General features: G+C 41.4%; 2 protein-coding genes across 12 annotated transcripts; both read right to left on the bottom strand.

Moving 5' to 3' along the window:
* Window positions 1–4,043: 4,043 nt before the first annotated feature.
* On the bottom strand, window positions 4,044–21,142 carry mrpl57 (mitochondrial ribosomal protein L57). The gene is made up of 2 exons (XM_041181285.1): window positions 21,052–21,142; window positions 4,044–4,674 (listed from the first exon to the last, which is right to left on the bottom strand). Exon 2 carries the CDS (start codon window positions 4,656–4,658, stop codon window positions 4,347–4,349), a length of 312 nt encoding a protein of 103 aa, XP_041037219.1. The 5' UTR covers window positions 4,659–4,674; window positions 21,052–21,142; the 3' UTR covers window positions 4,044–4,346.
* Window positions 21,143–44,572: 23,430 nt separating this feature from the next.
* On the bottom strand, window positions 44,573–248,018 carry mark1 (MAP/microtubule affinity-regulating kinase 1). Of its 11 annotated transcripts, XM_041215932.1 has the most exons (19): window positions 247,983–248,018; window positions 247,520–247,714; window positions 246,163–246,366; window positions 245,221–245,274; window positions 104,082–104,130; window positions 93,440–93,505; window positions 90,925–90,995; window positions 86,238–86,294; window positions 85,869–86,105; window positions 83,108–83,227; window positions 82,848–82,947; window positions 82,446–82,558; window positions 79,554–79,707; window positions 76,390–76,583; window positions 69,855–69,952; window positions 65,509–65,685; window positions 64,437–64,697; window positions 56,636–56,680; window positions 44,573–46,287 (listed from the first exon to the last, which is right to left on the bottom strand). In XM_041215932.1, the coding sequence occupies exons 2-19, from the start codon at window positions 247,568–247,570 to the stop codon at window positions 45,933–45,935; spliced, it is 2,406 nt and encodes an 801-aa protein (XP_041071866.1). In that variant the 5' UTR covers window positions 247,571–247,714; window positions 247,983–248,018; the 3' UTR covers window positions 44,573–45,932. The 11 variants fall into 11 exon arrangements, with proteins under 11 accessions (XP_041071866.1, XP_041071901.1, XP_041071875.1 ...); XM_041215967.1 differs by lacking the exon at window positions 247,983–248,018 and having other exon boundaries at window positions 65,509–65,655; window positions 76,465–76,583; window positions 247,520–247,975; XM_041215941.1 differs by lacking the exon at window positions 247,983–248,018 and having other exon boundaries at window positions 65,509–65,655; window positions 247,520–247,974.
* Between the last annotated feature and the right edge of the window lie 14,752 nt (window positions 248,019–262,770).

Here is a 262,770-nt window from a genome sequence, read left to right as displayed (position 1 = left end):
CTTAACCAGCAACGCCCACATCCCATGAATGAATAAAAAAAATGGTGTTACACACTGATGATGTTACATTTTTAGACGTCAATGCTTTTGAATTTTCTGTACTCAGGTCAGCATCCAACATTAGGAATGTTAAATCTTAAATAACATTCAAAAAATGGATACATGTTGACAAGGTTAGGCTTTGAGAATTCTAACAAGGTGATCTCCATAAAAAAACCTACGTTCTCCAATTGGTTTCTTTCTCCAATTTACTCTATTTTTGAAATAAATAATTCCCTTCTGACAATTTCATGGGTCCCAAGTACCTTTACGAACCTCACCTAAGTGACCATTATTCATGTGTGTCCCGTGACAGTTAAATGCAGCAAACTGTTTAACTGCAGGCTGAAATATTTCACCAAACATCATTGACACTTCCAGCAAGGATTGCTGTGTAGTTACCTGAAGCAGAAATTCTGGCCAGTTTACTATAGACCAGGCATGTGAAGCCATTTGTTGCACCCTTACCACTGCCTTGATAAAGGGCTTCTTAGCACAGTTTAGTTTCTGGAGGGTAAGGGTTCATAACCAGAAGTCATGGTCCACATTGGCACCAATGATATAGGTAGAAAAAGGCATGAGATCCTTTAGGCTGAGTTTAGGGAGTTAGGAAAGAGGTTAGCGAGCAGGACCTCAAAGGTAGTAATCTCTGGGTTACTCCCAAATCCACGTGCTAGTGAGTATTGAAATAGGAGAAAACACTAGATGAATGTGTGGCTGGAGAAATGGTGCAGGAGGGAGGGCTTCAGATTTCTGGGGCATTGTGGCCGGTTCTGGGGAAGGTGGGATCTATACAAGCCGGACAGTCTACACCCGAACAGGACCAGGACAAATGTCCTTGCAGGGAGATTTGCTAGTGTTGTTGGGGAGGGTTTAAACTAGACTGCCAGTGGGATGGGAACCTGAGGGCAGATTCAGATAGGACAAATTCAGAGCAGGGAGCGGGAGACAGAAAATTAGCCAGTAGCTCTGCAAGACAGAAAAAGCAAAGGTTAAAAAGTGTACAGCTCAGGAATTTGGCAGCGTTAAAAGGTATATATTTAAATGCAAGGAGTATAGCAAAAATAAAGCCGATGAGCTGAGGGCACAGTTAGACATATGGCAGCATGATATCATAGTTATAACAGAAACTTGTCTTAAAGAGGGGCAAAATTGGCAGCTCAACATCCTTGGATATAGGGTGCTCAGACAGGATAGAGAGGAGGGTAAAATGGTGGGGGTGTAGCATTATTGATTAAATAATCAATTACAACTGTGAGGAGGGATGATATACTAAATTAATCATCAAATGAGGGCATATGGGTTGAGCTCAGAAATAAAGGGGCAGCGACACTACTAGGAGTGCACTATAGATCCCCAAAGAGTGAGGGAGATAGAAGAGCAAACATGTAGGAAAATTCTGAGTACAAAAACAAGAGGGCAATAATAGTTCAGGGCTTCAACTACCCTAGTATCACTGGGATACGAACAGTGAAGGGCACAGATGTCAAATAATTCTTCAACTGCATTCAAGAGAACTTATTTAACCAGCATGTAAGAAGCCTAATGAGAGGGAGCGCAATTCTAGATTTAGTCTTAGGAAATGAAGCTGGGAAAATGGATGAAGTAGCACTGGGTGAATATTTTGGAGACAATGACCAGATTTAGCATAATTATGGAAAAGGATAAAGATAGAACAGAAGTTCTATCCTCATCAATCCTCCTTGTTACTTCCTCAAAAAATTCAATTAAGTTAATAAGACATGACTTTCCCTTAACCAAACCAGGCTGACTATCCCTGATTAATCCTTTCCGAAAATTCTAAACTGGGGAAAGACAAATGTTATGAAGTTGAGAGACGATCTGGTGAAAATGGACTGGTTAAAGCTACTTGAAGAGAAATCAGTGAGACCAGTGGGAGGCATTCAAAAGCAATATTACGAACAGAGTGTGGACATGTCCCCACAAAGGAAAAAGTTGGTACTACCAAACCTAGAGCCCCTTGGTTATCTAGGAGCATACAGGGTAAGATAAAGAAAAAGAAAACTTATGACAGTTACAAAAAATTAATATATTAGAAAGCTTAGAGGAGTATAGAAAATATAGGGGTGAAGTAAAAAATGAAATCCGGGAAGTAAAGAGAGGATATGGAAGAATATTGGCAGGTAAAATCAAGGAAAACCCAAAGATGTTTTATCAGTAAATTAAGAGCAAGAGGATAACATCCTCTTTCAGGGATGTACAAGGCAACTTACGTATTGATGTAGAAGATGTAGGCAGGGTTCTTAATGATTACTTAATCTGTCTTCAAAAGGAAAGGGATGAATCAGACATTCTAGTTAATGATGAAGGGTTGTTTAATGTTGTTTAAAAACGGTGCAAGAGATAAGCCAAATTATAGGCTGGTCAGTCTGTCTTTAGTGGTAGGCAAACTATTAGAATCAATTCTGAGCCACCATAAACTGCCACTTGGAAAGGATTAATCAGGGATAGTCAGCCTGGTTTGGTTAAGGGAAAGTCATGTCTTATTAACTTAATTGAATTTTTTGAGGAAGTACCAAGGAGGATTGATGAGGATAGTGCAGCAGATGTGGTTTACATGGATTTTAGTAAGGCATGTGACGAGGTCCCACATGGCAGGCTGGTCAGAAAAGTAAAATCCCATAGGATACAGGGGTATGTGCAGGCTGGATTCAAAATTGGCTCAGTAATAGGAAACAAAGGGTAATGATCAACAGATGCTTTAGCGAATGGAAAGTGTTTTGCAATGGTCTTCCTGAGTGTTGGGTCCCTTGCTATTTGTTGTATATATTAATGATTTGGACTTAAATGTGGGAGACATTTGCAGATGACACAAAAATCAGCCATGTAGTTGATAGTGAAGCGAATAGATGTGGATGCCAGAACTATATCAATGGTTTGAATGAGTGTGTGGAAAAATGGCAAATTGAATTCAACCCAAAAAAGTGAGAGGAAATGCATTTGGGGATGGCAAAGCAGTGAAATACTCCATAAACAGGAGGATATAGAGACGGGTAGAGGAAGTAAGAGACCTTGGAATGTATGTCCACAGGATCCTGAAGGTGGCAGGACAGGTAGATAGGGTGGTAGAGAAGGCGTATAGAATACCTTCCTTTATTGCATGAGGTAATGAATACAAAAGCAAGGAGGTAATGCTGGAACTATCTCAAATGTTGGTTAGGCCACAGCTGGAGTTTTGGTCAACATATTTCAGGAATGACATAATTAGTCTGCAGAGAGTACAGAAGAGATTTATAAGAATGTTGCTGGGGTGGAAAATTATAACTATGAGGAGAGATTAGGTAGGCTAGGGTTGTGTTTCTTGAAACAGAGGAGTCTCGAGGGATGACTTGATCGAGGTATACAAAATTATGAAAACCTAGAGAGATATGAAAGACTTGTTTCCCCTGGCGGAGAGGTAAATTACCAGGGGGTATAGAATTAGTGTGATTGGTAGAAGGATTAGAGGGGATATTCGGAAAAACATTTTCACTCAGAGGATGGCAAGTGTCTGGAATTCGCTGCTTGAATTGGTGGCTGAAGCAGAAACCCTCAGCTCATTTAAAAGGTACCTAGCTCTGCACCTGAAGTGCTGAAAGGCTATGGGCCAGGTGCTGGAAGGTGGAATTAGAATGGGCGGCTAGTTTTTTTTTCAGCCAGCAGACATGATGGGCTGAATTGTCTCTTTCTGTGCCATAATTTTTCTACGGTTTAATGGTTCAAAGGCTGAATATTGAACGTGGGATGTTTCTGGTCTATATAATTTTGATGAGCCACAAATGGGAATTTTAAAAATATCTTATAGTATTCCTGGGTGGGTTGAGGAGCAGAAAGAGTTAACATGAAATCCTCTAATTCCCCCTTGTTTTCTCTTTTTAACAAAAGCTTGAACAAGTAGCTTCAAAAACTGTATTTGAAATGCAAGTCCAAAAGCTCAACTCCTACAGTGTCCAGTCAATATGAACAGAAGTATGAAATTACGTACCAGAAAAATAAAAGTGCACTTTTAAATGAATCTTTTTTTTAATAGAAATTTTCTGGCACTTTTAAATAACATGGTTATTAATAGATGTACAACTGTCAGAAGGGACAGTGGAATAAAGTTAGAACAAATATAAATCTCACTGGGTATCAATTAACAGGTCATGAATTGCACTGAAGACCACAGGTCATTTCCAACATTAAAAAATTATACATAACACATGGTTCTATTGTCAGTTTGAATTCACAACAATCAGGGGACACTTTTTAAACCCCTTCATTGGATCTGGCATCTCAATTAAACAAGGCTTCTTCTGCCAAATTTCTCACATGCCCCATTTTTTGGTTACATTTAGATGTTTTAAATGCTCTTCAATATGCTTAGGTTCAGGGAAGGTTGCAGCATTGGCAGTTTTGAAGGCTTCCCAACGCTCAGCTCTGCGTTGTGCTGCATGACCTCTTTCCTGCTCCACGGTCATCCAGGGTCGGCTCAGCCAGTACTCTGTCTCCCTTTCGATCTCCAGTCTTTTAATTACATTACGCATCATTTGCCAGGTAATTTTTCTAGGCCGTCTGTACTTTCCTATCCACTGTTTGCCTGGAATTCCTTTCCGAAGCAAAAATGCTGTAAGAAACATTTTGCCACAACTTTACCTTGAAAGAAAGAGTAAACATCAACAATTAGAATATAATTTGTAGTTAAATATTAAAAATTAAATACCTTCTTGCATACAAGGGGAATTTAAAAATTACTGAAAAACAAAATAGAAAACGACAGATGTGAGGTTCAGCAATTAACCTGTTAAAGAGACAGCCAACCTGTTAAATCTGAACAGCTGGACAAAAAAACCTCCATACCGGCAAAGTGCCTCAAAGGTTGATCTTACAATTATAAAATGCCTTTTACATTTCCAGAGGCTCCCAAATCACTTTGCAACCAGTTAATGACTCTTGAAATGCAGTCACTGTTGTTATGTAGATAAATGTGGCAGTTCATTTCCACAAAACAAGGTTCTAGAAACAGCAGTGAGATTAAGTGATAATCAGATAATTCACTTCTGAGCCTATTGAAGAAGTAAAAAATGTTTGCATTGACATTGGGAGAACACGCCACTTTCCTTCAGGGCCTTTTATATCCACCAAAGAGGGTGGATAGGACCTATCCAAAAGACACCACCTCCCAGTAATGCTACACTGCCTCAATATTTGTAGTCAAATCCAGGCCCTGGAGTGGGACTTAAACCCATAACCTTCTGACTCAGACGAGATTGCTACCACTGAGGCAAGCTGACACTCAACTTTTACAGTATACTGACAGAATCACTAATTAGGAAATATACTTTGTCAGAAATTTTGAAAACTAGTCCAGTGCTGAGAATTCTTCTGCCACTGGAAACAACAAAATACAGCAATGCTCTAACGTGCTGCCATTTCTTTAGGGAGCCAATTCCAAAATTACATAAACGTTAGTAAAAGAGTTGTAGATAATTATTTGGTCAATTGCCCGGTACATTTATGCTTTTGCAACTGTATTGAAATAAGGTTCTGCTTATAGAGCTAGATGAAGTAAAGGTGGGAGGAAGCTTCTGTGGAGCAGAGACATTAGACCAGTGGGCCAAATAGCAGGTTCAGAGCTGTAAATTTGCTGTAATTATCACAGTGCAACACACTATAATTTTTAACCAAATCAAGTTAATAAGTTTCACAAAATTTGAACCTCTCCAATCAGGCTAACACCTGTGCCACAGTAGTGAAACAGAGCCAATCAAGTCGCAAATGATCCTCTCTGATGGTGGTGCACTAACCTTCGCAACTGCTCTGCAACCTTTGTCATGGCAACCATACCATCCTCCTCCAAGCCCAGTTCAGTCTTTGGACCCTATCACAAACTCTAATCCCTCAACAATACGCCAATACTGGGGAGGCAGTGGCGTAGTGGTATTGTCACTGGCCTAGTAATCAAGAATCCCAGAATAATGCTCTGGGATCCAGGGTTCGAATCCCACCATGCAGATGGTTGAATTTGAATTCAATAAAAATGTGGAATTAACAGTCTAATGATGACCATGAAATCATTGTTGTAAAAACCCATGTGGTACACAAATGTCCCTTTAGGGAAGGAAATCTGCCGCCCTTACCTGGTCTGTACTACATGTGACTCCAGGCCCACAGTAATGTGGTTGACTCTTAAATGCCCTGTTGTATCAAACAACTATGAAGCCTACAAGGAATGAAACCAGACAGACCACTTGGCATTGACTTAGACACCGGAAGGGACAACGGCAAACTCAGCCCTGTCGACACTGCAAAGTCCTCCTTTCTAACATCTGGGAGCTTGTGCCGAAATTAGGAGAGCTGTCTCAGACTAGTCAAACAACAGCCTGACATAGTCATATTCACCAAATCATACCTTACAGATAATGTCCCAGACACCACCATCACCATCCCTGGGTATGTCCTGTCCCACCAGCAGGACAGACCCAGCAGAGCTGGCGGCATAGTGGTATACAGTCAGAAGTCCTCAACATCGACTGCGGACCCCATGAAGTCTCATGGCATCAGGTCAAATATGGGAAAAGAAACCTCCTGCTGATTACCACATACCAGCCACCCCTTCAACTGATGAATCAGTGCTCCTCCATGTTGAACACCACATGGAGGAAGCACCAAGGGTGGCAAGAGTGCAGAATGTACTCTGGGTGGGGGGGCTTCAATATCCATTACCAAGAGTGGCTTGGTAGCACCATCACAGAATGAGCTGGCCGAAACCTAAAAGACATAGCTGCTAGACTGGGTCTGCGGCAGGTAGTGAGGGAACCAACAAGAGGGGAAAACATTCTTGACCTTATCCTTACCAACCTGCCTGCCATATATGCACCTGTCCATAACTGTATCAGTAGGAGTGACCTCCGAACAGTCCTTGTGGAGATGAAATCCTGTCTTCACATTGAGGGTACCCTCAATGATGTTGTGTGGCATGAACACCGTGCTAAAAGGGATAGATTTCAAATAGAACTAGAAACTCAAGACTGGGAATCCATGAGGTGCTTTGGATCATCATCAGCAACAGAATTGTACTCGAACACAATCTGTAACCTCATGGCCTGACATATCCCACAGTCTACCATTACCACCAAGCCAGGGGATCAACCCTGGCTCAATGAAGAGTGCAAGAGGGCATGCCAGTGCAGCACCAGGCATACCTAAAAGTGAGGCATCAACCTGATGATTCAACAACTGTACTATTTGTGTGCCAAACAATGTAAGCAGCATGGGATAGACAGAGATAAGCAATCCCACAACCAATGGATCAAACCTAACCTCTGCAGTCCTGCCACATCCAGCTGTGAATGGTGGTAGGCAGTTAAACAGCTCACTGGAGGTGGCGGCTCCACAAATATCCCCATCCTCAATGATGGAGGAGCCCAGCACAGCAGTGCGAAAGATAAGGCTGAAGCAGTTGCAACAATCATCAGCCAAAAATGCTGAGTGGATGATCCATCGCGACCTTCTCCGCAGATCCCCAGCATCACAGATGCCAGTCTTCAGTCAATCCGATTCACTCCACATGATATCAAGAAATGGCTGAAGACACTGGATGCTGAAAAGGCTATGGGCCCTGACAATATTCCAGCAATGTTACAGAAGACTCATGCTCCAGAATTTGTCGCATCTCTAGCCAAGTTGTTCCAGTACAGCTACAGCACTGGCATCTACCTGGCAATGTGGAAAATTGCCCAGGTATGTCCCGTCCACAAAAAGCAGGGCAAATCCAACCTGACCAATTACTGCCCCAAGAGTCTACTCTTGATCATTGGTAAAGTGATGGAAGGGATCATCAACAGTGCTATCAAGCGGCACTTGCTAAGCAATAACCTGCTTGCTGATGCTCAGTTTGGGTTCTGCCAAGGTCACTCGCCTTTTGATCTCATTACAGTCTTGGTTCAAACATGGAAAAAGGGGTGAGCCCCAGAGGTGTGATAAGAGTGACTGTCCTTGATATCAAGGCTGCATTTGATCAAGTGTGGCATCAAGGAGCCCTAGCAAAATTGGAGACAATGGAAATCAGGGGGAAAACTCTGTTGGTTGGAGTCATACCTAGCACAAAGAAAGATGATTGTGGTCATTGGGAGTCGATCGTCTCAGTTGCAGGGCATCACTGCAGGAGTTCCTCAGGGTAGTTTCCTCGGCCCAATGATCTTCAGCTGCTTCATCACTAACCTTCCTTCATAAGGTCAGAAGTGAGAATGTTCGCTGATGATTGCACAATGTTCAGCACCATTTGAGACTCCTCAGATACTGAAGCAGTCCATGTCTAAATGCAGCAAGGCCTGGACAATATCCAGGTTTGGGCTGACAAGTGGCAAATAATATTCACGCTACACAAATGCCAAGCAGTGACCATGTCCAACAAGAGAGAATCTAATGTTGTCCCTTGATATTCAATGGCATTACTATCATCGAAAGCCCCACTATCAACATCCTAGGCGTTTTCACTGATCAGAAATGCCGTGGCTACAAGAGCAGGTCAGAGACTAGGAATCGTGTGGCAAGTAATTCACCTAACTCCCCAAAGCCTGTCCACCATCTACAAGGCACAAGTCATGTGTTTGATGGAACACTCTCCGCTTGCCTGGATTAGTGCAGCTCCAACAACACTTAGGAAGCTCAACATCGTCCAGGCCAAACCAGCCCACTTGATTCACACCCTCTTCACAAACATTCACACCCTCCAGAACTGACACACAGTGGCAGCAGTGTGTACCATCTACAAGATGAATTGCAGGAACTCAACAATGCAGCACCACCCAAACCCATGACCATTACTATCTAGAAGGACAAGGGCAGCAGACAGATGGGAACACCACCACCTGGAAGTTTCCCTCCAAGCACATAACATCCTGACTTAGAAACATATCACCATTCCTTCACTGTCGCTGGGTCAAAATCCTGGAACTCTCTCCCTAACAGCACAATGAGTGTATCTACACTACATGGACTGCAGTGGTTCAAGAGGGAGCTCACCACCAACTTCTCAAGGGCAATTAGGGATGAGCAATAAATGCAGGCCTAGACAGTGATGCCCACATCCCATGAATGAATAGAAAAAAAAATTTCCATTCCCTTCCCTAGCCACTGTCTTGCACCGAACCAGACTGTTTGCAGCCTTGGGGTCCTTTTTTGACTCCAAGCAGTTTATAACCCGAAAGCTTTTCCACCACAAAAACAGTGCATTGAAATTCTCATTTATATCCTTGTTGCCTCTAGACTCTACTATTTCAATGCTCTTCTGGCTGGCCTCCCATCTTTCACCCTCCATAAACTTCTGCATCTCCAAAACTCTGATGCTGATACCCTAGGCTGCAACAAGTTCTCTTCAGCTGCCTATATTGGCTCCAAGGAAATTTAAACTTAGTGTTCAAATCCCTCTGTCAAATGTTGCTATGGCTCAATTAATAGCACTCTCACCTGAGTCAGTAGATTGTGGGCTCAAGTGCAACTCCAGAAGTTTGAGCACGATAATCAGGGTTTACGCTCCAGCACAGTACTGAGAGAGTGCTGCACTGTCTGCCATGTTGTCTTTCAGGAGAGATGTCAAAATGACATCTGTTTGCCCTCTCAAAGATGTAAAAGACTCCACAGCACCAGTTGAACTAGTGCAGGTCAGTTCTCCCCAGTGTCTAGACCAATATTTATCCCTCAACCAACATCACAAGAAACAGATGAACTGGCCATTATTACATTGCTGTTTGTGGGATCTTGCTGTGTGTAAATGGGTTGCTGAATTTTGTACATTACAACAATGACTACACTTCAAAAAGTCGCTCCACAACAATTTGGATATTCTGAAGTCATGAAAGGTGCCATAGAAATGAAAGATCTTTCTTTTTTTAACTCTCCTATCTCTACAAGAACTCTGTTCCTCCAACTTTGATCTCATGCATTTCACACCCTCTTCATCCCAACATTGGCAACTGTGCCTTCAGCCATCTGCAACTTAAGGTCTGGAATCCTTCACTAAACCTCTCTTCCTCTGTATCTTCCTTTAAAGGCCTCATTGAAACCTAACTCTTTGGCCAAGCTTTTGAATATCCCATCTAATAACTTCTCATTTGGCTGCGTCACTCTGAGTACATCCCTGTTTAGTTCATTAGGATATTTTCCTATGTTCAAAATGTTATATAAAATGCAAGTTGTTGTTACTGCTAACTTTCAGAAATTAGGCTAGTAACATGTCAATATTTGCAATAAGTCCCTACATGTAAATATGAAAATCTTTGCCTTTATTCTATATACAAGGACTATACTAAAGCACACATGGTAGACACTAAGGTGATCAACAGAATATGATTTAAATTAGATTGACCTAATAAGAACACAATTTATCAAGACTTTTCAATTGTGTTAAAACCATACCATTACATAAATTTAAGTCATTTAATTCAAATTACTGGATCAATTGGATGCAAATCGCACTAAAAATCTCTCAATTGCTGACTTATTCCAGTTGCTGAATTTGAATTGCTAGATAATTGATCCACTTTTCCCCATAAAAATTATCAGGAGCAAATTGCATCCCACAGGTCCACATTTGCGAAATTAATTCGAGATGACAACAGAACAAATAAGTGAACAACAGAAGGACTGAAGTACAGCAAACAATGTTGCAAAGACAGAAATGGAAATATCATGCCGATCGATAGGATGCAAGGACTGAACCTCGATGTTGGAGTGAACAGGATGTGAGGTTTTGGTCTGACTGTGTGCATGAATGAGTGGTTGGGGGTTTTTGGAAGAGGAGGAAGTGAGTGGTGAGGGGCAAAGCAATGACTTCCATAATACAGATGTTCGCCTGGAGAAAATCAGAGTTAAATAGTCAGATAGACTCTACAGCACTGAAACAAATTACTTGACCCAACTGGCCAATGCCAGGGTTTATGTTCCACACAAGCCTCCTCCCACTTTACTTCACCTAACCCTACCAACATATCCTTGAATTCCTTTCTCCCTCATGAGCTTAATTACCTTCCTCTTAAATACATCTATGCTATTTGCCTTAACAACTCATGTGGTAGCAAATTTCATATTCTTAATACTCTTCAAGAAAAGTTTCTTCTGAATTCCCTAATGAATTTATTAACAACTATTTTATACTGTATTATGAGCTCTAGTTTTGGACTCCCCACAACAGGAAACATTTTCTTTATATCTATCAATTCAAAATCTTGAAAGAGCTCTATCAGTCACACCATAGCATTCTTTTTTCTAAAGTGAGCCCCAGCCTGTTCAGCCTTTTTTGATAAGTTCTGGTATCATCTTTGTGAATTGGTTTTGGACCTTCTCCAATACCTATCCTTTTTAAAATATGGTGACCAGAACTAAGTACAGTACTTCAAATGTGGTTTAACCACGGTTCTATAATTTAGGGCTGGTGCTGTTCCCTGCATTTCTCTTGCAGTTGCCGCGCGATGAAGATCATGTTTGTTGTGCCTCTTAGCGAGCGGAATCCACATTGTGACTCTTGAAGGAGCTCTTCAACCACAGGGAGACGGCATTTGAGAATTCTTGTGATGACCTTTACTGTGGCTGACAGCTGAGAGATTCTGCTATAGTTAACACAGTCGGACTTGTCACTTTTCTTGAAGATGGTCATGATTACGGCGTCTGAGATCTCCTGGCATGCTCTCCTCCATTGAGATAAAGGCCATGTATTCGTGCCAATCATGCTTCTCTGCCATGCTTTAGTGCTTTGGCAGGGATTTCATCTACTTCTGATGCCTTGTTGCTCTTTAGCTGTTGAATGACCCAATTCACATTTGGACGGGCTGTGTCATCGTACCAACACTCTTCTCGATCTTCCTTGCCGCAATGCCCCCTCTCACCCTCAGCAAGCTCCCCACAGGAATGGAGCTAAACTAACAACAAGTGAGAACCTGTTCAACCTCTGCTGCCTGCAGGTCAGACCCAAGGCCATCCCATCCTCTGTCACTGAACTACATCATGCAGATGACGCTTGCGTCTGCGCACACTTGGAGGCTGATCTCCAAGCCACTGTCAATACCTTCACCGAGGCGTACGAGAGCCTGGGCCTAACACTAAACATCCTCAAGACAAAGATCCTCTATCAACTTGCCCCCTTCACACCGCTTTGCACCACCCCCCCCCCCAACTCCTCCCAGGTTATCCAAATCCACGACGAGGCCTTGGACAACGTGGACCACTTTCCATATCTTGGAAGCCCACTGTCAACAAGGGCAGACATTGATGACAAGGTTCAACACTGCCTTCAGTGTGCCAGCAAAGTGTTCGGCTGCCTGAGGAAGTGTGTGTGAAGACCAGGACCCCAAACCCAACACCAACCTCATGGTCTACAGAACAGTAGTGATACCTATAATGAAGTTACTAATGTATATAATGTTGTTGGAAGTTATTTTAAATTGGACTGTAGTAGGGTCTGTGTCAGTGGGTGTGTCTTAATTGGATTAAAGCCACCTAGTGTGGTTGCTTGACATACAGTAGTTTTGAGATGTTAAACAGTGAGGTAGAGGGTACATTTGCTTTTGTTGAATAAACCATTTTCAAAGATTGGGGGTGAAATCTTGCACCTAGCTAGGAGACACCAAGCAATATGGCTACATTACCAATAAAATTGGTACTATGAAAGAGGTTTCATTGTTAAAAGAGATGGAGCTCAAAGGGCCTGGTGATACAATGAGAATTTACATTCAAAGGGAAGGTTAGGTATAACCCGAGAGACGTTTGTGTGTGCAGGTCAGGGGCATATAATATCTAAGCCGCCTGTAAGCCTACAACTGCGCGAAGGAACCAAACAGAAAGGAACCTAATTTTGAATTCATAAGATAAACTGTGCTTTGCCTGGTGTCTGCTAAGTCTATGGGTTATTGTTTTGTGGAAGATTACCTGGGGAGTGATTAATTTGGGGGTTTGTTTAAAAGTTATGGTAGTAATTTGTAGACATGTATATGTTATTAAATTAATAAATATTTAATTTAATTTATATAAAACACCTCAAGGCCTGGTGGTTTTTTTCTCTAATTCAGAGCTGCATCTCAAACATACCAATTGAAAATAAAGGTTATGACAGTTGTTTAAAAATTCCCTCTGGGATTTTAAATAACTCAGCCTTTACCAACTGCTGTGTCATAACATACCCGCCCTTATATATGGCTCAGAGATGTGAACTATGAACAGGAAGCATCTCAAAACTCTGGAGAAGTACCACCAGCACTGCCTCCGCAAGATCCTGCAAATCCATTAGCATGATAGGCACCGTCAGTATTCTTGCTCAGGCCAACATCCCCAGCATCAAAGCACTGACCACGTTCAATCAGCTTCGCTGGGCAGGTCACAGCGTGTGTATGCCTGACACGAGACTAAAACAAGCGCTCTACTCAGAGCTTCAACACGGCAAGCAAGCCCCAGGAAGTCAGAGGAAACGCTCCAAGGACAGCATCAAAGCCTCCTTGAAAAAGTGCAACATCACCACCGACATCTGGGAATCCCTGGCCCAAGACCAGCTAAGTGGAGAGAAAGCATCCGGGAAGAGCTGAACACCTCAAGTCCCATCGTCAAGGGCTAGCTGAAGCCAATTGTCAACAGTGAAAGGAATGCGTGGCAACCCAGAAACCCCACCCATCCGTTTCCCCCTAACACCATCTGTCCCACCTGTGACAGAGACTATAGGTCGCACACTGGACTCTTCAGTCACCTGAGGACTCATTCTTAAATCAGAAGCAAGCCATCCTCGACCCTAAGGGACTGCCCAAGAAGATACAAATTTAATAACCTCTGCCTTTCGATTCTGCTCTTCATGAAATGAACCCCAGTACTTATTTAGCCAGCTTGCTATGCATTCTGCTACTTGTCCCAACTCCATATGCTTTGTCTTTAATCAAGAGTCTACTATACAATACCTTATTAAAGACCTTTTGAAAATTCAAATATTTTATACCTATTGCATTACCCTCAGCAACTCTTTCTGTTACTTCTTTGAAGACTTCAATAAGGTTGGTCAAGTATGACCTTACATTTTGAAACCAATATCCACTCATTATTACAGGAGTGTGAACCCTCGGCGCAGGGGCTGGATCTGGCCCGCAGTGAAGTTACAAAAAAATATATCATGTGCATATGACTCTTGACTCACTGCCTGGACAGGGGTGGGTGAGAGAGAGAGTGGGAAAGGAGAGAGGGAGCCAACAAGTGACACATAGAGAGAGGGGGGAGGAAAGGGGAAAGTAGGGGGAGGGAGGAAAAGGGGAGAGAGAGGTGGAGGCAGAGGGGGAGGAAAAAGAATGGGAAAGGAAAGCAAGCAAAATGTTTAGCTCAGCCATCGCATTAAAGCAGGGGTGGGAAGCCCCCCACCCCAGCCGCCATGGGCAGATCCAGCTCATTGCCTTTTTCATCCAGCCCACAGTGACATTTCAAAAAAACATATCACATGCATATGTCTCCACCATTTTAGGCCTCACACTTCCCAGCCCATCTCCCGAGAGCGGTCAAAATCCTGCCCCCATGCCTCCAAGTGCTATGCTGTGGACCAGCCATCGCCATGTTCCGATGCCTGAGCCTCGGCTGCAGTCCTCAGAGGCCCAGGCTGCGTGGAGAGAGCAAAGCCCGAGCTCTGGGAGCAGGAAAGCAGGGCAAGGACAGGAAGCTGCCAGTTGCTGGTTGAGTAGGGAGGTGAGAGAAAACCAGGGCGGGGCGAAGAAAGGCAGCAGGACACCTGGCTCCATCAGCAGCTCCCCTCCACCTCCAGCTCCACTGGGTCCCAGTACAGGGGGTCAGTCCTGCACACTGAGCTAGAGGCCCATGCGCAGCCTCAGACTGGGAGCTGACCAGAGCCTTGGGTCGTTGAGTCACTGTATCATCGCCAAATCAGCAAGGGGTGGGGCAGAGCGGGAAAGGAGAGGCAGCGAGAAGGGCAGGGAGCGGCAGGCAGACCGTGGGAAAACAGAGGTGGACAGGGACAGGCAGAGCGGGAAAGGAGAGGTGGACAGGGACAGGCAGAGCGGGAAAGGAGAGGTGGACAGGGACAGGCAGAGCGGGAAAGGAGAGGTGGACAGGGACAGGCAGAGCGGGAAAGGAGAGGTGGACAGGGACAGGCAGAGCGGGAAAGGAGAGGTGGACAGGGACAGGCAGAGGGGGAAAGGAGAGGTGGACAGGGACAGGCAGAGGGGGAAAGGAGAGGTGGACAGGGACAGGCAGAGGGGGAAAGGAGAGGTGGACAGGGACAGGCAGAGCGGGAAAGGAGAGGTGGACAGGGACAGGCAGAGCGGGAAAGGAGAGGTGGACAGGGACAGGCAGAGCGGGAAAGGAGAGGTGGACAGGGACAGGCAGAGCGGGAAAGGAGAGGTGGACAGGGACAGGCAGAGCGGGAAAGGAGAGGTGGACAGGGACAGGCAGAGCGGGAAAGGAGAGGTGGACAGGGACAGGCAGAGCGGGAAAGGAGAGGTGGACAGGGACAGGCAGAGCGGGAAAGGAGAGGTGGACAGGGACAGGCAGAGCGGGAAAGCAGAGGTGGACAGGGACAGGCAGAGCGGGAAAGCAGAGGTGGACAGGGACAGGCAGAGCGGGAAAGGAGAGGTGGACAGGGACAGGCAGAGCGGGAAAGGAGAGGTGGACAGGGACAGGCAGAGCGGGAAAGGAGAGGTGGACAGGGACAGGCAGAGCGGGAAAGGAGAGGTGGACAGGGACAGGCAGAGCGGGAAAGGAGAGGTGGACAGGGACAGGCAGAGCGGGAAAGGAGAGGTGGACAGGGACAGGCAGAGCGGGAAAGGAGAGGTGGACAGGGACAGGCAGAGCGGGAAAGGAGAGGTGGACAGGGACAGGCAGAGCGGGAAAGGAGAGGTGGACAGGGACAGGCAGAGCGGGAAAGGAGAGGTGGACAGGGACAGGCAGAGCGGGAAAGGAGAGGTGGACAGGGACAGGCAGAGCGGGAAAGGAGAGGTGGACAGGGACAGGCAGAGCGGGAAAGGAGAGGTGGACAGGGACAGGCAGAGCGGGAAAGGAGAGGTGGACAGGGACAGGCAGAGCGGGAAAGGAGAGGTGGACAGGGACAGGCAGAGCGGGAAAGGAGAGGTGGACAGGGACAGGCAGAGCGGGAAAGGAGAGGTGGACAGGGACAGGCAGAGCGGGAAAGGAGAGGTGGACAGGGACAGGCAGAGCGGGAAAGGAGAGGTGGACAGGGACAGGCAGAGCGGGAAAGGAGAGGTGGACAGGGACAGGCAGAGCGGGAAAGGAGAGGTGGACAGGGACAGGCAGAGCGGGAAAGGAGAGGTGGACAGGGACAGGCAGAGCGGGAAAGGAGAGGTGGACAGGGACAGGCAGAGCGGGAAAGGAGAGGTGGACAGGGACAGGCAGAGCGGGAAAGGAGAGGTGGACAGGGACAGGCAGAGCGGGGAAGGAGAGGTGGACAGGGACAGGCAGAGCGGGGAAGGAGAGGTGGACAGGGACAGGCAGAGCGGGGAAGGAGAGGTGGACAGGGACAGGCAGAGCGGGGAAGGAGAGGTGGACAGGGACAGGCAGAGCGGGGAAGGAGAGGTGGACAGGGACAGGCAGAGCGGGGAAGGAGAGGTGGACAGGGACAGGCAGAGCGGGGAAGGAGAGGTGGACAGGGACAGGCAGAGCGGGGAAGGAGAGGTGGACAGGGACAGGCAGAGCGGGGAAGGAGAGGTGGACAGGGACAGGCAGAGCGGGGAAGGAGAGGTGGACAGGGACAGGCAGAGCGGGGAAGGAGAGGTGGACAGGGACAGGCAGAGCGGGGAAGGAGAGGTGGACAGGGACAGGCAGAGCGGGGAAGGAGAGGTGGACAGGGACAGGCAGAGCGGGGAAGGAGAGGTGGACAGGGACAGGCAGAGCGGGGAAGGAGAGGTGGACAGGGACAGGCAGAGCGGGGAAGGAGAGGTGGACAGGGACAGGCAGAGCGGGGAAGGAGAGGTGGACAGGGACAGGCAGAGCGGGGAAGGAGAGGTGGACAGGGACAGGCAGAGCGGGGAAGGAGAGGTGGACAGGGACAGGCAGAGCGGGGAAGGAGAGGTGGACAGGGACAGGCAGAGCGGGGAAGGAGAGGTGGACAGGGACAGGCAGAGCGGGGAAGGAGAGGTGGACAGGGACAGGCAGAGCGGGGAAGGAGAGGTGGACAGGGACAGGCAGAGCGGGGAAGGAGAGGTGGACAGGGACAGGCAGAGCGGGGAAGGAGAGGTGGACAGGGACAGGCAGAGCGGGGAAGGAGAGGTGGACAGGGACAGGCAGAGCGGGGAAGGAGAGGTGGACAGGGACAGGCAGAGCGGGGAAGGAGAGGTGGACAGGGACAGGCAGAGCGGGGAAGGAGAGGTGGACAGGGACAGGCAGAGCGGGGAAGGAGAGGTGGACAGGGACAGGCAGAGCGGGGAAGGAGAGGTGGACAGGGACAGGCAGAGCGGGGAAGGAGAGGTGGACAGGGACAGGCAGAGCGGGGAAGGAGAGGTGGACAGGGACAGGCAGAGCGGGGAAGGAGAGGTGGACAGGGACAGGCAGAGCGGGGAAGGAGAGGTGGACAGGGACAGGCAGAGCGGGGAAGGAGAGGTGGACAGGGACAGGCAGAGCGGGGAAGGAGAGGTGGACAGGGACAGGCAGAGCGGGGAAGGAGAGGTGGACAGGGACAGGCAGAGCGGGGAAGGAGAGGTGGACAGGGACAGGCAGAGCGGGGAAGGAGAGGTGGACAGGGACAGGCAGAGCGGGGAAGGAGAGGTGGACAGGGACAGGCAGAGCGGGGAAGGAGAGGTGGACAGGGACAGGCAGAGCGGGGAAGGAGAGGTGGACAGGGACAGGCAGAGCGGGGAAGGAGAGGTGGACAGGGACAGGCAGAGCGGGGAAGGAGAGGTGGACAGGGACAGGCAGAGCGGGGAAGGAGAGGTGGACAGGGACAGGCAGAGCGGGGAAGGAGAGGTGGACAGGGACAGGCAGAGCGGGGAAGGAGAGGTGGACAGGGACAGGCAGAGCGGGGAAGGAGAGGTGGACAGGGACAGGCAGAGCGGGGAAGGAGAGGTGGACAGGGACAGGCAGAGCGGGGAAGGAGAGGTGGACAGGGACAGGCAGAGCGGGGAAGGAGAGGTGGACAGGGACAGGCAGAGCGGGGAAGGAGAGGTGGACAGGGACAGGCAGAGCGGGGAAGGAGAGGTGGACAGGGACAGGCAGAGCGGGGAAGGAGAGGTGGACAGGGACAGGCAGAGCGGGGAAGGAGAGGTGGACAGGGACAGGCAGAGCGGGGAAGGGAGGGACAGGGACAGGCAGAGCGGGGAAGGGAGGGACAGGGACAGGCAGAGCGGGGAAGGGAGGGACAGGGACAGGCAGAGCGGGGAAGGGAGGGACAGGGACAGGCAGAGCGGGGAAGGGAGGGACAGGGACAGGCAGAGCGGGGAAGGGAGGGACAGGGACAGGCAGAGCGGGGAAGGGAGGGACAGGGACAGGCAGAGCGGGGAAGGGAGGGACAGGGACAGGCAGAGCGGGGAAGGGAGGGACAGGGACAGGCAGAGCGGGGAAGGGAGGGACAGGGACAGGCAGAGCGGGGAAGGGAGGGACAGGGACAGGCAGAGCGGGGAAGGGAGGGACAGGGACAGGCAGAGCGGGGAAGGGAGGGACAGGGACAGGCAGAGCGGGGAAGGGAGGGACAGGGACAGGCAGAGCGGGGAAGGGAGGGACAGGGACAGGCAGAGCGGGGAAGGGAGGGACAGGGACAGGCAGAGCGGGGAAGGGAGGGACAGGGACAGGCAGAGCGGGGAAGGAGGAGAGACAGGCAGAGCGGGGAAGGAGGAGAGACAGACAGAGCGGGGAAGGAGGAGAGACAGACAGAGCGGGGAAGGAGGAGAGACAGACAGAGCGGGGAAGGAGGAGAGACAGACAGAGCGGGGAAGGAGGAGAGACAGACAGAGCGGGGAAGGAGGAGAGACAGACAGAGCGGGGAAGGAGGAGAGACAGACAGAGCGGGGAAGGAGGAGAGACAGACAGAGCGGGGAAGGAGGAGAGACAGACAGAGCGGGGAAGGAGGAGAGACAGACAGAGCGGGGAAGGAGGAGAGACAGACAGAGTGGGGAAGGAGGAGAGACAGACAGAGTGGGGAAGGAGGAGAGACAGACAGAGTGGGGAAGGAGGAGAGACAGACAGAGTGGGGAAGGAGGAGAGACAGACAGAGTGGGGAAGGAGGAGAGACAGACAGAGTGGGGAAGGAGGAGAGACAGACAGAGTGGGGAAGGAGGAGAGACAGACAGAGTGGGGAAGGAGGAGAGACAGACAGAGTGGGGAAGGAGGAGAGACAGACAGAGTGGGGAAGGAGGAGAGACAGACAGAGTGGGGAAGGAGGAGAGACAGACAGAGTGGGGAAGGAGGAGAGACAGACAGAGTGGGGAAGGAGGAGAGACAGACAGAGTGGGGAAGGAGGAGAGACAGACAGAGTGGGGAAGGAGGAGAGACAGACAGAGTGGGGAAGGAGGAGAGACAGACAGAGTGGGGAAGGAGGAGAGACAGACAGAGTGGGGAAGGAGGAGAGACAGACAGAGTGGGGAAGGAGGAGAGACAGACAGAGTGGGGAAGGAGGAGAGACAGACAGAGTGGGGAAGGAGGAGAGACAGACAGAGTGGGGAAGGAGGAGAGACAGACAGAGTGGGGAAGGAGGAGAGACAGACAGAGTGGGGAAGGAGGAGAGACAGACAGAGTGGGGAAGGAGGAGAGACAGACAGAGTGGGGAAGGAGGAGAGACAGACAGAGTGGGGAAGGAGGAGAGACAGACAGAGTGGGGAAGGAGGAGAGACAGACAGAGTGGGGAAGGAGGAGAGACAGACAGAGTGGGGAAGGAGGAGAGACAGACAGAGTGGGGAAGGAGGAGAGACAGACAGAGTGGGGAAGGAGGAGAGACAGACAGAGTGGGGAAGGAGGAGAGACAGACAGAGTGGGGAAGGAGGAGAGACAGACAGAGTGGGGAAGGAGGAGAGACAGACAGAGTGGGGAAGGAGGAGAGACAGACAGAGTGGGGAAGGAGGAGAGACAGACAGAGTGGGGAAGGAGGAGAGACAGACAGAGTGGGGAAGGAGGAGAGACAGACAGAGTGGGGAAGGAGGAGAGACAGACAGAGTGGGGAAGGAGGAGAGACAGACAGAGTGGGGAAGGAGGAGAGACAGACAGAGTGGGGAAGGAGGAGAGACAGACAGAGTGGGGAAGGAGGAGAGACAGACAGAGTGGGGAAGGAGGAGAGACAGACAGAGTGGGGAAGGAGGAGAGACAGACAGAGTGGGGAAGGAGGAGAGACAGACAGAGTGGGGAAGGAGGAGAGACAGACAGAGTGGGGAAGGAGGAGAGACAGACAGAGTGGGGAAGGAGGAGAGACAGACAGAGTGGGGAAGGAGGAGAGACAGACAGAGTGGGGAAGGAGGAGAGACAGACAGAGTGGGGAAGGAGAGACAAACACAGAGTGGGGAAAGTGGAGACACAGACACAAGAGTGGGGAAAGTGGAGACACAGACACAAGAGTGGGGAAGGTGGAGACACAGACACAGATAGAGTGGGGAAGGAGGAGACAGACACAGACAGAGTGGGGAAGGAGGAGACAGACACAGACAGAGTGGGGAAGGAGGAGACCGACACTGACAGAGTGGGGAAGGAGGAGACCGACACTGACAGAGTGGGGAAGGAGGAGAGACCGACACAGAGTGGGGAAGGAGGAGACAGCCACAGACAGTGGGGAAGGAGAAACAGACATAGAGGGGAAGGAGGGCGAGAGAAACTCGCTCAGTTTTTTCCGATTTATTTCCCACTACAACTTCGCCTCACTCAACGTCCCCTTTACGCGGGCATTGGAAACGTGCAACAAACGCGAAAGGCTGGGAGCAGCTGAGGCAGAATCAGAGTCCGGTTCATGTTGGGGGCGGCAGCCCCTCGCCTGAGCCGGAGAGTTTACAACCTCCCTCTTTCTGTGAAAAGAATTACAGGATCCTCCCACTTCTCCGGCCAGGTTCGCTTCTTAGATCTCTCACTCACCGGCCTCTCACTCTGTCCACTAACCAGCTCCGCAGAACCAGAAACCACCTCGGAATAACCCTTCATTCGATTGGCCCACGCCGCCACAGACTGCACAAGCAAAGGGCAATACTATTGGCTACCTCCGGCAATCGGCATTCTGATTGGTGGCTCCATTCGATTGGCTGCTACGGGTGACACCTTGTACTAAAAGACCCTGAAAGCGGCTCAGCTCCGATTGTTTGGAGAGGAAACTGCAGGTGGATTAATATCAAGCTAAAACGCAAACAGAATTACCTGGAAAAACTCAGCAGGTCTGGCAGCATCGGCGGAGAAGAAAAGAGTTGACGTTTCGAGTCCTCACGACTCTTCCACGGAACTGAGTGAATATAAGGAGAGGGGTGAAATATAGAGATAAAAACAACAAAACTGCGGATGCTGGAAATCCAAAACAAAAACAGAATTACCTGGAAAAACTCAGCAGGGTCATGAGGACTCGAAACGTCAGCTCTTTTCTTCTCCGCCGATGCTGCTGGACCAAGGTGGAGTTTGGGGGGGGGGGGGAGTAGAGAAGTATCAAGCTAACTCAAGTCACACTTAGGTCCGGCGGTACCGAGAGATAGACGTTAATATAACCTGTCTCAGCTATCGCCAGGATTGGGGTCGTTTGTTTGCCGGCAGTGGGAACTCACCCGAGCTTAGCCACCAAGGACAGACTTTTCTGAACGGCTGGAGGAATAGGGTCTATCCCGCCGCTGGACTCGTGTAGAGTTGCTCTGCCGTAAACTCCGACTGGCCCTAATATTGCCTGTCACACATAACATGGTGTGTCACCCAACAACCACCCACTATCCCTCATCATCCAACATTTACACACCCCACGCCCAGCCGTGGCCCCCTACCACCCCCCCAATCATCCCCCCTGCCCCCCCACCCCCCATCACCACCTAAACACCTCTGGACACACAACCTGCTGTCCTGGGAACCTCCAGTTCTGAGTAGTGCAATTCCTTCAGGAATTGGTGTCAGACATACGAGCGACATGTAGCGAATATGGTTTTGAGTGATTAGTGCCTTGATGCTTGGAACATTAGCTTGAGAGAGGATGCTGTTATTGGACTGCCTTTATTTCCACTGGATTTGGAGGATCTTGCGAAGGCACCAGTGGTGGTAATTCTCAAGTGCTTTGAGGTGCCTGTTGTAGGTTGTCCAAGTTTCCAAAACATGTAGGAGAATTGGGATCACTGCTGCCTGGTAAACTATTACCTTGGCCTCAGGTTTGAGATCCTGGTCTTCAAATACTCTTTTTCCCAGTCAGCTGAAGGCTGAGCTGGCACATTTGAGGTGATTATGAATTTTGTCCACATTTTCCTGGATCTCGCCATTGGATCTTAATTGATGGGGGAAGGTGTAGTGTTGTGGGAGATGGTTGGAAGAGGACCTTGGTTTTTGGGTATTTAACGAAAGGCCCATTTTCTCATATGCTTTGAAGAAGGAGTCAACAATGACCTGGAACTCAGTTTCTGAGTGAACCCGCACACAAGTACCAACTGCATAATGGAGCCCAATAACTGAAATCGGAGTGATTTTGGTTTTGGATTGAAGGTGGCATAGGTTGAACACTTTCCTGTCTGTTCTTCAAATTATCTCTACACCTGTGGGTAGTTTCCTTGAAATAAGTAGCAGTTTTGCAGCTAGGATGATGGAGAAGAGGTAGGTGCAACGACACAGCCTTGTTTAACCCCAGTCTTCACTGAAGTAAGGTCTGCGTGGTTCCATTGATGAGGATCACAGCTTGCATGCCATTGTGGAGTAAGTAGAGGATGGTAACAAATTTCTAAGGGCAGCCAATTTTGAGGAGGATACTCCATAAGCCTTCACCATCCAATGTTTGCTCACCGCACTCATCCATCCCTCTAATCACCTTCTAACCACTCAACACCTACCCGCCTACCCACTATTCAATCTATGCTCACGCAGCTGTCCTGCTCACCCAACATCCTTCCTTTTCACAGCCCTGCCCACCCACTCATCATCTGCCCACCAGCATTCACCTCCTTTTGAAGCATCTGTCCTTAACACCAGCTTCTGGTCCCCATTGTATCATATAATATCACCACCGTCAACACCCCTTTGTCCTTTTGTCTATGACATCTTTGGCAGTCTCTTCCTGGCCTCCACCTATCACTGGCCCCCTATCAAGCTCCTCCTGTCCCATCCCCCTCTACCAACTTATATTTCATCAAATTTCTATATTTTTTACTTCTGATGAAGGGTCATATGGACTGGAAACATCAAGTGTATCCCTCTCCGCAGACACTGTCAAACCTGCTGAGTTTTTCCAGGTATTTTTATTTTTGTTCTAGATTTCCAGCATCTGCAGTATTTTGCTTTTATCTTAGTGTTTAATTGACTGCCACTTCTCTTCAAGGAATGTCTACCTTGAAGAAATATTGCTCTTCTCTCCAACAGGATTTCTGCTTGTCTCTTTTGCCCTGTTCACTTTCATTGCTGTCCATTTCTCTCCTGGTGTTTGACAATGTGTTTACTAAAACTCACTTTCAGTCATATTTCATTCCTCAGTGACTGTCCCCATTTCTGACTTACCCCATGTGGATTCCAGCTGAAGTTTCACCGCTCATGTTTCGAACCCACCCAGGATTACAGGTATCTCCAGGACATACAACACTCCTTGGACTGCTGTTCTCATCACATCCTGAGATCCACACTCAGTGCCATGCACTGCCATATGAACACACTCGACCTCTCCCTCCAGCAGCACCGACGCACCCTATTTTAAGCTGTCCTTGCCCCCAGTTTAATTTTATTCTTCATCTCAACAAGAAACCTCTTTCTTTCAGATGCAAAGGAACGCAAGCTCCAACAACTCATTGACACCAACGCCCATCCAGGACCCTCCACTCCTGCCCGTCCCTCTGTCCCCATCCCGTCTTCCAATCCCAGACCCGGCCGTGTATTCACCATACCCTCTGACCTTCCCCTCTCTGATGCTGAATGTTCAGTGCTCAGCAAAGGACTCAGTTTCATATCCTTACGCCCTCACCTCAAAGAATTTCGGGCTCGGCATGATGCTGAACTCTTCTTCCGCCGCCATCGTCTCCGTGCTCACTTCTTTGGGCAGGAGTCCTCTCCCCATTCAACGGATCCTTTTACCCATCTCTAATATTCTCCCTCCACCTGGACCCCTCCCTCTGGATTTTTACCTGATTTTTCATCAGTCGTCTTAATTTTTCTGCTCCTCTCACCCACTCTCACCTGTCTCTTTCTGAACTTGCCGCACTCCGTTCTCTTAGGTGCAATCCTGACTTTGTCATCAAACCTGCTGACAAGGGTGGTGCTGTTGTTGTCTGGCGTACTGACCTCTACCTCGCAGAGGCTGAGCATCAACTCGCAGACACTTCCTCCTACCTCCCGCTGGACCATGACCCCACCACTGAACATCAAGCCATTGTTTCCAGGACTGTCACTGACCTCATCTCCTCTGGAGATCTTCCCTCCACAGCTTCCAACCTCATGGTCTCCCAACCTCAGACGGCCCGCTTCTACCTCCTACCCAAAATCTACAAACAGGACTGCCCCGGCGGACCGATCGTGTCAGCCTGTTCCTGCCCCATGGAATTCATTTCTTGCTATCTTGACTTCATTCTCTCCCCCCTTGTCCAGTCCCTTCCCACCTGCATCCGTGATTCCTCTCACGCCCTATATCATATCGACAATTTCCAGTTCCCTGGCCCCAACTGCTTCAACTTCACCATGGACGTCCAATCCCTCTACACCTCCATCCCCCACCGGGATGGTCTGAGGGCTCTCCGCTTTTTCCTCGAACAGAGACCCCAACAATCCCCATCCACCACCACTCTCCTCCGTCTGGCTGAACTTGTTGTCTCACTGAACAATTTCACCTTAAACTCATCTCACTTCTTCCAAGTAAAAGGTGTGGCTATGGGTACCCGCATTGGCCCCAGTTATGCCTGTCTCTTTATTGGGTATGTGGAACATTCCTTGTTCCAGTCCTACTCAGGCCCCCTCCCACAATTCTTTCTCCGGTACATCGATGACTGCTTCGGTGCCGCTTCATGCTCTCATCTGGATCTGGAAAAATTTATTACTTTTGCTTCCAATTTCCACCCCTCCATCATTTTCACGTGGTCCATCACTGACACTTCCCTTCCCTTCCTTGACCCCTCAGTCTCAATTTCTGGTGATAGGCTGTCCACCAATATTCATTACAAGCCTACCGACTCCCACAGCTACCTCAACTACAGCTCCTCACACCCCACTTCCTGTAAGGATTCCATCTTATTCTCTCAGTTCCTTCCCCTCCGTCGCATCTGTTCTGATGATGCCACTTTCCAAAACAGTTCTTCTGACATGCCTTCCTTCTTCCTTAACTGAGGTTTTCCACCTACGGTGGTTGACAGGGCCCTCAACCGCGTCTGGCCCATCTCCCACGCATCTGCCCTCACACCTTCCTCTCCCTCCCAGAACCATGACAAGGTCCGCCTTGTCCTCACTTATCACTCCACTAGCCTCCGCGTTCAAAGGATCATCCTCCGCCATTTCTGTCAACTCCAGCATGATGCCGCCACCAATTACACCTTCCCTTCACCTCCCTGGCGGCTTTCTGCAGGGATCATTCCCTGTGGGACACACTGGTCCACTCCTCCATCATCCCCTACACCTCAACCCCCTCCCACGGCACCTTCCCATGAAACCGCAGAAGGTGCAACACCTGTCCCTTTACTTCCCCCCTCCTCACCACCCAAGGGCCCAAACACTCCTTTCAAGTGAAGCAGCACTTCACTTGCACTTCCCTCAATTTAGTCTACTGCATTCGCTGCTCCTAATGCGGTCTCCTGTCATTGGAGAGACCAAACACAGACTGGGTGACCGCTTTGCAGAACACCTTCAGTCCATCCACAGGCATGACCCAGACCTCCCTGTTGCTTGCCATTTCAACACACCACCCTGCTCTCATGCCCATATGTCCATCCTTGGCCTGCTGTAATGTTCCAGTGAACCTCAACGCAAACTGGAGGAACAGCTCTTCATCTTCCGACTAGGCACTTCACAGTCTTCCGGACTTAATATTGAGTTCAACAATTTCAGATCATGAACTCTCTCCTCCATCCCCACCCCCTTTCCGATCCGCCCTTTTCCAATAATTTATAATTTATTTTTTACAAATATATTTTTCTTTTCTCACCTATTTTTAAATGTATTTCGATCTATTGTTTCATCTTCACCTTTTAGCCCATTCTGATCCCTTCCCCCCACCCAACCCCAGTAGGGCCATCTGCCACTAGCTTGTCCTGCTTGCCACCCTTAATGTCCCCATTAGCACATCCTTTAGATAATATCACCGCCGTCAACACCCCTTTGTCCTTTTGTCTATGACATATTTGGCAGTCTCTTCCTGGCCTCCTGTTGAGCTCCTCCTGTCCCACCCCCCTGTACCAGCTTATATTTCATCTCATTTCTATATTTTTTAGTTCCGATGAAGGGTCATACGGACTCAAAACGTCAATTGTATCCCTCTTTGCAGATGTTGTCAGACCTGCTGAGTTTTTCCAGGTATTTTTGTTTTTGTTCTAGATTTCCAGCATCCGCATTATTTTGCTTTTATTATAATAAAATAATAGTTAACTGAAAGCTTCAGGTCCTGTTTGTGGACTGAATAGATGTGCTGAATTTTAAAAGGCCACCCATGGGATGCGATGTAGGCATGTGGACCTGTAAATTAAGGTGCCACGTTGTTGGCAATGTGCCTGCTACCTTCCCGCCTGACACCACCCTACAGCGATTTTACAAGGGACAGGGGAGGAGTCAGGTGGGTCACTGGCCTGTGGCCTAATTGAGGCCCGTAAGTGGGCAATTAATGGCTTCATCCCGCTGCCACTCTGATTTAACGTGCAGCCTGGCAGGTTTAACCTTGCTGGCCATTTAAAGGGCAGAATGCCTCTTGCTCGGTCTCTGGTGGCAATTGGAGGCCCCTCCCCCTCAGTTTTGACACCTCACCTCCACCCTTCTACTCGTCCTGTCCAACATGCCCCATATTTCCCCTCACCGAGGCCTGTCAGCCTGACCCCTGCGAGATCCGTATGTACATGAATGTCCGGGTCCATAACTGAATGCCACCTCCTTGGCCTACCTGCTGAAGCACCAGTGGCTATTGCTTCATCTGGCAGTACCGGCAGTGACCACTGCTTCTTCTGGCACTGCCAGTGTGCAGAGCTGCTGGCCTCTTATTGGATGGCAGTTCTTTGAGGCAGGACTTCCTCCTGCAGATGGATGGAAGTCCCACCTCGTACTAATTAAAGGGCGATCACCCAAAAAAGTTAAAACAGGGCAAGCTGGCTAAGTGGAGGCGGGCTTGCCCCCGACATTTATGCTGGGTTGCGGGCAGGGTCAGGGACAGAAATCATTGGCTGTGGTGCTTCTCCTGTTTCTGGGCCTCTTATCCCTACCCATCTCTTAATCCTCCCCCTTGCATCCTTTGGGTGCCCAGAATTGGGAACCATAGTCACATTGGCGGCGAATATTTCATATAGGTTTAGCAAAACTTCTTGGCTTTTGTACTCTTTGCCTTTATTTATAAAGCCCATTGAAAGTTCAGGTTTCAGTATGATACACTTTACAACCATGGCTTTATCAGACAATTACATACAACTTGGTTGTTCATGTGATGCAACCAGCTCCAGTCTTTGAACCTGGCCCTGAGCAATATCATACAGCAACATCCAAAAGATTTTAACTTCAAGCACCACCAACAACAATCCCATGTACAAATGAGAACATCTTGAACTAACATTGACATATGCTTGAATATCTTGAACTAACAGTAACATATTTTATTGGTGCATGACTCCTGGTTTCACATCCAAGTATAAAAATGGCAAAACCTTCCAATAAATTCACGCCAACAAATTCACTTGCAATAATGTGCTGTTTCTATCCACACAAGCAGGTTTTGTTAACAGAGAAATTACACTTTGCACTGAGTTGTAAATATTTTCTCTTTTAAATTGAAACTAACCACAATTACAGATGCCCAGCATGGAGCATATAATGGGAGAGCAAGGTACTACAGATACTAGAAATCTGAAATATAAACAGAAATTGCTAGAAAAACTCAGCAGGCCAGGCAGCATCTGTGGAGAGAGAAACAAAGTCAACGCTTCAGGTTCATGATCTGCACTAAGGCTGACAAAGTGTCTCTGATCTTTGTTTTTCTCAGCACAGATGCTGCCAGACATGCTGAGCAATTCCAACACTTCCCCTTGTTATGATCCCAGCTGAAGTTACAATTGGACAAGCCTGATCCCAACTTTTATTTGTTTGTTTAGATACGTGGTGAGTAGCTACTGAACAGAGTCACAGCAGTCAGCTGATGAACTTTTAACAAAAGAATAAAACATTTAATAAACATGAAAAGATGAACTATATTTCAATACTCCTTCACCCACAGCTATTCCTCTACAGATATATACAGATTTGTAAGGATAACACAAATCACAAAAGCTTTCTTATACTCTAATGCCCACCGTAAGTACAAAGCCCTTGTAAACCAATAGGTGACTTGTGGTCTGACACACCGCACTCCGAAACCAAGTAACAGATGCCACCCCAGGTAGATGCTATGGATCTCTCCTCAACTCCCCCCAGACGCTTGTCACACTGTGAGCCAACCAGTCTCACTGCACTCCATCTTTCACACGAGGCTTCCAATCTCCACTTTCCAAGAACTCACCTTGGAATCTTCTCCCAAACTGACACTTTCTCTCAGATGCCTTCCACAAAGGTTCACCTCCAGGGTTTCGAAATCTCCTTCCAGTGTTCCTCCTCTGGGTCACCACATGCATTCGAGCTTTCCTCCATGCACTCTCTCTCGCTGACTTAGCTGTCAACAGTACACCACTGCTTCATCTGCCCGTAGCAAAGAGTTACAGACCTTCAGTTGTCTTTTTGGATATTCTGCCTTCTCACAAGCCTTTATTCTTTAAGCTTGAAGCTTGGGGCTTTTCTCTACTCCTCACTCTTAACTTCACTTAACAGGACCTATTCGAGGTTCTTGTCCTTCCTTTGACTAGAAGGCCTGCTTGGGACTTTCTCCTGTTCCACTCCTCTGGATTTGGGGACTTTAGTCATAAGCTTTGGACTTGCCGCCTGCCCTTTTTGCTCCTGTCTCTCTCTGGCAGCTACTTCCAACCAACTTTAGCTTGGGACTGGCTATCTGCCCCTTCTAGGTTGCTTCTGCTTGGCAACTGTCTTCAAACTGAACTCAAAACTGCCGTTTCTTTAGTTTTCTGTGTGGGTGGGAGGGTCCTGCCTCTCTGGACTCCTGTTGCTAGGCAACAGCACAGTTTTTTTCTACTCTTGTGTTTGCTTAATTAGTCTTTAGGAGTTGTAAATCTCATTAGAAATGCAGGCAGCTTTAAAAGTGAAACTAAAACTCAATTTGACCTTAACACATACAGAAATACAAATCAAACTTAAACTTTAAAACTAAAACTCATTCCTAAGACCCACAGATATAACCTTATTTAAACTGTCTCTATTTCCTAACACACTTTCTATTGGAGAAAAAGTAACTTCTTTTGCCAGCCCTTAAAAAAGCAGTCTGATTCTTTGTGAGCCTCTCATTCTCTTTCAGCAAGAAACCCAGCAGCAGCTGCCTGAGATCTGGCTTGGCAACATCAAACATCAATTTCAAAAAAAAATTTAAGATATGAAGAAAACATAAACAAAAAAATCATTGTCAAAGCAATGAACTGATAATTTTTTTAAAAAAATGAGCAATTAATGAAAATGACCATTAAAAAATGCCAAGTAGCAGAGCTAATTCATAAAACCTTTTTGCCTTTTCACTTAAGAAGCAGAGCTAGGGAGAGACAGCCCGGGCCCCAAGTCCTGGTCACCAGGGAAGGGGGAGGGGACCAGCCAGAGCTAAGGAGTTGAATTTAACTAACACGAACCTTGCTTTTGCCTTTCCGTAGTGCACACTCTGAGCTGGCCTCAGCAGAATTCATACAAAAGTAGGGATCAGAAGCAGGTTGCCTTTCGGCCTAGGTTTCCCCTCTCTCCTGCCCCATTGTGTGGATAGGTTTTTGGGTGGAGGGTGTGTGTGTCCTTGCACCCAGCAGCCTGTGTGTGTATTCAGCTCACTTTCAGCCTCAGGGTTCTCTCTCTTTCACTCTCACAGTCACTCACCCTCACACACACTCTCACATACACTCACTCACAGTCTCACTTACTCTCACACTCACTACCCCCACCAGATCCAGGAGGTTTGGAGATTAATATCACTGAGCAGGAGTTTGGGACGGTCATGGATCTGACAGGACATGCTTCCTCTTTTCCCTGTCTAACACCCCAGCTGCTCTGGGCCTCATTATTGCTGCAACGACCACTCCTTCTGGCCTCCCCAGCCCACTCTGCCACCTTGATGGGGGGCAACTCCTGCAGTCCTTTAGTGGGCTGGTGCATGAGCAGGAGGGTGATTGTGCAGCCAAGGGCAGACTACATTGGGCAGAATGCACCCTGGTTATCAAAACAGATGGCTGCACGGATTTGGGCTCAAGTTCCAGGACAATTGGATCTCAAGCGCTGGAAGTCTGTCCCAGAGCAGAGCACCCACTGCGTGCTTGTGCAAGCACAATGAGGAGTGAGGTGGCCACTTGAGACAGAGACAGTGCTGCTCGTAAAGGCAAAGGCAAGTTGAGCCCAGGCCCCCTTAAAGCATGGGCCCTGGCATTTTGCACCTTGTGCACACACCCCTCCTGGACCTTGGGTGCAGTGAGTCTGCCCTCAGCGTGTAATCCAGCCCAATGTGTTTTACAGAGTGATCACCCAAATCTCTCCACTGTAGAATCCATGTCATGAGCAGTGAATATAGTGTAATAAAATGAAAGTACAAGTAAATCACTGTTTGACCTGCACAGTGGGTCGGGTGGAGGTAAAAGGATATATGTTGCATGGGAAGGTGCTGTGTGAAAGGGCATGGTATTTGGAGTGGTTGAAGAGTTGACCAACGTGTTACAGGGGAGAGAAATGGTCCCTTTGGAATGCTGGAAGGGAAAGGGAAGATGTGTGTGGTGGTATCCTGCTGGAGTTGGCAGACATGGTGGAGGATGATCGATTCAATGGCTGGTGGAATGGAAGATGGGAACATGAGAAATCCTATCATGATTCTGGGGTGGAGGGGAAGGGGTGAGAAGAAGTACAAGAAATGGGATGAAGGACCCTGTCAACATGGTGGTTGAAGAAAAAGATATATTGGATGCACCATTATGGCAGGTAGCATCTTCAAAACAGAGATAAAAGCAAAAAAATGGGGATGCTGGAAATCCAAAATAAAAACAAAAGCAAAAATACCTGGAAAAACTCAGCAGGTCTCACAGCATCTGCAGAGAGGAACACAGTTAACGTTTCGAGTCCGTATGACTCTTTAACAGAACTAAGGAAAAATAGAAGAGAGGTGAAATATAAGCTGGTTTAAGGGGTTGGGGGGGGGGTTGTGGTGGGACAAGTAGAGCTGGATAGAGGGCCAGTAGAGCTCTACTCTTTGTCCTTTTGTCTATGACATCTTTGGCAATCTCTTCTTTGCCTCTACTGATCACTGGCCCTCTATCCAGTTCTACTTGTACCACTCCCCCTTAAACCAGCTTATATTTCACCTCTCCTCTATTTTTCTTTAGTTCTGTTGAAGAGTCATACGGACTTGAAACGTTAACTGTGTTCCTCTCTGCAGATGCTATCAGACCTGCTGAGTTTTTCCAGGTATTTTTATTTTTGTTTTTATCATCAAAACAGATCTTTTTTTTGTGAACTGCCAACATGAGATCAGCCACCTCCATTCATCTCGCTTTATGCCCAGTGAGGTCATGTCTTACTCATAACTTCAAACATGGACTGTGTTTATATGAAAGCTTCTGGAACTGTCCATTTTTTAAATGGACAGTCACAAAGTGACTAAGATGGCTGACAATCATCAGCTGACCTTTGCAACTTCAACACAGACTATCTGCAGCTTTCGGAAAGTTCCTAATTGAATCACCCTGGGGGTGCCTCCCACTGGAATGGACATACCAAGATAAACATGATTGGCAGAATTTACAATTGTGATTGTTTGGGGATTTACCCAAAACACAAGTCCAGACTCCATCGGTGGGATCTTCTGGTCCCACCCAGCAGCAGATTTATTGGTGCTGCCAAAGTCAATGGACTTTTGGCTGTCCAGAAAATCCCAGCCAATGGGCAGAATTTTGCCTTAAGGTTAGACAGACAGTGTCTTTAACGATCTTAATTATCCTGTCAATGATTTCGCCATCCGCCCACCTTCCTAAAAATTTAAATGGACCGGGTTGACGTTAGGGGTTCCTCACAACGTCACCCGCATCATTTTCCCATCGGCGAGCGGGCCCCACACCCAAACTGTTGACAGGAAAATTCTGGTCAATGTCTCTGAGTTGGAACTCTAACAATGAAAGCTGGACAGAAACCAATTTATCTTGAAAAAGTGTGAAGAACTCATCCATTATCTCTCTATTGCATAGCAGCAACTTTCACCTTTAAGCCGCTCTGGGTGGACAATACGTGCTTTAGACATGTGACTGAAACCAGCTGGAAATAATGAGTTTTTATCTGAAGACCCTAGAAGACCTGGGCACTCTGCAGAGAACACTGCAAGCCAAAACAGCTGCAGAAATGGCAGTATTATATTTGCCTTTTAAAACAGGAGTTTATAAAACCTAAAAATTCTTGTAGCCTGATTCCTAAATCTAAGTCCATCTGTAAAGAAATTGGACTTCCTGAAATGAAAACCACAAGTGCCTAGCTTTGTGACCTGCTGAATATTCATCTCTTCAAGGGAATCCTGCAATTAGCTTGATATCTGACTGCAGCTATTGAACTCATCTAAATGATAATTAAAGAGGGGAGAAAACTGCTTTCTTTCTTAGGTCCATAATGACCGCCAGACATGTGAACAATGAGCCAGACATGTGAACTATGAACTATTTTGTCTCTAACTTGTAAAAGTACACTATTGTCTCTGAATATATTTTTTTCTCCTGTGTGTGTGTGTGTGTGAGAAAGAGAGAGTGCTGATTAATTGGGATGGCAATTAGACTTTCAAGGTGAATTATCAAACTCAATTTAAACCCACAAAATATTGCTGCTGTTATTTAAATTGATCATTCATTCACACTGGGGGCTAAGAAACATGCATCTTTTCCAAAAACCACACTGACTACGGACAGTAAGAGAGGGTACAAGGGTTTCAGTTCACTCCCGACCCTGTCCTTAACATTGCTGATAAATGTGGCATTGGTGTTGCTTGCAGACTTGTCCTCTACCTTTGGAAACTGAACACAAACTCTGATACCTCCTCCAAGACTATGACCCCATGAACAAACATCAAACCATTGCTTTCCATATCATCACAGATGACATATTCTCTGGAGATCTTCCCTCCATGGCCTCCAACCTCATACTTCCACAACCAGTCTGCTTCTACTTCCTTCCAAAAAACACACAAACAGGACTGCCCTTGTAGATCCATTGTTTTAGCCAGTTTCTGCTCCATGGAGCGGACTTCTCCCTTCCTTGACTATTTTTCCTCCCCTTGTTCGTTTTGTTTTCACGTACATTGGAAGATGATTCTTCCAATGCCCTATGCCACTTCAACAGTTTCTTGGCTTTAACCATTTCCTTTGCACTAAGAATGCCAGCCCATCTATATCTCTATCCCCAACAAAACAGCTGAGGGCCCTCCACCTCCTCCTTGAATGGAGGCCCTATCCACCACCATACTCATCTGCCTGGCTAAACCTGTTCTCACATTGAACTTAAAATGACTTTAAAATTGTCATAGCTCTCAAATTCCCCTTGCCTTGCCCTTCCCTATCTCATTAATCTCCTCCAGCCTCAGAGATAGCTGCTCTCCTCTAATTTTGGCCTCTTGTGCATTTCCAGTTATAAGCACTCCACCATTTGTGGTCATGTCTTAGCTGCCTAGACCCTAAGCCCTAGAATACCTTCCGTACACCTCTCTACCTTGCTTTCCTCCTTTAAGACACTCTTTAAAACCTACCTGTTTGACCAAGCTTTCAGTCATCCAATCTAATAGCTCATGTAGCTCAGTATCATGTTTTGTTTTATAACGGTCCCGTGAATCATCTTGGGAGGTTAATTATGTTGAAGCTCCTGCATAAATTCAAGTTGTTGTTGAACAAGTTCTTTGACACCACTCACCTCCTTCAAATAACCATAAAAATGATAAGTAAGAGCAGAAGACCTTAAAGTCTGTCGAGCCTGCTCTGCCATTCGATATGATCATGGCTAATCTTGGGTTTCAACTCTACTTTCCTGTCCACTTCCCATATCTCTTGGTTCCCTTGGAGACCAAAAATCTACCTCAGCCTTAAATATATTCAATTGATACTGTAACCATCTCCTTTTTATTATATATGCCAGCCCATCTATATCTCTAACCCCAAGATAGCCTGAGAGGTAGAAAATTCCCAAGTTTCACAACCCTTTGAGTGAAGATGCTTCTTATCTCTGCCTTAAATGATCGCCCCCTTTTCCTGAAACTGCCTCCTTGTTCTAGATTCCATCTGGAAACGCATCTCAGTATCTACCATCAAGCCCCTTCATAATCTTGAATGAGATCACCTCTCATTCTTCTAAACTCCAGAGAATATGAACCAAATTAACTCATCCTCATCATAGGATAACCCTCTCATCCCAGGGACCAATCTAGTGAACATTCACTGTATTGCCTATGCAAAAATATTGTTACGATCAAATGAGGAAGTAGAATGCCTCTTCTCTTTCCCACTTGTTTGACTGCAAGTTTTTTAAGGGTGCTTGCCAATTCAGTTTGTCTAACTGTTTACATGCTGTGATTGTAATAGACGCACACAGTTTTAAAAAAAGATTATAGTATTTATTGTACTGAAAAATAAAAACACACTGACTTTCATACACACCCGTTCAAGGGTTCGCACAAAAACACAAGTTACAAAGTGGGAGGAAAGATTAAGCAGTTTTTAAAAAAAAAATCCAATAAAAGTTAGTGATATATGGATCTTGTAGATTGATGACTTGGATGATTTCAGGCTGGGCTCAAGTGGTCCCTCAGGATTTTACAAGATGATTTAAAGATGTTGACCGATGATTTATCTTTTCTTCTTGAGGCATCAGCTGCTGATTTGATTCTTAAAACACTGTCTGCAATGAGTAGATGGTCAAACATCACAGGGCTCAAGCTTGCAGGATGGGTGGAAGTTTTGTGAGAGAGATTGAGAGAGAGAGAGAGAGAGAAAAAGAGTGTACCCACTCAGGAGTTCTCCTTCAGTGTTTCTCTTGTTCTGTGGCCTGGAGAAAAAAAAGTTTCTTAAAGCACAAAAGAGTTAGTTGGCTTATCGCATGATTCTCTCTCTCCCCCCCCAGCTGACCAGTTACTCAACCATGGGCATAGCAAGTTGATTCCAGGTCCATGGTTAGACATAATTATATTATAGCTATATAAGTTCCTTTCTCAGCCAGAGCCATTGTCCAAAGTGATGTCTAATGGATTGTTCCTCACCCAGTTGAATATTGCTGTCTGGATGTTTTGTGAATGGGTCAGGAGATGTGGTCATTCACATTCCTCTAAGGTGATTGTCCTCGATGGGTTCTTCCAATAGACAGACTCCACTTTAACAGTTTTGCTTGTGTAAGGTACAATCATGTAAATGTTCAGCCTTCTTAGAAACTGTTGTTTTAAATCTTTGGAATGCTGTTTTAGTCTTCCAAAAAAAAACTCAACTGGCTGTTTCAGCTCAATTAAATAAAGTCATCTTTTATATAAAGCATGGCTTTATAACAATATCCTTCCCTAAATATGGAGACCATAATTACACAGTATTCCAGATGTGGTCTCACCAAAGCTCCATACAATTGTAGCAAGACTTCTTTATACTTGTACTCCAACCCCCTTGCAATAAAGACCAAATTGCCATTTGCATTTCTAATTGCTTGTGTACCTGTATGCTAACATTTTGTCATGTCTCTCTGAACATCAACATTGACAAGTTTCACACCATTAAAAAAGTATTCTGCTTTTCTTTTCTTACGACCAAAGTGAATAACCTTACACTTCCCACATTATATTCCATCTGCCACCTTGTTGCCCATTCACTTAAAGTCTCTATATCTCTTTGCAACCTTTGTGTCCTCCTCTCAGCTTGTATTTCCACCTAGTTTTGTATCATCAGCGAACCTAGATACATCACTCTGTCTCTTCATCTAAGTCATTAACATAGATTGTAAATAGCTGAGGCTCCAACTCATCCTTGTAGCACTTTACTAGCCACAGCCTGCCAACTTGAAAATGCCCCATTTATTCCAATTCTTTGCTTCCTGTCCTCTATCCAAGCTAATATAATACCCCCAACTCCATTAGCCTTTATATTGTGTATTACACTTTTGAGTGGCACCATACCAAATGCCTTTTGGAAATCCAAGTTTACTACTGTAGCTGTTTATCTAGCCTACCAGTTACGTCCTCAAAAACTATAATAAGTTTGTTAAACAGAAATTCCCCTTTTGCGAAACCATGTTGACTTGTTTGAATCATACTATAATCACACTATACTCTTTTAAGTGCATTAGAGTCCAGCACTTTTCCTAGTGACTGATGTCAGACTTACTGGCCTATTGTTCCACACTTTCTCTCTCCAGACTTTCTCGAACAGAAGTTAGCAAATGTAGTATTGCTAATGTACTGGGCTTGTTCCAGAGGGAATTTTGGAAAATCATAGCCAGCACATTCACTATCTCTGCACCTATCTCTATTAGAACCCTAGCATGTATGTCTTAAGGTCCTGGGATTTGTCAGATTTTAGTCCTTTGAGTTTCATGTCCCTTGAGGACTAAAAGGTGTTGCTCTGGGAATCTGTTATGCATCCTAGCCATGTCAACCTTTCAATGGTAAATGTGGCATATTTTGTTCCAGTCCTTTTCAGGCCCCTTTCATCACTTCTTTTTCCCGTGTCTTAATGACTGTACGGGTACTTTTTCCTGCTGTCACCGTAAACAGCAAAATCTTGTCAACTTTGTTTCCAATTTTCACTCTTCCCTCACTTTCTCCTATTCTTCCTTTCCTTGAGTAATCCATCTCCTTTTCTGAAAACTGGCTATTGACCAATATCCACCATGAACCCACTGACTTCCACAGTTACCTTGACTACGCTTCCTTCAATTCCACTAACAGCTCATGCTGTTGCAGGTAATATATTATCATTTTCAGGTTGGAAAACTATTAGTAGTAGAGTGCCACAGGAATGAGTGCTGGGTGCTCAATTATTTACAATGAAATAAATGAAGGAACCAATTATAATTTTCTAATGATACAAAGATAGGTCAGAAAGCAAGTTGTGAGGAGGACACAAGGAGACTGAAAAGGGATATAGATAGGTTGTGAGTGGGCAAAAAAATTGACAGATGGAGTATAATGTGGAAAAATATGAGGTTGTCCACTTTGGCAGAAAAAACAGAAAAGCAGAATATTATTTAGAGATTGCAGAATTCTGTAGTAAGGAGGGATCTGAATGTCCTTGTGCATGAATCACAAAAGGTTGCCATGAAGGTACAGCAAGTAATTAGGAAGGCAAATAGAATGTTGGCCTTTATTGCAAAGGGGTTGAAGTATAAAAATAAGAAGTGTTGCTAAAACTGCACATTGGTGAGACCGGACCTGGAGTACTATATACAATTTTGGTCTCCTTACTTAGAGGGATGAACTTGCAGTGGAAGCAGTGCACAGAAAGTTCACTAGACTTATTCTTGGGATGAAGGGGTTGTCTTATAGGAAAGGTTGAACAAGTTGGGCCTATACATACTGGAGTTTAGAAGAACGAGAAATGATCTTATTGAAACATATAAGATTCTGAGGGGGCTTCACAGATCATAAGGCACAGGAGCATGAGGAGGTCATTTGGTCTAATAAGACTGCTCTGCCATTCAGTCAGACCATGGCCGATTGAACTGTGGCTTTAACTCCACTTTCCTGCCTCTCCCCCAGAACTGTGGACTCCCTTATAAATCAAAAATTTATCCTCCTTGAATATATTCAATGACCCAGCCTCCACTGCTCTCTGTGGAAGAAAATTCCAAACAAGAATAACCCCCTGAGAGAAGAAATTGAAGTCATTGAAACATATAAGATTCTTAGGAAGCTTGACAGGTTAGTTGACGATGGGATGTTTCTACTCGTGGGGGAAATCTAGAACTTGGGCTGTGGGTTGGTGGTGGTGGGGGGGGGGTGGGGGGGGGGGGGGGGGGGGTTTGTCACCAATTAAAAATAAAAAGTTTCCCATTTAAGATGGAGATGAGGCATGAGGCATTTCTTCTCTCAAAAGGTTGTTAATAACTTTGGAATTCTCTTCCCCAGAGAGCTGTGGAGACTGGGCCATTGAATATATTCAACGCTGACTTAGATAGATTTTTGATCTACATGTGAGTCAAGGTGGGGGAGAGGGAGTGATCAGGCAGGAAAGTACAGTTAAGGTCACAATTAGATTAGCCATGATCTTATTAAATGGTGGAGCAGGCATAAAGGGGTAAAATGGCCTACTCCTCATCCTATTTTTAATGATCTTACTTCCTGAAAGGATTCATCCAGTCTCCCAGTTAATCTGTCCCAATTGTTTTGATGATTGGATCTTCCCTCTTTCATCAACATAGGAATTTTCTCCACCATGGTTGGAAGGCCCTCAACTATGTCCATCTCATTTTCTGAACTTCTACTCTCACCCTTTCCATCACACAACCATAATAGGATTCCCCTTATCCCCACTTTCCATTCCATCAGTCTCCACATTCAACAGATCATCCTCTACCATCTCTAGTGCGATGGATCTTCACCACCCCTTTTCAGCACTCCAAAGAGATCACTCTGTTTGCAACATCCGATTGATTCTTTAACCACCCCAAACATCCCACCTCTTCCCATGTAACCACAGAAGTAATAACTGCCTTCCTATCTCCTCCCTTCCCACTGCCCAGGTCCCCAAAACACTCCTTTTCCAGGCAAGGCAGCAGTTTACTTCTACTTTCAATTTTAGTATGTTGTAATCATTGCTCATGATGTGATTTCCTGTACATTGGGGAGACAAAACAGAAATTGGATGACCACTTTGCAGAACACTTGCCTTCAATCCGCAAGTGTAACTGAGCTTTTGGTCATTTCATTTCAATTCTCTAATGCACTCCGACCTCCTACACCTTTCCAATGAAGTGCAATGTAAGCTTGAGGATTAGCACCTCCTATGGCCTTTATGGCATTCTGCATAAGACGTTAAGTTCAGTAGTTTCAGATTGTAACCTCTGCCCTCAATTTTTCAGACAACAGTTGTTGGTAATGATTCTGCTGTTCTCATTTGTACTACTACCAGACCCATTGTTTGTTTCCTTGCTTAAGCTATTAACAAATCCCCTTGTGCCTTGCACCATCACCCCCTTAATCATTTAATCACTTCTACCTTGCACCTCCTTCACAGAACTTCCCTCTTGTCCTTTATTCCTATCCCTTCCTCTGTACTAGCTTTACATTTTCCAATTTGAATGAAAGACAATTAACCTTTAAATTAAAACTTTGTTTCTCTCTTCAGAGGCACTGCCTGACCTGAATACACCCAGCATTTTCTGTTTGTATTACATTTAAAATCCTTTACCTGGTCTACTTATAATTTCTAGATCTTTATAGGCTAACCTGATATATCCATTTGGGGACACAAATGCAAAATACTGCAGAAGCTTGAAATCTGAAATGAAAACAGAAATGTTGGAAACACTCAGCTGGTCAGTCAGCATCTGTATAGAGAAAGAAAATTAAGGTTTCAGGTTGATGACCTTTCATCAGAACCGAGGAAAGACAGAAATGTCGAGTCAGTGGAAGGGGTGTGGGGACAGGAAGAACAAAAAGAGAAGGTCTGTGATATGGTGGAGGGCAGGAGGGATTAAATAATTAAAAGTTTCATGGTACAAAAGCCAAAAGGTGGTAATGGGTATGTAAAGAAAGAAAAGACTTAACCAGATGTGTGAATGGCTGCATAGCAACTGTCCAAATCCAACATGAAAGAATAAAGATAGAAATGAGACAAGACCGAAACAGCAAAAGCATAGAAGATGGAGGCAGAGCCTATGATCTAAAATTGTGGAACTGAATAATGAATCCAGAAGGCTAGAGTGCCAAGTCAAAAGAAGAGGTGCTGTTCTTCGAGCTTGAGTTGAGCTTCAGTAGAAAACAGCAGCAGGCCATGGACAGAAAGGTACAAGGTGGAGAATTAAAATGACAAGCAACAGGAAACTCAAGGGTCATGACTGCAGACTGAATAGAGGTGTTCCACCAAGCAGTCACCCAATCTGCATTTGGTCTCCCAAATGTAGAGGAGACAACATCGTGAGCAACGAATACTGTATACTATTTTAAGTAAGTACAAGTAAATCACTATTTCACTTGGAAGGAGTGTTTGGGGTCTTGGATGGCGAGACCATAATACCATAATACATAGGAGCAGAAATTAGGCCATTCGGCCCATCGAGTCTGCTCTACCATTTAATCATGGCTGATAAGTTTCTCAACCCCATTCTCCCACCTTCTCCCCGTAACCTTTGATCCCCATACCAATCAAGAACCTATCTATCTTGGTCTTAAATACACTCAATGACCTGGCCTCCACAGCCTTCTGTGGCAATGAATTCCATAGATTCACCACTCTCTGGCTAAAGAAGTTTCTCCTCATCTCTGTTCTAAAAGGTCTTCCCTTTACTCTGAGGCTGTGCCCTTGGGTCCTAGTCTCTCCTACTAATGGAAACATCTTCCCCACGTCCACTCTATCCAGGCCTCTCAGTATTCTGTAAGTTTCAATCAGATCCCCCCATCATCCTTCTAAACTCCATCGAGTATAGACCCAGAGTCCTCAAACATTCCTCATATGTTAAGCCTTTCATTCCAGGGATCATTCTCCTGAACCTCCTCTGGACCCTTCCTGAGATATGGGGCCCAAAATTGCTCACAATATTCTAAATGTGGTCTGACCAGAGCCTTATAAAGCCTCAGCAGCACATCCCTGCCTTTATATTCTAGTCCTCTCAAAACAAATGCCAACATTGCATTTGTCTTCCTACCGCCTCAACCTGCAAGTTAACCTTAAGAGAATCCTGGACTAGGACTCCCAAGTCCCTTTGCACTCCAGACTTCTGAATTCTCTCCCCATTTAGAAAATAGTCTATGCCTTTATTCTGCCTACCAAAGCATGACCTCACACTTCCCCATGTTGTATTTCATCTGCCACTTCTTTGCCCATCCTCCTAACCTGTCCAAATCCTTCTGCAGCCTTCCCACCTCCTCAATACTATTTGTCCCTCCACCTATCTTTGCATCATCTGCAAATTAGCCAGGATACCCTCAGTTCCTTCATCTAGATCATTAATGTATAAAGTGAAAAGTTGTGGTCCCAACACTGACCCCTGCGAATCTCCACTAGTCACCGGCCGCCATCCTGAGAAGGACCCCCTTATCCCCACTCTCTGCCTCCTGCCAGACAGCCAATCTTCTATCCATGCTAGTACCTTGCCTCTAACACCATGGGCTCTTATCTTACTGAGCAGCCTCCTGTGCAGCACCTTGTCAAAGGCCTTCTGTAAGTCCAAGTAGATAACATCCATTGGCTCTCCTTTGTCTAACCTGCTCAAAGAATTCTAACAGGTTTGTCAGGCATGACCTCCCCTTGATGAAACCATGCTGACTTTGCCTGATTTTACCATGCACTTCCAAGTATTCTGAAATCTCATCCTTAATAATGGACTCTAAAATCTTACCAACGACTGAGGTCAGGCTAATCGGCCTGTAATTTCCCGTCTTTTGCCTCACTCCCTTCTTAAACAGGGGGGTTAACATTAGCGATTTTCCAGTCCTCTGGGACCCTCCCTGACTCCAGTGATTCCTGAAAGATCACCACTAACGCCTCCACTATCTCTTCAGCTTTCTCCTTCAGTACTCTGGGGTGTAATCCATCTGGTCCAGGTGATTTATCCACCTTCAGACCTTTCAGTTTTCCTAGCACCTTTTCCTTGGTGAGAAGGGGAGGAGATAAAAGGACAGGTGTTTCATTTCCTATGCTTGCATGGGAAGATGTTGTAAGAAAGGGAGGAATTGTTAGGGGTGACTGAAGAGTGGATCAGGGTGTAATGGAGGGAATGGTCCCTTTGGAATGCTGAAAGGGGGGGGGGGTGGCACAGAGGAAGATATGTTTGTTGATGACATCACACTGGAGTTGGCAGAGAATGATTCGTTGAAGACAGTGGCTAGTGGGGTGAAAGGTGAGGACATGGGGAATCCTAACATGCCTCTGGGAGAGAGGGGAAGGGATGAAAGCAGAAATATATCAAACAGATTGGACATGGTGGAGGACCCTGTCAACCACACCGGCGCTGGGGGGTGGGGGTGGGGGGGGGGGGGGGGTGGAGAAATTCATTCGTTGAAGAAAAAGGAAGACATATTGGAACACTAGTATGGAAGGTTGCATTGTCTGAACAAGTGTGGCAGAGCCAGAGAATCTGGGAGAATGGAATAAAGGCCTTACAGGAAGTGGGGCGTGAGGAAGTTTAGTCAAGGTAGCTTGGAAGTCTGTGGGCTTCAAGTGAATATTAGTTGATATTAGGTAGACAGAAGTCTGGGAAGGGAAGAAAAAATATAGTTCACATGGATGATTATATTCAACTAACAACTGAAAACAGATATGATGTGCAGAACAAAAACAGAATTACCTGGAAACACTCAGCAGGTCTGGCAGCATCGGCAGAGAAGAAAAGAGTTGACATTTCGAATCCTCATGACCCTTCGACAGAACTAGTTCTGTCGAAGGGTCATGAGGACTCAAAACGTCAACTCTTTTCTTCTCTGCCGATGCTGCCAGACCTGCTGAGTTTTTCCAGGTAATTCTGTTTTTGTTTTGGATTTCCAGCATCCGCAGTTTTTTTGTTTTTATGATGTACAGAACAGTGTTTAGATCATTGTAAAGCTGAGCAAAACCCATTATAAAACCTGTTTGAAGAACATGTTAATACAACAATGGTGTGTACTTCGTATGAACAATAATGGCGAAGCTTGTAACAAGTATCTGCAATTTCATATCTTTAACATAGTCAAATGTCTCAAAGCGCTTTACAGAAGTGTTGTCAGACAGAATTTGGCACCAAGTCATGAGATATTAAAACATATGACCAAAACCAGTCAGAAAAATAGTTTTAGTGAAAATCTTAAAGGAGGAGAGGTAGAGATGGAGTGGCTTAGGGAAGGCAGTCATTAGCTTAGCACATGGGCAACTGAAGGCATCACCCCCAATGCCAGGGTTGAAGGAAATTGAAAATGCCCAAGAGGCTAGAATTGGAGGAACATGGTTACAGAGATGAGCAATGGTGAAGCTATGGAGGGATTTGAACACAAGTATTAGGATTTTAAATTTATGCATTTGGGGACTGGGATCCAATCTGCAAGCACAGGGCTGATAGGTGAACAGGACTTTGTTTCATGTATCCTATCTCACAGTTAGTTTCGGACGAGTTGCAGTTTACAGAGCATGGCAGATGGGAGGCTAGCTGGGAGAGCAGTAGTATAATTGTGTCTGGAGATTAACAGGGCTATGGATGAAGGTTTTAGCAGCAGGTTGACTGAGGCATGGATGAAGATCAGCAATATTACAGAGGAGATGGTATTGGCGACGGAGAGGATAAGGGGTCAGAAGCTCAACTCAACTCAAGCAAGGTTGCTAACAGTCTGGCTCAGCCTCAGATAGTTTTAAAAAAATAGGAGTGGAATTTCCTATGACTAATAGGAGCTAGAACGTGGAGTAAGAAATATATTGATGTATGGTTTTTTTTTAGCCATCCTGATGTTAGTAACAAGGAGACAGCCTCTTTAACTGGGGATCATAAATTATTTCACACATCAGTAAATGTTTTCAAAGCAAACATGAATTTTTGTAACTTAAAATAAGATCTGTTGTATAATAAATAACACAGATGACAAAACTCCACATTACCTGTTAAAAAGGAAAACGATTCCTGCTCTCAATTCTTTTTGTTCTTTCAGGATAGTTGTAGCATGACCTGCAAATGTTGTTGTACTACAAAACTTTCGGCTCCTCATGGCCACATTATATTAGAATGGTGTGTTTTACGTCTTCATGTCACATCTGTTGCTTACAGCTATAATTTGCTTATGCTGTTCGTATCAAAGGGGTAGAATATTTCTTTGAGAACATTTTCACATTTTGGTACAAATATATTTTCCACTTTTGTACAGTAAAACAAGTTGTAAAAAAAGTAAACTAGCATAAACAAAGTAACAAGAATTGTAAAAGTTATAAAAGAACAGATTTATGCTATTTTACACTGAAATCAAATGATCTGAAAAACTATTTCCTCTAAAGGGTTAAAAAAATGAAATAAAGCTTATGCCATATTCAGATCATTTCAAGTTTGTTTTAATATTGTGCACCAGTGAAACTGTACTCATGTACCTTGCACTGACCTCCTCTCAATTAACATCAAGGGGGAGGGGCAAGTACAACTTTCCAAGCATCTTCTAAGGCAACAAAATCAACGTCATTCTGAAACACAACCGCCAAAGGAAAGAAGCTACATCACAGAATATTTACAATCCAAAGCTTCAATCATATGCTGCTGTATGTTTATGCAACCATACAAAGATTTAGTTCACCTTCTGATAATCAGGGTTCCAGATCTGATCACAGCATGTACATTGACAGATTTTGATTATTTTTCTAAATCTCCACAAGAGTGCAGGCAGGGTCAAATGCTAATATTACAATAATTACAACATAAAATACAATTGCACAATTAACCTACATGGTTAATTTGGTACAAAACAAGTATTAAATGTACCAGTACTAGTGGTTTTACATAGTACATTACTAGTCATAAAGGAAAAAAACTCCTTTAATTGGTGAAGGCCTAATAATTAAAATGCTGCACATTACAGGTATATTGTCCTGGAATAAATACAAGAAATCTGGTAAACTATTCAGCACAGGTGATTACAGTGGGATAGGAAATCATACAACCACTTAACATGTGAGCATTACCAATTTATTATACAAGTTGGAAAATGAACTTGATAGATACTTGTAAGCTCCATACAGCACTAAAAGGAAAAAAAAAAGAGCCATCTTCCTCAAAGATGAATGTCAATTCCTGAGACAATTTTCCCAAAAGCTGTTTTGTGCTATTAATGAAAATATTATAGTATGGAGGGAAGAGCACTGGGTGCCTAGGCAACACATCTGAAAGATCATAATGGCTTTTTTTGGTGGATTCAGGGAAAGGGAAGATTTAATTCCAATAACAATGAAGCCAAAAATCGTATCTAACATCCAGAGATGTAGTTGGTGTTAAAGAACTTCAAAAGCTCAAATACACTTCTTGGAACATTAATATGGGCATTTCTGTACATAAATCAGGACACAGCTATACAATACCTGGAGATGTTAGGTATTACTCTTTATTGTACAACTATATGAACATAAGCTGTGACAATGCTCAATATACTTACCTGTACATGTGGAAATAAGATCACAATTCTTTAAAGCTAATTCACAATAAGCCATACAGACCTGGGTTTTACAATTTAGAATCACAATGTATATAACCTTATTGCGACGGAAATTTCTAACCGTTTAATTTATTTGGGTATGAGGAAGTGGGGTCAGTGGTCAAACTCACGCACATTAGCAATAATACCAGTACATTCAAGAGTGAACTGTACATCACACAAAAAACTTCCCTGATCCCGTAATTACAGTTTCTCTTTACAACTTCAGCTCATTTGCAATTTTGGATGCAATGTTCTTGAATGCTATAGATGTCCCAGATATTCGCTTAAAGCGCACACCATTTAGAGACAACCGTGGTAACTTGCAGACCTCCATTTCCCACTGGACCAAGTTGTCCTGCCGAGCGTCCCCATGAACACAGAACAAGAGGAACCTTTCTCTTTGCTCATAGTCACAGTTATTGGCGTCCAGCACCTTTCGGATCTCTCGCATCATATCATTGGGATCCATTGAACTAGTGGTCTTCATGCTCCATGTGAACCTCAAAGACCTTGGTTTTGCATCTTTGTAGTCATCCCTTTCTCTATCCTTTGCGTCTCCTGACACACTTCTGAAAATAGAGAAAGACCATGCAGTCATTCAAGAATATTATAGAAACTACATTTAGGTTCTCGATCTCTATTTGCAACCATGACATCCGTCATATTTCAAAATTCATTTGTTATTCTAAATACAATGCAAATCTTTGAAACTATTTTGGATCCTTAATTAGGTAAATTTGCAGCATCTACATTAAGGATAAAACTATCAGCATTTTCTAACAAAAACACCAAGTGTTAATTTGAAGAATGCCCAGCTAATATAATGCTGATTGTGTTTTTGTTTGTTCCTCCCCAGTTCACACTGAACCATTGAAATTGAGACTTGAACAAAAGTATTAAATGGTGCTGCAGTGTAGCTTTTGATAGATTAGATGGTGCAATTAACATTTGAGCTAGCTCCACAACTTGCAGATGTTTCAATCATTTTGAAATATAGTACTACTATTGGTGGACTTTGCTATGGACAAGGAAGTTTAAAGACAAATTTAAGTTTGTCTAAGGACACACTTCTATAGCACATCTAGAAGATTATACAAATTAATTTTGCACTCCAGATACAGTAGACTGACACTGGAAACAAATGAGTGAAAATAGATTAGTTTCACTGAAGCTTTGTATTTCAACTACTGGCAGCCATTTCTCAAATTAACTTTTAAAACAGTAGTTAGTAATTTTGTTCTAATCATTAATTTAGGTAATAGATAATTTTAATGGCTTCCAGCTTCAGAACATATAGCATATAAGACAAATCAATGACCAAAAATAAAATTGCTTCGTTCTTCATGTGATTTTCTACCTCCTACCCAAAATTCTCTGTAGCTCACCCAAGTAATCCTTCCTGGGAAGGCAGGTGTGCAAAATGTATAAACACTCTGGAGCTGTGAAATATTGATCTTGCGTGATCCTCAGTCAGGAACAGTGTAATTGCCTTCATATGAATTCCTAGGCCACAAAAGCCAAAGATTCATCTAGCTCACCTACTTCTACCAACTGGATAAGTTGAATTATACTACGATAGTGGAGGTATTGACTAATCACTCTCTATTATTCCACAACAGATCCAGAAATAAGGTGAGGGCATCTCCAGTAATGGGGAACTTTGGGAATTATAGGCCCTAAGTCACTTTTATCCACCCAAGCCAACTACAATTACCATGTCATATCTCAAATTACTCATTTGCTGTATGCCAAAATGTTATTCTTTGGAAGAAAATCTAATTTCCATTTCTTAGTATTGAAACAGCTTTGCATTGTGAAAATGATTGTCTAACAACATGAAAAAGAGTGTGGATGCAAGTCTAGCATATGTTAGACTAAGTCCCACAAAGGGTTGACTGTAATAGTCTGAGATGTCTATTCATACCGTCTACTTGTATGATCTAAGAGTCTAGGAGAAAGCAGCATGGAAAGAAGCGAGCGTAAGGGAGTGTTCTCACAACTGTAAATATGTTACAATAAAGTTGCAGCTAGCAGACTTCAGGAGTTACTGAAACCACTCCAACCCACAACACAATAATTTACCTACCAGAGAGGGAGAGAGACAATAATACATGGTAGCAACTGGTAAAAAGATGATGATAGAAAAATCTCTACTTCTACTGAAGAGTTTTGAGAAAGTTGCAGGCCTATCAGCTAAATCAGGTTGAAGTGTGGCCAAAGTGGTATAGGAGATGTGTTTGAATTTGCACCACATCAGGTCATGCAGCTAAGCCAGACTGTGAGCAGGCCACAACACTTTTGTACACAATGGGCGACTGCGCGGACTTACATTACCTTGGGTACGCATGATGGTAAAGCAGCATATGTCAAAACCACTGATGCATTGGAGCATATGTCAATCTCCGCAAGAACACGTAGAATGCACAAAGTTTAATAAATGTACCCAGAGACATGGGGAAAAACATTGACGCATTTATTAATGATCTGTACCGATTAGCAGAAGACTAAGTACAATAATCTGAAAGAGAAGCTAATTTATGACAGAATAGTTGTTGGATTAGTGGATGATGCATTATCAGGTAATTTGCAGTCCCGAGATGATTTGACACTTGCAAAGGCTATTCAGTTAAGTAGATAAGCCAAGATCAGGAGGCAAAACTGATCAGTAGTCAGAGGAGAGAGAGAGAGAGAGACAGCCCAAATCCCAAAGTACCAGGGCCAATTGAATTCGTCAGACATAAAAAAGCGGAAATAAAGAGATGGGGAGATATGCATCAAGAAAAGCAATTAATGGCACAGCCCAGGCTAGCTGTTGCTGGTGTGGAAAAGAAAGGCATGGGTGTGGGAATTGTCCCACCAAAGATGTGCAATGCCATTGGTGCAAAAAGATGGGGCCTTTTCCGGGAGTCTGTCATAGAAGAAAAAACAAGCAGAACACTCAAAAAAAAATTAAGTTTTAAAAGGAAACTGTCCATGAAGTTGAAGATTTACAAGACATTGAGATACCCTCCTTAGAAGAGATTAAATAAATAAGCAGGAAGTACTGGAGTGCAGAAATCCTGGCAGAAAGTCACAGGACACATTTTGAATTAGATACTGGAGCAGTTCTTTCCGATACTGAAACATGCTTAAACAAGAGAGTTCTTCAACCGTCCTACAAAAAGCTACATGGACCAGGGGAACAGACCTGAAGGTTCTGGGAGAATTAACAGCCACTTTAGAGCACAGAGAGAAAGTAATTACCAAAGTACTGTATGCAATTCAAGATCAGAATGGTTCACTTTAAAGTAGAAAGGCATGTATGGAATTGAATCTAATCCACAGAAAAGAAGAAATAAAGAATGGTCAAGGTCAATTAGGAGACTTCAAAGCAGAATTCTCAAAAGGTATTTACAGGATTGGGAGAGCTAAAAACAACATATCGTATAACAATAAGCCTAGAAGTGACACAATATGCTTATATACACCTAGAAAGCTTCTACATTCCTTTACTTTCAAATGCAAAGAAAGAGATTGTCTCAATGGTAAGACAAGGGGCAAGATTTTCCACTTGGTGTGCGGGCGCGCGCCCGAGTATGCAATAACCCGTGATAACATTGGGTGAGCGTCCCGATGTCATCGTGCACTCCCGCGATATTTCGGTTGGCGGGCGCGCATGAGAGTTGGCAGTGCACCCGCCGACAATTAAGAGGCCTATTAAGGCTATTAAAGTTTCAATTAACTGTCATTTTTCATTGCCTGTCCAACATTATGGTTGGCAGGTGGGCGAATCGGTCAAGCAGTCTTTGGATTTTTTAGGAAACCTCATCCATGGGTGGGATGAGGTTTCTGAAATTAATTTAAAAAAATGTTTTGACATAATTTTTATTACGTTTCTGTTCATGTGAGTCCTATGCGGGGATTTTTTTCCGATTTTCAGAATCTTTATTTTTAATTTTAAAATTCTTCAGCTCTGAGCCAGGTCCCTGCCTTCAGGGAGCATTCAGTGTGTGCTCCCCTGTGTATGCACAGGCTTTTGCGCTCACCCTCCTCCTGCCCCCAACCCAGCAGCGCTGAGCTTCTCAGCGCCTTTCACAATGGCTGGTCGTTAATTGGCCAGCGGTCAGGGGCTGATCCGGGGCTGAAGGCCGTTTGCTGGCTACTCCTGGGCCCGCCTGCCCAATGATGACCTGAAAATCCTGCCCAAGCAGTCATTTCACCCATAAACGAGTCAACGAGTTGGTGCTCAGGGATGGTACCGGTTCCGAAGCCAAACGGTTCCATAAGAATATGTGTTGATCTCACACAAACTCAATAAAGCTGTGAAAAGAGAAGTCCATCCAATGGTTTCGGCAGATGAAAGTTTAGCTAACTTAGGGGAGAGCTCAATATTCTTTAACTTAATTGTTAACATGGGATTTTGGCAAATATCACTGGAAGAGGAGTCCAAGCTTCTCAACTTTCATAAGACAATTTGGAAGATTCTATTTTAACAGGTTATCCTTTGGAATAACATCAACACCACACCTCTTTGAAAAAACAATGTCAAATCCTTTAGAGAGTTTACATGGAGTTGTTTGCCACATGACAACGTCTTGATTCGTGGGTCCACTCAAGCTGAGCATCAAATGAGAGCGAGTGCGTTATGATCGGGATGGGAGGAGTGCAGAGTTTAGCTAGCCCTGCTACTCCACAGGTTGCACCTTTTCAATTGCTTCCTTTTCAATTACTGCATACCTCTTCTCTGTGTCTGCTAATGAACATGATGCATAATAGACAGGCCTGCATTTTCCACCTCTTTGTACCTGATAAAGCACTTACCAAAATGGTCAGTGATTTATCTTTGCTACTGTTGGACCCAAAATAAAAAATACTTTAATCAGGCTTCTTCCAATAAACTCAATGATTGATTTGTTTTAAAAATAAGTTTCATTTTATAATAAGTTGCAAGATCTGGTTAACGCATAATTTGTAACCTGGAAGTGTAACTATTTATCCCTCTTAAAATTCCCCAACACACACACACACACAAAGAACAAACAGGTAGGGTCTCTGCAGAGATAGACAGTTGAAGAAAAGACTTTTTAAAACAAAGGATAAAGTTTGCAGGGTTTTGGCGCTGTCAATCTGGAGCTCTCTCATGTGAAGACAGATGGCTAGTCCTAGTAAATGCCTGGAGGTTCTCACCAATGGAGCTTTGGCATGGAGGAAAATAGAGCCAGATGAATCCTTCTTGTCTCAGCCTCTCTGGTTTCCAAAGAGAGCCGAGTTCCACTGAGATGAGGATTCCTAGCTGGACTCTGATAACCACTCTGTTTCAGGCAAGGAGAGTGTAAGCTGAGCAGCTTCACTTTCTCATTTCATTCCCAACTAAGTTAAGGAAAAAGTTCAAAACATAAAGCTCCTCTGTCAGGTGATTTCTAGTAAATCACCAGGCCTTTGCCTTTAAGCAGTTTTTTCCCCATCAATTAAAGTAATTGCAGTCCAAATAGCAAATGGTTCTCCACACCAAGTTTTATGCAGGTCAGGTGACTTTTTGGAAAAAGCATGCTTGCTCATAGTCTAGCATGAACTTATGATCAAACAAGTGTCCAACTAATGCAATGTCTTTTCAAATTTTAAAAGAAAATACAGTTCTTGAAGATATGTTTTCCAACAAGAGCAATGCTGAGAAGACTAAAGGAGGAGCATTGACACTCAATAGTAAGTGCAAATTTTCACAGCCAACAATCAGGTAACTTGGTCACATAGCAAGTGCCTCGGGAACAAAGGTGATCCGCTGAAGACCAGAGTCATAAAAGAATTTACAGCTCCAAGGAACATTACGGACTTACAAAAGTTCATGGGAATGTCGAATCAAGTGGCAAAATTTCTAAAATATTTAACAGAGCTAAACGAGTCGCCACGTCAGTTATGCCAAGACAACAAGTGGTGTTGGGAAAGGGCACATCAGAAAACATTCAAAAAAATCTAAGAGAGATTGATGTCATCATTAGCACCTATGATCTGGAATTACCTACAAAATAGCAGTAGACGCATACTCTAGGATTGGGCGCAGTGCTTTATCAGGTACAAAGAGGTGGAAAATGCAGGCCTGTCTATTATGCATCATGTTCATTAGCAGACACAGAGAAGAGGTATGCAGTAATTGAAAAGGAAGCATTAGCAGCCACGTGGGCATGTGAGAAATTTGCTGACTACGTCTTAGGACTTTACGATAGAAACAGTTCATAAATCCTTAGTCACACTCTTGAATTTGAAGGAGCTTCCAGTGATGCCACCAATTGTTCAAAGGTCTAAATTAAGATTGGTTTGATACTCGTACAGCATATGTTCAAAGTAAACAACAAAGCACAACAGACACATTATCACGCATTGAAACAAAGAATGCAGAAAACTGTGATAATGAATTTGTGGAAGTAGTTGAGGAGTTTGATATAATGACAGTCCAGGCATTAGTGGCAACTGCACAAATGTTGAGTGAAATCAAAGACACTCAAAAATCACATGAGGAATGTAAACAGATCAGAGCATGTTGCATTAGATGGCCAACATATATACACAAAATCCTATTTTGAGACCATATTTCAAGCAAAGAGCACATCTGACATTGATAGATGACTTACTGGTATAGAATGATAGAATAGTAATCCCAAGTACATTGAGACTTGAGATCTTATAATGCCTACATCAAGGTCATTTAGATATTCCCAAGTGCAGAGCCGGAGCATTGTATTCAGTTTGGTGGCCGGGTCTCTCAAAGTCATTGGAAGAAATTATATCCTGATGTATCACATGTACAATTCACAGGGCAAGAACATTATAAGATCTTTGACAGGGAGAACAGGTCTAGATCAGAGATCAATTGAGATTTAGAAAAATAACCATCTTAGTTACAGTGGGACTTACATTGTCCAGAAAGAACAGGGCGCAGTAAGAAGAAACAGAAGAGCTTTGATTGCAATCGAGCAATAGAGTGAAAATCAGAGACCAGAGGGGTCACAGTCATCAGAAATGAAAGAAGACATTGAAATAGGTAACCACGGACCAGCTACTAGTTTGAATTTTGTTTGATAGTGTCCAGAGAGCCAAGAGCAGAATGAGAAGGCCTTATTCCCTACAAAGAAGAGCAGAGCAGGGTACAGTAGACTAGTGAAGTCACTACAATGCCTGTTGGGGTAAGAGAAGTTGGGAACCTCAAGAAATGGAGGAAGGAGAGAGAAGAAACAAGAAGAGGAGAACATGGAGAGAGAAAGAAAAATGACATTTATTGAAGAGAGCAAAGAGAGGCCACATTTCCTACAAGACTTCATAACATTGAAATGTTCAGGATGACTAGGAGAGTGAAACATTGGGGAACGTCAGAGAACGTTGAAGTCTGAGCAGCTACTTGGGGCGGGGGGGTGGGGGGGAGGAATGCAGTATGATGGACTATGTTACACTAAATCCCACAAAGCATTAACTGTAATAGTCTGTGAAGAGATCTATACTCATGTAGTCCAAGAGTCTGGGAGAAAGCTTCATGGAAAAAAGTGAGTTTAAGGGAATGTTTTCATAACTGTAAATATGTTACAATAAAGTTAGAGTGTTTACAGCTGGCAGTCTTTGAAAGTTATTGATTCAAATCCAACCCAACACCACAATAACATACCTGCCAGAGAGAGAGAAAGAGAGAGACACTTCACAGTTTCATTGTTGCATTTTTGGGTTTCCAAAGTTAAGTGGCATGTCAAGACTATAAACCATATAATTAACTGATCCTTATGACAAGAATTATAAGTCCTAAATGACTGAGGAGAGATTAATTTGCATTGTAAAACCAGCAGTAAACTTCAATGGAAAGGCTCACAGTGAGGTTGAAATTTTTTCGGTTTTGTTGAGGCAAATGGCAGAGTGGCGCAAATCGTCCAACAGTCTGTGGAGAATCAGAATTCATAGCATACTCTTTCACCATAAATTTCTGGACTTTTAAGAAACTGTTAATGGAGGGCACCATAAACTTGCCATTACTTTTCCAGTAGTTTCTGCAACAAAGTAATTATTGCATCTCCAAACTATAAAAGGTTTTGTGGAACAACACAGGTCATATTTTATAGATTGATGTTTCCATCCTCCAATCGTATTTTAGCTACATGTGCAGACGCAGAATCTTGCATTGGAATTAAGTAAATCTTCCTACATTTCCTCAAGACCAATCATAAGGTAACATTTTAAATTCAGGCAATGAATGAATCATTTATCAAATTCCTCTGGTCAGAAAGGAGAAATCCTGAATTTTTAGTCAAAATGAACTGTAGCCTAATCCAATTACTCCAAACTTGTGAAAACTAGTAACAGTTCTCATTAGGGAATCGATTTTATTGAAGCTTGAGCTCATGCAATGACAAAAATAAAGTTTCTCCTGAGACAAAGGTTAACATTTTGTTGCAATGAGAGGTCTGCAATAAGAGTTATAAAACGTTGAGCAGGATACTATAAACCTGAACAATAAATTAGAGAGATAATGCAAACTGCATGGCTAAGATTCAATATGTGGCCTATAGAATTTATGAAACTGGGGACAGCAAGATAAAATTTGACATTGTAATGGGAGTACAAGCTCACATCATTTATCTCAAATTTTGAAGGAGTCTTGAGCATTGTTTTACACTTCAATTGAGGACCCCCTTGAGTATTAAGCTGCTGCTGTACTTTACACTGCATTGTTCCCATCTTTTAAAATTTTTTTTTATTCTTTTCATTGGATGTGGGTGTCACTGGGAAGGTTGGCATTTGTTGCCCATCCCTACTTGCCCTTAGACTGAGTGGCTTGCTAGGCCATTTCAGAGGGCAGCCAACCACATTGCTGTGGGTCTGGAGTCACATGTAGGCCAGATCGGGTAAAGATGGCAGATTTCCTTCCCCAAAGGACATTATTGAACCAGATGGGTTTTTACAACATTCGATGCTTGTCATCATGGTTACCATTTTAATTGCATATTTATTAGTTGAATTTAAATTCCACCAGCTATCATGGTGGGATTTGAACCCATGTCCCCAGAACTGTAGGGTTTACTAGTCCAGTGACATTACCACTACGCCACCACCTCCCCATCTGAGCTGAAATAAACCTATTTATCTGCACAAAAATACAGCAAGCTCCTAAATTAACTGCAACATTTTGAAGCATAACTAGTAACTTGCTAGTTTAGATATTTAACAGTCATTCAACTGTTTGGGACTGTACTCATCCAGTTGTAGCCAGAGAATCATCTCCAATGGCTTCTCTCCCCCCACTACCCCCGCCTCCCGCACCATGACCTCTGGTGTTCCCCAAGGAACTATCCTTGTCCTCTTTCTATTTTCCAAATATATGCTGCCCCTTGGTGATATTATTCGAACACAAGTCACATTCCACATGCACGTTGGTGGCTCCCAGCTCTACCTCACCACTGCCTTTCCTGACCCATTCACTGTTTCTAAATTATCTGACTGCTTGTCTGGCATCCAGTACTGGATGAGCAGAAATTTCCTCTACCTAAATATTGGAAATACTGTAGTATAAGAGTCTGGCACATAAAGGATTAACGTGGGACTGAGTACAGTACCGGCCACACAGTGATGTTAGAAAACACAAGACCCACACCTAGGGGTCAGTGTAGTGTTGGACAGAGCTGTGGGTGGAAGCAAGCATGGAGTCAGCTCCTAGCTTGGGCCTTGTCAGTATCTATGTATATAGTTTCTAGTAGTTAATAAATACTCTCTGTTGAAATACCCAAGACTAAGAACACCTTATAAAATCTACTGATCAATGCCCAACAACTTACAACAAAGACCAGAGCCATTTTCTTCAATCCATGCTTGAATCTCCATCTCCTAGCCACTGACTTCATCCCTCTCCCATGCCTGAGGCTGAACCATAATTTGCAACCTTGGTGTCATATTTGACCCGAGATGCATTTTCAACCACATTTCCATGCCACCACCTATTTCCACCTCCATAACATAGCCCAACTCCACCCCTGCCTCAGCACATCTACTGCTGAAACCGTCATGTTACCTCAAGGCTTGACCATTCCAATGCAATCCTGGCCAGCCTCCCATTTTTATCTTTCATAAACTAGGGGTCATCCAAAACTCTGCTGTCTGCATTTTAACTTTCACCAAGTCCCATTTACACATAACCCATGTGCTCGCTGACCTGCATTGGCTCCAGGTTAAACAATGCCTCTATTTAAAAATTCTCATTTATATTTTCAAATAGCCTTGCCCCTTCCTATCTCTGTTACCTCCTTCATCCCTACAACCCTCCAAGATACTTGTGCTTCCTCAATTTTAATTGCAGTCATGCCTTCAGCTACCAAGACCCTCAGCTCCAGAATTTCCTCCCTAAACTCCTCTGTCTTTCTTTCTTCTCTAAGACACCTCCTACCACTTAAACCTACCACTTTGACCAAGCTTTTGGTCATTTGCCCCAATACCTCCTCATATGGCTTGGTGCCAAATTTTGTATGGTATGGTTCCTGTGAAGTGCCTTGGACATTTTACTACATGAAAGATGTTACATAAATACGAACAGTGGTTGTTGGTGGTGGTAATGGAGGATAGGCAAAGTGAACAAGACCTATGTTTTCATCCTTAAAATTCCATCGTTTATCTTTAATGTGTTTGAACAGCACATTGCTTTTGTACATTCATGCTCAAATCTAAGCATTATATTTTAACAAATATTCCATTAATATACTGAAAATAGTGTTTTTTTTAGATTGATAAAGCAGTTTCTATAAAATAAAGTGCAAAGCAAACATTTGCCAGTTTGGTGGGCGAGTGGGGGAGAACAGCTGAATGATACATTTTCTCTTAAGCTCTGCTACCTTACACCAATTTCTGTACCCTTTAAAGTTTCAACAACCATAGTAATGCACACAAATAGAGTCAATATTAGCAGTGGCACCTCACCTTGCAGTGTCAGCTCTGCCACTGCCTTCACCTTCACTTGGGCCCCTCAAAAGCAATCAGAATTAAGGTTCAGTGCAAATAGAGGAAACAAGATAACAAGTTAGAAATATGAAAAATGAAGGAGAGAGCCTAGATCTTCATTAAATGACACCAAAAAAGCAATACAACCTTAAAGATACACAACATGGACAGAATCAATGGCTGAGTAACATTACAGGTTCTTTAAGACTTCAGTGTTATCAATCTTCATTTTGTAAGTAAGTTCAAAATAAGTCTAGTAAAAACCAAGTGACAATCAAAATTATATATCCAGTGTTTCTATTTAACACTAATTTGATCATTTAACAGGCAGTTTAATTTTGGTTTTCATGGGTTAAAAAGAAACCACAAGTAAAATACATTTTTCTGCAGAAACACAAATGCATTATAAACAGAAAAAGCCAATATCCTGCTTGGGGGGCCTTACTGTAACTTCTGTTAAAACATTTATTACGTATTAGTGACACATGGCAGATCTGAATTTTCTCAGTGAACTGTTGCAGTCACAAAAGGCATTAGTTTCCCCCTCTCTCCCCCCAAAAGTGAAATTGAAACACAACAGGTATGTTACATTTATGCATTGTGTCTTTTCCACCTATGAGAGTTAAATATAGAAACAATACTCACTTAATGAGTCAAGGCAGTTGCAATTTCTCAAGTACAATGCACAGCTAGTACTCCTTACCTCCACATTCTTCATTTATTACCATTCTTGGCCTCACCTTTTCTAATTTAAAATTGAATTTTAACATTTCCTCCATTGCTAAAATGGTTTCCAACAAATTGAGTTCCCCTTTTATGCCAAATACCTCTCTTTCCCCATTCTTCAGCTCAAATGCAAAACTCAAATTCATCCAAGACTTGGGTACTACTCCATTGTTAAACCGAATCTTCAAATGTCTTTCTGGCTTTTTTTCGTCTTGAAGTCCAAGTTAGCTGAAAAGTGGTTCGTCTCTTGCTTCAAGGTTCAAACCCTTTTCTTCAATTGCAACTTTTTTATTTTATTCATCCTACTAGTTATTGCTGCTGCAAACTTTTCAAATTCTTAAATGCGAAATAATTCTTCCTTAGCTCTGCATTCAAGTCAAAACTCGTCAAGTTATCTACTATTCTAATTTCATTTACTCCAGGTCCTCAAAGCTTGGAACTGCACGGCCCCCAATTTTCCCCTTAACAATATCCAGATTTTTACAACACAAACCTGACAGCACCAAACCACTACCTCTTCATTTACCTTATATTAAGCTGAGTATTTTCAACCTGAGTGATGCCCTGCACCAGCTGCTCCAGGCTTTGACCATGGGTTTTTTAAAAAATCACTTATTACTTGAAAGTATTATTTTCGCTCTGATACTGAATCATTATCAGTCCAGTGTGATGCCATAGCTCTTGATATTCTGGCATTGACTGCCTTACCTAGTAAAACACTATATTTTTAAAGTACAGATATCAAAAAGACTACTACAAAGGCAGAACAGGAATTCTCGCATTTGTTTCATTTAAAAAAAGTATACTAGATAAATGCTAAAAACAGCAATAAATTGAGTTATACAGAGTTCTTAACTGTACATGTAAAGTTTCTGTTTTTAACAATGAGCTAGCCTGTGTACTGTCTCCATGTTCTGGAACAACCTGAAGTCAATTTCTTGAAATTTCATTCGACAAAAACACTAAACAGAGCAGACGATTATCTCAGTATTCTTGTCAATATTCCTTCCTAAACCCGTGCCAAAAAGGTACAGATTAACTGTTCTTTCATAGTACCTTCTGGGCATTTCTGGAGCAGGATGCTTGCACTTTGCAGCTAAAAACCAGACGCTGCACTCCAAAATCAACTCACCTGAGAAAGTTTAACTACATTATAACATTTATTATATAAATGAAACTATTTCAATGGACTTCGAATCACAATTAAGCAAAGTATGGTCTCAGCAGCTGCAGCCACTGCTCCAACAGTCCTATCCTATGAACTGGGAGAGCTTGGTGAAAGTGATCAGTCTGAGAAAGGTTGAAAACACAGAGAATGAGAAGGGAAAAGGCATAGGTAGAGACAGTAGAGGTGCAAGGAGATTTACTCATTCATATGTTTTCTTAACCCAATTCTGTCACTTAATACTGTAATTATCCTGTACATTATTTAATCGTAGTGTTTGTGGGAAAGGTTTGTTGAATAAAGATCATCTTGACTGCTTTCATTTGCAAAGATTTGTCTTTTGTTATGGAACAAAAGAGATTCACATGACTGAATTTGGTAAGGAAATAAAACCAAGCGATGTAGGATAACCCAGAGCAAAAGATGGCGCCAAATGGTTAGCACAAGCCCTGCCACGCCCCCAAGGAAGAATAACAAAAATAAGACAAACTATTGCTGTAGAAGCAGTTATTCCCCATTAGCTTTGGCTCACAAATCAAAATATACAACTTCCCTATTCCACTGTAATTCTCATATATTTGTTCATGGGCTGTGGATGTCACCAGCAAGACTAGCATTTATTACTCATCCCTAATTGCCCTTGAGAAGGTAGTGATGAACCACCTTTTTCAAACACTGCAGTGGTGCAGGTACACTCTCAGTGCTGCTGGGTAAGGAGTTGCAGGGTTTTGACCCAGCCACAATTTATTTATTATAAAGAAAAACATCTCCCTTTTGGAGAGTAACATACCAATGACACAGTTTATGAATTATTTAGGTGCTGATTAGCTAATATCTGAGCTTCAGTTAACAAAGCAAATTTTATAAACAGCTGTAGGAAAATTTACATATATACCACAGATATACTCTGATGTTTTAAATAACGACTTTCAGAAGGATTTTAAACATGTAGACATCTGGACTAACTATATTTTCTCATCTTTCTAATTGGCTATCATCTCCTCATTGGAGCAAGCCTTTGGCTCAGTGGCGGCAGTCTTTCTTTTGGGTCAGAGGTAGAGGGTTCAAACCATGCTAAAGACAGTCTTGACAACTAGAGACCAAAGCTTTGGCTCTACATTTTAAGTTAACACCCAGTGGGGCACTGCAGTTGCCCCCATACCCCGTCCCCCACCACATTGTACAACTTGAGAACCCATAAAATCTTCCTGCTTTAGAAGATCGTATTATTGACTGGTATAAAGCTGTGGATGGAGTGTTAACAGCCTAACAGGTCAAGATGTAAATCAGCCTGAAAGAATAATCATGGAAGGGATCTATGAGCATGCAAATGTAGAATCAACAACCACACTTTCAATTTTTATTACACTTTGAAAAATGGACCATTAATATTCTACTTTGGGTAAAAGAAAATCATCAGTGTGAGTCAAAGTCAAAATCCAAGCCAGGGAGCTCTTTTTGTCTGATCTATTCATAGAACGTGTTGGTTGACTCCAGAACAACACCGACAAACACAGGCCATCTGCTCTCTCGGCTAGGGTTAACATGTCATGAGATCATCCAAGAATTGGGATGTAAAAACATCTTATAAGCAAAAACTAAGGGAAACATAGTATCTTAAACAAAAAAAAAATTAAGCCCCAAAATTGTAAGTTTGTTCAAAAGTCTTCTGACTACGCAAGTTTGACTAGTGTATTCAGATTCACAAGGCATTTGGATATTTGCTCTAAAACAGTAGAAATAAAATCTTGCTGTACCTGCAACAAATGACTGCCTTCCTCCTGGCCAATGACAAGAGATTCTTTCTTTTGTTTAAAAAACAGCCTTTTTCTAAAACTGATGTTTTAATTGATAAATCTATGCTGAATACTATCCAACCACACCAAACATTGCATTTCCAATGACTGGATCAAAGGAACAGCTTTGAAAGGTCTAAAATGACAACTCAAAATAGGCCCAGATTCCGTAGTCTCTAGATGGGCGGGGACCGGACCTACCCCAGTGGATATGAGAAGGAAACCCTCGGAAGTCCCAATGCAGAAACTCCGCACTTACACACCCCCCGACTCCCAACTAACCTCCCCTGTGCCCCCAACGGTCTGACCATCCTCGAACCCCCAACATTTCCCTGAACCGCCAATTCCCCCCGACCAACTGACTCCCCCCACCTTGACCTGGGAAGTTTCAAATTCCGATAGGGGAGAGGCAGTGGCATACTGGCATTGTCACTAGACTAGTATTCCACAGATCCAGGGTAATGCTCTGGGGATCCCAGTTCAAATCCCACCATGACAGATGGCGAAATTTGAATTCAATAAAACTCTGATGACGACCATAAAACCATTGCTGATTGTCATAAAAACCCATCTGGTTCACTAACGTCCTTTAGGGAAGGAAATCAGGAAATCTGCCATCCTTACCTGGTCTGGCTGACATTTGACTCCAGACCCACAGCAGTGTGGTTGACTCTTAAATGTCCTCTGAATGAAGCCAATTAGGGATGGGCAATAAGTGCTGGTCTAGCCAGCGACACCCACATCCCATGAACAAATAAAAAAAGAATTCCCCAGCGCCCCGGGGCCTTCCAAAAAAGTCTCCAGCTCTGAGTTAGAGTCAGAAACTTCATGGGGTTCCAACTCATTTACCTAGTAAGTTACCCAGGAAATATTAGACAGAAAAAAAAACATGGGTAACTAGATAACTTACACACCCCCGGCTCCTGATTAACCTCCCCTACACCCCCAACAGTCTGACCACCCCTGGTCCACCAACATTTCCCAGACCGCTGACTCTCCCCCGACCTTCTGACTCCTCCAACCTACCCCCCACCCCTGACCTGATCTCACCACACTGTCACCTACCCAGCTGGCACCCTCCCTGCACTGCCACCCTTACCCACCTTGCCACCTTAACCAGCTAGCCCCTACCCACCCTACCAAGCTGGCACTCTAAGCTGAGCCTTACCCCCCCTACCCACACACTTCGCTCACACTCATTCACTAACACACTGAAAAGCTATTTAAATGTCCCAAAGCTTTTCATGTTTGTGAATAAAGACTTACCAAAATACGGCGGCTAGTGCTGTAAAAAGGGGTGTGGCTTGGCTTCCCCTGATGATCCTGCACTACAAGTAAGGACTCCTTGAACAGGTACACTCTGCATTCCTGTAGAGGCCCGGTTCGGATGTCCAGGCCAGAAACACAGACCTCCATCTTAGTGCAAAACAATAGGAGTGGAATAGCAATCTGACAGTGATTGCCACTCCTTGGAAGATGCGCCTAAAGGTTGTAACATTAAATGGAAGCTACAAGTTGTTTTTGTCCTGAAGGCCCTTCTACAAACACATTTCCAACAGAATAAGGGGGTGATTCATTTCTCTGTAGTTCGTAGCCAACTTAATCAGGGGAAAATTAGAACACAACCTCACAATAAATGAGGTAAATACATTAATGAGGTGAAATCATAGAAATCCTTCAACTATCAAATTGTGTTACAAATCTCCATTAACATTTCATTCTTTATGTGAAACAGGTTTTGAACAGATTTATGTGCAAGATGTTTGAAATCGGCCGTGGAGCATTCCTCTTGTATATTTATTTCATATAATTGAAAAAATGACATTATAGAAAGATATATATTAAAATATATCTCCTATTTCCCATCTACGTGCTGCCCTGCAACAATATCATCTGAAAACTCAGCATTAGCTTTCACATGTACGTTGATGACACCCAACATTACCTCACCATCACTTCTCATCACTCCTCCCCTGTTGCTAAATTATCAAACTGCTATCTGACATCCAGTACTGGGTGAGCAAAATTTTCCTCCAATTAAATACTGAAAAGATCAAAGCCATTGCCTTCAGTCCCTGCTACAAACTATGTTCCCCTAGCCACCAATTCCATCCCTCTTCCAGGCATCTGTCTTAGGTTGAACCAGGCTGTTCGTAACCTTGGTGTCATGTTTGACTCTGAGATGAACTTCTGACCACATATATGTGCAACCACCAGGACTGCCTAATTACAGCTCTATAGCATTGCTGGACTCCACCTTGCCTCAGCTCATCTACTGCTAAAACCCTCATTCATGCCTTTCTTACTTCTACACTTGACTATTTTAATGTACTCCTAGCTGGACTCCCACATTCTATACTCCATGAACTTGAAGTGATCCAAAACTCTGCTGCCTATTTCCCTTCACAGAACTGGATGGTTCCAGCAAACTGGCATGCCAGCCACTGTTGCGAAATTATGTGCCCCACCCGCCCCCACCCCCCCCAACCCTCAGTTCTCGACTCCAGTGGCCTGCAAAAATCCTGCCCTTATTGTATTCTAGTACCCAGATGGCCATTCTTCAGGATCATTTTGAATGTCAGTGCAAACTCGAAGGGCTGAATAGCCTACTCCTGCTCATATTTCATATGTTCTAATGAATATTTATCATGTATGCTGCCATGATTTCCAATTATAGGGGCATCACATCCTGACCGTTCTCACCAAATGCCCACAAAGTTTGCCATTGTGAGATTTGAACTCTTGATCTTGGGTTTACAAACCCAGCACCATAACCACTTGGCTATTTAGGCCAAGCCCAAATGCCCACAAACATGCACTACCTGGCAACTCTAGCCAATTAGTATCTCTATAACCTAAGGCCACACAGGTGCCATCCTAGCCATAATCAACTAACTCAGAGTAGGTCTCAAACCAAGGGACATTTTGGTTTGCATGGCTTAGCCACATATTGGAAGCTCATGCAGCCATTGTGGGAGCTATATGAAAACAAGCTGCAAAAACGACCTTACATTTTACCAACAACTATTACAACATTTAATCTATTTTACAAGATCAGTAAATTTTCATCTGCACTGCCTGGGTGATAATGTGGCAGAGTAGATTGTCCACTCATTGTTGAGACTGTGAAGATTGGGCAGGTCCTGCAATGAATGGGTGATCCGCTCTGCCAGGTTAACTTCCAGGCAGCCAAGGAGAAAACCTGCCTCTGGGCATTGTGTCAGGTTTAGAACTTGGTATTTTTTTTTTTACACAACCTCAAATTCTAGTCTGGAATCTTCATGGTCACCTGAAATATTTAAAGTTTCTGATGGAATAAAGGAGCAGAGGGGCCTTGCTGTCCAGATTACACAGATCATGAAAGCAGGCAGTACCTGTAAATAATGATATAAACAAAGCAACTAAGATCTATTTTTTAAAAAATCAAGTAAGCAAAGAATACAAAAGCAAGAAGTGAATGTTGGCCTTGTGCAAGACCTTAGGCTGAAGTTGAAGTCATGTTTGAAGTTTTGGGTACTCCATTTTAAGAAAGACATAAAAGCAAAGGGAAGCTACGCTGTAAATTGATTAGGATATTTCCAGACATGAGAAGGTAATATTACAAAGGTATATTTGAAAAATCTGGGGTTCAGAAAATTATGGAATGTTGTACTAGAGGGGTTATGAGAAGGGAAATAGCATAAGCATCTCATTTACCAGTGGAAGACCTAACAGGAATCACAAATTTAAAACAAATCTGAAGGTGAAGCTAGAAAAAACTCTTTGTACTCCTCAGTAAGTTTACCTGGATATGTTTTTATAGTTATGTGAATCAAAACAAATGTTCCATTCAAAAGAAAAACAAAACACCCATTCTATATTCTCCACGCTTACCCTAGAGCATAATGATAAATGAACAGCTCAGTGACCATGAGTCACCACCAAGTGAGCTGTACTGGTAACAGTTTATAACTAAGACAGTATGGCCACTATCAAATAGTGGTGTCTTCATGTAAAATAGAGGGGAGGGAGAATGGGAAGTTATTACATTTTTTGTTACCTGTATTTCAAAAGCAAAGGATCAGTGAACTTTGGAAATAACTGAATAACCTACCTGCGGGCAAATTTGGACGTGATCTTGCTTATTATACCAGTTGAAGTTCCTCTTCGAGCTTGAGAGAGGGCACCAGTATCATGTGACAATGTTGGTGAAGCTGGTGGTCCATTGTACGTGGCAGTTCGTCGCTCCCGTAACTGCCCGCCATGAAAAGTGCTTCGGCTAGAGCTTCCTCGAGGGAAGCGGGTTCGATCTGGAGTAGTAGTGCTAATACTGTGTGCAGAAGGAGAAGCAGCAGGTACCCTTTGGGCTGCAGTGCTGAGTAAGGAAAGAAAATTTGAAACATGAATTGTAATCCATTATATATTCCTAAAGGTTTAGCTTTCCGTATCTGCAATGTGAGAAGTGTTTATTATTTAATATACATTTTTTAAACAGGTTCTTCATGATAAGGCTAAAAATAATTAGAATTTTACTTGGCTTAAATCTATTCAGACTTAATTACAATGGAACCAAATGGACACTAAAATAGTACTATATCGGATCGTTGCGCAAATGGATTAAGTAAATTAAAATTTCTATGATCAAGTTCCAGGCGAGTAAAGAAAAGTAAAGCCCCAGTCATATTATTATCAAGTGCAGCTGAATGAACAGAACAAACATTTGTGTCCTTAACCTAAATATCTAGTTGTGCTCAGTTTGTGTATATAGAGTACAGTGATTTATATAATTTCACCATTGAGAATAGCAAAATTTAGATACTACACTGCAGGGACTATATTAATGCACCAATTTTTGAAAAAATCCTGAATTAAAATGTAATCCCATCTCAGAACATGGATCTGGATCGGAATTTTCTTCATAGCTATACTACAAACATCTTTTTCATATTTTTGGTTCCATTTGTAACCTCAATTTGCAAGACAGGAGATTAAAAGAATTGAAGATTGTATATGCTGTAAAACTTAAGAAAAAAAAACAAACAATATTGTTCAGCACCAGGAAGAGATGTGTCGGACAGAATTTTCCATCAGTAGTCTGAGATGCTATGCTCAAACACAAGTTCTACCATGGTTCAGGCTCTCATTTTGTTGAAACACTCCATTTTTGGAACCTTCTACATATTTACCTGGGTCGGTAACTTTCACCACCATCTTCAATGGAAGGTAGTGTGACCTTGATTGGGTGCCCAGAAGCTGACATGGATTTCTGGTGTCGAGGATGTGCTGATGTTACTCCAGAAGGTGCTGCAGGGCTTGCAACGGATGTGGAAGTACTGCTTGCACAAGCAGACATTTCAGTTAGGCTTATGGGTTGAGGCAAAAGAAAGATAGAAGCCAAAATGTAACACAAAATATTATAACAAAAAAAGCGTTACTTTTTATAGGGCTCCTCAAATACTAACATTAAGTTTTTACACGTTTCACATGAGAGCAAAGATGGGTAGGCTGAGTCTGGCTTTGCTCAATAATTTACAGTCTAAACACTGTATTCCAGTGTACCAACATATAATATGCGCTGCACCACATTGTAGCAGATTGTAATTTCTTCTGTATATTGGCAGCAACAATATTTTTCTCCCAACTGTATATAAAGTGGCTAAATTCAGCAAATTATGTGCCAAAAAAATCCATTTATGCTTTCTAGTTTTCCACACCAAAGCTTATGCTGCTCTCAAGCAGTATGAATAGTGGCACTGAAAGGAAACAGATGCCACTTCAGAATTCAAAAAGCAGAATTCTATGGATGCTGGAAACCTGAAATAAAAACATAAAATGCTATAAATACTCAGCAGATCGGGCAGCTTCTGTGGAGAGAAACAGAGTTAACTTCAGAATTGTTCTACTTCCCAAATTTCACAACGGGAGTCTGGCGTTAGTATACTAGTGGAGCCATAATGCAGAAAACAAAGGCAATCATCAGGACTTTTTTTTTTAAATATAAACTGGTTTCACAGGTTGATTTAATACAGATCAGTTTGGACAATCAAAATTAATGAAAAATTGTTGTGTCTGTATGGAGCAGAATACATACAACTCTACAGAAAATGTTTCTACTGTGCGTACCAATGTAGTCTTTAGTCCTTTCTATTCCTTGAGCACACTCTGCACCCCAGCCAAAGCAACATGGGCAGGCAGCGTTTTAAGTTTTAACTCAATTGTTTTGCTTCATTCAGGACCAAGGCTAAGTATCCTCTTAATAGTCCTACAGCATTGTTACACACCTTAAGAGATATCTTTCAAAAATGTTGCAAAGTAGTAATTTTCTAATTTCTCTAGAAGCACCCATGACTTGCCAGCTGTCTCTGCCAATTTTGTTTTTACAGTGCACATTATCTTAAGAAGCTCTTGGTTACCAGTTAAATATCAGTAACAATATTTGTTGTGCAAATGTTCTTCTTATATCACTTAGTTCTTTTATGAATAGCACTTGCTGCATATGGAATGAATTCACAACTCATGACTTCAGTTCCAAAACCAGGATAGAAGAGGTAGAAAATAGGCCTCCAATGTCCTGAAGAATAAAGCACATACACAAAGCTAAAGATTGAAAATGTTCTACAAATATTTCCTTGTTCATTGATATTCTCTATACCTACTTCTTAAACTGAATGAAAACAAGGAAAAAGAACTAGTTATAGACTTCAGGAAAAAGCCTGTTAATGATATTGTTCTTGTGAAGAATCATGACGTGGACATTGAAATAGTTACTAATTACAAGTATCTAGGTCTCAAAGTAGATGATAAGTTGAATTGGAAGGAATAGTGTACAGATGTTGTGGCCTAGGGATTATAGTACCTCAGAAAATTAAAATCCTTTCGAGTAGATCCAACAATACTGAAAAACTTCTTTACTGCTGTAATTGAGAGTGCTATCCTTTTTGGACATCTCACCTGGTAGTGTTGTCTTAGGAAATCTGACTCTTTAAGGGTACTCAGGTTATTGAACCAGGCAGGAAGGATATTTGATAAGTAGATCTTTCTTGACAAAATCTGTTCTTGAAGAATTTTGGCAAAAATAAGGAGTATCACGAACAATGAGAATCACCCCTTGTCTCAGTATTTGGGGAAAGGCTACAATCCCTCAGATGCAGGACAAATTGGTTCCTGAACTTGTTTATGCCCTTCTCTTTAAAGAACATTTAACAGGAGATTGCCGTATGGATGAGGATATACAATCAGGGTGGGACTCACTGACTGATTATTTTAACGCATTGGATAGTTTTAAATAATATTTTAATTAAAGTTAGATCTCTATGAACGGATAATTTTCTTTCTTTTATTGTTATTTTTCGTTTTTATGTAATTTTGTAAAGTACGAGCAATGTATCAAAATTAATTTCCGTATGGACAATGAAGTGAAACTGAAATTACTGCTCACATTTCAGAGAATAACAAACAACAGATGAACACAGGAAACAGGAAAGGATCGTATTAGGTTTAAACTAATTAAAATAGTATTTTCTTGACCCACTACAGATAGAATTTCAAGCATAGGAGGCAGCTATTCAGCATCTCATGCCCAGGCCTCGTCTCCATGAAGTAGTTACTTTGTCCCATTCCCCTGGTATTGCCCCATGTCCTTTAAATTTTTCCTTCTTGAAATATTTATCAATTTCCCTTTTTAAAATGATTATGGATTCTGCCTCAACCACTGTATCTGGACATGCCAAGTCAAGTCTCTCATTCCTCATGTCATCTTAAATGAATCTTTTATGAACTGGCTTCATCGCATTGACATCCTTTTTAAAGTAAGGCACACAAAAACTGGACACATTGGGGACAAATTCCCAATTGTCTGTTCTAAATTTGATGGCAGAGCCAGAGGGAAAAAAACAGTAAAATGTGTTAACACCACTTATACTGTTTGTCCCCAGCGTTTCTGTGGCTCTTCTTCTGAAGTTATGGTGGCTGAGTGGAAGACCACCATCAGAACTTCATTACCAATATTCCAAATGCAGCTCAAGTAATGATTTGCAGAGGTTCAGCATTACTGCTTTGTTTTTGTACGTGATTCCTCTATTCACAAAACCCAGGATCCCACATTGCTTTAAAAAAAAAACAAAAAAAGTACACCATCCACTGTCTTTCCTTTATAAATACACTTTTATTTTCCCCAAAGTGAACTCCAATATATTTGTCAAACATAAACTAGTCTTTTACAAAGCCTGCTGGCTGGTCCTTATTTAACTTATTTACTCCATCTGTCTGCAGCTTCCTCTTTAAGCGAAATGGATAGCAATTCAACTCGTATGTATTTTCCAAATGCTATCCCTTCTTTCCCAAGCACATTGTAGGATCATAGAATGATACAGCACAGAAGGAGTCCATTTGGATCCATCAAATTGGTGCTGGCTCTTTTGATGAGTAGTTCTGTTTGTCCCACGCCTCCTAGACTTTTCTCATATCTCTAATTTTTCCTCCTTCGAGTATTTATCCAATTCCCTTTTGAAAGCCACTATTGAATCTGTATCCACCAGTTGAACAGGCAATGTATTCCAAATCCTAACCACTTGTTGCACAAAGAAGTTTTTCCTCGTGGCCACCTCTGGTTATCAGCCCTTCAGACATTGGAAACAGTTTCTCCATATTTACTCTATCTAAACCCTTCATGATTTTAAACAACTCCATCAATTCTCCTTTTAACCTTAGTGCAAGTCTTTAATTAATGTTGAAACTCAGCTACATAGTCAATAAAACATTTCATTTGGTACGCCCATCAACTGAATCTAACACTCGTTTCTGTCACATTTTTAAAAAACTGTAATACGATGAAATTAATTTGAATCTCTTGTTTTCTCAGCATCGCAATTGAGGCAGGTATTTTGCATTGTATCATGTTGTATGAGTCCCTGAGCTTATCTCTATTTCATTTTGTGAGCAACATGGATTAGAATCTTAATTCCCCTTTGCACCTCTGCAAACAAATATTTTGCAGCAGATTATATTACCTGGATGCATACATGTATGCTGTTACACATGGGAAGAATAGAAATTAGCCCTCTCATCTTACAATATGTTATTAGAACAATGGGCTTCTGATTCATTCATGTATGGAGTCAACACAAGTGGCATTTAAATATTTAGTAAACAGAGAAATTGAAAAACAAATCAGTTTCATGGACCAAGTATTTCATATTTTTCAGTCACTGCTTTTAACTGAACGTGGAAATAGTTTGCTCTTGATTGCATTTCATTTACCTGCAAACACAATAGCACAATGCATTTCTACTTATTTCATCAAGCATTATTCTTTGCAAAAACCCCCTAATTTTGTAACGTGTAGCTCATCCAATAATGACCTCATTCAGTTAAATGTCTCAACAGCAAGGCGTTTTACTCTCATTTGTTTTTGATTAATTCATATCTGCTACACTCATTATAGTTTTTCATTAGCTTCTGCATGGCTGGTTACTCATTTGGCTTTAAGAAAATCACAGGAATTTGACAATATTGCAATGTTATGGATTCTCACCTGCTGTCTTTTCCATTTTGCATGGCAGAGTATCGATCTCCAGTGGAGCGTTCACACACGTAGGTGTTTCTTCTTGTCATACCAGGGAGCATGTTGTTCTGAAACATTAAAGCAATTTAAATCAGCTAGGCATCACTTGTAATAAAACTAATGATAATTCTGGAAAGCAAAAACATCATCTAAATTTCAGATGGTCAGTCTAACAATTTCAAACATATCATAAATGTGATTATTTCCCTGCACAGCCAATTATAAAGCATGTATTAAATATGCAGCTTCACAGGCAAATTTATTATATGCCACTGATCACACATCATTCAGGTGATCTGAGGGCCTTTTTGCTGAAATAACGGTTTATAAATATCATACACTTCATAAGACATTATCAGACAAGTATGATTACAACAATTAAGTTTAGCCATATAAAATTTACAACTTGGGGATAAGCAAAAGATGGTTTCTCACCACTAGCACTAGCTACCGTAAATCAGGTAAGTTAAAGGTCCTGTTAAAATAGGCAGGCCAGGTAGAAAGTAAGTATCTAAGCTAAATGGATAGGATTTGGGGAATCGAAGGCTGGGGGAGGGGGAAATCGGAGGTTGGGGGGGGTGGGGTGTTGCACCTGGGGGTGGGGGCAGCGGGGGTCAGGTTGGGTCAGGGAATACTGTAGGGGTGTTGGTTAGTTGTTAGGGTGTCCCTTAGGGGTTCGGGGGTATGGTGGAGGAAGTCCCTTTGGGGGTTGGTCTAGGTCTTTACATTGGTTGCCAAGAAGTTAAAGGAAGTTCTAATTCTTCTAACTTTCTCTGGATAACTATTTGTATAATACCGCTGGCACCATCCAAAGTTTGCAATTTAAATTGCATTTTCTGATGGTTCTCAGCACATGGCAATTGTCCAGAGGAAGTCTGCACTTCTGGGCAATTGCTATATAAACCCTTACCTGTGAAGTTCCGAGAGGGATTCCCCAGTGCATTTTCGGGATACTCCCCACAATCTGGCACTGGGGAGCTCTGAAGTTATGGCCCCTGATATTTGGTGTCTTCTTAGGGAGCAGATCGGTTAGTTGTATAAATTAGCATTATTGATAGTTTTTCTACACATTGTACTAATAATAAACTGCCAGATTATCCTATCTCCATAAAGGGAGCCTTTCCTGGGTCTATGCCATGGATTTCCTGTGTGTAGTGGACATTGAAAGGTAGGACAGATCAGAACACGTACCTGCAAAGCAACCTTCCCACTTTTCCTCCATTTAAATTTAGCATTGAATCTTAATTCGCTTTGTGAATTCTAATCTTCTATCTTTCACTCCTGAACTCTGACTTGGGCATAAAGCTGCCAACTCTGATGTCTCCAATCCTAGGAATGTGATCATTGGTTCTTTGATCACATGATATTCAGCCACCCACTGAAAGTGGGGGCACAGGTGGGTCCCCTCAGGCAAACATTTTGACGTGATCCCACGTGAAGCCCACTCATTTTACTTTGGCATCCACTGTTATATGGTAGCTGCTTTTGGTTTGCCTTATCCTTTTCCTTGGGAGTTCCATTCTAACGACTGTGTAGCAAGACAGGTTTGGGATTGTTCAAGGGAACATCTACTCCAATAACATTTTCTCCATCATATTTGCAACTCTATTCTCTGTGATCCTGTGCTTCCCTACACTTCCTCACTGTCCCAAGCCAGCAACTGCCCTTCATAGGCATTTACTGATAAATGTAAACTTGTTTATCATCATCTGCTTCCCTCCGTTTCTCGACTCTGTACAAAGGCCTTGATTTGACATTGGTGTTAAAAAAGCAAAGTTTGCTCTCTTAAGATAATATTTTGGATCTCCAAATTTGTTTTAAAGATAGAGTACTGTTCTTGCCTTTCCCATTATTGTATGGATATCGTCATCAGTTCTTTCATCCTTGCATCTAAGAGAGGTGAATTTGCTTGTCCTCAAGGGCTTCACCATTTACGGAAATTCTCTCATTCTTCTCGTTGCATATGCAAAGAACTTTAGTTTTGTCCTTAGTGAGAGCCCTGTTTTTGCCATTAGTCTACTGGTGTTTTTCTGAACATTTTGTTGGTTGTGTGACAGGAAGACAATGTCATCAGAGAAGTCCAAATCATCTGGCTGCAGGACCTTCTTCTGGGGGAAGGTGAACAGCCAGAGGTCGTGGTCCACATTGGTACCAACGACAAAATAGGAAGAGGGATGAGGTCCTGAAAGCAGATTTTAGGAGTTAGTAAATAAATTAAAATGCAGGACTTCAAAAGCAGTAATCTCAGGATTACTCCCAGTGTCATATGGTATATTTGGAATTTTCGAAGGCTTTTGATAAGGTCCCACATAGGACGTTAGTAAACAAGGATGGCATGCTGTTACTAGTGGGGTACCACAAGGATCAGTGCGAGGGCTACAGCTCTTCACACACTCTATATAAATGATTTGGATGGAGGGACTAAATGTAATATTTCCAACTTTGCTGATGATACAAAATGAGGTGGGAATTTAAGTTATGAGGAGGATGCAAGGAGGCTCCAAGGGGATTTGGACCGGCTAAGCGAATGGGTAAGAACATGGCAGATGGAACATAATGTGGATAAGTGTGAAGTTTTCCACTTTGGTAGAAAAAACAAAAAGGCAGAGTGTTTCTTAAATGGTTGAGAGGTTGGAAAGTGTTGATGTCCAAAGAGACCTGGGTATCCTTATTCATGAGTTACTAAAAGCTAGCATGCAGGTGCAGCAAGCAATCAGAAAGGCAAATTGTATACTGGCCTTCATTGCAGGGAGATTTGAGTAAGGGGGTAAAGATGTTTTGCTGCAAATGTATAGAGCCTTGATGAGACTGCACCAGGAGTATTGTGTATAGTTTTTGTCTCCTTATCTAAGGAAGGATGTACTTGTCGTAGAGGAAGTGCAATGAAGGTCCACCAGACTAATCACTGGGATAGTGAGATTTTCTTATGAGGAGACACTAAGGAAACTGGGCCTGTATTCCCTAGAGTTTCAAAGAATGAGTGATCATCTCAATGAAGCTTACAAAATTCTTACAGGGCGTGACAGGGTAGATAGATAGGAAGTTTCCCCTGACTGGTGCGTCTAGAACCAGAGGACAGAGTCTCAGAATAAATGGTAGGCCATTTAGGGCTGAGATGAGAAGGAATTTCTTCACTCAGAGGGTGGCGAATCTTTGGAATTCTCTACCCCAGAGGGCTGTGGAAGCTCAAACATTAAGCATGTTCAAAACAGAAATCGATAGATTTCCAGAATCTAATGACATCAAGGGACATGGGTATAACACAGGAAAGTGGCATTGAGGTAGATGATCAGCCATGGTCTAACTGAATAGTGGCGCAGGCTCGAAGGGCTGAATGGCCTACTCCTGCTCCCATGTCCCTATCTAGCTGGCTAGTGCCCACTTGGTCCATCTGTTTTCCTTTGAATTATTCAACCTACCACAGCAGAAGTAACAATGGCTGGGGGAACAATCATCCCTATCATTTCCACTTTCTAAATTGAAGGGTTCTGTGAGCATTCTATTGTGTACTACGGTGCAGGATGGAGTTCGGTACGTCTTAGGGTTTTATGTTAATACGATTCTCCAGTATTCCATGGTACCTCAATTTCTACAAGGCATTTTGGTCGACAATATCAAATAACTTTAAGAATTTGAGATATAGAGAATGTTCCATTCAGCTGAATGCTTCAATGTGATATATAGCACACTTATATGGTCAACGCATGATTTGTCTTTTTGAAAACCAGCCTATTTGTCTCTTAACCACTTGTCAAGTTCTGTCTTTAGTCTCTCAAGTGCAATTCTGTTTAAGGTGTTCGCTGGTTATTGACTACAACATGATGCCGCTCATGTTCTTACAATCTTTTGTCACTTTTTGACAAATCCATGCTTTCTGTCCTGTTACTTTTTTTCAGTTTCCCATCTCTTCTAAAAAGGTTGTGACAGCATTTCAATGGATGTTCCTATGTAACTTTAATGACCTCAGGTGGTATATTATCAGGATCTGGGGCAACGCCTGCCCTTCATTTTCTTTATGGTTTCCTTCATTTTTATCTGCCAGGTTTGTTTATATTTCCCTATAAAGGATTTTCTGCCTGGTATCTGGAGGCTGGGTTGGAATGGGGTGATTTCCTTGAAGTTTTTCCCATCTTATGAATTGCTTATGAGTACTGGCCTGTTCTGCTTTCTATTTAGGTCATATAGATCTTTTAATGTTTCCTTGTTTTGCTGCAGCTTCTAATTCTTTAGCTAGATTTCAATGAGGATTCTCTTTTTATGGCTGGGACTTCCTGTTCTTTCTTTGTCAACCTCTGAATACTGATCTTGTGCTTCCTACATGCAAGTACACAGATAATAGAATGGAAACAGGTCATGTGGCCCAACTGATCTATGCTGGCATTCATGCTTCACATGAGTCTCCTCCCATCCTACTTTATTTACACCCATTTGTATGTCTTTCTTTTCTTTTCTCCTTCATGTATTTATAGAGCTTTCTCTTAATGGCATCTATGAAATTCCTCTCTACTCAACATGGCAGCAAGTTTCACATCCTAACCACTCTCCAGATAAAGAAATTTCTCCTGAAATAACCATTCCTATATTCATATCCCCAGTTTTGGATTCCCAATATGTTCTGTATCTCAACCCTATCAAACCCCTTCATAATTTTAAAGCCCCCTATTTGTACACCCTTCAGCCTTCTCTTTTCTAGAGTAAAGAACCCCAGTCTGTTCCATTTTTCCTGATAGTTATAATCTCACAATCTGGCATTATCATTGTAAATCCTTTTAGCACCTTTCCCAGCAGTTCGATGTCCTTTTTGTAATACGGAAATCAGAATCGTATACAGTATGCTAAGCATTAGCTGCTATTGTTCAAATATTATTTAAGGCTTCCTTTTTCTCTCTTCCTTGCTTCTTGTTTCATGTTTCTCCAGTGATCAAATCTTAATCTCTCCAATGGTTTCCTCATGTTTCTTTCCATGCTTTCTTTATTTGTTGCCATTTTTGTTCGAGGACTGATTCCTCTGTCTCCAATAGGCTTTTAAGAATTTCTCATTGCTGCCTGGTATCAACTCCACATTACATCTATCAGCTATTCGCTTCTGTTGATATAAAACTGAAATCTGAATTCATCCATTAGTAGGTGGTGATCCGATACTCTAATGCTGCTATCATTATTTTGATGTCTAACATTTAATAGAGATCTTTTAAACATGTACTGATGCCAATGTATTATCCAGAAGTTCAGAAGATCACAGCCAGGATATTTCGGATGGAGGGGTTTCCCATCCTGCCATCTGAAGTGTCAGCAGGGAACATATCTCTGCCTTCACTGCCTGACCCGCAGCCATTTCACGTTCCATTGAGAGTTCATTGGCTGTAGGCGGGACTTACTCGGGAGTAAGTTCCTTCCTAGAGAGCGGACTGGCCAGCAGCTCTCTAATCTCTGCAGTGCCAGAAGCTGCAGTGGACAGAAGTGGAGCTTCATGCAGTCCACAGAACTTAAGTCCTGGGAGTGCAGGAAAAGGTGAGTTTTTGAGGTCTCAGGGTGGGGAGATTAGGACAGGCCTGGGGGCTGGAAAAGTTGGAGGCTGGAAAGGTGGGGGTGGGGGTGGGGGTGGTGAGGGTGGGGGAGATGGGGTGCAGGGGAGGGAGGTCCAGCAGCCACTGGACCTTAAGGTGGTGTGGGGGTGTGCCCGAAGTTAGAAGAGGTCTTTTGATGGAGGCACATCGTCCCACCCCCAACCCCTACCCAAGGCCTAAACCCGATCATTTTCAGGCTGCCCCATAGCTGGGAAATTATCCCGCCAATCTAAAAATTGAGTCTGGGCAGGAAACAGCCCTGAAGTGGTCAATAATTGGCCTCAGTTGAGGCAAGGACAGGTGGCCCTTCCGAATACCTCATCAGTCCCAGCATAAAATTTCAGAGAGGTCGGGACGGGCGGCAACCCAACAGGAAGCCCGTTCGTGCTGTTTCATATGCTCCCTGCCCACAAACCCAGCAGAGGGTGAGTGTGAAATTCAGGCCCACTATTAGATGTCAAACTGAAAAAATGATCCTGGGTTCAGACCCGAAAACCACCCCCATATATAGGTGTATTACTTTTACTCCGTGCATGATTTTAAAAAAAGAATTGCATGATAAGGCGACGATTCAACTTAGAAGCTGATGTCTGATCTCACGCATTGGCTATTAGCTGTGAAAACTTTTAGGAGAGTCATCAATTGTTACACGAGAAAGGTTTCCATTTCAAATAGATTATAAGTGGTCCGATAATATGAATTGTGGAATGTTGTATGTATGACAAAAGTCTCATGATTTCTATCAATGGCATGCATTGCTGCCAAAGCATGCAATAAACATGTGAAGAGAAGAAGAGGATCAATTTAGTTTGTAATTCAAACTGACAGATCAGGCTTACTCAATCCTATGTATGATCTCCTCATTAATGACACAGGAAAGGTACCTCTGGCCTAATCAAATCAAACCCGCAACTCAGTCAAATCAAGTTGCTGCTTACACTTGGTCCAGTAGTGGATTTCTTCCTCTCAAGGCCTGCAAGTGGGCTTGCAGGCACATCTCCTTTGGAACTTACAGTGGTGCTACTTAATTTACGAGCTATGTCTTTGTCCCAGTCTTCCTTCTGTTCACTTTCCACACTGTTTGCTTGAGCTCGTTTAGTATATGAGACAGCGGGTGGGATTGATGGACCAGCTGCAAAACAGAAAAATAAAACAAATCAAAAACTCATTTGACTCCAGTTGTGTAAAATTCCATGTCTTTCCTTTATAGCTGGACATATTTTAAAGTGCATCTAATTTACTATGATCGGACACTTGACAACATACTTATGAGAAGCATAAACAAAGGTGGCAAATAAGTAACGGAAGGTAAAGACTATGAAAGCTAACTTCATAGATCTGTCCATCTCATCTTGGATAAGAAAGGGTGATTGAAAATAGATGATGGGCAGATGAAAACACTGCACTGCCACATTGTGATAATAGCATTTTATTCTTAGTATCTTTTTGAAGCTTATAACTATTATAATTAACTAAAACTGTACTAGTCAATTATCACTATGGAACTACTCTTCTTACAAAGCTACCTCTCTCTATTGTTGTTAACTGATACTTTGTGCATGAGTCAGAGGTAACAGGCAACAACAAATTACATATCCACATATTAAAGAACTCGATCATCTGATAAAAAGCATTAAAACACTAGAAATGTACAGCAGGCCAATGACAAATGGAGAAAAAAATTGACCAGAGTTTTAACCTATCTTACTCTGGGGCTTTGCTTGACAGTTGTGCATTTCCAACAGTTGCTTTTTTCCCCATTTCATATTTTCAGGAGTTCTGATTTTTTTAGACCTGGTATTTACTCCTTATCTCATTCAATTAACAGGAACTCTGTGACATGCAAGGCTCTGGTATTTAATTAGGTTCCTGGTATTAGGCTGTTACTTTTTGAAGTAGATTTTTCCATTTATTTTTAATAAAATTATGAAATCCAAAATAGATAATTAAAAACATCTTGGCAGAAGTTGCAGTTTTTCATTTACTGATTCAATTACCTGGGATGGAATTTACATTTTGAAAGGCAAGGGAGACTAGATATCCCCTGCAAGGATTGGCTTCTTTTAAAATTTAAGAAAGGGAAGTGATCAGCTACATAAATTGGATACAAACAAGTCCCAGATTTAAGTCGCCAGTTGGTGCTATAATGGCTAAGAAGCCACTAAAATGCCACAAATGCTTTTCATGAACCATGCTCTCTTGGTTAATCAGACTAGACATCAGGATGGTATTTTGTACGTGCAAAGCAATGTGTCATGGCAAGCGTTTCCTTAGAAACTGGAGGCTGTGAAATTTCACTGGCAATTTTATAAAGATTACCTCCATCACCTTAAAACGTCAACAATTTTCACCGCACAAATCATTAAATAAATCTCCAGCTCCATTTAAAAAAGGCATATAAGGAATTAATTATAAATGCTGGAAATCTGAATAAAATCAGAAAATGAGAGTGCACAACAATAGAACAGTCAGTATCTGAAAGAAAAGGTAAGGTTCAGGTGCTTGCTTGAACAGAATATTTTGACATCTCTATCAGATACTGAATGATCTGTTGTGCATTTTTAAGTTTCTAATTTCCGGTTAACTTAAAAAAAAATTGAAATTCTTGGAATCTATGGGCAGGATTTTCAGGTTGTCAAGCAGGTGCAGTGGGTGGGCCTGGGAGTGGCCGGGAAACAGTCTGCCGCCCGCGATTGGCCCGAGTGCGATTTCACACTGGCTGGCCAATTAACGGCCTGTCATTGTGAAACGTGCACTGAAAGACTCAGCGCTGCCGGATGGGGGTGGGAGGTGGGTGAGTGCTGAAATTTGCACAGGCAGAGAGCTTTCTCAGGGAGCTGAAGAATTTTAAAATCAAAAATAAAGATTTGAAAAGTCTGAAAAAAGAGTTCTCACGTCGGATTCACTCACATGAACATATACATAATAAAAATTATGTCAAGACATTTTTATTTTTTAAAAAATTAATGTCAGAAACCTCATCCTGCCTGTGGATGAGGTTTCCTCAAAAATACAAAGGCTGCCTGGCTGATTCGCTCGCCTGCCCGCCAACTGTAACATTGGACGGGCAGTGAAAAGTCTCTCTTAATTAATAAGTTAATGGCTTTAATAGTCAGCGGGCACATTGCTGAGTTACGTGCACGCATGCCGACCGAAATATCGCGCAGGTGCGCGATGACATCAGACGCTCGCCTGCCCACGGGGCATAAAATTCTGCCCTATAGCACAAACAGTTCAATTAGGTCTGCTGTGTTGCCTAAAATAACATTTCTTGAAACTAACTTTACTGAAATTACACAAAAGGGGATATACTGATTCAGAATCCTTCACCGAAACCATTTCAGTATCTATTTCTACATACATTTTTTCTAATTTGTTTTTCTCCCCATGTAGGCAGATAAAAGAAAAAAAATGAGGGATTCCATTTACTTTGAAAAATGGCACAATTCAAGACCATCTACAAAATGCTGTGAAAAAATATTTCGAAACTACAGCAGCAATTGTGTCTTCAGTTTAAATAAATACCAAATATAAAAGGGAAAGAGAATACACATTTGATGGAGCTTCTAACCCATTGTCTATACATTTGCCTTCAAGAACAAAAATGCTATGAAATGAGATATTGAATGAAATACCAAGGTTTGAACCTGCACTTTGGGTCTTTATTTTTAAGTGGCATGGGCTAATTAAACATTTTCTACTCAAACTGTAATACCCTTGCTGCTCCAAAAAGAAATGGATCATGAAAGATAATCATCAGCTAAGTTTTATCTGTTTAGAGTGATTCATTAAAGTTAAATATCCTAGGTACACAAAACAGTGATGGAATGGAATATCAGACTGTTAAATTATAGATAAGACTATTTTGGGTGTTACTACAGTAAAAACATTAAATGTTAGATTTTCACTGCAAACTGAGTACAAAAATGCAAACAATAAACCAGGTCTATAAACAGTGCAAAAGTGCTTTGAAACAAACAACGGAACCAAATCAAATTTTAAAAAATGAGCAGAGTTTAGCCCAGTAAGGCTCACTGCAGCACTGCACACTCCAAAGTTGAAATGTGCAATGTTATTTTACGTGCTTGAATGTCATCCCCACCATGATCACTAAACCGCCGCTGTTTCTGATTCGCTGATATACTGCGTTGGACCTTCGAATGTGCCGGAGACTGCGTGGAGCTGTTGTTGAGGTCGCTATTGGGTCGAGACCTTTGACACAGGTTACTACTGGATACAGATTCGCTGCCTTCAAACTGGAAAGTTTGAAAAACAGTCGTTAGAAATAATTCTTGAACTTATAAATCTCTTGTTTTATTAAGTTCAAACAAAATTCTCTTCTGCACCATTGCTTCCACTATAGAGCCACTGAACCAAGAGAGGTAATGAAAAGACCAATTTACCAGCCATACCACCTGCCCACCACATATATTGTATTAAAAAACACATGTCTCATTAATTTCCAAATAGTGTGGATGGATGAGTTCTAGGCTTTTTATAAAAGACAACAAACTTTTAGTGTTGTCACTGTACTAGCACAGGTAAACTGGACAGAACAACCTGCACCCAGCAAAGTTCAACAAAATGTAATGAGATAAATTTGATTTTAGTGATATAAAAGCAAAATACTGCGGATGTTGGAAATCTGAAATAAAAACAAAGTGCTAGAAAAACTCAAGCAGGTGTGGCAGTGTCTGAGGAGAGAAAAACAGTTAAAGTTTTGAGTCCAATATGTCTCCTCTTCTTTGAAACTCTTTCTCACTCCACAGATGCTGCCAGACTTGCTGAATTGATCTAGTACTTACTGTTTTTATATTATTTTTAGTGATGCTGGTTAAGCATTGGCCAAAACATCAGGAGGATGAGTTAAGGGTGAGGATTGACATGTGGAATTGTGATATAGTAGCCATCACTGAGATGTGGTTGAGTGAAGGGCAGGATTGGCAGTTCAACATTTCGGGATATAGAATCTTCAGGCGAGACAGGGGAGGGGGTAAAAGAGGAGGAGGCATTGCATTATTAGTTAAGGAGTCAGTTACTGTAGTAAGGAGAGATGATATCTTGGGCGGGGCATCAACTGAAGCTTTGTGGGTAGAGTTTAGGAATAAAAAAGGGGCAACCACATTATTAGGTGTTTATTATAGACCCCCAGATAGTCAGTGGGAAATTGAGGAGCAAATATGTGCACAATTTGAGGAGATGTGTAAAAACAATAACAATAGGGTATTATATTAGGTAATTTCAACTTTCCCAACATTAATTGGGATGGACATAGTGTTAAGGGCTTGGATGGAATGGATTTCTTGAAACGTGTACAGGAGAACTTTTTAGGTCAATATGTAGAGGGTCCAAAAAGGGTTGGCGCATTGCTGGACCTAATTCTGGGGAATGAAGCCGGACAGGTGGCTGAGGTGGCGGTGGGCGAGCATTTTTGTGATAGTGACCACAACATGGTACAGTTTAAGTTTGTTATGGACAAAGAAATAGACAAGTTGCAAGAAAATGTTTTGGATTGGGGGAGAGTGGATTTTAGTAAAACAAGGCAGGATCTGGCCAAGGTAGACTGGGAAGTTACTTGTGGGGAAATCTACAGAGGAACAGTGGGGTGTGTTCAAAAAGGAAATGGGGAGGGTCACAGGTTCACCATGTTCCCTCTAGGGTGATAGGAAGGAGTAACAAGCTCAGAGAACCATGGATGACCAGAGATATTCAGGTTACGCTGAGAAGGAAAAGAGAGGCTTTTAGCAGGTACAAGGGAAGCAAATCAGCAGTGGCATAAGTAGAGTACAGACAATGTAGGGTGGAGCTTAAGAAAGCAATTAGGAGAGCAAAGAGGGCATATGAGAAAGCTCTGGCTGGTAAAAGTAGGGAAAATCCCAAGATATTCTATAAGTATATCAATGGGAAGAGGATAACCAGGTAAAGAGTAGGGCCCATATGGGTGGAGCCAGAGGACATCGCTAGAGTGTTGAATGAATACTTCACGTCCGTCTTCACACAAGGGAATGAGGATGAAGGTATCAAACTCAGGGAGAGAGACTGCGAGGTTCTTAAGCAAATTGATATAGGGAGTGACAAGGTATGGAGGTGTTGGCAGGCTTAAAAGTGGACAAATCTCCAGGTCCGGATGATTTGTGTCCCAGACTGCTGAGAGAGGCAAGGGAGGAGATCGCAGGGGTTCTGACCCAAATTTTTAATTCCTCTCTGGCCACGAGGGAAATGCCAGAGGACTGGAGAACAGCTAATGTGATCCCGCTATTTAAAAAGGTTATAGAGATAGGCCAGTGAGTCTTATGTCAGTGGTTGGGAAACTATAGAAGAAAATTCTGAGAGTATCTATCTCCACTTGGAGAGGCAAGGTTTGATCAGGAATGGTCAGCATGGCTTTGTCAGAGGGAGCTCATGCCTAACAAATTTGATTGAATTTTTTGAGGTGGTGACCAGGTGTGTAGATGAGGGTAGTGCAGTTGATGTAGTTTATATGGATTTCAGCAAAGCCTTTGACAAGGTCCCACATGGGAGACTTATAAAGGCGGCAAATGCACATGTAATACAGGGTAATTTTCTTTCTGTTTCTGGCATGACTGGAGCAGGGAATACAGATGGGGGAGGAAGGCACATCTCATAGGCACTGGTAAGAAAGGCCATCATTGTGTTTGAGAAGATCTCAGTGGAGAAATTCATTCTGTAGTGCCGGTTCTAGCAGTGCTACACAAATATATGTTGATTCCCTGGGGGCAAGTGGCACCTTCGCCTGTGCACTGCCTGCCCCTAGGAAATTGACACAAGCCCAAAATTACTCCCCCCGCACACAAACCCCCCCCCGCCCCCCCGAGTCTGAACAACTTTGATATAGAATCGTGCAATAGTACAGAAGATAACCTCAGCTAGCGAACCAGGGGCCAGCTGGGGAGTATTTGCAAGTGTATACACATGTTCCAATTGTTTTCATGCAACCAAACTTTACAAAATTTAAATTGATTATGAAGCTTGCCTCTGGAGGTTTCCTGCCCAATAACAGGTAACAGGCCATGACTTCATCATACTTCTGCCCCACTAGGGATTCAGTAATTTCTTCTCTTGGGAAGCCCATAGTGACCATCGTTTCTGTAAATATCAATGTAAAATTTACAAAGGAGAAACATACATCTTCTGTTTTAGTACATGCAATGAAATATTATCAAAAATCCCATCAGTGCACCAAATTAAACCCCTGGTCTCAATGGAGGTGCCATTATCCGATGGATATCCTAAGGCTTATTAAAACGAACTTCCTTCGTCGGGTCCCTGCATGTTTATGACACAAACGACATACAGATAATTACGCACTGTAATTGCATTTCAGAGCATCTGTAAGATCAAGCCCAAATCACTCATGCAAAAGTATCAGACTTACCTATTCTTTTGGGATCACTATAGTCAGGTTCTGGTTCACTGTAAGGTTTTAATTCCTCCTCCTCAAAACCAACATTCATCCATCGGTCCTTCATGATTTGCTATTTTTAAAAAAAAAGTTCATGTCAATAATTTGCAAATCGGCAGGGTGGTGGTGGTGATGGTTGAGAAATCTCAAGCCTGATATAAATGAATATATAATAAATATTTTAAAGAAGAATTGCAGAGTTGAAAAATAGTCAGCTGAAGAATCTCACTTACTTCCAAACTGCCTCGTTTGGCAGGATTTAATACCAAGAGTTTTTTGAGCAAGTTTTCACAGTCTGTTGACATATAAAAAGGAATTCGGTATTTCCCTCGCAACACTCTTTCCCTTAGTTCCTGGAAGAAGGGAATGAATAGGGGAAGTCACGCTCTGCACAAGATAGAATCAGATCAGGTCTTGAATTTTTCTTAATAAACCCCAAGATGTTATCAAGAGAAAGCTCAGTGTTAGGGATATATGAAGTTTTTGCAGAATGCAGATTTTGAAAAAGCACTCACATTTGATGAAAAAGTAACTTAGGACCTTTGGGTCAGTAATGATAAAATCATTCAAGTTACTGTGAAAAGAATCTAGGATCTCGTTACAAAGGGAAAACAAATGCATCCTCCTGCTTCTGATGTGTTTTTTATGCAGGAAAAGAGGGGCCACTGTGAATTAAATTCCAATACTTAGTTGCACAATCTTCTTTTCCACTAGTGAGGTTTAAAGTGATACATTTCAAAAAATTTATTGGATTTTATTAAGCCAAGCACCCTACCATCCAACCATGCGCTCACTTACACAGCAGGTTAAAAATTTCTGAAACAAAGTAAGTAACTTGGATATTTATGGGGCGATCGGGGCGGAGTAGGAGGCAAGGTTGCTAATCCTGGGAGGGAAGCAACTAGAGATCAGGACTTGGAGGCAGGGTGAAAGAGAGGTTGCCGATAGGGGGAGGGAGGGAGTTAAGAGATTGAGGCTGGGGCCAGTTGGGAGGAGATTCCACTGATTGCGACAGGAGGTAGAGGCCGTGACTAGCAGTAGGGAGACGGAATATTTCCATGGAGGGCCAAGGGGAACTCCCACTCCTCCTGGCTAACAATGTAAAAGGCACTTACGTTCTAGAGCAGGCATTGTCCTTCTTCCCTTCAGAATTAGATTTTGCAAGCCCTGGGAAACCCATGCAGCAATATGTTAAATTTAAATCAGGCTCCCAAATGTGGTATGGTAACCCGCTTTTAATATGTTAATAAAGTGACCCACCTTTCCAAGACGCAATACTCACATGCCACAAAAACGGCAATGGGGTGCAAATTCAGAGGGGGTGGGTCTTGTTCCCTGCTTTTAGACTTTTAACTCCTCCCCCTCCCGTTGTGTCTGAGAGAGGGTGGTGCCAGGATAGTCATATTCATGCCAGTATTGTACGTAAAACAACAAGCTCCTCATTGCAATGTAAGCCACTACAGACCAAGTCCAAATGTTCCATTGCTCAGTTTTATATTTTACAACAGCACTATGTGCACTGGTGCAAGCGGAATTTATCGATTTGGCATTTTTTTTTAAAGTACCAATGGGCCCACGATCAATACCTCGCTTTTATGAAGTTCTATTCAACAACTGAGAAAGCCAAAACTAGTCAACAAAATTTTCTCATGAAAGGATATTCTCAGTAAAATTTAAAGGAAACAAACTAACAAATAAGTAATTAGGAAAGCTAATAGAACGTTATAGTTTATTGCAAAGGGAATTGAATACAAAAGTATGGAGGTTATGCTTCAACTATACAGGGCACTGGTGAAAACAAATCTGGAGTACTGTGTACAGTATTGGTCGCCTTATTTAAGGAAGGATGTAAATGCATTAGAAGCAGTTCAGAGAAGGTTCACTAAACTAATACAAGGAATGGGTGGGTTGCCTTATGAGAAAAGCTTGAACAGGCTAGGCTTGTATCCACTGGAATTTAGAAGAGTAAGAAGCGATTTGATTGAAACCTTTAAGATCGTCAGGGGTCTTGACAGGGTGGATGTGGAAAGGCTGCTTCCTTTTGCAGGAGAATCTAGAACCAGGGGTCATTGTTTAAAAATAAAGGGTCGTTCATTTAAGACAGAGATGAGGAGAAAGTCTCTCTCTCGGAAAGTCGCGAGTCTTTGGAACTCTCTTCCTCAAAAGGCAGTGGGAGCAGAGTCTTTGAATATTTTTAAGGCAGAGGTAGATAGATTCTTGATAAGCAAGAGGGTGAAATGTTATCAGGAGTAAGCGGGAGGTTATATTCAAATCAGCCTTGATCTTATTGAATGGCGGAGCAGGCTCAAGGGGCCGAGTTGCCTACTCCTGCTCCTAATTCGTGCGTTTGCATGCAAGTTAAACTTTCGATTGAAGATGACATCAACATTTTTTTTAAAAAAGTGCTGCTTCACAAGCTTTTCTGAAATCGTATCTAAAATCATTTGCCAAGGAAGAGGGAAGGTGCCGGACCCTGCTGAATTAAAATAGCCCACTTAGTGGGGCGGTCAAATACTCCTCCACTTCTCAATCTTAGCAGGACCATTGGGGATAGGATGAGGATAGCGAATGAGGGAGGAAAAGCAACAAAAAAAATTCACCCAAGGGCCTGGAAATTAAATCTGACTTTCATGTGCCTCTCAGCGGCTACCTAAAAGGCAGCACTAGAGGAGGCTCAAGAACAAGACATCACACCAGTATTTTTAAAATTCATTTATGGGATGTGGGCATCGCTGGCTAGGCCAGCATTTATTGCCCATCCCCAACTGCCCTTGTTCAGAGGGGATTTAAGAGTCAACCACATTGCTGTGGGTCTGGAGTCCCATGTAGGCCAGACCAGGTAAGGACGGCATATTTGCTTCCCTAAAGGACATTAGTAAACCAGATGGGTTTTTAAAACAATCGGCAATGGTTTTGACAATGGTAGCTTGCTTAGGGTACAATGTGAATAATGGGAAGACTAAAATGGTGAATAACATTTTAAAAAAAGATTACCTTTAAATTTTGGCCATCAAATGGCAAAGAGCCACTAACTAGAGTGTAAAGGATGACGCCGAGACTCCAGACGTCCACCTCTGGGCCATCGTACTTCTTTCCTTGGAAAAGCTCTGGTGCAGCATATGGTGGACTTCCACAGAATGTGTCTAATTTGTTACCAATTGTAAATTCATTACTAAAGCCAAAGTCTGCAATTTTTATATTCATATCTGCATCAAGAAGCAAATTCTCTGCCTAAAGAAAGGAAGCATCAAATATTTACTATTGTGAATTTCTGCAAAGTTCATTAATGAACCAAACCTCAATCTACTGCAGCTGTAAGCATAAAAAGCAGGAAAAGGCAAAATACTCTTTGCTTTCAAGTACCTTAAGATCCCTATGTACAATATACTTCTGATGACAGTATTGTACGGATGACACAATCTGAAACACAAAAATCAGAACAATTCAATAATGTTCATCATGTACATATGCTGCATGGTCATTCTATTGAGGCTATTTCAAATATAAAAATCAGTGACGTGCGTCTGACTACTCATAGCACTAGCACAAATCTATCCTCTAAGGTAAAGAAAGCACATATATAGAAAGACTGTAAAAGTGGGGAATGGTTAGCATAACGTCTAATAATGTAGCTGCTAAATTTAAAAAAATCTTTATTAAGATCTCACTTATTTCAAAAGGTACACAGAACAAATACTACACTACACTATGCTGCAATGCTTATCTCCTTAAAATTAAGTTTTGTGGAATATTAGCAATAAATTTCATGTTTCAAGCCCTGAATACATGCTAAAACCTTTAAAAAAAGTGACATGAGTTCATGGTGATCATTTTAGTTATGAATTATAAAAATTGTTTTGCCTTATATGCAAGAAATTGTTTAGATATCTCACCTCCAAAAAACCAAACTGTTATGGTTTTATTTGCACATACATTAAGAGGTGTACAATGTCCCACTAACTGAATTGCAAAGAACATTAATAATACTGTGAGAATATAAATACTTAATCTTAATTGGAATTCTGATCAGTAATAGATCCCTCAATTAATTAGAAAATCTGCATCTACACCAACAGAAAGTATGTGGTGTCCTTCATGTCCTTAAGTTTCTCAAAATATTTCTTAGCCAATCAATTACTTTTAAAGTATAGTACTAATATTTCATAGGTTAATAGAGCAGCACATTGATGCACAGGTACAATTAATTGAATGGCTAGTTAATCTATTTTGGCTTCAGTGATAACTGATAAGGAACACTTCCTTCTACTTGTTGTCCTTCCCCTTTCATAGCTCTTCTTCAGCAAAGTGTTGGGAAATCTATTGTACCCACTTTAACAGGTAGACAAGGCCTAGGTTTAACATCTTGCTTCAATAGATGTACCTTGAGCAAAGCAGTGTACTTTCACTACTGCACTCAAATGTCAGTTTAGATTGTCTTCTTACATCCTGGAGTAGGGTTTGAACCTATAACCTTCTGATTATGATAGGTCTGCCACAGAGCAGATGTTGTGTCAAGGACTGGAAATTTCCTGTTCGGATTCGGGATGGAACAGAGATAGGACAACAAGCAAAATGGCTGCCAAGTGGTGCATCCAGAAATCTCTTCTCCATTTCTACCTGTCACCATTTTCCTGAGGGCAGGAAATGAGGGGACCGAGAACAGTCCTACTCCTGTTAACAAGCTCATTTACATCTGGTGGACTAATTAAGATGCCATCTCTAGAACGTTTTCTGGTTTTCAGCAAGGCAGCCGGGGTTCAGCAGCTGTCAGGTTTCACTCCAGCTGCACGGATGTGGGAAGAGTTTTAAAAGATAAGCAAAATGGTTTTGCCTCCTTTACAGTTCAGAAAATTATAGGTACCATCGCATCATTTGTATCTATGTTCATTGTGAGTCATGACATTGCTGTGATTGGAAGATTTAACTACCCATTCAGTAATGTATTTGTCAAATTTTTTACTTCTGTCAACTATCAAGCTGTCAAGTAAATGATCAACATTGTAAATGTGGAACTAAAAGAGTACGTAAAATGGATTAAATGGGAAAGTACATTTTACAATAGTGTAAGTGTAGTTTAGTAAATAATTGCAATTTTTTAAAAACACTTTCAATAACACTTTCATATTTTCTGTTTAAACATTTGCTGTGTTCTAAGGTCAAACTCTTTATTTGGGGGAATCATGGGCTCTTGGGATGCATTCCAGCTGTTTAATGTGTTCATAAATAGTTGATTGAGTTTACCTAGCTACTCTCAAAAGGTCAAATTGTTTATTTGGGGGTCTATGGGCTCTTGAACATATTGCAGCTTTTATAACAGGACTTGTGGGTTTGTATGTTTATGAAGAGGATAAGGGAGGGGCAAGGCTGTCAAGTGGAGCAGCTGGGTGGGTGAGGAGGTAAGGGGGTAAATACATTTAAATCTTAAAATACTTTTAAATACAATGGAGGGCTCCCCAATACAGCTTAATGTTTGCTGCTAATTTCATCGGAAGATCCGGGCCGACATATCTGAAAACGGACGGGAAGGGAGACGCTCCTTTCAACCTGCCCACTTGGAATCGACACACCTTCACTCCTGGCTCAGGTCTGCCTAGTTGGGCAGCAAAACTGTCTCTAAGCCAACGAGGGCCCCGATCCCCAGAAATCCCGCTTCCCGGTAGGCTGGCATTGGAGATTGGTTCCTGACATGAAACTGAACCTGCCTCCCAATTCCTACCTCTGAGGGGAAATCTGGCCCAGAATGTCAGCCATATTCTTTACGTTATCTACTCACCCAACCAAAATGTAACAATAAAGCTACCATAATTCTGGTAACAAGTAGTTTCACAATATACGACACCAACCATAAAAACAAATAATGAGGCCATTCAATCCACTGTGCCTGTGCAAGCTCCATGTCAGAACAATCCACTTTAATCCCACTTGCATGCTCTTTTCCTATTCCCTTTCAATCCTCAAAGTGCATCATCCCTTCTTAAATGTCATGATTGGCTTAGCTTCAGTAGCCACTCAGTAATGCGTTCAATATTCAAATAATCCCTGACATAAAAAACTCTTCCTTAATATCTGTAGTACTGAAAATAAATTTACGTGCTCTTACCAATCTATTGACTGTTGGAAATGATTTTGAAGCATTTACCACTAAGCCTTTCAAATTTTAAAACAATTTTGTTTAATTCAGTAACTTTTTTATTTCATGTCGTAATTTTTCAAGTTTATCATAATTACATGATCTCATCCTTGGTAGGGAATCTATGTTGCACTCTTTTCTAATGTTCCAATGTCCTTTCTATGATAGGGGCCTGAATTTTCATCCTTGAGGCAATTCATAGCTCAGCCTACCTACCCCGGAAAAAAGTACCTGCAAAGGTGGGATCTTCACCTGCTGGGGGGCAGGTGCAAGCTGGAGGCAGGCCAGCCAACTTGGGAAGAAGTGCAGAGACAGCCACAGGGGCTGTTGGGTGCCAAGCTGGGCTGTTTAAAAGGCCTATCTCAGTGCAGTGGGACTTCGCCCCTGTTAAAATAAAACACAAAGGCCCTCCACGCCTCTCATCCCCTCACCCTCTAGACACTCTGCATGCCCCATCCATGCCATCTCATGCCTCTGACCCACTCTCCATGCCCCCTATGCCAAGCTCTGGCACTTCCATGCTCATTGGTTCTATAGTGTATAGTGATCAATAAACCTAATAGTTACAGTAAGATGTGTTAAAAGATGCTTTTACTTTTCACTATGTTTAATAAAGTCATTTTGCTACAAGGCAAATGTGTCAATCATACAGACACTTTATAGTATCAATAAAAGAAACCACAAGCCTTTGAAACCACTTAATCTTCTGTAAATGAACATTGAGAAATTGACTGCGGAGATCAGAGAGCCAGAAACGTCAGTCAAGCAATGTTATGTCTGGGACACAGCTGTTTCAACAAGAGTAATGGATGTCTGGGCTGGCAGCCACTTTTATGATACTTTAAAGGTTCGGGATGATTGATACTTTTATTGCCTTGGAGTGAAGTGGCTTTTTTTAAAACAATAGTGGAAAGTAGTGAATGAATGACGTTTTTAAAGCTTTTTTAAACAACACATCCTACTGTCATTATAGAGCTCATTGGTTCCATAGTGTATAGTGGGTCAATGGGCATGCAGGTGTCATAGCTTGGCACAGGAGGTACAAGGGCTGGTGGGAGTGCCAGAGCTTGGCATGGGGGCATGAGGGGTGGGTGGCTGGGGGGGGGACCTTACCTTGGCATAAGGAGGACATTTTGACTTCATCTTTTGAAAAGGTCCTCTCATACAGACTCAGTTTCACGACTCCTCTGAGGGGCCGTTAACCATGACTCTTTAAAAAACCTGGCCCGACTCCATGAAAATTGCAGAGCAGTAGGAGATGCCCACCTGTGCAATGGAGCAGGCCAAGTCTGGCTTTTGACAGGAACCAGCCCGCACCCTTTAGAGGTACTCCCAAAAAATCAGACATACCCCAGGAATAGGGTCAGGAATCCCAGAATTAGGACCGGCCTAGCATTTTAAAAGGGCTCCTGAGTCATCCTGACATGGTGAAAATTCAGCCCTGGGAGTCTGAAGCAGAAGTCCAATTGTTGCCTAATTAAAGCCTTCTACTAATTCATTATTGTTGGCATGGACAAAGGCATTCAAGGGGAGCTATATAGACCAGGACCATCTCAAGTTCCATTTCCAATCTGTGCTCAGTTAGCGGATTTCAGCCTGGAGAGTTGGTGGGACAAAGGAAGAAAAAGGATAGCCTGTATCTAATCGCTAACCTTCACCCTTTCAGAAACATGTTTGTGAGAACGCTGATTAAAGACAGAATCAGGCATAGCTGTGATGTTCCTGCGTATGTTGACACAAGATGATGAATGGAAAAGATGAAAAAAAAAGGGAAAGATTGTAAAGATTAAAAAATGCTTTTCCCTACAAAAATGAAATTCATTGATTTAGTTTTGCACATTTAATAGGAATAAATATATCACAATCCATAATGAACACAAGAACTAAACTCAAATTCTTATGTAGTTATGCTCAACTCACCTGTCTAAACTTTGCCCTTGCTTCTTTTTCTTTCATTCTTCCATGTGCAACTAAGTAATCAAAAACTTCTCCTGCATTGTAGAGGTAAAAAGAGAAAGAAAGAGGCAAATTTACCAGATATGTAGTCTAATGTCACACTTCTTCCTAATCCAGTGCACTTTTCAGAGCTCTTTTCAAATGAACTTTGAAAAAAAGTTGTTTGTTATTAAGTGTTGACATGGTCCATATTTTCTATACCCTACACATACATTAACATAATCGCCACAGTTATGAAGGAAGGTCTCATCTCTGTATTTTAAAGTGTGGATCAAATTTAACATATAAGCACAATGGAGATACTCAACAGAAAGAACAGCCTGCTGTATAAAACAAGCACTGAATTAATTATGGAAGTAAATCTGCAGTCAAAGCTGAGCAGTGAATACAAGGTCACTAATTTATGTTAGAATTATACATGAACAATTAGAAAATAATAAACAGCATGTTACCCAATTACTGTGGCTTTAAGCAATTTTTAAGTTAGCAGCACTACAGTAAAATAATGCTATAGGTTGAATAAAATCCCCCAAAATGTAAAATAAATTTAATGTTAAGTGATAGTATATTAAGAAAATTTACAAGACAAAACCAAATGGGTTGAATTTTTTTAAATTTGCATTAATTAACAAGGGCAACCAACTTCAGGATTAAAAAAAACTTTCATAAATTCAATCATGCCATCAATCTCAACGAATTGTACAAATGAATGATCAAGATTAAGAGTGATCAAGATCAAAACAATGTACATTCTGATGCAGATCCAATGATCTGAAACATTAACTGTTTTTATTCACAGATGCTGCCTGACCTGCTGACTATTTCCAGCATTTTCTGTTTTTATTTCAAAATAATGCACAGCTCCTCCCACGCAAAAAAATTGCCAGTCATTTCATAAACTGCAGTTTATTATCCAGAATCTCTTGAATAAATTGAGATTTATCCCTATGCAACAATTAAAATTGGAAGGGACTGATCCAGCTCAGGGAAAAGGACTATTCCCAGTTTCATTGTTTGAAATATGTGCCTTCCTGATAAATAACAAAGCTGAATGGATAAAAACAAAAAAACTGCGGATGCTGGAAACCCAAAACAAAAACAGAATTACCTGGAAAAACTCAGCAGGTCTGGCGGCATCGGCGGAGAAGAAAAGAGTTGACGTTTCGAGTCCTCATGACCCTTCGACAGAACTTGAGTTCGAGTCCAAGAAAGAGTTGAAATATAAGCTGGTTTAAGGTGTGTGTGTGGGGGAGAGATAGAGAGACAGAGAGGTGGAGGGGGGGGTGGTGGTTGTAGGGACAAACAAGCAGACACACACCTTAAACCAGCTTATATTTCAACTCTTTCTTGGACTCGAACTCAAGTTCTGTCGAAGGGTCATGAGGACTCGAAACGTCAACTCTTTTCTTCTCCGCCGATGCTGCCAGACAAAGCTGAATGGATAATGGTTATAATGAATTCTATGATGATTGAGAGCTTCACAGCTAGAGTAGAATGTGACAGACTTATTTTTAAGGTGGACAAAGATTGAAAAAAAAACGTGACCAGTTTGATGCATCCAGTCCAACATATTACTGCATTCCAGTGTTGTTTTCCTGTTGTATTTTTAGAGGAAATTAGATGCACTAGATGCTGTACTAGCACTAGAAGCTCTATTGTCATACAATTTAACAAGATGCTACCCTATAATTTTCTGGGACAGAGTTTAAATGGAAATGGCTGGAACAATGTAGAGAATTATAGACATAAAAATTATGAATTTCTTTATTCAATAGGAAAAACTATATATACACGCACTGGTCAATATTAATATTTAGAATTTTAAGATAACTTGTTATAACCCATCTTTTAGTTATCGTATGGTGTGGATTATGATTCCAGATAAATGACACCACTTTCAACTCTTAGCTCAACAGAAAATGCAAGGCAGAAAAAGGGACCCCAAACATGTCTAAACATTAAAAGGAGCTAACCTGCTCAAGGAACAATGGTAGTGGTTAAAAAACAATAGTCTAATGTTAATGTTCTTCATTTCCTTTTCAAAATAGAACAACAAAATAAATTGTTTAACTACCAATTTAGCTAGCTCATCATTTTATGACACAGAGCAAAAACTATTGGTTCTCATCCTCTAAAGAATTGCCTTATTTTAATTGCCCAATTCCCTGGTAGCAAACTGCACACTTGACTGCCCGAAATGGCTGTCCTTGCACCAGGTTACATAGGAACTTGGGATTGGCAGGAAGGGGTGGAGATAGCATGCTTAAAAACCTATTTTTTAAAAAAGGGAAAAGGCTGTGAAGATAAATACCTTAATGCTGAAAAACAAATATTTGTATTTTAAAATATCAAACCCAAATTACTTTAAGAGAGGTCAATCCTGCAACTGTCAGCACTACAGTTATTTCAGTGAGTCTTCCATCTCCAGTGACCACATATTGTGCATCAGTAATTAGTAACGATCAAAACCTCAACTTACCTCCACTTGCATACTCCATAATTAAATATAGCGTTTTCTCAGTTTCAATTACTTCAAATAACTTAACTAGGAGAAAGAAGAGGGAAAAGATTAATCATAAATATTATTCAAACAGTTTAACAAACACTGTTAGGGCTGCAGTAGTCTGGTCACTGTTTGCATCAACATCACAATTCTTTCAAAAAGGACAAGTTTAAAACAAAAATACAATCGAGGCAATTTTCTTCATATTTCCATACATTTTTATAACAAAAATCCTTCTATAATCAAGTTGTGATTCCATTCAGGTAATAAATCACCTAAAAGTTTGAATTGTGCTTTAGAATCTTATTCTGAATACATCCTTAGCCCCCATTTGATCAATTCAATGCAACATTGCGCCAATAAGGCAAAGAGTTGGTGGCTTGCTCTCCATGACACACTGACTCAAATTATTACAACTGAAATTTCAGTGGTCTGGGTGTCACTATAAATTTCATTCTTGAAAGTAAATGTGCTTCATTATTTAACTGCGGGCCCACGAGATCATGTTTACACAATGCATCAGTTGTAGCTGCAGAGTTCCCTAAAACCTTCTGGTACTAGAGCATTTGTTTCCTTTCTTGGAATGTGGGCATCGCCAACAAGGCCAGCATTTATTGCCCATCCTTAATTGCCCTCGAGTGGCCTGCTAAGCCATTTCATGGGGCAGTTAAGAGTCGACCACATTAATGTGGGTCTGGAGATATCTGTAGGCCAGAGGATGGCAGATTTCCTTCCCTAAAGGACATTAGTCAACCAGATGAGATTTTATGACAATTGATGATAGTTTCATGGGCACCATTATTGAGACTAGCTTTATATTCCACATTTTATTAACTGAATTTAAATTCCACCACCTGCCATGGTGGGATTTGGACCCATTTACCCTGGGCATTACGCTGGGCCTCTGGATTACTTGTCCAGTGACATTACCACTACGCCACCGTCTCTCACTAGCTATTAAATACTATTTTGAAAGCATCTCCTCCTCTCCTGATGGTGCCAATTTTGTCAACAGATTTGTGACCACAATTTCATGGGTGCCAGCAATCCTCAAGTAGCTCACCAACTGACTATCCTATTGGGTCCGGCAGGCTAGTTTATCTCAATTAAGGCTGACACCCTGTATCCAATCGCACTTGCAAATTTTCCTTTGAACGGGTGAAATTAGTTTTAATTAGTCTTAAAAAGTAACTTGGTTCATCAATGTCATGTTGTTTCAAACAACATCATGGCCAGGAGCTTATCAACAGTGTCCGCTTTCTCTCTTTTTGCCTCTTCTTAAGCGACTGAAATGAAAATTCTAAGTGGCAGCAGCATGCATGCAAGACACGTGCAATTTAGCAGCAGGGGAAGCTTTTTATTGCTGAAACCCGCCATCAACCAACAATGTTGCATCCAAGGGCGGCCTATTAAAGAGCCTCCTGTTCAAACAGGAGGCTGTGCATCACTGCCAGGATGTCTCAATTAACGAGGCTGCCCATACATGTTGGGGAAATGAGTGAGTGCTGAAGCAGGACAGCCCCACGGTTCAGCGATACCCCTCCACGTTCTCCTCCGGGATGTCCGGAAAAGGCAGGAGGTGCTCTTTCCTGATGATGGCGTAAGGAGGCTCTTCCACCGGACCAAGGCAGCCTGGATGGAGATTGCAGAGGTGGTGAGCAACCTTGGGGTTACCTGTCAAACCTAGGTCCAGTGCAGGAAACGGCTCAGTGACCTACTTTGATCCACATGGGTAAGTGCCAGTGTCACATCTCCAAAGGAACCTCTTGTGTGGTAATCAATAATGTATGTGTGCAAGCGGGCAGCTATGCCAGAAGAGAGAATGGTTGATAGTGCCACATGGTAATTGAGGCCAAAGCATCTGGAAGTTTGCCTTTTGTGTGCACTTGAATGCAACATCTAACTGACAGGCCAGTGTGTGATGGGGATGCAAGCAGACAAGGGTGTTAGGTGCGAGTTGACATGTCACTAACTCTACACTTTATCATGCAGAACAAGAAGACCCATAATTCCCACAAGAGGTGCACAGGACGAGGAGTTCGCTACCCAAGGCTCCTCACAGCCCACTGAGGCGGTGGCAATGGAGATCGCTGGCAAGGAGGGAGTGTGACAGGTGGCAGATAGTGTGGCTTGTCTGGCCAGGAGTAAGAGAGAAGAGGCAACCATCTTGTTGGTGGTATATAGGCACATAGGATGGATGCAATGAAATGTAAAGCACTCAAATTTTGATGGTTCTTCATGTGATTCTTTTTGTTCTCGACTACAGATCATCATCCATCAAAGGGTCAGGCTGCAACCAAAGCAGGAATCAGAAGGCTTCACCTCTGGGGATGAAGCACCAGTGTACCAGAGGATGCATCCAAACTACCTCCACCAGCAGTGGATCCATGGGGGGTTTGCACATAGACTCGGCAGCACAATCTGGTGAGCACACATGTCCCAGCAGCTGAGGGAGGATATGGCAGCCGGGTCCCCAGATGATCGGAAGACTTCTGGGGATCAGGTCCCCCCTGTGCTGAGCCCCACGACAATGACAGGCCTCTGGTTGTGACCAGGAGAAACCTGGCTAGGGGAAAATATGATGGACATGCGCACCATGAATTCTTCCAATTCAACTGCTATGAAGAGCCAGGTCAAGCATTTGATCCATTTGTACTCGGACCTGCACACCATCACTCTAGCCATGGGCTCAATGCAGTAGTAGCCAGGTGAGAGGAGAATGAGGCATCTGGCCTCCCTACAGGAGCCCTTTCCCCTCAGGAAGACAGAGTGGCTCCAACGCACACACAGATGGAAGAGGAGCATGTGTCACCTACCCTGGGGCTTTCGTCTCTGAACAGCCAAAGGTTCAGCAGCAACTCCTCATTCCCTTCTCTAGCAACCCCAATCCCAGGCAGTGAGGCAGAGAGGGATGCCCCTGCATCAGTGCAGGAGATTCCCAGAGGGCTGGAGCCCTTAAGGCCCCATGCCACCAGAAGATAGCCAACACAGTCATCTAAGGCTGAAACAGGAATTTTTTTTTTAAACTGAAAACCAGGTGAGCCATTTTGGCTGGAAACAGAGACCTTTTTTCACTGAAGAGTGTCTTTTTCTCTGATATTCCAGAGGAAACTATTTTTGCAGGTCGAGGAGGATGATGACACCAAGGTCGGGAAGGAGGATACCAGGACCAGCGCTTAGGTCAAGGAGGAGGATGCTGAGGTCAAGAAGGAAATCAAGGAGGAGGTTGCCAGGGACAGCACCGAGGATGAGGAGGGGTCGCCAGGGAGGAGAGTGTATCTGATGTCAGCAACATCAAATTCACAAAACGTCTGCAGGCAGACAGCCATTAGAATGCAAGTGCCACACAGCTGAACCATTGGTATTTGAAAGACAATCTGCATTGCTTCTCAACACCAAACCATACTCCTGACTGCTGATTGCCTGTCTCAATCGATGCCAATGATGCATGCTCTCTTATTTGTTTCGCCCCCGGCAGACCCTCCCCAACTTCATGGCGGGGGGGGGGGGGGGGGGGGGAGGAGTGCAGCCGAATCAACAATGGGCACCGTGCACAGCCACCATGAAATCCTGAATGCGGTCACCATGTCCGTGACAACCATTAGGCAGCAACTGGCGAGCATTTTCTAAGGAGAGGAAAACGGTGTTTACTTTTGCTCAGAGCCTGGGATGGAGTGGTGAAGGAGGGGGGGTGGAGGGCGGTGATGTTGGAGTGTTGGCCCTAGAGCAGTTATTTGAAGTTGCCCTTTGCTGAGTCGAGCTCCCAATAAAATGAGTAAATAAATGAGTAAAACTTGGTAGCTATGTGTGGTGTGATTTATTCCAAGAGGAGCAGTAAGCAGTCCGAAGTTGGCAATAATCACGGATCACCCTGAGATCCCACACCATCTTGGAACCAGGGGCACTCAGGGACGGCTTCAGTGCAGTGCAACCAGGTGGGAGCGTAGCAATGGGAGGGGAGATAAAAGCACCTCTAATGCCATTCACACTATTCAATGAGAGGAGGGTTGCTCTATTACTTGACTACATATGCCTGCCTGTTCCCAATATCCCACAAGACCTTGTCTCAATTAACAATGGGAATGGGTCCAGCGCCACTTTCCATTTGCAGATGAAGGTTGTAAGCCTCTGACACACTACGTGTAGTGTTGCGTCTTGCAGTTCACAGGAACCAAGCGTCCCTATATCAGAAGACACCGTGAGACTGCTGGAAGATCCCCTCTTGACCCAGTTGTTAACAGCTCAATTGTCCAATAAGCTCAAGACCAAATGTGCCAGCAACACAAAAGGGGTAATCAGATTGTAATAATCATCACAAATCACATATAAGAACAGACTGTCAATTCAGTTAGCAGTGTACGAGATGGCTGGATGGACATGGAGGGATATCAAAGGGTGAGTCAATTGAATGGGAGAGTGGGATTAGACTGTGTGTAGTATCAAAGGGTGAGGCAGAGAGTGGAAATAGACTGGGAGGGACATTAGACCATTTGGGGGCAGGTGAGGGGGAAGGAGGGATTACATTGGGTGGATGTTAAAAGCTTTGGGGGTGAACAAGAGACAGGAAATTGAGCCAGGTTGGCAACTTTAGGACAGGGAAAGTAACACTTAAGTGCTCAGGTTCAGCAGGCATTCAAAGGTGTTGCTGATTCCCAATGCCCAAAGCAATCACCATCGGCAATTGCAAGTGATCATAGAAACATAGAAAATCGGAGCAGGAATAGGTCATTCATCCCTTCAAGCCTACTGCGCCATTTATTATGATCATGACTGATTCTCTATCTCAATGCCATACTCCTGCTCTCTCCCCATACCCCTTGACGCCTTTAGAGTTCAGAAATCCATCTATTTCTTTCTTAAATATATTCAGCCACTTAGCCTTCACAGCCTTCTGTGGTAGAAATTCCGCAGGTTCACCACCCTCTGAATGAAGAAGTTTCTCCTCATTTCAGTCCTAAATGGTCTACCCCGTATCCTGAGACTGTGACCCCTTGTTCCAGATCCCCTAGCCAGAGGAAACATCATCCCTGCATCCAGTCTGTCGACCCCTGTCAGAGTTTTATATGTTTCAATGAGATCCCTTCTCATTCTTTTTTATTTACTCGTTCACAGGATGTGGGCTTCGTTGGCAGGGCCAGCATTTATTGCCCATCCCTAGCTGCCCTTGAGAAGGTGGTGGTGAGCTGCCTTCTTGAACCACTGCTTTCCATGTGGTGCAGGTACACCCACAGTGCTGTTTGAAAAGGAGTTCCAGAATTTTGGCCCAGCGACAATGATGGAATGGCAATATGTTTCCAAATCAGGATGGTGGGTGACTTGGAGGGGAACTTCCAGATGGTGGTGTTCCCCTCTATCTGCTGCCCTTGTCCTTTTAGGTGGTAGTGGTCAGCAAAAATCAGCAAACTTGGAAATATTATATATTATACAATATTATATTGAAAATATTATAACTTGGAAACATTGAGTTCAACAACTTCAGACCATGAACTTTCTCCTCCATCCCCACCCCTCTTTTTTCATCCCCCTTTTTTCCATATTCATTTAAAAAAAAAATTCAAAATTTTTATTAATTTTTCCCCCAATTATTTCATTATTACTATTTTAAAAATTTATTTCCATTTTCATTCATTGTTTTATCCCCAGCTTTTAGCCTATTATCGATGTTTCTTCCCCCACCCCACCCCCACTAGGGCTATCTGCCACTTTCCAGAGCGCTCAACTTAGTCCAGCCATTATCATATTTTGCTTTCTTAATGTCACAATTAGCACCTCCTTTAGCCAGTACAACCACCATTAACAACTCCTTTTGTTTATGACATCTTTTGCCATCTTTCCTTTGCCTCCACCTATTGCTGGCTTCATCAGTTCCACTCCCCTTAATCATATATATTTCACCACATCTCTACCTCCCTTTAGATCTCAAGAAAAGTCATATAGACTCAAAGTGTTATCTCTGTCTCTCTCCCCACAGATGCTGTCAGACCTGCTGAGTTTTTCCAGCATTTTTTGTTTTCGTTTCAGATTTCTAGCATCTACAGTATTTTGCCTTTATTTTGGAAATATTATGTTTGATTCCCTCATCCAAATCATTGATATATATTGTGAATAGCTGGGGCCCAAGCACTGATCCCTGTGTTACCCCAGTTGTCACTGCCTGCCAGTCCATAAAAGACCCATTTATCCCCACTCTGTTTCCTGTCTGCTAACCAATTCTCAATCCATGCCAATATATTGCACCCAATTCCATGTGCTTTAATTTTACACACTAAGCTCTTATGTGGGATTTTATTAAAAGCTTTCTGAAAATCTAAATACACCACTTCCACTGGTTCTCCCTTATCTATTCTGCTAGTTACATCCTCAAGAATCTCCAGTAGGTTTGTCAAATATGATTTCTCTTTCATAAGTTAATGTTGACTTTGTCTAATCCCGTTAATATTTTCTAAGTGTCCCGTCATCACACCCCTTATAATAGACTCTTGCATTTTCCCTACTATTGATGTTAGGCTAACTGGTCTGTAATTTGCTGTTTTCTCTCTCCCTCCTTTTTAAAAAAATAGTGAGGTTACATCTGCCACCCTCCAATCTGCCGGGACTGTTCCAGAACCTACAGAATTTTGGAAGATGACAACCAACGCATCCATTATTTCCATCGCCACCTCCTTTAGTACCCTGGAATGTAGATCATTGGGCTCTGGGGATTTATCACTTTTCAGTCCCATTAATTTCTGCAGCACTATTGTTTTAGTAATACTAATTTCCTTCAAGTTCCCTTCTCACTAGACCCTTGGTTCCCTAGCATTTCTGGGAAATTATTTGCGTTTTCCTCTTTGAAGGCAGAACTAAAGTAGTTGTTTAATTGCTCTGCCATTTCCTTGTTCTCTATTATAAATTCTCCTGCTTCGGACTATAAGGGACCTACATTTGTCTTCACTAATCTTTTTCTTTTTACATACTTATAAAAGCTTTTACAACCCGCTTTTACGTTCCTTTTCAAGTTTACTCCCATATTCTATTTCCCCCTCTTAATCAATATCTTGGTTCTCCTTTGCTGAATTCCAAACTGCTCTCAATCCCCAGGCTTGCTGCTTTTTCTAGGAACTTATATGGCTCCTCTTTGGATCTAATCCTATCCTTAATTTCTTTCATTAGCCACAATTGGGCTGCTTTTTCTGTTGTATTTTTGCACCAGAAAGGAGTGTATAACTGTTGCAATGCATATATTAGTTCCTTAAATATTAGCCATTGCCCATCCACCTTTTAATGAAGTTCCCCAATCTAGCTTAGCCAACTCATACCTTCATAGTTTCCTTGTTTAGATTTAGGGCCCGAGTTGCAGATCTGACTACTTCAATTTCCTATCCAATGAAGAATTCTATCATGTTATGGTCACTGTTCCCTAAAGGACCCCGCACAACAAAATGATTAATTAACCCCTTCTCATTGCACAATACCAAATCTATAATAGCCTGTTCCCTAGTTGGTTCCTCAACACACTGGTCTAAAAAAAATCTCGTACACACTCCAGGAATTCATCCACCACATTATTATTGCTGATTTGGTTTGCCCAGTCTATTTGTAGACTGGAAGTCACCCATGGTTACTGTAGTACCCTTGTTGCATGCATCTCTCCTTTCCTGTTTAATACCGCTCCCTGCCTTATCACTACTGTTTGAGGCCTATAGACAACTCCCACTAATGTTTTCTGCCCCTTGTTGCTTCTTAGCTCCACCCAAACTAATTCTACATCTAGGTCAGCCACATTTGCAGTTGATACACTAGGTATTGAATACCTCCCCCCCCACCACCCGACCTGTGTATCTCTCTCGCCTATACTCTTCCCCACTTCCATACCCCAGCTCACCCAAAAGTGTGCAGGCCCAGGCAGATCTATCAATTCACCACAAGGGTAGCCACAGTGTTTGAAAGGGCATTCTTTAACGTAAGAACAAAAAAGAACACAAAAAATAAAAGCTGGAGTAGACCACAAATCCCATTGAGCCTGTTCCATCATGCCTACCCGCTCCAAATATCCTTCAACTTCCTGAGACCAAAAATCTGCCTATCTCAGCCTTAAATATCTTCAACAATAGAACAACCACAGTCCTCAGGGGTAAAGAATTCCAAAGATTCACAACATGTTTTACACTCCCTGACTAGTGGAAACAATCTGTCAGCATCGACCCCATCAAGCCTCTTCAAAGCTCTGTACGTTTCAAGAAGATTACCTCTCAATATAGGCGGAGGTTTCGCCTTGCTCAATGTCCAGGTTACTATGGCTGACTGGAAGCAAAAGTGGCAGGTGTGTGAGCGACATCAGTCAGCAGGCACAGTGTATTGGCACCGTGCCACTTCATTCTGCAGACCTGACTGATGAAACCCCTTCAAGACCCGTTCAGTGAGGCAGAAGAGAGGTTTGATGATGACCATGGCAGAGTTAGGGCCTTAATGGAGCAAACTATTGGTCTTCTGGGGATGTGGCTCTTTTCAGAGGCAGCACACAGGGAGGTGATGGGGGGGCAATGGAAGGTGATGTATATGACAAGAAATGACAGACCAGGACAATGACATGGAAGTAGCTCACAGAGGAGAAACAGGGCACAAAGACCAAGTGTCAGGGGCAGGATGGGTATGGGATTGAATGGATTTCAAGATTGATTAATGGGATAGGTGGACATGAAACTGCGTGGTACTGAAACATTTAAATACTTTAGCAAGGAAGGGAATGGGCTTGTGAATTTTTGGAATTCTCTATCCTAGAGGGTTGCGGAGACTCAATATTCAAGACAAAGATGGATAGATTTCTAAATATCAGAGAGATCAAGGGATATGGGGATTGTGCGGGCAAATGTCATTGAAGTAGAAGATCAGCTATGATCTGGTTGAATGGCGGAGCGGGCTTGAGGGGCTTCTATTTCCTATGCCCTATGTTCCGATGACGCTTGGAGATCGGGCTGTACACAGTGAGGACGGAAGGATTAACGGTGGATTTTTTGAGGGGTTGAAATGACAGCAGCGTGTGGGAGACAGAACCTAATCAGATTCTTTCTTGGCTATCAGACAAGAGGGCTTATGATAAAGTTTATGAAACCCTCTTCCAATTTCTGCAATGATTTAATTCCCAGAATTTTATTTCAACATATTTATTAGCGGCTTAACCTCTCAATACTGGAATCCAGAAAGAGTAGATGCAGTACTCTGTATAATACTACGTGCAGTAATTTATCAAACAGGAGTTTATTCTGATATAAGATAAATTGCGGTGTTACGAGAAGTAGAGCGTTTGGTGCAATGATAGCCGCTTGACTTTTGTAATGACACCATGCGTGAGCCGGGCTGGTAAGGAATGAACTGTGATTGACAGGACCTATGGACAGCGCCTATCCAGATATATATATGCGCAGCAGTGTAGGTTACCCGTGCGGCTTTATGACCCAGAGCCCGGATACTTGCAGGCGAGAAGAGCAGTACCCATTGTAAAGCTGGCTTTAGCCAGGCAATTCGGAACTTCTGCCGAGACGATCAGCTTGCTCTGTTTGAGAGACTCAGTCTCATCCGAATGAACCTGCCGTTAGCTAAAATTACCAAGAATCTCAGCTCCCAGTTAAACGCGAATTTAAACAGTCCTGTACAAATGTGAATCATGCGAAGCGGGAGAGAATACTGCTGTGATCATTTGAGTGACGCCATCTTTGGTCCTGGCCGCTACCGGCCAATTCTCCAGCTTATATTTCACCCCTCTCCTATTTTTACTTAGTTCTGTTGAAGGGTCATGAGGGCTCGAAACGTCAACTTTGTTCTTCTCCGCCGATGCTGCCAGACCTGCTGAGTTTTTCCAGGTATTTGTTTTTTTGCGGCCAATTCTCTCGCTCGCAGTGACGGAAAGGAGCTCTACAATTGACTGCGCATGCCCGGCGTTGACAGCAAACGCACCTTCCATTATAACGGAGGCTTACCCTCTGCATGCAGACTTTGGCTAGAGAGGGGTTAAGAGGATAACATTCAACTGCTCCTGATCACTATTCAGGGACAACCCCCCCCCCACCCACCCCGGTAAAGATGCATTTTAGAATTCGTGAAGGACAAAATGCCTCAGGTAAAAGCAAAATACTGGAAATCTGAAATGAAAACAGAAAATACAGGAAAAACTCAGCAGGTCTGACTGCATCTGCGGAGAGATGCCTCATTTGTTTTGCCCCTCACTGCCCCATGCTCACGAATGAAGAATTACCATTGCCCACAGAACTATTTCCCAACCTAAGGCACTTAGGAGAGTTAAAAATTGGCAAAAGAATAAAAATGTTAAAAGCTAAAGGGAAAATTAAGTGCAGCATTGACAGCATAACACTTTTTACACAATAAACGATTGGCTACTGCAAGTTGGAAAGAGATTTTTTTTTGAAAAAATATACTTTATTCATAAAACATCTTCAACAACATTCCAAACCATTTTAAAATCAGCATTACAAAAGTACAATCAGGTTCAACTTTTACAAGTTGGAAAGAGATGAACCAGACAAGTTCATGAAAGAGAAGTAAAATATATTGTAAAATAATGGCGATGTCAAGTTAATTTGTATTGAATACATATTTTATTAGGGCTAAAATACAATCTTACCAATATTGGGATGATTCAAAATCTTCATAATCCTTACTTCTCGAAACAGCTGTTAAAGTTAAAAATATGAAGTGTTAGAAATATATTGTCGTTTTTAAAACCCACACACTGGTCTTCGTTTTAACATGCTACTGATTGGATTGGTTTTGGGATCACTGTTAAAATTAATGTAGAACAAGATGTTTCAGTGCATTAATACACAACTTTTACACCTATAGGAATTTGGTTAGAATTCAGCCCAAGGATGAAAGTTTTCTCATTCTTCTATATGGAAGGGCACCTACTAATGCCACTTTCAAATTGAAGTGCAGCAGTTTCAACTGTGATCAATGCAAAAAACTGTACTATAACTTGAATTACAACCAGGAAGCTGCACACTGAAGTCATTTTAAATCAGTTGCCATAACTTATATGCTTTGCACTATGCATAGTACAACTTGAGTTGCTTTCTGCCAAGGAACTTCATATAACTTATTTTTTCAGTGTTCCCTCTTAAAATTATAGACTGGCTGGGATTGGAATTGACACACTGTTTCTTTGTTGCTGAACAACATGCAACCAGTAAAACCACTGGCAATCTGTCAGCTGAATGCCAAACCCTACAGTTACTGATCTCAGACTGGTATCTGTAGTGTGAATTAAATCAAAGCAGTCTCAGTTTAGTTCCTAGTTACTGTAGGCTCTCAGCACAACTTTACTCAAATAAGGACTAACCTTTTAATCATACTTGGAGAAAGACTTGTACTTATGTAGTGCCTCAGCATATCTCTCAAATGTCTCAAAGTACTCCCTCACAATGAATTACTTTGAATGGCAGTATTTGTTCATATGAGCCAACACAGCAACCTAATTGGACAAAACCAAATTGGTCAGTTAGTCTGTTTTTGGGTGGTGTAATAAAGGTTGACAAAGACCCCAAGTGAACTCACTGTTCTTTGAACAATGGCATTTATCCTTATTATCCTCTCAAACAGATAGATGGAGCCTCAGTTCAAAGTCTCATACGAAGGACTTAACTTGAACTGTAGTATTAGATTATGTTAAACAAAAACACCTGGAAAAACTCAGCAGGTCTGGCAGCATCTGCGGAGAGGAACACAGTCAACGTTTCAAGTCCGTATGACTCGTTAACAGAACTAAATAAAAATAGAAAAGAGGTGAAATATATGCTGGTTTGGTGGGTGGGGGGGGGGCGGAGAAGAGCTGCCGCCCCCCCCCCCCCCCCCCCTTAAACCAGCATATATTTCACCTCTTTTCTATTTTTATTGCATTTCTATATTTATTCCACTGCATGGACATTGATGTCTCAGGAAGGTGGCTCACTACCACCTTCTCAGCAGCAATTAGGGATGGGCAACAAATGTTGGTCTATCCATCGCCTCTCACATCCCATGAGCAAATATAAAAAAAACTATAAGCCGGGCAACCCCTGCCCTTTTCTCACCCTTTCACCTGATGGAATTCACAGGCCTTAAGCCTGTGGACAGGTTGGGAACTGGCTTCAGGATTAAAAACATTTAAACCAAACTCACTACTCTCTGGGAATTAAAATTCCTGGGGATATCTGTTCCATTTTTTTAAAACAAGCATTTATAAAATTATAACTATCAGTTTTTAAAGTAGAAACTAAACTGAAAACTTAAATATGTGCAGAACTGAAATTGTGCAATGAAAGGATTAAGTAGCATCAGAAATTACTTAAAATGTTTTTCTGCTTATTTGAACAAGTGAGGTCAATGCCGGGGACTGGAATCTTTTCATTTTAGGTTCACAGTGTCATTGAGTTCCAGTGTATCATAGATGGGGAAAAAAAACTAAGCTCCCCCTTTATGAGTTGATACCATTTCCCATCCTAATGTCCTGGCTGGTTAATGGCACTACCCCTTTTTGAGTAAGATGAGGAGGCGAGAGTGACTGCCCTTGACATCAAGGCAGCATTTGACGAAATGCAGCATCAAGGAAAACTAGTAAAATTGAAGTGAACAGGAAAACTCTCCACTGGCTGGAGTCAAAGCTAGCACAAAGGAAGATAGATTGGGCCTCAGTTTATGTCTCATATGTAGGAATTATGCAGGCCAATCATCTCAGTCCCAGGACATCATTGTTGGAGCTTCTGTGCAAATTAATGAACCAGATGGGTTTTTACAACAATCATGGTCATCATTACTGATAATAGCTTTTTATTCCAGTTTTGTTGATGAAATAAATCTGTCAGCCATGGCTCAGTTCACAGTACACTCGCCTCTGAATCGCAAGGTTCCAGCTTCAAATCCCATTCCAAGGCTTGAGCACAAAAATCAAGGCTGACACTCCTGTGAAGTAGTGGGGGAGCATTGCATTGTACGAGGGTCAGCTTTCAGATGAGACATTAAACTGAGATTCCATCTGCCTGCTCAGGTGGATTTAAGGATCCCATGGCACTATTTTGAAGGAAAGCAGAGGAGTAATCCACTGTGTCCTGGCCAATATTTATTCCTCAATCAACATCACAAAAAATGGATCATCTGTTATTATCACATTCGTGCTTGCAGGAATTTGCTGAGCACAAATTAGCTGTCACATTTCCTAAGATATAATAGTGACTACACTTCAAAATGTACTTCATTGGCTGTAAGGTGCTTCGAGACATCCGGTTGTCAAACAAGTATTTTTGTCCTTTTTAAAACAATTTAAATTCTACCAGCTATTGTGGTGAGATTTGAACTCATGTCTCCAGAGCATTAGGCCAGGTCTTTGGATTACTAGTCAACTAACATTACCACCAGGCCACCATTCCCACATCCTGGAGGAGAGTTTTCCCAGGCCCAACAAACTAGCCTCTAACCAATCAGACCACTGCATGCCATGTCCAACTGCCCCACACCCTGTGTCACTTCTGGAATGTGCCACGTTCAACCCCTTCCACCTTGTCCAAGTGTCAGACCCCTCACCCCCACTGCTACCTCCCCCAGCTCTGGCATGATACTCACTTGACATCTGCTCCCTGGCTGCTTTCCTGCCAGATAGAGAACCAGCCTGTCAATGTGATTGGCTTTTGGGCAGGAAAGGTATTGAAAAATAAAAAAAAAAGAGACATCGTTTGGCAGGACATGCGGGAACCCATACTTCCATGAGAAAATCTTTCTCCTCACTTTTCATCAATGCTCACAGTAAATATCAGAGCCACTGTAACCTATAATACTGCAAAATGTTATCTGTTGCAGTGCAGTTTTTCAGAGGCAATTAAATTTATTGCACTAAGCCACAAATTGTTTAAAATACATATTTCACAAATATGTGAAATAATAATTATTATGCCATTTGAGACCTGCTCCCCGCTACTGGTGAATAGAGTCATTCACAGCATGCATAAAACGTAATTTTACTTTACATTTATGCATACATTATATGTACATAAAAGACTGCAGCAGATAACATTTTGCAGTATTATAGGTTACAGTGGTTCTGATATTTACTGTGAGCATTGATGAGAAGTGAGGAGGAAGATTTGCTCATGGAAGTATGGGTTCCCGCATGTCCTGCCAAACGATGTCTCTTTTTTTTAATTTCAACACATTTCCTGCCCAAAAGCCAATCACATTGACAGGCTGGTTCTCTATCTGGCAGGAAAGCAGCCAGGGAGCAGATGTCAAGTGAGTATCATGCCAGAGCTGGGGGAGGTAGCAGTGGGGGTGAGGGGTCTGACACTTGGACAAGGTGGAAGGGGTTGAACGTGGCACATTCCAGAAATGACACAGGGTGTGGGGCAGTTGGACATGGCATGCAGTGGTCTGATTGGGTAGAGGCTAACTTGTTGGGCCTGGGAAAACTCCTCCAGGATGTGGGAATGGTGGTAATGTTAGTGGACTAGTAATCCAAAAACCTGGCCTAATGCTCTGGAGGCATGAGTTCAAATCTCACCACAATAGCTGGTAGAATTTAAATTATGTTAAATGCTATGCACAAATGTTTCTATTTGTCCAAATAATTGGAATTATTTAAGCACACACAAGAGACACTAATCAAAATCTATGCTTAGCCATCTACGTATGTGCAAATCCTGCTATCAACTCCCTTCCTGCTCAGATTATAGCTGAACAAAGGTACAGAGTCAATAATGGAAACAGAAAAATCAAAGGCTAAGAAGGCAGCCAATTTGGCCCATCATGTTTGTGCAGGCTGAGAAAGAGCAATGCACCTTTCCGCCCTTGGTTCGTAACCCTGTAGGTTATGGCACCTCAAGTGCATATCCAAGTGTTTTTTTTTATTTAATGAGGGTTTCTGCCTCCACTACCCTTTCAGGCATTGAATTGTAGTTTCCCACCACCCTTTGGGCAAAAAGAAGTGCTCAACTCTCCTCCACTCTTGCCAACAATTACCTTATGCCCCTGGTTAATTACATCTCCTCTAGCAAAAATAGATCCTTCCAATCTACTCCATTTAGGTCCCTCATAATTATATACACCTCAATTAAATCTATCCTCAGCCTCCTCTGTTCCACAGAAAACCCTGGGCCTATCCAAACTATCCTCAAAGTTAAAGTTGTCAATTCTTAGCAACATTTGTGTAAATCTCTTCTGTACCATCTATAATGTGATCATACCCCTCCTGTAATGCCATGACAGAACTGTACACAGTATTCTAGTTGTGGTCCAACTCATGTTTTATTTGATTCTAGCATAATCTCCCTGATTTTATACTCTATGCTTTGGCCACTAAAGGAAAGTATCCATTGCCTTCTTGATCACCTTATCAGCCTGTCACACTACTTTCAGGAATCTGTGAACATGCACTCAAGGCCCCTCTATTCCTTTACACCTTTCAGAGTCATCCCATTTATTGTGTATTCCCTTGACTTATTTGTCCTCCCTAATGCATAACCTCACACTTCTCCAGACTTAATTCTATTTGACACTACTCTGCCCATCTGACCAGCACATTGATATACTTCTGCAGTCTACAGCTTTCTTCCTCATTATTAATCACATGGCCGATTTTCCTATCATCTGCAAACTTCTTAATCGTGCCCCTCACATTTAAGTCTAAATCATTGATATATAATGTAGCGCATTGAAAATTGCAACCTGTCCTGCCACCTTTAATGATTTATCTACATATACATCTAGGTCTCTCTGCTCCTGCACACCCTTTAGAGTTGTCTCTCCATGTTCTTTGTACCAATGTGTATCACCTCACATGTCTCTGCATTTAACTTCACCTGCAACCTATCTGCCGACTCCACCAATGTGTCAATGTCCTTTTGAAGTTCTACACTGTCCTCCTCAAGTTTACAATTCTCCCAAGTTTTGTGTTCACTACAAACTTGGAAATTGTCCCCTGCACACCAAGATCTAGATCATTTATATATATCAGGAAAAAGCAAGGGTCCCAATACCGATCCCTGGGGAACTCCACTACAAACCTTCTTCCTGCCTGAAAAATGCCCATTAACTATTACTCTGTTTCCTATCCTTCAGTCAATTTTGTATCCATGTTGCCACTGTCCCTTTTATTCCACGACCTATAACTTTCCTCACACTTTCCTGTTGTGGCACTGTATCGAATGCCTTTTAGAAGTCCATATATGCCTCATCAACGGCCTTGCCCTCATCCACCATCTCTATTACCTCTTCAAAAAACTCCAGCAAGTTAGTTAGACAGGATTTTCCTTTAACAAATCCATGATGACACTTCCGAATCAATCCACATTTTTCCACGCGACTTTTCATTCTATCCAGGATAATTGTTTCTAGAAGTTTCCCCACACCAAAGTTAAAGTGACTGGTCTGTAATTGCAGGGCAGATCTTTAAATCTTTTTTGAAGAAGGGCGTAATGTTTGCAATTCTCCAGTCCTCCGGCACCTCCCCCGAATCCAGGGAACATTGAAAGATTATTGCCAGTGCCTCTGCAATTTCCACTCTCACTTCCTTCAATATTCTTGGATGCATCTCATCTTGTCCTGATGCCTATCAACTTTAAATACCAACAGCTTATCTTTTAACAGCTTATCCAATACCACCTCCTCATCAATTTTAACCCTTCTAGTGACTGAGTTTCCTCCTCTGTCACCATGGCCTGGGGAGCACCTGCATCTGTCTTTACCGACAAGGCAAAGTATTCATTTAACACCTCAGCCATGCCTCTTGCCTCTATGTGTAAATCCCCTTTTGGGTCCCTAATCAGCCCTACCCCTCCTTTTACTACCCTTTTACTATTGATGTGCTTATGGAATCCTTTGAGATTTCCTTTTATGTTAGCTGCCAATCTTTTTCATAATCCCCATTTGCTTCTCATATTTGCTTTTTCACATTCCTTCTGAACCTTCCGTATTCAGCTTGGTTCTCAATTGTATTTGCTACCGGACACCTGTTGAAAGTACATTTCTCTTCTTTAACTTAATTTCTATCTCCTTTGTCATCCAGGGAGCTCTGGATTTGTTTGTCCTAAATAGAGACACACTGCAGAATGCTGCAGTACAAAAGATCTGGGTGTCCTTGTACACAGGAACATAGGAAATAGGGGCAGGAGTAGGCCATTGGCTATTAAACTATATCATGGCCGATCTTCCACCTCAAAGCCATTTCCCCACACTATCCCCATAATCCTTATCTCTTTAAAATATAGGAATTTATCGATCTTGGTCTTGAATATACTCTACGCTGAGTCTCCACAGCCCCCTGGAGTAGAGAATTCCAGTTCTTCTGAAGGAACTTCTCCTCATATCAGTCCAAAATAGCTTACTCCTTATTCTGAAACTGTTCCCCTGGTTCTGGACCACCCCAGCCATCTACCCTGTTGAGCCCTGTAAGAATTTTGTATGTTTCAATGAGATCACCTCTCATTATTCTAAACTCTAGAGAATACAGGCCTAGTATCCTCAACCTCTTCTCTCAAGAGATTCCCACCATCTCAGAAATCAGTCTGGTGAACCTTCATTGCACTCCCTCCATGGCAGGGGTGGGGAATCTATGGCCTATGGGCCGGATCCAGCCCGCTGCTCAATTTCATCGGGCCCACAGCAAGATTTCTAAAAATATAAACCAATGACAGTAGTGCCTTCAAAACAGCATTTATCATCGTTGCGAATTTGCTTTGGATAAAAGTGTCAGCTAAATTACTATAATAATATTTAACAATATAATATTCAAATTCAGCCATTGCATTAGAAGAGCAAGTGAGTTAGAAAAACTAAATTAAGTTGATTTTTGTGTGTGTGTGGCCTGCGACTGATTTTGTCTATGTGTGAATGGCCCGTGATATGAAAAGCTTCCCCACCCCTGCTCTATGACAAATATATTCTCTCTTAGGTAAGGAGGCCAAAACTGTACACAATACTCCAGGTGCAGTCTCATCAAGGCTTTTTACAATTGCAGCAAGACATCTTTACTCCTGTACTCAAATCCTCTTAAAATGAAGGCCAACACACCATTTGCCTTCTGAATTGCTTGCTACACCTGCATGTTAGCTTTCAGTGGCTGGTGAACAAGGACACCCAGGTCCCTTTGGGCATCAACACTTCCTAATCTCTCATGAATCACAAAAGGTTGGCCTTTATTTCAAGGGGGATACTGTATAAAAGGGCAACAGCTGTACGAGCATTGGTGAGACCACACCTGGAGTACTGTACAGTTTTGGTCTCCTTACTTAAGGAGGGATATACTTGCATTGGAAGAGAAAGTTCACTAGGCTGATTCCTGAATGAAGGGGTTGTCTCATGACGCAAGTTTGAGCAGTTTGGGTCTATACTCATTGGAGATTAGAGGAATTAGAGGTGATCGTATTGAAACAGACAAGTTTCTGAGGGAGCTGGACAGAGTAGATGCTGGGGGGATGTTTCCTCTCGTGGGAGAATCTAAACTAAGAGCACAGTTTAAAAATAAGGAGTCTCCCATTTAAGACAGAAGAATTTCTTCTCTCAGAGGGGAATGATAGTCTTTGGAATTTTCTTGTAGAGAGAGCAGTGGAGGCTGGATCATTGAAAATATTCAAGGCCAAGTTAGATTTTTGATTGACAAGGTAGTTAAGGGTTATGGGGGACAGGCAGGAAAGTGTAGCTGCCACAATCAGATCAGCCATATCGAATGGCAGAGGCTGGCTCAATGGACTGAATGATTCTTATGATCTTATAAACCAGCAGAGGGAGTCTAGAAGGGAAGTAAAGGAATCAATGCTTTAACAGCACACACACTTCTGATTCTGAATGCTTCTTACTGAATCTTACTGTTTCTTTCTAAGAACTTAGCATATACCATGAAGAGCAAGGGCCTAGTACTGAGCCTTGTGGAAACCCACTGGGAGCAGTCTTCCAGTCACAAAAACATCTGCAAAACATAACTTCTTAACTCCTTCTGCTGAGCCAATTTTCAATCCAATTTGCCACTTGCCCTTGGATTCCATGAGCTGTTAATTTACTGATCCGTCTGCCATGTCTACCTTGTCAAAAGCCTTGCTAAAATCCATGCCGACTACTTCAAAAGTGCTATCCTCATCAACCCTTTGTTACTTCCTCAAAAAATTCAATTGTTAGCCAGGAATGACCTTCCCTTAACAAATTCAGAAATGTTTCCAATAATTTGCCCACCAAAGTTAGGCTGACTGCCCTCTAATTACTCAGGCTATCCCTTCCTCCCATTTGATGAGGAGAAATTTTTTCTTTAAGAGGGTTCTGCGACTTTGGAACTCTCTTCCTCCTAAGATGGTAGAGGCGGGATCAATGAATATTTTTACAGCAGGGGTAAATAGATTCTTATTAGGCAAGGGAATCAAAGGTTATCAGGGAGTAAATGGGAATGTGGAATTCAAAACACAAACAGATCAGCCATGATCTTAATGAATAGCGGAGAAGGCTCAAAGGGCCAAATGGCCTATTTCTGTTCCTATTTTGTATGTTTGTATGTTTTTCAGCAACGGTACAACACTGGCAGTCCTCCAGTACTTTGGCATCATACCTGCAACCAGAAAGGATTGGAAAATTATGGTCAGAGCCTCTGCTATTTGCTCCCTTAGCAGCCTGGGATACATTTCATCCAGGTCTGGTGATTTATCGACTTTCAAGGTTGCTAAACACCAAAATATTTCCTTTCTCACTTTGTTTATCCCATCAAATATTTCACACTCCTCCTCTGTAACTAGTGTCTCCTTCATTCCCCTCCTTTTGTGGCAACAGACACAAAGTATTCATTGGAAATGTTGCCCATATTTTCACCTTCACACACAAGTTACCTTTTAAGCCTCTAATTGGCCCTACTATTTCCTTAGTTATCCTCTTGCTGTTTATGTATTTATATTTTCTCATGATCCCTCTTTTCTTTCCTAATTTCCTTTTTTAATTTCACTCCTGCATTTTCTATACTTCGCTAGGCTTCCTATAATTTGAGCTCTTGGCTTCAGGAATAAGATTTTTTTTTTGCCTTTTCCTGCTCCATATGCTCTTTGACATTCGGGAAGTGGAGTTACCCAAATTTGAGAGCTAAACCCTTATTTTGGGGGAACATTTTTTTTGAACCCTCTTCAGCTTCTCCTTTAATGCCTCCCACTGCTGTGACATTGATTTACCTTCAAGTGGCTGTTTCCAGACTACTTCTGCCGAATCATATCTCAGCTTTGTAAAATTGGCCTTCTCCCAATTTAAAAACTTCACTCTTGGTTTGTCTTTATGCTTTTCTATAACTACTCCACATCTAATTGAATTATGATCATGACCATTAAAATGCTCTCACATTGATACCACCTCTACCTGCCCAGATTCTCTCCCTAAAACTAAGAACTGCCCTTCTCTTGTTGGACTTGCTATACATAATGGCTAAAAAAGTTCTCCTGAATACATTTCAAGACTTCCGTGGCCTCGGTACCTTTTATAGTGAATTTATCTCAGTTAATATTAGGAAAGTTGAAATAGCCTACTATTATTGCCGTTTTGTTTCTGCACTTGTCAGCAATTTGCCTATATACCTCTAACAATACTATACTCCCAGCAGCATGATTGCTCCTGTTTTGTTCCTCAGTTCAACCCATATTACCTTGTTTGACGCTCCTTCTAGCATGCCATTCCTCCTTAGCTGCAATTGCTTCTTTAATCAATAGTGCAAAACCCCTTCCTTTTTTATCCCTCACTCTATCCTGTTTGAAAACCCTGTACCCAGGAATGTTGAACTGCCACTCCTGTCCTTCAAGTTTCTGTAATAGCCAAGATGTCATACTTCCTAGTGTCTATCTGTGCCCTCAACACACCAGTCATATTCACTCGACTCCTTGCAGTGAACCACTGAACAAATCCTTTCCTCTTAATTTTCTAGCCTTTACTTCCTCACTCTTCCATACTTGCTTATTAATTTTCTGCCTTGTATTCCCAGCTTTGCTTCTTTTTTCTGAATCTACACCCAAGTTCTCATCTCCCTGCCAAGCTAATTTAAACTCGTGGCTATCTGAGTATTCCAGAGATTAAAACCTTTGAGGTTCTACCTTTCAAGTTCTTTTCCTAGCTCTCTGAATCCTATTATAGGGCCTCATCCCTCTTTCTACCTCTGTCATCTGTACCAATAAGGCTATGACATCTGGATGTTCACCCTTTTCCTCAATTATTCATTCAACAAATTATAACAGGAAGGATAGCAAGCTAGAAATCAACAAATGTATATCAGTAATACCCGTCAGCTTTAGGAAAATGTTGGTATATGAGAAAAGTTAAATTTCTAATCATTTAAAAAATACTGGACTGAAATAAAATCAAAATGGAGATTCTACCTATTGATTTTTTTCTCCACTGAGTCCACCAACAGCATATTATAGATGGCAGAGGTCAGTAGACTTGTCAAATTTCACTCACCTCAGCAAAGACATTTTCAAGTTTGTTTTAATAAAGTAACCCAATTTGATGCATTTCACTCTGGGAAAAAATGTGCTTCTGAATGTTTGAATAAATCAGTAATTTGTCTCTTTGATCCAACAACTTACTCCCAACATTGTCCTGAAGTTGACAGCTGTATCAATACATGTTTGCTCACCTCCAGCTTCCTACCCAAATCTCACACTGCATGCGGACACATCTGTGTCTATTAGCATCCAAATATATGTTCAGCTACAAGAAAGTTTAGTCAAAAGTTTTGAACAAAATTACCAATGGGTCTTTTAAGGTTTGCAACAGCTCATGCCATATACAATAAAAGTCTGTCAACATTCACCATCTGGTAGGTTAGAAATAAACGTGATGCCAATTGTATTACCACCATGCTAAATGGGATAGATTTGGAAGAGATCTTGTAATTCAAAACTGGGCCTCCATGAGGTGCTGTGGCCATCAGCCACAGCAGAATTATATTCAATCATAATCTGTAACCTCGTGGCTGGCCATATCCTTTGCTCTACCATTACCATCAAGCCAAGGGATCAACCCTGGAGTGCTCGAGGACATGCCAGGAGCAGCAGCAAGCGTACTTAAAAATGAGGGGTGGGATTTTCCAGCACCGACACCAGCAAGCAATGTCGCGGGCAGGACGGGAAAATTTGGAGAGCTGATAAAAGTCAACAGCTCTCCAAATTTTCTCATCCCACCTGCAACAATGCCTGGTGTCAGGGCCAAAAAATCCCGCGCATGGTGTGAACCTGGTAAAGCTATAGCACGGGGCTACATAGGCATGCTAACTAGTAGAAGCAGCATGCAATAGAATGAGCTAAGCAATCCCACAGCCAACGGATCAGATCTAAGCTCTGCAATCCTGTGACATTTTGTCATGAATGGGGGTAAACAACTAAACAACTGACAAGAGGAGGAGGATGCTCCACAAATATTCCCATCTTCAATGATGGGGGGAGTGGGGGGTGCTCAGCACAACAGTGCAAAAGACAAGGCTGCCAAGTGAATGATTTATCTCTGCCCCCATCTGAAGTCCCGAGCATCACAGATGCCAGTCTTCAGTCAATTCGATTCACTCCACCTAATATTAAGAAATGGCCGAAGGTACTGGATACTGCAAAGGCTATAAGCCCTGACAATATACCAGCAATAGTACTGAAGACTTGTTCTCCAGAACTAGCTGTGGCCCTAGCCAACCTATTTCAGTACAGCTAAAACACTGGCATTTACCCAATGATGTGGAAAATTGGATGGCTATATCCTGTGCACAAAATGCAGCACAATTCCAATCTGGCCAATCTCCATCAGCCTCCTCTTGATCATCAGCAACTTGATGGAAAGTGTTATCGATGGTGCTGTGAAGTGGCAGTTACACAGCAATAACCTGCTCAGGTTGCTCAGTCTGGGTTCTGCCAGGATCATTCCTGATCTCATGATAGCCTAGGTGCAAACATGGACAAAACAGCTCAACTCAACAGGTGAGGTGAGAGTGACTGCCCTTAACATCAAGCAGCATTTGACCGAGTGTGGCATCAAGGAGCCCTAGCAAAACTAGAGTCAATGGGAATCGGGGGAAAACCTCCATTGGTTGGAGTCACACCTAGCACAAAGGAAGGTGGTTATGGAGGCCAATCATCTCAGTTCCAGGAAATCGCTGCAAGAGTTCCTCAGGGTAGTGTCTTAGGCCCAACCATCCTCAAGTGCTTCATCAATGACCTTCCCTCCATCATAAGATCAGAAGTGGGGTTTTTCATTGATGATTGCACAATTTTCAGTACTATTCGCAACTCCTCAGATACTGAAGCACTCCATGTCAATATGCAGCAAGACCTGACAACATTCAGGCTTGAGCTGATAAGCGGCAGGTGACATTCGCATCAACAAGTGCCAGATAATGACCACCTCCAACAAAAGAGAATCTAACAATCTCCCCATGACATTCATTTGCATTACCATTGCTGAATCCCCCACTATCAACATCGCAGGGGTTACCAATGACCAGAAACTAAACTGGACTCGACAAAAAAATACTTTAGCTACAACAGTTGGTCAGAGGCTGAGGCAACTAACACAGTTCCTGACTCCCCAAAGCCTGCTCACCATCTACAAGGCACAAGTCAGGAGTTTTGATGGAATATTCTTCACTTGCCTGGACAACTGTAGCTCCAACAACATTCAAGAAGCTCGGCACCAACCAGGACAAAGCAGCCTTCTTGATCGGCACCTCATCTGCCAATTTAAACATTCACTTCCTCCACCACAGACCCAGTAGCAGCAGTGTGCACTATACACAGTACGAACTGCAAGAACTCACCAAGGTTCCTTCGACAGCACCTTCCAAACCCACAACCTCCACCAACTAGAAGGATAAGGGCAACAGATGCATGGAAACACTACCACCAGGAAGTTCCTCTCCACGCCATATACCATCCTGACTTGGAACTATATCAGTGTTCCTTCACTGTCGTGGGATCAAAATCTTGGAACTCCCTTCTTAACAGCACTGTGGGTGTACCTACACCTCATGGATTACCACCTTCCCAAGGGCACTTAGGGACTGACAATAAATGCTGGCCTAGCCAATGACACCCACATCCCATGAAAGAATAAAACAAATAATGTTAAAGATTTCTTGGATGGGGTGGGGGAGGGAGAGGGTGCGACAGAAGAGACTAAATTACATGTTTCAAAATTCTGTCTCTAAAACTATATACATCTCAAAAACTGGTACCAACCATTGTAAATAAATATTTTATACTTCTATTACATTAGCACCTCACACGTGTTCCCATGTACCATGGCCCATATATGTGTTCTTGAAATTGGGTGTCAGGGATTGAGACTCAGTGACAGTGATGGTCAGAAAATAAACTTTCCACCTCTTAGATCTGCTTTCAAATCCAATCCAGAATTATATCATGATGATCTCCTCTGCTAGTAATTAGGTTGAATTGAGCTTTGCAATTACAATCCAAATGCCAGTGGGTACTGACCACAGCACAAAACTAGCACTTGCTGACAGTTTCATTCAGACTTCATAGGGTGCCTGGAGGGTAAAATGGAAAAGCATCAGGTGCACATAAAAGATGATCTTCTGAGTTCAGGGTAAAAACATTATTGGGTCAGACACAAAGATGTTTTACTTTGATCTAACTACACCAGACCAAAATACTTGATGCTGATATAGGGTGCTTAAAATACAAACATTCTATTTTCCCAGTACCAACACCTCTCAAAATTTGAGAAATACAAATTTCACAACAAAAGCATCCATTAAAGTTCTTTCAACTGTTGACAGCACCTTCCAAACCTAAGACCACTACCATCTAGAAGGACAGGGACAGCAGATACATGTGAACACCGCCACCTGGAAGTTCCCCTCCAAGCCACTCACAATCCTGAATTTCCACAATTGGAAATATATCGCAGTTCCTTCACTGTCGCAGGGTCAAAATTCTGGAACTCCCTCCATAACACCTACACCACAGGCACTGCAGCGGTTCAAGACGGCAGCTCACCACCACCTTCTCAAGGGCAATTAGGGATGGACAATGAATGCTGGCCTAGCCAGCGACGCCCACATCCCGTAAATGAATAAAAAAAAGTCATTGCAACTAGGACTATTTGATTTTAAGTGTGTACAGTGTCACGGTAAAGTTTATTTCCTCTTATTGCTGAGGGAAAGTGGCTATGCCTAGGTCAGATTATCTTCATGAGGGAGGGTAGAGGTCAGACTTTCCATCGAAGGGGGCTGTTAGGTGTTTTTTGTGCATATGGAGTGGGTTCATCAGGTTTTCTGCACAGTAGGGGCTGTTGGCCCACTTTTCTCAGGAAGGGCACAGGTGAGACATATGGTTAATTCTGAATTGGCCATGATAGAAGTCAGACTTTATTCCCTTTATTGAAGAGGGGGCAGGTCAAATTTCTCATGGATGAGGCATTCGGCTGATTTTTTTTTAAGTGAGTGAGAGGACATGAGCTCACTCTTATGCGATTGTCTAATACCAGGCCAGATCACATGGTGTCTAGTACTTGCATTTTGCTTCGATTTGGCATTTTTGTTAATAATTCATTAGTATGCAAAAATATCCTTCGTTAGGATGGCACATAAACTAATTGTGCTGATAACATGCTGCGAGGAAAAAGGGTTGTTTCGGCTACTGCCAAATTGCACTGGTTTGCGTGGCAGTGTTCTACCACACTTGGATATTACTTATTCATAGCCACATTATTTATTTTTGCCCAATTGTACTACTATCTGTAAGCACAAAATCACTCTTGGAAACCCTGTATTAACAAGAATATAGTCACTTCCACTACTGAAAAGAAAATCAGAGTCTGCTGAGAACAAAATATGGCTTGGTTCAGTGCTCTCCTGTACTTGATATTGTTCCCTCCTTCTCTTCTACGGAACAAAAAATATTGCCCTTTTTAGGGAGGAACGAGAGCCTTTCCCCCATTGTCAGCATTTTCTGCCAACGCCAGTTGAGTTTTCCCTGTCTTTGCTTCCACATCCATATCCCTGTCTCCCACTTCACCCTCTTCTCCACCCATTCCCATTCACCCCCTTCAAACTTGAAAGATATGAACCCCTTCATTGTTTGCAAAATCAGAAGGGAATTTTTTATATGACTGAATAAATAATAAAACCATAATCCTGTATGCTTATGAACTATAGGAACATTCTCCATTTTAGAAAATTTAGCCTTTTTTTACATTGAAATATCAGGCTATTTTGAAAACCAGAGTAGCCCCCAAAAGAACTCTTCCTCTCCCTCCCTACCCACCCACCCCATCCCTTTATTCACCTACCATTCCCAGCTGAAGTACATGTCCAAACCATCCTCCCACAAGGGACTTCCCCAGCCCCAGCAACTGAGATACCTCTGCTAATCACCCTAGCTCTTAACCCATCCCCCTCTTCCCCATCCCACCTTTTCACTTCTCTCTCCTTTCCTCCTCCACTCTCTACCTTGGTTCCATTATTCCTCTGGCCTATAATCCTGCTGAGCCATACGAGAGCCCTGGACCATGACTACACAACGCCATGGGAGACTGCCCAGTAAGCACTTAATAACAAAGCAGTCACACCCAGGGGGGTAACCGAGCAGCCTACTTTTTTGTCTCAGGGAAGCCCTAATTATAATTGTACCAAACCAGCTTTTCCTGGAATTGGTTTGACTTCTGAAGGTAACCATAGTGATAGACTTTGAAAGAAAATAAATAGTGAAGGAAGTGCGCAACAGAAGGAGGCTTGTCTGCAAAATGCTCAATTCGATAAAGAGGTATTTGATTCTAACTGCAGGCAAAGCTGTTGGGAATAAAGCCAGCACTGGTGACATTCAATTTCAATTCTTGTTCCAGATTTACTTTTTCATTCCTGTTAGTTATTTTTCAGAAACTCTGTTGTACACTTTCAGGAGATTAAATAAGCAGGATAGACACTGCTTCCAAGTTAGATTTTCTTATTCTGTGCTTTGCGTTTTTATTTTTATGTGATGTAGTTTCAATTTGTAAAGAAGGATGGAGAGGGGAGAGGGGTGGTCAATGGCGACGGCAAGAGGACAAAAATAGAGAAAGTGGAATGAGCAAGAGAAAAGGGAAAATTGTGGAGACAGGAATGGAAAGGGACAGGGCAAGGTGTTGTTTACATGCTTTTCCAGAGGGCAAGTTATTTATCTTCAGTAGTGGGTGTAGAACTGCATGTCAGCAGTTGATGGCAATCCATCAAGGTAAAAAAACACTATCACTGTGACCAGCATTCTGTCAAAGTGTCAACCCATGTGACTGAGGCCCATCTTGGACTTTAGATGGTGAGATGGTATGGCACCCTAGAAGGTAAACTTTCCCTTCTCGACCTGTCTGCCACTTTTGACATGACTGATCATACCATCCTCTTCCAACACCTCTTCACTGGTTATTCAGCTGGGTGGGAGTATTTGCACTTGGTTCTGTTCTTATCTAACCACAGACAGAGAATCACTTGTAATGGCCCATTTGTTCAAAACTTTGGTGCCACATTTGACCAAAGATGAGCTATGGACTTCAAAGCGTCACCATGACTGCTTATTTTCACCTCTGTAACATTGCCAGATTTTGCTCTGGTCCATTCATCTGCTGCCAAAATTCTCATTCATGCCTTTGTTGCCTGTAGACTAAACTATTCTAATGTACTCCTGGCTGGTCTCTCACATTCTGCTCCTCGTAAATTTGAGGTCGCCCAAAACCTGTGTTCTAATTTGCACTAAGTCCCATTTCTCCTATTACCCCTGTGCTCAGTAACTTACATTGGCTCCAAGTTAAGTAGGCTCCTGATATTAAAATTTTCATCCTTCTTTTTGAATCTCTCCATGGCTTTGCCCCTCCATATTGCTGTAATCTCCTCCAGTCCCACAACCCTCAGATATATCTGCACTCCTCTAAGTCTGGCCTCTTGTGCATCCCCAATTTTAATCACTGCACTACTGGAGGCTGTGCCTTCAGTTGCCTAGGTCCCTAGCTCTGGAATACCCACCCTACACTTCTCTACCTTGTTTCCCTCCTATAAGATGCTCCTTAAAACATACTTCTTTGATTAAGCTTTTGGTCACCTTACCTAATAACTCCTTAAGCAGCTTGGTGTTATATTTTGTTTCATAATGCTTCTGTAAAATGCCTCGAGACATGTTATGATATTAAGGGACTATATAAATATAAGTTGTTGCTGTATGGCATCAGTAAAAATTAAGTTGTGTCTGCTGAATACAAATATTTGCACAATAACTTTCTGTTAGGTGGCTGATAAAGACATATCTCAAATTCAACAATTATCTTTTGATGCTTAAGTCTGCGTCCAACCTACTCGGTGACCAAAATTGTGAGCCTGGATTTTCATCCATGTGTTGGGTGCGCAGAGTTGGGAGAATTCCCAGCTCTGCAAGTCCAACCTTTAAAAATGGCTATCCAGACGTCGGATTTTCAGTTGGGGGAGTGTTGCTGGATTAGAAGTCAGGGCAGGCAACCCTGGAGGAGCTGAGGAGGCTGCCGGGTGTAGAGGCGGAATGGGTGGAAGACCTGTCACATGGCTCTGGCACAGTGTCCAAAATACAAAAAAAAAAATCCCTCTAACCCTCAACTCACAGCCCATGCCCTACCCATGCCAACCCATGCTACTTCATGCCTTGTACTGACCTCATAACCCCTCATACCCTCCATGCCAACCTATGTCCCTCCATGCTGCTTTATAGCTCCAATCCAACTTAGTGCTAACTCATGGTAACCCATGCCCTCTCAACTGCCACCCTTTGCCTTTTCACCTACCATGCCAACTCACCCAGTTTCCACCAAGGATACTCAAGGACCCATGAGATAAAGTAAGTGTCTATTGCAGATTTCACTATATTAAAAAAATAAAATAATTACTACATTTATATTCTTTCAACTAAATGAAGCCATGCAATAACAAACATTTCATTCAAGTATACAATCCCTTATGACAACAAGGGAGGAACTGGTCAAACCTGTGCAAAAGATTGGGTATTTAAAACTAAGTGAGTTATGTCCAAAACCACTTCTGTTCATGTTTCCGTGATTTTTTTACATTGATTCAAGATGGTCTTGCCCACAGAACTGGCTATGCAGAGGTCAAAATTGCCAAATTTTGTTGCCTGCTCTGGTTTGAGAAGGCTCTTCAAATTGTGTTCATATGCACAGCCACATGTTTCAAAAACTTCACATGGATAATTATTATAATAGTTTTCAACAATCATTTTCAGTAATGTTAAAACAGGTTCATCCTGATTAAAAATGCTTACTTTTGGTGATTAACCCATTTTCAGCTATATCAATAAAACTGCACCAGGTCACCACTCGAATACATCAAGGAATATTTTTTTTAAATGGAAAAAAATAGCAAAATGGAATGTGTCCCACTTCACTGCTATATGGAAGATTTTAGGATTACGATAATGCAAATGAATCATCTTGTCAGTGCAATTTCAAATACATTTTGGGTGTAATTTCATGATTGCGTACAAATGGAAACTGTACCCCACATCTTTTCTCTTTAATAAAGCTGACTGAATACCTGCATATTTACTACATTTTCTATTTTGGTCTCGATGGATTTCTCAAGTGAAATATTTAGTATGAATGATGTGAATCTCAGTTCAATCTATGTTGTTTGGATTTTCTGCTAGTACCAAAACCAATACAGGAATTCCCCAGTATTTATCTACTCCCAAAACTTTGAAGCTGTCAATTATCAATGGTTAAAGGCACAGCAGGAATGATCACACAGAATGCTGATGAGCAGTGGCTTGTAAGCTATCTAGTAATTTTTACATACCTGTGTTGATCATGTACAAATTATACTGGCATCTAGAACAAAGCTCTGTACCCTGGCCAATTTCCACATCAATTGCTGTGGTTTGATCCCTTGTACAAGTCATCTCTCAAACTTAATTTGGAAGCTATCTTTCTTTAAAATTCTATCTTAAGTAGAGTTATTTCAAAGGTGCAGAAATCTTATTTTGAATATGGTGGAGATACAATCCATACAAAACATTTAGATTGAAAAATGTTAACACTTCTGCTTATTCTAATTGGTCTTTTTGCATCCACTCATTCTGTTACAGTTACTGATATTATTAAAACTTTCCTTTTACTGTTTTTCTACTGCTACAAATTCTGGCCTTCCTACTTTTAAAAGCATCCGTTAAAATTGCTTTACTCTCTCACAACTGGCTTCTACCATTAATTTTGGAGGCAGGGCCCAGATACAGCCATTGGCTGTAATTAACTCCAAAATCAATTGCAAGATGTTTCTTTTTCAGCTAGGCCATAAAATGATAGAACCCCAATAACTATCAATGCTTTTTTAAAATATGTAATGGGACCAATATGAAACCTGCAATATCATGCCTGTCAACATTTAAGCTTGAATAAACTATCACATTATAGCCGATTACTGAATTGTATTGATATGTAGACAGAAATGAAATTCTGAACATTGTACACAATGGTCCATAATGAATTTTATTGCTTTGCACTGCAATTTTCATAGGCACCCATAACTGTTGACCAAAGGTTGCTGCTACTTCTATGCAATCACAAGCAATAATGATTAATTGAGTTTATATGAATCTCAAAGCTACAAAGTTCAAACAAACTTATTTATAGTACCTCCAAACTTAAAACATTTATAAATACTGTTGATAAGTGTTGGAACAATATGGTTTTATGCTGTAATAATGTGGTTTTAAACTGTATTGACAACTCTGCACTAATTTACCTTTTGACACTTTTAAGGCCTTGTGCCCTATCCCACTGAAAACAATAGAGAGAACAATTGAGACAAGGACACAGTTTCACTATGACAGGCCAAGTGTCATTCACCCTATCAGTTTGTCAATGCATGATGTGGAGACTTCAGCAAAGGGCAGGAAGACTGCTTTAACAGAATGGACTTTGATCCTTTTAATTGAAAACAGACTGACTTATCAAAAGTATTCAGTAACACTATAATTAGAAAACAACACACAGAATTCAGAGCATTCTTCCAAAAGTAACACAAGGCGGCCTTTCTACACGGACAATGTCACAGATCTTTACTTGCCTTCACCACTATGGCACTGTCTCCAATATTTATCACTTGTCACGGTGCAGTTACGAAAGTAATACTCAAGTTTGTATATAGGTTTCTAAAAATAAAACTGGCTGCAGTTCAGTCACAGCATTTTACTGCCATCCTGAGAAAATTTGGGTTTGCACTTGTGAATTATGACATCGCCCTTCCTTTCATAAAATGTAGAACTATAGCACTCCAACATGTGCAGTACCCAGTTCAGCACATGCCTGGCGCCCAAAAACTCTTAAGGATCAACACATTCCCTGAAATCTCTGTCCGAACTTCTGAATGCTAGCATTAGCTACAGAAAAAAAGAGCCAGACTGTACAATCTTTAATGAATACACAGCAACAGAAAAGTGAGAGTTAAAGGACAGTGAGAGTAGGTGAAAGGGTTAAAAATAGTACTACAAAAACTGTAACAGAATGATCAAGCATTTTTCTCTGTTTGTTGGTTGGAATTAACTACACAATGTCATATTGAGATTGTTTTAAGTGGCTGGTGAAAAAAATCAAGTCACAAACTTCTGCACACAAGAGCTGGGATTTGCAAAGAGACTGTTGGCTTTTCATCTTACACCACCAGGATCATGTTGAGAGAGAAAAGTAGTAGTAAGAGAAAAGTAGTAACAAAGAACGGATGGGCTTTTAAAGATACTGCTCCAGCAAGCATAAGTTAGAAGAAACATGGGAAGGAGTACAGGAACAATTACATTGGCAGCCACAGAGGCCACAACATAACAGTCAAGACAGCATTTTGTTTTACCTCTAATGCAATTTCATATCCCAATATTCTGGAGGAAATCATCTGTGGCAGTCACACATGAATAAATGTTAGATAGAGGTTTCATTCACTGGAACTTTAAATGCATTTTAAAAGGACAAATCCTGGTGACACTTAATTGTCTGTCCAGCTTCAATTTTTTGCATTGTGTGTAAGTGGCTTTACATTACATAACAATATGATGATTCTAATATATGATGGAAACCAATTTAGTTTTCAGGCCTTTTTGTTACAGCAAACTGAAAAAAATGTATGTGGTAATGACCTCTAAAGGTTTGCTGTTCCAAATTTGTTATGATATTTGTACTGCAGTGTGCAAGGCCTGGTTACATTTAAAATGAATAGTTGCTGCTTGCTTGCAAGCTCTCTGAAGGAAAGTAGTTCAGCTGTTCTTACTTCAATGTCCTTGTCACTGCAATTGTAGCAGATCGTGAGATTCATACTAGCATATAAAAAGTTGTAAACTAGCAGTTCACATGTGCAATTCTGAAGGGCTGTTGATCACCTTGTGGTTTGATACAGGGGAAACTTCAGATAGCAATATCCATGAGTGGTGCTGTGATTTGTGAGATTAGCTGATATATTTTCATTCTGTTATATTCACTGTTACACAAGAATGCTTTGTATAATGCAGCAGCATAATGTCACCTACATTGAAATAATACGGAATGTTAACAGCGGCTGAAGACTGGAGGAAAAATACACACTCTCTTTTATTCATTGAGTTTCAATAATGTGACTCCAGGAAAGGCTAATGCTGAACTTCAGTTCGCTCCTTACACAGTAAATCCATGCATAAAATGGTAAAATCAGTAAAGGCATTAACAGAATTTGTTATATATTTCTTGCAGTCCTTGAAATAATGGTTTGGCAAGTGTGTTCATTGTAGGATTTTACTAAAAACACATTAAAAAGTAAAAACACCACGGCCAGGATTTTACGGTCCCAACGTGGTGTGTCTGCCCCCAGCAGATGCGGCGAGCCACTTAAATCTCCATTCAGTTCGGTGGATCCATAATATCCCGCTGGGCAAGCGAGGCCATAAAATCCTGGCCAATTGGAAACTAGCGGTCCAGAACATCGGTTTTCAATTGAATGTCCCTGGACCACAGAAGATCTACCAGGTAATGACTGGGTATCTCCAGAATCATCAGATTTATATCACTTTTAGCCTTTATTGACTTCTCCACACATTTTTTCTATTGTGTTTTACTGACTCAGCTCTTTTCCGGCCTTCATTACAACGGCACTTCTACCAATATTTATTACTGTTGTCAACGTGCAGTTACAAAAACAATATGTAGTTTTTGCATATATAGATGTCAAAAGTAAACCAGACTGAAATTCAGACCGTGGGTTTTGTGGACACTTGGAGACCATTTTGAGTTTGCCTCATTTGAAGTACGATGTCATTCACTTTTAATAAAAGGGAGAACCGCAACTCTCAGATACACACACAAATTACTCATTTCTATACCAGCTCATCCTAGTTTTGCAGGCCACAAACTCTAAATATCAACACACTCTGACGAAACCCTGCCCTAACTTCTCGATGTTATTGTTGCCCACAGGAAAAAAAGTGCCACCACTGTAGGATGTTTAAGCTACTATTGGAAAAAGTTCTGAATGTTAAGTTGGAAAAATCTGCCAATTAAAAAAATAAAAAAGGTGAACAATTATTGAGTCAACACCTTTTGAAAAATAAATCTACTTCTTTGGAATTTCAAACAGGCAAGATAAGGTTTTGAAAAAAACAAACATTGCAATTTTATCTGTTCCTGATACCTTCAGAAAATTATTTTCTTGACCACAGCCTCTACCAAAACTGTGGCTTGAAGTGGACTATGGCAATTAATGGAAGGCAAGCTCTGTGCTCTGAGCAACTTTCCAAGACACATCAGTAGCATTTACTGAGCAACTGTTTCTAGCCTGCAGCAACACCTGGTTCATTGCTTTTCAAAATTGAAGGGAAAAAAAGATGATAAATGTCAAACATTTATTCAGGTAAAGTTTGTGTTGACTTCGTTTTAAAGCAGGGAAATTGCGCATGTTTGTGTATCAGTGAGGGAAACCATGTGAGATAACAAAAATCTCCTTGAAATATGATGCTCTGAATTGACTACATAACTGTTGTAGCTATCATTTATGTTTAAAACCAAAAAAGCTATAAACATTTTTTTTTAACAAGTGGAAAAGCCCAGTGAGTTTGAAAAAAAGATAGATACACATAGTCCTCATCCTAATTTGATTTTCTTTTTCTGTTCAAAAAACAATTAATTGAATATGAAAACATTTCAGCCCTAAGGATTGCTTTTGACAAATTAATGGTTTAGTTGATAAATAGAAATAGTAATAATTTTAATTAGTAACTGCCAAAAAGAGAGCAAGAGACAAAGTTAGGCAGTGACCGAGAAAGAAACAACTTATATTCATTAGTGCTTTTAACGTAATAAAACTTCTCAAGGTGCATCATAGGAGGATTATGAAACAAAATATGACACCAAGCCACACAAGGATATATTCAGTCAGATAGCCAAAAGCTTCATCAAACAGGTATGGTTTTAAGAAGCGTCATAGAGGAGGAAAGCAAGGTAGAGAGGGGGAGGTTTAACGAAAGGTATTCCAGAGCTTAGGGCCCAGGCAAATGAAGGCATGGCCACCAATCATCAGACAATTAAAATTGGGAGGAACCCAGAATTAGAGGAGTCCAGATATTGTGGAAGGTTGTGGGCTGGAGGAAATTACAGACATAGGGAGGGGTGAGGCCAGGCAGTGATTTGAAAACAAGGCTGGAAAATTAAGATGTTACTTGACTGGGAACCAATATAGGTCAGCAGGCACAGGGGTCATAGGTGAAGGGGACTTGCTGTGAGTTAAGACTTGGCCAGAAGACTTTTGAATTCAGAGGATACAATGTGGGAGACAGTGAGGAGCAGTTGGAAGAGTCAAGTCTAGAGGTAACAAAGGGATGAATGAAGGGTTCAGCAGTAGATGGAGGTGGAAGGAGGTGGTCCTTGTGATGACGGAGATGTGTGCTCGGAAGCTCAATTAGGGGTCAATGTGACATGGAAGTTGTGAACAGACTGGTTCAAACTCAGGCTGTTGTTAGGGAGAGGAAAAGGGTTGGTAGCAAGGGAGTGGAATTTGGAGCAGGACCAAAAACAATGGCTTCAATCTTCCCAATACTTACTTAGAGGATTTTTTTGTTCATCCAGTATTGGATGTTGGATGGGTAGTCTGATAATTTAGCAACAATGGAGGAATTGATAAAGGTGGTGGAAAGATAGATCTGGATATCATCAGCATACATGTGAAAATTCATGTGCTTTTGGATGATGTCGCCAAGGGGCAGCATGCAGATAAAAATAGGGGAGGGGGCAAGGATTGAACAAGTGAGAAAGAGAATTTAGGGGATATAAAGAGAGGCAGAGAAAGGAATAATGAAGGTGTAAGTATTTATATGTGAGTGAACTGTATCTCTTGGACATATATATCCAGGGACCAATCACAAAACCCAAATTCAATATTTGCAGAGAGATCTCAAAACATAAAGTAGTGCTGTCAGGTCCAGAAGCTCCCCTACAAATTCATGCTCTTCCTATCCCTTCAATGCTGACAGATCCTAGGATGGAATGAGCCAAACTCTCAAGTCCACCATCACATTCTGTCAAGACAACAGGTTCCATCGCCACAGTGGTGCTGAATAACAGGACCTTACAGAAATCTGCCAAATTCAACACCTCCCCAAGCCCATAATGTCAAACACCAGGGGCGGAATTTTACACTGATGGGATTTTACGGTCCCAAAGTCATAGGACTTTTGAATGGCTTGCTGCATTTTATGGCCCCACCCCTACCACGACCGTGTAAATTCCACTCCAAGAATTGCACTCTGCCTACCACTTCTATATACGAGGTACTGAAGTCAAATTGGTACATCTTGCACACCATTTTCCTGTATACTGTCAGCTCCAAATATTGCAGGAGATAAAAGACTTCCACTCACATAGGGCCTTTCACATGAGATCCCAGAATACTTCCCAGCCAATGAAATACTTTTGAAATGAAGTGTAGTCACCGTTGCAAAAGAAGGAACTGTGGAAGCCGATATGCTCAAAGCAAGCTTCCACAAACAGCAATATGTTAATGATCAGATAGTCTGTTTTTGAGATGATGATTTAGGGAGAAATATTGTTAAATACACTGCAGGCAACTCCCCTGCTCGTCTTCCAATAGTGCTACATGGGAATCATTCAAGCCCACCAAAGAGGAGACAGGACCTCGGTTTGACATTCTTAAAATTCATTTTTACAGGATGTGGGATTCGCTCGCTAGGCTAGCATTTGTTGCCCATCTCATCCAAAAGACAGAACCTCTGACAGGGCAACACTCTCTGTACTGGAGCGTTAGGCCAGATTTCTGTGCTCAAGTCTCTGGTATGGCACTTGAATCCTCAACCTTTTGACTGAAAAGGTGAAAGTGCTACCAAACGAACCACAGCCAACACCATAATGAAGTACAGAAAGGTAAAGGAACATATAAGCAAAATGACAGTTGTTTTACAGTTTTGATAGAGTGGATACAGAGAGCATATTTCCTCTCATGAGGAAGATCATAACTAGAAGCCATCAATTTAAGATAATCACCAGAAGAAATTCCTTTACCAAAAGATTGGTGAGAATGTGGGACTTACAACCACAGGAACTGGTTGAAGCAAACAGTATATATGCATTTAATGGGAAGCTATGGAGAAGGTAACAGAGAGTTATGATGATAAATTCAGATGAGGAACTTTGGGAGGAAGCTTAAGTGGAGCATAAATGTTAGCATGGACTGGTTGGGCTGAATGGCCCATTTCAGTGCCATACATCCTATGTATACAATTATATGTAATCCTGCAGCAGGTCAGATAAAGGAAGATTTAGAAATCTAAGGAGAAAAATTGAGACAATAGAGCAATGTGGCAATTTGCATAAAGACAAGCAGAGTGGGACAGAGTTTAATCCTAATGGTGCATCAGCAAATAATGCCCATGAAAAGAACAGTAATAAAAAAAGGCAAAAAACTGCGGATGCTGGAAATCCAAAACAAAAACAGAATTACCTGGAAAAACTCAGCAGGTCTGGCAGCATCAGTGGAGAAGAGCAAAGTTGACGTTGACGAAAGGCTTTCTACCTGAATGTCCAAAGCATTTCTAGTTAAGATGGATGAACTAGCAGAACAAGTAGAGAAAAATGGTTTAAATGTAATTGCCATCACAGATATATGGAGCGGAATCATCCGGTCCCATTGGCAGCAAGCCTCATGGTGGGCGTGAAGGGACAATATGGCAAGAAGGCCAAAAATCAGATTTACGCCATCGTAAAACAAGTTTGCAATTGTCTGCTCCACCCATCTCAACAGCAGGCCACCAGGCTTGGGGTGACAAGTAACAAATAACATTCACGCCACACGAGTGCCAGGCAATGACCATCTCCAACAAGAGAGAATCTAATCATCACCCCTTGACATTCAATGGCATTATCATCGCTGAATTTCCTCACTATCAACATCTTGGGGGTCAGCATTGACCAGAAACTGAACTGGACTACTATATAAATACTGTGGCTACAACAGCAGGTCAGAGGTGAGGAATCCTGTGGCGAGTAACTCCCGACTCCCCAAAGCCTGTCCACCATGTACAAGGCACAAGTCAGGAGTGTCATTGAATATTCTCCACTTGCCTAGATGAGCGCAGCACCAAGAACACAAGAAACTTGACTCCATCCAGGACAAACTAGCCCACTTTATTGGCACCCCATCCACAGACATTCACTCCCTCCAGTACTGATGCACAGTAGCAGCAGTGTGTACCATCTACAAAACGCACTGCAGAAACTCAACAAGGCTCCTTAAACAGCAGCTTTCAAACCCATGACCGCTACATCTTGGAGGACAAGGGCAACAAACACATGGGAACACCACCACCTGCAAGTTCCCGTCCAAGCCACTAACCATCCTGACTTGGAAATATATTGCCGTTCCTTCACTGTTGCTGAAACTCCCTCCCTAACAGCACTGTGGGTATACCTACACCACATGGACTGCAGCAGTTGAAGAAAGCAGCTCACCACCACCTTCTCGAGGGCAATTAGAGATAGGCAATAAATGCTGGCCTAGGCAGTGATGCCCACATCCCATGAATGAATAAAAGAAAAACAACCATTATTAAATATAAGTTCAAGTAGTGCTCAACTTTAACATGATGAGGTGAAAATAAAATGTTACTACATCAGTAATATTAGTTAGATGAAATGTGCAAAGTATTGTTCCTTCGGAGAACATAAGTAGACTGTCATAATCAAATGATATTTTATCAATGTTGAGCTCAATAGTACACCCCTTGAACAGTGGCACTCACACTAATGACTGTGCAGAGCAATCGACTGGTCAAGTTCAATTTTAACTTGTATTCATTTCTTTCTCAGGAGCAGTAGGGAATAAGGCATACAGGTGGGAAATCAAATAACTTGCACTGGCATGACCTGACTCTCTGGCATCTAGGACAAGCCTGAAGGATCATATTCCGCTTGAGTCAAAAGGAAGCAATTCTAAGTGACGTACTAATAAATGTCAAGCTAAATTTAGTTATTTTTACAAAACAATTCATTTGACAGCTAGAAACATTATTTCATTCTGCATATGTTGCCAGAACATTTCAAGCACATATAAATGTTTTCCATTAATTTTCTTTACTGTTGAAAATTCATACTGAAAGCTAAGCAACCCAGTGATCCAAAGTGACTTTGTATAATAATGTTCAATTATCTGGCCTATGAATAACCAATAACAAAAAAATGTGGTAACTATTCATAGGCAGCAGCAGCAACATGCACTTATATTGTGCCTCTAACATAAAGAGCATCCCACGAAGCTTCACAGATAGGGAACATGAACAGTTTGAATCGGAAGAGGTATGCTAGACGAGGTGATTGAAAACTTAGTTAATGAGATCGGTTTGAAGAAGATTTTTAAAGGAATAGATTTCTTTTTATTCTTAAGGGGCTGATTAGTAATTTACGACCTGTAGACAGGTCAAAAAGGATGAGGAGGGAGAGTTTGCACAATCTCACTTACATAGGATGTAATTTGTGCCTTTGATAAGAGCTGTTTCAGTACTGTGGTAGGGTGGAAGCCTGATTGGAGGATTCAAACGTGGAGTTGCAGGCCAGATGGGCATATATTTGGGAGATGACAATAGGTTCAAGGACTTTGGAGAAGAAAGGGAGGCTGGAGATGCCATGGTAGTTAGCAAGAATAAAGAAGGGGTCAAGGTAGAAAATACATTTTCACTTGTAGTAGAGACAAAAACTAGGGACCATAAATATAAGTTAGTTGTTAATGGATCCAGTAGAAAAATTTCTTTATCCGAGAGTTAGAATGTGGAACATGCTACCACAAAGAGTAGCTAAGTTGAATAATAGATTTGTTTTAGGGGAAGCTGGATAGACACAACAAAGAAAAAATAGAAGGTTATGCTGATAGGGTGGACAGAAGGAGGATGGGAGGAGGCCCTTGCAATGCGTAAACGCCAACATGGACCACATGGGCCAAATGACCTGTATCTTTGCAATACATTTTATGTAAACAACTTTGATCAATTTCAATAACTTGTTATGGTAAATACATGATCAACTAAGTACTTTATTGGAAATTCAACCTGCTTCAAAGAATTGTTGCCATATCATTATAATTTTCATATTGTTATGTTGCAGTGTTCAAGTGATTTTATTCATTGAAGCACAAACCACATTTGTGGTCCCTGCACAAGTGTGTCCAAGACCTGTTTATTCGTGATGATTTAAGGAGTAGAGAATATGTGCAATTCAAAAGTATATTACTGAATCCTGATTTATGCACAAGGAAAAATATTTCAACATACTGTAAACCACAAATTACAACTTTTGTGAATATCAGAAGTTGCAGTGTATAAGTCAACCTCATTTTTCCAGCCCCAAAAATGCTTTTGCATATTCTCAACGTGTAACTTGATGCCCTATTCAGCCAGAACATGCTATACTTGCATTAGTAGTCAGCCTTAATTTTTCACCCCACAAATGTATAGAAATTATGGTTTTATTTAGTATGTAATGTACCTTTTAAGAATAATGCTTGTTAGGAGAGATCACATAAGCTGTAGTAACCAATAGGAGAGTAGCAGGGGCTATCTAAGCAGTCAGTGGCAAGAGAGAGTTGGAGTTTAAAGCACACGTGTAGTTGCTGCTGAGTGTATTGAAAATAAACAAAGTTTCCACCCAACAAGTGTTCACAGATTAACTATCGTTAATGGTGCAGCTCGGCCACCCTACAACAAACTGACAACGAGGATAAAACAGGGCTGAACAGAAAAAATCAAGTTAAAAAGAATTGGCCCTGTACCTCATCCAGTGATTGTAAGTAGCAAACTCTGTTAGAATTGAAGAAGTTATCCTCTCTCAGAATGCCACAATTTTGTAGAATTGATCCTTTTGAAACAGCCACAGATGATTGGTCTCAATACATAGAATGCCTCACATTCTTTTTTCAAGCGAACAAAATTATGGGGGAAGAGAAGAGGTGAGCAATCCTTTTGAGTACTTGTGGGAGCAAAACTTACGGTTTGATTTGAAGTGTGACAGCGCCCAGTGCCCCAGATTTGAAACATTTTGATGAATTGGTGGACCTCATGAAGGGTTACTTTCAACCCAAGGCTTGAGTCATGATGCAGGGGTTCAAGTTTAATTCACAAAATAAAGTCCTGAGTGAGACAATTGCATGCTATGTGGCAACTTTCAAGCAGCTAACGCAACATTGCGAGTTCGGTACGACTCTGAATGACATGACATGCTCAGAGATCGTTTAGTGTGTGGTGTGAAAGAGGACTCTATTCAGAAATTATTATTGTTCGAAGTGAATTTGGATTTCAGGAAGGTGCTAGAGATAGCGCTGGCCATGGAAAGCGCAGTAAGAGATTCAGAAGCAATATAAGGTGCGCAAAATGGCGCCGTCCTCCACATCGGGCAGGAAACCTCAGCCAAAAGTGGTGCGAAGAAGTGAGATTCTGCTGAGAAGCGGGAAACAGCTCCCACTAGCCGAAGAATAAAGAAAAATAACTTAACAGTGAAATCGAAGAATAATTTTAATAGAGGTGGAAGCAATCAGCCTTTTAGCGATTGGCAGTTTAAAAAAATTGAATGCTACTGTTGCCATAGAAATGGACATATGATGAGGCAGTGCGAGGAAAGATTCAAGCCGGCTTGTAAACAAAAGAAGAAGCCCAATTAAATCTGCAATGTAGAAGAGCATGAAACAACTTGTTTAATCTTAAAGTTGGAAAGACAGAGCCAATATTTGTCACAGTGAAAGTAAATGGCAAACCTATTAGAATGGAAGTGGACACGGAGCTTCCACTACAGTAATTGGGGAACATACCTTCAGATATTTGAATTATGGTAAACATAGATCAACTTAGAACAAACAGCTGCCAAACCAAAAACTTACACAGATGAAGACATTCAAGTAAAGGGCTTAAGCAGAGTAATGGTCCATTATGGAAGCCAATCGGCAAAGCTACCATGTTGGCATTGAAAGGCAGAGGACCAAGCCTCAAGGGCGAAATTGGATAAAGGAAATCAACGTTGATTGGCCATGAGATTCCAGAAGGAAGCTGGAAGCTGATTTGAAAAAGGAGCATGCAAAGACTCAACAACCTGAAGAAATGCAGGCTGTCTTAAGCCAAAACCTGGAAGAACAGCAGAAGAAACTCGAAGTGACCCTGCTTGATGACAGAGTTCGAGACGAGGCGAGCAACCTTTGAAGGGAAAAAGAGAACCTGTTGAAAGACCTTCAGACACTACAAGATTCTCTCTGTCAAAGTTTGTACCTCTGGAAAAGTATGAAGAGAAACAGAAAGAATTCAGCAATTGTCTGAATAAACTGAAGAATGAGTTGGCAGAGTAGGCAACAGTGCTCAATTTTCCAGGAGGCAGCAAACAAATACAAAAAAAGATATGGAAGAGCTGAAGAATCAGCTAAATGAAGCCAAAGAGGCTTTGGAAGCAAAAGTCCCAGAATTTCCAAGAAGCAGGCAGATAATGAAATTTTAGGAGACTCAGTCACTGCTCAGACAAGTTGAGCTTGCGTCTGAGAGAAGTCTGGCCAACAGTGAAGTCAAAAAAGAGGAGAGATTAAAGTCTGCACTATAAAGAAGGCCCGTTCCAAGTGAGGGAGGTAATCTATTTGGGTCACCAGGTAGATTCCCAGGACCTCCACCCATAAGACATAAGACCATAAGACATAGGAGCAGAAATTAGGCCATTCGGCCCATCGAGTCTGCTCCTCCATTCAATCATGGCTGATAAGTTTCTCAACTCCATTCTCCCGTCTTCTTCCCGTAACCTTTGATCCCCTTACCAATCAAGAACCTATCTATCTCGGTCTTAAATACACTCAATGACCCAGTTCAGGAGAAAGGTGAGAGCCATAAGAGATGCACCTGCACCAAAGAATGCCTCAGGGCTCAAATTATTCCTAGAAATGATCAACTATTGTGGGTGGTTCTTACCCAATTTGTCTACAGTGTTGACCCCCCTGCATTCTCTACTCAAAAAGACCCAACGCACCCCAGAAAGAAGCTTCCATAAAAGGTGAAACAATTGTTACGCTCGTCCAATCGATTAGTGCATTGTGACCAGACAAAAAAGAATTGGTGCTGAATGTGATGCATCTCCCTACAGAGTGGGAGCAGTGCTCTCTCATTGAATGGACAATGGCAAGGATTGGCTAGTATGTTATGTATCAAGAATGCTCACCACAGTGGAAAAGGGATAGTTGCAGATAGAAAAACGCAGCCTATCCATCACCTTTGGTGTCAAGGAATTTCACTAGTACGTACTTGGCCACCATTTTACCATCATTTCAGATCATAAACTATTGCTAAAAGTTTTTAGTGAGGTCAATGCTATACCACCCATAGCCTCAGCAAGAATAAAATAGTGAGCTGTAAATCAGTGAATACACTTTCGTACATAGGCCTGGCAATCAAATTGCAAACGCCAATGCCTTTAGTCATTTGCCTTTACAAGAAAATGAGGAGCACAGGAACTTGTTTTACAGTTAAATTTCTTAGATTCCTTGTTCGTATGTGCTCGACAGATCAGAGACTGGACAAGTCAGGACCCAATCCTATCTCAAGTCCGAGAGCAAGTACGACATGGTTGGTCACAGAAGCCCGTGTCTGACGAAATGAAATCGTACTTCAACAGAACATGAAATAACCATCCAGGATGGTATCTTATTGTGGGGAGCATGAGTGTTAGTTCCTCCAAAGGCAAGGGAGTCACTTTTAATTGAACTATACAGTGCCCATCCAGGAAATTCCCGAATGAAGACAACAGCATGCAGCTATCTATGGTGGCCTGGGATGGACGACGAAATAGAGAGTTTAGTGAAGCACTGTGTGCAATGTTAGCAACTGCGACAGCTCCATTACACCCATGGGAGTGGCCAGGTAGACCCTGGGTGCGGTTACACATTGTTCCCGGGAGAGGTCCAACATAGTCAATGTTTCTACTCATTGTCGATGCCCATTCTAAATGGTTGGACGTATACAAGGTGAAGTCACCAACGTCAGCCGCTACGATTGAGAAACTGCGTCAAAGTTCTGCCATTCACAGACTACCAGTAGTCGTTTCCGTAATGGCATGGCATTTACAAGTGCTGAGTTTCAACGGTTTATCAACCTCAACGGTATCACTCATGTGAAAACTGCACTGTAACACCCTTCCTCAAACGGACTGGCCGAAAGGGCAGTTCAATGTTCAAGGCAGGCATGAGAAAGCTAACTAGTGATTCCATGGCAGCCAAGCTAGCACACTTTCTTCTTCATTATAGGACTACCCCTCATACAGCAACAGGTGTCACACCTGTGGAGTTGTTGTTGAAACGCCATCTCAGGACGAGATTGAGATAATAATGCCAAATTTAGAGCGGAAGGTTGAAAGGAGTCAGGGAAGCCAGAAAACTATACACGACTGGCATAGTTGCCAGAGGAAATTTACTGTGCGAGAGCTGGTATATGTAAAAAACTGTGGGGAAGGACCAAAGTGGTTACTGGGTGAAATAAGTGCTGTGACTGGATCTCTATCTTACCACGCAGAGGTGGAAGGCCGGATCATTTGTAAGCACGTAGACCATTTAAGGGAGAGAGAGACAAATCACCAAGATTTGGTTCCACCAGTGACTATAACTGCGTTTCCTGTTGAGGATATTCAACCCACGACAGACATGTCTGATGTTCCTGTAAGTGTTGAGGATACAGAACTGCAAGCACCGAAGCACCTGATGTTCAGACGACTCCGGAAAAGGAGGTTCCTGACAAAGAATTTGAAGTGGAGCTGCGACATTCCACACGTACCATAAAACCACCTGAAAGACTGAACTTGTAAATTCCTTACCCAGTGTAACTATTATGTTGTCTTGAAAAATATGTACTTGTAAATATATGTATAGCCGAGTTGAAGAGGAAGGAATATAGTAATTATGGTTTTGTTTAGTGTGTAATGTAGCTTTGAATAATACTTGTTAGGAGAGATCACATGATCTATAGTAACCAATAAAAGAGTAGCACGGGCTACCTAAGCAGTCAGTGTGGAGATAGAGTTGGAGTTGAAAGCACATGTGTAGTTGCTGCTGAGTAAATTGTAAATAAACTTAAAGTCTCCACCCAAGAAGTGTTTTGCAGATCAACTCTATCACTAATAGTACAATTTGGCCACCCTACGACAAAATGCATGTTTTACTTACCAGTACCTTACAACCGAGCACAAGGGATCACGCATACACTACAGGCTGTATTGCAAAGATGCACAGGAGTATAAGACATGCCCACAATTTGTGTCAGATGCTAATGACATTTCAAAATGATGACCACCCATGCCAGCAGTTCACCTTTTTCCTCAACGTTTAAGTTGATGCCCCCGTTTTTGCAGGCATTTTTCTGGGCTTCAAAGGTCAACTTATGTGCCAACATCTATCGTTACCCAATTACATGATTACTCACGCAATTGGCTTGGAAATATACAGAGTGTGATATCCAGTATCTGGTTAACTCAAATGTTTTGTTTCATTTTCCAGCTGTCACTCTCTGGCACGTGCTGGCTCATCCACTATGGATTTCTAACACTGGATGCCTGAAGATAATTAAATATTTGCTTGAGACTGTCAATATAAATCTGTGTCCAATGAAACCCAAGATTTGCATTTTGTATTATAATGTACCAAGGGGTCCATGTTTGCAAAAGTTGCACAGCAATATTTCTTGAATACAAGGCTAACTCCTCAAATATTACTAAAAAGACTATGTTAATAATTATGCCAATGTTGGTTTAGATGCACAGGATAGGAAATGTTTACAATAATCTGTCAGAATTTAAAAATAAATATTTTTTCAAGGACTATGTAAGGGAACAGGAAGTGCCAGATTGAAAACTATACAAAATATTTTCACTAGGATGATTGGGAATGAAAATGACAGTGACTGAAAGGGGTGCAGGAGGAATAAAATAAGATTATTGGGAAGCGAGAGAGAGAAAGGAATGAAAGGGAAGAGGGTCAGGAAAAAGTAAGGAAGGAGATAGAGAAGGAATGATTAAATAGCACTTACATAAATCTATCACATTCTTAGGTTATGTCAAAATAGTTTACAACTAATGAGTTACTTCTGAAGTAAAGCACAGTTGTTGTGTAGGCAAAATGAGACAGCCAATTTGTAAACAGCAAGTACCCACAAACAGAAAATAGGATCAATGTGCAGATAATATGTTTTTTTTAGCTTATTGGATGATTGAAAAATGTTGGCAAGGACACCAGGAGAACTCTGAGCAGGCAGATAAGAACCTGGTTTAATACATCAGCCAGAAGATGGCACCTACAGCAAATCAGCACTGCAGTCCACCACTATATATAACGTTCTGATTCAGAAAAGAAAGCACAATAAAGTAAATCAGATTACAATTAGTATTGAAGAATAAGGGAGAGCCCTGAGAAAAATAGGGGATATGGTGGAAAAAAATATGGCGAACACTTAAAGGAAAGATGCAGAGGGGCTTCCCTGATTACTTAGCTCTAAGGCGCTGAGTAGCCATACAGACAACAGCATCCCAGTTTCAACGCCCAGTCTCTGATGACTAAGCTGATATCAGCCAGGTTATCAATAGGGGCACTATAAGTGGCCTTAGTTCCCTATAATAAAGAGGGGGAAATGAGTCACCCTTCCTACTGACTGCTATTCAACAAATATTTATTGAAGTATATCTATGTGGACATATGGTGAGGGTGGTAGCAACCACGGCAGTTATGTGGCCTGAAGTAAAACAGGAACCCAGCAATTACTGTGTAGGTCCCAAATCATGCTTTGGGATTTTTAAAATAATTTCTTTGTTCACAGGATGAGATCGAGTTAAGTTTCTTTGTATTTTAAACCAAAATGCAACATTTAAAAAAAAATACCCAGGCTGCAGGCATGGAAGGTATGTCCTGAGGCTGGATTGGCTAGCTTGTGGAATGACACAATGAAGATCACCTATCCAACCTCAGGCACATTAGCCAGAATGGCCACAATTCAAGGGAACTGAGCTTTATCCAGTTCAGGTCAAAATATAGTCCTACATGGTGCATCCCCAATAATTATACAATTAAATATTGAACGTTCTAATCACATTGCTGAACTCAAGACACTCAAATCACTTATAGGAATGACCAGAAGCACTGTACCAGAGACAACATCGAAGACAGGCTTGAAAGCTGTAATTTTACCATGTGAAAAACAGCCACTTGGACAATATGCTGGTTGGGTGAGAATGACAGGAAAGAAAGAGCCTGCATTTATATAGCACCTTTCATGAACTTGGGTCATTTCAGCATGTTTTACATCCAGTGAGTTACTTTTGTTTTTAAGTGCATCTATTGTTGTAATATAGGAAATGCAGCAGCCAATATGCCCACAGTAAGATCCCACGAACAGCAATGCAACAGTTGACTGGATAAACTGTTTTGGTTATATTAATTCAAGGATACATGTTGACTAGACCATCATGGGATCTCTCCTGTTCATATTAGAATAGTGCAAAGGGGTCGTTTACATTCGCCTGATAGGGAAGGTTCTGTGCACAAGTTTCTGGTTAGGGCCTTGAGCCCAAGTCCTCCTGACTCAGAGGGCAGAGTGCTACCTCTGAGCCACAGTTGCTTAATAAAAGAGAAGGGTATCCGAGGAAAGGGAGGGCAAGATGATGAGGCAGATAAAAGTTGGCAAAAAAAAAGGACTAAAATGCAGCAACTATAGTGCAGAAAATGATGTAAATGCCCTTTCTGGCATTTGGAAGGGCAGTAAATTCTTCCAAATTGATCGTGAAACAGAATAATAATGAAATAGTCATTAAAACCTGCAGCGCTTGACAATTCATAAGGCAAGATGGAATGTTTCCAAGAATAGTTAATTAAATTAGGGTGGAAGTAGGGGAGAAGTGCTGAAGGTTTTCATAGCTCATTAAATACAAGGGCAATACAGAAGATTACAAAACAGACCAAGAATTATAGACTCATTAGTTTGACAACTATATTAAAAATAACAGTGGAATCTATAACAAAGCAAGCAATTCAACATATGTGCCACGAGTAAAGGCAATAACTTCCAGCCAATGCAGGCAGTTCACATACAAGATTAAACAAATCCTTTGAGCCCACAATGAAATCACCTATAACATTATGGACATTGAATCTTCAGTTTCGGAAAACACTTAAATACTTCATGAGAAAAATGGTGCTCAAATAAAAACACGAGAGAAATTAGCTGACCAAACTTGGTCAAGTAATTTTCCAAACAATTATCAGTAATATTGAATTGTTAGGACTGGCAGGATATACTAGATCTTACTAATTCATATAATGAAAAGAAAACATGATTCTCATAAATGTCCATTGCATGACATTGAGCAATAGTTGTACAACTGAAAATGTGGCCTCAGAGAAACACGTTAAAGCGCCACATGTCCAGAGGGCAAGGAAAAATATAATTGACCATCTATAACCAAATATTCAGCTCAGTAAATATGAACAAGTGAAAACTGGCAAAAAAAGCACTTTTGCCTCCAAGTCAGAATGATATGGGTTCAATTCCACGTCAGTTGGACTCCAGTGCAGCACTCGAGGAATGCTGCACTGTCAGGGGTCTTGTTTTTTTAGAAGAGACATGTGAACTCTCAAGCACCCACAAAAGATCTCATGGCACTACTTGAAGCACAGTCAGGAAGTTTTCTTAGTGTCCTGGCCAATATTTATTCCTCAACCATCACTTTGGAAAAAAGCAAATTATCATCACTTGCTGTTCGGGGACCATGCTGTGTACAAATTGGTAGCCACATTTCTCTACAGTACAACAGACACCAAGCTTTGAAAAGTAATTCATTGGTTGCATATTGACATAGGGCATCTTGGGGCTGTGAAAGACACTACATAAGTTCAAGTTCCTCTTTCCTTAGAAGTATACCAATGAAAAACAAGTACCATCAGAAAATTAAGCATTGGATCAGGACATGCCCTACTCAGTTTAGAACAGGCTAAAACAGGCATCAAGGGTAGGATTTTCCGGTAGGCTTAAAGACACTGCTGTCTGGCTAAAATGGGGGTCAGATATCCGCAATATGTGGGAAACAGTCACTCATCTGTGATTTTCCCCAAATTGATCAATTAGTGATGAGAGGGCAGGCTCGGCATCCAATTGAAGTCAATGGGTGAGCTTTTGATGCTGGAGGGCTAAAGGAAGCCCTCCAGTGTGAAATCAGCAGCAGGGTGCCATGAGAGGTAAGAAAATGCCACATTGGTAATTGTAGCTCATCTGAGGCTGGGGCAGAATAGCAAGAAATTCATTTTGGCTGACCTAGGAGCACTTGACGCCAACAATGGGTGCTCAAAATGGAAAGGGTTCAGTTTTCCAGCACTAAGTATCCTTCATCTTGCTCAGCACTAGCAATAATTTACCTTACCCTCAAATGTCAGCACTGACAACTTTCTATCCATTTTTAGGTCTCAGGCCATATAAAAAACTCATTTGAAGATTTACTTTCTCTACAAACTTTAAACATTTGTACAGAAATTTGCTGCTTAACCACAGCTGGATTTTGTGTGACATACAAAACAGCCAAAAAAGGGAGTGATGAAATGTACGCAACACTAAATATTTACTTATTCAAAATGTTAACATTTGTGCCTTGGTGCCGTTTAGCATTCTTACTTAAACATCACATCTGAGCTAGGTTAGTGTATGTAGTTACATCTTCCCTTCCCAATCACAGCTCAATTTCTTGCATTTCAGATAAAGTTGAGAAGCAGGAATACAAAATTGATTCAAAGCCCATGAACAACAGACTCTCTTCTGAAGTTTCAAAGTAATATTTCCAATGGATGCAATTAGCACCTTAAGCATCACAGGTACAAAACATTGGGCAAAAGCATTCTATTTGTGCAACAAAAAAAAAAATCACTGAGATAAGTATTTTCAGTCATGTAATTAGAGATACAAACTAAGCATATTTTTAAATCACCAGCTTCAAAAACATTACTGTACCTTTAAAGTTACAAAGGTTTAAAATAAATCAAGCTTCCTTAACCTGTTCAAATATCAGCAAACTTTTTTTGAATATTCAAGGTCATTCACGCATTCAGACTTTTGATACTTCGGAACGGAGAAATAATGATGAGAATACAACACAATTGCTGACCAGAGGGTTTCCAACCTATAACACCATTTGGAACTGTTGTTTGAGCCCAAGCATGGTATTACAATAGTGCCGAGTCCAGAGCACAAAAACAGCTCATTCAGCCTAACTGGTCTGTGCAACCACTTATGGGGTGCACAAGCCTCCTCGTATCCTTCTATCTAATCCCGATCAGCATATCCTACTATTCTGTTCTCCTTTGTGCTTATTGTGCATTTGGCATGAACAGCCAAATGTCAACCAGAACATAACTAACAGAAAAAAAATCCTGCGTTGCCAGTATACAGTAGCTAAACATACAGGTGCTGGCAGAAGGTTCAGAGAAATACTAAGTAGAGTAATGGACAACTAGGAGCAAGACAGCAAAGGTTCAGAAAATACCATGAACCACAAGATTGAACCTCAAGTCATTAACTAAACCTAGGAATTGCACTACTGGAGAAAAATAGTTATTGGCTAAGACTGGCAAGTATAATCTGGATTTTCAAAGAAAGGTTCTATTCCATTTAAAAACTAATAAGTTGCACATAGCTGGTTCATATGGCCTTGGAGGAACAACAAATGGATTTTTGGAGTCACCTCATGAATTACCATGATCCACTTTTGGCAAGATAAGCCTTCACCATCACCATTTCGTACATTTTTACAAACGACTGACGTACATGTCGTACGACTGATTCGATATTTTGCTATGCTAATCGTGTAATTTTGTCACCTGCCAAATTTAATGTGGTTTTTGGGAGGAGATTCAAATAGTTTGCCAAATGTACACCATTGAGATACAGCTGCAATCTTTATGATTGATGTTTTCATTTTAATCTACACACATTTACTGATTGTTGTAGCACTAAGATTTTGAAATTTTCCCCATAAATAACTAATAATGCCAGAATAATGCCAGAATGCTTTTCACACAGAAGTGTGGCTTTGACACAGCTCTTAATGTAACACAACACATCTAAGAAATGACTGGTGTATTTTCCAAGCTTGCATTTCAACCACCAGGAACACAATTTTGCTGATGACAATTTTGTATTTCAGAATCCGCAATGTTCAGTCTCAATTCTGTCCCTTGCACCACCAAATCTGCCTTGATTCAGGTAGTTTCAAGCTAATGCAGTACAACATTTCAAGTGACAATACAAACACCAAATATTTGATAATTCAAAAATCACCATAATATATGAAATCGTTCATTTTACAAGTAGAGTTGAAAATTAATTTTAAATTCTCCCTTCACGGCAGCATTATATTTCACAACTTCAGCAGGGTTGTAATAACAGCCAACTATGGCAAATATATAAAGGATACTGGCTGACTGTACACAGAGGAGTATAAAATCATTTGGTTGAAATCCCATGAGCTTATATTATTTGGATGTTGACTATTTTTAGAAAGAAGTTTCCAGCAGTAATAGCTTTGACAGCTAGCTGACAGCTATATTAGGTAGTCTCAGGGTTCATAAAGAAAACGTGAATGAGCACAAAGGCTAACCACTCTTTAAATATAAAATGCTTTTTTTTGGACAAATGATACATCATTGGAAGAAATTGAAGTTGCTCTGTCACAAAAAGGGTTTGATGCCGAGAGCTGTCCATCATTTCCTTTTATTTGCCTTGTTTCTGTATGCTTTGTTTTAACAAAGCTGCTAAGTAGAATACTACATTCAAGTGAGGTATTCTACTTCTGTAAGAGTACAACAGAAGCCAATGTCATATGGTTTGTCCAACGGAAATCAGGTTGCCAGCCAGTCATGAAGTCACACTAATGGTTACCCTCAGATCATCCTTTTCAGCTGCAGGAGGATAAGCTTATTGACTAAAGGACATAGGGAGAAAATATAAAATTCAGCTATTTGAATGCACATCTTTTTATATATGACAGTCTTAAATTTTCTCAGAACGAGGATCCTCCAAGAGTAATTGGAATTATATTAGCTCCCAGAATGAGATGGTAAAGTTTTTAAAGTCTTAATTGCACAGACAGCCAGCCATGAAATCTGGTTTAATCAACTAAACTTTTCTGGCTTCAGCAGGATAACAAAATATCAACAAGCCTAGCAAAATCAAAAGATAGGCTTTGCTGGTTATGGCTATGTTAATCAATATGTGCAGCCACAATGGTTGTTCCCATATGTTGCCTTGCTCGTCTGTTCCCAAGGATAGGACTGGCGGAAGTGCAGGTCGAGTATCCTTTATCTGAAACCCTTGGGGCCAACAGTGTTTTAGATTTTAGATCATTTCAGTTTTCGGATACCGCATATGAGCCTAGGCCTACTTGCAGTACAATGGCCAAAGCCTAGGCTAGCTAAATAAAATGGCTAGAAAAGTAAGATGCACCACTGAATAATAAATACAGGGTGCAATCAGCAAGGTTCTTGTTGGCATAGGTCAGGTCAGCTCAGGTCACAGACTACCTGTGTTAAAGGTCGATCAGGTGCAAAAATATTGGGGTTTTTGGGCGTGTTCAGTTTTCGGATTTACAGATAAGGGATACTCGACCTGTACTGAAATGGATAAATCCATTTTGCTTTGAGGCTCAACGTCAAAGTTAGCATGGATCAATGCCTCAACCAACATGACTACATCTGTCCCTGCTGAAAATGCACTTCTGAAAATCACCAGAGCATTGGTTGATGACAAATGTGCTAGTCACCAGCAGTTGCTGCTAATCTGTATGTCACTTCAGTTCCTTTGCCACTGCCCTTCGGCATGTTGAAAGGAAATTCTGTTGAAGTTTGGTGAGCCACTCAAATTTAAGTTGTAGTGTAGAGGTGACTGAATGAAAAAGCCACCTTTAATTGATGCTTAAAGAAGTTATACAAGATATCTTCTCTCTGCTCGTTTAAACCAATGTGGCGTGTAGCTCAACTGATGCAGTTGTCATGGAAATGTATTTTAAGTTTCCATGACCACATTGAATTTCTTAAAGAACCTGTGAGTTGACAAGTGTCCTAAATGCTGAGGAAACGGATGAATTGAACTTCAACAGTTTTTGGCCAGGATGAATTTCTCAACAGATGGATCTATCATACTGAGCTCGTGTGCTGTTTTGTGATCAGGTTTCAAACTAAAAAGCAGTGCTACAATGGAAAACAGTAAATGGTGTCATGGGATTGACGGTGCCTATGTTGGGGATGGGAGGGGTGGAGAGGGGAGAGAATTGGTTGCAGATTGATGAAATTCTAATTCTGTTTTAAAGCCAGAGTCAAGCGTGGCAATTAACATAGGCAAGTCCGAATTAATGTAGGACAAAATCAGAGAATTATTTTAAAAATGATGCCACAAAATACTACAACTTCAACTTGAGTAGTTCACCAAACTTCAACAAAACTTCCTTTTGGCATACCAAAGGGCAGTAGCAAAGGAGTAGAAGTAACATACAAATTAAGAGAAAACTAACGTCGCAAACTGAACTCTCTCTCATATGGCCGTAGGCGAGGGCAAGAGTGAACTGCTGGAGAGGGAAAACACAACATGCAGGTCAAGATGGCCTGTTATATGGAGAAGCAGGAGGATCCTATTAATTCCCAATCCCTTCCTTGCTCCCATCCCCACACTACAATTTTCTTAAAGGTGCAATTTCCTAGTGGATTTCAGTCTCGGACGTCTGGCAACTGCTTAAATTTAAAATTGTCCTCCTTGTTTTTAAATCCCTCCATGGCCTCACCTCTCCCAATTTCTATAACATCCTCCAGCCCTCCAAGATCTCTGGGCTCGTACAATTTTGGCCTCCTGCACATCCCAAGTGGCCATATGGATTGAGCTCAGGAACAAAAAAGGGGCAGTCACAATGCTAGGAGTGTATTATAGACCCCACGTGAGAGGGAGATAGAAAAGCAAACATGTAGGCAAATCTCTGAGAAGTGCAAAAACAATAGGGCAGCAACAGCAGTGGATTTTAACTACCCCAATATTAACTGGGATAATTGTCTGCAAGGAATTGTGGGAGCAGGATTCTTGAGGTGCATTCAGGAGAACTTTTTTGGCCAGTATGTGGCAAGTCCAACAAGGTCAATAAGGTGGTTAAGAAAGCATACGGAATCCTTTCCTTTATTAGATGTTAGGGAGGTTATGCTGGAACTGTTTAAATCATTACTTAGGCCATGACTTGAGTGCTGTGTGCAGTTATGGACTTAGTTTTAGGAAATGAAGTTGGGCAGGTGGAAGGGGTGGCAGTGATCATAATTCAAGAAGTTTTAACATAATTATGGAAAAGGGCAAAGATAAAAAAGGAGTTAGAGTTCTAAATTGGGACAAGGTAAATTTAACTAATCTGAAGAGAGATTTAACAAAAGACTGGGAGCAGCTACTTGAGGTAAATTGGTGTCAGAGCAGTGGGAGGCACTCAAAGAGGAGATTCAAGGGGTTCCATAAAGAAAAAGGGTGGGACAGCCAAACCCAGAGCCTGCTGGATGTCAAGGAGCTTACAGAGCAAGATAAGGCAGAAAAGGAAAGCTTATGCCCGACACCAAGAACTCAATACTACAGAAAGCCAGGAGCAGTATAAAAAGTGGAGGGGTAAAATTAAAAAGGAATCTCACCACCACCTTCTCAAGGGCAATTAGGAATGGGCAATAAATGCTGGCCCACATCCCATGAATGAATTAAAAAAAAGGAAATTATGAAAGCAAAGAGGAGGCATGAAAGAACAGTGACAAGCAAAATGCAGGGGAATCCCAAGATGTTTTATCAATACATTAAGAGTAAGAGAATAACCAAGGAAGGAGTGGAGCCTATAAAGGACCAAAAAGGTAACCTATGGGTAGAGACAGAGGATATTGGTATAGTTCTTAATGAATAATTTACGTCTGTCTTCATAAAAGAGAGGGAGAATGCAGATACTGTAGTTAAGTAGGAGGAATGTGAAGTATTGAATGTGATAAACATAGGGAGGCAGGAAGTGTTAATGAGATTATCATTCTTGAAAGTGGATAAATCACTAGGGCTGAATGACATGCACCCCAGGCTGTTAAAAGAAGCCAGGGAGGAAATAGTGGAAGGTCTGACCAGCATTTTTCATCCTCACTGGATACAGTTGTGGTGCCAGAGAATTGGAGGACTTCTAATGTTGTACCCTTGTTTAAAAAGGAGCAAGGGATAGGCTAGTCAGTCTAACCTTAGTAGTGGGCAAACAACTGGAATCAATTCTGAGAGACAGGATAAACGGTCATTTAGAAAGGCACAGATTAATCACAGAAAGTCAACATGGATTTGTTAAAGGAAGATCGAGTCTGATTAACTTGATTGAATTTTTTGAGGAAGTAATAAGGAGGATTAATGAGGGTGGTGCGGTTGATGTGGTCCACATGGATTTTAGCAAGGCTTTTGACAAGGTCCCACGTGACAGGCTGGTTAAAAAAAAAAATTAGAGCCCACCGGATCGAGGGGAATGTACAAAGTTGGATACAAAATTGGCTCAGTGGCAGGAAACAAAGAGTAATTGTTGATGGGTGTTTTTGCAACTGGAAGGCTGTTTCCAGTGGGGTTCTGCAGGGCTCAGTACTAGGTCCCTTGCTTTTTGTGGTTATATATTAATGATTTGGGCATAAATGTAGGGGGCATGATCAAGTAGTTTGCAAAAAGTGGCTGTGTGGTTAAGAGTGAGGAGGATAGCCATAGATTGAGGAGGATAGCTGTAGATTGCAGGAAGATATCAATGGACTGGTCAGGTGGGCAGAAAAGAGGCAAGTGAAATTCAACCCAGAGAATTGTGAGGTGATGCACTTGGAAAGGCCAAACAAGGCAAAGGAATACACAATTAATGAGGGAATATCGAGAGGTGTAGAGGAAGTGAGGGACCTTGGAGTGCATGTCCACAGGTCTCTGAAGGTAGCAGGACAGGTCAATAAGGTGGATAAGAAGGCATATGGAACCCTTTCTTTTATTGGACGAGGTATAGAATATAAGAGCAGGGAGGTTATGCTGGAACTGTGTAAATCATTAGTTAGGCCATGACTTGAATACTGTGTGCAATTCTGGTCACCTCATTAGAGAAAGAATGTAGTTGCACTAGAGAGGGTACAGAGGAGATTTAAGAGGATGTTGCCACACAGCTATGAGGAGCGACTGGATAGGCTGGGATTTTATCTCCATGGAACAGAGGAGGTTGAGGGGAGATTTGACTGAGATGTACACAATTGTGAAGGGCCTGATAGAGTGAATGGGAATGACTTATTTTCCTTAGCAGAGAGGTCAGTGACTAGGGGGTGTAGATTTAAAGTGACTGGTAGAAGGATTAGAGAGGTGATGAGGATTTTTTTCATCCAGAGGGTAGTAAGGGTCTGGAGCTCACTGCCTGAAATAGTAGCAGAGGCAGAAACCCTCAACCCATTCGAAAGGTGCCTGGATATGCGCCTCAAGTGCTGTAACCAACACAGCTACGGACCAAATGCTGCAACTTGGGATTAGGCTGGGTGGCTCGTTTCTCAGCTGGTGCAGACACAATGGGTCAAATGGCCTCTTTCTGTGCCATCGACTATGATTTTCTACGATTCAATTTTCATCACTCCACCATTGGCAACCATGTCTTTAGCTGCTTCTTAAACCTTTCAGTTTCTCTCAGCTCCTTTAAGGTACTCCTTAATATGCATCTGTTTGACCAAGCTTTTGGTCACCAATCCTCATATCTCCTTATATTGCCTGATGCCACATTTTGCTTGATAGTGCTGCTGTGAAGCGTCTTGCAATGAATTGTGGCATTAAAGGCACTATCTAAATGTAAGTAGTTGTTTTTTTACATCCTATTTAATATGAAGGTTAAATACCGAGGTACAGTTTATTTTACTATTTCACCTAGAGCACAACAATTGCTAGGAAGCCTCTATGGATCACATGCCTCTATGGAATTCAGAAAGAAAAAGTTGCAATTACATAAAATTACCTAGAGCATGTTAATATTACAATATTGAACATGTTAATACTTTAATACCGTAATCCACTAATCTGTATTATTGTGTTCATGAATGCTTTTCAAAGAAATCAGTAGTTTAAGACCGTTTCAGTTAGGTCTATCCAACCCCTCTTCCTGCTCAGGTTTTGATTATGTTCGTCATGTCACATCATCCAAGGTATCAGAGTGATTAAGAGTTTCAGTGTTCATTTTGTCACATTCTTCAGCACATACACGGATGTCTGTATCTAATTACACAATACTCAGCTTAAATAAAATCATGTGAACTGGAACAAATATTTGAAAAGAACAATCTGCACACAAATAAAAAAAGCTTATGCCTAGCCACAAAAACGCATGCACCAATCTTGATTTTTTAAAAGAAGAATACATTTTCCGACTTGAATTTCAAAACCCAGCTTTAAAGGTACAATAGGCACTCATTATAAAAACAATTTTATTCTATCCTTGGACTAGAACCAGCTTTCCAAAGCCATTGGTGGCAATCCCCTCCTGTGGGAACACAGGGTAAGTAATTGGGGTCACGGACTCCCCTCGCCTGGGGCAGTGATGACCATTGTGGAGATGAAACTAGGCCCTAGTGGAACTCTTTCAAGGGGCCACTTTGACAGAACCACAACTCCCTCATGTTCCACACTGAGTATCTGGTTGGCTATCTTGAGATCTCCAGAGCTGGCCTCCATTTTGCTGCCAATGAATTTGATCCAGCTGTATTCACTACCCTCCAGCTCATCATATCCCTCATGCTCACAGTGAGGATTTGGGACAGGAAAACAGCAATTGAGAGAGGCAGCAAACTGGAGACAAGAAATTCTAAATAGGAGATAACTTGAAGGAGTTACTAAACTATTAAGAGTTAGCAAGAGGATTTTTGGACCTGTGAGGCTCAAGGTAGTCAACAGGTTTTTAATGTAAAAATTACAGGTCAGGAACATAACCCAACCTTATTATGTGATTTATTATGGGAAAGTGATTTTCATTGAATATGTTTTTGTTTAGCACACCATTTTTTAGGAACACATTAGGAGTGCTAAACAAAGGATAGTATAAAGTATGTATAAAGTGGAGAAGTTATGCTCACTGTAAATCGACCCTTGGTAAGATCACATTTGGTGCACTGTGTACCGTTACGAATGATTTATCGCTCATAATCATTTTTTCTGTTTTATGTATAAAGATAGCTTTTAGAATAAACAAATCGGAAGGAATCTTTAAGTATTTTTAAAAATTCTACCTGTGGGCTGATTAAAATTTTCCGCTATCCCCACTGGTTCGCTTTATTTTTCTTGTGAATACCATTGGCTTGAACGATCTGCGTGTCTGCAGCATTTGTATTATTATTCTTGTGGTTATAAAGAGGAGGAGTGGGCTGGTGGAGATAGTGCAATGCTGTAACAATCAGCTTCAAGTTACTGAATAAACGAAGGGCTTCAGTATCACGAGAGGGCGCAGGAATTCTCTTTTTGCCGGCAATCAATCCAGGCAAAGATCAAACCTTCAGAACAGTATGGTAAATTCTGCCACCCGGCCCCAACACAGCTCTCATAACTCTCTCTCCCCTAAGTTCTCTAGAACACTCTCCCCCGACCAACCCTGCATTCACTACACCACCACCACCCCCTCTCTCACAACTCTTCTACTCCCACTCTAGGGTCACAGCAATTTTACAGCATTAAATGAGGTCACTGTGGGAAAATGTTTGGGAAGCTCTAAACTAGAATCTCAAGCAACTGAGTGGCTAGCATAACATAGTTGGGAAGAACTAGTTTTCTCAATTCCCTGCTAACAAACTGGAAAGGATTTTAGCTGTCAGAAAGTAATCTGAGAAGGCATTTGCACAGATGGCTATTGCACACTTAGTGCCACTGGTCTCAAAGCTACTGTGTGGTTGAAATATTGGGATGTAACTTAAGTAAGCAAACACTAAACACAGTTTATCCTAGTTGCAGGTTCCCTTAGTAGAAGAAAAATCTCCAGAGGGTATTAATGTTCAAACACACATCTTGGTCAATATTATGTGATGGTAGGTCCACTGAAAAACTATTCAAATTGTTCCATATGTCTTTGCAGAAAGATAAAAAGGGCAGTGGGTAATGGTTTAGCCTAATTAAGAAGTTTGGCGGGAAAACACCACATTGTCAAAAGTGAGAGAAAAAGACCAACAGGACATATAACTGGGGGCAGTTAACCAGATGAAAGTTCCAGATAAGAGTTAGAAGCACAAATTCAGCTCAAAGGGTACAACGTCATGAGCATTACAAAGAAGTAGTTTCAGTATAGCTGACCAGACAGTAGAAAAAATAGGTAAAGTTAAAAATCAGAAAATGATGCAAGAATCTAAAGTAGGAGCTGTCTGTGGATTTGAACAGTTATGGAGTGGAGCGGCACATGGTGCATAAATGCTGAGATGTGGGAAACTTGTAGTAAAAGCAACGTGGTTACAATGGAAGCTTTTAATTTTCATAGACTAGGAGCTGCAGATCAGCTTAAGATGTAAAGGCAATTTTTAGAATGTATTCTAGAAGAATATGTTTTGGCCCTGACAATGGAGCAGGCTCATACTGAATTTAATGCAATGAATCAGAATTAGTTAACAACCTGATGGTAAAACAATATCTTGCAAATAGTGACAATAACATAACTGAATTTGATTGTTCAGTTTCAGAAAGAGGACAGTTACAATCAAGGTTTTAAATTTAAATAAGGCAGGTTTTGAAAGGATGAAACTAAGTTGACCAGAGGAAAATAGGCTGAACTGTTAATGGGTAAACCTACAAGCAATGGGATGTACTCGAATAGGGAAATATTCAACAAAATATAAAACTAGTCTACACCCTGAAGGCAAATGTCTAGCTAAGCAACAATGGTCAACATGAGGTATCAGACAGTATCAAGCTAAAAATAAGGTTACTATAGATGCAAGGGAAAGTAGTAATCCAGCAGGCTGAAAGAGCTATAGAAAGCAACAAATTAGTACAAAGAATGTAATGAGGTACGAAAGGGGAGCATGTAAAAATCTTGGAGCAGGTTTAAAAACTAACAGCAAAAGTTTTTCATAAATATATTAAGAGCAAGGCAGGCTTATAATTTGAAATGCAGGCCCATTAAAGACTGATGCAGGCAAATCTATAATGGAGAAGAAGAAAACAGCAGATTTGTTAAATCAATGCTTCATGTTCATTTTCACAATTGAGGAAGAGGACAAAATACCAGTGATACAATGGAACCTAAAAAATAAGTAATTGGAAGGAACTTGTTGGATTTAATGTAAGGATTGATCAAAGAGGCCGCCTGAATTTGTGAAAGATAGGATATATCTGATTAATCTAGTTCAATTTTTGAGGAGCATAGTGACATGGGGGTTATTCCTATGTCAACAAACAAGACAGCGAATATGCTGGATACAGAATTTTTCCTATGAACATGAATTGACATCGTCTCCAAGTGTGCAACATTTTGCTTGCATTCGGGAAAAGTTTTATATAGTTCATAACTTCTCATCTAATCTCTTGTTCAAGCTTTTCATAAAAAACTTGGATGAAAGGAAACGTATTTGAGCTAGGTATTAACCAGTAAAAACTTGAGGATATTTGAATAATTGTCAGCCACCATCTCAGATACTAATACAGCAAATAATTTAGAGGACAGTTTAGAGATGGGAGATGCATGTGCTGTGATACTGGGCACAAGTGGCCTGCAGGCAGGGCAGGGGGCGAGGAGAAAGAGATCAAAGAGTTCTGCTTCAAAGGGATTCAGATGAGCACTTTAATGGGATGGGCTACAGAAAAGGTTGATGGCTGTGGAGAATTACATGCTTGGTGCTTTTGCAGGCCTACCAAAAGGCCTGCATGCAATGTCACACAACACGGAGCAGACCAGCACCAATTTTGTTGAGGGCTTTGTGCAGAGCTTGAAACCCATCCTTTCCAACATAGAAGAGGTAACCAACTCCATTAGCACATTTGTGGGTCTAACCATGATGGAGCACCTGATAGCCAATGTCTAAGCTTCTACTGCAGCATAAGCAGAAACAACCCAATAATTGGACACTACAGTGGAAGCTCAAGATTTCTGCCATACAAACTCAGATTGCTTTCATGCAAGCATAGCTTACTGCCATGCTGGTTGCAGATACCAGTGCATAAGAAATAATAAGAGCATAAAATATAAGAACATAAGAAATAGGAGCAGTAGGTCATACGGTCCCTCAAGCCCGCTTAGTCACAGAATAAGTTGATGGCTGGTGTGATTTTCCTGCCAGTTCCCTGTTACCCTCAACTCTCCTACAGTTCAAGAAGCTGATCTTCCCAGTTTTGAGTATATTCAATGACGCAGCCACCACAGGTCTCTGGAGTAAAGAATTCCAAAGATTCATGGCTCTCAGAAGAAATTCTTCCTTTAGGGGAAACTTCCCATCAGCATTGACCCCATCAAAGTCCCCTCGGAGTCTTATATTTCAAAAGGTCACCTCTCATTCTTCTAAACCCCAATGTGTACAGACAAACCTGCTCAACCTTTCCTCATACAGCCCCTTCTTTCCAGGAATCAAGCTAGTGAACCTTCTCTAAACTGCCTCTAATGGAGATATATCCCTCCTTACATAAGGAGACCAAAACTGTGCACAGTGCTCCAGGTATGGTCTCATCAATGGCCTGTAGAGTTGTAACAAGATTTCCCTACTTTTATACTCCATCCCCCTTGCAATAAAAGCTAACATTCAATTTGCCTTGCTAATAACTTGCTTTACCTGCATGCTAACTTTGTGTTTCATGTATGAGGACACCTAAATTGCTCTGTACTGCAGCAGTATTTCATTTTTATTTTTCCCACCAAAATTGATAACCTCATATTTACCCAAATTACATTCCATCCGCCAAATTTTTGCCTACTCACTTATCTATCTATATCCCTTTGCGGACTCTATTCTCCCCACAACTTGTTTTTGCAACTACCTTTGCATCATCACAAGTTTAGCTAAAATCTACTTGATCCCTTCATCCAAATCATTCATCTTACTCTGTTTTTATATTTCTTCTTAGTTTATTCTCATAATCTATTTTCTCCCACTTTACTATTGTTTTAGTCATCCTTTGTTGGTTTCTAAAATGTTTCCAATCTTCTCGTCTACCACTAATCTTTGCAACATCGTACACCTTTTCTTTCAATTCAATACCATCCTTAACTTCTTTAGTTAGCCATGGATGGTTCACCCTTCTTGTAGTTTTTCGTTCTCAGTGGAATATATCTTTGTTAAGAGTTATGAAATATCTCCTTAAACGGCTGCCACTGCTTATCGACTGTCCTGCTTTTTAATGTATTTTCCCAGCCCATTTGAGCCAACTCTGTCTTCATACATATGTAATTTGCCTTTATTTAAGCTTAAGACACCAGTTTCAGACCCAAGCTTCTCACCCTCAAACTGAATGTAAAATCTTATCAAAGGGGCTTCACAGCAGTCCAGCACCTGCCCTTCAGCAAATTATTAGGATTATGAATGCACCGCACAGGGGAGTGCCAGTGATTCCATGCACAAAGGACAAGCCTGCTGTCCTCTTTCAGAATGATAGCATTAGTCCTCCCATCACTACCACTTTGCCAGTACCCTTGCTGTTGCCTGTCAGCCAACCAGCCCAGAGTGCTGTCGCCCATGCTGAGATGGTGCAAACAACACTGGCCTTCCTATGCTCAGAGCGGCCATAGATCAATCACATAGGTCATCTGATGTTTCCTCCACTGAAAGTCAGCAGCATTCCACCAGCCAAGCTGCAGACAGTGAGGTTGCATTGTGTAGGAGGACTAGGACAGGTAAAAGGCACATGAAAAACAGGCATTGAGGGAGTGCACAAGGGTGACTGGTTTATACTAGCATGCAAATTTGGTTGTAAATTATAAATTTGGTTTGGAATGCATATTTTGTGTTGGCTTTTATTTTTGCATTGTGGTCAAGTGACCACTGTGATGATTAATAATAGAGAAGGCAAGATGTGGAATGCTGGCGAATGTGGAACTGGGGTTCTTTTCACTAGTATGGAGTCAATGGAAGTCAGGGGTAAAACTCTCTGCTGGTTGGAGTCATACCTAGCACAAAGGAGGATGGTTGTGGTTGTTGGAGGTCAATCATCTCAGTTCCAGGACATCACTGCAGGAGTTCCTCAGGGTCCCAGGCCCAACCATCATCAGCTGCTTCATCAATGAGCACTGGTGTCAAATCAGTGTCACACCCAATATGGTGTCCGCCGTGACTTGCACCAGAAATGTGCCCATGCACCACTGTTATGGCAAAGCGACTGGTAAATGCTGAGCTGCTTAAATCCTAGAGGGAAACTTGAAACAGATGCCACAACTGTTTTGCAATTTGTATTTTTATTTCAAGATGCGTGCCTTGAATTCAGTAGAAATAAGACCACCGAGTCTTAGAGTTTTTTTTTACAAAACTAAATTAAACGTTTGTTACTAAAAGAAATAATTTTAAGCACATATATAGGTCTACAAATTACTACTATAATAACTCCTAAATCCCCTCATTAATCTAGCTCCCAGGTAGACCTCTTTTAAGGCAACAATAAAACAACATAGATTTCAACAGACCCAGGCAAAGCACACAATACCCTGGACAGTGATATTCAAAGTGAATTCTCTTAGCTTCGGTTCCTGGAGATAGCAGCTTGGTACATAGAGGCTGGAGGCTTTTCACACTTGTTAGATCTTAGTATTCCTTCTTTTTATGCATAACCTCATCTCCTTTATACAGTTTCTCCCTTTTTAATGTAAATCCCATTGTCCCAATATATCTTTGCAACTTTACTTTTTCCATAATATAAATCTTTCATAGCACTCTCATTATCTGTAATCTTTGGGAAAAATAGACACACTGTTTGGCTTAGCCTCTTATAGCTAGGTGTAACAACTTACCATCTCTTTGAAATTCACTACCCTGGTTTATCCAAAAAAGCAAATATTCTTCACACGTCACATTCTAAAACTTCAGCCATGTTTACATATTTAGCATTTCAAACCTAGTTTCTCTTCTGATACATCAAAGCACCCAAACCAGCTGACTGCAATTCAATTAAAGCCCTTACACACAGAAACTAATCCAAACCCCACTATCAACCTGCCTTTACAATTACAATAATGTTATGAAAATTATTATATTTTCATGACAACCGCAGACGCTATTTTGGACATGAACCCACTTGAAATACCCGATAAATAAGAGCTAGACATCCAAACTTCACGCTGGTATAATTTAACAAAATTATTTAAGGGAATGTACAAAACTGATAACGGAATTCAGAGATTCTGTGCTATAATGGAGCTCAAATTTTAGGGAGTATAAGGCTGCCAGTAAGATTTCTGTAATGGTGGGTTGTTGCCAGCATAACATACCAACTTGTAAAAGTCCTTTTCAAAAGGAATTGACAGATTGGGGAGAACCATGCATTTAAATTACCCAAGTTTCATACATGAGATTTTAGGCAGTTCCTCTTTTGCCCTCCCAGAGATAAGAGAGCCCCTGGAATGCATTGCCAGCTTGTGTGATGGGTGCTGATCCTCTGCACACCTTCAAAAGCTACAGCCTGAGCAGAGATCATGTCAAGTATTTTAACCGTTAACACAGGCATAGTCAATGTGATCTCCTGGACTTGTTTCAATCACCCGAGGGGATTGTAAAGGAGTTTTCTGACTATAGCCTTGCTTTTCCCCTATAGCTTTTTGCCTCTCCCAGAAGTATACATGGCTGCTGTGGGGATAGGAACTGTCTTGTCTTGATACTACAGGCATCATGAATGTGAGGCAAGTTTGATGGGCAGGAAAAGACTAGGGGATCTGTTATTTTTGAATGTTCATAAGACTGGGTACATTGTATTTTATTGCTTTCTGTTCCAAATTTCACAAAACAAAAACCTTTGCATACTTCGAGTGTGGGCAAATGAATTTATTGCTATTGTTTTCTAATTTGTGACAAATACACAACTATTAAAATTACTGTGATAACTAGCTGCAAACTTAATCAATATTTTTAAAAATCTAAGACTTCAATCACCAGAAAAATTATTTCCTTATCAATTGAAATTAATTGTAGATACTTAAATGATCCATCTGGTTTCACTGACGGATATTCCTTACTAGACTGTGCCCAGGTACTGCATAACTGTATTTTCTAGGTTGTTGGACTGCATCTTATTATTTGTCGGTTTATTGGATAGCGTACAAAATGCAAGTACTGTATAGCTCTAATTTCCCCTTGCAAGAATGCAGGTCCTGTCAAAAGTGAAAGAAAAATACAAATTTATATAGTGCTTCAGTGAAGGCAGAAGTTGGATGTATTTAAAGGTCATCAGGCCATTTCTCCTTCGCCTGTGGCCTTTCAGACCCAACATGCTTCAAATGCCTGGTGACAAGGCGGTTTTATTTCTACAATTGGCCGTTGCAGGCTCTCACACATTCCCTTTGCCTCTGGAATCGAGAGCACACACAGATGGAAAGATTCTGTCAGTTTCTTCCATCAGAAGGAAAGGCTCTCCCTCTGTGGAGTGAGGTTGGACAATCTCAACCTAGATTTGAAGAAGGGTGGATCCACGGCAAAATCCTGATCACAAACTAAAACAACTTTAGCAGTTTCAAAAAGATCACCAGCTGAGTGGTGTAGGAAATGGAAACAGCAACAGGTTCAGTATAGGATGGATTTCTGAAGGTACAACATATCCTTGCAGAAGAACTGCCTCTGTACCTGGATGCTGCACTACCTAAGTGACACTGAATGGCAACAATTGCACAGAAAAAGAATATTCCATTACCCAGAATTGGCAATCCTTTCCATCATGGGTAAAGGCAAAATACAAATTTGGTGGTAAACTGTGAAATGTGTGCTGTCAAATAAATGCCACTACATCTGTACATTTAAATTTATTATAAAATTTGTCCCTGCTACATTAATTTTGTCTGTAAGTGTTAATAGCTTGGACTTCACAAAACATCATTTACATTAATATTTCCTGATTTGTAGTATTTTCATGAGCCATGCTGGTGAGAAGATGAGTGTAGTGGCACTCTAGTTCAATGAGTGGTAAACATCAATGGTCCCAGTTTGACAGAATCATGCGAAGAGCAGAGGCCTATAACTAGCTGACCAATACAGGTGGAGCTATTTTTTTTGGGTGGGGGATATATTTAGTTTTTGCTTGGTGGTACAAAACTTAAATCTTGTTGAAAAAAAAAAGAGGCGTTTTGCTGAAGCTTTTTTCGTGCACTCATCAGGACAAATGCAAGAATGCTAAATTTCAAATGATCGCAACAATTTATAGTACAAGCGAAAAGGGTAGGGGATTTATTGGCATGTCGACTCTGGTTGCAATGGAGAAAGCAACAGGGAACTACTGGCTCTTCAAGCTCCCAGGCAATTCTAAAAAGGTGCAAGGCTCAGACATGTTCCTTTTATTTGTAAAGAATGTGTCCTTGTGTATGAACTCATGCCACTTCTTGAATCATAAATGACTCACATTACAATTTCGACTGATTATTTTAAATTAATTGTTACTGCAGCTATTAGCACACTCAGGATTATTCATCAAGTGCTGCCTAATTGTGGAATCTCATCTAACAGCAGGCTTTTTGTTCTGGGGTTTTGCAAGTGCGGGCTGGTTGAGTATGGTCTATGTTCTACTATACTATTACAAACAACTTAAGGAACATGCTGTTTGATTCAATCATAAGCTTCGGCAGCAGCTCATTTTTCAGCAACATATTGCTTTGCTTATGCTGCTTTCCATAAGCAAAGCAAACCCCTGTAATCAAAAACCTACACTCTCAGATTTGCTGCATTTGGAATAGTTTTCCCAAGGTTAAAAATAATCCCCTGATTGCAATACTTGTCTCTGGAAATTATATACTCCTGCCTTTCCCATGGGCAGGTGGTGACACAGTGGTATTGTCACTGGACTGGTTATCCAGAGACTCAGGGTAATGCTCTGGGGACCTGGGTTCGAATCCCACCATAGCAGATGGTGGAATTTGAATTCAATAAAAATCAAGAATTAAAAGTCTGATGACCGTGAAACCATTGCCGATTGTCATAAAAGCCTACCTGGTTCACTAATGTCCTTTAAGGAAGGAAATCTGCCGCCCTTACCAGGTCTGGCCTACATGTGATTCCAGACCCATAGCAATGTGGTTGACTTTTAAATGCCCTATAAACAAGGGCAATTAAGGATGGGCAATAAATTCTGCTTAACCCGCGATGCCCACATCCCATGAATGAATAAAAAAAGGTAAGAAATATCATAATGACAGACCTGTGTGGGAATGCATAAACTGAATGTCAGATTTGTTTTGAAGTTAAACAATAGTCAAACGAACTAGGTAAACAGCCAACAGTTAAAAACAATATCTAAATAGAATTGAAATCAATGTGGGGGTTGTAGGTCAAAAGTCTTTTAAGAATGCAGTCAAACACTTGAAAAGCCAAAAGACTTTTGGATGAAATTGGCTCATCTCATGGTAGACTTTCCAAATACTAGGCGATAAATAGAGAATTCAGATCTAAGTTCAATGGAGTTCAGATTTCCAGTCAGAACCAAAGCTGACGGAGCAACTTCCATTGGTGAATCAGTTCAGAAGCCTCTGAAGTCAAATCTATCAATCACCCATGATTAAAGGCACAATTGTGCGATCCTTTGCATAGAACACTTATGAGCTTGAATGATTGGCTAGTGAGGATGTGTAACTTAATTACCATAGAATAAAGCTCCTGCATCCTCATTACCTCCAAGATAACCAACGTGGCCAAGTCAGGTGAATAATTATATAATAAAACAGAAAATGCTAGAAAAGCTGAGCAGGTCTGGCAGCTTCTGTGGAGAGAGAAACAGTTAACATTTCGAGTCCGTATGATTCTTCTTCAGAGCTAAAGAGGAGTACAAATATAATGGGTTTTATACTGTTTAAGAGGTGTGGAGCAGATTGAACAAAAAACGAACGTCAGGGATAGGGGGAGCTCAAGAGAGATTGACAAAGATGTCATGGATACAAGACAAAGGGAGTGTTAAGTAGTGTTAAAAACTAAAGACGGTGCTGATATTGGCATAAAAGTGTGATAGCAGATGTTAATAGCAGAACAAGGATCAGCACTCTGTGAAAGCACAACATAAGAATAAGTGACAGATGACCCTGTGGTTGCGGTGTGCGGGGGAGGGGGGTGGTTGGGGAGAAAGGATAAAAAAGGATTTTTAAAAATTAAAATATATACAAAAATTTTAAAAAGTGAATGTGAATAAAAATAAATAAATAAAAGACAAATACAAATTTAAAAATGGATTAAAAGAGGAGTACAAATGGAGGAGAGAGTTCATGGTCTGACGTTGTTGAACTCAATGTTGTTTCTGGGAGGCTGTCAAGTGCCTAATCGGATGATGAGGTGCAGTTCTTCTAGTTTGCGTTGGACTTCACTGGAACATTGCAGCAGGCCAAGGACAGACATGTGGACATGAGAGCAAGATGGTGTGTTGAAATAGCAAGCAGCAGGAAGGTCTGGGTCATGCTAGCGGACAGACTGAAGGTGTTCCACAAACAGTCACCAAGTCTGTGTTTAGTTTCCCCAGTGTAAAGGAGACCACATTGAGAGCAGCAAACGTAGTAGGCCAAATTGAAAGAGGCGCAAGTGAAGCGTTGCTTCACCTGAAAGGAGTGTTTGGGGCCTTGGGCGGTGAGCAAGGAGGAGGTAAAGAGGCAGGTGTTGCACCTTCTGCGATTGCATGGGAAGGTGCCGGGGCAAGGGGATGAGGAGTTAGGGATGATGGAGGAGTGCACCAGAGTGTCATGGAGGGAATGGTCCCTACAGAATGCTGACATGGGGGGGTGAGGGGAAGGTGTGCTTGGTGGTGGCATCACGCTGGAGCTGGCAGAAATGGCGGATCCATCAGGTGAATAATTCATCTTTTGAAATTGTTACAACAAGACTGCTTCCATTTTAACAATGATTCCAGAACTGTAGGATAAAATGCAGAATTTTCCTTATTTCACCACAGTGATCTCGTTTCTCAGGTAGAGAATGGTACCTAATGTTTGGGAAGGGGAAAGGAGAAGAAACTTGATATACATCTTGGTATCAAACTAGATGTCAAACCCTCAATTTAGGGATGGAACACATTTAACAATTCCCACAAGTTCTACCGTTTACTAAGGAAATTCCAAGATGGGCGGTATGAGAGTTCACATATCTCTGGTGTGAAGAATTTGGGGTAACAATGTCCACGATATTATTTCATGCACTTGGAATAAATTACATATTTATTAGTTATATGTGAGATAACACATTATAAATGCTTACTAACATTATGTTTGAGGATTATTTTCATGAACTTAGGTTTGCATAGCCTTGTTGCTCCTCAAAATGGTCTGGGGGCCTTACTTTTATTGGGGTTGGCTCACACTGTCCTACTTCTACCTCCATGCTACTTTGATCCAGGAATGTAATAATAAATCGCCATTATGATCTAGACTGGATCTTTCACATATATGTACTTCTTCAATATTTCCAAAGGTTGACTAAGTTAACGTAAGAAATAAAGACTTGCACTTGTATAGCGCCTTTCGTAACCTGCAGACATCACAAAATGCTTTACAACCAACGGAGTGCTTTTGAAGTGTAGTCATTATTATGATATAGGAGGTAAAGTTTGCAAATTGCAAAGTACTTTATTCCACAGTAACGTGAACCATACACAGTAAGCAGTATGAGCAGAGTTAGAATTCAAATCATTACAACCAATGCTTGCATAATAACACAAAATAAAGGTCATGCACTACTATCCCACTTCAGTGGGTTGTTTTATTTAATTTAAACAGAATAAGCTCCTTGCATTCTGCCCCACAAATCCACTTTCCTTATGCAGCCTTTTGCAGCTAGGCAATCTGTGTAGCCCCACCTTCATGGAAAGCAGAAATAGAGGAAGAGAGTTAACACTTCCCAAATTGGGAAAAGTTAGAAATGTAAGAAGTTTTGAGTAAGTGAAAGGGTTAGGGTGGGACAAAGAACAAAAGGGAATGTCTAGAACAGGATGGAGTGCTGGCGAGATTAAATGACAAAGAGGACATGGTGCAAGGCCAAATGGAGTGGCAATGGGACAAGTAAAGAAACAAAAGAATGTCTAGAGGAGGTGGGAATGGCAGGATTCTGAAAAGCTGCCTCACTATCACAGATCTTCCTTTAAATTCTTTTCCCTATCTCTTCCCTTTCACTTGCTTAAAACCTGCTATTTTCCTAACCTTTCCCAGTTCTGATGAATTGTCACAGGCTTGAAATGTTAACTCTGTTTCTCTTTCCATTGATACTGCCAGACCTGCTAAGTATTTCTAGCATCTGCAGTATTTTGCTTTTGTACGTAGAAGACAGTCTTTGTATGAGTGAGTGTTCAGCCTTATTCCTGACTGTTCATTTAAGGTATGCTTATTTCTTATGGAGACAATCCACCAAATTGTTCATCACTTGCACTCTGGCAAGTGCAGGAGATGTGATTATTATATTAAATCACCTTGCATCTGATTTTGGATTCACAGTCCAGTATGGGATGTCCTGAGAAGAGAGTCCTGAAATGTGACAAGTGATAAATTGCTACAAATACACACTTGCAGATGTTCTATTACATTAATGTGTCACTTCTTGTCTCATTGCATCAGATCACAAAAAGAATGGCTACATCATAATTTTTTGCACGAAACACAACCCTACAGCAGACAGAATGATCACAAAAAGTAAATGCTATAATGAAAATCTAAAACTGTGCAGTATATTCTTATGCTTTGAAAGTTTACGTATTTATTTTCCATTTCCACCAATACTGTTACTGTATTATATTGTGATTAGTTTAACTGCTGTTCTAAAGCACTGTGTTGATTTAAATTTTTGTTAGAAACGGTATTTTAGATTTTTTTTTGTTTTACCAAATCAATTAATTATCACAAAAAAGTCTGGGAACAAGCAAGATTACAGAAGCCATGTTGCTCACTAATTCAGTGTGTTTAGCACTATTTTACATGCCTTTAATGAAACTAACCTTGTATTATCCTTGGAAAGCAAACACCAACTCGGCATTTCACCGAAGAAATTTTAAAGCTATAAAGTTATAACTACTCACCAAAATATACCATCTGCCAAAAAATAAACAGAATGATGCCGTGATGTTATGTCGGCTACAAGTCCTGATAAAGGAAGCAATGCAGATTCTGGTATATTCCAGCAGTCCTACTGCTTCAGGTTGCATTACAACAGCAGCCCTGAGATAGTCTTTGTTATGTTAACATTTAAGATGAGTTTCGGACCACATATCCTTGCAGTCACTAAGACTGCCTATTTCCACCTCTGTAAAACTGCGTGACTCCACCATGCTTCTGCTCATCTGATGCTGAAACCCTTACCCATGCCTTAGTTGCCTTAACTGTTCCAACACACTCCTGGCCATTTACCTTCCGTTTTCCACTCTTCATACACTTCTGGTCACCCAAAACTCTGCTGTCTGCATCCTAACTTGCAACAAGTGCTGTTCACCTATCAGCCCAATGTTTACTTGACTATAGTGGCTCCCAGTTCAGCAATGCTACAATTAAAATTCTTAACCTTGTTTTCAAATCCCTCCATGGCTTTGGGTCATATGCCCTGATAACCCCATTTAACTCAATGTCAAATTCTGTTTGATAATGCTGCAGTGGCGCACCTTAGGATGTCTTACTACGTTAAAGGCTCTATAGGAATACAAATTGTTATTGACCTCAAGTTCTGTCAAAGGGTCATGAGGACTCGAAACGTCAATTCTTTTCTTCTCTGCCGATGCTGCCAGACCTGCTGAGTTTTTCCAGGTAATTCTGTTTTTGTTTTGGATTTCCAGCATCCGCAGTTTTTTTGTTTTTATTTTTGTTTTTATCTTTGTTATTGACGGTGTTTGATTGGCATGAGCAAAACCAATTCCTGAGTTATAGTTTTTCAAGTTCCATTTTGCAAATACTGAAAAAAGCTGACATGAGCTAATAGCATCCCTCAATACATAACTTTGTTTTGTGCAGTTTATATATTTTATTTTGCAAAAAACAGCACAAGCCTCAACTACAGTTTATTTTTTAAGGGCCACTATAATGTTCCTTTTTCTTGAGGCTTAACTTCCGCCTGCCCAGTTCATGAAGTTTCCAATAGCAATCTAACTTGAAGCTGTCACACAGAACATTAGGTAATAAAAAGTCACCCACAGCAGCCTACGTGTGACTTTGAATAAGAGTGCTGAGAGTTGGGTGATTGAGGGAATCCTCTTAATCTCTTCCAAAAAATCTAATTTTGTTTGTATTTAACATCAACTGAAATTTACTGTTTAAATTCTAAATTTCATCCAGGCTTAAGCAGGGATATACAAGCTCTCCACTGGAGAGCAGTTCAAATTAGTTAGTTAAGGAAACTATCTTAAACTGTTTTTTTCTGTGCCTGGGGCTGAGCTAGTTTTTGTTCTATATTGGATAGATACATAGATGGGAGAGGTCTGGAGGGTTATGGACTAGGTGCAGGTCAATGGGACCAGCGGAATAATATTTTGGCACAGACTAGAAGGGCCAAATGGCCTCTTTTCTGTGCTGTAGTGTTCTATGGTTCTAGTTTCAGAGCATATAAATATCGGCCTCTCAGTGCAACTTAGTACAGGAGTGCGTCTTTGAACAAGAGTGCTGAGAGTTAGGGGAGTGAGGGAGTTGGGCGAAGAGGGGAAAAAGGAGCTCCTTTGCTTTTTCTAACCTTTTAATCCTGTAGGAATTGGTCCTTACTGTGCTACAGGGGAACAAACTAGCTGTTTTAAGTAACTGGTATGTGATCAAGGTCTATTCCATGTCTAAGGTTTAAAATAGTACACAAACTGGTGATAAGGTGAATAAAATATATGAAAAAAGGAAAATAATTAATTGAATAAAATAATTAAGTGGTTCATTAAAACACATTAAGGATGGCAGGGCATATGATGTGTCAAGGCTGACGCATGTGGGAGCTCCTGGACGCCACTGTGATCCAGGGCAAACATGTATGCAGTAAGTGTTTGAGGCTCAGAGTCATTGAGCTGGAGATACTGCAATGCATCAGGGAGGGGGAAAGTTACCTGGACACCTTGTACCAGGAGACGGTCACACCCCTTAGGATAGGGTCTTCTGATTTGGTCAGTGGTCAGGGACAGGAGGGCGTGACAGTGAGTGAGGGAGGTGAGGGAACACAGAGGGCAGGAGTGCAGCAGCCTCAGCCTTTGCCATTGTCTGACAGGTTTGAGGTTCTCTCAGCTTGTTTGGATGAGTGGGTGAAGGAGCTGACTGGCCATGGTACCGTAATTCAAGAAGCCATTCAAGTGGGGGGTGGGGGGAGCAAAATGGAATGTAGTGGTAGTAGGGAACAATATAGTGAGGGAGACTGACACCATTCTCTGCAGCAAAGAACAAGAGTCCAGAAGGCTGTGTTAACTGCCCGGTACCAGGGACATCTGCTCAGGGCTGGAGGAGAACTTGGAGTGGGACGATCCAGTCGTCATGGTCCATGTAGGTACCAATGACATAGACAGGACAAGGAAAGAGGTTCTGCATAGACAGTATGAACAGCTAGACACCAAATTAAAAAGCAGAACTGCAAAGGCGGTAATCCCTGGATTATTATCTGAGCCACGTGCAAACTAACATAGGGCAAATAAGATTAGAAAAATGAATGCATGGCTCAAAGACTGGTGTGGTAGAAGTGGGTTCTGGTTCCTGGGGCACTGGCACCAATACTGGGGAAAGTGGGGGCTGCACTGTTGGGACAGTCTACACCTGAACCATGTGGGGACAGTGTTCTAGCAAGACACATAACTAGGGAAGTAGACAGGATTTAAAACTAGTAGGAGCAAGGGATCAAATTTGGGTAGATGTGGCAAATAAAGAGTAGAGACAGGGCAAGAGAGAAAGATATTATTATGGGAAAGGATAAACAGACCATGACAGGAAGGGATAGAGAGTACAAATCTAAGAGTAAATTGGCAGACAAGGCTAAAGGTTACAAAAATAAAAGGACAAAACTAAAGGCTCTGTATACGAATGCCTGAAGCATTGAAAAAAAACAGATGAATTGATAGCTCAAATAGAAATAAATAAAAGTACGATTTGATAGCCATCACAGAGACATTGGTGCAGGATGACAGACTGGGAACTGAATATTGAAGGGTACATGACATTTAGGAAGGAGAGGAAGCTAGGAAAAGGTGGAAGGGTGGCTCAGTTAATTAATGATGATATTAGCATAATAGAGAGGGATGACCCAAATTCAGGAAACCAGGGTGTAGAAGCGATATGAATAGAGATGAGAAATGTTTAAGGCAAGAAGTCACTTGGGGGAGTGGTGTACGGGCCTCCCCAACAGGATTCACACGGTAGGATGGGATATTAAAGGAAGAAATAATGGGAGCTTGTCAGAAAGGTATGGTGATAATCATGGGGGATTTTAATCTATATATGGACTGGAAAAATCAGATGGGCAAAGATAGCCTTGATGAGGAATTCATAGAATGTTTTCAGGATAGTTTCTTAGAACAGCACATTCTGGAGCCGGTCTGGGAGCAGGCTATACTAGATCTGGTATTGTGCAATGAGATAAGATTAATTAATGACCTCAGTGAAGGTAGCAGCGATCATAATATGATTGTATTTCATATTCAGTTTAAGGGAGAGAAGAGGTCCCAAGAATAGTATTTAAGTTTAAGTTATGAGAGCATGAAAGGAGAGCTATCTAAAATGTAGTAGCAAATTCAGTTAAGGGACAGACTAATAGCGATACAGTGGGTAGACATTTAAAGGGATATTTCAGAATACACAGAATAGATACATTCCAAAGAGGAAAAAATTCCAAGGGGAAGAGCCACCATCTGTGATTAACTAAGAAAGTCAAAGATAGTATCAAACTTAAAGAAAAAGCTTATAATTACGCAAGAATGGGTGGCAGAATATAAAAAACAAAGAATGACTAAAAGATTAATAAGGAGGGAAAAATTACAGTATGAGAGAAAACTAGCTAGAAATATAAAACCAGATAGTAAGAGTTTCTATAGACATTTTAAAAATAAACAAGTTAAACGAAGTGGGCGCTGGTCCCACAGAAAGTGAGTGGGGAATTAATGGAAAATAAGAAGATGGCAGATGGGTTGAACAGCTATTTTGCATCAGTCTTCACCATAGAGGACACAAGTGACATCCCAGAAATTGCTGTAAATCAGGAAATGGAAGGGAGAGAGGAACTCAAGAAAATTACAATCATCAGAAAAGTGGTACTGAGAAAATTGTTGGAGATGTGAGCAAGTGGCAGCTAGTGAGATAGTTGATGCGTTGGTTTTAATTTTCCAAAATTCCCTAGATTCGGGGAAGGTTCTTTTAGATTGAAAAATAATGAATGTAACTTCTTTATTCAAAAGAGGAGGGAGACAGAAAGTAGAAAACAAGCCGGTTGGCTTAAGATCTGTCATAGGGAAAATGTTAGAAGATATTATTAAAGACATTATATTAGGCACTTAGATAAATTCAAGGCAATCAGGTAGAGTCAACATCGTTTGAGGGGGAAATCATGTTTAACCAATTTATTGGAGTTCTTTGAAGTAACATGCTGTGGATACAAGGGAACCGGCGGATGTACTGTACTTAGACTTCTAGAAGGCATAAGGTGTCACATCAAAGGTTATTGTGGAAAATAAAAGCTCATGGTGTAGGGGGTAACATATTGGCATGGATTGAAGATTAAGAAACAGAGTAGCAGCCATAAATGGGTCATTTTCTGATTGGCAAGATGTAATGAGTGGTGTGCCCCAGGGATCAGTGCTAGGGCCTCAACCTTTTACAATTTATACAAATGACTTGAATGAAGGGACTGAAGGTATGGTTGTTAAATTTGCTGAAGATGCAAAGATGGGTAGGAAAGTAAGTTGTGAAGAGGACATAACCTGTATATATCTCTTTGTAGTCTACTTAAGTTTGTGGACAAAGTTCTAGCAAATGAATTATAATGTGGGAAAACGTGTAAGTGTCTATTTTGGCAAGAAGAATAAAAAAGCACATTATCTCAATGGTGAGAGATTGCAGAGCTCTAAGATGCACAGGGATCTGGTTGTCCTAATGCATGAATCGCAAAAGGTTAGAATGCAGGTACAGCAAGTAATTAGGAAAGCTAATAGAACGTTATAATTTATTGCAAGGGGAATTGAATACAGAAGTAGAGAGGTTACGTTTCAGTCATACAACAGGACATTAGTGAGACCACATCTAGAGTACTGTGTGCAGTAATGGTCTCCTTACTTAAGGAAGGATGTAACTGCACTGGAAGCAGTTCAAATAAGTCTCATACCAGGAACAGGAAGGTTGTCTTATGAGGAAAGGTTGGACAGCTAGGCTTGTATCTGCTGAAGTTTAGGAGAGTAAAAGGCAACTTGACTGAAACATGTCAGATCCTGAGGGGTCTTGACAGGGTGGATGTGGAAAGATTCTTGTGTGAGAATCTAGAACTAGGGGTCACTATTTAAAAATTAGGGGTTGCCCAATTAATACAGATATGATGAGAAATGTTTTCTCTCAGAGGGTTGAGAGTGTTTAGAACTTCCTCAAAAGGCAGTGGAAGCAGACCCTTTGAATATTTTTATGTAGATTCTTGATAAGAAAGGGGTTGAAAGGTTATCGAGCGTAGGTGGGAATGTGGAGTTGAAATTACAATCAGATCAGCATGATCTTATTGAATGGCAGAGCAGGTTCGAGGGGCTGAATGGCTTACTCCTGCTACTAATTTGTATGTTCGTGGGTGCCAATACCATCATTTGAAACTGTTCACAAACTTATAATAATTGTTATGATTAAAAGTATAGACAATGACCCTGAATGTCCACACTCTTTTTGCTTAGAATTGAGATACTACCTTCTTTACTGCCACCATAAGAGATCACCCCCCCAAAACTGATCCCACTGAATTCTCTCATACCTGTTAACTCTTTCCCTTGCTACAATTGAGGTTTATAAGATTGTTCTGTTTTGGGTCAACATCTTTAAACTTAAGATAAAATGAAGGGATCATGTGAGTTGTCCTGAGGACTGCCTAACAGTAAGCCTGGGTGGTTTTGATTGTTAGAGATCAAAGGAAGGTTTAGCTTGTTTTACTGGGAAGAAGATGCGAGGTGTTTACACTTAGAAACAATGGCAGCAGCCTGTGTGTGAACAGTGGAGGCTGAGTCTTCAAAGATCAAGAAAAGCATTGAGAATGTTGGGTTGCAAGCAGTTGTGTTTCAACCTGCCCATTTTGTTCCAAGGTGATGACTTGGACTCTCAGGGATAAGAAATTAGCATTTCTACCTAGATACATGGTCCTTGTAATTCATTTTGCCATGGGGAAGAATGTAGAGGAAGGTATTGTAAATATTAGGTTACAAGCTTTCCTGGAATATGACTTAGTGTTTTGGAATCTGCCTAGATCCAAGATGGAGAGAGCAGCTAGAGGTCAAAGAAATCCCTATGGTTTGTCATCCAGGAATGCTCAGATTGATATGAGCAAATTTGTGGGGAGTTAAAACAAACCTGGAAGAGTTGCCTACCTTGAGGTAGAGGGAAAAGAAAAGCTCACATTGCAAGACACCAGGCTGAGAAAAGAAAAGAACAGGAATAAACCCTCGGGAGCTAAGAGTCACTTTGGATTGATTTTGGGAAAATTCAACGCCCACATAAGGGCAGTGTAAAGTGTTTTTTTTTGTTTGGTTAAGAATAAAAAGGATGTGTTCCATTCTGTGGGTTTAAAGTAGAAGTTTAAAACAAAGTATAATTTACTAGTTGAAAATAGGGTTTAGTCAATAGTACTTTTTAGTCACTTGTTACGGTAAATGTTTTAAAATGTGAAATCTTGTTGTGTCAAACTTTCAGCTATTAACTGGAAGTTCAACTTTGTTTTCCCCAAAGTTATCGGTCTCCCTGGAGATCATAACACCCTAAACTCCACCCTGAAGTCCCAAATGAAGTAATTAGTATATAGGAAAATGAGGGCCAGCGGCACAATAGCCATGAATTTTCTCGTAGTGCGCTCGGGATAGGTTAGAAGGAAAATTATCAGACATGGCTGTTGCCAGGACCAATGAAACAGGCACAAGATTGGAGTTTTTGAGTTCACCGAACAAAGAGTTCAAAAGTTGATTTTTGTCACCGGCAATTAATTTTTGAAACCAGCTTTATGGCATTCTGCATCATGTGTAGCATGTTTATATAACCTTGGATTTGATTCTCCCAGCTCCTGGGAGTCAGAGCACTGGCAACTTTTTAAACACACTGCTACTGGCAATGAGGGTTTTTCAGAAGCAGTTTTGGCATTTCCCATAAGCCATTCCTTATATGGTAGTACGATGGAGGAGGAGGATAAGCAGAGGATGTAGGAGAATGAGGCAGTACTTGAGATGCAATGATATAGATCATCTTGCGCTTTGTGAAAAACTTCAAAACAACTTTGGCAAAAGTAAAGCTTAAAATGAAGCATCCGTTGATCAGATTTAGCATAGGCTAAGTGCACAGCTTCATCTGTATCACCAAGGTGATGTGACTAACACAAGAGAATGGGTTTCTTTTTAAAGGAAGAGTCCCATATTTCTTCAGTCTATGGTTGTGTTCAAGTCTGCTCTCCGGTTATCCAGCATGGCTTATTTGACTTCTAGGACACAATTTTGTTCCTATAATGGGCAGACTGCCAAAATTATTTTTGAGGTTTTTTTCATAATAAAGGCAATCAAATGTTATTTTCTCCTTAATTTTGGCCACTTTGCTATTTTCGGGCCCTAAAGTGCAATTCCAAAAAGACGTTTTTATTGATCTTGGAAATTAAATTTATATATTGTGGTGCCCAGATTGTGCTGCATTTGCCCTTTCTCTCCCTTGTTTGGTAACTGACAAAATGTGTTAAGAATTTTTCAAACAGTTTGGGAAATAAGTCCACTTATATGTATTATCTTTTTTCATCTTCATGTTTATGAAAACCTGATTTAAGAGATCTTCAAAGTTGCATCCTTATTTAGTGGAAAAGCAACATAAATAAAAGCCAAGCTAAAAGTTGACCAGCCAGCTCTGAATGACCAGATTTATTTTTCTATTAATTTATTTACCATTTGTTTTTGTCTCCATTTATTTCTCAAAGCTTTAAAACAACTTGTACAGGATGAAGCATTCCTTCTAAACAGGCGGTGCGAGTGTCAAAACAGTTCAGTTACTTTGCCATGCTGCGACAGGATTGACTGAAGAGTCCAATTCTCACTCGAATGTCCTTGCCACAGGTGGAGGAGACAAGACAGGATCAGGTGAAGACGACCACATTGTTTTAACTCGCAAACCTGCTAGACTTCCCTCTTGCCTCAACCTCTATGGCGCCATGGTGCAATGTAAAACTCTAGTGTAGCCTGTTGTTGCATCAACACTGAATGTTTTCAAGTCCCTCTTGTGAATGTTTTTGAACCCGAGGATAGGTTGGCCCAGCAGCATTGAACCTTCTGCAAGTTCCCCATACAAGGAAATGTGCCTATCTTCCATCTAATGCAGATAAGGTATCTTCTGTTTGATAAAAGTTATTAATCGTGTCAATTTAGGCTCAAGTACCTCGGCATCAGGAAATTTGTCGTCTTGACATTCAGACACACAAGGGCAATTTGCAATTTTGCAGCACCTTTCAATGTGAGAAAACAGTGCTTCATAGGAGTGCAATTAGACAAAATATCTCTTCCTTTGGGCCACTGTCAGTTTAAGAGGGGAGATTAAAAGTTTCTTTAAAAAGGTAATTATTAAAGCTCTTAAAAGGAAGAAGCAGTCAGTTTTAAATACCAATTATAAAGAAAAAAAAGTGCAGATGTAAACTATCAGCATTAGTTTCAATCTATATCAGAGTTTAGAGACACCGTGTTGAGATAAATGTTTCACTCAATAAGTTTAAATTTATCTTCCAACATGTTTTCAAATCATTTGGAAAAACAAACTGATACTGTTATGCCCAAAACAAAGGGATTATTCCACTTTTGTACTGGGGAGAATAAACACATTTTACAAACAGTAATGATTCACAATTTATCAGTATAAACAAAAAGCGCAACCACTTTTTCTTGGGGTGAAGTTTTCTCTTCAAAATTTTTCACATCTATTTTTTAAGTCTTCATTCTAGTTTTCAAATGATTTGGAAAAATAAGAACTCAAACCCTGTTACAAGCTTACGGATACATTTTCACTTGTAATGCTGATTCATGCTCCGGCTTTTGAGAAAGGCTAAAGTTTCCAAGTAAAAATATTAAATAAAGGTTGTCTGACAAAAAAAGGTATGTTTAATCATGTTGGTGAAATGTATAATGTTGTTGTAACAACAAATTGCCTTTAGCACCTCTCTCAAAAAACACTCATGATCCTTCACAAGTCAGCATAAGGAAAATACAGTGAGTCCTTGTTTAACATTGTTTCGCTTTAATGTCAATAAGTTAATGGGCCTGTAATCTTGAGCATTGCGAGATTCATTTTAATGTCGTTTCCCATGTGACCCGATTGTGCCATTCTGAAGCTGACCAGGCCAGCATTTATTGCCCGTTTCTAATTGACCTTGAGAACTGTCTGGCTTGCTAGGCCATTTCAGAGGGCAATCAAGAGCCAACCACATTGCTGTGGGTCTAGAGTTGCATGTAGGCCAGACCAGGTGAGGGATGGCAGATTTCCTTCCCTTAAAGACATCAGTGAACCAGATGGGTTTTTACGACAATGGTTTCATGGCCATCATTAGAATAGTAATACCAGATTTTTAATTGAATTCAAATTTCACCATGTGTCAGTGTGGGATTCGAACCCTAGTCCCCAGAGCATTACCCTGGGTCTCTGAATTACTAGCCCAGTGGCAATGCCACTACGCCATCACCTTCCCCACCGCCGCCGCCTTCCTTTTATTGTCCAGCCATCTGTTGCTGCAGTTGAACTCTATGTGGCCCAGCTTCTTTGCCAGGGTGACTCCCCTTTCCTGCAGGATTGGACTGGAGATGGGAACATTCTCTGCTCAGGCTGTCTTGAGTCACGTTAGCAGAGCTTCTTCAGCGTCAGGATAGGCAGCTGTTCTCATCCAGTTCCTTGCTGGAGAGAATTCCAGCTTGTTGAGCTGTTCCAAGATGCTCGCCCTGCATTTCATAATGGTGGAAAAACTCGACAGTGGAATTTCCCACTCCATTGCAATGTCCACCTTCTGCTTCACACCTTGGTTTTCCACTTGCTGCATCCAATCGACAACACTTTTAACTTTCACACAGTTTTAACTGTGCTCATTGGCACTGTACGTCCTTTCACAGGGAGATCGGCTTAACATGGGCATTGTTCCGTGAGGTTTGCTATTCTGCCAGTGGGGATAGTTGACGACTTCAACAGAGCTGGAATTTTGTGTTATTCAAGCTTGACTCATGATTTCACTACTACCTCAGAATTTCAAAAACAGAGACCACAGTGATCCCAAGGCGAAAAGGAAGCTAAAAAGCTGGCTTTCCATCCAGTAAACATGCAAGGAACATACATGTGCGCAATTCAGGTGAGGACAGGATTCAATTTTTGCATAATTGCTAGTGTGAGGTACTGAGGCAACTAATTCCATAGAGTTGCTCCATTTTAAAATTTCCTGCCTCGTTTTCAAATCCATCCACAGACTTGGACTCATCCCTGCTCAGAGTCTATTACCTACCGAGATCTCTGCAGCCTCCAACTCTAGCCTCTTACACATCTCTGATTTTCATTGCTCCACACTGGGAGTTGTGCTTTCAACTGCTAAGGTCCCAAGCTCTGGAAGCCTTTCACTAAACCCCTCTACCCCTCCGCCTGCCTCTTCTCCTTTATGACATTCAAAATCCTACCTCTTCAACCTCACTTTTTATCACCGGCCTACAATCTCCTACCATAGTTCGGTGTCAAATTCTGTTTGATAACACTGACATGAACCAGTTTGGGACATTTTACTACATTGAAGGTGCTATGTAAATGCAAGTTGTTGTTTACCCATGGCCGAGCGCTTTTCTAAGGCAAAGAAGAAAGCTGACCATAAAATTATTTCCACACGGAAAGAAACAATTTGCAGCAAGCACACCCACCTCTTAGGTGCACTCCCATGTGCACAGTTTCTGGCTTTTTCATAAACCATACATTTTGAAATACAGAGTTTATTTAATAGTAAAACATATATGAATCACCGTCCAAGTTTACCAAGCGCTTTAAAAGTCACTTAGGGGTATGTGACAGACCACTTAATTTTACGCTGATTACTGTTTAACTGTCTTGATCCATGTGACGGAGCCCATCAACAAGTTATGACGAATGAAAGTTAATTTCTTTATATTCATTTGGTTTGGGCTATTTTTAAAATGTACAATTAGGACATTCCTTGCTGACAGTGACAAGTGATCTTCTTCCTGGCTGCAATTCCCAAACACATCATCTTTGTTACTCTTGAGAACTCACTGCAGAAGTACAAAAATGCATGAAACTATTCTATCCTCAAAACATATTACACTGTGATTCAGCCCAACATGTGTTAAATTAATATGATAAATCATTTATGCTTCAACATTTTTTATTAAATGTAACCTATAGCTGAGGCAAAGTGACAGTCACAAAGAATAACTTTCTCACACTTGCTATGCATTCTCTGTAACTTGAATCATTAGTACTATTGGTTGACCACAGTTAAAATCAGTTTCTGCTTTTCACAACTTTGCAAACACGTTATAGCTTCCAAAATGTATATATTTTTTTAATTTTCCAATGCACGGAACATCCTGTTTTAGCATTTTAAAAATAGGTACCATTTCCCACTAATCTTTACAAACCTAGAAACAATGGTTTACAATGTATAATGAGAAATACACCAGAAGAAAAACTTCTGAAGGGCTGCCTTTTTCCAGGATGAGCTCAATTCTATAAGACTGTTTTTAGTGGATCTTCTATAACTTGAAAACAAGTAAAGATGAATATTCAGCACTTTTTTGGATTTAAGTGCTTAATAGCTTAAAATGTAGGTTTTCACAATTCATGAAAGCTTGAGGTACCAACATAAACACAGGATGGCACTAGCAAATACAGATACATAATTTTCCTCAAGCGAAATGAAATTAGTTGCATACACATCTACCATTAAACTACCAAGAATATTTTTGACTTTCGAACTCTTGTCATTCATTCTGAAATATTGCAACAAGATACTTTTCTAGTTTGCCACATTCATCAAGCACAATCCTCACTCCATTTACATGGATGGTGTTGTCCCTGTTGAGGGTATCTGTTTTTAGGATCTGTATATTCTACAGCCTCTACACTGTACCTCCCCAACATCGTGCAGTGTTAACCAGATATGTTCTTGTCCAAGAGTCTCTGAATCCATGTGCATAATGTCAAGACAAATAAAAGAGGAAGTAATTCCTCATTTTCTGTGAATTTTATGACAATGGTAGTCTCTGAGCAGATTGTCACCCATTTACAGCGAATGTCTTCTTAACACAAAGCAAAATAAATCGATTGCAATTTAAGCCTAAGTGACTAGGTGGCATGCAGTTGCATCTTTGACCCTTTTACCATGAATCTCATGTTGTGACTGTAGAGCAATGCTGCAAGAAACAAAGAGTGAGAATACACCTTTAACCCACAGAGTTGTCACTTGAGGCAACAATTTAGGCCATTGTATGTGAAATAACCGCAGTCACATACCAGATTTCGACCATTTCAAGAGCAGTATAGTCTTGGGCAGCAATGAATAACATCACTGTCAAAAAGCCATGAACTCATTTTCACCATTGTATCTGAATCCTAGCTGCCCATGCCATGGAAGGAAAATTCAAGCTACATAATCTTGAAATATTCTAAATCTTGAGATTTGGTTCAGGACTATTTGGAATTGGTCTCCCATAAGTGGTAGTCTCAAGCTAGGATTATCTTAGTTCATCAGTAAACCCAATTTCACTGCTATTTTTCCCCCACACAGTGAGTGGTTATCTGGAATACACTGCTTGAAAGGGTGGTTGGGGCAGATTCAACGGTGGCTTTCAAAAAGTAATTGGATTAGTACCTGAAGGGGGCAAGAAGTTGCAGGGAAAGGGCAAGGAGTAGGTCCAACTAAATTGCTCTTGCAGAGCATCAGCACAGACTCAACAGGACAAATGACCTCCTCCAGTTCTGCAACCAGTCAATGAATCTATAATTTCTCAGAAAGATTTGAGGCCAGTTGATGTGTGCAGTTATAGGAGGAGCAGCAGCAAGCCAAAGTGAAGATGCAACAAAGATAATGAAGTCCGCAATGGTGGTCACTGTCATGATGTTTCTGCCTGGAGCACACCCTTCCCCACTGCAAACTCTGCTCAATGCCTGGGAATCAGATCCAGGACACCTTAGACGGCATGCACTTCTATTTCAGTATTTCAGCTGCTCATAACACTTTAAAATCAGGCAGGCAAGTTTGATGATATTGGCTACTCGTATCTGATACAGAGCAGACCATTCCCACACTAATTAGCCTCTCTCTTTGACCCTTTCCTTCTTTTAAAACACGGCAGTGCTAGTATAATCAGTGTTTTAAAAGAAACCTGACTCACTTAAAAACTTGGGCCCATTGTGTTCTTTATTTTCAAAATTGAAGCTGGTGCCCAGTTTAATCATTGCATCTGCTGGGCTGCCTTTTAAATAGCCCTCAGTACAGTTGTATTCCTTCTTCCCCCATTATTCGGCTTGTTATGCTTTTTGCAACAATGGTTCCAGCTCTTTCTAAATACTGGAATAGACCCATTTCTGTTCCTCCCCCACAATGCACCCAAGGTCCCACTTGTGTTTCCTTTTGAAGATAACCTCATTTCTCATTTTCTTTGAGAACCTCAGTTCTGCTAACTTTATTTTCAAGTTGTCGGTTCCACTCTATTTTAAAGAAAGTAAGTCTATGTGTGATGTCACAGAAGACTGAAGAATCTATGTAAAAATATCACAACACTAGAAAACAGGTGATTCCACATGACATAGTCTACTCCTGTGCCATGCCAAGCCCCAAGTTCAGTACTACCCATTTTGATGCAACAGCAAGCAACCTAAAAACTGATTTTAAATACTCACAAAACTATAGCCCTGGAAGGGAAGATGTAGGAGTGGTTGAAATCTGCAGTACATGTGAATAATTTAAAGAACAAAGACAACTCTAAAACACAGTTAATCTATAATTTGAAGTAATTCAAATCTGCACTATGCCATAAGAGCATTCCAAAGTGGTATACATTTAAGAGGGGAGAACCCAAATTTGAGCCATAATACCAACCGTCTGGACCTAACTGCATGTTACTGATCTTGACTACAGTTATATCTGGAGAGAGTAATCTATCTGTAAATTGATAATATATAAAAAATCTTATATTTGTCAGTTCTTTTCCACTAATCGGAGGATGTTATCACAGCATACGTTTACGCAGACAACTTTGATTTTAAATACGGACACATTAATTCATAATAGAGAAGAATGGTTATTTTACAATGAAGACAAAATGACATCGCCACACCCCTATCCAATTATCCCTACCCTCTAACCCTACTTCACCTGAAGACTACATGGTCTTGAACATGGGAGTTTACCCAAGGCCTGGAGTTTTTGCTTTAGTGGCGAGTGCACCAAGTCAGGAAATATCCCGGCCCGTCGCACCTGCCTGAGGAAAAAGTGCCCTGAACAACGGGATCTTGATTTCTGGAGGGGCGGGCAGAAGGTAGGGGTTGGTGATGGCTGCATGTGCAGTGGAGTCAGGCCTGCCCCTCTGGAAACAGTTCTGAGGCAGCCGCAGGGGCTGCCGAGTTCCAGGGCCCTCCTTGGTGCTCTTGGACTTTGTCCCAGTTGTGCAGTTGCAAATCAGACCCCCTACATCTCTTTCCCTCTCACACCCAATGAACTCCCCATGCCAACTCATATCCCCACCCATCCCCAATGGTTCCTCATACCCTCCATGCAAACCTATGCCCACCACTCATCTCCATGGCCCCTTATGAGTGCCAACTCATGCCCCCCAATCATCATGATCCCTTATAGCCCTATGCCAATTTAGTGTCAACTCATGCCAACCCATGCCCCCCACCAATCACCCTTTGCCCTTACATCCTCAATGCCAACTCACCCAGTATCCACCATGGGCAAACCTCAGGAACCATGGTGAGATGAATTAAAGTTCTAAGTATCTAATACAGACTTCACTATATAAAAAAACACTCATTGCAATAAAAGCCCACTCAATACTTCTAAATCCCCTCAAGTACTTAATCCCTTATAAAAAAAATTAACATCTGCATTCATAGCCAAACATCAAAGAAAACTAATCCCTTAATAACCTTTTGGAGCCGTCAGTCAAACGGTGAACTCACAGCCCCACACTATGATAATGATAGGTCATGGGAACAGACAAGCAGCAATAATGCATTACTATAATGATAGCCCTCAGGCTTATGTCAACAAACAGCTATTGAAACAAAGCGCCAATGTTTTCAGCTCTCAGACACAGCAGGCTGTTTTTTTTTCCAATTTGAAGACCAGGGGATCTAAGTAATTTGACAGTTCCACAGACCTTATTCTGTCTACTCTTAAAAATCCAAAGTCGCACACTGAAGGAACGAACCTGGCTCCAACAAAAATGGGATCTGTTTGAACTCAACAATGCGTTCAAATGGCCCTGTAGGATTTGGGTCTCCCCTAAGTGTACTCACACCCCATACACTTTCCCCTAACAATAAAAATAGATAATGTCAGAAATGGAGTCTCCATGAAGTCATGAAAATCTGGGCCCAAGCATTTGATAAATGCGCAAGCATTATTTGACATGGCAGCAATTGATGTGCTATCATCACTGTTATGATCCTTGGCCAGGCTCTGGGATGTGGGTGGGGGGGATTTGGTTAGGGACCAGTAATGTTTTGTTTAAAGCAGTTAAAGCTTTTGGAATAAAGCACAAGATTCAATGGGTTTTGAACGAACTGTACACACTCAAAAGATAAAACAATTTATAATATGTATCTTATACTCAAACAACATTCAGGTATGTAAGAGGTAAATGTGAATTAACAGGTGAACTGTGGTTGAACACACCACACTACAGAATAAATGACAGATACAACCAAGACAGAGTTCATGAATTTCTCAAGAATGCACCCTGATGTCAGTAAACACCAAGTCAAACAATCTCGCTGAATCTCTATCTTACGAGGGATTCCCAGCTTCACCTTCAAAGATCTCCTCTTTGAGTTCTCTCCAAAAGTTACTCTCACTCAGCTGGCTTTAACAATGGTCCACCTCAAGGAGCTTCAATCTCACTTTCTGAGATTCCATCATCCTGGATTTCTGAATACACTCAACACTGGCTTATAAGCGCACTTTCAGATCTATGGCAGAACACCATTGCTCCAAAGGGGCCCCTTTGCCCCAACGGCTCACAGTACGGAGTCAGTCTGCTAACTGAAGCTCTTTCTTTAATTTGGAGCCCACTTCTTTGCTCCCTTCTTTTAGCTTACTTAATAGGACCTATTCCTGTCCCTGTGCCTGTGACACTTCTATGAAACTGACTGCCTCAAGAGTTGTTCACTGACCTTTGAACTGTTCTGGTGACCTATTAAAACACTCCCAGTGGGTCCCACCTTGTTACTAGGCATGAACCAATGTAACAAGCATTGGAACATCCTGTACCTTAAATGTTACACTTTTCAGACTGCAACTTTAACACCCAGGGACATACAGATCAATGCATCTCATGGCACCACATGATTAAGGGGTCCCATAAAACTGCCATTTAATAGTTGGAGTACCCCTAAATTTCTTTCCTACAAGGTGCATTTGAACATCCATCTGCTAACTCAGCTAACAGTTTTCCTTAGGTCCTATCATCACAGCAAGTCGCTAATTTTTCATCAACATTGCCCTGTGCAAAAGATCTTTGTCCTCTGCGAGTACCCATTACTTTCCCATTTTAACTTGTACAACAGTGTTTAAAACAATGGGTTAGATTTTGCTGTATGCAACAACAGTGGTGCTCACCGCTGGTCTCTAAGAAAGCTGCCCGCAAACTTCCAGCAACCTCTGGCGTGTTACTTTCCCCAAAGGTAGTTTAAATTTGGCTCCAAGTCGAGGGATCGCTAGGTGAGCAGCAGTATCATTAGCAAGCAGCCAATTATACTGAAACATGCCTACAGACAGCAAACCAGGAAGTTAAAAGCACTTTGCCTTTCACTTTTAATTTGAAATTTCTCAGATGGCAAAATAAATGATTGGATTTAGATTGCAGTTAAAATAATACAAACAACATTTTTAAAAAATTAAATGTGGAGTTATCATAAATGGAGAAATTTGACATTCGACAAATTTTAAAAAAGCTTTAGTACCAATGGGGGTGTTTAGCATTAATCATGAAGTTAATACATTATTTAAAAATCCAGTTATACCGCATTCAACAAGGTGCAAGTTTTTCCAAGAGTTTTTACAGTGAGGTTAATAGTGAAGGAGTGGAAGTTCTTAGAAACTGCACACTGGGGGATGGGGTGGCACAATAGCACATCCTCTGAAGGGGCACAGGATCACCAACAGCAAATTCTGGATTTCCGCAATAATCTGCGATGTGTGGAGTCCCCAAATTTCTATCAGTTTCAGTGGGGTAATGACAGTTTCATCATTATATCACCACAAGATCTGGGCCAATATGATACTTACTGGAAAGTAGTCTAAAGTTAAAAAATCCAGGTCAGTTTGCCAGTTAGGCTGCTAAATGGGGGACCACAGCAATAATTTCAGCTCAGAGTTAGTGAACTAATAACATGGTTTTCCATTCACGAAAAACTTAAACTCACATCAAGATATTCAAAATGGTGGGTGCATTAATTGGTGAACAACTAAATTAAGGCTCCAGTGGAAATCTAGGAAAGCCTAATTGAGCACAAATTCTAAATAACTTGAATAAACTAGTCATTAACAGGTGATTCAACTGTATGAAAATAGTCAAAACAAACAAGAAAACTATGTTTTAAAACAAATCAAACAAATGCTGTTAAGCTTCATTAGAACATTGCAGAAGACAGGAAGTTCAGAAAGAGTTAGACTGGGAGGGAAGAATTAAAGTGTCAAACCACAGAGGTGGCCTGTATCACAAACAGATTGGAAATATTTACAAAGCTTTAGTGTGATAAGCAGAGCTTCAAAATTTCTGTCAAGCTGAAAAAAAAATTATGGGGTGTGATTCAACTTTGAGGTAACTTTAACCAAACTCAATGAATAAACTGACAGTGAGGTCAATGGAAAGTAAAATTGGGTGGGGTGTGAAATAAGCAGCTGAACCAGTGGTGGGGTGGGGGAGCAGTGGTGTTGTGTGGGGGGGCGGATCTTGGAGCTCAGAAGTTAAGAAGATAAATAAATGGGCTGCCTCTATCCCTTGACCAGTATTATCCCCAGTGTAACTGCAGTCATGCTAATTCAAGTCATGATAATTCAACTGATAGTGCATCATGCACTGTCTCGTAATTTGCCACACATGGCATTTCTGGTCTCACACAGGTCATCCACATGATGTAACTTTTCTACCAAGCTAAATAAATGCTAATAGCAATGATAATTTGCAGCCTTGCAACTTAAATTACTTGCAAAAATGTGTGACTCGAGAATCAGCTACTTCACACAAGGAGCAATGCAGCAGGTGTTACATGGATCATTTGTGAAAAGTTAGGTTTTGCACAGATAAACTGCAAGTCCTGCAGCACTGATCTTTCAGGTCTCAACTGCCAAAATAAAGGGTCTGTCGAAGGGTCATGAGGACTCGAAACGTCAACTCTTTTCTTCTCCGCCGATGCTGCCAGACCTACTGAGTTTTTCCAGGTAATTCTGTTTTTGTTTTTGTTTTGGATTTCCAGCATCCGCAGTTTTTTTGTTTTTATGCCAAAATAAAGGGTTGTTTTGCCTATCAAGTAGCGTTATTGGAATATGGTTACATAAATAGTCAACAATTTTCTTTTGCAAAACAGTTTCAAAGCAATTGGCAGGATATAGATACAATATTTTTACCCATAAAAATATAGCAAATTACAAGAAAAAGCAATGCATATTTATATTGTATGCTGGCTTGGCAACTCTGTACAGTGTTTTGGACTGTTGCTGCATTGAAAGAGCAATGTAATAAAAAAGCCTCAGCCAAACCCAGATCTTTTAATGAATTAATGTGTCACAAACATAGTCCATCAAGACTCACAATTCTTCACATGCATATATGCATGGAACTTGAATTGAAGATTTTCCTTCAGGGTGATTCATTTGTGAAGTCCTGCACTGAAACCTGGCAAGTGCAATAGTGCTTCCTACAGAAAAACAATCCTTTTGAGTCCTTCCCGCCTACCCCCATCCTGCACCTAACAATTAACGGCATTTAACTCTGGCTTCTTCTAAAAAGCACTTCCCAGCAGGACCACATGTTTCATGAGAATAATATATGAGGATGGTGGAAGGATTCATCAATAGATGTGTCTGGAAGCATGAGAGTTTAATGGCCACCTTCAAACTGAATTTTGCTGAAGTAATCTTTTTAGTATGTCACAAGTGCCATGTGCTAAAGGTCATGTTCTAATATTAAACAGATGCTACTACAGTCAGCAAAGGATAGCATTGTTACTTTACATTTACAGTCATGAACCACAAGACCGTGTCCTATGGCTAAGAACATACAGAGTTACTTTTCTATCCAAAGAAAAACATAGGATTAGTTTCACTGATTTCCGGCTTGCTGTTGTAATCTTGCTGAAATTGTCCATGAGTTAGATTTTGATATTTAGTTTATAAATTACTCATTATTATTGTGTGATGTGCTACATCAAGAGTAGACTGTATAGTTATTGCAGTAAAGGAAAAAGGTTGAAATTCAGCAATTTTGTGACCAAAACATTTGGAAAATAATCAGATTGTAATTTCTGCCACAACCTAAAAATAAGCAAAAAGTGGAAGTACTTGGGTTGTGATGAGTTGGTGCAACCTTGCTTAAAAATAAGACTAATTCACATCAAAAACTTGGCAATCTGGAAAGCTGTTCATTTAAGTTTCATTTCTCTTTCCCCTCCCTCCTCAGACTTTTATATAAACCTCACTCTGAAGATTTACACATTCATTTAATAACTGAGCCTAAGGGGCTGGGTTGGAAATAACCTGACATCCAACAGTCTGAGACCACTAAAAATAGAGTTCAACTTAGTCGTCAGATTGAATTTTGAGTATCCAGTAACTGGTGTGTAATTTGTACTTGATTAGCCCTGAAAGCTTTGCAAAAGACCAATGTTAAGAAATATAGCCCAATATAGCCTTGTTTCTGAAGTTTTCAATGAAAAATAAATCAGCCCAATAATCTGCAGATTTAAAGTTGATTAAATTACATAGCCTGTCCCAGAAATCCAACACATACCAACTTATTAAATTTCATAGACATTTCCTTTCATTTTTCCTACAAATGTTTTGGGAGAAAGATATCTGTTTCCAGTTATTTGTAGATCAGATTATTACGTAATTGTTACAGTGAGATTTTTATGCCACAGGCATGGATGGTCAACACAGCACTTGAAATTCGACCTTGAAGACATGCCTGATCTCAGAGATGAGGACATCAGTTACATAAAGAGGCTGGAGTTATTCAACCTGGAGCAGGGAAGGTTAGAAGGAGATTCAGGGACAACATTTAAAATTCAGCTATCCAAAAACTGAAATTGTCCAAAAACTGGACATTTTTGAAAGCGCTGCATTTCATTTGTAGCAAAAAGAAATTTGGACTTACTGGGACAATTTTGTCAGGCACCGGTTCTCAGTAGCACCAACTTCTCTGCTTCATTTGCCAATTTAGTTCCCGTGTTCTAGTTGACGACCCTCAGCCCCACATGACCTGCCCAACCAGCCTGAACTGCCCCGCCCATATCACTCTGTGTACAGGGTAATACCCTGTAATTAAAAAAAACTTTCAATGTAGTACTGATAAAAGTTCTGCCATCATGTCAAAATGGTCAGCAGATAGCTCCATGGGTGGCATTGCAAAAGGAAGTGTATTTCCTTGTCTACAGCCAAAAAAGAGTGGAATTTTTGCAGAAATTAGATAGAGGTGCCTCAGTGCAAAAGCTGAGTGAAGAGCATGGGATGGGTACCTCCACCATTTATGATTTAAACAAACAGAAAGGCCAGATATTGAAGTTTTATGCTCAAAGTGATGTTCAGAAAGAAATTAATGCCAAAAATTATGCATAAATCTAAAAATGATGATTTAGACAGTGATGATGGAGTGGATCTGTCAAAGGAGTTGAGTCGATGCCGTTGACTGGGTCACTGTTGATTAATCAAACCAAAATTTTCCCTGATAAACTGAGTATTTCAACTCCATGCAACTGCACTTCAGGTTGGTTAACAAAATTTAATAGGCGCCACGGAATAAAGCAATTAAGTATGTAGAAAAAACTTCAGCAGAACATGAGATGGCAAACTCAACTATGTAATTTTCAGCTAAGTTAATGCTGATGAAAACCCCTGTGCTGAACGTATCTATAGTGCCAATGAAACATCCCTATTTTATATTACATGCCACCAGAAAACTTAGCAATAGCTGCTGAGAAGGCACCAACAGATGTAAAAGATGCAAAAGATAACCTTACTATGCTTGGTTGCGCTAATGCAGCTGGGACACACACGTGTAAGCTGATGTGCATCAGAAAAAGGCACCATCCAAGATGATTCAAGGTGATAAGAATATTTGCAGTTTGTTACTATGCTAACAAGAGAACATGGATAACCAGGCAAATTTGTTTGAGCTGGTTTATGAAGCACTTCGTTCCCAAGGTTCGGACTCATTTTAAGTTGGTTGGGCCTGAAGCAAAGTGTAAGATATTGCTGTTGCTCGACAATTGCTCAGCGCATCTTGATGCTGAACTTCATGAAAGACAATGGCCAGGATTTTCCAGCCCCGTCCTGGTGGGGTCCAACGCAGGAGATTCAGCAGCCCAGCCAAAAGTCCACTGATTTTTGGAGGGACCAGACGATCCCGCTGGCAGGTGGAGCCTGAAAATCCCACCCAATGTGTTTGAAATAGATTTACCCCCGAACGTAACATCACTGATACAGCCAACGGACCAAGGAATTTAAGATCCATGAAGTCTAAGTATAAGGACAAATTTATGAGGCAGATGCTTAGTGCTGTGAACCGAGACCTGGGGATAGCAGAGTTCCAAAAAGAATTTACAGTAAAGGACGCAAACTGGGCTGCTAAGCATGCATGGATCCAAATGACTAAAGGCACAACCCATGGCCGGCAACTATGTTTAATGACAATACTAATTTTGAAGGATTTGGTTTGTCTTACGAGAAGAAAGTGAATTTCGGGACTGATATGAGTATGCTAGTGAGTTGTCCTCTCAAGATGCGCAATCATTGGATGAGCAAGATAGTGGAGATGTTATTGACATTGACAATGATGCCCCCTTTGTTCACATACTTACAGATGGTGAAATTGTGGAAAAGGTTTTACGCCCAGAGGAGAACGATAAGAGTTAAGATGACGATCATTGTTGACATTGTTGATCAAGTGGAGAAAAAAAGTGTCCATAGACAAATGTATAAATACATGCGAAGATTTAATTTGTGCCCTAGAGCAACGTAGCTTCATAATGGAGCAAGAGGTAATAAAGGTTTACAATATTCAAGAAAAACTAATCAAAGGGAAGCCTAAGTTTATGAAACAAATAATATTAGTTGACCTCTTTAACAAGGCATCCCAACAGAGTGCTATTGGCCTGACTTCAACTTCAAATGCAACTTCCATGCTGTAAAAACCTATTGCAGGCCCATCTTCAACCTGATACATCCCAATTGTGCCTTCTCCCTCAAGCTCAACCTGGTACAAAAACCTTTTCTTTTTCAAATTTTATTTATACACTATTTTGTATTCTTTTTCATACTTTATTGAAAAAAACCTTATTTATTTTATTCTATGTGATGTCTTTTTCATTGCATTTGGCTTAGCATTGGCTTCAGATTTTATTATCTGAAGTCCAGGAAAACCCAAAATCCAGCAAGGTCTCGGTCCTGAGGGTGCCAGATTTTAGACATTGTACTGTATTTAAAATTATGAATGGTTTTGATAAAGTAAATAAGAGAGTGTGTTTCCAGTGGCAGGAAGGTCAGTAACCAGAAGACAGACTTAAAATGATTAGCAAAAGAACCAGGGGAGACATAAAGATTAGATATATATTTTTTAAACAAAGTGCATGCTTGTGATCTGGAATGCAAGGACTTAAAGGGTCCTGCAAGCAGGTTCAATACTAACTTTCAAGAAGAGAACTGAATAAATATTTGCAGAGAAAAAACATACAGGGCCATTGGGAAATAGCAGGGTAGTGGGATGAATTGGGTAGCTCTACCAAACAGCCAGCACAGGTCCATCTGTGCTCTATATTTCTATAATATAATACTAAAATTACAAGAGTAGTCCATGGCCACAAGTTAAACTACCAGGGCTGCCCATCACCGAAGCTACTATTGCACTGCTGTAATAAAGTGCCATCAGTTTTTGACCAGGTTACCAAGTGCAGTGATTTCCAAAAGAAGGACATACTACCCGTGTTGGTAGTAACAGTGAGAGCAGATAAAAAGGTGTCATTCTTAACTTGGTATTCAGCGACAATGTCCTGTTTCACAGTCAGAAACAGCATTCTGCAGCATAAATCATCCAGCTTTGTGGGGGAAAAAGCAGGTCTCAGAAAAACATAAAATGCAAACAGTTTCCCTCTTTCTATACCTTTTCCTGGCATAACTGCACTTGTATGTATGCATGATACGTACAGACAAAGCACAATACAATAAGACAAAGTAAATACAAAGGGAGAAAGGTGTGCATTTTATGAAATGTCTTGCAGACATCTTCCTACTGTCATGACCTTTTGATTATGCTTGTCAATATTTATCATAAATTGCCTTGCTGACATTTTCCATAAAATCTGCCTGTCAATGATTTGGTTGTAGGTTCTGATCATCATGTGGCTCTGAAGTGAGTTTGTCAAGTTTCTCTCCCAGGTCTCATTGCATGTATTTACATACACAAAAGCTTATCAACCAACCGTTGACAAAACCACTAGAAATTTATTAATACATTCTTTTTTAAAAAAGAAACAGACCTATCCAGGATACACAGGTATTATTTCAAGGTGCTAACAGTTTTGAGCTGATTGTGATCTACAATAGTTCTAGGTTTTTTTCCCTTCCTTGATGTTTGCCCCACATGGCCTAGGTCAGAAGTGGAAATCACTGTGTGACACACATCACTTCGCTGCTTTATAGTAGAAGCAATACACCATGCCTTGGGCCATCTTAAAAACAAATCAACAGTATATGTAGCAAACCACGTATTGTCACACACAAAGTATATGAAATCCATATTTAACAGCCCAAATGGATCTTACGTACTTCAGCACAATGGGGAAATGGGAAAAATTTCTTTATTAGGTACAATAAGCCACCAGTTTGCCACATTTTATTTCATTAAGAGTAAAATGTACCTCATTGCCCTAGAAGTACAAATAACAGCTAATCCTCAACACCCCTTTATCCAGCTGGTTCTGCCTTGGTGTAAGTCAACTTGAGCAAATGTGATAATAATAGAAGACCCAAGCCATCCTTCACTGCATCACATGCTGCCTGGTAAACAGGTCCTGCTGCTGGTGGGTGGAAACATGGTGCTATAGCTGGCTGAACACCTAGATTCACAATGCCAGTTATACAGAACAACAAGACTCAGATACCAAGTTTACTGCAGAAACATTTCCTTTTAAGGCAACGATTGTGCCCGTTTATATATAGTATGAGGGACTTAGCATCATTGATTGCATAGAACATCCAGGGCAGCAACAGTTGCTCAGAATTCATGGTTGTAACGTACTGTATTAGTTGTAGCCTTCCACCAATATTGATGGAATTCCTTTAGGCTATGTCACGCTCACACAGTAAGAAATTATGATCTATAAATATAAGCTTAAGCATAACCCAAAATGGACACTTTCCTGTAACAAAAAATGGAGCCGAGAGATCAGATGACCTTTATTCTTGCCAACACATGGAACTGTAAGAACACTGAGCTACTTTTCATGCCTGGACAAGTCTTGGTGAAGTCATTAAAATGCAAACAACTCTTCCTGCGATAGTGGTTGCATTTCTCCAACTAATTAAAATGACCACTTTCACAATACTGTTGTAGCCTCTGTGACTTTAAATTTGAAATTCAGAAACAATGTGTGAGAGAAGCTCTATTTTAATCAAGGTGGGTGAGTAACATCTGGACGCCATTGCCTGATAATGCTAACCATCAGAAACACTTTATAAGAACAATGGGAAGAGATGCTCTGGTCACATGGCAGACAAGGTTTCTGATATGGGTTTTGATAAAGCATATCCTGGTCAGACAGGCAGAAACATTTATGCCAACGAAAGGAAAAGATCCTGTTTAAGAACCTGCTCTTAAGCCACATGTGGGCAGAGAATCAAGTTGGCCTTGAGCTCTCTGCCTGAGGAACTGTCCAGGGCTCCGCTATTGCATCTTGACTGGAGCATAATAAGAGAAATCTGCTACTGCAACATAAAACAACAGCGAATCCGTCCTTCTGAACAACCAGAGTTTTTCTTCACTGGACAAAAAGAATTACAAGCCTGCATCATTTCAAGTCTTCACCCTAGGGAAAAGTAAGTGTAACAAAGAACTCTTAAAATCAGAAAACAAACACATCCCATTTACATCATTTTTTTCCTCAGTGTGTGTATATCTATGTGAGACTGAGCATGGATGTAGTTGCATATATCCGGGTGTTGAACAATATTAAATGTCTATCTTTCTTTTAAACTTATAAAAGCCTGTCACTTGCCTGTTCCTGACAATTAAAGCTCTCAGATCAATTTTTTTTAAAAACACATTTCTTCTGTCAGTGGATGGGTGAAAAAACAAGGGGGAGGCCTGCCTATCATCTTTATTCTGTCCATAACAGTCAACAAAATTAAAATAACCAGAATGAAATAGCAGATACCATGACAAGTCCAACCACCATCATCCACGTTTCCTAATCGGACTTGACCTTTAGAGGGAGGAACTAAAACCTGAAGTGGCTTTCTTGCCTCTGAAGAAATGTCGACAATTTATTTGTATTACAGGCCCACTTCTGACAGTGGGAAATATGGGCCTGAATTTTTCAGGCGGCAGGCGGGCTCAGCAGGAGCGGGCAGGGGCGGACACGCAGCCGATCGCCGCCCGCGATCAGCTCCGCACCATTTTATGCAGTCGGGCCAATTAGGCCCACCCAACATAATACGTGTGCCATAGCGCTCAGCACCACCTGGTGTGAGCAGGGGGGAGGAGGGAGAGTCAGGGCCAGTGCTCTTTCACGCATGCGTGCGAAAGAGTGCTTCAATTTCTGAGGCACGGAGCTGCCTCAGAGAGATTGATTCTATATTAAAATAATTAAATAAATTATTTTAAAATTTATTTAAACATATCCCCTCATGTGACTGTGTCACAGAAATGGGACATGTTTTTATATTTAGGAATTTTATTTATTTATTTAATAAAAGCTTTAGGAAACCTCATTCCGTTTTTGGATGAGGTTTCCTAAAAAATGCAAAGGCCGCTTGGCCTTTTTGCCTGCCCGCCAACCTTAAGGTTGGATGGGCAGCTTTAACAATTCCACCAATTACTTTCTTAATGCCCTTAATAGGCCGTTTACATATCAGCACGCTCCCGCCGAACGAAATATCACATGATAGCGCGATGACATTGGGACACACGCCCGACGTCATCGTGCATCATTTTACGCGTTGGCATGTCGGGCCCATCCACGCACGCCGACTGAAAAATCCTGTCCATGAAATATGAGTAACTTAGATTTTTTTTGTGGTAAAATTCAGTGTTATAATGACAAAGTGGAAAATTACCCAAGTATGGCCTGTTCAGAAAGAAAACTAGACAAATCCAATACATCCAATTACCCAACACCACCCACTCCCTCCACCTCATCAGCCAACTGTCAAAGTGCTGGAAGGCATCGTCAACAGTGTTATCAAACAGCATTTACTCAGTAATGACCTGTTCACCAATGTTTAGTTTGGGTTCTGCCAGGAACACTTGACTGCAGACCTCATTACAGTTTGGGTCCAAAATGAGCTGAATTCCAGAGATGAGGAGAAAGTTACAATTATGAGATTTATAAAGTTATCATAATTTGAGACAGTGTCTTTAAAATTAGAGTAAATTAATGAGGTCATGTGACTTGTTCTGCAGTCTGCTTGACAGTAAGTCTAGATCATTTGATTGTTACAGGCTAAATGAAGACTTGGATTCTCTTACTGAAGGGTGGGTGCCAGGTACTGATGCTTAGAGACAATATCATAGTCTCTGAATATTCCATGAATAGATCCTGATTCTCCCAAAGTCCCAGAAAGATGTTATAGGTATTGAGTTGTAAACAGTGGTGCTGTAAATTACCCATTTACTTCTAACATGAAAGGAAGTTGGGATCAAAGATAACTAAGCTGCATTTCTACTTAGATACAAAGCTAATATGCTTCCATTGCCACAGGGAGAGAGCTATTTTTGAGATTAGGTTACAGGCTTCAAATCTCAAATATATCAGACTGACAGCAGTTTGCAATTGACACTTTTACCTTGTATGGTCTGTAGCCATTGAGGGGTAAAGACAGCAAGAGATAGAAGAATCCAGGCTTGCACCTTAAGCTCTATCATTCAACATACAGAACATGGGTGGGAGCTTGTGTTCAAAATGACGACTGAGTTTGTGAGGATTTAAAGGAGGCTAAAAGATTTACCTAGTTTGGAGTTAGAGGAAGAGATCTACAGCATAATCCTCACCATAAAAGGCAGTTCTGGGATTAGAAGTTACCCATCTGGGGAAGTAAACAGGAAGCAAGGCATCACAGGTCTGATAATAATTTAGACTCATTCCTGGAGAATGAGGTGTCCACATAAGGAACAGTGTAATATATAATCATAGTGGGAGATTTCCGGTCATGCTAAAAGTTAAACGAGGAATCTTTTTTCTGTATTTTAAAAGTATAAGTTGCTTATGAAAAGAAAATAATGCTTAGTCAGTTGTGGTTTTTTAAAGTCATTTCTTGCAGCCGTTAACTGGAAGTTTGAATTTTTCTTTAAAAGCCTCATTCTCTATGGAGATTGCAACAAAATATAGCCCTTGACATGAAGGTAGCATTTGACTGAGTTTGGCATCGAGTAGCCCTATTAAAACTGATCAACGGAAATCAGGTGAAAAACTTGCCACTGGTTGAAATCATCCCTAGTACAAAAGGAAGGTGGTGTGATGGAGAGAGACCAATCATCTCAAGTTACAGGATAATATTACAAGAGTTCATCAGGGTAGTGTCCTAGGCCCAACCATCTTCAGCTGTTTCAATGACCTCCCCTCCATAAGGTCAGAAGTGGGAATGTTCTATGGTGATTGCAGTGTTCAGCACTATTAATGAATCCTCAGATACCGGGTGCATCACTGTTACTTTTTTGAGATTGACCTTCAATCGATATGAGACCTGCACTAAATTCAACTTCAAGGCCTTTGGAGAATGCAATGTGGTGAAGGTAGGAGACAATTGAAGAAAAGCAATAATGCAGTATTGCTTTTCAGTTGGGAGCTAGGTATTTAATAGAGAAATTCATTTTAATTTCCTTTGTGTACATTTATGCATAGATATAAAGACCAAGTTATAAATTCCATTTTTATAATTACGACTTCAACTTCATGTGTCTAATGTGTGTGTGTGATAGTGTGAGTGAGATGAGCAATAGAGACATTGTATTCAAACATCCAGAGCAAGTGTGTGATAATAAATAAACTCTTTTTAAAAAAAAAATCACCAAAATGCCTGCTGCAGGAAATTATTTTAAAATAGGAAAAATCACTCTCAACGTAAGATAATACACAAACCTTACACACAAACATCCTGGTTACAGACTAGAAGGGACCAAACAAATTTTGCTCATAACACTTCCCAAGGATGTGAATGATCATCTGATGGTGCTTATACTGCCCCTGCACGGCAACAGGCAAGCAGCTCTCCTCAGGGTATATACCTCAACCATGACCAACCCTGAAGTAGTCATGGATAAATTCTTTAATTGCTACTGTGGCAGAATCAGACAAGTTAAACACTCTTTGTGTTGGACAGCCGTGCAGATGTTTTGGTAGGCTTCCTGCTTGAGGTAGAGGTGATGTTTCTCCTCCAGTAGTTTCTGTATTACTTAATTGTTTTTATTGAACCAATCTTGATGCATCCGACCTCACGCCTTCTCCTCCCTCCCAGAAACATGATAGGGTCCCCCTTGTCCTCACTTATCACCCCACCAGCCTCTGCATTCAAAGGATCATCCTCCGCCATTTCCGCCAACTCCAGCATGATGCCACACACATCTTCCCTTCACCCCCACCCCCGGCGGCATTCAGTAGGGATCATTCCCTCCGGGACACCCTGGTCCACTCCTCCATCACCCCCTATTCCTCAACCTCCTCCTACGGCACCTCCCCATGCAAACAGAGCATATGCAACACCTGCCCCTTCACTTCCTCTCTCCTCACCGTCCAAGGGCCCAAACACTCCTTTCAAGTGAAGCAGCATTTCACTTGCACTTCCCTCAACTTAGACTCCTGCATTCGTTGCTCCCAATGAGGTTCCCTCTACGTTGGAGAGACCAAACGCAGACTGGGTGACCGCGTTGCAGAACACCTGTCTGTCCGCAAGCATTACCCAGACCTCCCTATTGCTTGCCATTTTAACACTCTACCCTGCTCTCTTGCCCACATGTCTGTCCTTGGCTTGCTGCGTTGTTCCAGTGAAGCTCAACACAAACTGGAGGAACAGCACCTCACTTCCGACTAGGCACTTTACAGCCTTCCGGACTGAACATTGAGTTCAACAATTTTAGATCTTGAACTCCCTCCTCCATCCCCACCCCCTTTCAGTTTCTTCCCCCCCTTTTTGTTTTTTTCAATAATTTATATAGATTTTTCTTCTCCCACCTATTTCCATTATTTTTAAATGTATTCCACCCATCGTTTATCTATACCTTTTATGCCCTTTTAGTCTTATTTCACCCAACCCCCACTAGAGCTATCTGTACCTTGCTTGTCCTGCTCTCCACGCTTAATTAGCACATTCTTTTAGATAACATCACCACCTTCAACACCTCTTTGTTCTTTTGTCTGTGACATCTTTTGGTTATCTGCTCCTATCACTGCTTGCTTGTCCCAACAACCCCCCACCCGCCAACCAGCTTATATTTCACCCCTTTCCTATTTTTATTTCGTTCTGATGAAGGGTCATGAGGACTCGAAACGTCAATTGCGCTCTTCTCCACTGATGCTGCCAGACCTGCTGAGTTTTTCCAGGTATTTCTGCTTTTGGTTTTGTTTTAAACACTCTTGTTGGCTTCAATACACGAGTTGGTACATGTCACCAGGTGTGGGAAGGGGTTGCCAGGGAAAAATGGGGTTGACAGCTATAACAACAATGGTCTCCTCATGCTGAAGCTGTGTGCTGAGCATAAGTTCTTACTCACCAACATAGTTTTCCGCCTCCCTAATCGCAACAGTCACAACATCTTGGATGCACCCCCGTTCTATATGCACTGGCATCGGATCTAATATGTCATCATCAGACAGAAGGACAAGCAGGATGTCCATGTAACAAATGGCATGTGTGGCACTGACTGACAGCTCATTCAAAGCTAAACATCAGGATCTGTCCTCATGGACTGACCTGTGCCCCCTATCCCAAGGACAAGAAGGTCCAAAAGTGTCTCAAAGCTCAAACCAACAGTTATGAAGGAAACTTTCTCAGGGTAACTAGAGAGTGGCCTATATACAGCGAATATGGACACTCAATGCATTGAGGAGGACTGGGCGACCTGAAGGGCTAGTGTACTCCACTGCTCTAGAGGCCCGTGGCCCTACCTCTCATAAACATCAAGATTGGTTCAATAACAACAATTAGATAATACAGAAACTACTGGAGGAGAAACATCACCTCTACCTCAAGCACGAAGCCTACCAAAACATCTGCACAGCTGTCCAACACAAGCTTAGAGAGATACAAAACACTTGACTGAATGAGAAAGTCAATGAACTTCAGTCATAGGCACACCACAAAGACAAAGAGATTCCATGATGCTCTGATATCTGTCTATGGGCCCCAGTCTACTGGTTTATCACCAATCCTCAATGTCAATGGGTAAACATTGCTCAGAGAAGAAGCCAAAATTTTAGAAAGATGGGCAGAGCAGTTTAACCACATCCTCAATTGATTTCCACCCAGCAATGAAGAAGCAATCAACAGGCCGCCACAGATCACCATTAACTGCTCTCTTGATGAGCCTCCCACACTGGTTGAAACACAGACTACTGTCCAGCAACAAAACTCCAGAAGCTCGTGCTATCCCAACTGAGGTCAAAGGGCTGGACGTCAATGCCTGCTCAAGAGGTTCACTGAACTCTTTCAGTCTATGTGGGAGCAAGAGTATAAGAACAGTCCACCTGTACAAATGGAAGGGAACTCATGACAATCTGAGGAATCTCACTCCTCTCCATCGCCAGCAAAATCTTTGCCGGAATACTTCTGAGATGTTGCACTAAGCGGTTCAAACAGAATCCACTGCCAGAGTCAGTGTGGTTTGCAGTTTGACAGCTCCAGGAGAAATGACAACAGAACCTGGACCTCTACACCACATTTGTTAACTGACCAAGGCCTCTTACACAGTCAGCAGTGACAGCCCTTGGAAGGTAATGGAAAAATTCATCATAATTTTTCAACAGTTCCATGAAGGCATGCTCTTATGTGACCTGGATGATAGTGAATCTGGTGACCATTTCCAGGGCTGTATGCTAGCTCCAACCCTCTGCCATGTTCTCCGATGCCTCCCAAGATGGTGATCCTGGAATCAAAATTAGATATCACGTGGACGAACAGCTGTTCAATCCAAGACAATTCCAGACAAAGACCAAGGCCTCCAAACAAATGCATCCTGCTTTGTGATTTCCTGTTTGCTGATGATGGTGCACTAGACATGCAATGCAGCATGGATTTATTCTCCAATGCATGCAATAATTTCGGCCGTACAATCAGCACAGATTTTATTCACTCATGGGATGTGGGCAATGCTGACTAGGCCAGCATTTATTGCCTATCTCTTGTTCAGACAGCATTTAAGAGTCAACCGCATTCCTATGGTTTGAAGTCACATGTAGGCTAGACCAGGTAAGAACAGTAGATTTCCTTCCCTAAAAGAACATTAGTGAACCAGATGGGTTTTTACAACAATCGGCAATGGTTTCATGGTCATCATCAGACTTTTAATTCCAGATTTTTACTGAATTCAAATTTCACCATCTGCCGTGGTGGGATTAGAACCCAGGTCCCCAAAACATTACCCTGGGTCTCTGGAATAATACCACTATGCCACCACCTCCCCATATAAGTAATGTATCAGCCTTCTCCAGGGAAACCCTATCTCAAGCTCAACATTTCAGAACCTGTCAGCAATGGATAGACTCACTTATCCCAACATCAACCTCTCCAGAGCTGTTTATATTGACAAGACACATGCAAGAATTGCCAAAGCAAAGCCTTCAGCAAACTTCTAACATCAGTCAGGGAATGAAGAGAAGTAACTCTGCCTATCAAACTGAAAGTCTAGACAGCAATTGTCCTGCCCACTCTGCTCTACACATGAGAGATTTAGCCTGAGAACCAGCATCATGCCAAAAAGTTCAACCATTTTCACTTGAGCTGCCTTCAGAAGCTTCTGAAGATCAGATGGCAGATCAGAATACCAGACACTAGGTGCTTACCCAGTCTGGTACACCATACTGAGATAGTCACAAATGAATTGGGCTGGTCATTAAGCCAGAATGCCTGACAGTTGCTTATCAAAGCGAATCGTCTATGGAGAGCTCAAGTCTGGGGTGCACTCTCATGGTAGTCAAAGGAAGTGCTTCAAGGACCTCGCCCAGGATCACTGCGCCTAGCACAACCAAATAAAATTTTTCAAAATGGTGCAGTCACCTTTGAGAGCAAGCCCATATCAGAGGCAGAGTGAAATACAAGGAGAGAAAATCACGAGCCAGCAACTTTTCCAAAACTCAATTGTTGCAGTATACTGTCCCATTTTCAGCAGAAACTTCCGGGTATAGATCAGCCTTAGCAATCACCTACGTACCCACCAGGACACTACCAAACACCCCACATATTGATCATCTTTGACTTGAAGGACAAACAAGAAAATCACCAAATATTTTGAGGTCTTACAAGAAGAATGCAGAGCACCACAGGAGAGGCCTATGACTTAATAGAGCAGCACCAGCAGAGTGCAGAAAACAAACATCATGGGAATTTGAGAAGGTGACTTCACAATAAAGGCACAGGAGGACAACATCGCAGGACCAGGCTGAGCAGTAACGATAAGCTGCAAGTAAATAATTAATCTAACCCATCTATAACATAAACGAGATCAAGTAATTAAGTCTTAAGTTTATTTTTTTTCAAGTTTAGCTGCACATCTAAAACAAAGAGGCATGGCAGAAGACCTTAGTCCTGTGGAATGCATATTCTGTGCCATGTGGGAGCTCAATGAAGCTCCTCCTGTCCTGGACAACCACAGGTGCAGGAAGGATTGTCAGCTGGAGCAGCTCACGCTCTGGGTTTCAGAGTTTGAGAAGTAGATGACATCACTGCAGTGCATCCAAGAGGCTGAAAGTGAGTGTATGCGATCGCATGTTTCAGGAGGTGGATGAACTGCAGCTTAAGAGTGGGAAGGCAGAGAGAGAGAGAATGGGTAACTGCCAGACTGACAAGGAGGACCAGGCAGTTAGTGCAGGTGCCCTTCCAAGTGCATCTCACTCTCTAACCAGCATTCAGTTTTGAATACTGGTGAGGGCAATAGTTCCTCTGGGGTGTATAGCCAGAGCCAAGTCCATTGCAACATGGGTGGCTCAGCTGTACAGTAGAGTAGGAAGAAGGTCTGAAAAACAATAGCAATAGGGGATTTAATAGTTAGGAAAACAGAGAGGTTTCTGCAGATGTAATTTGGGGATAATATGTTGCCTCCCTGGTGCCCAGGTCAAGGATGTTACCAAGTGGCTGCAGAGCATTCTGAGGGGAGGCAGAAGGGTGAGCAGCCAGAGGTCATGGCCCATATCGATACGAATAACATAGGTACAAAGAAGGATGAGGTCCTTCAGGCACACTTATGTCCAAGAGAAAATAAAAAGGAAGATCTCAAAAGTAGTAATCTCCGGATTACTCCCAGTGCCATGTGCCAGCGACTACAGAAATAGAAGATCAGAGCAGTGAATGCGTGGCTGCAGGGATGGTGCAGAAGGGAGGGCTTTACATTCCTAGGACATTGGAACTGGTTCTGGGGAGATGGGACCTGTACAAGACTGAGAGGTCACACCTCAACAGGACTGGGACCCAAGTCATGATAGGGAAGTTTGCTAGCGCTGTTCAGGTTGCCAGGGATGGGAACTTACGCAGATTCGGAAGGGAGAGTAGCAAAGCTGGAAACGGAAGGCAGGAAATTAGAAAGCAAATACAGAGAAAACAATGGCTAGCAAAAAAGAGTTGTTCGCTGATTAATGGTATATATTTCCATGCAACATATCTAGTGAATAGGAATGAACTGGGTGCACAGATAGACACTTGGAAGGAGGACATCATCGCTATTAAGTACTGAAGCATGGTTTAATGAAGGGCAGGAATGGCCATTCAACATTCCTGGTTACACAGGATAGAGAGGCATAAATAAAGAGGGGAGGTCATAATGAGAATTGAGTGCAATGCAATTCCACGTGCTTGCAATAGCATATCTGCAACATAGCAGAGTCTCAATTAATACGTAGAATTTACAATTACATTGTGCTTAAGATTTCAATATGATGTTAAAGATGCTCTACCCTTTGAAAAGAACCTCTCAAATTTCAGTTGCATTGAAGCACAATCATAATAGACTGAAAAAGATAAGAAAACTGCGCTCTCAAAAAGTGAATATTACTTATTTCATGAGTGGGCAACAAAAGTGCAATCATTGCACAGCAATCAGCTTACTCTGTCTACAATCTACGCTATTGGATAGGGTAGGAAAGTGCATGGGCTGCAGGGGGTGGGGGCAGGGGGAAGGATAAATCAGAATAAGGCACAAGAGATTAATGAGGCACAACTGTCATGGTGTAAAATCACATTTATTTTCTAACAGCTATTACAGATCTACTATCACACAGTGCTTCAGACACCAAGCTACACCTCTCCATCACCTCTCCGGACCACTCCACCACCTCAACGCGGTCAGAGCCTGGCATTCAGTATTGTATGAGTCACAAATCCATCAAGCTAAAAACTAGGAAGGCTGTTGTCCGTGGCCCTCATCATTTACTCCATCTCACTCCTGGACCATTTCCTCCGAGTGATCCTGTACAACTCTCAGCTGGGTTTCTGACAAAGGCTACTTACTGTTATGATCCCCATGGAGGCCAATAACCCAAAAATAAAGGAATCTCCAAACAACTCCGATGAAAGGAACCACTGAAAAGATTTCACTTTTTTAAAAAACTTTTACTGTGACAGTCAAACTCAAAATCAAAAACTTAAGCATGCATTAACAGAGAAATGGTTTTACAATAGAAATTACGAATTTCACTTTCAACAGTCAATATAACAGTTCTGTGACTATGTTCTGCTACACCACAAGCTGAAATTTGACCCCTCCCCTATGAACTTCTATTTGCCTTTTCTGATTGCCAAACTCTCATCTCCATAACAATGTCAAGTCACAAGTCACTTCTCAGAAATGACTTCACAGCTAGGAAATCCAATTACAAATTCCTTTCCCAGAATTGGCTCTGTTTCACTTTGGATTAAAAGGGTATCTCACAAATACAAGCTTTTTGCAAAGTGCAGAGCTCTGTAGAATTCACTACCTCAGACTGCAGTGGATGCCGGGACGCTGAATAAATTTGAGGAGATAGACAGATTTTTAATTAGTTTATGGGTTGAAAGGTTATGGGGAGAAGGTGGGAAATTGGAGTTGAGGCCGAAATTAGATCAGCCATAATCATAATGAATGGCGGGGCAGGCTCAAGGGGCTGAAGTGCCTACTCCTGCTCCTAGTTCTTATGTTCTATATCCAACCCTACCACTCATTTCTTCCAAAAACTCTCAATCATTCTTTTTCTAGGTTTAGACTCAATTAATCTGGTGCTGTCCTCACTTATTTTCCATCTTTCATCCAGTGTAAACAGTTCATGATAAGCTGCCAACCATATTATATCCTGCATCAACTCTGGTTTACATGTCACCTGTTCTCACAGTTCTGCATTTGTCTGCAAATATCTCAAATTCTCACCCTTGTTTTAATCCCTCTAGGTACTCACTCCTCCCTATCTCTCATCTCCTGCAATTTTACAACCCTCCAGGACATCAAATACTCAGTTTCACCGAATCTGACATGTGCATTTACCCTTTTACTCCCCCACCATAAATATGTTGTTTAATTTATTTATGAAGATGTTCTGATTAATATGTTGTTTGTATTATTTATGGAGAAGTTCAGAATTGTAATAGTATTTAATTGTGCTGTTTGCAGCTAGGAGGAAACTTAAGGGTTGATGCTAAAAACATGCTTGCCACAAAGCTTCTGCTTTTTGATGCCAAAACACAGACCTCAGTGTCATATGGGTGGTAAATGGTGCAAAAGTGTCGCTGGTGAATCTGGGATTTGATGGCCAGGGTACACAAAGACAAGGCGTCAGGTAGCCAGATCGCACGTAGGCAGGAGCTGATGTGCCAAATTGCACGTAGGCAAGCCTTAGGTGAGTTTAAAAGTAGGAACCTCGAGGACCTCAACACACAGGAAGAGGAGCCAGAGAAGTGAAAACATCAGAGGAAACTGAAGACAACATCACCTGTGACCAGGCAGCTTCGAGGAGCAAGGATAAAGAGCAGCTCTTCTACGATCACCTATTGTTAAGTGTTTTTGTTCAATCATTTACTTAATATATTCTGTTAACTTGTTGCATCAAGGTGATTGTGTGTTGCCTTTTTGTCTTGTCCCAAAAACTCAACTAAAGTCAGGGGCCTTAAGCCTAGGCCCCACGCTCCAGAATTCCCAAGCTAAAACCTCTGCTGCTCTAACCCCAGCCATCCTTTACAACTCTCCTTAAAAACCAACCTTTTCTGACCAAGCTTTTGGTCATGCATCCTAATCTTTACATCTTTGACTCAGCGTCTGTTTTCCTTACACCACTGTGCCTGGAAACATTTTTCCACATGATAGACATTATATAAATGGAAGTTATTGTATTGATACAGCATTTCATATAGGAACAGGTGCAGGTTATTTTACCTTTCTAGTCTGTTCCACATTCAATTTGATCATAACTAATCTGTACCTCAATCCTATTGACTCATCTTATTCCATCTCTTGATGTCCTCACCTACTAACAAAAACTGATTGCTTCAGTCTTAAAAATTTCAATAGGCCCACCATCTACAACCTTTGGGGGAGTGGTACACTACCTTTATTATGGGAAAAGTGCTCCATGATTTCACTCCAAAATGGCCTAGTTCTAATTTTATTATAGTCTACTTCTGGATTTGCCACAAGAGGCAATAGTTTGTCCATATCAATCATTTTAAAGTTCTTAATTAGATCGTCATTCAGTCTTCTAAACTCAAAGAAATACAAATTAGGTCTGTCTGATCAAGGTTCTATCCAACTAAGTGTCACTTCCTCATTGTAGAATTCAAACCCCCTTGAGATTAAAAACCAACATTCAGTTAGCCTTTTCGCCTAATCTTTATACTTGTGCACTAGTTCTCAACAATATGCCCACGAGTGCCTAAATCCTCCCACATGGTTTCTAGTCTCTCACAATTAGCAACTATTCGAATTTATCTTTCTTGCATCTGAAGTGGATGACCTCAGACTTCCCCACACTGAGTTCCATCTGTCATTGTTTTTCCCCCAATCACTTGTCCTTTTGTAACTGTGTGCACCCATCCACATAACTTACTGTGTTCTAATTCACTGTCATCTGCAAAAGTAAAATTCTATATTCCTTTACCCAAGTCATAAATCCAAGCTGAGGCCCCATAAAGATTCCCAAAAAGCAATAATTACATTTTGCCAATCGCACTCTTTGCCCCTGTCTTTTCAACGAAATATCATTCTATATCACAATGTTACATACCATTGTGTCCAATCCTCATGTTTCATAACTTCCTGTGCAGAATCTTATCAAACACCTTCAGAAAGTCAATACAGACAAGAATCATAGGCAGTTCCCGATCCACCATGCTAATGGCCTCCTCAAAAATTAAACTAGGTTCATTAGACATGATCTATCCTTCAAAAATCCATGCCAACTGTAAAATAATTTTTGAGCAAATACTCAGTGTTTCTCATGATAGTTTGCCTTAACTTAACCAACTTATTGGGGTACTTTGAGGAAGTAACATGTGCTGCAGATAAAGGGGAACGGGTATAAGTACTGTACTTCCAGAAGGCATTTGATAAATTGCTGTAAAGAGCATATATTTTTATTTCTGTTGGACTGTGGATTAAAATTACAATGGCTGCAGTTTGAAGGACATGTCTACTGGAACAGTGTGAGGGATGTTTTGAGTGTTGCTATCCTGAAACAGAACATGAAAGACAGGATGGTGCCGAGGAGGGGTCTGGTCTAATGGGGAACTGCCAGGCAACAACGATTTAATTGGCTCTTGACCAAGTGACCAGGGCTTGTGTGAGAGCAGTGCAGGAGAATAGCTCCTAGCCTGAAAGGAAAAAGACCTAAATCCTCTCTCTCGTGTGTGTGTAAGATTCCAGTAATTCTACAATAGCTTGCTGGCTTTTTCTCCTCATATCTCTATAACCTGTTCTTTCCTTGAAAACCCCTGTCAAAAGGCAAACGGGAAAATCACCATTCGAGACATTGAAAGGCAAGTGCTCAACCAGTGAATTAAAGACAAAGTGCTGGAAGACCACCTTGTGTCATCAACAAAGAACTGAAAGGAAATTGGAAGACACCGATCAAAATCAACCCATTGAATCTTATACTCATGAATTGGTGCTATTGAACCGTTTTATCCCACGCTTAAAATCCATGCTCTTGTGTCCCTTATGTGTCTTGTATGTGTGTGTGTATAGGGATTTAAGAAGGGATAGAATTTAGGTTATAGAGTTAGAAATTAGCAGTTCACATTTCTTTCTTTTGCCACTGGTTAAAGACAATTTGTTCAATAAACAGTTATTTACTTATTAAGTTTACAAACCTGGTGCTTGTATTCTATTAACCTAAGTTAAACAATTAGGTGGGTTGATCAAACTTTCACATTTGTCGTGGCTCGAGGAGCACTGGAGCTTAATATTGCAGAACACTATCCCCAGTGAGCCATGACAGTGCCGCATAAAAGGTTATTGCAGAGAATAAAAGCTCATGGTATAGGGAATAACATATTGGCATGGATAGAAGATTGGCTAGCTAACCAGGAAGCAGAGAGTAGGTATAAACGGGTCTTTTCAGGTTGGCTAGATGTAACAAGTGGCATGCCACAGGGATCAGTGCTGATACCTAAACTGTTTACAATTTATATAAATGAATTGGATAAAGGGATTGAAGGGATGGTTGCCAAATTTGCTGATGACACAAAGATAGGTTGGAAAGTAAGCTGTGAAGGGGACATAAGGAGGCTACAAAAATATATAGATAGGTTAAGTGAGTGGGCAAAGATCTGGCAAATGGACTATAATATGGGAAAATGGGAAATTATCCATTTTGGCAGGAAGAATAAAAAAAGCATATTATATAAATGGTGAGGGATTGCAGAGCTCTGAGGTGCAGAGAGATATGGGTGTCCTAGTATATGAATCACAAAAAGCTTGTATGCAAGTACAGCAAGTAATTAGGAAAGCTAATAGAATGTTATCATTTATTGCGAGGGGAATTGATTACAAAAGTAAGGAGGTTATGCTTCAGTTATACAGAGCACTAGTGAGGCCACATCTGAAGTACTGTGTACAGTATTGGTCGTCTTATTTAACAAAGGATGTAAATACATTGGAAGCAGTTCAGAGAAGGTTTACCCGACGAATGCTTGGAATAGGTGGGTAGTCTTAAGAGGAAAGGTTGGACAGACTAGGCTTGCATCCACTGGAGCTTAGAAGAGTAAGAAGCGGCTTGACTGAAACATATAAGATCCTGAGGGGGTCTTAGCAGGATGGATGTGAAGAGGATGTTTCCTCTCGTGGAAGAATCTAGAACTGGGGGGTCACTGTTTAAAAATAAGGGGCTGCCCATTTAAAACAGAGCTGAGGCAAAATTGTTTCTCTCAGAGGGCCGTGAGTCTTTGGAATTCTCTTCCTGAAAAGGTGGTGGAGGTAGATAGATTCTTGGTTAGCAAGGGGGTGATAGGTTATCAGAGGCAAGTGGGAAGCAGGTTTCAGGTTAGTATCAGATCAGTCATACCCTTATTAAAGAGCAGAGCAGGTTGGAGGGGCTGAGTGGCCTACTCCTGCTCCTTGTTTGTATGTTCCCCAGAACTGTTATGAAACTGGCAATGTGTTATTAAATGACTTCTCCCTCCTTCCCATAATAAATAACAAGGAATAAATCTGAAGCTAAATCAATGAGTGAAAGTTAGGCCTACAAAACCCACTTTCCCAAAGGTGGAAAGCTGAGGATTTGTTTTTCTAAACAACCATGCCTTATTTAACACCATTTGACGATCATTCTAGTCTCAATATAAGATTATAATATTTTACATTGAAATGTTTTAAGAACATATTTAGCATTCATATTTAAAGCATTAACCCAAACTTTGTCCTGTGTCTTTGTTTCAACAAATCAACAAATGAATTACAAAAGCAAAACACCGCACATACTGGAAATCTGAAATAAAAACAGAAAAGGCTGGAAATACAGAGCAGGTCGAGTAGTATGTGTGGAGTGAGAAACAATTAATGTTTCAAGCCAATAAGCCTTCGTCTGAATGTTCTGATGCAGGATCATCCACCTGAAACATTGGGCTGGATTTTCACCAAGTCAAGGTGACTCGGGTGCCCTTTAAAAATGGGGCCAGGACCTGACTGAAGGATTACTTAACCCATTCCCAGGGTTTCTGATATTTTGGAGTGCCTTTTAAGGGTGCAGGCTGGTTTGGTCAAAAGTCTACACCTGGCACTCCCAGCCTGGCCAACTCCAATGTGGAGATAGGCACATCGGAGTTCTCTGCAATGTTCATGGGAGTCGGGTCAGGTTTTCAATGAATCGTGATTCAAGGAACCTCAGAGATACTATGGACCATGGCCTGCATGAAGGGATCTTTTAAAAGATACGTTCAAAAGGTCCTTCCTGTGCCCCTGCCAAAGTATTCCTCCCCCACACCCCACAAACACCCTTATGTCCCCTCGTGCCCTTGATGTCAAGGTATGCCCTCAAACTCTTTAAAGCTCGTGCCTAGCTATTCCCCATACCCATCTTTATGGCCTCTCATGCCAGCTATTCCAAGCTGTGGCACTTCCATGCCCATTGGTTCTATGCAGTGCATTGTCAATGAATCCTATAGTGACAAGAGGACGTGAAAAAAGCTTTTTTTTAAAAAAGTCATTCATTCATAACTTTCCGCTATGTTTTTTTTAAAAAATCCTTATACTACAAATCAATAGAAGTGTCAATCAGCCAAAACTGCAAACGCTTGGAACCTCTTTATCTTGTATAAATAAAAACTGTGACATTGAGAGCAGAGATCAGGGAGCCAGAGCTGTGAAGTAATGGGGCTCAGGGAGTTTCAGTACTCCAATGGATTTCTGGGCTCTCAGCCAAGCCTCATTATGTATTCTTGTCTGAAAACCAGCTCTGGCTCTCTGATCTCTACTGTCAATTTCAGAATGTTTATTTAGACAAGATAGAGGTTTCAAGTGCTTGCAGTTTCAGCTATTGAAACTTTTAACATCTGGATGATTCACACTTTTATTGGGCTGTAGTAAAAGGACTTGTTTTTTAAAAAAAGTGGAAAGACTTTTTAAAGATTTTTTTTTTTTACACATCCTACTGTCACTATAGAGTTCATTGTTTCCATATAGTATATAATGGGTCAAATGGGCACGGGAATTCACAACTTGGCATAGGCAGCATGAAGGACCATGGGGAGGTGGGGTGGGAGCATAATCTGGAATAGGGGCAAGAGGGACTATGGGTGGAGGTGATGAGCTTGGCATGGGGGCCACAGCTTGTTGTAGGGACATGAAGAGCCATAGGGGTTGTTTGTGGGCATACCTTGGCATGGGAGGAGAGCCATAGGAGGCTGGTGGCAGACAAGAAGTGTATGTGAAGGGTGAGTGGGTTAAGCAGTGAGGGCCTGCTTTTATTTTAAGTGGGACAAAGTCTCACAGCACTGAGGTGGACCTTTTAAACAACCTGTATTACTACCCAGTAGCCCCTGTGGTTGCCTCCGAGCTTTTTCCCGGGTCAGCTGGCTTGACTACAGCTTACACCTGCCCCTGCACAATGAAAATCCCATCCTTGCGGGCACTTTGCCAGGAGGTGTGGGGGCCAGGCCAGGAATTTCCCCGACTCCCAATAGGCGCCTCGAGACTGAAAATCCAGGCCGTTAGCTCAATTTCTTTCTCCGTAGATGTCGTCCTGCCAAGTATTTCCAGCATTTTCTGCCCATAAATAAATTGTATGCATAAGAATAGGTTTATTAAAACTAAACACAGAAATTATCAGAGTAATTTTTAAAATATATTTTAAATCTCAACTAGAGTAACTATTACATGTTATTCTGAACAAAAATATTTCAAATACATGAAAAAAATAAAAATTAAAGAATTCATACTGCTTATCAACAAGGATTTCTGACTAGGCTATGTATTGTTTCCACTGTTCTAGGAACTCAGATCTAAAACTTTTCTCTAGGAGCGATCAAACAATAAAATTCTCAATGAAAACACACAGACAGATGGCAGTATTACAAAACACTTATAGTTTAACCTTTAAAGAACCTTTATTTGTCATTAGATATAATTAACATATCTTATGTTGTTAAAAGCATGAGTAACTCTTATTCTGTATAATGCAACTGCCAATACTGACATTTTTATGACACACAAGGTTGTTACAAACTTGTACACCACATTCATTGGCAGCACATCAGTCACAATACACAAACTCCACATTACAATGCATGTATTAATGCGAATAAATTATTTTGAAAACTGAATACAAAGATTACATGCCATTATGTCATGTGCATTGAAAGTTATAACCAGTTGCATTTCTGCTTGATCACACAAGTGGTCGTTATCTAAACACTTCACTAATTTTCTTCCTCCCTTTTGAAGCATCTGGCTACTGCTGATGTATGATTCCACTGGCCTAGTATCTCATTCAAGTGAATATTATTCACATATAAGGACAAATGGTGAAAGCGTTGGCACACCCAATGATTGAGGTGGAATCGAATTTAAGATTGACTTAGTTTTCAACTGACATTCACTTTGATAAGAATCCAAGGTGATTTTTCCTTGTCCTGTGCAGAGATTCTGAGCTAAGCCAAGTGCACTCAAACTCATGGCCTGGCTGAGATCACCTCTGGTACTGAAACAGGTCATGCATTTACCAAGAAAACCATTGGGAAAGCTTATGTTTCAAATTTAATGGACAGCCTGGGTGTGATGAGATGTGAAAAAAGACCCAGAGCGCTGCTGGGAAGCAGTATCCAACTGGCTTCAACATTTGTTACATGTTTGAGCGACAGCCACAGAGGTGTGGGAAATTTTGAGGTGCAGGAGCTCTTAAGAAAATGAGATGGCCATATCATTTCTAAGTCCACTATTATGTTGTTCTCCTATTAATCATTTTACTCCACAAATGTCAGTAAAGCTAGACTTTTTAAGTGAAAAATATTAGTGCTGATAGGCATTTTATTTTGAACCATGTGGTATTTTGAAAGATTAGTCTTTAGCATAGCTAGAATTTCATTATGCATCAAATTAATTATTTAATTCAATCCTATTAAAAATGTGAATTACAAAAGACCTCACTTACTTCTGACTGGGGGATGGTATATGGAGGAATCACTGCTTTTCTTGGTTTATCATTATAACCTAGACCTGGGTGTACAGGTCACATGTCAAAATTTGAAGATGAGGCAAGACTAGAAGTATTGTGAACTGTGAGGAGGATAGTGATAGACAGGCTGGTGGAATGGGCAGACACGTGGCAGATGAAATTTCATGTAGAGAAGTGTGAAGTGATACATCTTGGTACAAAGCACGAGGAGAGGTGACATAAAATAAAAGTTACAATTCTAAAGGAAATGCAGGAGCAGATGGATCTGGATGTATATGTGCATAAACCATTGAAGGTGGCAGGACAGATTGAGAAAGCAGTTAATAAATTACGCTGAATCCTGTGTTTTATACATAGGGGCACAGAGTACAAATGCAAGTTATGAACCTCCATAAAACACTGGTTCAGCCTCAACGGGAAGGATGTGAAGAATTTAGAAAGAGTGCAAACAAGCTTTACAAGAATGGTTCCGAGGATGAGACACTTCAGATATGTAGATAGATTGGCAGAGCTGGGGTTGTTTTCCTTGAAGAAGGGAAGGTTGAGAGGAAGTTTGTTAGATATGTTCAAAATCATGTGGGGTCTGGAAAAGTCTGGGAAGAGCATCCTGCAGTCAGCATTGCTGTGTAGTAGTCTGGGAAGAGTGTCTTGCAGTCAGCATCACAGTCTGCACTGCAGGTCTGCTTTGGGAGTTCAGTGAGGAGGGAACGAGGTGATCCTTTGAGTACCGTGAGTACAGACGGGTAAGTATTTACCACTTTTATCGCTTATAGTTTTTAAGGTCTTATTTTGTGGTTCATCGCTTGTAAGGGCTATATTCTGTAACAACGAGGAGCAGGATAGAAGGGCCCTAGAGGAATTGATATTATTTGATATGAAGTATCTTCCAAAAGGTTTAATTTAATTTAAAGGGGTAAGTCATGATAGGAGAGCTCAAAGCCGTGGTGCACTCCTCCTGCTTTATGTGAGAAGCCGGGAACATTTCCAGTGCCCGGGGCCAGCATGTCTGTGGGAAGCGTCTCCAGCTGCAGCTCCTGGAAGCCCTGGTTTTGGTGCTGGAGCGGAGGCTATGAACATTGTGGAACATCCACGAGGCAGAGAGTATTCTGGATAGCACGCATAGAGCGGTAGTCACACCGCAGGCTAAGAGTCTACAGGCAGGAAGGGAATGGATGACCACCAGGCAGAGCAATAGGACTAGGCAGGCAGTGCAGGAATCTCCTGTGGCTATTCCCCTGCAAAACAGATATACCGCTTTGAATACTGTTAAGGGGAATGGCCTCTCAGGGGAAAGCAGCAACAGCCAAATTCGTTGCATCACGGTTGGCTCTGCTGCACAGGGGAGGAGTAAAAAGTGTGGGAATGCAATAGTTATAGGGGATTCAATTATAAGTGGAATAGATAGGCATTTCTGTGGCTGCAAACGAGACTCCAGGATGGTATGTTGCCTCCCTGGTGCTAGGGTCAAGGATGTCTCAGAGCAGCTACAGGACATTTTGAAGGAGGAGGATGAACAGCCAGTGGTCGTGGTACACATTGGTACACAAACGACATAAGTACAACAAGGGATAAGGTCCTAAAAACAGAATATAGCGAGTTAGAAAGTAAGTTGAAAAGTAGGACCTCAATAGGTAGTGATCTCAGGATTACTACCAGCGCCACGTGCTAGTCAGAGTAGAAGTAGCAGGATATATTGGATGAATACATGGCTGAAGAGGTGGTGTGGCGGGGGGGGAGGGTTTCAGATTCCTGGGACATTGGGACCAGTTCTGGGGGAGGTGGAACCAGTACAAACTGGACAGGTCACACCTGGGCAGGACCGGGACTGACGTCCTGGGGGAATACTTGCTAGAGCGGTTAGGGAAGGTTTAAACTAAAATGGCAGGGAGAAGGGAACCAATGCAAGGAGTCAGAGGAGGGGGAATTAAGGACAAGAACAAAAGGCAGAAAGGGGAATAAGAAAAGTGATAGGCAGAGAAATCAAGGCCAATAATCAAACAGGGCCTCAGTGAAAACTAGTGGGAATGGGACAGGTAATGTTAAAAAGACAAGCCTTAAGGCTTTGTGTCTTAACGCGAGGAGCATTTGAAGTAAAGTGGTAGTTAACCGCGCAAATAGATGTAAATAGGTATGATATAATCGGGATTACAGAGACATGGCTGCAGGGTGACCAGGGATGGGAACTGAACATCCAGAGATATTCAGTGTTTAGGAAAGACAGACAAAAAGGGAAAGGCTGTGGAGTTGCATTGCTGGTTAAAAAGGAAATTAACGCAATAGTGAGGAAAGGTATTAGCTCCAACGATGTGGAATTTTTATGGGTAGAGCTGAGAAACACTAAGGGGCAAAAAACATTAGTGGGGGTTGTATACAGACCCCCAAACTGTAGAGGTGATGTTGGGAATGGCATTCAACAGAACTTAGAGATGCATGTAATAAAGGAACATCTGTAAGTAAGGGTGATTTTAATCTGCATATAGATTGGGCAAATCAAATTAGTAACAATACCGTAGAGGAGGAATTCCTGGAGTATATACGGGATGTTTTTCTGGACCAATATGTTGAGAAACCAACTAGAGAATAGGCCATCCCAGACTGGGTATTGTGAAATGGGAAAGGAATAATTGGCAATCTAGTTGTGCGAGGCCCCTTGGGGATGAGCGACCATATCATAGAATTCTTCATCAAGCTGGAGAGTGATGTGGTTGATTCTGATACTAGAGGCCTGAATCTTAATAAAGGAAACTATGATGGTATGAGGCATGAGTTGGCTATGGTGGATTGTGAAACATTACTTAAAGGAATGGTGGATAGGGAATGGCAAGCATTCAAAAAACGCATGGGTGAACCGCAACAATTATTTATTCCTGTCTGGCACAGAAGTAAAACAGGAAAGGTGGCCAAGCCATGGGCTTACAACGTAAATTAGAGATAGCATTAGATCCAAGGAAGAGGCATACAAATTGGCTTTAAAAAAAGACCTGAGGATTGGGAGCAGTTTAGAATTCAGTAAAGGAGGACCAAGGGATGAATTAAGAAGGGGATAATACTGTACGAGAGTAAGCTTGCGGGGAACATAAAAACTGACTGTAAAAGTTTCTATAGGTATGTGACGAGAAAAAGATTAGTGAAGACAAATGTAGGTTCCTTACAGTCGGAAACAGGGGAATTTATAATGGGGAACAAAGAAATGGCTGACCAACCAAATACATACTTTCTGTCTTCTCAAAGGAGGACACAAATATCATACCAGAAATGTTGGGGGGGACAGGGTTTAGTGAGAGGGAGGAACTGAAAGAAATCCGTATTAGTAGGGAAATGGTGTTGGGGAAATTGAAGGGACTGAAGGCCGAAAAATCCCCAGGGCCTGATAATCTACATCCCAGAGTACTTAAGGAAGTGGCCCGAGAAATAGTTGATGCATTGTGGTCATTTTCTGAGATTCTATAGGCTCTGGAACAGTTCCTGCAGATTGGAAGGTAGCCAATGTAACCACACTATTTAAAAAGAGAGGTAGAGAGAAAACAGGGAATTATAGACCAGTCAGCCTGACTTCGGTAGTGCGGAAAATTCTAGAATCCATTATAAAAGATTTAATAGCTAAGCACGTGGAAAACAGTGGCAGAATCGGACAGAATCAGCATGGATTTATGAAAGGGAAATCATGCTTGACAAATCTACTGGAATTTTTTGAGGATGTAACAAGTAGAGTTGATGAGGGGGAGCCAGTAATGTGGTTTATTTGGACTTTCAGAAGGCTTTCAACAAGTCCCACATAAGAGATAAGCATGTAAAATTAAAGCGCATGGAATTGGGGGTAGTGTATTGAGATGGATAGAAAACTGGTTGGCAGACAGGAAACAAAGAGTAGGAATAAACGGGTCGTTTTCCGAATGGCAGGCAGTGACTAGTGGGGTACCACAGCGATCGGTGCTGGGACCCCAGTTATTCACAATATACATTAATGATTTAGATGAGGGAACTAAAAGTAATATCTCAAAATTTGCAGATGACACAAAGCTGGGTGGGAGGGTGAGCTGTGAGGAGGATGCAGAGATGCTTCAGTGTGATTTGGACAAGTTGAGTGAGTGGGCAAATGCATGGCAAACGCATTATAATGTGAATAAATGTGAGGTTATCCACTTTGGTAGCAAAAACAGGAAAGCAGATTATTATCTGAATGGCTATAAATTGAGAGAGGGGAATGTACGAGACCTGGGTGTCCTCGTACACCAGTCGCTAAAGGTAAGCATGCAGGTGCAGCAGGTGGTAAAGGCGGCAGATGGTATGTCCACTTTCATAGCCAGAGGGTTCAAGTACAGGAGCAGGGATGTCTTGCTGCAATTATACAAGGCCTTGGTGAGACCACACCTAGAATATTGTGTGCAGTTTTGGTCTCCTTATCTGAGGAAGGATGTTCTTGCTATGGAGGGTGTGCAGCGAAGGTTTACCAGACTGACTCCTGGGATGGCGGGACTGACATATGAGGAGAGATTGAGTCGGTTAGGAATATATTCGCTGGAGTTCAGAAGAATGAGAGGAGATCTCATAGAAACCTATAAAATTCTAACAGGACTAGACAGGGTAGATGCAGGAAGGATGTTCCTGATGGTGGGGGAGTCCAGAACCAAGGGTCACAATCTGAGGATACGGGGCAGACCATTTAGGACTGAGAAGAGGAGAAATTTCTTCACCCAGAGAGTGGTGGGCCTGTGGAATTCGCTACCACAGAAAGTGGTGGAGACAGATTCAATTGAAGTTTTCAAAAGGGAACTGGATAATTGTCTGAAAAGATTTTACTGGGCTGTAGGGAACAGGTCAAGGAGTGGGATTAGCTTAGAACAAAAACAGAATTACCTGGAAAAACTCAGCAGGTCTGGCAGCATCGGCGGAGAAGAAAAGAGTTGACGTTTCGAGTCCTCATGACCCTTCGACAGAACTTGAGTTCGAGTCCAGGAAAGAGCTGAAATATAAGCTGGTTTAAGGTGTGTGTGTGGGGGGCGGAGAGATAGAGAGACAGAGAGGTGGAGGGGGTTGGTGTGGTTGTAGCGACAAACAAGCAGTGATAGAAGCAGATCATCAAAAGATGTCAACAACAATAGTACAATAGAACACATAGGTGTTAAAGTTAAAAGTTGGTGATATTATCTAAACGAATGTGCTAATTAAGAATGGATGGTAGGGCACTCAAGGTATAGCTCTAGTGGGTTTTTTTTTTATTTTATATAAAAAAAACCCACTAGAGCTATACCTTGAGTGCCCTACCATCCATTCTTAATTAGCACATTCGTTTAGATAATATCACCAACTTTAACTTTAACACCTATGTGTTCTATTGTACTATTGTTGTTGACATCTTTTGATGATCTGCTTCTATCACTGCTTGTTTGTCGCTACAACCACACCAACCCCCTCCACCTCTCTGTCTCTCTATCTCTCCGCCCCCCACACACACACCTTAAACCAGCTTATATTTCAGCTCTTTCCTGGACTCGAACTCAAGTTCTGTCGAAGGGTCATGAGGACTCGAAACGTCAACTCTTTTCTTCTCCGCCGATGCTGCCAGACCTGCTGAGTTTTTCCAGGTAATTCTGTTTTTGTTTTGGATTTCCAGCATCCGCAGTTTTTTTGTTTTTATCTCTGGGATTAGCTTAGATCCTGTTCTAGAGAACTGACACAAAGACAATGTACTGAATGGACTCCTGCTGTGATAACAATTCTATGATTCTAACATCGATACTTTCAAGGAAGCTGATAAACAAGTGGAACAAAGAAGCTGAAGGTTACCCCGATAGTGTGATCAAGAAGGGTGGGAGAAGGCTTGTGTGGAACATAAACACCAAGATGGATGAATTAGACCAAGTGGCCTGTTTCTGTGCTGTAAATCTCGTGTAAAGCTGACAGCCGGGAATACAAACAGTATACCACATCACAATGGCATCTCACATCCTCAGGCCAGCACAGCCAAGGAATTAATGTGAATTGCGAGCCCTCTCCCTCACCCGCTCCCCCAGATCCTCTCCCTACCTCGCCCGGTCCCCCCATGCCCTCTCACTCCCCCTCTCCCTCTCCCAGCCTGAGTCCACTCTCTCCCTAACCCTCGCCACAAGCGCCCTCTCCCCCCACTGCTGCCATTTCCCTCCCCCACCCCCTCTGCCTCCCTCTCCCTCCCCTCCTTTCTCCCCACCTCCCTCTCCCCCCTTTCTCCTCGTCTCCCTCCCGCCCTCCTCCCCGCCTCCCTCTCCCACGTCCACCTCCCTGGCCCTGTCCCACATCCTCTCCCTCTCCCATACCCCACACCCTCTCCCTATCCCCAACCCTTCCCTCACCTCCCACACCCACTCCCTCCCACCGCCTCTCCCACACCTTCTCCCTCCCCTCCTGCTCCTCCGCCCCACCCTCCCTCCCCCGCTGCCTCCGCCCCACCCTCCCTCCCCCGCTGCCTCCCACCCCCTCACTCAGACTCCCCCTGCTCTTCCCCCCCACACCCTCCTCTCCCCCTCCCTCCCTCTCCCTCTCCCGCTACCCCTCCCTCCCCCCCTCCCACTCCCGCTCCCCCTCCCCCTCCCCACTTGCATACCCATCACACCCTCCCTGCCTCCCCTCACTCCCCGGCCACCTGCTTCGTTCTCCCTCTCGCTCCTCGGCCTCCCGCCTCATTCTCCCTCTTGCTCCCCCGCCTCTTTCTCCCACCCGCTCCCCCGCCACCCACCTCATTCTCCCTCTTGCTCCAGTCACTCAGTCACTCACTCAGCTGCCAGTGGGCTCCTCTGCCCCAGCTGCCTCGCAAGGGTCCTGCACCACTGCTCCAGCTGCCATGCGCTCCGGGTCCCGAAATTCAGTTTCAATACTTACCTTCCCAGTCTTTGCTGCTAGCCCCATCAAAAGCTGGATTCTCCCTGATTTGTTGCTGATCCAGCCTGTGATTGGATCTGAGCAGCTTTACAACCTTTTTCAACTATCATTCACTTGAATGTCCAGGTTTGGCTGGCCGCATTGATTTCAAACAGACTTGTAAATTCAAAGATGCTGGAGCAGCGCTCCGGTATGCTCCGGCAGCACTACACCACTGGACAGCCACTTCCCATTATCGTCCACTGTCAAATAAGTTACTATTTGAAGATGAAACAGAAAATGCTGGAGACACTTTACAGATAAGTGGAGATTTCAATTGTAAGCACTTTGTCAGAACTGTTCACTCCACCTGAAATATTAATTAATTTGCTCTCTCGCCAGATGCTGACTGACCTACAAAAAGTTCTCCAGCATTTTCTATCTTTAATTCCCATCTTCAGCATCTACATTTCTCTTTTTGGTTTTTATGTGTTTAGTCCTTTTATTGAGTAAATGTCATCATAGTAATCAAACAAGAGGATGGTGCACTGTTCAGTGGTCACATACATATCTAAGAAGTACCATTTGGAGTCCAAATATCCTAAAACAATTGTGGTTTTAAGCTGACAGTTTTGCAAAATAAATTTTGCAAGCACTTATGTTAATTGACTCCCTTTCCTCTCCAACATCCCCGAGTACGTTGTCAACTCCGTGCTCATTTCTAGCCCAATCTTTAACAATGTCATCCTCCTCCACTGGCAGAACTGATTCCATTCCTATATGCATGAATGAAGTCAGTGAATCTCTAGCACAGCTTCTCCACCTTGCTCTGCACTGTTATCAAAGTCCATCCACCAACCTCAAAAGGATCCCCCCTTAACACACTCTCTTCTTTACCAATACATTGTCATTTAGTAATATAATCCACTGGAACATGGCCAACTTCCATGTGTATGTTCATGAAATTTAGTTTTCTCTCTCTCTCTCTCTCTCAACCACTTCTCCCAATCTCACAATTATTTCTGTATTCTCTGCTTCCAAGTGAATTGCAATTTCCTTCAATTAAACTTTGGGAAGACTGAAGTCCATTGTATTAGGCACCTGTTATAAACTCTGATCCCTTACCACTGATGCTATCCCCCTCCCTGACTAGTTTTTTAAAATTAAATCTGCGCAGAAGTTCAGTGTCATATTCAAACTTGAAATGTACTTCAAGCCCAAGATCCTCTCCAATCACTATATCACATATTTCTACCTACAAGACACTGCCTTGTCTCTGTCCCACCTTAGCCACAAACACACCCCTGCCCAGCCCCCCACCCATATATTGTATTCTTAGAATCAAAAATGATATAGGTGGGTGAGTGGGTGGGAATGAGATGGGATAAGAGCAGGGAAACTAAAATCTGCTGGATAGACAGGATCTAATTTCTAAACTGCTGCAGAGCTGCACAAAGAGAAGTGCGAGTTTGCAGAAAACTTGGAAGTTACATAAATACAACATAATAATTGTGGATGCATAGTCATGCTTTTGAGCCAAGTGATTTTTGGAAACCATTGCACCTGACAGCAGGCATGAGCCAGGTAATTATAAACACGAACTTCACATTCTAAAAGCTACTTGTGTAATCCAAACTCTCACCTTTGTCAGTTGGGTACTGCCAACAGAAAATGGCCAGTCACAGAGTTGTCAGATTTGGGGAAATGTTAAGAGTGACATCTATGATCAAGAAGCCTTAAACATTTGGAGTTGTATTTATATATGAGTGACATGTGATAGCACAATTTTTTTCTTTTAAAGCAAACTGAGTGATTGTCTCTCTGAACACCTGAGACTCGGCAGATCTATGTTTCAAAGGTATCTGAACAGTGGAAATTTCTCAATGACATTTATCTGAGAGCACGGTGGACACATATAGTCTATACCTCGCTGGGAAAAGTGACCAAACATCATCAATTTTCTTTCCTATCTTGATGTAACATAACCAGATCAAACTTGAATACTGTGACCTTTGCATCCTAATACCTATAGTTGATTTTTCTTTTACAACCTAATATGGACCCCAAATTATCATTTGGTCAATGTCATTTTGGTGTACACACATGCACAGACTATTTGAACATATGGGGAAATGATGCACTGAGAAAGAAATGTCTCAATAATGCATCATAATAAAGCAGACTGATCCTCCTATCCATTACTGCTTTCACCTTATTAAAAAAATGCACTAAAAAGTTATCTGAAAACATTTCACTTTGCTGCTTTATGCAAGGTAGTATGGAATATCTAATCTGCTCCACCTAAGTTCTGTCCTCTGACAGAAATCTGCAGCAAGAACCACTATAACTCCCACAATTACATTGTGATTCTTATGCATATTCAGAAACTCTTGTTTATATAAGTTTGCATCAAAAGAAGCTGCTGAATGGTAGATATTTCTACAATTTATTGACTTGAAAATGTGAAAAATGTATTGTACTGTTGAAAAACCACCCACTGTATGGTCAGCTAAAAGGTTTATTCTGCCAGCTAGTTCCTATTTGAAATTCCCAGTTATACCGTTAAAAAGGCGGCAGCCTGTCTTGACATAACAGCTCCTAAAATGTACCACTTACCCTAACTGATTTAAGCAACATTGTCGTGGGCCTGTTTATAGAAGAGTACAAAGGCATGCAGGAACCAGCTCTATTGAACTAAGCATTATTTTTCCTAGGGTTTCTGGGACTCATTCCCCATTGCAATTCCTCAGAGCTGTATAGCTAGAATGCCAGGAAATTCCTCACCTGACCAGTGAGAGCAAGAATCGCATGGTCATCTCACTTGCTGCCCTGGGAAGTGGGACACATTCTTTCAGACAAAGGCACTAGATTTTCTTGGATAACCTGGGATAGTATTATTGCCATCTCTCAGGCAACAAGTCCACAATGAGTTCCCAGTGTCCTGGGTCGGTTGCCAGATTCTCAATAAAGTTCTCTTTCTGTTTCACTCCTTCTCCTCCTCAGTTTCACCCTTACAATCACACTCTTGTTTCAAGACTTTCAAAATCCAAGCTTGCCGTCACCAAATCAATTATGTTTTTATTTACTTCTCTGTTACTGTTTCCAAGTTTGGAGAGTGCTGCATTATGGGCCTTGGCCCTTTGCCTTCCTTCCTCAATAGGAAAGGTTAAAGCCAGGTTTAAGTTGTCTCTCGATTCAACAAAGGACCAAAAGTGAACAGTGTCCGTCCATTGCCAAGGCAGGAACACAATTCAATTACGTCCAAAAGAAAAATGAAAAGCAATGAAACAACATGCTCAGTTAGCAGAAATAAAAACACAACTAGTGACAATTAAATAAGCTGTGTTTGAATCAAACCAAATGTGGCTTTCGTCTATTTGCATACAGGAATGCACTCGCATCTGACAGTAATTACCCCAGTAAAAGATGACTGAGCTGAAAACTAATTAAACGTCCAAACATTAACATTGGAAAACATTTGGAATGATTTTTCCAGATGGTCTGAGATTTGGGAGTCAACAATTGAAATCCCTCTCAAATAGTCTCTGGTAAACATCTCGTGCCATTGTGGAGCAGTCTCGGATAGGAATGGAAAACATCCATGGGAGGAGAGATATGAATCCTTCCCTAAACATCCATGTTGCACAACAATTTGAACAACCTGTGGGTCCGAAAGCCAGAACAAATCAAACAACAGCAAAACAGCATCCACTGGGGCAGGAAGGGATCATTACGACAGCAATCACATCCTATATTTCACTGTATAGTTCATGATTGCTAACAAAAATACATAATAAAGATTGCTGTAAAAAGTCAATGCCATTCAAAACAGAATAAAATTACACCTTTTTGTAAATCAAACTTCATTAAAAAAGTTGATCATTTCACTTTCAACATAACTCATGATTTTTTAAAAAAGGGAAATTATCTCCAATGAGAATTCTTTCCTTATCTCCTCATACCTCATCGATCAAGAACAGTGTATCTCTAACCTGTGCCATTGCATTCCTAAATTCAATCATTCCCATCCATTCATCTACTAATAGTAAGCACAATTAAGAATTTGCATGGGGGGTTTTACAGCAATGCTGTTCCTAAAATGTTGTTGCTTTGTGTTATAGATGTTTGGACTTCCACCATACGACCACACATTTAAAAGCTGGCTACTCTCATGCAGATAACAGCAACATCAATATAAACACCCATATCATTAACCAAAAATGGAAAATATTCAACATAAAAAATGTACTGTAAACAGACTTTTTTCTTATTCCAAAATATTCCCAAGTGATGCAAGAATTCATATCCTTTTATTTGAAACAACACAAAGCACAAGTGAAGGAAATTTAATTAATTTCCAATGGGCCAGTGCTTAATGTAAGTCAGGAAATGGCAGAAAACAATGCTAGTTTTTAAAGAATTTAGAGGAGAACCAACTTCAATGAAAATGTTAGTAGAATATTTGTTATTTGCATCACAACACTATCATTTTAAGCAAGTTATGTCATCAGCATGACCAAAATGATTCACTGTTCTAAGAGAACCACTATCAATTGTATTTGTGCTATATCATATCCAAACTCTCAAACTGTTTACAGACTCAAAGAAAACAATGACTTTTTTGATATGATATATTGCTCTTTGCCATTCTGCATCAGCAATGAGACAATTCAATAGCTCATCTTAAAAAATTGACTTACGCTACCAACTGAGCCAGGGCGGACATTTATGTATTCTACCTGCGTACCATTTTGTATTTTTCTACCTTTCCAACAAATAAAGTTTGCTAAATAATTTCTGCCTGAAGGAACCATCCCTTTCAAAAATTATTGATAAGTTATTCATTGCTTAGTTCAAATATTTAACATTGTTGAATAACAAAAAGTTAACATAAAGCAACGGGTCACCCAAATTGAAGGTTAAAGCTCACATTCTAATACCACAATAATTCAAGAGAAAATGAAATCTAAGGACGCCAATATATAATTCAAGAATATGAATAAAACAAGACAAAGCTCTGAAGAAGGGTCACACAGACTTAAAACGTCGACTGTATTTCTCTCTCCACAGAGCTGAGCTTTTACAGCATTTTCTGTTTTTGTTTAAGATAAAGTGTCCAACTGCAACCAATATTTAACTTAGTTTTCAGAAACTGAATCCAAACTAAGCATAGCTTTATGGTGATTTGCAAATCTGCTGGTAGCAGAGTTATCCAGCTCTTCAATCTCTCCCAATGCTAAGCTTTGGAGTGACAGGATCCCCATAGCTTGTGCGTAGACAGAATCCATGTACAACTTCAGACAAGTCCTTCTCTACTTTCTCTTACAACCTGAATTGAGAGCTTCCTCAAGGTGTAACTTCCAGCAGCCAACCAAAAACACCCTAAAAACTTCACATTTCAAACACTTGGCTGGATGCTGTAACTGTGTCATTCAATACATCACAGAGTTTGCTTATTATATATCCATACAATGTGACCATTTAGCAGACACAAAGAAAATGCACACGTATTATGTTACCACTGTTTGCACAAACCTCCAATTTTTAAGTACAGCACCAAGGCTAGGGTTGCTACTCTTATTTCAAATAATTAATACTCTAAGTGCTGTCAGAGGGAATTGCTAGCCAATATATTACGATCCTATTAGGGACCATTAATGTTTGAAGAGAAATTCAAATACCCAGTGATTAACCAAAAGAACTATGCCACAGGGTTTCATTTTTTTTAAACAAAAACAAGCTTTACTGTGTGTGTGTGTGTGTGTGTGTGTGTGTGTGTATATATATATATATATATATATATATATATATGTATATGAATTAAATAAAGCAAGTGCTATTAACTTAACACTGTAACTTATAACTACATATGCTATGACACCAGTTCTACTTTTTTACTACCCCGCACCAGCACCTCCATCCCCCACACAAGTTCCCTCACACATTACAAGAATCTTGAAGGGTCATTCACATTTCCTTGTACCAATGCAAAGGTATACCACAGCTATCTGCATCTCACTTTGATTTCTTCTCAGTGTTCCAGCCATTCTCGGAGGTATGAAATTTCATGAGGAGCCTTCCATTAGTTTTTGGCTTAGCGATCGCCCAATTTTCTTCACGGCCATGGACTCTCCAGCTCAAGCATGAGCTTCACTGCCTTCTTGCTAAGGGATTTAAACATCAGGGACACCCTTGATCCCAAATGGCCCTCTATGTTCCCACAGCTTCTGTACAGCTACTGGTCCCACAGCTGATTCCCAACTCCTGGAGGATGCTTTCTGTCTGCCTGTTCCAAGCTGACTGACTGACTGCTTGTTTCTGTGAGCAAGCACACACACATAAACATTAAGGAAAGGAACATTCTAACCCCATCGTGCATCTCCATGACAACATGGCATACCTGGGATGTTCCAAATAGAAATGTAGCTCCGAACTGTAATTAAATCCAAGCTTGTTTGATTTGGATTCACACTAGGTTGTTCATCAGTTTCTCTAATGATCTTCTCTCCAGACTTGCTGGTCCTTATTAAGGAATTCCTTTTGTTTACAAGTTGGTTTTACCTTCTTTTGAACTGGGAATTACATGCTTCAATAATAGATTTAAACGATCTAATTGTAAACCTTCAGGCTCCATTATGAAGCTAAGAAAAAAACCCTATTATTTATTGCTTTTAAACCTCTACCTCTGACCTGGTGAGATAAACCTAGGTTACTCTGAACTGTAATTAACTCCAAGCTAGTTTAATTTGCATTCACATGAGGGTTTCTCAGTCAGATGTTTCCATTTATTTAACATTTCACACTGTAATTCCTAAAACTATAAGCTATATTCCAAAACATGAGTTATGAACCAGATATTCACAACAAATAACTGAGAGGTCCATAAAATATCACAAACTGCAAGAAAAGTTTGCACTTAAGTTCAGCCTTTCCATTTCTTTCCATTACCATTGACACCATATGTTTTATGTAAAACAATAATGTGGTACTTCTAAATTTTGCATATAGAAAGCAAGGCTTTCACACATGGCTGGACTGTAAAGGTGTCGGTGGCACCAGATACAAACAAGAGAAAGTTCAATCAAGCAACATGGTATTAAGATTATTTTGTGCATAGTGAAATGAAAGATCTTATATTTGAGGTGTTTGGTCCATTGAGCTGAAAATGAGTTTCCCAGCTACCTGCTTTAGCTACTATAACATTCCTTTCATATCCAATAAAATTCAGAATGCAAGTTCAAGGCAGTAGCTCCACTGCATAAGTCACCATGAAAATAATTCATTCTTAATGCGCAATGGAATATAAGAACAGAGTTAGGCCTTTCAGTCCCTCAAGCTGATTCCACCAGGCAGTCAGATCCTAGCTGATTGGTACCTCAATTCCATTTACTCATTTTTGCAGTTGCAAAGATTGCTTATGATTACCACTCAGATCACACATTTTTCAGCAATTCCAAAGCAAGTTCCAGGCTACGGTACACATACACATGCAATAAAGGACAACATACATGTTCATGCACAATCATACAAAAGCCATCAGTGAAATAAAAACTTGAGAAAAAAGTTCCCAGAACATATTAATTGCTTGCTATGCAATTTGCAAACCTCACAACATGACACACTGGTGTTCTAAGGTGCCTTCAAGCTAGAAGTGATTCAAAACCCCTAACTCCTCCTACTGTGATACACTACAATCTGATTGCAGACTTATACTGGCATTTTTGTTTCACTAAAGTGGTAAAACACCACAAAATAGCAATATAAAAATTACAGGAAAAATATTTTACACAAGTATGCTTCTAATACCTCTTGGGCCTGATTTCAGCTCTTTCTTTGCTCATTAAATTCACAACAGTCAAAAAGACTTGATAACTAACATTTCCGTGGAAAAAAAAGAACTTAATACTTAAACTTCCTACTTAAAATAAATCCAGAAATTTATATCAAATATTCCATTCAAAGCTGAAGCACTTTTATTGATTCAAGCATGAACAGAACAGAACCGAGGTTTTCATTTGTTTGGCTAGCTTTACTTTTGATTAAAATTTTTTACAAAGAGCATTTTTATACCATCATAGAATGGTCACAGCACAAAATGGTCATTGGATCTGTCGTGTCTGTGCCAGCTTTCTGCTTGAGCAACTGTGTCATAGCCCCATTACCCACCTTTTCCCTGCAAATTATTTCTCTGCAGATAATTATCCAATTCCCTTTTGAAAGCCACAATTGAACCTGCATCCAGCACACTCAGTCAGTGCACTCCAAATCCTAATGTCATGAAGAGATATTAATGTCTATAATGTTATTAGAAATTATTTTTAAAATTGAGTTGTAGTGGGGTCTGTGTCTATGTGTTTGACTTGTGTCTCAATTGGATTAAAGCCAGCTAGTCTGGGTGCTTTGATATATAGTTTGAGGTGCTAATTGGGTAAACAGTAAAGGCAGTTAAAAGATAAGGTGTACATTTGCATTTGTTGAATAAAGCATTCAAGAATGGAGTAAAATCTTGCACCTAGCTGGGAGATGCCAAACAATGTGTTTATATTACTAATAAAATTAGTAGGATGAAAATGTTATTGTTAAAAGATGTGGAGTTAAAAGTCTAAGTGATACCATGGAAAACTTACAATTCAAAGGGGAAGCTAGGTATAAAGAGGGAAAGGAGATTTTGTGTAAGGCATTTAAGATCTAACCAGCCTGTAAGCCATCGAATCTGTCTGCAAAGGAACCAAACTGTAAGGAACCTCATTTTGAATTCATAAGGTCAAATGAGCCTTGCCTGGTGTCTGTTTAAAGTCTATGAGTTACCGTTACCTTGGTGGAGATTTACCTGGGAGTGATTAATTTGGGGATTTGTTTAAAAGTTATTGTGGTAGACATGTGTATGTGTATAATTTGTTGCAAATTAATAAATGTTTAATTTAGTTTTATATAAAAAACCTCTCGAGGTTCAATGGCCTTATTCCTGAATTCAGAGCTGCATCTCAAACATACCAATTGAAAATATAGGTTATGACAGTTGTTTCAAGTTTCCCTCTGAGATTTAAACAACTCAGCCTTTATCAACTGCTGCATCATAACACTAAATACGCGCTGTATGAAAAGATCTTTCACATCTTGCTGTTGTTTCTATTGCCAATCATCTTAAACTGATATCCTCTGGTTCTCAATCCTTCTGTCAACAGGAACAGTCTCTCCCTATGTACTCTGCCTAGACCTCGAATGATGTTGAGTACCTCTATCGAACCTCTTCTCAACCTTCTCTTTTGTCAAGAGAACAACCTCAGCTTCTCTGAGCTAACCACATAACTGCGGTCCATCATCCTATTTCACTACGAAAATTAAATAAATAACTAGCAACTTAGCGGTGAATGAGGTTGTAGCAACTGACATGAAGGTGCGACACATCTGCTGAAAAAGTAGCAAATAGAAAACCAACTAGTGCCATTTGCACAGTATTTCCAGCAAGAAACAGCCATTCAGCCCATCTGCTCCATGCTGGTGTCTCTGCTCCACACTAGCCTCCTCCCACCCCCTATCAGCATATCCTTCTATTCCTTTTTCCCTCATGTGTTTATCCAGCTTCCCCCTTAAATGTATCAATACTATTTACCTCAGCCACTCCCTGTGGGAGCGAGTTCCACATTCTCTCCACTCCCTGGGTAAAGGAGTTTTTCCTGAATTTCCCCATTGGATTATTAATGACTGTCTTACATTGATGGCCCCGAGTTCTGGTCATGTCTCTTCCCAAGCCCACACCCCCACCGACCTGGCTACATGAAGTATTATTCTCTGTATGCCTGCTAAGAAAGCTCCTCTTCATTTTAAAGATCTCTATAGATTGCCCTTCAGCTTGTTCCTTTTTTTTTAAAAGAGAAAACAGCTCCAGCCTGTTCATTCCTTCCTGACTGGTAAAAACCTCTCAGTTCTGGGATCATCCTGGGAAATTTTTTTAACAACGATTTCAGTGTCCCTATATTCATTCTGTAATATGGAGATCAGAAGTATTCTGGTGCTCAGAGTGTGGTCCAAACAATTTTAACGTAATTTAATTAGAACAAGGGAACACAGGAAGAAAGAGTTGGTACCTTTTGGACCTGTATATGTGGCAAATTTTCTCCTTTAACATGGGCAAGAAATCATTTCGATTCCAGTGTTGCTGGTCCAGGACAGGCCTAGGTTTGCAAATCCCTTCGTCCTCTTCCCTTTGCCCCTTGTCAGCTGTTTCTTCCTTCCCTCTCTTCCTCCCCATCTCCTCCTAATCCCCAACGACCCCTCCCCCTCCTCACTGAATCTGTAGGAGTTGAATCCAGCAGCCTCTAGGACCCAGAAGGATATTTTTTGGGGGAGTTAGAACTGAAATACATTGCTGGGAGGGAGTTTTACTCCCGTGCCATACCTGTCCTGGAGTGTTTGTAGACAATTCAGTTTCTAACACAAAGGGTGGTGAAAACATACAACACTCCCAAATGCTGGAGGTGAATAGGAATTTTCTCCAGGTTGCTAGATTTTGATTAGGAAAGGGATGTAAAGCAAAGGGAGATAATTAGAGTTGAGATGCAGAACAGCTGTGATCCAGCTGAATGACAGAACTGGCTCAAGGGGCTGAAGAGCCTCCTCTTGTTCCTCTATAATGAACTCATGTTCACTTCCATCCATCTTTTCCCCTCTACAATTAATGGCCTTCCAGTCAGTCAACACTGACATGGAACCTTGGAATGATTACAGCACAGAAGGAGGCCATTAGAGCTATCGTGTCTGAGCAATGCACCGAGTCCCACTCCCTTGTCTTTTCTCCGTAGCCCTGTAAATTGTGATAATGGTCCAATTCCCTTTTGAAACTACAATTGAACCTGCCTCCACCACACACTCAGGCAGCTCATTGCAGGCCCTCACCCCTCACTGTGTGAAGAAGATTCTCCTCATGCGGCTGTTGCTTCTTCTGCCAATTACTTGAAATTGTTGTCCTCTAGTTCTCGATCCTTCCACCAGTGGGAACATTTTCTCCTGGATTCTGGAAAGTTTCCAGTGGATTGGAAAAATGCTAATATAACGCTCTTATTCAAAAAAAAAGGTGGGGGGGGAGGCAGAAGGTAGGAAACTACATACCAGTTAGTTTAACATCTGTCATTGGGAAATTGTTGGAATCCATTATTAAGGAAGTAGTAATGGGGCATTTGGAAAGTAAAAATGCAATCCATTAGAGTCAGCATAGTTTTATGAAGAGTAAATCGTGTTTGACTAATTTGCTAGAGCTCTTTGAAAATGTGACAAGCAAAGTGGATAATGGGGATCCTGTAGATGTAGTATATCTGGACTTCCAGAAGGCCTTTGATAAGGTGCTGCACAAAAGGTTAATACATAAGATAAGATCACACGGAGTTAAAGGTAATATATTAGCTTGGATAGAGGATTGGCTAACCAACAGAAAGCAGAGAGTCGGGATAAATGAGTCTTTTTCTGGATGGCAAGCTGTAACTAGTGGGGTGCCACAGGGTTTGGTCCTTAGATTTACAATCTATATTAATGATTTGGATTCAGGGGTAGAAGGTACCATAGCCAAATTTGCAGGTGACACCAAAATAGGTGGGAAAGTAAGTTGCAATGAAGAAATAAGAAATTTACAAATGGATATGGACAGGTTAGATGAATGGGCCAAAATTTGAGAGATGGAGTTTAACGTGGATAAGTGTGAGGTTATCCATTTTGATCGGAAGAATAAAAGGGCGACTTATTATTTAAATGGAGAGAAACTTCAGAATGTTTCAGTGCAGAGAGATCTGGGTGTCCTCGTGCATGAATTGCTGAAAGCCAGTACGCAGGTACAGCAGGTAATAAGGAAGGCAAATGGAATATTAGCATTTTTTGCTAAAGGAATAGAGTATAAAAATAGGGAAGTGTTGTTGCAACTGTACAAGGCATTAGTGAGACCGCACCTGAAGTACTGTGCACAGTTTTGGTCCCCTTACTTGAGGAAGGATGTAGTTGCACTGGAGGCGGTTCAGAGCAGGTTCACTAGATTGATTCCAGAGATGTGGGGCTTGTCTTATGAGGAGAGATTGAGCAGTTTAGGCCTATACTTCCCTAGAGTTTAGAAGGATGAGAGGAGATCTAATTGAGGTATATAAGATGCTACAGGGGATAGACAAAGTAGAGGTGGAGCAGATGTTTCCTCTTGTGAGGCATTCTAGAACGAGAGGCCATAGCTTTAGGATAAGGGGTGGTAGGTTTAAATCAGAGATACAGAGGAATTACTTTTCTCAAAGGGTCGTGAATCTGTGGAATTCATTACCTCAGAGTGCAGTGGATGCCGGGACGCTGAATAAATTTGAGGAGGAGATAGACAGATTTTTAATTAGTAATGGGTTGAAAGGTTATGGGGAGAGGGTGGGAAATTGGAGTTGAGGCTGAAATAAGATCAGCCATGATCGTAATGAATGGCGGGGCAGGCTCAAGGGGCTGAATTACCTACTCCTGCTCCTAGTTCTTATGTTCATCCCTATAACTTTTTCTGTACCCTCTCTCTAAATTCTTCACATCCTTCCTAAAATGTGTCAAATACTCCAATTCGAGCCAAACTGGTGTTTTATAAAAGTTCATCATAACTTCTTTGTTTTTGTACTCTAAGCATTTATTTATAAAGCACAGGATTCTACATGCTTCTTAAACACTTTCTCAACCTACCAACTTCAACAACTTTTGCGCATATATCTCTCTGTTCCTGCACCCTTTTTAGAACTGAACCCTTTGCCTCTCCTCATTTTTCCATCCAAAATGCATCACTTCACACACCTCATCATTAAATTTCATCTACCACACGTCTGCCCAATCCATCATCCTACGTCCTCTTGAATTCAAGCACAGCCCTCCTCACAGCCCACAGGACCTCCAAGTTTTGTGTCATCTGCAGAATTTTGAATCTGTGCCTCACATACTTAAGTCTAGGTCATTGATGTAGATCAAGAAAACCAGCAGTCCTAGCATCAATACCTGGGGAACCCCACTCTATATCTTCCTCCAGCCCAAAAAAAAGCAACCAACCATTCACCATTACTCGGTTTCCTCTCACTCAGTCAATATCGTATCCATGCTGCTACTGACCCTCCTATTCCATGGCTGTCAACTTTGCTGGCAAGTTTGTTATGCGGCACTTAATCAAATACCTTCTGGAAGTCCATGTCCACTACATTAACCGCATTACCCTCACCCAAAAACCCTCTGTTACCTCATCAAAAAACTCAATCAATTAAACTCAACTTTGTTTTAACAAATCTGGGCTGGCTTTCCTTCATTAATTCACAGCTGTCAAAGTGGTTAAAGAAGTGATTTGATTTTTGGTTAAATGCAATAAGAAGAAAACTAAAACAATAAAAACCAACATTAGAAATAAAACTAAAAATATTAGGATGCTGATGAATGGTAGTAATAGCAAAATTTTTAAAGCTTGAAAACAAAAACATTATGAAATCTTAAATATTTTATTTTCAGAAGGCTGTGAATACAGACTCAACCTTTACAAGATTTCTTAAAAAGCAGCCTGTTCATAACTACTGCTCTTTAACCATTAATAGAAATATTTAAATCTTTCAATGTAAAACTAAGTCAGCTAGTTCATGCTTTATAAATTAGTATTCTATTATCTTAATCACCATTGTTTTAATGCTCGTGCATCAAATAACGTGCATGGCAATAACAAACCCATTATTACAAGCATGCTTAACAACTAGTATTTACTGTCAGGGTCCTTGCTGTAATTGTGCACTGCCAAATAAAAAGGAATTCAGCTGGGCCCCACTATTAAATGTTAGAGATCTCTTTTAATAGCATAGTACATTCAAGGAACTATGGTATCTTTAAACCTTACACAGGGTTTCTTTAAGGAATTGGCATATTCATGTTCTTCAAGGTGAGCATTTTAAGATATTGCAGAATGAAAGACCATTCACTTAGGGCACCTGTTGGTAAGCAATCTCTCCTTGCTAGGTATGCCACAGCTAGACATAGAATAAAGCTTCTATTCAGCCCAAATGGCTCTCAATCCCACAGATGTTGGACATTTTCCAATTTCCCAATAAGCAGCCTCGCAGAGTGAGACCATCAACTTAGGACCAAATTATGAGGTGGTTTATATAGTGTAAGCCCATGCCCACCTTGTTGGAACTACCCAAAATCAACCATTCATTATGATCACTCTAGGAGTTGGGGTTGGATTTAAACCCAGTAATAGCAGAGAAAGATTGTCCAACGCATTGGGACATCCTCTCCCTGTCCATAATGCTTTTCCTGTATCAGTGTGCTATTACAGAAGTGATTTTGAACACGGCACAAGCAGTCTGACGGAAAACATACAGCAGATTATTCACATACATCTACCAGCTATCTAAAACTGGCATTGGCAGTAACTTATCAGCATGATGCTGGCTAACTGGTTGAGATATTGTTATGACCCAGAGCCCAGAGACAGGCCGAGAAAGAGAATCAGAATAGGAAAACACCAACACAAGAAAAAATTACTTCACTACAATTCCTAAAAAGGTAACTCATCTGAATGGGGTAACTGTTCAGATTCAAGAGGAAGAGAATTGCTGTTCTTCCCCATTGCTGCTTATGCAACATAATGAAAGAGTGTATTTTTCCAAGGTCACGCAGCTTTGCAGCAGTTGCCGGCCCAGTCTGAGTCACTGCTCCCACTGCAACGAACGAAGATGCTTTGGGTTGCATAGGGCACCTCCCTATCATCAAGGCCACTGGAGCAGCCTGGACACAAGAAAACACAGCTTGCGTTTTAGCTGTCAAAGATGATTTTTAAGTGAATTTTTTTAAACCGGAAATTGGGGAGTACTTTGTACATAACAAACTCCCTGTTAACTTAGTTTTGCCTTCACCTAAAATTATCACAGAACTTGCCTGATTTTTCAGAATGCTTTAAACAGCTAAAGAAGCATTTGAAAAGCAAGTGTTGCATTTTTCCAGATGACATCAGAAATGCTGAAAGATAATGCGAAACAAGTATGTTTCATCACTGCCCTTCTCTTGTGTGCTGAGCTCAGTTCTAAATCTCAGTCAGGGAGTCTGAGGATTGCACCAAATAGAAGTAAATGAACAAATGTAAATAATAAGGAGGAAAGTTGACAGCAGAGTCACCATCAAATCCTCACACAAAACCTCCTAAAAGGAGATTAAAAAGAAGCAACGACAGAGGCCTAGCAGAAAGCCCACTGGGCTGTAGTAGCTACGTTTCAAAAGAAAGCACACAATTGTATAAGTGAAACAATGAACATAAATAAAATTAAATTGAAACTACAAATTCTGCTTAAACTTGACAACCAGTTAATTTGTCGAAAAATTAAAAGTAAAATACACAGGACCTCAAAAAAAACAAAATCATGATTGTTTTCATGAAATTCATGCAACTTTTCAGAAACAGAACTTAACAAGATCATCTTAGGCCAGTTGACAGTGAGGCCTGTTTCTAAGTTGGCAACTAATAATAGATCTTCCTTGATCAGTAGGGTTACCAACCCTCTCAGAATGGCCGGGAGTCTTCTGGAATTGATATTAATCTCCCGGTGGCTATTGAAAGCAAATCAGGAGATTGTAAAATATTAATAAGCAAATAAATTAATATGTACAATAATTCAAACACAGGAGCTCATGGTTCATTGTGGATTTCTCAACATGATGACATGAGATGTAAACTGGTACTGATGTGGGTCGCATACGTGTACTGTGCTCATAAATGCTGTAACCAGTTTTTCCCTACCCAACTTGACTCTCAGTCAGAGGGAATTCCTTCTAGCGGCCTTATTGCTCCCAATGAATGTTCAGGTGCAAATTGTGAAACCCCCCCCATCCCAGAATCCCTCAGCAGGCACAGTGAACAAGCTGCAGCAGGATTAGCTGCAGAAGTGACTCCGAGTAATGCAATGGCGACTATATCTCTGGTTGCTGGTTTGCTCGGTAGCAGGCTCGGAGGAGCTCCTCAGCAGCTGCCTCTTGGACGATGCAATGTGAGCAGACATGGAAAAAAAAGAATCGGCACTTCGGCAGTAAGTCTAAAGTCAATGATGGCTCTGACATGCAAATGAGTAAGGCTTCTATTAATAAATTCTTAAAACAGAAAGCATGACACAGTTCAACGACGCAAATATAGTTTTGGGAACAATTCACGTTTGCCTGTTGTTTGAGGTTTGAAAATAAAGATGCAAAATGTGAAACGGAATCCATTTCAGATTTGCGTCTGTCAAACCTCACCGGAATCTTGGATTTCTGCGATTGGGAAGGTAGGTGAAGCATAAGTGATGCTTTCAATGTAGGTTTGCTATTTGTTCATAAGTTGTCTTTGAAAAGGCTGATCAGGAGGGTTGCCAACTCTGGCTGCTCATATTCTGGGAGATGTCGGTAAGACCATTGTCCTAGGAATGGAGTAAGTGTAGGTGGCTCGCTCCCTGCCTGCCCAACATGGGATGAGAGAACAAAAACAGAATTACCTGGAAAAACTCAGCAGGTCTGGCAGCATCGGCGGAGAAGAAAAGAGTTGACGTTTCGAGTCCTCATGACCCTTTTGGATTTCCAGCATCCGCAGTTTTTTTGTTTTTGTTTTTATTTTTGTTTTTATCTATGGGATGAGAGATGCTGGGAGGGAACCATCGGCACCTCTGCCTCATCCCAGCACCAACGACTGACAGATTGCCAAGGAACACAGAGAAAGCCGGATCCATGATACCAGGTGTCAGTGGTGCCGGTTCATCCTTTCCTGGGCAACAGCCAAGGAGACCCAATACACTTCCATGGCAGGGAGCCACTGCCAAGCTGCAGCTGATGATACTGGCAAGGAGGGCAGGCAGGAGTCCATGTCTGCAACCCTCCAGCTCCAGCTTAGAAAATGGCACTGAGTTACCAGGCAATTAAACTAAATAAGGCAAAATCCCGTGCCCACGATAATCTGCTAAATTATTTTCTTCTTTTTTCAAAATTATTACTTTAAAATAATAACTATTTCACTGAAAAATCCTTTAGTGAACCTTAAGCAAATTGCATGGGGCAGTTCAGTTACTTGCCTCCCTGTCCAATGGCTTCATTCCATCGAGAAACGGACCCAGTTTCCTAAATTCAGTTATTCCATGCTGTCATTTCCGCCGACATCTCCCAGAATATGAGCAGCCAGAGTTGGCAACCCTCCTGATCAGATTTTCAGAAGACAACTGATGAACAAATAGCAAAACCTACACTGAAGCATAACTGATGCTTTCACCTACCTTCTCAATCACAGAATTCCAAGATTTCAGTGTGGTTTGACAGACGCAAGTCTGAAATGGATTCCATTTCACATTTTGCACCTTTATTTTCAAACCTCAAACAACAGGCAAATGTGAATTGTTCCCAAAACTATATTTCTGTCTTTGGACTGTGTCCCGTTTTCTGGTTTAAGAATTCATTAATAGAAGCCTCACTCATTTGCATGTTAGAGCCATCATTGACTTTAAATGATCATGCTAATCAGTCATTTGGCTTCAGTGATGCAGCACTGACCCTCCAAAAGTCGATCTAGTACATGTCCAAATCTGCACTGTTGGCAGCCCTAACCCATCTAGAAATGCTTTGACTGCTCAAGATTGGCCTCCTGAAATGATGAGGATCATTATCCATACTGAAAATGAAAATGAGACGCATTCATCCATGGACCTTCCAGGCAGCAATGTGGCTGTCGTCAGCTTCTTTAAGTTAATGATATCATAAGGAATCATTCCTGTTTTTAGGTTCCTCTTAAGAGTATCAGAATATTCAATAGGGGTCAAGACAGTAAGGCTTCTCCTGCTCTTACAGAGACATACCTGATTCTCAAGTTAATTTAAATTTTGATCACCTCAACAGTGAGCACAAGAAGAATTCATGATAGCAACATGCAGCAGTTCATTATTGTCAAACCTCCTTGGCAATGTCAAGCTGCAGAGAAGAGAATGAGCCTGAATACATACCTCTTTAACCTTTTATATTCAAGCTAACACAAAAAGGAGGTGGCATATTCATTTTTAGAAATCAAAATTATTAGGCTGAATATGCCTGTTCCTCTTTAAGAAAAACAGATCAAAGACACCTACTCACCAAATAATCTGTATGCCAAAAACACCTACTTGTCCACTTGAACTACCACCCCTGATAATTTACATTGTTACAAACTTGAATTTTATTATCCATTGTACAGCTATAAATCATTTGTTGAACAACAACACGAGCTACTTCTCAGGACTTTATAGTTTGATTTTGATGGGGGGTGGTGGGGGATGCAAGTGTTTTCAAGGATACTTATACTACTTATACTGAAGCCAACTACTGGAAACATAAGGGCAATATTAAAATGTCCCTAATTTTCTCCCTATATCAAACTTTGATCACATAAATATTTCTTCAGATCTGAACTGAGATTCATGAGGCATGAAGGTTTAAAATGGTTCGACGTCAATAGCCTAATTTTAATTTTTAAAAAATCCACACAGAAGAGATGTCTTGCTGAATTAATGATGTGATTTTTTGAATTTGTTTGACTTTTCCCATCTGTAGCAGAAAACCATTAGACAGCAAGACAGGGAGAAACCTTCTGAACTTTAAATTTTACTATGACTATCAGTATGCTCTTGATTTCAAACATGAATTACTATTCCAATTTAATTATTACAGGCAATCAAACCGCATATCAAGTTCTCACTATACAAATGCAAACACAAAATCAAGTCACTGCTGGACAGAGTCAAGTCTTATCAGTATTCAATGAAAACACCTGTTTAACTGCTATGAAATGTGACAAAAATTAAGTATCCAAACCCTCCTAAAACAATAGGTGTATATTCCAATTCACAATTACAGCATTTAGTAAATTATTTAAAGGCAACAAAATGGTGTGTGGTTACAGCATCAATTTGTCCATTCTATCTTTTAAGATAATTACACATTTTATCATCCTGAACTGAGAGCCAACTGAAATTCTATCACATCAGATCTCACAGCTGAGTCAAAGACAATAACAACTCCATCAGCAAGTGGATTTTGAATATGGATCACTGTCCCTGCAGATAATTTTTCTCCCCTCCTCAGCTACAATAGCTGAATCATGGTTCATCCTAGAGTATGATGTACAGTGTTAACTGCTCTCCAGCACCTCCCCCAAGCAACCATTCCTCATGTGTGAGCCTCAATAGTAATGTATTCAACTTGGGGAAGCATTACAATCAACCTTAAATGTTGCCTTCAGACAACATTCATTTTGCACACTGATTTACTGTTTACCAATCAAGGATAATGTTGTATGATATTGTATGTGCCTGCATGCCACTATAATGTAAATGTGCCCGACAGAGCAAGGATTCAGCAGAGCAAGGGTTAATGTGGGACTGGAGAATAGCACCACCCACGGTATGATATATAAAGTCACATGGTAATAGACAGAGAACAGTCTAGAAAGAACACTCTGGAACCAGCCTGCACAGAGGTAACAGCACATGCATGACAGTAACCTTGGACCTGTAAGTAGTTAAAGATTAACAATAAAGGGTTCATGTTGAAATATAGTCTCAATATCTCATCATTGAGACACCGCTATGCTCATAATACAACATGGTTGGCAGCGCTGGGAGCTCCCAAAAGATATCACATCAGAGGGAGTACCATAATCCAACATAGTGATCCATGGTGATATGAAAGGTGGCAGCTAAATACGTGAACCTCAGTAAAAAGCAACTGAAGCCTAACTAGAGAGACGTACACTAAGAAGAAAACTTGAAGTAAAGGTTGAAAAAGCTTCACTACAGACTTGAAAGTGAGGAATTCACCAGAGTGAGTGGGAGTCTATTACAGAAACTAGCAAGAACCTGAGTGACACAGTTCACAAGTTGGTGAGCAAAAATACAATAAAAGTAGCTGTACTTACATTTTAAAGTAGGTGGCGGCCCCAAGGGCTCTACGTACAGAGGGCAGCTGAAAGAAAGCTGCAAGTGAAAAAAAGGTTTAAAAAAAATGTCTGGCAGAGTCATGAGGGAAAACTGCAGAGTTAAGAAAACCTGCAGAGTATAACAAAAAAAAGTGGAAAAAAATCCCCTTCACAGCAAGCAGAGAACACAGAACTAAGTGCTGCAGCTTTAAGTTAAAAAAGAGCCCCGGTCAGAACGCAAGCCCACCAAGTCTTCCCAAATGTAGGACATTCGAAGGAAAAAAAGACCTGCAGAGTTCCAAAAAACTAAAAATCACCCATAAAAGAGTTGCTGCAGTTCTAAAGGTTTTATGAAGAATTTTTTAAAAAGCAGCCACAATTGCCGGATAGCCCACCAAAGCAATAAAGCACAGGAAACTCGCTACAAAGAAAGCCAACAGCCTGAGTGTAAAAAAAAAGGTTAGTGCACTCAGTCTTAAAGAGGCAACACAATTTAAAGCTGTAACTACAAGAAACTAGCCATGGACAGAAATTTAGAAGAGACCGCATAGACAAGGAAACTCTGCCGAGGGCAACAAGAGACCCCAGAAAGGCTGCAACCAAAGACCTGAGAGGGAGGGCAACAGACAACCCCCATAAGAGGGAGCCAAAAGACCCCAGAGTGAGGGAGACAGACAACAGTGCAGAGTGAACAGATGGCTATGAAATGAAGGAAAGCTATCTGAGGTAACTCAAAAGAAACAAAATATGCAAAAAGTAAATCTTCACATCAGAGCTGAACTGGAAGATTTGAAGCGCAAGATTCAAGCTGAGTATATACCTCTGAAAACACACAATAAACTGAAGTCATCAATGAACCAAGCTGTTCGAGATCTGAACAAACAAATTTCAGAGACGACACAAAGGTAATAGGAGGAAATAACGACTCTCAATTCCACAGTTAGCAAATCAAAGCAGGAGTTGGGAAAACTCAACCAGATGTACAGCCAGGCAAAACAGCAGGCAGAAAAGGCACACAAAGAAGTTGCAACCCTGAAAGACTCACTGAAGAATCACAGAAAGACATGAGGAGCTACACAGGATGTTGGATATTACTTCAGAAAAAGCTGCATTGGTATTATCAGTAACAACGAAACAATGTACTGAAGCCCAGAGTGAGTTGGCAAGAGACCAACAAGAAAATGAACAGTTGAAAAAACAATTGAGTGTCCTTCAAAATCAATTGCAAAAGGAATGTGTAACCATTCAGCAACATGAAGAAATGAAGACTTTCTTAAACAGCAGAATGGAAGCACAGCAGAAGAAACTCAAGGAGACTATGCTGAATTACAGGGAAACTCAAGATGAAGCAAGCAAGCTTCGCAAAGAAAAAGGAAAACCTGTTGACAAAACTTCACACACTAGAAGAATTCCTTAGGAGAGAGTTTATTCTTCTAGAAAATTACAAAGAAAAGGAAAATAAATTTAACGTTGCTATAAACAAACTGAAGAACCAGTAGGCAGAGAAGGCTCAGCAATGTTCCATAATCCAGGAGGAAGCTGAAAGTTAAAAGAAACAAACTGAAGAGTTGAAGAAGGAGTTGAATGGAAAAAGGGAGGCATTGAAAGAAAAAGGCTGCTTTTCCAAACTGCCAGTGGATAGTGAAGCCATAAGTAGTACAATTACAGGACTGAAACAAGTTAAGACTTTGCCAGAGATAGACCTGACCTCAATGAATCCAAAATGAAGCATAAGGACAAAGTTCTGTTGCAGGCAGAGAAAGAAAGAGACAGAAATGAGATCCAAAAATATAAATCTGACACTGAAGTGCAAGGCACTAGAAGAAGAAAAAGCTGAGCTGAATGAAAAGATTCATAAGCTTGCAAAAGGATTTGAAAATAAAACAGCAAACAAATATTTTGCTGAAATTGTGAAACAAGTGGAAATGAAGGTTCCATTTGCAAAACGTATATATCCAGGAAGAATATGGCAGACACCACGGAAAAAAAAAACGCGCATCCACTCTAGGGATGAACGAGTGCACATTCCCTGAGGAAGGAATGGGACAAACACTTGGTGCCTAAAAGAAAGCAGACGAGCTGTTAAGGAGAAACGCAACTCGAAGGAGCACAAAAAATGAATCAAATGGAGATGGTCAGTACCAGAAACAAGAGTACTACTGCCATTCCTCCAAACATGACAGACCAAGATGTGAAAAAACTTCAAGCCTCAAGACTGTCTGAATTTATACAGTCAGAGACTTGAGATGGGGGAGCAGGGGCAGCAAGTAAAGATTATATTGTAATACTCCATTGGAAGGATGCAAAGTTTGCCTTGGTGAGGAAAGGTGGATGTTGCATGATGTAGGTGTGTGTGTGCCACTGTAATGTAAAAGTGCTCAGCAAAATAAGGGTTAACATGGGACTGGAGAACAGCACCACCTATGGTATGATGTATAGAGTCACATGGTAATAGAATGAGAACAGTCTGGAAAGAACCCTCTGGAATTCAGCTTGCATGGATATAACAGCACCATGCATGACAGTCACCTTAGATCTGTAAATAGTTAAAAGATTAACAATAAAGCATTCATGTTTAAATATACAAGTCTCGAGATCTCATCATCGAGAAACCACCACGCACCATAATACAACAGATAGCTTTGTCTGATTTTTCTCCTTCCTAACTAACAGAGCACAGATTAGCAGTCAAACCTGGAACCTCACTTCCACATGGGGTAGTGCATTTCCCAACTGAATCATGAGGGAATTACACACATTTTAATTTCCCAAACATTACCTTGCAGAAGGGAAAGGTGATGGTAACCTATTAGTTATACTATTATTTAAAATTGTGAACAAGTCTTATGGCATTTATTTTAACAGGGAACTTGAATACTAGTACTCAGGGTATATAGTCCGCATTATTAAAATCAGGGGTGGGAGGGGGCATCTGAAACTTTCAAAATCATGGCAAATGAGATGATTACAGTCACTCAAATCTAGCAAGCTCCAAGAATTAATTCAATTGAATTGAACATCAATGTTGACAGCATCCACAGGAGCATCCACTTACTGTCCTTCACAGTTTTTACTTCATTTTATTCCTGTCTTGTTCACTGCAATCTTCTTTTCACTTCCTCCCTCTCCCCTACTGCTCCCATTTGTCTTCCATTCATTTTTGCCAATTGCCTTTTGGCTGGATTTAAACCCAGCAACTAACCAGCCTCTCTATTATCAGTAGGCCTTCTTACACTGCCAACCCCATCATTAAAAAATACACACAAACATGGAAACAATCTGACTAAAAAAAAACATGCACACAAAACAGAATAACAGATCTAAGACTCCAATTAGAATAAAATAAGCAGCACATCAGGTGCTTCACTGATGGGTGGAAGGGGCTCCACCTTCAATGGCACTTCAGTAACCTTGCAGGTGAAGACCACTGTAGTCCACTAGCTTAATGCCCTCCAAATAATTAAGATCATCTGCGGGTAGAAACTCCATTGCATAGAGTTGGGCTGTGCAAAAGCAAATAAAGCATCCCAGGCTGGTGCCACATGCTTCACAGCATATTCAACAGTAGCACTGATGGAAACCTGCAAGTCAGTTGCCTGCCTGATTCCTCAATTAAGAAATTGTATATGGGCAAAGGTGAAATTAAGCATCTCACAAAAATTTGCCAGACACATGACCAAAGTCATAAGTGCAAATTACAACCTCAAATTTGATAACCTCATACAGAGGTATTGAAGCTGCAGGTTAAATGACTGAGTGGACGGTGGTCTTTGCAACATGCTGACCAACAAATATGGGGTGGGAAATTGAAGTAAATGTGTCTTGGAGAGTAAATTGCAGCATAAAGCAAAGATGTGGCCAAATGAGTGGATCTAACCATTCTTTTCTGCTTAGACAGATAAAATGCTCACAGGTGGTAACTTAAAAAGGGGGAAAAATGAGAAAAAAACTATTTTAAAAACTACCATTTTGATGTTGTTAGTAGCACAAATTGCTAATGACAAGACTACAAGTTTACCAAATAACACAGGAAAGTCAAATAAATTCTTCTTCAAAACAGCACAGAGCCACTACCTGTCACCTCAGAGGTGGAATATTGTATATATTGTAAAATTAAATGGATCACTAATGATTTATCCAAATGCTACATTAATCTGTTTCTGTCTATTCCTCTTGAGCAGTTAACCATAGAAGAGGAGATGGAATAGCAACAGGGTACCATGTACAATCCGCAAAAAATATGTACATTATGAAATGTAAAGCAAATACATCTTTACACAAAGAAACAGGTATCAGTTGAGATGACAGCTATGTGACAGACCATACTAAGGCAACAGCTTAGGTTACAAGCAATAGAAAATAACAAGAACTGTTCATCGATAGTCTCCAACTTTAGGTTAAATGTAGTATTTCCTTTTGCTGAAGTGAATAAATAGATCAGAAGGAAAAGTCTTGCAACTGTATGGCTGAGTGTTTGCAAATATCCCAAAATCCTACATACATGTACAAAAGGCTGACTGTTTATTTGATTCACCAATTCACCAAGAAACCTAATTAATTTTTATATGTCTTTTAAAGCACTGGCTAGCGGAAGGATCTCATTGTACAGTGTATGTTATTATGGCTGTTCGACTGCCTAACACAACCTAAATCTGGATAATCATACAGCAATATTGCCTGCAAGACATGAAAATGGAACCACAATGCCAGTTTTATAAATAATCAGGAAAATTCATACTCCGTCTTGCTTACATGCTGTAGAATGAAATATTACATTATACTGGACAAAATAAGCCTTTTAAAAACAAAAAGCTACTTACATTACATTGCAGACATGCCATGGAAGAAAAACTGAAAAATTTGGCAACAAAAAACAGATATTCTGTTGCTAAGAAATACTCAAAAGGTACCCAAATTAAATTTCCTTAGGTGAAATAGGTTTTGTACCAAGATACATCTTCATTACAATCATCATTTTGCCCATTTTAAAATTGGACTTCTACAATTGAGAATTATACTCAAAGCTTTTAGGAAAAAACCGAATCTATCCAAATCCAAATAAAGTGTAATATCTGTAAATCACCTCAACTGAGAATGTTGGAAGACAATTACAACTCAAAACATGCTTTTCTTTCCTAATCTGGGGCTGTAAATTTACAAGCACCTGGCAATCTGTAAACTTTCCTCATCAAATGGCAATTAAACTATGATTGGTCTCAAGATCTATTTAAATTACTCTCGCTTGGTTTACTGAATCTTAAGGGGACATTTCAATTTAGAAGCTAATCAAAAACTGTGTTTCACAAGTATAACTAACTCCATTAACCATAAGCAAAGCAAGAAGATATCAGCAAGTTTTAATAACCAATGGGTAGGAATGTCTAACAAAGGTTTATTTCATTTTTCTCAAAGATTTTGGACATAAAACAAAGCCTAATTTGTAAAATCAAGCGATTTATTTTCAGGACCTAAAGAAAAGCAATATTTAAGCACGCAAGAAATAAAACAATGGTTAAATCCGAGCCAGGAGAAAAAAGTTCTTACCAGTTGTCAATCTTCCTATTTAACTAAAAGCATTAAGGACTATTTGAATCACAGCACTACTTGTTTGCCTGCACTTGCTTTGTTAAAAGTTTACTTGTTGTATTTAAAATAGATATGTAGGGTTGTAATATTTCAAAATGTTAACCCACAATCATACACCAACTATAGGGACAAGATTTATCACTAATGCATATTAGCAAAAAGGAAGAACTTCTTTAAATCTTTTACCCTCAATCTGTATTTTTTAATTAAAAAGTTCAAAGCTATTAATCGATTTGCAAATAACTTAGCAAAATATGAATGAAGCCTTAAAAATCTCAAATCACAAAATTCATTAAGAAATCTTTTTAATAATTTAATCTTAGAGCAGAAAAAAGGGCACAAAAACAGCAATAAAACATAAAACTTTACTTTTAGAGCTGAAGAGCACAATTCTTGAGGTTTCCAGGGTATACATTAGCTTAAAAGTTTCCTTGAAAACATTCTCTTTTTACACAAACCAAACTGGTGTATACTTTTGGAAGGAGGGCAGGTTCTTTATTTATTTAGACCTAAACAATCCACTGCCATTTTCACTCAAAAATTATAGATGGAATTTGGCAAGTGATGGTCATAAACCATATTCATCAGCAGTAATTGGATGCTACACAAAAGGAAAAAACTCTCCAAACTCAGATTGTACTTTTCCTTTTTGGGCCATAGTGACAATAAAGGAAGCCAATAAGTCATTGTAAAAGATGAAACCCTCGTCGGAAAATACGCTAGAAATATATAGTATTTTTCAGCAGTCTCTAACCATCATGCCACAACCCTGACAGTTCTATCAATAAACCAACCTTATTTCTTTCCACCCCACCCCAAGCAAAATTTTTCCTCATCCTACACAAAAATTCTTTGAGGTTAATGTAGGCTGATCTGGAGGAGCAATAATGACTGACACAGGCTACTTTAGCCTCATATGTGCATTTCAATTTTCCAAATCCTTCACTTATGCATTCTGAGCAGCTTTCACTAGAATTAGCAGGGTTTATTTTTACACACAAAGAAGTGCCTTGACCTCGAGCCAAACAAAATGCCTGTTTTATAATTATTTGTCTCCAATAGTTGTGAAATATCCCATATATTGCTGACAGCTGTTACATAATCAATCATTCTTCTGTATGAGAACCAATAATAACTCAAATACAAATTATTCTTTCATTGGACTGTGAAATGATCAGTCACACTCACAGGATGATAAAAGGAAGAACAACTGCAAACTTCTCACATTTTACCACAGCTAGAGGCCTGTAGTTTATTGTAAGTTACCTTACAAAACAAAAAATCTCAAACCATAAAATTCATTATGAATCACTGAAATTTCTTTTAAGAATTTAACAGTAGGCAAGGAGAGAGCGTAAAATGGCAATAAAATGTGAAACACTACTTTTAGGGAAAATGTATGCTGTAATTAAAAAATACTGATACAAAAAGATTCCAAAGGAAATTTAGACTTCCCCATGTCATTCCCAATGTCCATAATCCAAGTAAATTAAGAGTCAGAAAGGAAAGTGGACAACCCAACTAGTGAAGTTAATGAGAAGGGGTAAAATGGGTCTGCAGGAATATATGAATTGACCAAAAAGGGGTTCACACATCGTGGTGCAGTACAAAGAGGCAATGATTCAGTTTCATGATATATTACAAATTTTTCTCAAACAGTTATATGTATCTGGCATAGTACTACTTAGATAAAAAATAACAGTGTTAAAAGTATTTATGTTTCTTTTAAGTCCACAAAAATGTCTTCAATAAAGTGTATTAAACTATCTTTCATTTACAAACAGGTCATACAAGAAAGCAATGTTGGCATTTATTTCAAGAGGACTAGAATATAAAGGCAGGGATGTGCTGCTGAAGCTTTATATGGCTCTGGTCAGACCACATTTAGAATATTGAGAGCAATTTTGGACCCCGTATCTCAGGAAGTATGTGCTGGCCCTGGAGAGGGTCCAGAGGAGGTTCACGAGAACGATCCCAGGAATGAAAGGCTTAACGAAAGAGGAACGTTTGAGGACTCTGGGTCTATACGCGATGGAGTTTAGAAGGATGAGGGGGGATCTGATTGAAACTTACAGAATACTGAAAGGCCTGGATACAGTGGACATGGGAAAGGTGTTTCCATTAGTAGGAGAGACTAGGACCCGAGGGCGCAGCCTCAGAGAAAAGGGAAGACCTTTTAGAACAGAGATGAGGAGAAACTTCTATAGCCAGAGAGTAGTGAATCTATGGAATTCATTGCCACAGAAGGCTGTGGAGGCCAGGTCATTGAGTGTATTTAAGACCGAGATAGATAGGTTCTTGATTGGTAAGGGGATCAGAGGTTACGGGGAGAAGCCGGGAGAATGGGGTTGAGAAACTTATCATCCATGATTGAATGGCAGAGCAGACTCAATGGGCTGAATGGCCTAATTTCTGCTCCTATGTCTTATGGTCAAATCTTTTGGTTAAGGTGTTTTAAGCCACTCATGCTTTACTTGCCCTCCCTCTGACATGATGTGGCTGAGTATTTTTGTCCCCTCTTCCTGTCATGCAACATAAAAACAGTCTTTGCAAGACCACAATGACAGATTTCACAGACCATAACCAGCAGCAAGAAAATGGAGCAGAATATGTATGATACAAAAATAATAGTGACTTTTGGTTATAATCCAATCTCAGTTTCTGATGGTTTCATGAAACGTTTAAGTTTCGCTCTTACAGTATACATCAGAACCTCCTGAAAAATGATTTGGTTCTGTTTTAAATAACTTCATACCAACACGCAAGAATAGAATGGTCAAAACATCAAGTATACAGCACAGAAACAGGCCACTTAGCCCAACGTGTCTATGCCTGTGTTTATGCTCCACACAAACCTCCTCTCACCCTTCTTGATTATGAAAAGTTAAAATACGACAAGATTTGTCCTCATAGCAACTGTAATATCTTGAAATCAACTTTCTTCAAAGTGAAAAAATAATGAAATGGGTGATGAATCATTTATTGCCTTTTACATCTATATTTGATTCTGGATAGGGTTGTTGACATAGTGTTAAAAGTATTTATGTTTCATTTAAGTCCACAAAAATGTCTTCAATAAAGTGTATTAAACTATCTTTCATTTACAAACAGGTCATACATACATCGTGGTAAAACAAATCTCATCAGTTGTTAATAATGCAATGGTGAAACAATTTAGATGTTGCTCTGCTCCCTTCCCAAAAAAAAGGTTTCCCAAAGACATCTTCAGGGGTACTGCACCCTTTAAGCTATACATAACAAGGGTTTTACAAAAGCACTAATGTCCATCATCCGTATATTATTTCCCATCCCACAACCCCAACCAAACTCAAAGTGTTCAATAGTCCTCAATACAAACACAACAATAAAAATAATGTAACTCTTGCTGGCAAGGAAAAGTGCTCCTATATCTTTAAAACAGATTAATACTGTAATAAGAAATATGTTTCATCAGTACAGAAACTTGTTATTTGTTGTGAGTCACAATGAACATTCACAATCCCTAAAACACATAGGGCTGAATTTTCTGTTCGTCGGGCGGAGCTGACCCAATCATGGGCTGCACCACCATTTCATGTGGGCAGGCCAATTAAGGCCCGCCCAGAATGACGTCCGCAGGAAAGCGCTATGTGCTCCCTGTGCAGGCGGGGGAGGCCTAAAATCAAGAGTGCACTCTTTAGCATGTGCGCACAAAAGAGCGCAAGAGCGTACTCTTCTAGGTGCTGCCTCAGGGAGATCGCTTCGACTTTGAAAAATATTAAAAATAGAGGAAAAAAAATCCCTTACATGTCCCCTCATGTGATAATGTCACATGAGTTGGGACATGTTCATAATTTCCATAACAACTTTATTACAATTTTTAAAACCCTACATGAAACTTCATCCCGTCGCTGGATGAGGTTTCATGTTTTTTCTAACTGCCGCTGGGGCTCCTGGCCTACCCACCAATCTTAAGGTTGGACGGGCAGGTCCTTTAATTGCTTAATTGATCCTGTCAATGGCCTCAAGTGGCTATTGACAGTTCAGCAGGCCCGCAGCTGATTTTGCTGCGCCCCCGCCTTCCTGAAAATGTAAATAGGGCGGGGTGACGTCATCCCACATCATTTTACACATTGGCGAGCGGGCCCCTCTCCCACTCGCCGACAGTAAAATTACTATTATAGACATGCCATGAATGAATTCTGTATCATATCTCATGATTGCAACTAATGATTTGCGATAATCATTTTTTCTGGTTTAAGTTTTACTGTGATTCTTAATATATATTTGTGAATATAACAGCTACAGCAATGCAATAAAGATCTTCCTCTCAATTGTCCATAAAAGTACTGATTCTCAGTCAAAAGTTTAATAGTTATTACAACTCTTGTTGCAAACAATAAATATCATGGAGGTGAATAGCAAATGAGAACATTTTCTGCACATAGCCAGTTACTCCTCTTGCCTTACTAAGGCTTACATAGTAACACTGCATTAGGCCTACACTTGCTAGGTCCACACATAAATCCCAAGTTCACAAAAACACCATTCCTTTTGTTACTAAAAGTAATATTTCTGTGCATGCAAATACAAAACAAGTTCATTCATATTTTCTTAGTTTGTCCCCATTGATAAAGCTGCAAAAATGAGTTTGTAATTGGAGATAAAACTATACCTTTTGTAGACTGGTAGGATTCAGCTGTGTTTTGTCAATTATTTTAACAGCAACCTGAAAATGATTTTTAAGAGTAATCAGATTGTTTGTTAAGATATTCTATACTTAAAATATTTATTAGATAGGATGCACAATTTTACGACCAGGTGGTCATAAGTATGAACCTCAAGACTGCCTGACACCCAAATCTGCTCCATTCTTATTTCTGCCAACGTCTCACAAAAGCAAGCATTTTGTATAAATGGAGCTTGTCTGGGTGCAAGGCCTGAAATTTATTTAGATAGAGTTAAGAAAACTAATCATTTATCTTTAAAGTATCACATGCAAATTTTCAACAGAAAAAAATCATTAAAACCTGCAGTATTCTAAATAGTTCAGCTTCCAACAAAATTGATATTGACAAAATCTAACGTTTAAGAGAAATAAACAGGATACAATACACAGAGAATCTAAGGTTACAATGTTGTAGCATCCAGTTTTAACTCAAGTATATTATAACAGAAGGTAGCATACAAACACTGGTTCTGATGGCTTCCGAGGAGCACACCAAAAACTCTGCTACTTCCACCAAGTGTTCAGAGACATACCAAGATAAGGAACGGAATAGCAACATTTGAGTTGTTGCTACTCTATCTTGCATATCAAAATTGTAGTCCATATGCCTGTTTTGCTTTGCCACAGGAATTCCAAAACAGAATGAGGGATTCAGCCATGACTGGGTCAGCCTTCCAGGCTAATGGAAGGTACATGGAAACAATAGGCCATGTGAAAATGAAATCAGAAAAAAAAACGTAGAGATGTAGAAGAATAGAACTTTTAAAATGCTTCAAAATATATATTTAAATACAAAACGAGGAAATAACTCCAATTCAAAAACAGTACGAATACATCAGAAATGGAAATAAAATGCTGATAATCTGAAGCAACCAAAGTAAAACTCACTTCTCTTCCAGTCAGAACATGTCGTGCTAATTTTACTTTTGCAAAGTTTCCCTTGCCTATTGTCTTTAGCAGCCTATAATTTCCAATGTGGGGTTGCTCTTCAGTTGTAGATGCCACTGAATTTCTGCATCGTGGTAGGTTTTGTCTGCTACTTGATTTGGAAGGCTGGATTTGAGAGTCACCATATCCATCAAGAGAAGTGTGCTGCAAAAGTGGCCATGTACACACTACATTAATTATTTCACAATAAGCACTTATATAGTGCTCTATACATTTTAATTGCATGCAACAATTTTGATTTACAACATTCATAGCTTTGAATACTTGAAGAATCATTGGACAGCAATGCACATAATGCATACTAAAGGTGCTGTCATTGTACTTGGATGACTTCAGCATTATCGGTTACTTACACCAAATCTCCCTTGCTGAAAACTTAATATATAAAAAACAGGCTTCCTCTCAAATTAACAAGTCCAAAACTAAAAATCCTTGCAGTGCATGCAAATTGTTTACGTTAACGTCCTGTTGAATATAACAGGCACAGTGAGACTAAAAGCATCAATATTAAAAAGGCCCAATTTGGGAAGAGGATAGAATATGCAATGCAACTAAATAATAAGTCAGTGAAGAAACAAAATTTGCACTTGTAATATTTTGGTTTTGAAGTAGGTAGCTGTGCGGTTGACCCTTAACCCTGCCAGTGAGTCGTCAGTTTTCATAGTCCTTCCATCAACGCATTTTCCTCCTCCAAATATATAGGGAGTGAAAAGATTGTGAAAGAAACATCGCTAATAACGCAGATTATGGTCTCATATGTTGTCAACTCAAAAGCAAAGGAAAAAAACTCCCACAATAATAGATCAAACTGAAAATTACTGCGCCAGATGGAAAGTCTGCATTGAGCGATACTAAATAGGGACGGGGTTCTTTTGTGGTCCAGTAAACAGCTCCTTGTCATTGAGCTGCTCCCTACAGTCAAAGGCAGCCTTAAATGGATATTTCCAGGCTGAAGGACAGAGAGTAAAAGGAGGGAAAGGGGGGGAATCAAATTGAAAGGCAGGATTTTTAAGTTCAGCCTGAAGGAAGTAATCTTTCCCCAGAAAAACCCTTGTCCCTTATATTGAGAGAGGCCTGTGAGATCGATGAAGCAGGCGAGTCAATGCCTCCGCTCCTCTACAAGGGATTTTTAAAAATATGCTGGAACCATCTCCCGGTGCAGTCACACATCAGAACATCCCTCCTTAGCAAGAAACACACGCATTCTTTCAGCGAGCAGCGTTAAAGCCCCCGCGTCCTCGGCTGAAACCTTCACATAAAAGTAACAATAATAAAAATGAAACATTGTCTCACTTACATTTTCTGTGTCGCGCTCATTCACTGTGGGCAATGGCGTTCTGGTCGACATTTTGGCTTCACACTCAGTGCCTAGGCCGAATTGTTCCCTTTCCTTTATTTCTTCCCACTTGCACCTCTCTCTCTCTCTCTCTTTTGTTTTACCTTTCTCTCTTATTTTCAAATAAAAGTCTCCAGCGGAGAAGGGAACGCTCGCCTACATGTTGGATAGAAAATCCTCCATTACTGACCGGGCATCTGTTGGTTAGTGAGGAAGGTGGGGAGGGGAAGAAGACAAGAGAGAGAGAGAGAGAGAAATCTGTATGAATTGAAAGAGGAGGAGAGGCAGAAAGACAGAGAAAGAGAAAAGGGGAGGGGGGAGGGGGAGGAAGAGAAGGAGCTGGGGGAGAAAAGCCGCCGGAGCTCAGGTATACTTGTCACCACAGGCAGGCAGGGACTGAGAGCGAGTTTGTGAGCGTACATACATTCTGAGAGACAGTACACAGACAGCGAGAGAGCGATCCCAGCGGCAGCCAGTTCCAGCATTAACTTGCAGTTAATACAGCAGACACACTCTCTTTCCTTGGACTTTCAGCAAAAGGGGTCCAAGAGGTATCTAATCTGCCACACTGCAACACAAGTCAATACTTCAGCATAATGACATTGGCATGATCTTTTGCATATTAGACCTTTGTTGAGTATCATTTTATGGCTGGATATTTTTCATCCACCCATGCACAAAATGAAAGCAATCTTTTTTAAAAATCGTATTATCCCTAGGAGGTTAAATACAACATTAAATTTATTCTGGTAATTTTACAATCAGGGCAAAACAACTTTTTGGGGGGCAGGGGAGAGACAACTCTTCCGTTGGCTGATGTTATGAATTCAGAAGCTTTTGGGATTACATTATATCCTTTCGCTTGATGAGGTGATTATGTGCACGAATTAATTCATCCAAATAGTGTCACAAGGTCACTCGTCAGGTGACCCCCACCAAATAGATTATCGCGTTCCTGTTGATACAGTGAGACCTGAACGATGTCCATAAATCTTATTGACTAGTATGAGCTATAGTTACCATTGTTACTATGATTCCTATCGATTGCAAACCAGCAATAACAAAGGCAAAATACTGCGGATGCTGGAAATCTGAACTAAAAACAAAAAGTGCTGGTAATACTCGGCAGGTCAGGCAGCATCCGTGGAGAGAAACATAGTTAAGTTTTAGGTGGAGATGAAAGGTATCTCTACATGAAACTTAACACTTTCTCACCACAGATGCTGCCTGACCTGCTGAGTATTTCCAGAAATTTTCATTTTTTTTAAATTTGTTCACAGTATGTTGGAGTCACTGGCTAGGCCTGCGTTTGTTGTCCATGCCTAAATGTTCTTGAGGAGTTAATGAGGAGCCTCCTTCTCGAACTGCTGCACTCCATGTGCTGTAAGTACAGGTGGTGGTGTCCCCATGCATCTGCTGCAATTGTCCTTCTAGGTGGTAGAGATAAAGGTTTGGAAGGTGCTGTCAAAGGAGCCTTGGTGAATTGTTGCAATGCATCTTGTAAATGGTACACACTGCTGACACACTGTGTCAGTGGTGGAGGGAGTGCCAACCAATGGGGCTGCTTTGTCCTGTATGGTGTCAAGCTTCTTGAGTGTTGTTGGAGCTGCATTCATCCAGGCAAATGAAAAATATTCCATCCCACTCCTGACTTATGCCTTGTAGATGGTAGACAGGCTTTGGGGAATCAGGAGGTTAATTACTCTCCGCAGAATTTCCAGCCTCTGACCTGTTCTTGTAGCCACACTGCTTACCTGGCTGCAGCTTCTGATCAATGGTAACCCCTAGGATGTTGAGAATACAGTGATGATAATGCCATTGAATGTCAAGGGGAAATGGTTAGATTCTCTTTTGTTGAAGATGGTCATGGCCTGGCACTTGTGAGGTTCGAATGTTACTTGCTACTTATCAGTCCAAATCTGAATGTTATCCAGGTCTTGCTGCATATGGACATGGACCACTTCAGTATCTGAAAAGTTGCAAATGGTGCTGAATATTATGCAATCATCAGCAAACATCCCCATTTCTGACCTTATGATGAAGGGAAGGTCATTGATGAAGCAGCTGAAGATGGCTGGACCTAGGACACTACCCTGAAGAACTCCTACAGCGATATCCTGGGAGTGAGACGATTGGTGCCCAAAAACCACAACCACCTTCCTTTGTGCTAGGTATCATTCCAACCACTGGAGAGTTTTCCCCCTAATTCCCATTAACTTTAGTTTTTCTAGGGCTCCTTAATGCCAGGCTCAGTCAATTGCTGCCTTGATGTCAAGGGCAGTCACTTTCACCTGACCTCTTGAGATCATGCTCTTTTGTCCATGTTTGGACCAAGGCTGTAATGAGGTCAAGAGCTGAGTGGCTCTGGCGGAATCCAAACTGAATGTTGGTGAGCAGGTTATGCTAAGTAAGTTTTGCTTTATCGTACACCCCTTCCTTCATTTTTCTGATGACCAAGAGTAGACTGAAGGGGTGGTAATTGGCCAAGTTGAATTTTTACTGCTTTTCGTGAACAGGATATACCTGGGCAATTTTCCGGATTGCTGGAAATTGCCAGTGTTGTAGCTTTTTTCTATGCATTCAAGGGATGTGGGCATTGTTGGCAGCCCTAATTTCCCATTGAGAAGGTAGTGATGAGCAACCTTCTTGAACCTCTGCAGTCCATGTGGTGTAGGTACTTCCACTGCTGTTAGGGAGGGCATTCCACAATTTTGACCTAGCGACAGTGAAGGAACAATGATACATTTCAGGGTGGTGTGAGGCTTGGAGGGGAACTTCCAGCTGGCGGTATTCCCATGTGTCTGCTGCCCTTGTCCTTTGAGATGAGAGTGTTAATGGGTTTGGAAGGTGCTGTCTAAGGAGCCTTGGTGCGTTCCGCAGTGCATCTTGTAGATGGTACACACTGCTGCCATTGGAACAACATAGCTTGAGTCATGGCTCGTTCTAGGGCATAAGTCTTTAATACTATTGCTGAAACATTGTCAGGGCCCATAGCCTTTCAGCAATTAATTTCAGCAATACAAAGCTTCAGTGCAAAATACAAAATAAATTGCCCATTTTCATTGGGAATCATGTAATGATTGTTTCCACGCTGCATTTCCAGTTAGACATAGGAATGGTCATTAATACCAGTTAATGCACTTTATGTTTTCATACCCAAAGTGCTAGAAATGTAAAGTTGGTTAGGTTACAAGGCTTCCAGTTTAACAGTTTTCCATGACCAGAAAGTGGCACATAAGTTTGTGAAATATTTTGCAATTAAGAATTTTGAATTTTTTCTTGATTTTAATACTCAAGGGCATTATTTGTGATACAATACTTAGAAAAGTAGTAATCAGTGAGGAGGAAAGTTGCAGAATTTAGGGTAGTGTAGTAGACTAGCAAAATGGGCAGACACACGACAGAGGAAGTGTGAATGGATGCATTTTGGAAAGAAAAATGACAAGCTGTAATACAAATCAAATGGTACAATTTTGTGAATGATACATGAGCATAAAATTAATTTGCGTAAATGCTTCATCCCACGTCTAACTGGAAATGCTACATGGGTTAATTGAAACAATCATTACGTGATTGCCAGTGAAAATGGCCAATTATTTTTTTTATTTTGCACTGAAGCTTTGTAATTGCTGAAATTAAAAACGAAGCATGTTGAAATAGTCAGGAGATGAAGAATCTGTGGAGAGAAACAAAGGGCAGGATTTTTAGGTCGACGTGCGGGCACAGTTGGCGGGCCCGGGAGCAGCCAGGAAATGGACCACTAACTGCGATCGGCCCCCTACTGCAATTTCACACTGGCTGGTCATTAACTGGCCAATCAGCGGCCAACCAGCATGAAGCGTGCTGAAATGCTCAGCGCTGCTGGGGTTGGAGCGGGAGGAGGGCGGTTGCTGGCAGGAGAGCACTGAACAAAAGCCCCCTGAAGCCAGAGAGCTGCCTCAGGGAGCTGAAGACGTTAAAACCAATAAATGAAGTTTTTAAAATCCGGATTAAAATGTTCACACATCACAACCAGTCACCTGAGCATGTACATGATAAAAATTCTGTTTTTTTTAAACTTACTAACGGAAACCTCATCCCACCTTGGATGAGGTTTCATGAAAAATGCAAAGTCCGCCTAATCAATTTGCCCGTCCGTCAACCTTAAGGTTGAGCGGGCCACAAAAAATCAGAGACAATTACGATTTTAATTGCACTAATTGGTCTCTTAATTGTCGGTGGGCGTGCTTCTGACTTCTGCACGGGCGCCAACTGAAATATTGCGCAAGCGTGGAATGACATCAGGACGCTCGCCCAAAGTCATCTCGTGCAATTTTGCATCCGATCGGGTCAGGCACGTGACTGTGCAGCAATGTAAAAATTCTGCCCAAAGTTAACGTTTCAGGTCAAGACGACCTTTCATCAGAACTATGGTACATGAGCTTGGTACACAGGCAAATCTTTCAAAGTGGCAGGACAATTTGAGCAGGTTGTTCAAAAATACATGGGATCCTTAGCTCTATACATAGAGGCAGAGTACAAAAGCAATGAGCTAGGCCTCAGCTAGACCATTGTGCCCAATTCTTAGCATCACATTTTAAAAAGGAAAACAAGTTCTTGGAGAGGGTGCAGGGGAGATTTACCAGAATGGTACCGGGTGAGGGAATCAAGTTATGTAAGGAAACTTGAGAACCTGGGGTTGTACTTCTAGAACTGAGAGGATTAATGGAAGAATTTAGAGATGGATTAATAGAGATGTTCAATACTCTCCACTTGTCTGGCTAATTGCATCCCCAACAGCACTCAAGAAACTCAACACCATCCAGGATAAAGCAGCCAGCTTGACTGGCATCCCATCCACCGTCCTAAACATTCACTCCCTCCACCATTGGCACACGGTGGCCACAGTGTGCACCATCAACAACATGCACTGCAGCAACTTGCCAAGGTTCCTTCAACAGCACCTTCAAAACCAGCGACTTCTACTAGATAGAAGGGCAGTGGCAGTTGATGCATGGGAATGCCACCACCTGTAAGTTCCCCCCCAAGTGACACATTGTCCTGACTTGGAACTATATCACTGTTTCTTCACTATCGTTGGGTCAAAATCCTGGAACTTCCAACCTAACAGCACTGTGGGTGTACTTACACCATTCTTCTGTGCTCTATGATTCTATGAATGTTAAATCAAAAAAAGCATTTTGGTAAAGTTTAGAAAATACAACCCTGATATACTCAATATAACATTTATCACATAATAATGGCTCATTTAAGTATCAAATCTGTCTAACAGACAATGCAAAAGCTTTTGTCAATTGCAACACTGAGGTTTGACTTAGGAGCTCCTCAGAAATCTAAACTATAAGTTCTTTTTCACAGCATGTTGATTGTGTAGTATAGCCAGAAATTCAGTCACAGCAATTAGTGCTTTTTTAAAATTTCCAATAAATCTCTACTTTCTTTGCTAGTAATCTCATGAATCCTTTATATTACTCTGTTAGACATTACACAATCAAAGGCATAGTCTTGACCTGATATAGTCCACTATAGAAGTAATTTAAGCAGTCTTCTGAATAAAACCATATTCCTACATATACATTTTGTGGAACATTCAACTTTTCTTCATGGGGTGTGGTTAAAAGAATGTTGGGTAATAAAAGCTCTTCATTCTTAACAACAGGCAAATTCCAGGTCAAATGTACCAGTGTAAATGCATAATTTCCTGCACTAGCCATCTTTATGGCCTCCAGGAGAGATTGCAGTTGTGCTGTGAACCCACACTGATGAGAAGTTTTGTCAGGAATACCAAACATGTAGAAATCCATCATCAAACACAACTTAAGCACAAGGGGTCATATTTACAAAGAAAAGACAACAACATAAATTTGGAAATGTAGGAGGATTTTTTTTTACTGAAAAGTTAGTAACTAAGTGGAAAGGTTACTGGCTTGGTAGTAGATCAAGAAACCTTAATGGGATTTAGGAAGGTACTTGACAATTTCTTGTCAATAAAAGAAAAAAATCATGATTATTAGAACTGCACCAATACAATACTGTAACTGGATGGATTGAAGATCTTCTCCTTCCTGAAACTGATAGTCTGCAATGTAGGTCCCAGACATGAATAAATAACATTCACTGTATTTAATCATTTGGGTCCACACTATTGTGAAAAATTCTGCAATTGAAGTGAAGAACAAAATTTTGTTTACCAATATGGCTATTAAGATTTCTCACAATTAAAATAAATGAACAAAGCCTGTAATGGCTTATCATCAAACTTATATCAGTTATGTCTATTTTTCCTAATGAACAAGCAGCAAACATTGTGAAATAAAACAGGATGCGGCCTTGTTTATTCCAAGCCTGCGTTGGATTACGAGCTAGAGAACTGAATCATTAATAGCCAAAGCCATGACTGACAGTACAATGAACCAGTTAAGAAGACCATTCATGTCATTATGTACTAATCCCTCAGGTCAATTTGCAAACATTTCTAGGAGTAAGAAGTTGGCTAATTAAATTGCTTGGCTTAAAATTGATTTAAAATTTGATACAAACATGAAATCTTAAGGATTATGAAACAATTCTACATTTAATTTTATGTCTGTACAAATTATTACTTTTGAGGTTATAAACATTATATTCACATGGTAATGGAACATTATAGCCCATTTGGCAGTTTTCCAGGAAAACCCATCTCTCGCTCCTGGGTTCACAATCCATAGTGTTGTCAAACAACTAGACAATCTGAGGATGCTGTACTCCATGCTGGTATCTAGTCAACAACATCGGAGAGATGAGGCTGGACTGTGACTGACCTTCATCTTTATATTAGGAACACATGAGCTGCTGCAGCTGCTCTTAGCACTCTATATCACATTAGAAGCTCCATGCAATATGCAAGTTTCAAGGTTTCATCCATCAGTTGTTCTGGCCATAGAATTCTTTGCCAGGAATTTATCCAATGTCGATATAAATAAGCTAAAGTCAAACAGTTTAAACATGGTAACAGTTTTTTCAAATTTATTCTTCCCTGGAATGTGGACATCACTGTCAAGGCCAGTATTTGTTGCCCTCCCTACTTGCCTTTGAACAGAGTAGCTTGCATGGCCATTTCAGAGGACTGTTAAGACTCAAGCACATTGCTGTGGGTCTGGAGCCACATGTAAGCCAGACCTGGTAAGTGTGGCAGATTTTTACAACAGTCATGGTCCCCATTATTAAGACTAGCTTTCAATTCCAGACTTTATTAATAAAATTCTAATTCCACCAAGTGCCATTTGAACCTGTGTCCCCAGAGCATTAGCCTAGGCCTATGCATTATTAGTCCAGTGACATTAACATTATGGCACTGTCTCCCCCATAGAGTGTAGTGAACATTTTATGAGGAGAATCTCAAGCTGATGCTCTGTAAAAAGGAACAAATAGTTACATATCATTCCAGGAAATTCTGACTGGCTCACGTTTCTATATATGTATTATCAACCTTAACCAGCTCTCATTTAGAAGGTATTTTTTGTTTATTTCAATTATTAATTTTAGTTTCTATCATTTTGGCATTGGCTTAACATGGAAAATATTCAGTTGGTTCACATCTTCAGGTTAATGATGCAATTGATTAACTTTTAGATCAGGAATTTTGAAATGTTTTGGTTTTGTTTGTTTGTTTTGTATCTTCACACTTTTTTTCCCTTTTGGGGAATAGTGGGGAGGTGCTGGAAGGATTCGGAGGCTAATTTTCAACCTGTTTGAACTAAGTCATGCAAGCCCCATCCATGGCCAACTAGTCCTGCGATGGAACCTAAACCCGGATCTTCTGAACAGTCTCTTAATGTTCCGGTGAATGGAAGCAACATCAGTCACCCAAGACAAGAAACAGCTTTTCAGGTATTATAAAGTATCATGTTTTACTCTTGTTAAGCATATGAAAGCACAGAATGATATTGTCAAGAATATAAAAGTTGTGTCCCATACAAAGAAAGGAATTGGAGTTTTATAAAAACAATCTTAGTCTAGATAACTATACAACTGACCCACCAATCACTCACACTGATCCCCCCACAACACAATTCTTCCCATCGAATGTGTGACCGCTCCCAATCCCCGACTCCCCACCGACCCGACCTGACTAGCCCCTGCCACCTGACTACCTCAACACAACCTGACTAGCTTCTGCTATCTGACTCCAGCCTGAACCCGACCCCACCACCCAACTCCCTGCCAACACAACCTGAGTAGCCCCCATCCAACCTTAAACTCCCCACCACCCAACTCCCCACTGACTGGATCTGACTAGCCCTGACTTGACAGCCCCTTTTGACCCAACCCGAATATCCACCAACCCCACCTATCCACTCACCCAGCTGCCACCCAGCTACCCTACCCACCTGCCACCCTACCCAGCTGCTACTGTACCCACGTCACCCTGTCACTCTACCCAGCAGCCACCCTACACACCTGCCACATTACCCACCTGCCACACTACCCACCTGCCACACAACCCAGCTGGCACCCTGCCATTCTACCAACCTGCCACCCTACCCACCTGGCACCCTGCCAGTTTACCCACCTACCACCTTAACTAGCAGCCACCTTGCCACCCTTCCCACTTGCTGCCACCCTGACACATTACTTACTTACCACATTACCCATCTGCCACCCTACCTATCTGCCAGCCTGTCACCAGACCCACCTACCACCCTACCCAGCTGCCACCCTGCCACCACACCCACCTATTACTCTACATGCCTGCCACCCTACCCACCTACCTTCCTACCCTCTTATCCATTTACCTTACCCAGCCTACCCCCCTACCCACTTACTCTACCTAGCCTACCCCCTTACCCACCCTACACCCTTACCCACTTACCTCCTGTCCATAACCTTTCGAAGAAGCTTTGGGACATTTAATCTCTTTACTTACAGAAAATGGCAGCTAGTGCCTTAAAAAGGGGGCATGTTTTCTATGCAGATTTTCTCCATTGTTCCCTCTGAGATTTCTTACATTGACTGAGTTTGCAGGATCCTCCATTGGAATATTGCCCTGAAAAATCAGAGGGAATTAAGTGTGTATTTTTTTTTAGCCTGATCAGAGTCAGAAATAGGGCTTCTGGGCCAAGATACTCTTGTGAATGGGCACAAACTACCAAAACAATTAATGTTGTGTGGAATTTAACCAGCTCAATGTACATGTTGCTTATCTTGGTTGCTTTTCCTACAAATTCAATTGATTCTTCAGAGCATTGGCCAGGAAGTACATCATTATCATCCAAGCTGATCTATAATTCCAAGTTTGTATTTCCCTGCTCTTTTGACATATCACTTTCAGTCAGTATTTACTTCCTATTCATAATTATTTATTTTTACTTTTCAATTTCTGGTACTTAATGTTTTTGACCAATGAGGGGATTGTCATGTATTTGGATGCATAAGGAATTCTGCCTTATTGCATTGTCTGCAATTTGTTGTTGTATATTTATGTACCATGATTTCCCAAGAAAATGAATAAACTGTCCTTTAAGTGGTCAAGGCAAAAAATAAGAGTTTTACAGTCAAATGTAATGTCCTAAAAGCTAATTAGCCAACTGTGTCTGAGCAGCAAATTTAGTCTTTTGATTCTGTCTCTACAGTATTAATAAATGTGGAGAGAATAAAAATAGAGAAGAACAGTTTTGCAAGGTCAACTGGATGATTTAATTCACAAATTCCAGAATATATTTCTGGAAAGCAACTGTTGCAATAAGGTGAAATTATTTTTTTTAATATATTTTTTTGCCACAAATAAGCTGAGTTAAGCATTTTCCCTTCTTTTCTTGTTTGAAGTGGATATGCCAGAATTGCCAGTAGCTTCAAAAATGTGTAGCTTCTGTAACAAAACAACATCCTTGTCAGTAATTTATTGCTGTAACATATTTAAATAGAAGTGCTTATTTGATTTGAGTTAGCATGCTTGACTGAATTCTGAGTAAAATCTGCTGGAACATGTCTAACTGAATATGATATTGAACTTGTTTCCTGCATGGCATAGGTTCTGAATTGTGCTAAGTGATTATGTGCTTTCTTGTGTTTCAGTAAACTACTTTGTATATTTTTATGTAATTCGGTCCAGAATTATATCTGAACTTTGTACTGTATTGAATTGAGAAACATGCCCTGGATTAGCGATTGATGCTAAATAGCTGTCACCCCATAATGCTAAATAGCTGACCAATAATGCGGAGAGAAAAATTAAGGAATACTATTTTTTAAAGACAAGAGAAAATATGGCTTTGAAACATACCATTTCTGGGAATATGATTTTGTTAGGGGATCATCAATTGAAGGGAAAAAATGGCATTTCTGGAGTTACAGGAATGTAGTTGTTATGTTACTGGACTAGAAATCTAGAGGTCTGGACTAATAATTGGGAATCATGGGTTCAAAATGGCAGTTTGTGAATTTAAATTATAGCTAAGAGAAAACACAAATAAATCTGGAATAAAAAAGTTAGTTATGGTGACCATGATCAAATTGGATTATTGGAAAAACACACTGGTTCACTAATGTTCTTTAGGGAAGAAAACTTGCTGTCCTTACTCGATCTGGTAAAAATGTGATTCCAGATCCACAACAAAATGTGGTTTACTCTTTACTGCCCTATGAAATAGCCGAGTAAATCTCACATTTGTATCAAACCACTACACTGATGTGTATATAATAAAACCATCAGATCACTTGGCTTTGACTAAGCATCGGATTCGGATACAGCAAATACATACCCAACCAAATTGACACTGCAGAATGCTCCTCAGTCACATCTGGGGACTTATGCTAAAGTTAGGAAAGCTGTCCCACAGGCTAGTCAAGCAACAGCTTGACATAGTCATCCTCACAGAATCATACCTGTCAGCCAATGATTCCTCCATCACCAGCCCTGAATATGACCTGTCCTGTCCTAATGGCAGGAAAGATTCACCATAGGTGGTGGGAAGGTGGTTTACAGTCAGGGTAAAGGAGCCCTGGATGTCCTCAAGAATGTATCCCGTAAGTCTCGTGGCATCAAGTTAATCACAGGTAAGGAAACCTTCCCTGATTATCATCGACTTCCTTCCCCAAAATAATCATTTAGGTAATCCCTTAAGTAACAACTTAGAACATCACTTAGAAGGAGAACTGAAGCAAAGGCACATAATGTACTCTTGGTGGGGGACTTCAATGTCCATCATCGAGATTGGCCAAGCGTACTGAGTCCTGAAGAACATAATACCAGGCTGGGCATGCAGCAGATTGTGACAGAACCAATCTGAGGGGGAAAAAACTGCTTGATATCATCCTCACCAACCTACCTGTCACTGATGCATCTTTTCATGACAATATTGGTAGGTATGACCTCTGCAAAGCCCTGATGTTGATGAAGTCACATCCACATTCAGGACTTCCTCCATTGACTTGTGTAGCACTACCACCATGCTAAATAGGATATATTCAGAACAGATCTAGCAACTCAAATATAGGCATCTGGAGGCACTGTGGGCCATTAGCATCGGCAGAATTGTATATCATCACAATCTTATTAACCTTATGGCCCAGCATATTCTTCACCACGCCAGGGCACAAAACCTGGTTCAATTAAGGAGAAGGGCATGCCGGGAGCAGTACCAGGTTTGTCTAAAAATGAGGTGACATCCTAATGAAGCTAAAACATAGGGCTACATGCATGTTAAACAGCGGAAACAGCATGCTAATGATTGAACTGAGTGATCCCAAAACCACCAGATCAGATCAAAGACCACAGCCCAGCCACAACCAGTAGTGAATGGTCATGGATAGTTAAATAGTTAAGGGGAGGAAGAGGCTCAGGGATATAACCATCTTTAATAATTGCAGAGCCCACCATTCAAGTGCAAAATAGAAAGCTGAAGCCTTTGCCACTATCATCACCCAGAAGTACGAAGTGTATGATCCATCTTGTCTTCCTCCTGTGGTTACCACCATCACAGAAGCCAGTCTTCAGCGAATTCGATTCACTCCATGTGACATCAAGAAACGGCTGAGCGCACTGGATACAGAAAAGACTATGGTCCCGACAATATCCAGGTGGTAGTGCTGAAGACTTGTGCTCCAGTGCCAAGCTGTTTCAGTACAGCTATAACACTGGTATCTACACAACAATTGCCCAGGTACATCCTGTTCACAAAAAGCAGGACAAATCCGATCCAGCCAATTGATGCCCTATCAGACTGCTCTCCATCATCAGCAAAGTGATGGAAGGTGTCATCAATAGCATTATCAAATGGTACCTACTCACCAATAAACTACTCACCAATATTACACTAGATCACTTAGCACCAGACCTCGTTACAGCATGAACCAAACATGAACAAAAGAGCTGAATTCCAGAGGTGCGGTGACATCAAGGCATCATTCAACCAAATGTGGCACAAGGAGCCATACTTAAATTGAAGACAATTGGGATTAGGGGAAAGCTCTCAATTGGCTGAAATCATACTTAAGACAAAAGAGTTGTGATTTTTGGAGGCCAATCATCTCAGCCCAAGACATTGCTGAAGAAGTTCCAGAGGGCAGTGTCCTGGGCCCAACTATCTGCAGCTACCTCAACATTGACTTTCTCTCCTTCCTAATGTCAGAAGTGGGGACGTTCACTGATGATTGCATAGTATTCAGTTCCCTAAGCAATTCCTCAGATAATGAAACACTCTGTGACCATATGCATCAAGACCTGGAAAGCATCTAACCTGGGCAACTAACACTCACGCCAGCGTTCAATATCATCAGCATTCTGAGGGCCACCATTGTCCAGAAATTTAATTGGACCAGCTACATAAATATTGTGGCTATAAGAGCGGGTCAGAAGCTGGGCATTCTGTGACTCACCTCCATCTTCTCAAGGGCAACTAGCATTGGGCAATAAATGCTGGTGTTACCAGTGACACCCACATCTCGTGAATGATTAAAAAAAACTCCTCCTGTTTTTCATTAAAATGCCATTATATTCTTTTACTAATTTGCCTTTTTATCTTTATCAAGATGTCAAGTTGGGAGAATCTTACACTTTTATATGTCAACAAGATACATCCGAAGGCAGATGTGGCAAAAGAAAATGCACTGTACAAGGGCAATGTATTTCATTTCTTACACCAACCAGCCTTCTCTGAATGAGATTACTAATTTCATACCAATTTGTGCCAGAAAGTGAGCCATTTTTGATATGGGTGTACAACCACTAAGAACTGAATGAAAATTCCACAAATTTATATTTTACATCTGATCTTGCAAAACCATGAGATTGAAGAGATTCTCACCCCATTGGTCTGTGTTCCATTGAGTCTTAGATCCCAGAGGTGAAAAGACAGTGTACCAGCTTACTGCAATATTCAGTCCCTCGAGCAATGTTACATCAAGTTGATCAAAAATAAATATTTCTTCCTACCAACTCAATAATTTTCTGTAAAATAACCCAAAATAACTTAAAATCCTGTTCAGAAATTCTGCTTTGTTGCATGACAGAAGCAGAACACCAAATTGCTTGGCAACAAAAAATTACAATATTTATGCAATTGAAAATGTAAATATTTCTTTATTCAATAGGCTTTAGGCTAAGAATAGAGATCCAGGTTTGATCTAAAGAAAAAAAACAATTATTTGAGTACTGCTGAAAAAAGATACTTGGTGTCGAAGGACTTCACTTTTGTGAAGACATACATATTGCCAGCAGTGCCATGTCTATCACGTCCATGTGCTCGTTCAACATTGTGAGCCTATTCACTAATGTGCCATTCGATGAAGCCATAGACATTTACCGCAAGTTATTGTACCATGGCAATCTAGAAGCACTACCATGTTCTGAACCTGTATTCATTGAAATTATGAACTTAGCAACTCACACAGTTAAATTCAGCTTTAATGACACTACGGATGGGATCGTCTGTGCCTGCTCGCGTCGGGTGTGTTCGGTGATGTGAGCGGACAATATGGCAAGAAGACCAAAAATCGGTTTCATGATATCTTGAAACCAGTTTGCAATCATCCGCTCTGCCACCGATGGCAGCTGTGTTTCCTGCCATCAGGCATCAGTAACCTCATTGTAATACATCTGCATATCATTATAAGCCCAGCCCGTCGGAATCGACCCCCCTGCACCCCGCCTCACCGCTGGACCATCTGATGGTGTGGTTTCACAACAGCATATAAAAGGCTTGCACTTGGCGAGCTGCACTTTGAGGGTAACTCGGAGGTGAGAACACAACAACATTGTGGAACGCTCGCCCGGGGCAGCTGTTGGACTTCAAGGTTGAGGCGCGTCCGGGTTGGGTGCAAGGGCTGCCCTCGGTTGAGGCGACTGTGGGAGGGGTGGGGGGCAAAGGCTGCCTTGCGGTTGAAGGTAGCACACAAGCATATGTGGGTTATGGGGGTTTGGGGGAGGGAAGCAGCCATGTATTGAGGAAAACTTGTATAAAGTGACCATTACTCTGCAGCTGAGACAGTTCAGGTGCAGTCAAATTGATATGATTGGAGTTGGGCCTCTGGCTTCTCTGCCCACTTAAGTAACGCCCACGCATCAAAGTGTCACCAAGTGCTCCAGATATTTTCACTCCTTGGCGCAGGCTGCAAATTAATGATTGTTTTAGTGGATTGCAGTACAATTGGACCAGTACAAGAGCAATGTCCTGGACCAAGGTCTCCATGGTGTCCGCCATCCTACCAGTGTTGACCTCGGTGCATTGGCATGCCAGTGCTATCACTTCAGCCAGATGGTGGACAGATTCCTCCATTGTGCCTTGAAATCTGAGGAGTGCAGCAGACATTCATTCCTGCTAAACCTAAGCTTGCCTTTGTAGCTCCAGCAACTGTGACATGACCAAGTCCAGAGGCTCGTCATCTGACTTGGACTCAGGAATTTCTGTCCTCCAGCAGTCCTCCATGTGCCAGACACCTGGGAAGTCCCTGGCATGTGTGCGCAGTGAGTGGTTCCATGGATGGGATAAGCACAACGAAGGTGTGTGTGAGAGAGTGAATGGTGATGTCCCTTGAACTGGCAGTGAATGAGGTCCTGTGGATGTGTGATGGGTTTGTGAACATGTGAGCTGAGGTTGTTGAGAAGAGTTACTTAGGTTGGCAGAATGGAGGAGATCATTCATCGTCTTGTGGCACTGGATGGCTGTCCTCTTTTGCAGGGCATTGGCACTGACCACCACTGCCACCGCCTCCCAAGCTGGATTAGTGAGGTTGCT

The sequence above is a fragment of the Carcharodon carcharias genome, chromosome 2 (assembly GCF_017639515.1).
Source record: "Carcharodon carcharias isolate sCarCar2 chromosome 2, sCarCar2.pri, whole genome shotgun sequence".
Classification (NCBI taxonomy): domain Eukaryota; kingdom Metazoa; phylum Chordata; class Chondrichthyes; order Lamniformes; family Lamnidae; genus Carcharodon; species Carcharodon carcharias.
This window is presented reverse-complemented; position numbering and strand designations above follow the sequence as displayed.

Bases quoted from the DNA above. Each gene is read 5' to 3' on its own strand.
- mrpl57 (XM_041181285.1), bottom strand. From the start codon at position 4,658: ATGTTTCTTACAGCATTTTTGCTTCGGAAAGGAATTCCAGGCAAACAG.
- mark1 (XM_041215932.1), bottom strand. From the start codon at position 247,570: ATGTCGACCAGAACGCCATTGCCCACAGTGAATGAGCGCGACACAGAA. The intron at 246,367-247,519 runs GTAAGTGAGACA...CCACTTTTGCAG, and splicing joins ATGAGCGCGACACAGAAAAT to CACACTTCTCTTGATGGATA. The intron at 69,953-76,389 runs GTAAGCAGCAAC...TTAATGTTTCAG, and splicing joins AATCCACTACTGGACCAAGT to AACAACATGCTCCCTGGTAT.